Below are 288,358 nucleotides of genomic sequence, written 5' to 3' on the forward strand. Positions count from 1 at the left end.
TTTTGAAATTAACAAATAATGGTTTTCCTACTTCTGAAACTGACAAATAATGGATTCTCTTCTTCTGAAACTGACAAATAATGGATTCCTTTTTTTGAAACTAACAAATAATGGATACCCTTCTTCTGAAACAGACAAATAATGGATACCCTTCTTCTGAAACTGACAAATAATGGATATCCTTCTTCTGAAACTGACAAATAATGGATTCCCTTCTTCTGAAACTGACAAATAATGGATGTTCCTTCTTCTAAAACTGACAAGTAATGGATTCCCTTCTTCTGGAACTGACAAATAATGGATTTTCTTCTTCTGAAACAGATAAATAATGGATTTCCTCATTTTAAACTGAAAAATAATAGATTTTCTTCTTTTGGAACTGATTAATAAAGGAGTCCCTTTTTTAAAACTGACAAATAATGGATTTCCTTCTTATCAAACTCACAAAAATGGATTTCCTTCTTTTGATACTGCCAATAATGGATATCCTTCTATTGAAACTGACAAGTAATGTATACTCTTCTCTTGAAACTGACAAATAATGGATTCCCTTCTGTTGCGACTGACAAATAATGGATTCCCTTCTTTCAGAAAAAGATTAATAATGGATTCCCTTCTTTCTGAAAAAGATTAAAAATGGATTCCCTTCTTTCTGAAAAAGATTAATAATGGATTCCCTTCTTCTGAAACTGACAAATAATTGATTCCCATATTTTTGAAACTGACAAATAATGGATTCCCATCTTTTGAAACTGACAAATAATGGATTCTCTTCTTTCTGAAAAAGATTAATAACGGATTCCCTTCTTTCTGAAAAAGATTAATAATGGATTCCCTTCTTTCTGAAAAAGATTAATAATGTATTCCCTTCTTCTGAAACTGACAAATAATTGATTTCCATCTTTTGAACTGACGGATAATGGATTTCCTTCTTCTGAAACTGACAAATAATGGATACCCTTCTTCTGAAACTGACAAATAATGGATACCCTTCTTCTGAAACTGACAAATAATGGATACCCTTCTTCTGAAACTGACAAAAATGGATTTCCTTCTTTTGAAACTGACAAATAATGGAATTCCTTCTTTTGAAACTGACAAAAAATGGATTTCCTTCTTCTGAAACTGACAAATAATGGATTTCCTTCTGATGAAACTGACAATGTCCTCATTATAAATTTGTTTGCTTTCTTCTGTGAAATAATATTACGTTGATTTGTTTAGTAGGATAACATTTTCTTGGTGATGGTTTTATATCTAATTTGATAATGGGCGCTGACTAAACATTGCTGTCATAAACATGCTTTATCAAACAGTAGCTACTATAGTATCTTTTTATTTTAAGTGTTTTGTGCTTTTCAATTTAATGTAATGCTGTTTTGACAAATTTCAGTTTGTAATTTCTTATTAATTAATAACATTGATATTTTGTACAGGTCTATATTTTTCATTTTCAAATATCCTTTAATGCGATCATTGGTATCTGTAAACGTGTGTTAAGCAATGGATACGTAAATGTTAAACCTGTTGTAGGTGTTCCAACGACAACATCGACTTCTACAACAAGCAGTACCACCAGCACCACCTCTTCAACAACATCATCAACAACGTCATCAACAACATCTTCCACAACATCATCAACCACATCATCTACAACTTCATCAACCACATCATCAACAACGTCATCAACAACGTCAACAACTACCCCAACCACAACTACAACAATTACTACCACTACTGCTCCCCCGAGTACAACTGTACGTCCAGTAACTTCAAGGTCGCTGACCTGGCTGTACATTCTGATCCCATGTCTTGGAGCGCTGATCATTCTCGTCATTGCTATATGCTGTGTGTACTACTTTAAAGCCTCAAAAGAGAAGAAATTTGCAAGGCGGAAAGGAATACTTAAAGCGGGTAAGAATTTGACAACAACTTTGAACATCCTGTTTAACATAATTCAAGTCCTAAGATAATTGTATTTACGTACACGCCTTACATCAGAATGAAAATTACTTCAGTATTTGGCTTATTCATACAACATCCAAAAATGATTAAAACACACACAGTTCTTTCTTAATGAAAATTGAAAAACAGACTTAGATTCCGTGCTTCATTAATTTAAATATTAATAATATGACTAAGAGGTTTTGTTTCTAGATATCCATCCACTTGGTGAGGTTTCTCAGAGCTTGGATATTCCGTTAAGCATGGAGAAAGGATACGTTCACGCCAAGGATGACTTGCTCCGCTCTATAAAGGCAAAAGCAAACGGAAAAGGTAAACAACCTCTAGAATATAACTTACATTATCAGCCAATGAAATTGCAGAAAGGTAAGCATTTAGTACCACGCTTAATCATTAAGAATATCAACTTTTGCGGTTGTTCAAAGGTCCGCCTACTGCCAGTTAGATGACCAATGTAATTGCAGATATGCGGTCGTTAAGTACTAGGCTTAATCTGACATTAAGAATATTAACTTTCGGTGTTGTTTAAAGGTCCGCCCACTGCAATTCTTTCGATACGCACCCTCGTAGATTTAACGTTGACAACAGTCAATGAGGTTGTATTCTAAGTCAGTTATATGACCTAAAGTAAAATCTTAACGATTAAGAAGAGCTAGTTCGCCTATTCTTAATCATTAAGATTATACTCCATGTCATCTTATCATTTCTTGAAAGTTAAATTAAAAAAGGCATATAACTACAGAAAAGAATCCAGTGGGACTTCTAATAACGCTTTGTTCAATTACTTGCGTAATACCCATGTGAGTTGTTTGGTAAAATCCGGAGTTAAAATGCAAACCTTTACAACTATATGAAACAAATACATTCATAATTAACTTTAAGATATAATCCATTTATAAAAATAATCACCATGGGAACATTGATTTCATGTTATTGGAAATATCTGTTTTAGAATTTAAGGTATTACATGCATGTTTTACAAACATGCCAAACCAGCTAATGGCGGGAAGAAATAGTTGGGCAATTCATAACTATGTTTCTTTCTGTTTTTAGATAGACGTCTGGGGAACATCGAAGAGCCATCTGTTGCCCTTAACCTGAACGGCAGTTCGTGGCATGACGCCTCGGGTCGCCGCTCCAGCGCAGTAACAGGAAGAGATGTTGTTGGTCAGTGTCATTTGAACACATCAAAGCATGTTCCATATCATAACTTTTTGTCTGAGACATGCATAAGATTTACCGGTAATAAATAACAGGATTGTAAATCATCTATAGAGGTTGCAAAGGCCAAAAAATGGTTTGGTTAGGGTTACATCATTTTCAAAAACATGCAATTTAAATAGGCTTTTTATTTATTTCATTTTATTCAGTTTTAAAAGGCTTTATGTAAAACATTATTTTCATCATTGGAGAATGGAGTTAATGTTATCTTCTGTATAAAGCTATAAAGGTATAAAACTAAAGATTAAAACACACACTTATATTTTTTTTATTTGGCTTTAAAAACGGTAGGGTCGGCGCCTATTTCGTAGGTAGGGTCTGGTAATCCGAACCTTTTGTTTTCTTAAGCCAAACATCATGTGTATGCGAACTGTTACGTGTAGCTGCATGGCTTTATATAAAGGTTGCAGTTGAGTTTAAAAGTCGTTATTGAAATTTCACTTTAAACTTGTATTTGGTGCCGAACAGGTACGAAATTCCCTTCTTTCTTATTGGGTCATCTCTGAATCCTGCGAAATGTTATTCGAAACCATATTAATGTCTTCAAATATGATGTAAATCATGAGTAAATTAAACAAATACATAAAAGAATGCAATGTACTCATCATTAAAAGCTTTCTTAATCGGGAGAAACATTGTTTTTAAAAACTACTTGAAGGGATACAAAGACCGGGAAGCATTTTGTTGTGTGCCCACACCAATTGTAGGCTCGCTTACACGTCATTATAAATTTGCACAATGTACACACAACTGGATGACGTAGTGCGCAAAAAGTAGATCAAATGTACAACTACGCGTACAAGTTTTGTTTCACAGCTTCTATAATAATTCTGAACGTCGTACTTATTTACAGTCGAGGGAATGAGTGACTCTGGACAGTCGCCGAAAAGCTTATCTGGGGGGAGTTTTAAAGAACAACCTCCTTCCGTTTTTGGAAAGAAAGGTTCGTTAAGGACAATGCAACATATGCGAGAGTACGACAAGCTAAGAGGGCAAAATATACGCAATTCCATCCCCGATGCTTCACAACTCGAGCGGTCTGCAACGGGTTTACAGAAAGTTATTGAGCCTACAAGTAAAGTCCAAAGTCTAAAAAGACCCAATTCGTCTGTAAAGACTTCAAGGAAAGCCAATACGGTTACCACTGGATTAGTAAGGTCCAATTCAAATGTAAGACCAGTCAGTAGCAGGGCGAAGAATACCATTTTACCATCAGGACCAAGGTTAGCGCGCAGAGGGAGCATAGACGAAATGGTAATCACGAGGGATGCAAACAAAGGCAATGCACGAAGTAAACCATTGCGGGCTGGAACGATAATCCTGTCATCGGATAATGTAGGAAAAGGTATCCATTATGATGATTGTGAAATAATTCTTAATAAGTCGAACCGCGTTGGCTCGAACTCCTAGGGACAGGCGAGAGTACCTCGAGCCTCGGAAAAAATCGAGCCAAGGGGGAATTCTTACCTTCAGTATAAAGAAATGGGTCCTTAACATCCAGTTCGAGCGAACGAGGAATTCGAGCCAAGAGCCAAACGAGCTCGAGCCAAAGGGGTTCGACTGTATAATAAACGAACAAATAAAATAACTTATTTACGAAAAAAATTGGAAGTAGACAAATTGCTATTCGAAACGATGAGTTAATGCATACATATTTCGGAAGTTCTTTGGTATAATTTTTCTCGGTAAATAAAGTTTGTCATGGGCAGACCATGACCCCTTTTAAACTCCTCACTCTTGCTCACTACACTCAAATATGTTTTATATATAAAAGACCAGTCGCCTCAGAAATAAATGCATTTTGTAGTGATTATTTGGCGGATAATTTCCAGTTAATTCATAGGATGGTGCAGCCATGTGATATAATTTATTTACAATTATAATAGTTTTACCAGCCAATCGACATTTAAATGGGCTGCAGGCAACTCGTCAATTTTGAAATGATTACTTTTTTTCTTTTTTTCAGACAAGGGACACCCGACAACATTAGAAAACTTACCTGATGAATTCAGCGTAAACCAGCCCAAAGTTGATGTCCGAGCGTTTGACCAGCCACTGACACTGTCGGAAATTCCAGATGAATATTGTTCATCCCCGACCCTACCATTTCCAGATATGGCAGTCCCAAGACCTCCATCTCTAGCGTCAGTGCCCATAACAAGCTTGCCCGAAGAATTTAGTGTAAATCATTCCAAGATTGAACCTATTCCAGAAAGACCAAGTCTGAAAAAACAAGCGACTCGTCCTAGTTTACACGTTCCTGGAGCTTCACGAAAATCATGGAGATGATTGTTATTACTTTGTTGTTTGACGATCATTTTAAGGATTGATCGCATTTGTTCTTGCATTTATGAACGCAGTAGGGCACGTGAGCAAATTCCATGAAAAGCGTTAAACGCAAGAAAAAATGCGATCAATACTTATATTTACATTTACCAAAAAAAGTGTTTACGATTAAAAATAAGCAGTATCTTCTGCAAATGGGTATATATATATATATTCATAAAGAAGTCAAACCGACAACATTCGTTTGTATAAAAAAAGCTGTTTTTTTTGTAACGTCGGAAATCATTGGTTAAATGACGTCGCGCTAATATAATCAATCCAATCGGAGCGCATTATTTAAGTGAACAATGACGTCATAACTCCTTGCGTTTTATACAATATGAACGTGTTATCTATACTGGGCAGTTGCCTAATTGCGGATTTGCCTAAATATTCGGAAATCGTTTAAAAAGCGTTTCGGCGACCGGAATCAATATAGAATGATCACGGTCTACACAACTGACTTCCATAGCAACAGAAACAACACAAAAGTGCAGCTTTTCGAGTATAACCCCAAAATAAATACCTCTAAACTTTCGCTTTCCTAAATGTCAATATTGAGTCACTTGGGGGATGACGTCACACAGCGCGAGCTTTTATATTGAGGTTCGACAGGGTTATCTTTAAACACTAGACCACTAGAACACTATATATATATATACACGATGTTTATGCCTTATCGTCAATCACGAAATACAATGCCAATAACATATATTTACACCTCAACTTCCATTCCTTAAATGAACGTCATTTCGGCAATTGCGTGTATCAATCGATGAACTTATTTCGTACTGAATATTATATTATAATTGATTGTTTTTTTTTCTTTTATTCTTTTTCCATTTTGGTTGCTTCATAGTACCCAATATTTTTCTATTAAAATTTCATGCACTTATGTTCAGTAATTATGACAATATTTTAAGAAAACTTCAAAATTGATCCGGAATTAGGCAACTGCCCAGTACAAAGTACCAGACGAATGTAAATGCATGTAAATAGCACATAATGGCTGGATTGTTCATAACTTTGTTAAAGTTAACAAAGGGATTAACGACTTCGTTGTTAACGTTTTAAAGGCAAACCATTTGATGATAAGCTCAAATATTTAAACAAAACAATATCAATTGTCTCACCTCTTGTTGGCAACACTGCGGATCATAAGTGTATCTGTGAACAGAGGAACATTGATTTGAAAGTTAACAACGATGGCGTTAACAACATTGTTAACTTTAACAAAGTTATGAACAATCCGCTCACTTATGAATAATATTTGCAATAATATATTTAATTCTTTCTTTTTTTACTTGCATTTTTTATTTTTCATTATATATTTGTAAATTTTATTAATATTTTGTGTACTATTTTGACGTTTTTTGATGGCCATGTTTTTTGTTTTCAAAGTAACAAATAAAAAAACCTCCAAAATTGCACAGTCTTTATTTAATTCCATGTTACCCCGTATATGTAAAATAAAATAATAAACTCATAAATCTGATGTGAAGCACTTCCTAGAGATTCGAAGTCATGGAGCTGAGTATTAATTGTTGTGATGTTCGACAAAATATGATAGTAATATATAGGATTTTATGATGAACGTTAGTGATGTTCCGATGATCGATTATAATCGAAAATCGATTGGTTGGGCCTGAAATCGGCGACAATCGATAGTATTTAGTTATAATCGATTATCGAAAAAAAATAATAAGTGTTCAGATGTTATCTTTAACAAAATGGCTGATGAAAGCCACAATGAGCAAGAACATGAACTATTTTTTATAAAACAACATTTAATAACTTCAATCATAGACATAAGGTATATGCATATAATAATTAAGAGTTTAATACTGTACATGAATAAAACTACAACTCAGGTGCTATCTAGTATTTTAAAAACCGATTGTACTATCGATAATCGGTTACTTGAGTGGAACCGATCATCGATAGTAAAATTGCAACCGATTCCCAACACTCATGAATGTAAGTATGAATGAATAGATCTCCATAGTTCTTTAGTTACTTTGATTCGTATATGACGATTCGTTTTTACTAATTTTGATCAAACATAATCATAAGTCATATAATATTAATATATATGTAGACTTAACACGTTTATCTTCACTTCTGTATCTCATAACTTAAAAAATAACAAATATATAAATATATAGATTAAGAAATGACTATCTAAATGGTATGAAATGACTTAGGTACGAAATAACTAGTTCCCGATAGTTTTTCATTACAAATATATTTGAAACCTTAAGTTTATTTAACAAATGCATGGCAATATTAAATTTTAAGAACATAATGCGTAAATTGTTCATAACATTGCTTGTTGATAATAAATAACCCTAAATATAAAATATCTTTCATAATTGCTTTACGGTTATGTTTTTACTCTTTTAAAGGGGCTATACATCAGATTGTCCAAAAATCAGCAAACACACTATTTCCTCAAAACAAACCTAGAAGTGTCAATGCCAGCTAGCAGGAGGCCGATAACACATCCCTTTACATGATTAAAATGATTAATCATGGAGCCGACGCATCTGTGTTTCCCCGTTTAAAATATCGCATATTGGTTTCCCTGTTAAAATCATATCTGTTAATGAATTACAGATACTTATACCAACGATATGTTTCAACATACTGGGATTTAAGTGGTAGACAACCGTAGTAAATTTTGAATTGGAAAAAATGAGCATAAACCGCGAAAGATGCATGTGTCGTTAGCGATGTGATGGGTCACGGACACTACGGACCATGGACACTACGGGTCACGGACACTACGGGTCACGGACACTACGGACCATGGACACTACGGGTCACGGACACTACGGGTCACGGACACTACGGGTCACGGACACTACGGGTCACGGACACTACGGGTCACGGACACTACGGACCATGGACATTACGGACCAGACATTACGGACCAGATTTAGGGACACTACGGACCAGATTTAGGGACATTACGGACCATGGACATTACGGACCAGACATTACGGACCAGATTTAGGGACACTACGGACCAGATTTAGGGACATTACGGACCATGGACATTACGGACCAGACATTACGGACCAGATTTAGGGACACTACGGACCAGATTTAGGGACATTACGGACCATGGACATTACGGACCAGACATTACGGACCAGATTTAGGGACACTACGGACCAGATTTAGGGACATTACGGACCATCTTCAGAAACTTACGGACTATCATTTATAATGTTTTTAAACATTTGTGTGTTGTTGTTTTTTTTAATTTATTCACTCATTGGTCTTATGTGATGTGATACATCAGTAAATAAGATTGAATTCGTTCTTAACAACGATATCCATTTTAAGGTTTGGATAATTTGTTTGTTTTTTCTTGGAATTATTTCATCAGGTGTCAAACACCTTTAAAAGCACCAATTCATGTCATATGATGACATTACGGTTCTTAATCGCTATTGTCACAATAAATGGAATTGCAAATATGATACAACTAATGAGCATCTAACTACCCTGATCATATCGTGCAGGTTTGTCAAGTGCCATCTCGTCAGAGTGATATGAGCTAGGACGGTTCTTAATTGTTCTTATCAAAATAATAGGAATTGCAAATATGATTCAATAATGTGCATCTAACAATTTTATAATCCTAATGATATAATGTCAGCCGAGAAAATGAAATGAAAAGTTGTTAAAAATGTTCAAACGTTTAATATTGTACTGAAATAATAATAAACACAGGTACATGTACATATAATGTATATAAATATACATTTACGGATATATAAATAAATGTTATTGCACCCTTCTTATATTCTATATATAGTTAATATATATAGAGAGACAGTTTGTACCAACTCACAATAGTAAAATAGTAACACAAAACGTGAAACATATAAAGGTAACCCATCCATCATTACAATGCAAAAACGTTTAAAGCTGCACTCTCACAGATTGAAGGTTTTGAGCTCCGGCAACTTTTTTATTTTTGTCTTGGAACAGGTCAAGTTTTGCAAAAATCCCTGAAAACCAGTTATATAAGACTGCTGACAAAAAAAATGATCGCAGATTTTTATATTTAAGTTTAAAAATTGATGTTTTATGCATTTCTCTTAAACTGTTAGTAACGGTTTAAAATATAAAACATTATTTTCGAAAGGAAATATGAAAATCTATGACCTGACTTTTTGTCAGCAACCTTATATCATTGGTTTGCAGATACTTAAGCAAAATATTGCTCTTTCCAAGACAAAAAATAAAAACAGTTGTAAAAATGGTAAATCTGTGAGAGTGCAGCTTCAAGTGCATTTAACATATTAACATCCAATTGATTTTACTTTTAATTTATACTGATAAACCATTATCACTGACCAATAAACTTTATAGTTTTGCGCCATTATACTATATTGGCATGGGCTTTTTAAAAAAAAAGAAACACCATGATGATGTTACTATTATAATATGTAAGTTTATATGGCGTTTTTTTACATTCAAAAGTATGAATATGAAAATTGACCTCCTAAGATGAATTCAGAATGACCAAATATTTTTGAATGCAAACATTTAAATAAACGAGCGAAAAATTTATCATGAACCAGATATGTGAACTCTAACCGTGGTTGATAAAATCTACAGCTTTTGAGACCCCCTACTGCTAAACCGCTCTCACATCCAAATATTTCACTCTTAAAAAATCAAACACATTATTTTTGGCCTTCAATCATGTGATGAACAGAGACAAAGGAATAAATAGTATGCATAAAACACTCATCTATGGAAAAATGTTGATCAAAATCAGCTGTGGAATAGACAGCAACCTGAATTCGGTATCACAGTAAATATTGGATTTATATTTAATTTTATACAATAATATAAAAAATAAGTTATATTATACCATTTTCAAAACAGGAAAGTTAAATGCATGTACAAATATCAATTTACCATTAACAACATACATGTACATATCCAAATCAGGTAAAAAATTATATTCTTCTCATTAAATATGTCATCTGGACATACAATAATGACATTAGACATTAAATATGTCATCTGGACATACAATAATGACATTAAACAACAAGAAAGCATGTACCAATATTTAACAACAACATACACATCCAACTTGGCTTAAATATAATGTTCTTCTCGTAATATGTGTTTGAAACATACAATAATGACTTTTAATCACAAGAATACAACTAAAACTGGAACAACAGGTACGAAAACAGTAGAAACAATTCAACATGACTTGGTCAAGATAAAAACAGAAATATAATCAGACAAAAACAACACAAAAAACATAAAATAAATTCCGTATTGATATGACCATGAAACTGGCATTCTTCAAAAGTTTGAGTTTATTTTTGGTTGTCTGAACAATCAAGTCAGAAGCTGTCCATCCTCGAGTAATCGTTTAGAGTACCAAATATAAATGCAAACTGTCATAGTGTTCAGCGCGAAATGCCTATCAAATACCTCTATAATAACCAGGGTCAGCATGTGCAAAAAACTTCATTACAAAGCTTGAACAATGAAATACACATATGTTAAATATTCAAAACAGTAGCATCATATACTCCCCATAATTCAGAAGAGCATCTTCTCAACAATCTTTAAATAATCAAGGATTGTTAAAGAGTAATCAGTTAACTTTAACATGCAAGTTCATAACTCAGTCTTCCCTCATGTCATAAACTTTACAGAATGATATTATAAGTTACCGAGTCAGTAGTCAACCCAATATGGGATATACCGAGCAAAGGAAACCATATGGGATATCCAATACTCGCATATTGTTTCCTGCGTCCTTTATATTCAATATGGGGTCACCTTCTAACCCCGTAACGTAAATATATGATATAAAGGACCAGTTTACATTAGTCAATTTATTGGAAATGTTTCATTAATTCATAGGAATTTGAAAATAGACGCCATTTTGGTACGATTTAAAGATTAGTGACCCAATATTATCCTGGACCAATGGGGTTGCATTTTTCATGTTGGATGCAGGATATAACTTCATTTTGCTTCATTACAACGCTGTTCTTTCATTAAACACAATTTGCACGTCGTCACTGATGAGAGCGGACATATCATTGTGCCTACCAACTGTCGAAGGCAACGTGCTGCTCCGTAACCTAGCTATAGCAGCAGCGTCCATACTCCTCATTTTGTTTTTCCGTTTCAATGTGGATTCTCTGAGCTGGAAGTTACAAAATGATATTTAATAAAATAGCTTATTTGTGTGAAAATAAAAATTTTGAGATACATTTAGTTCCATGTTTGCACACATGATGTATACTTGTTAAGAAATGGAGCCAACTCTTAAAAGGACTAGACACTAGATTGTCCAAATATAGGCAAATACAGTATTTCCTCAAAACACGCCTAGAATTGTCAATGAGAGCTAGTTGGAGGCCGATAATACATAATTTAACATGATTAAGAGAATAATATTTTTTGACAATTTTCTTTTTTTCTCGCAATCGCATCACCTGGCGTCTAGTCCCTTTAATATCCAAAGCATGAAATACTTAAATATCTGCATTAAGGTCACTCCACAGTAAAGAAACTAGTTGATAATAATATAAGCATGCTAAAATAGATGGAAGGGCACTGTCTTGACAATGTGTACCAAAAGACGTACATGATCATGCTTTCATTTTCACAACCCTGTGACAGAATTTTTGTAATACTCTAATGTTAAATCGAGCCAATCCATATCACCATAAGTGTGAATCAAAGGATGAAAGCAATATACAGTCAAAACCTGTTTGCTTGATATCCCAGGGACCGGCCAAAATACTTTGAGACTCGTGAATACTGAGCCAAGCGCGAATGCTTACACGGAGTAAAAAAATCAGTCCTTTATATCAAGTGCGACCGAAAGAAGAAATCGAGCCAAGCGCTGTTGAACCAACACGTTTTGACTGTATTTTAATCAGCTTTTTTATAATGTCTTTTAGAACTGATTCACTCTCACCATTATTAAAGTATAGAATTTCACAATTTTAAACTTCGATTGGGACAGGAGAAGTTAAAACTTTTTAAAAAAGAAACCAGCCCACCTGTGAATCTTCAGCAGAGAAAACCATGGATACAGATATGGATTCCTGGTCACTGGAGGCTGACTCCTCGTAATAGGCCGGGTTCGCTTTTACTGTGCCAGGGGCTGCTAGGCCGGAGTAATGGGGGTTGTCTTAGGTAAAAAAAAGTTTACTCACGATATATACATTATAATGATTTTAGATGTAAAAGGTACTTAGGTGTATACATGTTCTTCACAACAGATTATTTAACAAGAAGGCTTCATACATGTATATGCAATTTATATCAATCAAACTTAATTTACCAGCCTTTCAAATGATATAACAATATTGGACAAAAAAATCAAAAGTTGTCAAAAAGGTCAATCTGTGAGAGTGCAGCTTTAATGGAGATATTAGAAAACTAGTTTGTTTGTGGGTCAGAGTCCTTAATACAACAAAATGAAATCCCATTATTCAAAACTGGCTGTGAAAAAAGGGTAAATAATTAATAAAGGCACAGCACAAACTCACCATCACTTCTTTGGGCTTCTATTTCATCAAAGGACATGCCTAGGAAATAGATACATGTAGTCATGCAGGGTAACATTCAAAATTGGCAGCATGCAAATAATAGTTTAATTAGGTTTAAATACATGTACCTGAGTACCTACAATCAATACTGCTATTATCCTTTACATAAACTGCTCAGTACTCTTTTGATAAACACAAGAACTTTAAAGGGACTCATTCACTCAATATAAAAAAAATGCGACTAAAATGTGAACAAAGTGTTTGTTACAATGATAAAACATCATTTTAAATTTAAACAAGAGATGTTTGTCAAACATTATGCCCCCCTGAGCACCATGATGTCAAGAATATTTGAACAATTTAATGAAATATGCATGGACCGAAATGACAGCTTTTGTCATTGACATTTGATGCCTTTGAGGCAGTTTTAAGATTATGACCATTCAAAGTGTGAGGATAGTACCGGTAGGTACAGTTTTTAATCTTGTTCAGATGACTGATATTTGCAGATAAACATGTATCCTCTAAGCAGCAGAGAATAAGTAAAATGAGTTTTATGACCATTATCAGGTAATTTAATAATGATTATGAGTTGTTACCTTGACCTTTGACTCTATGACCTCAAAATCCATAGGGGTCATCTACTGGTCACCTCCAACCTAAAGGTCAAGTTTGAGGGCCATGGGTGCAGGCATTGTCGAGTCATGACACAGACAAGCTTTTGCATTCAAGGTCACTGTTACATTGACTATTGACCCGATGACTCTTTTAATCAATAAGGGTCATCTACTGGTCAGGCCTAACCTCCAAGTCAAGTTTGAGGGCCATGGGTGCAGGCATTGTCAAGTTATCACTTGGACAACCTTTTCCAATTCAAGGTTACTGTGACCTTGACCTTTGAAACCGATGACCCCTAAAATTAATAGGGGTCATCAACTGGTCAGACTCAACCTCCATGTCAAGTTTGATGACAATAGGTCCAGAAATTGTCAAGTTTGTGTTCAAGGTCACTGTGATCTTGACCTTTGACCCCATGACCCTAAAATCAATAGGGGTCATCTACTGGTCAGGCCCAACCTCCGAGTCAAGTTTGAGGGCCATGGGTACAGGCATTGTCATGTTATCATTCGTACAACCTTTTAGCATTCAAAAGTCATTGTGACATTAACTTTAACCTGATGAACCCCTTTAATCAATAGGGGTCATCTACTGGTCAGACCAAACCTTCATGTCCAGTTTGATGACCATTCAGACAAGCTTTAGTCTACTGACGGATGGGCGGACCAACTACTGACCGATCGACCTACTGACTGACCAACCAACATGGGGGACATAATAAAAGCTCTATTGTTAACAAATATTTCCAAATGTGACAGAAAATGCAACAATGGAACTACTAGAAGTTACTAGAATAACAAAACCCTGTTCAAAACTGCCACTTGCTGTTTCAGTGTTTGATGATTGTTGATAAAAGAAGGTAAAATAAATCCATTTTAACAAAGTTGGAATTTTTTTTTACAATATGTGACTGTGTATTAACAATTTATTGTTGTTTTGTCTTCTCTACAACTACATAAAAAAGTCAAAGTATAAGGTGATCCATGTACTATAGGTATAAGGGTAAGATATTTACAATGAAAATAAGTTCACAAAAACTACATCTTTGGATAGGAAAGGGAATGTGTGCATATTAAACTTGTCACTATGGATTGCGGTAAATCATTCAGAAAATAAGCCTTGGGTAAAAATAACAGGGATGAAATACGGACCTATTGTATACACACCTTTGAAAGCTTCCCTGATCCTACGTCCATTGCCGACAGGGACATTCCCACTGCTCTCTGTCATGAAGGACCTTGCGGTTCCCTAAAATAAGGTTAACTAATACACTCATCATTATTCACATACAAATACATGCTCTCTGTCATCAAGGACCTTGTGGTTCCCTAAAATAAGGTTAATTAATACACTCATCATTATCCACATACAAATACATGCTCTCTGTCATCAAGGACCTTGTGGTTCCCTAAAATAAGGTTAACTAATACACTCATCATTATCCACATACAAATACATGCTCTCTGTCATCAAGGACCTTGTGGTTCCCTAAAATAAGGTTAACTAATACACTCATCATTATCCACATACAAATACATGCTCTCTGTCATGAAGGACCTTGTGGTTCCCTAAAATAAGGTTAACTTATACACTCATCATTATCCACATACAAATACATGCTCTCTGTCATCAAGGACCTTGTGGTTCCCTAAAATAAGGTTAACTTATACACTCATCATTATCCACATACAAATACATGCACTCTGTCATGAAGGACCTTGTGGTTCCCTAAAATAAGGTTAACTTATACACTCATCATTATCCACATACAAATACATGCTCTCTGTCATCAAGGACCTTGTGGTTCCCTAAAATAAGGTTAACTTATACACTCATCATTATCCACATACAAATACATGCACTCTGTCATCAAGGACCTTGTGGTTCCCTAAAATAAGGTTAACTAATACACTCATCATTATCCACATACAAATACATGCTCTCTGTCATCAAGGACCTTGTGGTTCCCTAAAATAAGGTTAACTAATACACTCATCATTATCCACATACAAATACATGCTCTCTGTCATCAAGGACCTTGTGGTTCCCTAAAATAAGGTTAACTTATACACTCATCATTATCCACATACAAATACATGCTCTCTGTCATCAAGGACCTTGTGGTTCCCTAAAATAAGGTTAACTTATACACTCATCATTATCCACATACAAATACATGCACTCTGTCATGAAGGACCTTGTGGTTCCCTAAAATAAGGTTAACTTATACACTCATCATTATCCACATACAAATACATGCTCTCTGTCATCAAGGACCTTGTGGTTCCCTAAAATAAGGTTAACTTATACACTCATCATTATCCACATACAAATACATGCACTCTGTCATCAAGGACCTTGTGGTTCCCTAAAATAAGGTTAACTTATACACTCATCATTATCCACATACAAATACATGCACTCTGTCATCAAGGACCTTGTGGTTCCCTAAAATAAGGTTAACTTATACACTCATCATTATCCACATACAAATACATGCACTCTGTCATGAAGGACCTTGTGGTTCCCTAAAATAAGGTTAACTTATACACTCATCATTATCCACATACAAATACATGCACTCTGTCATCAAGGACCTTGTGGTTCCCTAAAATAAGGTTAACTAATACACTCATCATTATCCACATACAAATACATGCTCTCTGTCATCAAGGACCTTGTGGTTCCCTAAAATAAGGTTAACTTATACACTCATCATTATCCACATACAAATACATGCTCTCTGTCATCAAGGACCTTGTGGTTCCCTAAAATAAGGTTAACTAATACACTCATCATTATCCACATACAAATACATGCTCTCTGTCATCAAGGACCTTGTGGTTCCCTAAAATAAGGTTAACTTATACACTCATCATTATCCACATACAAATACATGCTCTCTGTCATCAAGGACCTTGTGGTTCCCTAAAATAAGGTTAACTTATACACTCATCATTATCCACATACAAATACATGCTCTCTGTCATCAAGGACCTTGTGGTTCCCTAAAATAAGGTTAACTTATACACTCATCATTATTCACATACAAATACATGCTCTCTGTCACCAGGGACCTTGTGGTTCCCTAAAATAAGGTTAACTTATACACTCATCATTATCCACATACAAATACATGCACTCCGTCATGAAGGACCTTGTGGTTCCCTAAAATAAGGTTAACTTATACACTCATCATTATCCACATACAAATACATGCTCTCTGTCATGAAGGACCTTGTGGTTCCCTAAAATAAGGTTAACTTATACACTCATCATTATCCACATACAAATACATGCTCTCTGTCATGAAGGACCTTGTGGTTCCCTAAAATAAGGTTAACTTATACACTCATCATTATCCACATACAAATACATGCTCTCTGTCATGAAGGACCTTGTGGTTCCCTAAAATAAGGTTAACTTATACACTCATCATTATCCACATACAAATACATGCTCTCTGTCATGAAGGACCTTGTGGTTCCCTAAAATAAGGTTAACTTATACACTCATCATTATCCACATACAAATACATGCTCTCTGTCATGAAGGACCTTGTGGTTCCCTAAAATAAGGTTAACTTACACATAATCATTACCGGTATCCACATACAAATACATACTCTCTGTCATAAATGATCGTGTTGTTCCTAAAACAAGGCGTATAGCCGTACACTCTTTAATATTCACATACAAATTATATACTAGTACATACTCTCTGTAATAAAGGGCCATGTTGTTTTAAATAATGTTTGCACTCTTCAAATTCACATACAAATTAATGCATACTCTCTGAAGTAAAGGAACTTATGGTTTCCTAAAAGCAAGGTGTTTACTCCTCAATATTCACATGCAAATATATTCAAACAGGGTTTAAATCCACATGTAAAATAAGGAGCAATGTACATATGTTTTTGAACAAATATCTAAGTACTCGTATTATTCATAATATCACAAAGCAACATTCTGTATGAAGAATAAAACTAAGATGTAAAATCCAAAGAGAGTGCATTTCAGTTAAAAATAGAATGTAGTTTTAATATCTCACATTTCTGGGTGAACGTGTAGGAGACTGGAAGCGAACCTGGTCAGCATACAGATCCACAGAGTCTGTGCCATCTTCTGCTGCAGCTGCAATAGCCGGGGCCCTGCAAAAGAATTGAAATACAATACAATAATATAATGAAAAATACAGGGAAAAAAACAGAAATCGAAAATATTGAAATCAAGCCTGTTGTACAGATCATAGAAGAAATGAAGTGATTGATACCTTGGTCGGTCTAGTTGCCCGTACATGCTGTTAAACTGGTTGTCTTCTATTGACTCCTGCTGAATCACTGTCCAAAATAAATGTGAAAGCTTTAATACTGGAATAGCTATGTTATAACTATTCATTAAAATTGCCTATATCAATAATTTCGGTTTTGTTTTCTGAAATCTATACCTTCAGTGTTTTTATTGTTTAAAAAAGTTATCCAGACATGGAATTTCAGTATTTTTTTTATGAAAATTCAAATAAGTTTACATAAAAAATGATTGAACTTTGGCATAGCTTGGAAAATACAGGACATACTTGAATGAAACTTGATATATATTTTTTTAATTCAGATGGCAAAATGTGATTTTTCACACCATGAACACATAATGTAAATTAGAATTCTGCAAATTATTTTCAAAGTGAAGGACACTATGACCTTGAACTTTGACCAATATAACCCTATATAACCCAAATCAATAGAGGTAATTTATTGACTATGAACAATATACACATACTGGTACAAAATTTAAAGACTCCATAATACACAGAGTCATTAAAATGTTATTGATTCGGAACCTTGGAAGGTTCACCTTCACTTTGACCTATTTATCCCACAATCAATAGAGGTCATGAATCTAATGCCATGATTAATTGTCATTCCAATTTTGAAGATTCTACACCAAATTGTTAAAAGTTATTGATCTATAACAATAGTGTGACACCTGAGTCACAATGCCAGACCAAATAACCCTATATGTCAGCCATGATATAATTATATGACAAAATAAAAACAGCATACCGCTTGCCTTTTCATCACTCTGTCTCTTCTTCTGTCTCCTCATAAACAAACAACAAATCAGCAAGAATATGACCACCAATAGGAACAGCCCTGCGACCCCGCCGCCTATAATCACAGGCAGGTTGAGGGGGTCAGAAATCTGTGCCTCTTGCCCCAGGGGCCAGGGAGTCGTGGTAGGGCGGGGTGTGGGTCTAGGCTTGGGTCTTGCAGTGGTGGGTAGGGTAGGTACTGGTGCCACTGAAATTTAGATTTTTACTATTAAACTTTATAAAAATAGGAAAAAAAGTTCCAGAAGTAAGAACAAGTAATTCTCGCAAAAATGTATGAGCAGTTTACTTTTTATAGCAATAACATTTTGAAGCCGCGATGATATGGTTTCAAGTAATAAAAATTTAAACAGCCAGTATTTTTAAAGTTTTCACTTTTGCCAACCATATTAAAAATGTACAACTGCATTGCATATGTGCAGTTTAAACATCACTTTTTCGTTCATCTGTGATATTTTTAATGATAGAAAACATATTGCATTAAATAAACAAAACATATTGCATTAAATAAACAAAGAGTTTATTTTCATTTGCCATAATAAAATCTTTTTGTGATTCAAAAATGATACATGAGTAATAATCAACTAAACTTTAACACACATGTGGCGGTCTCCAGCAATACAGCCCTTCCATACCCAGCCCCTGTTGCTGCATTGATGGTAATATTGTACACAAAGTCCGGTTCCAGGTCTGACAAGGTGATTGTGCTCGCTGTTGTCGTTAGGTTGTATATGCTGGAATCTAGCGGACCTGGGAAAGATTGGTAAATAAGTGTATATTTGCAAAAAGAATTAGCAAAGATAACTATTGTGTCAAGAATAGTTCCAATTTATCATATACTAGTAATAAGTGTTCAAACTAGAACTGTCACAGGAGTGATGAATACCCCTGAAATCTGCCTGGACGCAGGAATGGCAAAATATTTCTTTGAAAAGGTGCCATAACTCTGAGGTTATTGTACACTGCATTTCCACTTCACACTAAAACAATGTGTGTTGAATAATTAAAATCTATTGAGTAATTAAGAAGCTACGATTCTGACAAGAAAAAGTAGCAAAGGGCAATAATTCTGTAGATAGCTGAAATAGAGTTATGGTTATTGTACACTGCACATCCTCTCATTGTGCTTATAAGTTACCATTGTATGAAGTTTAATCAGATTTCATCCAGTAGTTTTCAAGTTATGCTCCAGACAAGGAACAGTAGCAAAGGGCAACAACTATGTGATAAGCTGATATAGAGTTATGGCTCCCATACACTGCACTTCCTACCATTAATGCATATTACAGTCGAAACTTGATGGCTTGATATTCTAGTGACCGGCCAAAATACTTTGAGCCTCGAGAATATCGGGCCAAGCGGGATTGCTTACAGAATTATTTGTTAAAAAAAAGTCTTGTTTACCTCGTTTGTTATTTGCTACGCCATCTCCGCAAAAATAGAGTATTTATTGAACATAGTTACACATCGTACAGTTCGTGACATGACTTATTCGATACTTAGAAAATATCAATTTATTTGATTTTTTTATTTATTATAAAAATACATTTATGGGTAACAACAAACAAGCAATTTTAAACAGAGAGTAACACAAACATAGCTTATAAGTTATATCAAAATGCATTGAAATTTTTACATGGATAAAAATTAGCGACAGAACTTAAAAGTGTTGGCATGTTTATTCAAACTGTTAAACCACTTGAATTTGATAATAATTATAATAAAATCAAGCAATTTTTATCGATTAGCGTCTTGTGCTTAATGAAGCCAAGCAAACAAATCAAGGTGTGAGATTCTTATCTGAACCTGCGAAAATGACATCGACCCAAGCAAACAGAACTAAGTGTGAAGTTCTTACTTGGGACTGCGAAAATGACATCGAGCGTTGAGTAATATCGACCCTCAAGATATCGAGCCATCTGATCAAATTTAATATGAACATAGAGTAAAAAAAATAGGTCCTTTTAATCTGGTTCGAGCAAACGAGGATATCGAGCCATGAGATATTGAGCCAACGAGTTTCGACTGTATGATATAGCATATAAAGTTAACCCTTGAAGCATAAATGTCAACCAAGCCTAACATTTAATGTTCTTTGGTTAACATTATATATTATGTTATCACCCTCAATGGCATCTGATATTTATATAATAACATTGTATGAAAATAAATCTTACCTGCATTATCTATGAGTATCTCTTGTATTGCAGACTTTAATCCACCACATAAATCACCAATCATAACATCTTCATCTTTCATCCAATCAGAAAGGACATTTGATATGTTGAATTGCAACAAGTACTCTGATTGGCTAATATCTGTTGTATTCTCATACTTCTCTAGCGCTGTGCTATTTAAATAAACTGTGTCACACATATGTGCTATAGGATACAGCAAGTCTCTTGTTATTTTAGGTGAGAAGTTTATAAATATTTCACTTATTAAGGCTTCTTTTTGTACAAGATCACCTATATTTTCTGTAAAGTTAACTTCAATTTGATCCATATCCAATGGTGTGGCTCGACCAATCATAACATAGGTTACAAGATAGTGAGAGATGATGCCATTGGTTACAGGTGGTGGTCTCCATGACAACCTCAGAGATGTTGTTGTTGCTCTCACCTGAAGATTTTCTACCATGCCAGGAACTGAAGTCACGAAAAAAGGACGTACATTGTAAACAAATAATCTACACTATTCTATTTTTAATTGAGTATGAGCTTGGAATTGTCTCTGGGGCCATGATTACACACAGTCTCAAGTCTGAGTTCAGACTCTAGTGGCAAAACTGAAAATCTTCATTTGAAGTTATTTTTCTTTCCACCGGTAGGAGTTTTAATGATGAAATTTGCCGAGTTTAATTACTATTCAAAAAATTGTACAATAAGTCAAAATTATTTTCATAAAATAAATGGTATAAAGGTTATTTTTTTTTAAATTTAATAAAAGTGCTTTTCTGATTTTGAGTCTAGACTTGGATTAAGATTGTTTGTAATTATGGCCCAAGGTTTGAGTAAAATATAATTATCTTCCTTTATTTGATATTTTGTTATCTTATTTTGATGAGATAATTTATTATATAAATACACTTGATTACAAAAATCATAAACTTTCATACAGCCAAAGAAGGTATAATTTATCTGAAACATTTATTTATAATATATTTCATTAAACAAGAGGGCCATGATGGCCCTAAATCGCTCACCTGAGTAAAAGAGTTTAACCTTTGTTATCAATATAGCTTGTTTCTCAAAGAATATTGAACAAGAGCTGTCACAGTATGAGACGAATGCCCCCGAATGTGTCATTGACCTATGAACAAGTACATGAAAAGTTGATCTTGCCTTTACGTGTCAAATTGTTATGGCAAGTTATTATAAATAGCCTCTGAAATACCACCCATACTTGACAGCCTACACTCTTATGTCCTCATATTCAGCATTCCATTGTGAATAAACACTTAGTGTATCTTTCACCTTAGAGGTAGGGACATGGGTCTTGCACACGACATGTCGTCTTGGTATGTCGAAAATATGTGGCTAGTCATTTTAAAATCTGTCCATTCAAGATAAAGTTACAGCCCGGTTACGACAGCCTAACCTCCATGTACTTATATGCAGCATACCATTGTGAATAAACACTAAGTGTGACCTTCAACTTAGAGGTAACCGCCCTCAAAAAAGGGGCTCGCTGGAGCACTGTACTAAGGTTTTAGATTATTTTAGGAACAGTTTGTTGTTCTTCTTGATAAATAAATTGTGAAATTCAAGACATGAAAAAACGAGTATCAGTGATTTGTAAAGAACAAATTCCTGGATTATTCATTCAAAGAATGGAAATGATAGAAAAACAAATTTGCAGCATATGTTGTTTTCTTTTCTTTTTTTGACTTGGCTGTTTTATATCAAGTATAGGACGCTAGCATAGATAGGACACAGGCAAAAAAATAGTTGAAAAAACGGGGTAAAAACCCTTAATATATAAGATAGGATGCAACGGAAAAATGTAAAAATCGGAGCCAAAAAATTGAGGTTGGTAAAGTATTTACTAGTGATGTTCCGATGATCGATTATAATCGAAAATCGATTGGTTGGGTCTGAAATCGGCGACAATCGATAGTATTTAGTTATAATCGATTATCTAAAAAAAATTTTTTAGTAAGTGTTAAGATGTTATCTTTAACAAAATGGCTGAGTCTGATGAAAGCCACAATGAGCAAGGAAATGAACTATTTTTTATACAACAACACTTCAATCATAGACATAAGGTATATGCATATAATGATTAAGAGTTTAATACTCTACATGAATAAAACTACAACTCAGGTACTATCTAGTATTTTAAAAACCGATTGTACTATCGATAATCGGTTACTTGAGTGGAACCGATCATCGATAGTAAAATTGCAACCGATTCCCAACACTATTATTTACAACATATAATGAAGTAAAAATCGAACAAAAAATTGTATATAAGGCATAATTCGATAACTGTCTTGTGTATTTCGATAATTATCGTCGTATTTCAGTAATTTAGCGTACACAACAATGATTTAAGTCTTGACATTTTGAGAACATTCATGCATATTATAAGAAATATGAAAATAAAAGAGACCAAACAAAATTATTTTAATACATTTGAGAGAAGTCTATGCAAGGGTGCTTCAGACCAAATTTGGTAAATATCCATCAAGAGGTTCACAAGAATAATCGTTTTTTACTCTATTTTTAGCTAAAAGGGGCAAAACAAAATTATGTGAACAAATTTAAGAGAGGTCCATGCAAGGACACTTCAAACCAAATTTGCTGAAGATCTATCAAGGGGTTCATGCGAAGAAAATGTTATGTTTTTTTTACTAATTCTAGCTCTGGTGGTCCTTCAAAGGGGCCAAACAAAATTATTTGAAAAGACCTGACAGAGGACTTGAAGATCCATCAAGCAGTTAATAAGATCTAGTTGTTTAAAGGTTTTTCTATTTTTTGCTCTGGTGACCCCTAAAAGGGGCCAAACAAAATCATTTGAACAAAGTTGAGAGAGGACCATGTAAGGATGCTACATATCAAGTATGGAGTCATTCTGACCTTTACTTTCAGAGGAAAAGATGTTTAAGTGACAAGACAATGTAAAAACAAATGACCCCTGAGCAAGGCCAATTTGACCCCGGGACAATAATTTGAATACCTTTGGTGTAGGTCCACTAGGTAACACTATATACCAAATATGAAAGCTCTAGGTCTTATATTTTGGAGAAGAAGATTTTTAAAGTTTTATTATATAAGACTATATAAAAACAAATAACTTTCAGGGCGGGGCCAATTTTGACCCTGTGGCAATAATTTGAACAACTTTGATAGAGGTCCACAAGATGATGTTGTATACCAAATATCTAAGCTCCTGGCCTTACGGTTCTGGAGAAGAATATTTTTAAAGATTTACTATATAACACTACGTAAAAACAAGGACCCCCTAGGCGGGGTCAATTTTGACCCTGTGGCAATAATTTGAACAAATCTGGTAGAGGTCCACTAGATGATGCTGTATACCAAATATCTAAGCCCTGGGCCTTACAGTTTCGGAGAAGAAGATTTTTAAAGATTTACTATATAACACTATGTAATAAAACTAGTGACCCCTGGGGCGGGGCCATTTTTGACCCCAGGAGAATAATTTGAACAAATTTTGTAGAGGACCACTACATGATGACACATACCAATTTTCAAGGTTCTAGGCCTTGTGGTTTTTGAGAAGAAGATTTTTAAAGTTTTCCCTATATAAGTCTATGTAAAACAAGTGACACCCGGGGCGGGCCATTTTTGACCCCAGGGGGATAGTTTTAATAATTTTGGAAGAGGACCACTAGATGATGCTATATACCAAATATTAAGCCTCTAGGCCTTGTGGTTTTGGAGAAGAAGATTTTTAAAGTTTTTCCTCTCTGTTGCCATGGCAACCAGAGTTCTGCATGGAATTCAATTCTTTGAACAATTTTCAAAGGGGACCACCCAAGGAACATTCCTGTGAAGTTTAGATGATATTGGCTAAGCGGTTTATGAGGAGATGTCGTTTAAAGTAAAAGTTTACAGACGGACGGACGGACGACGGACGGACGGACGACGGACGGACGGACGGACGGACGGACGGACGCCGGACAAATTGTGATCACAAAAGCTCACCTTGTCACTATGTGACAGGTGAGCTAAAAAATGATAAAAATTGATGAATGAAATTATGCAAACACTAACTATATAACTACCAGTACAGCATTAATGAGTTTTTGCGTTTGTTTTTGCCAAATTTAATGAATCTTTGCACATCCAATATTGTATAATTATGGTGTATAATATGTATTTGTGCATGTTGCAATGGACCGGTGTCCTTATTATAGTGATATGTTTGTCATTGTTATTGTGATTATGGAAATTATTAAAAAATCTGGGATGCTATGATGATCTATCTAATAAAAGCCATCACATACCATCTTGTAGTGTTTTGACAGTGATGTTTTCACTGTATGGGCCAATCCCATTGGCTAGCTGGTTTGTGAAGGACGCAACACGTACAGTGTACTGGGTGTAAGGCACAAGATTCCTGAAACATTTATGTTCTTGCTCACAAAGTTGATGTTAAATCCTGCACTGCGATTTACAAAACACTTGAGTATAATTTAATGACTTCAAAGCTGAATTGAAAAATACCAGAAATTATTTGTCATGCAAAACATTCTTGCAATCTTTCTCAACCATAATCAAAACACTATCTTATTTTTTTATTATTGTTCCTGTTTCCTGTTTCTTGACTACAATTACTAATGTAATATATATATATATGTAAAATAGATCATTAACTGACTTTTCCACAACATCTATTCATATAAACTTCCCTTAAAACACAATGCAAAAAAAATCTGATTTTCTGAATAAACTTGAACCACAAATGAAACACAAATGTAGGCTTACTTGACAATGGTGGTGAGGTCAAGGACACCAAGTGAAGTTAGGGAGCCCATAGTAATGTCATTCCAGTATTGAACTATGAAGCCAGATAGGTCACTGTTCCACTGGTCAACTGGGGGTGCCTGAAACACAAGAATTTTATGACCTTAATATACCATATTTATTTTATATTGCAATGAACAAATACTCTAAGCTTTGTAGAGGCTGTTAAGCTTTATTAGTCTCGACTTTCAATAACCTTTGTAGAGGCTGTTAAGCTTTATTAGTCTCGACTTTCAATAACCTTTGTAGAGGCTGTTAAGCTTTATTAGTCTCGACTTTCAATAACCTTTGTAGAGGCTGTTAAGCTTTATTAGTCTCGACTTTCAATAACCTTTGTAGAGGCTGTTAAGCTTTATTAGTCTCGACTTTCAATAACCTAGACACATTCAGCAAGCATTAGAGCTTTAATAGCAAGAAAAAAGGTTTTAAGCGATCAAAAAATACAATACTGGTATGCCCCTCAATTTTTTGGATATGAGTATGTTAGTGAACAAAATAGTTCATTAAAACTAATGTCTGTGTGTTTTTATTTGGGATTTATTATTTGTAACTATTTGGATAAATGTGACTGCTGATGTTATGAAGTAAATAATGTAATGTTCTTAAGTAGGCTTTATTGAACAGTCACCAACATAATTAATTTTCACTGTCAATGTTGTTAGGCGAGGTTTATCAGTCAATACATTGGATAATGCAACAATGTGTTATTACTTTATATACAGAATATAATCCTATCTTTGGTTAAATGACTGACTGATCATTTTTTTGCTTTAAATAATTAAAATGCCTTAAGAATTGTTTTTAAAGCATGTCTTTTGCAAGGAAATGTCTACAATTATCTGGAATTTATTATTATTAAAAAGGGGCAGAATTCATCACGTGTTTTTGCCAGAGTCATGGGTCTTGCTAAACATGTACTGACCTCCCATTTGATAAGTAGTGACCTTGAACTATGAGGCTCCACGGTGACACTTCTTGGAGCTCCAGTTGGCACTGAAATAAAGAACCATGTACTTTCCATAATATCTTATACATCATATAATGCTTACAACTTAATCATTAATTTAAAAAACAGTCATGTTTGCTACTGCAAAATTAATTTATTGTTAAATGGACTAAGCTTATTGCCATGACATTGAAAACAACTACAATAGATTTTATCAGGGCCTTATAAACTGTGCCACTTTTTTGATCATGGACCTAGTGCATCTAACATTTAAAACCATGCATACAATGTTTTCATTAGATAAAGATGGAAACCCAATCTTACCGATCTTTCCCTTTCAGTAAAACATTAAAAAATTCTCTAATATTATTATGACCTTGACCTTGAAATTTGGTGACCCTAATCAGAAAAGCTTGGCATATGTTATTTACATACAACAAATTATATTAAAGTCAATATACGTTTGTGTTAAATAGGTAAATATAGTAAAATTAGTAATGGGCTCAGAAAACGGTGGCTACTGTATTGGTTACCACAATAACCTGCATGACGTCAGGTATCCACCTTCCCTTAAATGAACTTATGGCATTGCCCAACACAAATAAACCAAGAAACACTATGGACAAAAAATGCACACAAATACCTCTAAAGACTAGCCTAATACTTTATACATAGCAATCGTGCCACACAGCAAACATGTTCAGCTGCTGTTTGTCAGATAAAATAAGGACATAACTTTATAAATATTAATGCCAGAGTTATGGACCTAGCTGGTAATGTTGGTATTTATCAATATATGAATATCTCAGAATGTATGTGAGTTTAAGCCATGCTTTAACAGCTTCAACAACAACACCTTTTCAGGACGAGTAATAAAGCTGATATCCAGCTCTTTTTTTATCAATCATCGTTTACTAATTGATGATTGGAGAAGTACTAGTGTAATAGTTACCTGTCGGAAATGTCCTTGCATTGACTGGATCACTTGGCTGCCCCCTGCCCCCAGCATTTTCTGATGTGATTTTGAACATGTACCATGTCCAAGAGTCAAGGTCTGTGATGTTCACTTGAAGGTCAAGATTGTCAATAATCTCTTCTCCAACTGGCTGAGAGAGGTTGCTTAGCAACCAGTAGGTGACATAATACCGTTTAATTGGTCCATTTTGCTCCTCTTGAAGGACAGCCTACATAACAATAATTACTGTTTTAAAACTGAAAGTAGTGACAATTTTATAAATGTACATGTTCGTACAAGGATGTGAAAAAAAAGGTAATGTAACAAATGTAAAATACTTGAGTTTATCTTAGGTTCTTATATAATTATCCCCGTCATATATAATATCAGGCATTTAAAATATTGATAACTGAGTTCTGTGATAATCAAAATTAATCCATTCAAATGTTGCTAGTTGTCTTTTAACTATTTAATTTGCCAATAAAAGGGTTATATTTCAATAAAAAATATAATTTATTAATACAACATTGTTGTATAACCAATGAACTACTATAAACACCTCTGCCAATCAACCTCCAAAAAGTGACAAGGCAGAGATTATGCTCCCTAGCTGGGGTCACTAAGATTCTATGAGAATATATTCACAAATATGATGCTCCTTATATCATTCAAAAATGGGGATGAATTCGGGCCCCATTCATAATTTCCAAAACGACAACAGGTATTTTTTTCACAAAAGTGGAAGCCAAATTCACAACTTCAAATAATATCATATATTCACATCACTTTCCTTCATTATTGTCTCAAAGTTTGTAACTGCTGTAAATATCTTCCTATTTAGATGAATTAAGCATATAAAGTCACAGTAAGGAATAGTCTTAGCTCAAATAAAAGATAAAAAGTAAAGATCATATTTAAAAAACATTTTTGTTTTTCTCACAATTTGGTTTTTGCTTCTTAAACAATTTGAAGGGCCGTGTGCCCCCTTTCACAATCATGTGAGAAAAAAATTGAAAGAAAGCTCACCTCCCATGAGAGCTGGATAGAGTCAGAGGTCAGGGGTGTGGCCTTCACCTCCCTTGCCATTCCACTTGGAGCTGATTATGGGAAAATTACACAATGTTTATTTTTATGTTTATATGTCTAATTCAAATGAATTATTTCATAAAAAAAAATGTACTAAGAAATACTAAATTAATTTGTTCTACAAGGTCATCAGTATCCGCATGTGCTATTTCTTATAAATCACAATCTAACTGAATGGTCAATGCTTGCGGATGTGGAAGTTGTTTCTTGCAACATGTATACCAAGTTTCATTTGAATATTTTGAAATATTCTAGAGTTATGGCTTATGTTATAGTGTTTGACACTCAAACATAATGAAGATGACACCTCAACATTTTTCTTCGAAAAACAGACTAGCTAAAAAAAACTGAATCACCTACCAGCTTGAGCAGCCTTGATGATTGACCACTTTCCCCACAGTACCTGGTCCCCTTATAAAGTGACCTTGACACTGTTACAAGTAAAAGGGGCCAGCCTCTCTATCTAATAGTTATTTCCTTATATCACGCCTACAGCATAAATGATGCAATGCAATATTGGTCCAGGACTGGTCACGCGGAGAGCCTGTATTTTCCCATCGATGAATAAATGAAACATATTCAGGTTCGAGCTTGCTCTCACCCGATATGGTTTCCTGCCCCCCATATATCCCATATCAGTTCACCTACTAACCCCGTAACTTATAATACCATCCCCTCTATCAAAAAGCAATTTAAGACTGGCCATTTACCCTATTGAGCCGTCTTGACCTCGGTAATTGTTAACCAGTTTCCCCACAGTACCTAGTCCCCTTCAATAGTGGCTGCTCTAACCCTGACCTTGTACTAGGTATGAGAGTCCAGCCCCTTCAACTTAAAGCAATTTGAGCAGGTATAAGGGGCCAGCTCCTCTATCTAATAGCAATTTTAGACAGTGTCCTCTTACCCGCTTGAGCAGTCTTGACCTCCATGGTATTTGACCAGTTTCCCCACAGTACCTGGTCCCCTTCTATAGTGGCCCCTCTGACCTTGACATTGTACCAGGTATAAGGGGCCAGCCCTTCTATCTTGTAGTCATGGCTTGGGTCACTGTCACTTTGGATTATGACTGTGGACTCTGGAAAGCCAAGTCAAACAAAGTTTTAAGGTGTGATAAACTTGAACATTGATTTTTTAGATAAATGTACATATATACTAGGGATGCAAACGAATATTCGAATATTCGAATATTCGATCGAACGTTTGGTATTCGAATGTCAAAATAGGTATTCGAATATTCGATGTTTTTGTTGAAATAATAAATTAATACACTTTTTGCCTACAACTGTCATCTTCGTCTGTCTTGTTTTTACAACGACCCCTAATGCCATAGGTGTGAACTTGATGACACTATACACGCGTCATATCGGATATATCGCCGGGAACTATAAACAGTCCCCGTAATTTTGCATTTACTGGCTGTTAGACAAGTGACATAAAACACATTCCAATTATTTTGGGTACATTTAAATGACCATGCCAATTAAGGGTTTAAGAGATCGGCCTTTATACCAATGTTTTGTCTTCACTGCTAATCAAGCTTGGCGATATTGCTCAAATCGCCTTGATGATACGAAGGACATGTGCTAGTTACTGTTTCCATGTTTTCAATATAACGCTCTTGCGTACAAAACTTAACTGAAAGTGTATGGTTTAACGTTTAAGGATATATGTCCTGTATTGTTGTACAATACCTAAGACAAAAGCGACGTTTAGACATGGTGTCGTTTTCTATAAATATATTTCGTAAACATCAATCCCAGAACGAGGCTGCAAGTCCCACGTTGCCGCATATCGTCATTTAACCGGGACAAACGCAATTCCCTGATCTTATTTTACATTTTTTACAAAAATGAACGCAGAGGTTTGTTTTTTTGTTAAAGATATATTGCTTTTTCTTGGGATATATTTTGTAAATGGGAAATTCAGAGGCTTATTTGTGGAACAATAAGGGTCCGTCGCGTGTACCGAATACGACCAGGAAGGGTAACAGGGCCCCCACTATTACTTTAGTGAATAATAATAGTTTACTACAATTCTTAAAGGTTCATTTTGGTGTTCGAATATTCGAATATTCGATCGAAAGAATTACCGAATATTCGAATATCACTTTTGCCATTCGTTTGCATCCCTAATATATACATATTGTAAGAGGATTTATATCAGAAATGGCATCGCCGTCATGAAATAAAGTCATTATCTATCTTTTATTTATAACTAGTGTACTAATGATTTTTGAAGTGATAAAAAAGAATACCATTAAAAATGTGCATGCTATATAGAGACCTTCATACATTGTGTAAAAATCTACACTGAAAATCAGCAAATAAGTATTCATATACGAATAGAACATCAAATTTGTTGTCATTCAAGGCTTGTTTTTATTGTTTCGAGGAAACTCGTTCAATAAATTATGTCTTGAATGACCACTCATATAAAGCATTTCACAACACATTCATGTTTTTAATGTGTTGATTGATTGCAAAAAGGGCACATCAGATTTGTTTTTTTTAAAATGAGAATAGCAATCAATTTGTTTTATATTAATTTTTTCATATATTTCAAACTTGTCCAAAAACAGCAGTTAGCAACATACAAGTACCTGCAAGCATGTTCTGTTCCCGGTATGTCACCTGATATTTCTTGATCTTGCCGTTAGTCTTCAGGGGGATTTCCCAGCCCACAGTGAAGCTCACTGACTCCACCTCTACCATGTGGAAATTTCGCGGCACTGATGGTCCTAGAACAGATTGTCAAAAACTGGGTTTGTTTGAAAATGCTTCTTTGAACAGACCTTTAAATTTAAAAGTTTTGAAAGGGTTAAAATCTTGCAAATTTAAAACCTAGCAAAATATTGAACTTTGCATTGATTTTGCAGGAGTGATGAATTCTAAACCTTGTAAAATGAGCCAATCCATTTAATCATTAAAATACCACACACCATTGAAGCGAATTACAGTATTTAAATGACTGTTGGTGCTCATAGGATTTCCCAACCCAGAATGAGGCTCATCAATAAATTTGCCTCCACTATGGGTAAATCCCACAGCTCAGATCGACCTCTTTAAAGTATTATCAGTCTGATTTTCATTCAACAATATTAATTGAATTTCTAGGCAAATATTCAGATGTACAAAATGTCAATGTAGGTAGACTATAGTTGGATGCTTTTCTGAACAGTTTTTAAGGAATCAATAAAACAAAAACAAAAATGTTATCTGATTTATTTTGAAAGATGATAAATAGCCAAAAAACAAATGTTTTTAAACGGTAAACCATCATGACAAAAACGGAAATGTTTGACTATGCTGGCAAGTAATACCATTGTTCAAACTATAGATCATTTTTGTATGACAAAACCCTATAACAATTTAGGCTTACAATATTAAGCTTTTTCTTCATTAACACACATAATAACTTTTGTCTGTATTATTCGCCAACCTATGCATGCTAGTAACCAAAATGTGTTTGGCTGTTGAATATAACCTCTTTTTTGTAAAGTAACATGTCCTACACTGCCTTTGGGATTAGACAACAACAAATCTAGGGGCTGTTTCAAGGATTGTAGTCGTAACTTCTGTACTAATGTCACAAATGGCACACTGCATGATTGTTTTTTATGTCCTCAACTTGGTGTTCATTTTAGATACTGGCTTAAGTACAATTCTCTCAAATTTGTAGCAAAATAATGAAAATATGGCATAATTTCAATTTAGGACTACAATTGACTAAGATCTTGAAACAGCCCCAAGAACTTTAAGCCATGTTCTTTTACCTTCGGCACAATCATAACTCTTTAACAAGTCTTACCAGCATCAAATGTCTTTGCAGCTAGAACATTGCTGACACCACTTGTCCCCGCCCCATTGATAGCTGAGATCATAAAAATGTACTCTGTGGCTGGATCAAGGCTGGATATAGTGTATTTAAGCATGGTGGATATTAGCTCTACCTCTGTATAGGTACTGGACATCTCTAATCTAAATGGTTGAAACAAACATTTTATTCACATATAAAATTAATTGTTGGCTTTAACATGATATAAGAATATAAACTTCATTTCAGCCAATGAAATTGCAGATAGGCAATCATTAAGTACTAGGCTCAATCCTTAAATATTTCAACCTTCGCGGTTGTTTAAAAGTCCGCCTATTGCCACTTATCCGATACACACTCCCTGCTTCAGAATTTTGCATTGACAATTTGTCAGCCAATGAGGTAGTATTTGAATACAGTTTAATAACCTGAAGAATATTTTAATGATAAAGACATCAATCACTCTGCCCATTCTTAATCATTAAAATGATACTTCATGTCATCTTACTATTACTTATTAGTAAGTGTGTCAACTATTATGCTGTACTCTGAAGCACAAACAAAATTTGCTCTTTCTCCCTGTATGCACTGGACGTTTCTAATCAGAATGGTTAAACTAAACTTGTAAGTGAATTTAACTATACAATAAAATCATAGCCATTACAAATAATTGACTGCTACATATAAAATGTATGATGTTCAAACAGTTTTATAACAGCAGGGGTTCTAAAGTTCAGTTTTAATCCTGAACTCAGGATTGAGAGCTTTTATCTGAATCAAACCTTTACAGTCATAATTAAGAGCGTGTTTTTTGCTCGATTATTTACATCAATAATAGTAGAAAGTACCTTGAAATTAATATAAATGACTTTGGAAACAAATTCAAAAGGGATCTTAGCCCCAATTTGTGCATAAATCCCTGGCCCCAATATTACAAAAACACTCAAATCTCAATCCCAACTCAATTTACCGCATAAAAGCATACAATGACTCAAAATCTTGCATGTTTTTATACTTTTGAAAACATATTTTCTCAAAGAATGTGTTGGTAAGTATTAATTGTTAATTGTTAAAAAACAATGAGTTGTACTCAAATACATAAATTTTTGGGTGTAGAATATTTTTCCCTGTGAATCTCTACGAAAGGTGAAAATCAACATATCTTATGACTGAATGCTCTTTTAAAATGTGTAAAAACATAAATGTATATGATTTTAATGCTTTGTGGTAAAATGAGTTGGGAATGAGATTGAGATTCAACTGAAGTATTTTAGTGTTTGCAAACAGGCTCTTGGCTATTTTTCAGGGTTTACAATGTTCAACTGCAAGTACTCCTTATAATTACTTAACAGAGTGTTACATCCTCAGTTTATTGCTTATGAAAACCAGATAATATTAAGCACTAAATCACTTCAACATTATGAGTAAACTGTTGGTCAATGATGTTTTATTAAGGTGGGGAGGTCTAAAAGTAAAGGTGTCTGCCTCTAAATCAGAGCCTCACAGCTGTACTTTCGCATTGTTTCTTAAAAAAGACATAGTACATTATCCAAGGAAACAAACTTGAGAGTATTTCATATCAGTTCTCAGCTATCTTTACAATCAAGCAAAAAATAACCTAGTATAAACCATAAACCTATTCACAAATCAATTTGTGTCTAGAATTATCAACTCAATTCTTCAAACCAAAATCCATAGTGTTACTCAATATTTAAACCATATCATAATTATAGGCCATACTTCTTCCTGTAGAATATGATAACTTTATCCACGGGTGTTTGGGGTTCCCTCTGTTGTGTGGACCAGGCTAGCTCTACACTGCTGGCACTTAGCGTAGAAGCTGAGAGCAGGACGGGAGGACTGGGCCTGCCTGGAAACATGAAACATGGGTTTAACTTCAAGTGAGAGAAGTTCCATGTATAACAGACCTCTGTTCAGGTCCAAAAAGCTCCAAACTGCTGGCACTAAGTTAAGCAGCTGTGAGCAGGACAGGGGGACTGGGCCTGCCTGGAATCATAAAACATGGGTCAAACTTTCAGTGAGAGAAGTTCCATGTATAACAGACCTCTGTTTAGGTCCAAGAAAGCTCCAAACTGCTGGCATTGAGTATAGAAGCTGTGAGTAGGACAGGGGGACTGGGCCTGCCTGGAACATGCAACATGGGTTAAACGACCAATAAGAGAGGTTCCATGTATGACAGACCTCTGTTCAGGTCCAAGAAAGCTCCAAACTGCTGGCACTAAATTAAGCAGCTGTGAGCAGGACAGGGGGACTGGGCCTGCCTGGAATCATAAAACATGGGTCAAACTTTCAGTGAGAGAAGTTCCATGTATAACAGACCTCTGTTCAGGTCCAAGAAAGCTCCAAACTGCTGGCACTGAGTATAGAAGCTGTGAGTAGGACAGGGGGACTGGGCCTGCCTGGAACATGCAACATGGGTTAAACGACCAATAAGAGAGGTTCCATGTATGAGAGACGTTTGTTCAGGGTCAGGCTACATCCATACTGCAGGCACTGAGTTTACAAACTGTGAGTAGGACAAAGGGACTGGGGGGATCTATTAAAGATAACCATTCACCCAAAGCTTTATCTTAAAATAAAATAAATTTATAATAAAACAACAACAACAAAAACGCCAACAGCTGGCAATGTAAGTAACAAATGCTCCTGAAGAATTGTGCTAGTTGTTTCTAAATCCAGCCATTCATTATAAAGTAACAGCCTGGACACTACCACCTATACCGTATGTCCATTTATTCAGCATTCCATTACGATTAACCTCCAAGTGTAACCTTGACCTTCCTAGTAGTGTCATGGGTCTTGTCATTAAGCAAAACTAATAAAAACTAGTAATTGACCGCCAAAACTAATAGAAACAAGAGCAATGACGACATCAAAATTTAATGACCAAGAACAACAGCAAAGCACTCACTTATAATGAAGACCTCCATATCCTTCTGGCTGACCCCCGCATTGTTGGAGCCCTTGCATGTGTAGATTCCGGCATCATTCTCATTGGCAAACATCACACTCAGCTTGTTGGGCTCAGGGAAGGAGATTCGCCCATTACTGCTTGTAAACAACTGCTCCCTGTATGCATAGAGATGCATGAGAAAAAGGGCATATTAAGGGGTATTAATAAGTCATATCTGATATAATGTACGTTTATTTTCTAATTGCTTCTATGGGAAATGTCATTCATATGTTAAACAATTGTAAATCTAAAGCAGTGCGCTAAATGTAATTCTTAAAAGATAAAAGAGAAACAAAATTGAAAAGGGCACTCTCAAAGACATAACCTCTTTAATCAAATTTGTTTCAATGAATTAGAAGTTAACTAAAATTAACTTGTACATTCAAATAAATTATATTGACAGCATAATAAAAACCTTACCTGTTATGGAACCACTCTATTAGTGGATCTGGGATGCCGGTCACTCGACATGTAAGCTGAAGGTGTTCGCCCTGGTATAATAGAGGAATACCTTCTATAGAGGTTACCTTCGGTGGCACTGGAAATATAATGATGTTAATATAAGCGATATGTAGAATAATATTGAACAACTCAGGGATGGCAGACATACAACCCAATCAGTTAAAGGTGTTTGCCCTGGTATAAAAGAAGAATAACTCTATAGCAGTTACCTCATGTGGCACTGAAATATGTTTCAAGTAAAAATGTAATGATATGCAACCTAGGCTAAAGAGCAACCATGATATCTTGTCAAAAAAATGTCAAAACTCTCACTGTTGTAAAATTGGTGTTACGTTTTATGTATATTTTGTACTTGGCAGATGTGAACATCCAAATGTGGAAACTGTTTCCCTGGATATCCATCATATTATGGCTAACTTCCCCTTCGGCAATAATATAACTTTTAACATGATGAACTTATTTCCATAATAACAACTTACCCCTGATTCTGATGGCAGCAGTCTCTTGTGATGAGCCCTCTCGGTTGGTCGCCCTGCAGGTGTAGTCCCCAACATGGAGCCAGTTAACCCCCAACAGAAGGAGTTGACTCTGGTCCAGGGATAGCATGGTGTCCTTGGGGAACAAAGAGCTACCCTGAAGTGGTTAAATACAGTTTGTGTGAATTCCTAATAAATTGTAACTTACAAAAATAAAGCAAGTTTACCAAAATATGAAAACAGTAACCCGAAACTTAGAACCAGTTATTTTCTTACATCAAATCAGTTAACCCCAAACATGAAACCAGTTAACCCCAAACATGAAACCAGTTATCCCCAAACATGAAACCAGTTAACCCCAAAAGTGAAACCAGTTCATCAAAACATGAAACCACTGTTAACCCAAACTGTGAGACCAGTTAACCGAAACATAGAGCCAATTAACCATGAAAATGAAGCCAGTTTTCCCAAGAAATTAAATATGTTAACCCACAACATAAAACTATATAACCCCAAACATAATGCAAGAATATCCCAGACATAAAAGCCAGAAAACTCATTACATTTAATAAGGTTAAGTCATAAAATGGAGCAATCAATTTAGCCACTTCATCCCAAACATGAAGCAAATTTAGACACAAATATTAACCACTCACATTGAAGAGCCATGTGACCTGTGGCTGGGGGTAACCGCTGGCAACACAGTTCAAGGTCACATTATTCCCCCTGTTGACAACCTGGCTAACTGGCTTTTGTAGAAAGTAGGGTCTCACTGTGGGAGAAAAGTGAACAAATACTGGATCACAATTTACCCTGATATTATGCACAAAATGACTTGCAGCTGGGAATAACCATTGGTAGCACAGGTCAAGGACATATTCCTGCACATGTTGACAAGCGGGCTTACACTTCTTAAATAAAACTACAGAATTGTCAATAAGACTGTATTTGATATAGCAAGGAACTACTAAAGGCTTGCAGTCACCCCTTGTCATAGTGACAAAGCTTAAAAGCCATTGCCCATGTATCATGGCATAGTAAAAACAAGGGCACCGTAGAGAGAATGCCAATGCTCCTCTGTTGTTTTTTTACAACATAAGGGCATAACTTGTCAATTATTAAACTCAACATGACATAATGTGTCAGAGTATTGTCTCTAGAAACTCGCTTTTCCCAAGGTGACCCGGGTTCAATCCCGGCCTGGGCACATGATAGTTTGGATAGTAGTTAGTGGTCATGAAGCCGAACAAGTAGGTTTAGTTATTGCATTACAAAACAACAACGAGTTTCTGGCGTCGCCAAGGACACCTTACCATTGATTACAATAAGGCTATGACATGTATTCTTTTTACATCTTCACTTACCAAGCACTGTAAGAGTCCCCTGGTTCTCGACTGTTCCGGCCATGTTGGAGGCTTGGCAGAGATACGTCCCTGAATCCTCCACTTGTACTGAAGTTATGTACAGGCCATCCGGTATCTGAGTGAAACGACCCCCCATAATTACAGCTGCTGAGTCTGAAACATGGCATAATTTTATTTATAACAAGGTTTCATTTACTACTAAATGACATGTCCTAGAATTCTCAAATTTAATTTTTATTATATCCTTGGGCTTTTTGTACCCTATACATCGTTATAATTGTCAATTCAAGTTATGAATTATAAGTTTTCAGACAAGGGCTCGTTTACTAGTAAATGAAATGTCCCAGAATCGTCAAATTGTTATGCTATTCTTGGTCTAATTATACCCTATTCATCTTGTAATTGTCAAATTAAGTTAGAAAATAATAAGTTTTCAGACATCATACCTTTAAACCAGGTGATGAGAGGTGCAGGGTCACTGTATATGCCACAGGGTATGATGACTGTGTCCCCCTTACTGACCACAGTGTCTCCAACAGGCTGTAACACCACAGGAGGGACTGAAACAAAAGTGAAAGTAAGATTGAATTACCGGTAGGTCTCATTGATGACCTGAGGTCAACACTGAGCTGATCAGAATGTTGTTTACATTTAAGTTAACAAAGTGATTTATGACATCCTTTTTAACTTTCAAGGTAATTTTATATTTTATGTAGTGCTTACATATTAAAATATAAACAGCTGAAACAGTTGTCTCAAATATTGCTATAAATACTGAAGATCACAATTAGACAGATCTGCATTACTGTATCCATTAAACTTCCAGAGATGAAACAGTTGAAAAATGATGTTTTTTACAATGTTGTTGACAAAATTCTGAACAATCGGCCGAATGAATATTATTAATTCAATGTTAAACTGCGCTTTAAACATATGCTTTAGAAATACTGATATTTTATGCCTGATAATCAAAGTCATCTAGGTCGTAAAGCTGCGCTCTCACAAATTGACCGTTTTGACAATTTATTTATTTTTAGTCTGGGAATAAGCTAAATTTTGCGTAAATATCTTGAAACCAGTGATATAAGACAGCTGACAAAAGATCAGATCACAGTTTTTCATATTTACATTCGAAAATTGAACTTTTATGGCTAAACGTGTTAATAACGCTTTTAGAAAAATTTGTTTTTAATATAAATATTTTGATAAAAAAATTCTTGGTATATCTTTGTTGATAGGTGTTGGTATCGGGTAACAATGGTTAACATTAAAATGCAATTATAAGTGTGTTTATTGCACCTGTTTTTGTGGTATTTTTACACCGCTGAAATTAATAAGCGTAATTGCAATTTTGATTTAAAACAATGGAATCAGAAAAAATATGCCATTTTGTACGAAAATATGTCCCCTCAATCTCCATACATTTTCCTAATACATACCCAGGACCTTGATGTAGACCTTGGTCTGTATTGCCCCATATCTGTTGACTGCTCTGCAGGTATATGTCCCCTCATTTCCCTTATTTATGTTTCCTATCCATAATTCCTGGTTTCCCTGTCTGAAAAAGTATAACATGGGCCTTGTAACATAGCTAAACGCTGAAAAGAATCAACATTAAGAGCGCGTATAATATATTCATACTAAAAATAACCATGTGGTAACAGACAACCTTTGGACAATGTATGATAAAATGGCCTTATCTTCTAATTTAAGGCAAACAGTAAGGTCCATCTGTCCATTTTTTGTTTGTTTCTGAGCAATATTAATAAGAAAACCAGCTATCAAATTATATTGATATTTTTCTCTAATATCCCTACATGTAAATTACATTTTATATCATAAATGTTATTATCATAATGAAATAACATATTCATGTTTTTTAAATATATAACTATATTATACTGCACTGTAGTAACTTTCTAATGTGAAGTGATAAATGAATATGCCTGCAAATCATCAAATAAGTATTCCTGATAAAAATTGAATTTGTATTTATTTATTACTCATACTTAACATCGACTGGAGAACATTTTGGTTTGTTTATAATACTTACTGGCATTGTGTCTCATATGAACAGCATAAAACTATAATATCATACCTAAATGACACTGTATTTGACACCGTCACTTCAACGTCCTCAAACAGCCATGTGACCTCCGGGAAGGGGTCGCCTTGTACATAGCAGCTAAGATGGGCCAGCTTTCCTTTCTCAACAGTCTTACCAATGGGCGGCTCTATGAAAATTGGGGCCCCTGCAATAGATCTAAATACTGTAATACCATCAACAAGTCTCCCTCTACATAGCAGCTAAGATGGGTAAGCTTGCCTTTCTTACCAATGGCTCAATGAAACATATCAAAATGAGCTGTCGCAGGACACTACTACACATTATTTTGTCTTATAAATGAATGCATTAATGATGTTATATGTGCCTATCAAAAACTATAAAAAAGGTAAAATAAAAGTCCAGAAAAAAAGTATATCAAGGGCCATAATTTTACTTAGGTTGATATAGAGTTATGTTACCTAATTGTGTGATGGCTGTGTGAAGTATTAAGTCCATTGAACAAACAGTATTTGAGAGTTAAACCCCAAATTTCACTAAAACCTTAATCAAACTGTCTGAGTCAATCAAGGGCAATAATTTGCATTAAGGATAACATGGAGTTACGGTATGTAAACTAACTGAATGATGGCCATCAACACATGTGTGAATTATGAAGTCAAATGAATTGAGGGTTTAGAAGTTATAAGTTAAAATCCAACTTTACCCTAATCTTTTGACCGTACACAATGTGCTGTAAAACAAGTCAATCAGGGGCCATAACTTGTATTAAGATTGATATGGAGTAATGCATCTTATTGTGTGATGGATCTGAACAACTGTGTAAAGTATGAAGAGCATTTAATGAAAGGTAATTTTGTAATATTTGAAAATGCCAGCATGCCCTAAAACTTTACCCTTGTGCTGACACAGGGCGAGTAGAACAGCCCACCCTACTCTTCGAAAAATCCAGCTAAAACTGGTCTGATACAAGCAACAATAAGAGACTTCTTGTACATAGCAGCTAAGGTAAGCTAGCTTTCCTATCTTAATTTTCATCATAACTGGTGGTTCTATGAATCTTGGTGCTCATGTGAATTTATGAAAAAGTTCACGCAATACAAGCTGCACATTTCTAATAGATTTATAACAACATATATCCTTTAAGCATTACACTTAATGTCATGCATTTTTAGCAGACTGTGAAAATCTAAGAAAATTTACAGATATTTTATGCAATGCTGCTTTTTGAACAAATACCAATCTGAAGAAAACACTCAATTTTAATGTCAGAAGATGTCATAATTTTTTTAAAATGGATAAACCAAAAACATCTATGCCATGAAAAAACAAGAATATCCAAAGTCATAACTCCCATCTGGACTGTAGTGGCTTGAGAGGCTCTAAAAGAGGGTCAGTGAAGTTGTTCATAGCCACACAGAATTGATAAGTGAAAAGTCACTATATCAAATATATATCAAATATGTACATAATTCACAGTGTTATACGACAAGTCACCCCAAGGGGTTACCTTCCACCCTGATAGTAGCGACCAGTAAGGTTCTTGAAGAGGGGTAGGACAGAGTTCTTCATAGCCACACAGCATTGATAAGTATAATATTCACCAACTGTGATATCAAATATATACAGTCAAACCCTGTTGGCTGGAACTCACAGGGACTGGCGAAAATACTTCTAGCCTTAGAAAAATCCAGTCAAGAGGGATGGTTTACCTTCAGTATAGGGAAATTGGTCCTTTAGATCTAGTCCAAGCCAATGAGGATTTCAAGCCAAACAAGTTCGAACGAGCGGGATTCAACTGTATAGTAAACAGTTACACAATTAGTCACTCCCAAGCTTTACCTCCCACCCTGATAGTAGCAGCCTGTGAGGTCCTGGAAGGGGGTACAGCAAAGTTGTTTGTGGCCACACAAAAATATTCCCCCTCATCACGCTTCTGTATCTCCTCAAAGATAACATTCCATGAGCCGTTAGATGATGTCATCACTTGCACCGACTGCTCACCTGTAGAGACATTATTATTTGTCAAGAGTACCCAAAGTATCATCACAGATGAAAATATACTCTCATTTATAGCTATAAAAAAATATATGCTTCTTTTCATAACATGAACCCTTTTAATGAACGATCATAATATTGAAAAACATACAGAGGTTCAGAAAGGCCATAATAAAGTGCTGTTCTTTGAAAAGCCATTATATGGTGCTCCTCTTTGAAATGCCATTATATAGTGCTCATCATCCAAAGGCTATTTTATAGCGCTCCTTTTTGAAAGGCCATTATATAAAGCTTCTTCTTTGAAAGGCCACTAGTCTATATAGTTCACGTCTTTAAGAGGCCCATCATATAGAGTTTTTATTTGAAAGGCCATTGTATAGTGCTCATCTTTGAAAAGCCATTATATAGTGCTCCTTTTTGAAAGGCCATTATATAGTGCTCCTCTTTGAAAGGCCATTATATAGTGCTCATCTTTGAAAAGTCATTATATAGTGCTCCTCTTTGATAGGCCATTATATAGTGCTCCTCTTTGATAGGCCATTATATAGTGCTCGTCTTTGATAGGCCATCATATAGTGCTCCTCTTTGAAAGACCATTATATAGAGCTTCTTTATTGAAAGGCCACTATATAGTTCTCTCATCTTTGAGAGGCCATTCTATAGAGTTTTTCTTTGAAAGACCATTATATAGTGCTCCTCTTTGAAAAGCCATTATATAGTGCTCCTCTTTGATAGGCCATTATATAGTACTCCTCTTTGAAAAGCCATTATATAGTGCTCCTTTTTGAAAGGCCATTATATAGTGCTCCTCTTTGAAAGGCCATTATATAGTACTCCTCTTTGAAAAGCCATTATATAGTGCTCCTCTTTGATAGGCCAATATATAGTTTCATCTTTTAAAAGCCCCTCAAGGCCACTTACCTGATCTTGGCACCAATAGGGCATTGTCTTTGTACCAGGTGACCCTGGCAGAGGGTATACTGTAGGGTGGGGTACATTTCAGTATGGCGGGGAGCCCTGCTATCCCGTATAGGTCCTGTGGTACCTCCCGGAATGTCATGTCTATCCCTGACAGTTTAAGGAACAGGTTTGGAAGTATGCAAAGTGAATTTTTCAAGTCTTACTTTCTGGAAATTGTTTTATTTTTGAAAGGTCTTTTTTTTCAGAATGCTTCAGTTTCATAACCATTGGCAAACATGCGTAAATTAAGGTTTCGCTAGGTTTCAAATTCAAAACCAAAATATTGCAAATAACATAAGTATACCCTCACAAGATTCAGGCAATCTAATGTATAGTAAAAAATCAAAATTGGAGAAATTTAATTGTTTAAACTTTTTCTTCCAAACAGAAGAATTTAAGATTTAACATTTCTAAATCATTGGAGAAATTGTTAATTGTTTCCAAAAGGTTTTACTATAAACTTACTGTGTTTGCTTGCAGTAATGCTTAATCATGTTAAAACATAACTCAAATTCTAATTTATATCAAAACCATTTCGCCTCTTTTTGTAAAGCATATTCAATAACAAAAATGACCTTCACCATACATGTATATTGTAATTTTGTTTCCACAAGTATTAAACCCTTATTTTAGTATTAAAAACATATTAAGAAAGAGCTGTTTTGTTTCAATCTACCGGGTAATTTTTTTTAAAAAGCTGTTGCATCACCATGATCAACTATTGGATGAAAAAAGCATTAATTTCTCAACTACTAGCATTTTAAGTTATTTTTTTTTGTCTTTGTAAATTTTCTGCTTTACCAGATAAACTTACTCAATTCACAGCACTAACCTAAAATTCTCATTCATTTTTGCATGAAGTGCACTTACTGGCAAGCATGACAGATATGTTAGGACTTCTTGCCAATCCGAGGCCATTTACGCCCTGACATGTATAGTTCCCTTCATCCCCTGATATTAACATCGGTCGGTGAAGCGAGTTGTTTTTCAGCGTGAAAAAATCACCGCCCAATTGGATTTCGTCTTTATACCATGTGACCGTCACTGCGGGTTTTCCGGTAACGGGGCAGTCCAATATCAGTGGCTGTCCTAGCGGGGTGATCACGTTAGGTATCAGTTGTTCCATTATCACATAAGGGGGTGACTCCATCTCTATAATTATTGATAATAATAGTACATTTTGTTGGATATAAATGAAATGTTTGAATATAAGTTTTTTATAAAGAAACAATTCAAGTAAAATAAGATGATGTTAATGAATGTTAAAGAATACCCTTGCATTCATTTTTTTGTCCTCTCAGAGGTATTTCGTATATATAATGTTCATTGAAATATGAATGTACCGTAATTCAATTGAAATAAGCCATAATGATTATTCAGGATAATCTCAAGTCTTTTTTTGCAAATAAAGGGCCGTAACTCCTAAATGACAAAAGCGATTTCCATGGCTATCGAACTTGATCAAGATATTATGGTCACAATCATGTATGTAAAGTTTGGTGAGGATTGGACACATACTTTTCAAGAATTAGATTGGAAACATATATTTTTGAAGTATTTTTGGCAAAAAAGGGCCGTAACTCCTAAATGACTAAAGCGATTTCCATGACTATCGAACTTGATGAAGATATTATGGTCACAAACATGTGTTTAAAGTTTGGTGAGGATTGGACAAACAGTTTTCAAGAATTAGATCGGAAACAATCTTCGGGACGTACGTACGTACAGACAGACGTACGTACGGACAAGGGCAACCCTATATGCCGCCACTTTGTGGGGGCATAAAAATATGTGTTCATCTAAGAAAGCGTGATAGTAGTATAAATAGTTGGGTTGTACCAGCAGTCTGCATGCGCACTTTGAGGCTCCTGACATCTATCTTAAGCACGGGATTTCGTGCCACACAGTTGTACGCTCCATCTAAGTAGGGCTTGGCTTTCAAGATAAGTCTCATGGAGTACTGGCTGAAATGCATGATAGCAGAATAATTTACATCAAACAAAAGTAATGTAAATGTAAAAACCTTGATAGCCGGTCATGAATATGTATGAGAGCATTGCCAGAGTGCTAAGCTCGTCTGTTTTTCACGGTTGGTCAAGGGGCATAATTAACTCAAGAAATAATTAACTAAGTGGATATGCTAATTACTCATCATCATTGGCAACTGAGGTACTTTATTCCATAACAGTACATTAGAAAAGCACCATGGTAAAATCAACTTACCAAATCTTGTTTTCATGAAAATTATGATATGGGGAGAAAACTCTTCCATAAAAAAGCATGTTACAATTTAATAGTCTTTAAATAGAATTAAATTAGAATAGCACCATGGTAAAATTGACTTACAAAATCTTGTTGTTATGAATATTAGTGATGAAACGATTATCGAGTACAATCGATAAATCGGCGCTGACAATGCTACGTCGGCAACAATCAATAGTGGTTGTCCAAAATCGATGTCGCTAATGTTGCTTCCGGTTACTACGTTGTGTTTTTTGTTATGCGGTAAAAGTTGTGTAAATTTTTCTTTTCGGTTAATTATCGTTGAGGTTATTTTAACAAGGGAGGTTTTACACATATTCAATGAATGTAAACACTTTTGCTTAAAAACCTACAAACTCTCCCAAAAATCACAAATTGTTTATATATTTCATAAAACCTCAATAATCTGTCTCTATGGTGTAGTGGGTCCGGATTTACCTGCAAATACTGGGGATCCCGGCTCGATGCATTCTGTTTTTTAAACCTTTTTTGGTATTGTTTGTTATTAACAAATTTACTTTTTTGTGACAGTTCATGAAATTGAGATATTTTAATGAACTCTTCAACATTACAGGTTATTGAATGTTAAGCTAGTTATCAAATATTTAATATGCTTTTACATTGATAATATGCTAAGATAATTTACTTGATGCGGTGCATCATTTTGCAATTGATGTAAAATTATTAAATATGTGTTTTGTTGTTATGTTTTTTCGTTAAGTTATTAAAGACAGAAAAAGGTTATGGATATTTACTTACTGTTGCAAAAAGAATGACTATAGCATCACTTGTATTGATTCCAGGCTAAACCTTTTAACTGATTATGATTATACTATGTATAAAGAATGTATTCCTTAACGATATTATGAACTTTCGATTATTGTCCGATAGTAAATCGAAATACTTGGTCCAATTTGATTTGATTATCGATAGCAAATGCAGTCCGATTTTCAAACACTAATGAATATTATAATGTAGGGGAGAAAACTCTTCTCTAAAATAACATGTTACAATTTACTACTCTTTAAATAAAACTAAATTAGAATAGCACCATGGTAAAATTGACTTACAAATCTTGTTGTTATGAATATTATGATGTAGGGGAGAAAACTCTTCTCTAAAATAGCATGTTACAATTTAATACTGAGGACTTTAACTTAAAAGATTAACCATGAAAACATTCTTGGGATTTTGCTACTAAGCATAGATAAATATAATAGAGGTACAATGTAATTGCATTGGCTTTGATTCCAATTTGACACCAAGTAAGCTGCTTCATTAATTATTTACTTTGATGAGTTTCCCATCATTGGCAACCCCGGTACATCGTTCAATTTATGCTACATTACTACAGTGGGAAAATTGACTGACAAAATCTCGTTATCATGAATATTAATGAGATAGGGGAGATAACTCTTCTTCCAATGAAATAACATGTTACAGTTAAATATCATTTAACTAAGAAAATTAACCATAACTTTATAAAGTAAAGTTCATTAGCTTAAATCCAAAGAGGTTCCCATTCACCACCAATGAAATTGTCTCATTATTTATTCATGATTATCAGTTTCTTCTTGACAAAAGTCCCATGGTTCTTAATGTGTACAGGGGAATATTTAGTGAATTGGATGTATGTAATAGGTGAACTAGGGATACGGTATGTAATAGTGGTTAGCTCACTCGCTTCTCACCAAGGCAGCCCGGTTCGATACCCGCCCGGGCGCATGTGAGTTTGGTAAGTCAGGTCACCAAGCCGGACAAGTGGGTTTACTCCAGGTACTCTGTTTTCCCCCACAACACAAGACCACACTCTCGCGCAACATCATGCCAACGAGAGTGATTTAGTATAAGCTATCATAGCTTTCTTCACAATCGTTGTAAAATATATAATGTTTAAACTAATAGTGTACCTAGGGAATCCAAGTTTGATACGCATCGTCATTGTTAAGAGATTAACATCATTTCATTTTTTCCATTCTTCGCGTCTGGCTAGCGTAGAAATATTTGTTCTAAAAAGGACAGTAAAGCTTTAACAATATATATCTTTTTTTCTTTGAAAAAAGACATCCAAAACATCAAAAAATCAGAGAGTAGCTCTTACACTGAGAAGCGCTGCACTGGTACCACAAAAAAGTATAAATGTAATACTCACATGACAAGTGAGTTTGGGGAATATCCCCCATATGTAGCGCTGTACTGTTCGCCACCTGTGTACAATTCTCCGTTCCTCTCCCAGTAAATGTGAGGTGGTGGGGCACTCTCTCCTGTGATGCAGTCAAATGATACAATCTCATCTTCGATGGCGTACACAGGCACTGGGCTAACCTCAAACATCTTAATGTCTGAAAGGCAAATAATGCTATTGTTGAAGGAGAGTTATTAGATGAATGATTCTTTTCAAATGTATTAAACCTTTTATAGAATTATCTCGGACACACAATTTGTTACCTTAAAGCAGCACTCTCACATATTGACAGTTTTGACATTTATTTTAGTTTTTTTCTCCAAATCAATTGTTTTTGGTTGTATAGTCCATGCCTTCAATTCATTCATGTAAGATAACTCAAAATAGAAAAGATCTTAATTTCATTATTCTTAAGGCATTAGCTTTTAGCTATTAAAAATGAATTTTCAAACACAAATAAAAATAATTTTTTACTGTGATCTGATCTTTTGTCAGCAGTCTTGTATCACTGACTTTCAGATATTTATGCAAAAAATGGGTCATTCCAAGATAAAAAAAATACAAAATGGTCAAACTGTGAGGGTTCAGCCTTAAGATCTAAATTTGCTTTAATTCTTTTCTGGGTATTCCAATCAGATGACATTTTCGGAATCAATACTTAAACATTCTTGATGATAACTCTAAAATTGCGTAAGGTACTTATCATACATTGAACATTTTTTAATACAAAATCTGCCTACACACAGATGACTTTAACAAAAGCATGTTATTGAAAAAACAGGGTCAAGCCCAGTCATCGAAAATCAAAAATAAACCATAATATTATTTAGGCAAGGCAAGGGCCCAAATGACAATGAACTATAGACACATATATTATATATCAATAATAAAACTAGCTTCAAAATTTAGTTTTTATTCTATCAAAGAATCTATATGACACATAATAAAAGAAAAGTTTAAGTATTTTTAAACAATCAGGCCACTTGAAACAGACACTGCGATTCAGTGAAAAAATGTCAGGGCGAAAGCAGTGGTTGCTAGTAAGACCTGAATTGAGAAATTGTCAAGTAATTTTAAAAATTTAAAAGAAATGTGCCACAAATTTATATTAACTCATTTTTTTTTAAAAGGATTATCATTTGTGCATCATTTTCTCAACAAATGATGCACAAATGATAATCTTTTTTTAAAAAGAGTAAATATTTGTGGCACATTTCTTTTAAATTTTTAAAATTACCGGTACTTGAGAAAGTCTTCAATCAGGCAATCTAGCTCATATTATATTAATGGCAATAAAAAAAATGAAACTTCAAATGAAGTACCGGGTATTATAAAAAATCATTTTTTCATTTATATTAGTAAAAAAATATAAGCAGAAATGACATTTACATTTATGAATAATTAAGTTATACAGATTTAGAGAGTTCATCACAATACAGATATAATTCAAATAGAAATGGAGTCTTGTGCTGTGTATTTGAGATAATAAGTATCTTCCATGGCCGCTCGACTACGATTATAAGTTACTGGGTATAATAGTAGATGACTCGATTTAGGATATATGGGGCAAAGGAAACCATATTCGGTGAGGACGAAGCTTGAACCCGAATATGGTTTCCTGTGCCCTATATATCCCATATAACCTACTAACCATGTAACATATAAATCACATCGACAACCTGATTACATTTTTAAATGTTTCATTAATCATCAGAATCAGAAAATAGACGCCATGTTGGTACGATATAAATTTGGTGACCCAATATGGAAAAATATGGGGTCACAATGTGACCAGTCCTGGACCAATGGCGTTGCGTCATTTAGGTTGAAGGGGTGATATAGGTTCAGGTTCATCCCAACCCGAGCCTGGGGTGAGCTCGGTAAACCTTGTTTTTGTAGAACACCCTGCGAGAGGGTTGGGATAAACCTATCTTACCCCAGCGGCTATGGTGGATGCTTGAGTATTGAAAGTATTTTGTGCAGTGATTTTAAATATGCAAAACTTTATGCAATTTGAAGTGAGAAATGATTTATGGTATTTGGATTTTAAATATAGCCACAAGGCAAGGTCTCCATGGTGCTACAGACAACAGTCTTCAACAAAGGAGGTAATAGCGTGATGACAATAAAAAAGTAGTTCCATACAAGTATTTTTCTATCTCTTCCTATGGGCAAGACAAGGATTTCCAGCATGGCCAAATATTTGGATCTACTTGGGTGGGAGAAAGTTAAGTCTACTCACAGGCATGGAACACATTTGCAGGATGAGAAGCCAACAGGAACACATTGGCAGAGTCGTGCACCATACACGTGTAGTTTCCAAGGTCATTCGCTGTGACCCCTGGTACCAGCAGGGTCCCGTTGGAGTACACAGAGGTTGGACGGCTGATAGGGAGATTGTTTAGCTGCCAATGTATTATTAGGCCCTCTTTGATTCCAGATGTGAGATTCCGGGCTGAGCAATTTAGAAACAAGTCCTGTCCATACACAATGGCTTGGTCTGAGGGGTGTTCTAAAATAACTGCAATTAAAAGATGCATATGGTAATCACAAATTAACTGTATGGATATCTATATTGCTCGATATTGTAAAGCTGTAACTTATTTATAATGCCCTTTTTCCCCTCAGATGCTGAGCTTCCTGTCCATACACAATACATTGGTCTGCCACACCTGGGTAATAATGCATTTGGTTAACTCTCAAATTAATTTTATGGCTATTAAGATTGCTCAAGATTGCTCAAAAATAGTTTGAACCAGAGTTATGGGTCTTGTGAAACATGACTGTACAGTTTGTTGATGGCAAAACATGTAGTAAATTTCATAATATTATGAATATGCCTTTTTGAACAGTCTTTGAGATATTGACAAGTTTAGATTTATGCACGATGATGCAGAAGCTAAACAAAGGTTAACACAATACCTCAACTTGCTTTCCTCAGAAAAAAGAAGAGCTTAAATGATTTTTTTCACTCACTAATAGTTGCAGAGGCCTGTAGCAGACAGCAAGCAGACATCAACAGAAGGTGCAGCTCCATAGCTGTAACTCTCAGTTCGAGTTGTAACCGGTATGTGTTGTGACGATACTGAAACAAAAAGGTTTCAAAATTATTTTTTCCAGTGATGGTCAAAATTTAAAGAAATATTTCTTTTAATGTTATGAAAGACTGATATTTTGTGACTGATAGACAGATTTATTGCGTAAAACATCTGAGTCGTTGAAAAACTACAACTTTGATAATGATATTTAATAAAATGCCTGTCAAATTGAAAAACCCATTTACTAATATATTGAAATCAATAGTAAAAAGTTACTGTTCTATAACTACTGTAGGAATATAATGACATAATGCTATTATACTGCATGCTATTTATTGAACGCTGTCCTTAACAACATGGTACAAAATAGTCCCCCAAAAGCCTCGTGCTAGAGTCACTGAGTGAAAATTTAAATAACTTTGGTTGTGGGTGCCATAACTATAACTTATATCATATAAAGATATCAAATATTTCAAGTAATAATATCTTCGTAGACAATAAGAATATACTGGTAGCCGTTTATAGATTCACAAATGTGCAGTATTCAGTTATCTGGTAAAATTTTAGAAATATAATTCTGAAATTGAAAATATATTAAGCATAGCAAGTACCATCAAATCTTAATTTTACAAACATTTCACTTACAAATTTTCCAGAACAATATATTGATTTTTCTTTCATATAAAACCTTGCTCTTAAGTTCCAGGGTACAAAAATCACAGACTATCTCTATGAAGAATCACTTCAAACATTACCAATCTTGGTAACAAGGTTTCTACTGATGCACATGGAGTAAACAAGAAGAAATAACTGTCATAAAAAATTCATGACTCTGGCCAATACCTGATAATTAACTTTTATTGGAAGTCATTTTGCAACTCTGAGATAACCTGCCACTCATGACCTCTAGGACCTCTTGTAACTTACATTCATCTTCTGAAAAAGAAAATGTTCAGAATTGTAATAAAAGTTATTAATTTATTTAAAATTTGTTAATGATTTAAAACCAGAAATAAAATATGAGACAGATTGGTTGTTTTTTTATTCAAACTAAATTGCAAATGAGGAAAGCCAAAATACTGACATTTTCCCTTAAATCTAATCTAAAAATTGAAAGCTAGATTTTCATCCATTTTTATTTAATGGGGGCAGAGGTAAAAAAAATATTCTAAGATAACTGTTTCACCATTGAATATGTGTTCATGCTCTTTCTTAATGCATAAGGAACCATAAACATGTGTTTCTAGACAAACAATGAACACAATCATATTTAACAATTTTCTTTTTTACATGTGAATATTATAAATCAACACCGTAGGTATGAATAAATGCTGTTTTTGGACGGTATGAGATCGATACCAAAAGACAGACCCTAGTCAATAAATACATGTAAGTCAATAAATTCAAGAGGAGGCTGAAAGAAGAGGAGGCAGGTGGGGATGAAAATCTTGCAGTTAATATATAATCACCTAATGTTGTTCAATTCATGCATTTTGGGGTGCTTGTTTGAAACTGTTGATACCTAAGTGACCTTAAAGACGAATAATAAATATTGAACCCTCAAAATATATTATTCTTTTTATGTATTAAACTGTACATAATATTTGTTTAATGATCTTTGTGTAAAATATGAAATAACTGTTTTAGTTCACGGAATCTATTTAGTACATTGTATATAGTATTGATGATTTATTTATATATTGAAATTTGTCTCGTTGTGCGACAAGTGTTGACATCTGCTTTTAAATTTGTTTAGATAATCTTTTAGGGAAAAAAACACAAATCAGTTTAAATAATATGAATGCCTTTTTTTCAGATTAAAAATCTTATTTCAAATTACAAATTTTAATGTCACAACAAATATATATGCAGTTATAATTTTTTTTTTATATAATAATTTTACTGTAGTATTAACAGTGCCTTTCAATTGGGAAATAACAAGCTAATGACAGATTTTTTTTATCTGTTTATAATACTTATGAATTCTGAGAAGTGCATTTCAAAGTAACACAACAGTCATTGAAATTAGACTTTTGGATGGACAAGCCCGAATTCTTATACTATTGCTTGGCTTCAAATTTTTGAACAAGCCCTACTATATAAAATTAAGAATTTGAGCAAGCCCGAAAGACATTTTAACAGTGCCGGACTTGCGGGCTCGTGTAAATTAAACTTAAAATCTGCTTTGGTCATTATTTAGAACTAAATATTTCAAGAACAAGACATTGAGATACTTTCAATACACATAATTTTTTTTTCCTTCGACACTGTGAAACTGCTGTTAATTGCTTACTAAAGATTATTAACCACACGAGGACACATATTGTCTGAAAGTTTGCTCACAAAGAATGTCTCCAATAGAAATATGTTCAATATTTAAACTACAAACTGGACATAAAAGGATATTCAGGTAGTATGGGGGAAAATTAACTTATTTGGGGACAATAAATGACGGTCCTAATATTAGCCCTAAAAAATGACTGACACATAAATATACTGTAACAGTACGCTGTAGGCGGCGGATGTGCGTTCATAATAACATTCCGTTATAAACGGAAGTACGTTCGTAGTACGTATGTAAACTTGGTTGGTAATATGCAAATTGGCAAAGCCCGGGCTCTGTGTGGATTGAGAATTTACTGTATATAAAAGACCAGCGGACCCCTTCAGGGTCGAGCATGCTTTGCTCTAAAGGGATCTGTTGGTCTTTATTGACGTTGCACGCGACAATACTATTACTTGTTTCGATCATTGTGAATTACGCAAATCAACATACATTGTAAAAAAGTTAATGATTATGACTTTTATCGTTTTTAACTTCTATGTTGCTTGTTAGATAAGTTTAGCATTATATTTAATATGGATACTCTTAAAAATCCCTGGTACATGGAAATTAAGAAAAAATTGAGGTAATAATATTATTTACTTTTATAATAATTTTTTAAAACTGTATACAACAAGTCAACCTTAATGGAGAATAGAAGAAACACATTGAAACCCATTGAGCTTTCACATTGATTTTTAATTAATTTTACAAGGCAAATTATTACACATTATATGACTAAATTTGAGTTTTAAAATAAAGACTGCCTTTCCAGCGTAATCAATATTGAACAAAAATAATATTAAACTTAAATTATGGTAAAGTTTTATCATGTTTCAAGCAATTTTTAAATGATGTCAATAAAACATTTGTTTATTCTTAACGTCTGCTTCTGTGTTCTCGTCGGAGGGCCCTAACCAAGGGGTCACGAGCAACTGTAGGGGTTGCCTTATTGCTACAGTATAGGCTTCAGTGTCAAATCAGGAGAAATATGATATCACTGGCTGATGATGTACGTCTATATATATATATATATATATATATATATATATATATATATATATATATATATATATATATATATGGTGTTGTTAAAATTTAAATAGTGAAAAAGATGCTAAATAAAACTTGGTTCTTCTGTATTTCACTGTATCAGATTTGTTTACATTTTTTAAATGGCAAATATGTCTTTAAAATAACTTTTTATTTAAGATTACTACAGTATATGTACCGAAAAAATAACTTTATTTACAATCTATTTCGTTACCTGCATTTAATTGTCAAGAAAAATTTAATTTTCAATCACAACATAATTGAATAAGCCAAACGTCAAAATTGTCCCTCCATATCTCCAAACGCCCACAATGAAGAGCATCATGATAAGGGGAGCAACCCAAACTACAAACAGATAAATACCGTATAAGCGCGTACCCCCTTCGTGCACACAGAGTAATAAAAACTATTAACTACAAATTAAAATTAAATAGTGTCGAATTAAGCATTTGCATATCATTATGCTGAAAGAACTAACCATGCTGTTTATTAACTGTCTTTGACTGCCACTTTCGTGTCAAAATGACATTTCAATAATGTTGATTGGCTTCACTAAAAGTTTCATTCCGACTTGTTTTGATGCATCGCATAATTTCATAAACATATTTCGAATACATTATAATTTACCTATACCCATTTATATGGCCAACATTTGCCCATTCGGTAAAGTTGTCCTGTATTTTCGAACTTAAATTTGATCTAGGCGCCCAATTAATTGCGGCAATATGACATGGCTCCGGCGTATGCCATCCCTACTTCGAGTGTATTTAAATACCATAATTAAAGTGACTTATGTTAGAATTGACCGCAATTGTGATTTCAGTCACATCCAGATACAAGCAGTCAAAGGCCAACAATGAGAAGGCAGTATTTCTAAATTATTTTGGTAAATCAGCAGTCAGTCGTTATTGATTTTAATCATGTGAAGCGGTAGATATAAAGCCGTTTTTTTTTTTTAAATATAAAGAAAAAAAAGACAAATTCATAGCATAAAGGTAACAAAAATATGCAAAACGATGCAAATAAACTGTTTTATGCTTAAACAAATGAAACAGTTCATATATTATATATATATCATTTTTGTCCAATGTCGTTTACTGGTCAGAGTACTTGGTACTCTCTGATCCCGAGCTTAGCTACAAGCGGCAATTTTAACGTATTGGGTTTGACGTTGCCGGGGTATAAACCCGACCATCCCGCACCTGGCCCCAATTTCTCGAAATTTCTTAAAACCAGTATAACAGGTTTAAGGTAAGTTCACTATTTTTTATTTCAATGATATGCGTTATATTGACTTTTTTAAGAGTGTGCATACTTAAGATATGAGTTATCTTTATGATAATCACAATAGACCATTTTCCATTTATCGAAATTTAATTGAAGAATATATTTTTGCCAATTGAAATAAGCTACTTATGCCTGTTAAGCTTAACAAGTTTCGAGAAATTGGAACCCGAAGAGAATCCTCTTTCACTGGGCGTCAACATCAAGAAAATAAGCTGCGGGGGCGGATCCATGATTTGGCATTTGAGGGGGCGTAGCTTAAGCACGTAACCTTTTGACGTATGAGCCTCCCTCGGGACCATTTTTTGGTCAGAAATGTACTTGGTTTTGGGTACTCCCCGAACAAATGTTAAACATTTTCTAGTCCGAATGGTGCATTTGGGGCGTATTTTTATATCTACACAGAAGCCTGAAGGTATGAATAAACATTCCGCTATTGATATCAAAAGTGAACTCAAACGATTTTAGGGGGTGCGCACCGGATGCGCCCCACCTCCTCGATTTGCTAGTGAGCTCTGCACATATTATACGTAAATTTGGATACATAATATAGTCCGTTGTACGCATTGAACCATGAATGTACTTTAGAATCTAGATTTTTTGTTACATTCTATAGTAGAGAAACAAGTTATTAGATACTGTATGATAATTAATATAATTTGACAAAGTAGGAACATTCCGTTATTGGTAGCCGACACAAGATATCGGTGTAGCGGCGGTTTCAATAAACAGTTTGGTCATAAGTTTATTATGCTACAAATTTGTCAATCGGAACACCTTTTCATAGAAATATTTTCGATGGAAGATTGCCGAGGTGTTCCGTTCGCATATTTGTGTGTATTGAACCTTAGTCGACATTGAACATGAACACAACGTTGAAGAAATCCATTTTTAAGGTGTTTTGCTATATTTGAAGTTTTTAAGATTAATGAAGTTTACGACTAATAGTTTAGACAGACGCAACCTTACAGGGTGTTGGCCAAAAGTATTCATGGTTAAAGCTGCACTCTCACAGATTGAACGTTTTGACAACTTTTTTTATTTTTTTTTGTCTTGGAAAGAACAAATCTTTGCGTAAATAACTGCAAACCAATGATATAAGATTGTTGACAAAATTCAGATCGTAGATTTTCATATTTCCGTTCATAAATTAATGTTTAATGGCTTAGAAAAATGCATAAAACATCAATTTTGGAACTTAAATATATAGATTTGCGATCTAATTTTTGTCAGCAGTCTTGTATCACTGGTTTCCATTGATTTTCGTAAAAAAAATTGGTTCGTTCCAAAACAAAAAATAAAAAAGTTGTCAAAATGTTCAATCTGTGAGAGTGCAGCTTTAAGTCATTTTAGTCATTTTTAACAACAACCCAAGATAGTCTACAAAACGTGACTGATGATCCACTTTATAACTCTTCTGCATGGCTGAATAGGTGTATAAATGCAAACTTTCGTAAATTTATATTTGGTGGACGTTTAAATTGAAGTCTTTCCACCGTGACAAAAATTCTATCCCAGTTCCCATAACCATAAGTCTATTATAATTATTATTTGAAAAGTCCACATATTAACCTTTGTGTCACCGTTTGTGTATTTTGTAATGGTTATAACCATGAACATTATCACGTTTATTATAGGTCCGACGCATATTATAATATACAAATAATGTTTATAATATTTAACACATTTCCCTGTAACATCTATAGAACTTACCGAATTTTCCCATTCAATTGACACAGTGGAAGAAGTTTCAAATTGTAGAAAAACTCGCAAAATTATCCAATTCAACTGACAACGATGCAGGTATTTTCAACATGTAGAAGTTCTCGCCCAATTGTCCCATTCAATTGACAATAATAAAAGTAGTGCCAACATGTAGAAGAACTCGCCAAATGCTCCCATTCAATTGACCATAATGCAAGAAGTTTCAACATGTAAAAGTACTGGCCAAATTCTCCCACTCAATTGACAATAATGCAAGTAGTTTCAACATGTAGATGGACTCGCCAATGGTCGCATTCATTTAAGGATTGATTAAGTATGAACGCTCGGCCGAGATTTTGCATATCCGTGAACCGCGCTCCTATTTTATTGCCCATAATGCAAGTAGTTTCAACATGTAGAAGTACTCTCCAAATTCTCCCATTCAATTGCCCGTAATGCAAGTAGATTCAACATGTAGAAGTACTCTCCAAATTCTCCCATTCAATTGCCCATAATGCAAGTAGTTTCAACATGTAGAAGTACTCTCCAAATTCTCCCATTCAATTGCCCATAATGCAAGTAGTTTCAACATGTAGAAGTACTCTCCAAATTCTCCCATTCAATTGCCCATAATGCAAGTAGTTTCAACATGTAGAAGTACTCTCCAAATTCTCCCATTCAATTGCCCATAATGCAAGTAGTTTCAACATGTAGAAGTACTCTCCAAATTCTCCCATTCAATTGCCCATAATGCAAGTAGTTTCAACATGTAGAAGTACTCTCTAAATTCTCCCATTCAATTGCCCATTATGCAAGTAGTTTCAACATGTAGAAGTACTCTCCAAATTCTCCCATTCAATTGCCCATAATGCAAGTAGTTTCAATATGTAGAAGTACTCTCTAAATTCTCCCATTCAATTGCCCGTAATGCAAGTAGTTTCAACATGTAGAAGTACTCTCCAAATTCTCCCATTCAATTGCCCATAATGCAAGTAGTTTCAACATGTAGAAGTACTCTCCAAATTCTCCCATTCAATTGCCCATTATGCAAGTAGTTTCAACATGTAGAAGTACTCTCCAAATTCTCCCATTCAATTGCCCATAATGCAAGTAGTTTCAACATGTAGAAGTACTCTCCAAATTCTCCCATTCAATTGCCCATAATGCAAGTAGTTTCAATATGTAGAAGTACTCTCCAAATTCTCCCATTCAATTGCCCATTATGCAAGTAGTTTCAACATGTAGAAGTACTCTCCAAATTCTCCCATTCAATTGCCCATAATGCAAGTAGTTTCAACATGTAGAAGTACTCTCCAAATTCTCCCATTCAATTGCCCATAATGCAAGTAGTTTCAATATGTAGAAGTACTCTCTAAATTCTCCCATTCAATTGCCCATAATGCAAGTAGTTTCAACATGTAGAAGTACTCTCTAAATTCTCCCACTCAATTGCCCATAATGCAAGTAGTTTCAACATGTAGAAGTACTCTCCAAATTCTCCCATTCAATTGCCCGTAATGCAAGTAGTTTCAACATGTAGAAGTACTCTCCAAATTCTCCCATTCAATTGCCCATAATGCAAGTAGTTTCAACATGTAGAAGTACTCTCCAAATTCTCCCACTCAATTGCCCATAATGCAAGTAGTTTCAACATGTAGAAGTACTCTCCAAATTCTCCCATTCAATTGCCCATAATGCAAGTAGTTTCAACATGTAGAAGTACTCTCCAAATTCTCCCATTCAATTGCCCATAATGCAAGTAGTTTCAACATGTAGAAGTACTCTCCAAATTCTCCCACTCAATTGCCCATAATGCAAGTAGATTCAACATGTAGAAGTACTCTCTAAATTCTCCCATTCAATTGCCCGTAATGCAAGTAGTTTCAACATGTAGAAGTACTCTCCAAATTCTCCCATTCAATTGCCCGTAATGCAAGTAGTTTCAACATGTAGAAGTACTCTCCAAATCTCCCATTCAATTGCCCGTAATGCAAGTAGTTTCAACATGTAGAAGTACTCTCCAAATTCTCCCATTCAATTGCCCGTAATGCAAGTAGTTTCAACATGTAGAAGTACTCTCCAAATTCTCCCATTCAATTGCCCGTAATGCAAGTAGATTCAACATGTAGAAGTACTCTCCAAAATATTCCATTCGATTGCACATAATGCAAGAAGTTTCAACATGTAAATAAACTCGCCAACTTCTCCCATTTCATTGTTCTTAATGCAAGTAATTTCAACATGTAAATAAACTCGCCAAATTCTCCCATTAAATTGACAATACTGCAAGTAGTTTCAAAATGTAAATTAACTCGCCAAATTCTCCCATTAAAATGACAATACTGCAAGTAGTTTCAACATGTAAATAAACTCGCCAAATTCTCACATTCAATTGACAGTAATGCAAGTAGTTCCAACATGTAAATGGATGCGCCAGATTCTCCCATTCAATTGACAATAATGCAAGTAGTTTAAACATGTAAAAGAACTCGCCAAATTCTCCCATTCGATTGCCAATAAAGCAAGTAATTTCAACATGCAAATTAACTCGCCCAATTCTCCCATTCAATTGACCATAATGCAAGTGATTTCAAAATAAAATGAAATGGCATCACATTCAATTTAAAAACATAAATAGCAGGACGTTCCCCTTATCAATAAATGGCGTTCACCTATATATATATATATATATATATATATATCCACAGGCTTTCGGTTCATTGTTTGAGTCTAAAATGTTGAATAATATCATTTTGGAAACACATACTGTGATAAACAGCACATCTGAAGATATGATTTGCATATCTCGTTCCCCCGCGCTGTCTCACGTTTTTCCCGTTTTCTCCACGGTGGTCTGAAACGGGGCTGCCGTGGCCACCGGGAACATAGTGTAAACGTAGCATTAGATATATAAATCACAGGCTGAATATTTGTACCCAAGATGATATAAATCAACATTTTTTATCCAAACACCTGTGGACTAACATTTACACGAGGAATACCAATTTTCTAAAATGCGTTTAAAAATGGCAAACACTTTTGCCCTTCCATACTTCTGTAGATGTTGCGGGGAATTTGCCTAATACATGTGTATAGTTCACGATCACTAGCGGGTGCAGTGGGTGCAACGGCGCCTGCCCCACCGCCTAAAATATTTCAAGTTAACTTTTCATTTCCAATGTAGAAGAAAAAAAGAAATGCGCCCACTGACTTTCTACAAAACGTGAAGAGACTGATGATCCACTTTTTAATTCGTTTGCATGGCTGAATGTCACTTTACGGAACGGGCGTATAAATGCAAACTTTCGTAAATATATATTTGGTGGACTTTTTAATTGAGGTCTCTCCACCGTGACAAAAATGTTATTCTATCCCATTTCCAATAGCTTTAAATTTACAATAATTATTATATGCAAGTTCCTCATATTAACCTTTTTGTCACCGGCGTTTGTGTATTTTGTAATGGTTATAATCTTGAACATTATCGTAGATCTATGGTTTTACATATAGGTCCGTGGCATTATATAATAGGCAAATGATGTTATAATAATAATAATAATTTACACAACAGGTGCGTAGCTTCCCATACGCGATTACGCGGCTGAATCCACATGATTCTGACCAAAAACAAAATCAGCCAAAGTTGCAGTATGACTACAAAATCCCCATCCCCACTAAAATTGTTCATTTTGCAGTACTAAATAAAGCACCTCAGAACACTCAGAATGCACTAAAGTGCACCATGGTTTTCAAAAATTTCCGAGGGGGCATGCCATGGACCCCCTTGCACAATAATGAATCCACATGAACAGAGCTACGCCCCTGCACATTTTCTTGTTTTATCAACTGGACTTGTCTAATTGCCTCATTCAATTAACAATAATGCAATATCTTAAACATGAGATATCGTACGAGAAATACCAATTTTCTAAAATGCGTTTAAAAATGGCAAACGTAGACCCGCCCAGATGATTATAACCATTACAAAATACACGTCAAATGTTTTGACAAAAAGGGAACGTTTGCCTGTTCTGCTCTGTTCAGTTTTGACAGAGAGGTGAAGTTGTGGAACTTGCGAATAATAATTATGATCAATTTAAATTCAAATTTTACACATAATTTTGGGAACTGCGATATAATAACTTTTTTTTGTTACGGTGGAAAGACATCAATGAAAACCGCCACCTGATATCTATTTACGAACGTATGTAATTACACACCCGTTCTGTAACGTGACATTCAGCCATGCTGAACAACATGATCATCATCATCTCAAAAGGTCGTATCGCAACAAGAGTCAAAAGGTGGATCACAGTTTACGTCACGTTTTGTAAATAGTCTTTTGTCTTGGGTTATTTTTAAAACGATTTTATCATGACTTGAGTCTGAAGACTGTTGGACTACACCCTTTAATATTAAAGATAGGGTCTGTCACTGGGGGGCGTTTCAACAAATACTATTTGTCCTAACTTCAATAATCTCAAATATGTATAAACTTCACAAAAAAGTAACCATTCGTAACAACTCGGCCATCTCCGGCAAACTTCCAGATAGTCAATTCCTGTTGGATACTGGCCGAGGGGCGATGGAAAAAGTAATATATTTAAAAAAAAATCCTCGACTATGTGTGTTCACTTTCGATGCTGATTTCAGTTTAATTCACACGAATATGTCGCAAAAAAAGTGAAACTAATGAACTAAGATGATTTCAATTTACGACTAATATCGATTTTGATCTTTCTTGATACGGCCCCAAGACCAATATCTTGACTTGAGGCTGCGAAAAATCATTCTCGGCACCCCAGCGTATCTTAACCTATATGATATAGATAATGATACGCTGGGGTGCCGAGGATGCGAAAATATCATATAGATTATGATACGCTGGGGTGCCGAGGATGCGAAAATATCATATAGATTATGATACGCTGGGGTGCCGAGGATGCGAAAATATCATATAGATTATGATACGCTGGGGTGCCGAGGATGCGAAAATATCATATAGATTATGATACGCTGGGGTGCCGAGGATGCGAAAATATCATATAGATTATGATACGCTGGGGTGCCGAGGATGCGAAAATATCATATAGATTATGATACGCTGGGGTGCCGAGGATGCGAAAATAGCATATAGATTATGATACGCTGGGATGCCGAGGATGCGAAAATAGCATATATATTTTTATACGCTGGGGTGCCGTGGATGCGAAAAATAGGCACTCACTGGAACTATTTAGCCTGCCAAATGGCCCAAACAGTCTCAAGATCTTACTGTGTACGATCTTAACCGACCAATATGACGGGCATAATTGTGCTTTAATAGCATCCTCTTTAATATTTATACAAACAGCATACAAAAAAGATAAAATAAATATGTATACATTATATTTATGTACATCATACATGATTCGACTAATAACCATTAGTAATGGCGATAACAAGTTCGACTCTCTATCGCCACCGCCATCGCCCACCCTGAATTTGTAAAATCGGAATTAGTTTAGACGAGAAAATAGCGTATTTATCTAATCAATTTGACTCAAAGAGGAGCACCAAACACGGCACCTGAAATAAAATGGCGGCGAGGCATGATGCATTTATTTTATCTAAATATCTAAAACAAATTTACAGTAGGTAGGAGCAATATTTTTAGCTATCAACTTAGTTTGAACTTATTTAATTTTACAACGATTTTGGAACAACCCATTGCAACGTTTATTTATCATTCTCGTTGGCACGAGGTTGCGCGAGAGTGTGGTCTTGTGCTGTGGGTAAAACCGGAGTACCCGAAGAAAACCCACTTGGACTCCACACACTTTGACCAGCCCAATTGCGTTCATGCCCCGATAATGACACCAATCCCGCAATTCATTTCTTTATTTAAGAATAAATTAACTCCAAAAGACTATTGACTCCTTGTATTACTTGCTTTGGTGTGTACGACGATCTAATGTCACGTCTTTGTGTCGATGTGGTCACGTTTTATTGCAAAATGCTGAATATGAATACTCAGTGATATCGTTTTTCGCGTATCGTCTTTATATAGGACACAGACTATCGTTTCACCTTATAGTACCCTCTAGTGACGAATTCAACTAATCTTACAATTTGAATCATATTTCGATGATTAATGGCCAGTTTGTTAACTTGAACCGCGAATTATTCCCGAATTAACTGCATTAGTTAATTCGCATTCGGTTTTTCTTAAGGCAAATAATCCTGCCACGAGGAAACTTATCCGTTAGCGATTTATTCGAGTGTAAAAATTTTGGCCATTTTTTCTTAATATCTCGAGAATTATTCGCGGGTATATTAAAATTCAAATCAATTCAATTCAACATTTTATTGCATTCAACCTAACAGACATGTTCATAGCAAATTCAAAATGCATACATGTGCAAGGCATGGATTTAGACACGAATGGTTTTAACAGAAGAGCAGAACATTTGTTTATGGATACAAACAACAACATATTTATTAGTTTCTTCAAATGTTTGCATAGTATATAAATTTTGATAAATTATTTAGATATTTATTTGAATTCTTAGATAACAAATTAATAAACGTTTGCTTTGTTGGCCACGTGCAGTAATATATTTTAATATATTTGGCGTATTTCGGACAAGTGATAAAAAAAGTAAAAAGTGATATTCACTTTCAATCATTCTTTGGCTGCAGTAGATGCATAATCTTTGAGAACTAGGTGTATTAACGTATCGTTCAATTTGATGACATGATGAAAAACTGGTCGTGTCACGGGTTTTAAAAGTAGTAGTAGTAAAAGTAATGTCCGGAATACACGGTTAGTCACGAAGTCTTAGTCGACTATGAAGCAATGTTGTTATAACTATTAGTTGTCCAATGCTCACTTCGAAATTATCCAAGTAAAACAGCATACAAGTTTTAAGTGTTTTATTTGATTGTGATAATAATGAATAACAGTGGTAACAATTCCTTTTCACTAGTTTAAAATGTTCATATATTTTGTAATTTTGATAGGAAATCCTAACAGAGGTGTATCCTCGACGCTTGTCAAAACCAGAATAATGTTTTATCAGTATCTTTTGGTCGGTATCTACCACGTGACTGTCACAAGGCTATTAATAAGTTAATATTACATAACTTTTTTCCATGCTGGACCGCCGCATTTAGAAATAAGACGTTTTAACAACAAAATGCGCTTAGGGCGATATGCATGAAAGATAAATATCTAAAGCATGTACTTGTAACGTGGTGGATACGTAACAAACAAAAGAACATTGTAAAATTAATATGCAATGTACATTTGAATATTGCAAAATATATATGTATTCTTATAAAATAAAATTCAGTGACTAAAATGCTACAAGTAAATTATTGCAAATAATTGGCGTTGTAGCAAATTTGTAGATCAATATATATTTTATGTAGAGGTGTAACATTAAAATGATGTGCATGTAAATTCATTCAAAAAAGGCTGATTACTTGGTCGCAATACTGGACGATGATTGACGTCGACGTGTATGTAAGTGTCGTCTCTGAGTGGTTAGGGACCGGGTGAAAATTTATTAAAAAAATATTATTCGCGATATATTAGTTCGGGTGACGTCTAGAATGTAAATAATGTAAGGAGATAAGTTAAACTATTACTTAAAAAGTTTTTAATTGATTTAATTTTAACTTTAATCAATTATACCACTCTTTCTGTCAAATAACATAACATATCGAATGACTAAGTTCATGTAAATATAACACAAACTATGAAATTTAATTAAATCGCCTTTTGATACTTGAAGTTAGGATTAAAAACAAATGCATATATTTCATATCTGTACACGGCTGTACACTATTCTATCAAACTTATGACAGAAATTTTTTAATAAATGACAAAAGATGAAACTATATAATAATTTTCCTCAAGTTTACTTAACCTTTTGATTGTATACAAATGATTTTAATTGAGCTTCAAATAAATAATCACACAACATTTAGAGAAGAAGTTTTGTATATGTAATTTTCACTGTGGTTTCTTGATCGATTTATTTAACAATGAATTTCAAACTTTCAAAATCTACTGTTATACGATTTATCAGCTGGAAAATTCGTCCATTTTAATAATAATAATAATAATAATTTGCTTTCAAGTAGTGAAGTAGTACTGGAAAATGCACCATTTCGTCCAAAAAATTCAAAATTTTCTCACAGCCCCCTCCCCAACACTGACTTGTTTGGATCCGGCCCTGATACAATAACACTTAATGCTATTTTTAAATGTGTATATACATTAAAGTATTTTTATTTAACAATATGTTTAAAAAAACAACATAGGTTTGTTTTAATTTAAGTGTTCCTACCCTCTCTCTAACTTCCTTTTCTTCAGTTTGAAGTTTTTCACTGTATTTCCTGCTTCTTATATATTTATGTGAATTGCATATTTTTTATTAACGAGACAAGTACACTTAAAAAATCATTATGGTTGGTTTATTGTTAGCAGATCGTACCCGCATGCCGGGGATTTTTACTCGACCTTGGCTGGACCAAAAGTCAAAGTCCCTTTTGGGGAGAAGTGGTTACAATTTACTGGTGCATAATTATATGCACAAATACTTACGAATATATTATACATCGATTTACACAAAACCGCGATTTATGCAGATTATGACTTTGAAAAGTTATTGTTTCAGGCTTCATTTGTATTTACATTTTTTGATTTTCGCTAAGACTTAATTTACAACATTTTTGTATAAAACAAATATGTTTATGACATAAGACATATGTAAATTAATGACTTCCGGAACGTATCGGCCATTTCCAATTAAATGCAACCTCGGCTTCCAATGTCAGAGATATTTACGTTTAACTACAATGTAAGTAGATCGCGTAGTAATTTCAATTCAGCAGTTACATTAAATGTCTTTATTTTACGGGAATCCTAAATATTTATGAAATAAAACCATGGCAATCATTTCAAACTTAGATTTATACAAAATACACAACACAATTGGTTAATCCTCTTACTCAAAATTTTACGAACTACTTCTACTGTACCTGCATACATCCGAGGGGGTTTTCAATGGAAAATGGCCGAGGTGTTCCGAATGAATAATGAATGTTCGTGTCAAATTTACGATGTTTCTTACAATTTTGATGGAGTCAGAAACACTAGCGGATCTAGCGGGGGTAGGGGGGGGGGGGTCTAAAATATTCCGAGTTTACCTTTAATTTCAAAACAATACGCCCAAATTGCACCATTCTGGACTAAAAATTGTTATAAAGTAAATCCCCCCCCCTCGCCAACTCTTCAAACCAAATTTCGGTTCTGAGGAAGGCGCAAGTCAAAAGGTTACGCCCCTTAGTTACGCCTCCTCTAACGTCAAATCCTGCATCCGCCCCTGGGAAGTTGTTGTTTGTTGTGGACTCGGTAAAAATTGAGACACTGTTTATTTCATTTTTTACAATCACGGAGTTCCGAACTATGTAATGTTGATATATTTCGTTGCATTCGTCACGGGGTTTTCCTTGCATTTTTCATTACAACTCGGCGCCCTTTGAACCGTGTAAAAATTGTAACGTCCTTGAAATTTGAAAGAGTTTTTCTGAAACGCATCAATTCTATACGTAACTCGAGTTTATAAGACGTTCACGGTCGATGTCCGATCTATAGATCGGTGAAGCGCAACCATTGCCTGAATAGTCTGAACCGTCGATATTGGTTTTATACTTTATCCATTCATTTATCCAACAGGGTTGGATTAGAACTTGTAGTACGAACGTCCCGCATAACATTTTTATTTGTGGTGTAAATTTTGTTTTCGTTTCGGACTATCAATCGGATATTTAACTATTGATTTACACAAGGTAAGAAGTTCTCCTTTATAGCCGTTTAATATATGCAATGTTTTGTTCACCAGGTACAAAAGTTGTTTGAAATACGACATCTATGGTTGAATAAATGGCCTTCTTATTGCCTTTTACATGAACGTTGTCCATGACTTGTTTCCTATTTAGGTTTAATGAATAATGTTTGTTTAAAATGCGAAATCTTTGTATAAATGGCTGAAAAAGAAAAGTTTTCCGACCCTTCGATTAACAGATTAAGCGGGTAACCTAACTAAAGTAGGTCTTTTGCAACTCAGATTTATTAATTAAATGATGATGTTGGTGGTGTCAGTGTTGGAGTTGGTGGTGCTGTTGTTGATGATGATGTTGTTGTTGTCGTTGTTGTGGAGATCCTGAGGTGTCTGAAATCATCACTGACAGAGATCATGAAAATTTTGTTTAAAGAAAATCCTCACTGACAGAGATCATAAGAATTATGTTTAAAGATAATCATCTCTTACAGACAACATGAGAATTTTATTTGTAGAAAATCATCTCTGAAAGAGATCATGAGAATTTTATTGGTAGAAAATCATCTCTGAAAGAGATCATGAGAATTTTGTTTAAAGAAAATCATCTCTGGCATTATGAGAATTTTGTTTAAAGAAAATCATTTCTGACATTATGAGAATTTTGTTTAAAGAAAATCATTTCTGACAGAGATCCTGCGTATTTTTCTTAACTTATACATGCTTCATGTTGTTTTGCTTAAGAAACTCGTGCTTTTTCGACTTTTTTGTCAATGCATGGGTGTTATATCAACCATATCAGCAACAATTTTTCATGAGAGAGAACTGGCTATGATTAAATATGACGTATATGCGATGTATATATTCATTATTAGATGTTATTTTCATAAGCTAAGTGTTTGCCAAATTAAATGACTGTATGCAATATAGCTAGGCTCACTACACCCATTCTTAATCATTAAGATTTTAATTCATGTCATCTAACTAATACATAAAATTAAAAGTTAAAAAATGAAATTATTTCTCATTGTTTTGACTTACTTACTTAGTTTTTATTTATTTTTTGTAATCGTTAGAAAATGTTATGTAAAATCTTAATATTGATAAAGATAGGCGAGGTGGAGAAGCGATGATTTTGACATATTTCCATCGGACGGGGAACCAAATTATAAAGTCAACAAGTCAATTAAAAGATTAACAGAAAAGAACAGACAGTTTATTCGATCTATACAATTGTACATTGTCGTAATAAATATAGTTATATATAAACATATGTCACGGTTCTAAAGCTACATACATGATAGTATATCATAGAATTAATGAAGGAAAAAAAGGTTTATGTAAATTGAATTTAAGATAATGTTAACATTGGCAGTGAGGGCAGTTTTCATAATCACTATTTTAAGCTGTATTATAAATAAATGAGTTGCGTATTACAAATGTTTCTTTTATATATTTTCAAACATTCATAAGATGTTAAACTGCATTTCTTCACGAATAAGCGTGCACGTGGTACTTATTCAGGGCCAATAGGCAAAATCATTGGCTGGAACTGGGCATGATACAGGCGACAGTACATTTCGGTATTATTTCCAGAGCATAAAAACAGAACTATAATAATGTTATTCTTTTATCTGAATAAAATAAACCAAACAGCCACGTAAAGTTTATTATCTTAAACGTTTCGGCGTACTTTACATAACAATATAATACATTATTTTATATTATAGAATTTAATGAAGGAAAAAAGTATTCTTTTATCTCTTATTTCGACCATATATGTATATACATGCCGTGACGGTGATTACACTGGTTTTAACGCGATCGCTTGGCAATTTAAAATAGTGTATACTAGTTGTCTACAAGCTTTTAATTGTTAAAAACTGGGAAAACATCACTGTACGTTGTACGAAGATTTCTCAAATAATCTAACTATGTAGACTACACACTAGTGGATCCAGGGGGAGGCGCGTCTGGTGCTTGCCCCCCCCTCCAAAATATCGTCCGAGTTTATTTGTTATTTCAATATAGGAGAAAAAAGTAATAAAAACGCCCAAACATGCACCATTTCGGACTACTAGTATATAAAATTATATTGTTACCCCCCCCCCCCCCGCCCCCTTTAAACACAATAATTCGGTCCTGATGGTGGAGCGCAATTCAAAAGGTTACGCCCCCTAAGTAATGCCCCCTCTTACTTCGAATCCTGAATCCACCCCTGCTATAAACGGTCATGTTTGCAAAATCAACATGTCACTTGATCCCTGTATTGTGGATTGTTAGCATTTTCCTGTTTTTTTGTTGTTGATTGTACTGTAATACTTGATTTTTACGATAAAAGATCTACAGCTCAAGGCGTTTGCAACTTAACTGCACAAGTCCCTGCTGTTTTAGTTTGATTTTGTAACTTAATCCGTTCATCAAAAATAGTTTTCTGATTTTAGCATTTGGTATAAGGAGCTTATAACTGTATATATTCGGTTGTAACAAAACAGTGATTCTTTCTTATTTTCTCAGTAACGTATAGGGTTTGTTTAAACTAGACAAGTTGCAAAACACGAAGTGGGTGTAGCTGTATACATGTAACTGTTTACTTGAAAGTGTAACTGTGTACGTGTAGGCTAGCTGTGTACATGTATGTGTAACTGTAAACGTGTAACTGTGTACTTGAACGTGTCACCGTGTACGCGTGGCTGTTACATGTAGGCTAGCTGTGTACTTGTATGTGTAGCTGTATATGTGTAACTGTGTACTTGAAAGTGTAACTGTGTACTTGAAAGTGTAACTGGGTACTTGAAAGTGTAACTGTGTACGTGTAGCTGTATACTTGTAAGTTTAGCTGTGTACGTGTAGGTTAGCTGTGTGCTTGTACACGCAGCTGTATACGTGTAACTGTGTACTCGAAAGTGTAATTGTGTACATGTAGCTGTGTACTTGTACATGTAGCTGTATACGTGTGATTGTATTTGAAAGCGTAAATGTGTACTTGTAGCTGTGTACTTTTAGCTGTGTACTTATGTGAAACTGTGCACTTGTACGTGTAGCTGTGTACTTGAAAGTGTAGCTATATTTCTGTAGCTGTGTACGTTTAGGCTAGCTGTGTATTTGCACGTATAGCTGTATACGTGTAACTGTGACAGTGTCTACTTGTAAGTGTAGCTGTTTACTTCCGTGATGTAGTCTTGTAGATGTGTACTTGTAGCCGTGTAATTGTATGTGTAGCTGTGTTCGGGTAGATGTGTACATGTAGCCGTGTAATTGTATGTGTAGCTGTGTTCGTGTAGATGTGTACTTGTAGCCGTGTAATTGTATTTGTAGCTGTGTTCGTGTAGATGTGTACTTGTAGCCGTGTAATTGTATGTGTAGCTGTGTTCGTGTAGATGTGTACTTGTAGCCGTGTAATTGTATGTGTAGCTGTGTTCGTGTAGATGTGTACTTGTAGCCTTGTAATTGTATGTGTAGCTGTGTTCGTGTAGATGTGTACTTGTAGCCGTGTAATTGTATGTGTCGCTGTGTTCGGGTAGATGTGTACTTGTAGCCGTGTAATTGTATGTGTAGCTGTGTTCGTGTAGATGTGTACATGTAGCCGTGTAATTGTATGTGTAGCTGTGTTCGTGTAGATGTGTACTTGTAGCCGTGTAAATGTATGTGTAGCTGTGTTCGTGTATATGTGTACTTGTAGCCGTGTAATTGTATGTGTAGCTGTGTTCGTGTAGATGTGTACTTGTAGCCGTGTAATTGTATGTGTAGCTGTGTTCGTGTTGATGTGTACTTGTAGCCGTGTAATTGTATGTGTAGCTGTGTTCGTGTAGATGTGTACATGTAGATGTGTATGTGTAGCTGTGTACGTGTTGTTGTTTACTTGAAGCTGTATAATTGTAACTGTGTACTTGTAAGTGTATCAATATACTTGAAGCTATATATGTGTAGCTTGTTCGCGTAGGTGTGTACATGTGACTGTGTACGTGTAGCTATGTACTAGTACTTGAGCTGTGTACTCGTTTGTGTAGCTATGTACTAGTACTTGAGCTGTGTACTCGTTTGTGTATATTTGTACTCGTTTGTGTATATTTGTACTCGTTTATTTGTACTCGTTTGTGTTTATTTGTACTCGTTTGTGTTTATTTGTACTTGTATGTGTAGCTTTGTACTTGTATTTATGTACGTGAAGCTATTTGCATGTAGTTTTGTATAAGTCATATAGCCGTGCACATGTGCGTGTAACTGTGTACGTATGACTTTGTAATTGTAGCTGTATACGTGTAGTTGTGTACGTGTACCAGTGTACGTGTGTAGTTGTATGTGTAGCTATCTACGTGTAGCTGTGTACGAGCATCCATGTACGTGTAGCTATGTACATGTAGCTGTATACTTATACGTCATACAATTGGTAAGTGCGTCTTGCTATTTTTACAACGGCGAAAACTTGTCGCAAGTAAACATTATTAGCTTTGTTCAATAAAACAGATTTAAACCGCTTTAAAATTATTGAATGGTATGAAAAATGTTCGGTATAATATCAGAAATATAACACACCACTGAGGGTCATATGACATAACAAGGACCGGCCAGTCAGCCCCTGATGGTAAATGGACCGAGGCGTTACACACCTTCGGTGGCTGACTGTCCGGTCCTTATAATGTCACATGACCCTCAGTGGTGTGTTATATTTTTAAAATATATCTATAGGATGCAAAAATGTATAAATGAACTCACATTGAGATTTACAGTGGCCTTGTTCTTATTTTGTAACAGAAGCCCCCGGCAGCTGTTGCCTAGTTTCCTATGAGATGCTGGTAAACGTTAATTCTATTTAGTAAACAGCTTTCTTACAATGACAACAGTTGGTTTTCTATATGTGTATGTTTATTATATATATTTATAACGTGATATTAAGGCGTTATATGAGACAATAAGTCGATGTAGCGAGATGTTATTTCAATCGTTATTTCGAGATAATAAGTCGATGTAGCGAGATGTTATTTCAATCGTTATTTCGAGATGATAAGTCGTTGTTACGAGATGTTATTTCAATCGTTATTTCGAGATAATAAGTTGTTGTTACGAGAACTTGACTAAATGAGTCGTTGTAACGAGTCTCTAAGGCTTTCTAAAATAAACCAACATGACCTACTGAATAGGCTTCTTCAGTACGTCTCCCATTTAGTCATTCGGGAGACCTCGGCATTTTTTCATCGAAAACAACCTCGGATGTATGGTACATCAGTAGAAGAAGTTTACAAAATTTTAAATAACAGTATAAACTAATTGTAGTGTTTGAATGCCAGTGTATTTTGTATGTCTACGTTAAAATGATTGCCAGTGAATAGTTTTATTGCATAAATAATTAATTCCAAAGAGCAAAGTCATAATGTTGCAAAATCAAAATTACTACGCGACCTACTTCCAGTGTAGTTAAATGTTAAGATTTCTGACATTGTAAACCGTCCATATAAATCCGGTTGTTTTTATGGAAAATAGCCGAGGTGTTCCGAATGCCGTTTAATCCCTGTTTATCTTGGTAAACATTTGGTCGACTGTGCGTGTCCATTTAGTTTGCAGTGTTTACATCTGCCAGATCATTCGGAACTCCTCGGCCATTTTTTTCAAAAACAACCTCGGATGTATTTGGACGGTTTACATACTAAAAAAGTGGTACGTTTAAGTCCGCTGCAAGTAGATCGCGTAGTCATTTTATTTAGCAGTTAAACTTTGTGACTTAACTCTTGGGATATTTAATTATGTTTGCAATAATACAATTCAATGGCAATCAATTTAAACTTAGATCAATAAATACAACTACATTTAATTAATGATATAATTCAAAATTTTATGAACTACTTCAACTGATATACCTGCATACACCCGAGGTTGGTTTTGAAAAAAATGGCCGAGGAGTTCCGAATGCTGCCAGAAAAGAAATAAAACTTTGTATTTTTTGTATACAATTGATGTATATATTTGTTAAGGCATTCCAATAAATGCCCAATTACAAACATACGTGGTATTTGTTGATATATTACCAGCTAGAGATGTGACAGTCATTATGTACGTTGGATAACACATAAAGACAATATATTTATACAAACAGCGAGTTTTAAACAACAACGCATTATTGTAAAAATAATATATACTAATAATATATACTACCGAAATAAAGAATACTGGTTCTTCAAATAACCCCCAAAAGCATTTGTTAAAGGTGACTTAATCCCAATATGTTCAACGGACAAATTCTCATTTGGAATAGCTATAACGATTAAAACTCCAAACCGCTTAAAGGAGCTCGCTCATGTTTCGTAAAATGCGGAGGGTATATCACTAGGAGTGTTAAAACTTAAAAGATACCAAAAACTTGAACCTACAATCAGCAAGTTTTAAAGTTTGCTCAAATATCATCTTCAAGTTTCAAGTTTCAGGTTTATTTAACATCACTCATGTCATAAATTCATGACAAAAAAGCATAAGTACATATACAATACAACATAATATGGCATTACAAAATATATTGGACATAATCATTCACATTTTCTAAATATGAACACCTTTTATGTTATGTGCATTTTATATCGAAGACCACAATTTTCATTAGCGTTAATATCAGTTTTGAGCGATTTGTTGATGCGTGATAAGTTCATTGAAAATATCACGTGATGTTATCTATGATTTGATAAAAGGTTAAAATATCCATAACTAGTGAATACGTCCTGGTGGCCTAGTGGTCAAGGTGTCTGTTTTCTATTTTGCTTTCTTTGTTAAATGGGCAACCCACTGAAACCAAAACACTTTTTGTATACTATAATTGTATTTTTCTGCAATTTCGATATCATAGGATAGAATGATGATCAAATAAGTGTTTTCAGATGCATTACCGGGAAAATTTATTTTTGGTCTAAAATCATGAGCGTCCGCCATTCTCCTTTAATTTCCGTTAAGTAACGAAAACAACCGCTAAATTTCCATTTATTCAGTGGGGTTTATTAAGCGTGTTATTTATTCGCCTTTTGCTGACTTTGTAATCGTTTAGAAGACAAAAACACACAATCATTAGGACCGCACACATTAGACACTGTTTTTTTTGTTTCCCGCTCGTATGTATTTGTCGTCATTAAGTATTTAAGTTTCGTGATTCTCTGAATTCATAATTCTAAAATTCAGTAAAGCAATAAGATATAGGCCGAATACAAACTTATTTTAGAGAATAGGGAATATAGGGGGGATTTCTGTATGGTAATAATTGGTTTTGTTTACACGAGTGGCATTTAAGAATTTTAACCAAACAGAGGGTCACGATATGTCAATATATAGCACATTTACTTCCTTGTTTTTGAAATAATTCCATTGAAATAAAGAACCAAATACGCACGCATCTGATTCATATCCACATTTCTTTCAATAAAATTGTATTGGACCATAGAACCCAAAACATGTCTTTCAACTGGGTATGTTTATATCACGGTGCTGATTACGTTGTGGCACGACAATCGCAACAACTCGGCCATCTCCGGCAAACTTCGAGATACAACCGAAACACCTCGGCCGTTTTCTTACAGAATCTCAAAAAGTCCATCTCGAACCTTCCCGTAAATTGCACAGTGGCTTGATGACAAAGGCCCATTAAAGTCACAATAAATAATTTCAACTAGCCAAAATTATATTTTATACATACTTGAACATGTATATCACCAAAATAATACATTGCCATAAACATAAAACGAGATTTGACAAAATTCAAAAATACCCTATACTGTAATATGAAGTTTCATATTACAGTATAGGGTATTTTTGAATAAAATGGCATGAATGGGCGTCTTCCATTTCGGGTGATTAATCTTTAAAAATGAAGAAGTTTTATACGTGCCTATTAAAGGCATGTTAAACACATGCCTGTTTAAATGTACTCGCTCGGAAACAGACCATTTTTATGTTTACGGCATTTTTCTTATTTTAATAAATAACTAATAAAGATGACTTATATTTATTGAAAATAGTAGATATTTCAAACGATCATACAAACCAGATAGTAAGAAGTTAGTATCTTTTTATTTATACTTTGTATCTTTTAATTTATACTTGTATAATTAAAATAATAATGTGTGAAAAAAATATAAAAATAATTAAATCTGCCATGTTTACGGTATGAAGTGCGTCAATATATATGTTATCATACTTTTTTTTGTCATGTATTTGTGGCATGAGCTTAGTTGAAAAAATGAAAACTTGAAACCCTGCAGGTATATTTAGAACGATCACTTGACAGCGATTCAATTATAAATCAGTTGCGTAGATTTCCAAACTCCTCCTCGGATAACCCCCCCCCCCCCCCATCCCTAGTCACTAATTTAAAGAAATATTGAGTGACTTACTACAACATTTTTTTTTGTAAATGCAAATATTACAGTTCAGTTTGACGCCCAGTTAAGTATTAGATGAACGAAAAACATTTAAAACCGCCAATTTAACATGTATCATTACTAACATTACCCGTCTAGCAAAACGATGTTGATGTCATATTATACTTTTGAGTTATTTTTAGAATATTCCTTTTATGTTAAGATCACGATTTCATGATCTGAAAATCAATGTAGCTACCCGGGTTAAGCGGACTAGGCTACCATCTTAAATATATAGTAGGTTATATTTACGTACATTTCCGCTCGAACGAACATTAAACTCAAATGCAGTGAAAACTGTTGTCGTTAAAATATAGGACTTCATGTAATAATTGGATACTAATTAAGGCTATCTGTTGAATCTAGGTAACACGTAAGCATTTCATCTGTATATTGTTTAAAGCAATCTGTATTTTCCCGAAAATATCATGAACGTAAAAACATTTTCTATTTTTAATGTTCTTCTAAAAGTTTAGGATGTTTTTATATCATTATGAATTGTACGCTTGATTTAACTTTTTTTACAACTAACAATGCACATAGAACTAACACACATCACAGGATAAACTTTATAAAGTATGTTTTTTTATCGTCCGATTCAACAAGTATAAGCAGATAATGTATGTGTAGAAAACATGGATTTTGATGATGAATATATATGTTGAATAAAATATGTTTCAATCAGAACATGTTCATGATATACACAGGGTCGATTGTTTAGAACTATATATACTATGGTATAAACGTCATGCCGTTGTGTCCTGGGGCCATGATTACGAACAGTCTCAAGTCCAAGTCTAGAGCCAGACTCAGAAAAGCATTTTTATAAAGGATCACAATATCATATTTATTCCATTTCTTTTACAAAAAATATGTAAATAATAGTTAAACATTCAAATACTGATATATTTCAGCAAATTTTATCATCAATACTCTGATAGAAGGAAAGTTACATGAAATGAAGTTTTGCAATAATGAGTCTTGAGACTGAACTCAGACTTGAGACTGTTCGTAATGACTGCCCCAGAACTTTGCTGAAAACAACAACGTTTTTTACTTCTCTGGTCCCAGTTTCTCGAAACTTCTTAAGTCCCTTATAACAGGATTAAGCTAATCTCACTATTTTTGTTGTTCTATAAAATGTGTTATATTTACTTCTTCAAGAATTTTTAAAAATTATGTAGGAATAATCTGTATGATTATCAGAATAAACATTTTTTCATTTATCAAAATCCATTTTCAGTATGTGTTTTGGCTAATTGAAATAAGCGACTTAAGCCTGTTAAGCTTAAGAAGTTTCGAGAAATTGGGGCCAGATCATCTCTTCGGTGACGTTTAAACGTTATCAACGATGTTGTTAATTACGTTGTTAAAATGAACGAAGTTCGGAACAATTCGCTGATATAACATAACGTTGTTATGTTAGGGGAATGTTAAGATCATTTTTAGCGTCTTTCGCAAGCTTATGTTACAATCTATGTCACTTATGGAGGTCAAAACTCGTATGTTATTCTGAGTGCAGCCTTAACCTCGAGTCTGGCCCGAGACTGATATTCCGTCTACCATATGATAGATCCTGGTTTCTACCGTAACATGGCAGGTCAAGGTTACACAAAGAGGTCATCCTACTCATGCAAAGATGGTAAAGAAACAATGACAGTTTTAGCCAGAAGTCTTTCATGAGTAAGCGAAATCTTTAGATGACACTATTTGAGGATATAAACAATTTGGCGTTCCGACACTTTGGCGTTCCGACAGCCTTCTGACACTTTGGCTTTCCGACACTATGGTGTGCGGGTGTATTAATCACAGTCACAATATTAAACACAATCTTTGGCAGTTGTAATGTACTTCATATCTGTCTATCGTTGCAGCTGATGGCGTGGCAGGCAGTTATCGCGCTGCTGTGCCTGGCTGTGTGCCAGGTCAACGGACAAGGTAATTATATAAGACACTCATATCTTAAAATCAAAGCACCGATGGTACTGATGGATGGTTAATGAAAATAAATAAATAACAAAGCATTTGTATATGAGAAATATTGCGTTCTGTTAAAAGATATTCCAGTGGACCTATAACTTTTACAACTCGTATACTTGATATAGAATTTAATATTCGGTCCATATCTTATTTTCCTTGAAAAAATATTAAAACTAATCAAATTTTTCAATTATTATTCAATTTACATGTACATGTAGTTGACTGTCTTACATTATGCATTGCTGTGTCATTTTTTTAATGTGTTTACAAACAAATATCGCACACTAAAAAAATTGGAAAACAAACTTTCTGTTTTGGAAAGATAGTTTAAAAACTCATAACCATAAGCATGTTTAATCGATGGTCTCATTTCCTGAAACTTGGGTAAGACTCAAACACTTCTAGAAAAAAATTGATTAAAAATTAAAACATAGTATCTTGTGCACCCTGCCAAAAACGTAACTCATGGGGACCTTTTTCACAGTAATCCCCCCTTGTTCATTTCTTATTTAAATTTTGTCCTGGCTTTTTACTAGATCAATAAATTAATTGAAACTGGGAACATAGATAGATAGTGAGGTGAAGAGGTGAACCCTTAAAGAATTATTCCTCTGGAGCACTTTATTGCAGAAAAAATTCCCCTTGTTTTTTATAATGTGCAACAATGTTTGTCCAGACACTTACTCAAAAACTACTTGAAGAAATTCAAATTCATTGAAACTTCTTTTTCATAAACTGTCATTTCAGATTGTCTTAAGTAAAGTTAAGTTTGTTTTACTCTTCCTTTAATATAATCTTTCTTTAACTAAGCTCACTATTAAGGGGAAACACCAGTCGTTTAAGTAATACAGGTGGGACGTCCGTACTCCATTGTGTGTCATCGTCAATACTAAATGCCTCTAAATGCTTAAAATGATATCTACATGTACTCCCAAACCATAGGCGGGGCCAATTTTGATATAACTTTACAGGGATGTTTCTAAAATTAATTTTAAAATGATGGTTAGAAAAAGTAAATTCTGGTTACCATGCCAATGAAAATAAAATAATACAAAACTACTGGTGCTACATGAACTTCAATTGAGTTTACAGTAATGAACATAGAGTCACTGTCACACTCCCTCTTCCAACATTACTTATGTACTAATGTACTATTACAATTTGAAGATTATGTGTAAGATAAAACATATCTAAAGTTCCCTGGAGGGCCTAGGCATGCATCTCCATGGACTGGTAAAAGCTTTGACAATTTGATATACAGTTTGCTTCATTTTGCTATTTGTAGACCCTGCTCAGATGTGTACTGGCATTGGGGGTGAAGTCAAAGACTGTAGTGCTTGCAATGGAGGGTGCATCAAGGACCAGAACATAGACACTCCATTAGGCTGCTGTGTGGGCAACAACCTTATCAGTATGTTTATTCACTGATGTTCCAGATCACTGTCTGTGTCTTAAAGTGAAATGATATCAGTGTTGATTATATGCTGGGAGAAATTTAAACGTGTCATAATTTATAAACATTCATAACAAAAATATTTAACAACAAAAGCTGATTATTGCTACATTGTGACAATTTCTGTGCCTTAATTATACTCTACGATTACTTTGTTTGTTCAACTTTCCTTCATTTGCCTTGTAGATCCGAATCAGTGTTCAGCCATGATGGGAATAGTCAAGGACTCGTGTAGCGCTTGTTCTAATCAATCGTGCGCTACCTTGTCAAGTGACAAAGCTTGTTGTTTTGAAAGGCCAGACACCCCTTGTAAGCATAATTTTTAATTTAATGGTCAAGGAAGAGACATCCAACTTTGTTTTCTGGTCAAAAAGTTTTAAAATAGATGACTTTGAGGGTGTACACCCCTTTCCCTTGCATTCAGAATAATCTGAATAAACCTTTTAGACCCCCTTTGAGTCCTCAGAACTCCTTAAGAAGCACTGTCCTTAAACAAATACTGCTTACCAGAAACAGGGGTGGGGGAACAGGAAGGTTTCAACCCTAACTATTTACATAACAAAACATGTGTGGTTCTTCTGAACAGTAATTGTACATTAATTTCTAAGATCTTATGTATTTGATTTTGATAGTAATTGTTGCTGTTAAAGCTGCACTCTCACAGATTGAAGGTTTTGACAACTTTTTTTTTGTCTTGAACAAGCCAATTTTTGCGGAAATCCATGGAAATCAGTTATATTGGACTGCTGACAAAAAATAACGGTTTAAGCCATAGAACATTAATTTTTAAATGGAAATATGGAAATCAACGATCTGATTTTTTTGTCAGCAATCTTATATCATTGGTTTGCAGATATTTACGCAAAAATTTGCTCTTTCCAAATAATTGTAAAAATGGTATATCTGTGAGAGTGCAGCTTTAAGACTTATAATGTCTACTATATCAGCTTTATCTATGGTTTATTTGTTTATACACACACACACTACATGCCTGAAAAATGGAATGTCTTTTATTCACTTGCAAATATCAGCTGTGGAAGATGTGAAAAAATGTGCAGCAGCCAAAGGAATAATCAAGGAGTGTAAAGACTGTGACACCGGCTGCTTCAGCGGAGAAAATGGCGGGTCTATGGGCTGTTGCATTCCTACTGTTACAGGTATTACCTTTACATGTATATAAGAGATATGTGAAACAGGACAAGTATGTGTAATCATTCATGTACTCATACTTGAACTCATATGTGTACTCATGTGTGTACTCATACTTGCACTCATGCCTGTTCTCATATGTGTACTCATACTTTCACTCATATGTGTACTCATATGTGTACTCATGTGTACTCATACTTGTACTCATGCCTGTACTCATATGTGTACTCATACTTGTACTCATGCCTGTACTCATATGTGTACTCATACGTGTACTCATATGTGTACTCATATTTGTACTCATGCCTGTTTTCATATGTGTACTCATACTTGTACTCATGTCTGTTTTCATATGTGTACTCATACTTGTACTCATATGTGTACTCATATTTGTACTCATGCCTGTTTTCATATGTGTACTCATATTTGTACTCATGCCTGTTTTCATATGTGTACTCATACTTGTACTCATGCCTGTACTCATATGTGTACTCATACTTGTACTCATGCCTGTTTGCATATGTGTACTCATACTTGTACTTATGCCTGTTTTCATATGTGTACTCATACTTGTACTCATACGTGAACTCATATGTGTACTCATACTTGTACTCATACGTGTACTCATATGTGTACTCATATTTGTACTCATGCCTGTTCTCATATGTGTACTCTTACTTGTACTCATAGGTGAACTCATATGTGTACTCATACATGTACTCATGCCTGTACTCATATGTGTACTCATACTTGTACTCATACGTGAACTCATATGTGTACTCATACTTATACTGATGTGTGTACTCATGCCTCTACTCATTTGTGTACTCTCTCATACATATACTCATATGTGTACTTATATTTGTACTAATATGTGTACTCTTACATGTTTTTTTGTCATAAAAAAACTAAAATACACATATACTTTTTTTAAATCTGCCAGTTTTTGATGGAGTTATGGCCGTTTGAAATTGTCAATTTTATCATTTTTTAGCTAATATAGGTCAAATTCAAAAGGCTTGTTGGTGTTATGCTCAAATTGTACAAGAGAACCCTTCTTACTGTTTATAACCTGCCTCCAGGAAGTACATATATTGTGGTACAGTTAATTTTCAATGCAATGAGTGCTCTCTGCATGGTGGTTTCAAAATTAGTGGAAGCAAAATTCTATCCACACGAGAGTAAGAGGGGTTCTTTTGTACGTTGGGTGCATTTAATCATCCAGCCTTTTGAAATTCATATGTACAGTTGAGCCCTTTTGGCTCTAACTCCCAGGGACCGGCAAAAATACCTCAAGCCACAGGAAATTCGAGCCTTCAGTTAAAAGAAATCGGTCCTTAAAATCTAGTTCGAGCCAACGAGGAATTCGAGCCAAAATAATTTGAGCCAACGGGGTTCGACTATATATATATATAGGTCTTAAAGAGATAAAGAATATGTTATTCACACTGATTCTAAAAGACCGGAACATTTTATTAATGATCATCAACTAGTATATATCTTTTGAAATGAAAATGTCAAGATATTGAGTTGGTGTTGGTGTCTATAGAAGCTGGCTGAGCATTGATGACTTTGTTATGCAAAATATTTTACGTTGGCCATTCATGACCAGTATACACTAAAAATGTTAAAGTCTGATAATATCTAAATGAAACTTGGTAAACATGTTGCCTAGGACACTACAAACATGTATAGGAAGGACCATGAATCTGCCTTTAATAATTGCTGCGTTATGCCAACATACACTCTGTGAGTCCTTTTTTTTAATGAATGAGCTTCCAATAATATTTTTAACAGCTGTTGATTGTCAAAGTGGGCAAAAAACCCATTATTTTGTGTTTGGTTGACTTAATTAAAAAGTGAGCTAATTTTGAAAAAAATAAAAATAAAATTTTATGACGTTACATAATTTCACGGATTTAATAGTCCTTATTTCTTTACAGTAGAACCATTAATTAATTGATGCCTTCTTAGTGACATAGGTCATTCATTTATACTTACCTTCAAAGAGAAGACATATATGTAGGAATTTTATTGGATCACGGTAAAATGGTCTTAACACATGTTATATACATTGTACAAAGATAATTTAATATTTGGTATGTGTTTTCTGTGACAGCTGACATGTGCCAACGAGATGGTAAACTTGGAACCACATGTAATGATTGTGAGGATGACCAGGAATGTGCTCATCTTCCTGAAAATCGTGTATGCTGCTTACCGGAGGCCGAGGATGGTAAGGATTGTTATTGTGATATATATTACTATAATATTAGCCTTAGTGGAAATGATGTTAAAGTTTAGGAAAAGACATGGTTGGACATGCTGCTTTGCACTGTTTAGGCCAATATAAAATAATTGCTAGATTTTCATCCAAAATATTTTTTAAATGGATATTGATCCAGGGTGACATTTTATTTTTATTTAGTTTTCTTAGGTGACTGTTTCACCGTTGATTATGAGTTCTTGCTCTTTCTAACTACATAAGGGACTATATGCATGTGTTTTAGACGAACCACAAACACGATCGTAACAGTACGTGTCAGTCCTTTAAATTTGGCTTAACGTACAACCATTTATGACCTAACTTGGTGTCCCAAAAGTGAGGACGGGCATATTTGGGGACTATTGGCGCTCTTGTTATTCAATTTAGCATATATATTTAATGCTGTGCGGTACAATACTGTTGTTATCTTGCCAACTGCAGATCAATATTGATGATGTTATGATTATTATTTTACATCATTATCATTATAATGTGCTTGGTATAATTCTGCCATTTCATTGGTCTAGAGGCAGTCACATGAAAAACCCTAGAAAGAGATATCCATGGGCAAAAGTGATAATTTCGTAAACAAACTTGTGTGTGTAACAAGACCTGTAGCCAATCTCTTTGTACACTTTTAAGGGCGATATGAGCAACTGCATGAAGAAATTTTATGTACATAATTTCATAAGCATAGTGTTTTGGCAATATAAATATCTGTATTAATAGTAACAATACCTTCTTTACCAGCTGACGTAAAGATGTGTACAGATAATGGAGGCATGATTAAAGACTGTAGTAATTGCACTGGAGGGTGTGTCAGGGATATGGGCGAAAGTATGGGCTGCTGTTTTGGTGAACGTCTTACCAGTAAGTGGAATTTTTTTATAACCTATTTATTATACACTGATTTTGAAACAGATTTTGCAGCATTGAATTACTCACTCTGATAGGTATGAATTGTTGCAAGAGAGTGTGGTTTTGTTTTGTAAGTAAAACTTAGTATTATATGAACAACCTACTTGTCTGATTTGGTGTCACTTAAAGAAGCCAAACTCATTTAAGGCAAGACTGAGAATCAAACCAATGCAATATTGGTGGAAAGCAAATGTACTAACCACTGCACTACCATTACAATTTCAATCTCTGTGAGTACCGTATATGATTATATTATGTCCTATTAACATGCAAAATACACCCACAAAAAGACACCCATCGCGTCTATTTGCGTGTTTAATAGGACTTTTACGGGGATATGTTGAATTGAGCAGAAAACCCCTATCTTATTGTTGCTGATGGAATGTTCACCTTTTTCTTTGCTTTGAAGGAAACACTTAATACATATATTGATTTCAATCCAATTTTATTATTTCATCCTGTAGGTTCAGGTGAATGCACAGGGATGCTTGGATTAGTTAAGGAATCATGTAGCAACTGTGCCGATCAATTGTGCTCTACTCTGACAGATGAACAAAATAAAGCATGTTGCTTTGAAAGAGAATGTAAGTTTATATTAATGATTGTTTTATATAAATTGTTATACCCCACCATATGGTGGTGGGGGCGATATAGGAATCACCTTGTCCTATTCATCTGTCCGTACATCTGTCCCTCCATCCATAATTCCATCCATATGTCTTTCAACATTTGGATAAGTCTAAATGTTCTCCATTTCTTCAAATATTTTTGAGGAATTGACTTCAAACTTTATACACGTATTTACTGCCTTGAAGAGAAGTGTTGTGCAACATTATCTGGTATGTAGTATTTTCAGCTTAAGTATTTGAATAATAAGGAGCGATATATACAACTCTCTCATGTGTCTGCATAACAATTTGGTTAAGGTTTTGCATGTAAGCACCTTTGAGACATTAACTCAGCAAATACATCATGTATTGCATTGAAACTTTCGATATGTCTTCCCAACTATCTAAACTACTTAGATAATTAAGCTTGAGAACATTTTTTTTGTATATAATGCAAATAATAGGCCTTTATTATTCGACTCAAAAATTCTGGTCAAGGTTTTGCATGTATTATTGGACTTCTGGTTAAGGTTTTGCACCTTACCACTTTTAAGTCACTATCTCAGCAAATACATCATGTAATGCATTGAAACTTTACACAAGGGCTCACCACCAACCAACCTATTTTCATAGTCAAGTTAGATAACTCTATCTTGCATATAATATAAATTTTGTCCCTATTATTCGACCTAGAACTTATGTTTAAGGTTTTTTGCATGTAAGCAGATTTAAGTTGATATCTCATCAGCTACTACATGTTTGTATTGAAACTATATACAATCAAGTAGGATAACTCCATCTTGCATGTAATGTAGGTTTAAGTTGATATCTCAGCAGCTACTACATGTTTGTATTGAAACTATATACAATCAAGTAGGATAACTCCATCTTGCATGTAATGTAGGTTTAAGTTGATATCTCAGCAGCTACTACATGTTTGTATTGAAACTATATACAGTCAAGTAGGATAACTCCATCTTGCATGTAAGCAGATTTAAGTTGATATCTCAGCAGCTACTACATGTTTGTATTGAAACTATATACAATCAAGTAGGATAACTCCATCTTGCATGTAATGTAGGTTTAAGTTGATATCTCAGCAGCTACTACATCTTTGTATTGAAACTATATACAGTCAAGTAGGATAACTCCATCTTGCATGTAAGCAGATTTAAGTTGATATCTCAGCAGCTACTACATGTTTGTATTGAAACTATATACAATCAAGTAGGATAACTCCATCTTGCATGTAATGTAGGTTTAAGTTGATATCTCAGCAGCTACTACATGTTTGTATTGAAACTATATACAATCAAGTAGGATAACTCCATCTTGCATGTAATGTAGGTTTTGCATTTAAATAAATTTGACAGTGATCCAGGCCTGTTTCATCAGAGCCACTGTGTATTTCATCAAAACTTTCATAATGTTATGATTTATATTTAACCATCCTATTTTGTTTTATTTAACTTATAGCAAATGTAATGTTAACAATCTTGAATGCATTTTTGCATTTTTTGTGTGTTTATTTGGATGAAAGACAGTTGGTACATGTAGTTTTATAACCTTGAAGCTGTCAGCCACAGCGTGATTGGCCACGACTGTAGTCACAAATAGTTCAAGACAATCACATGAAACTTTGTGAACTTCTTGAATTTGTGTCTCTTTTCAACAAAGAAAGAAGAGAGGTGATGGCATTTGCCTGCAGCAAAGTGCCCTTGTTGCATTTTGGTTTGGTTTACTTATTACTTTACAACAATTGTGAAACTGAAGTTACTACGTTACATTATATCGATCACTTTCGTTTGCTTGATGATTTGGTTTACTTATTATTTCACAACAATTGCGAAACTATAGTTACTACAACATTATATCGATCACTTTCGTTTGTGTGATGATTTGGTTCACTTATTATTTCACAACAATTGTGAAATTAGTGACTACAACATTATATCAATCAATCTCGTTTGCTTGATGATTTGGTTTACTTATTATTTCACAATAATTGTGAAACTAGTCACTACAACATTATATCAATCAATCTTGTTTGCGTGATGTTATGCAAGAATGTGGTCTTATGCCATGGGGGAAACTGGAATAGCCAGAGGAAACCCACTTGTCCAGCTTGGTGACCACAAACCAAACTCACATGTGTGCCCAGGGCGGGAATCGAACCCAAGATGCCTTGGTGAGAAGTGAGTGTTCGCTAACCACTGTGCTATCAGGACATTTTGATTAACCAATGATTTTGGTTTAAAAAAACTCCTTGCAGAAATAAAGCATTTTAAAATACAGTATTTGTTAATATCAACAGGGGAAGAAGATATGCGTAAATGTGCAAAAGCTGGCGGACAAACAACGGAATGTGATACATGTTCTACTGGTTGTTTCAAAGGAGATAGCGACGGACCTTTTGGGTGTTGCATTCCTACAGTTACAGGTAATAATTATTTTTTCTTGGTTATCTACACCCATGTTTTTCTTCTAATTTTATTTCGCCGACTTGATGCTAAGCATCAACTTTTTTCTTGTCATATTTGTTGTCGTCTGCTGATTCTTATCGTACCCTATTTTCTACTGCCCATATATCTAAATCCATCAATTGATGTTAGTAACATACCTTGGACATAAAATGTAAACAAACTTAGCAATTTCGGCCTGAAATGGATTTTGGAAAAAAATGTCAAAATCCTAATACTATAGATAAGGCACAAATATATTATTTATGGGAGAAAAGTATATCCTATGCCCAGTGATCTACGGTTGTCAGGGGTTAAGTTTTAAGTAAAATAGTTATAAAACAACATGATATTATATAATTTTATATAAACCTTAGTCAAATAAAAGACATATTCGCAAGAATATTATTGGATTACCATAAAATGGCCTTAAAAACATGTGATTCATTATACAAAGATGATTTTAAAATGTGGTCTGTGTTTTTTGTGACAGCGACTATGTGCCAGCAACATGGTAAACTTGGTTCCTCATGTGATGATTGTGAGGATGAAGATGAGTGTGCTCATCTTCCCGGGAATAGTATATGCTGCTTACCCAAGGCGCAGGATGGTGAAGGTCTCATTTTTGTCATTTATTCACTTTTGTATTTTGCCCTTAGTGGAAATAATGTCAAAGTTTTGGAAAAGAAACAAATGGACATGCTGCCTGCATTGTTTAGGCCTATATAAATGAATTGCTAGATTTTCATCCAATTTTTTAGCTCGACTATTCGAAGAATAAGGAGAGCTAAACTACTCACCCAAGCGTCGGCGTAACACCTTGGTTAAGGTTTTGCATGTAAGCACCTTTAAGTCTTTATCTCAGTAAATACATCATGTATTGCATTGAACGTTTAGATATGTATTCCCAACTATCTAACCTACTAAATTAACAAAGTTAAATAACCCTTTTTTGAATATAATGCGAATTATTGGCCTGTATTATTTGACTTGGAAATTCTGGTTAAGGTTTTGCATGTCACAAAGCACACATAGGTTAATATCTCAGCAACTACTTGGTTTATTGCATTGAAACTTTATACAATGGAACTTAAGCATCCAACTTACTTAATTAATCAAGTAAGATAACTCTAGTTTGCATTTAATGCAAAATAAATGCCCTTTATTATTTGACTTCAAAATCTGGTTAAGGATTTGCATGTAACCACATTTTAGTCAATATCTCAGCGAATACATCATGTATTGCATTGAAATTTTAGATATGAATTCCCAACTATCTAACCTACTAAATTAATGAAGTTAGATAACATGTTTTTGAATATAATGCAAATTATGGGCCTTTATTATTTGACTTGGAAATTCTGGTTAAGGTTTTGCATGTCACAAAGCACATATCTATAAGTTAATATCTCAGCAACTACTTGATGTACTGCATTGAGACTTTATACAATGGTACTCAACCATCCAACCTACTTAATTAACCAAGTAAGATAACTCTTGTTTGCATTAACTTCAATTTAAGGCCCTTTTTTATTTGACATAGAAATTCGAATACATCATGTATTGCATTGAAACTTTATACACAGGCTCACATTCAACCTTTTTAATAAATCAGGAAAGATAACTCTATCTTGCATATTACATAATTTTTGCCCCTTTATTATGCGACTTAGAAATTCTGGTTAAGGTTTTGCATGAATGCACACATATATTAATATATCAGCGACTACTTCATGTATTGCATTGAGACTTTATACAATGGTACTCAACCACCCAACCTACTTGAATAACCAAGTTAGAAAACTGTATTTTGCAAATAATCGCCCTTTATTATTGGACTTAGAAATTCTGGTTAAAAATTTGCATGTAACAACATTTATGTCAATATCTCCGCAAAAACATTATGTATTGCATTGAAACCTAATCTAATTTTACAGTGATCCACGTTTTGCCAAAACCTTTCAAGCCTTACACTGAAAAGCGGCGGAGTAGTCAAGCGCGCTTTCTCATGTGTGACAGCTTTTGTTTTTAATACTATAGATAAGACGCAGGCATACAGCAGACCATTACAGTGATATATTATAATAGCAATAATATTTAATGTATGCTACGTAATTGTGTACAAGATGTTGATATCCTTTAATCCTTGTATTGCCCTGATTTCCAGGAATGTGTGACCTCGAGAACTTACTTGCGTTCATCGCCAAGAACCCTTCAACCTACGCCTGTCTTCAGAACATGAATTCACTCTTTGATGGGACAATCTCCAAACAGGATGCATGCGGGTTAAAAACAATTATATTTTTTTACTGTAGACTACTAAAATTTTGTGATGTCCTTTTTTTGCTGTTTATATATATATAGTTGGATGACGTTGTTCTTGATGGTGTGATGTCATCATTGAAATGCAATGGCAGATTGAATCTAGGTTTAAGATTTTGGACCTTATTAATTGCTGACAAATCAGGACAATTAAAGCATTGCAAATTTTAATGGACCAACATAATAGCTAAATGGCGAAGAAGTTGGTTTGGACTGTAAAATTGATTGGCAAATAGAATGACAGGTATCACTAAGGCTTGTCTAAAAACTATATTGAATACCACTCCTTATCTTGCAATCCCTGGAGGTCCTGGGATCGAATCCTGGCTGAGCTTCGAATCTGAACTCCTTTTTATTTCTTTTTTTGTTTGTTTTCATTGTGTTTTTTTCCAGATATTTAGAGTTTATTTCACTTCTTATACTTGTAAATGTATCACAAATTTTTCAAAAGAGTTTCATGTTTGATTTCTCAAATACTGCATCTTAAGAGTCTATTGCTGATAATATTTAAACACATAGGCTACTTTGATCGCCAGTTTAATTTCTCTCATGTTTGTTATTTATCTTTGACTGATATATAAAATGAAACTACATACCGGTAATGCTCTAATTCTGAAGAATTATTATTTCAGTGTGTTTTGGGATGGTATGCAGTGTTTTACACAACTCTACCTTCAGGGGTCTATGGGCACGATTACTCAAGCTGCTTGTTTCAAAGATCTCAAAGGTACACTTAATAATTACCCCTCCAATGGACTTGATACCTCGTGGAAGTGATCAGGGCCATTACAAACAATTTACGGACCCAGATAAAAAACAAAAACTGGCCTGTTTAAGAGTATCCAGTATGGCACTGTTTATATGATGCTTATTTAATAATTACCTACTTTTTGGTGTGTTGTCTGCGTAGCATGGATGACACATAGAGACTGTTTTTTTCCTTTAAGAGTCTTCAAACTTGGCATGCACACTGTCATGATCAGTGTCCGCTATTGGTTCTAGGTCAACGAGTCAAGGTCACGGGCAAATTTCTTGTAAACTAAGAGTTAGACTGTCTCTATAAAATCTTGCCTTGACTTTTCCTTTGGAGTAGCTGTCATATCTTTAGTTTTAATCAAATATGGGTTTTTATGTTGTTGTTTTTTGTCTTATGTCATAAGTGTCAGAAACATCCCTCCTGGATTTAGTGTCCATCTGTCTTATTGACCTTTTCCTAAAGGTGGTCACGTATACAGGTTTGACTGTATTAGTAATCAGCAAACACTACCCTTATTAATGATGCCAGAATTACCGGTACATGGTGTTACCAGACATCTAAGTTCAGCATTTATAATTGCAAAATATTGGCTCAATGTTACAAGACAAGCTAGTTTATACATCTGATACCTGAATAACCTATTTTTTTCATTTTAGATGACATAATGGAAGAGAAGGATGGATATCAGAAAATCAGAAGGGCGCTAATCAAGGAGTTTAGAATGGCAATCATCGTACCAGGCTTTGTTGCTACCAAATGCGAAGGTAAAGGGTCAGCTATTTTACTTTTTGACACGGCTTTGTGATTGCAATTACTCTAGCAAAAATGGCACCTTGTTTTGCTATAAGAATACTGCATGATAAAGAGAATCAAATGATTTTGAGATTCTACCTACTCAATAAAGACAATTTTTCTTCTGGCGTAGCACCCCCTTATGTGCAACATGCCACAAAATTCCCCTTTAAATATCGCGTACAGATGTGTACCTTTGTTTTCTTCATAATGATTATTGAAGCTGGTGGCCATTTAACTGTCATGCCAACTATTAAAGGGGCTGTTCCCTACAGTCTGAGCTTGTTTCAGTTAATTTACCACGGAGAACTGTTTTATAATACCTTAATCTGTCATAATATTGTGGAATCATGGAGTATGTTTTTAAAAAAAAAGACAAACGTTTATAAAGGGCTTTGCTTTGCATTGCTCTTGTTAAAACATGAAAGGGGAGAGATTATATTAACTATATATAATACTGTTTATTTTTATTATCCTTACTTACAATTGGTATTTAATAGAGAGCTGGAATGTTCCTTGCCCCATGTTAGAGCGGGACGAGGATTCGGGCTTATGTCCCCAGGAGTGTGGGAGTGCATCATCATGTGGAGATGGAAAGGTGTGCTGCCCCTTCTCATGCGGGGAAGACAGTTCGGGAAATCTCTGCGCACCAGGTTGGTTTAATTTATATGACCCTTAAATTTCATTAAGTACGCCTTCAATGAAGTCCCCTTTGAATTTGTTTGTTCAAAGTTTTAATGTGATTAGTACATTTCTGCTTGGTTAAAGTTTTATGAATATTCATATTATGATGGTTTGTTGATGTGTCAATTGCGTATGGGGCTTTCTGAGGTATTCCATCCCACATATAATTTATCACTTAATTCTTGTTATTTAGACCATAATATTAAGTATATTCAGTATGCTAAGTGGACCCATGATATATTGGTATCATTAAAAAGTTTTTGGAAGTACATCCGGAAGACTATCTGCTACAGTACTGTTCAGACCAAACTTTACAGTCTTGTGCACTTGGAGTGCACTCCTTGTAAACAGGTTGTGCACTATGGATAAACTAATGTAGTCTTAAGTTTATTAGATAAGCCAGTATTGATTTTCCTAGTCCACTCAGATTGGCCTTACTCTATTGATTTAATTTCACTGATAAGATCATTTTCTCTACCAGTTCATTGTTCAACTTGTGATAAAATATTTTAGTATACTGTATTTATTGATGACTTTATGATGTAAATCATTTAATGGGCCAGTATCTAAAGACTTCCCGTCAATTACTGCTCATATTTGTATGTAAAATAAAAAGAAATCAAGCCTGACTGTTAAATCATGGACAAGTTATGTACAAATTAGGAAGAGGTTTCTGTCAAATCAGGAAACTTCTTCCATACAATACCTATAAGGCTTATAAGGATTGTTTTCTCAATGAAAAAAGGATTCACTATAGCTAGAATGACCAATGAGGTTGAACTATTTTTGTTATTCATAATCTTTTGTTGCTGATTTGCCATCATGCAGGAGGTGGTATTAATGCACCAAACCTGTTGTGACCAAGAGAAAACTAAGAACCATACAGGGAATATTAAATTAATTAATAGAAATATTGACAGTCTATATTTAGATCTGGATTATGAGAAACCTCAGTATCTATGAAATATAATAAAATTGTTTCGTGGATGTCTGTCTGGGTCAATGAGAGACTGTCTATTTATAGGTCAAATAATAATATGCCTTATTCACCAATGGAATAACGGGGATAGCTGGGGAAATGGGCCATGTTTAAACATACCAGGCGGCCCGGTAGTGCCGGGTGAATGCGATGGTTTTGTCTCCGCGCCTTAAATAGCGGGAATGGGCATAACCTAGGGTCCCTGGGGTGCGGGGGCATTTGCCAGAGATTTTACCAGCGGTTTTTCCCTGTAGGGCGGGGATTTTACCCAGGCTTGGCTGGACTTAAAGTCAAAGTCTTTGCTATTCTCCAGACCTTGGGGGCCGTGGTAATACAATTGACTGGTGCATTATTTAGAATTGAAAATGTATGTCATGATGTGTAGTAACTCTATGTGAAGAATAAATGAGAAAAAAATAACCATAATTTCTTCTTGTGGTTTTTAACTGAGGTTGAACCACAAGTGTGGAAATGTAGATGTTGACTCATTAATATCAATAATGATAACTTAAACTGTCTGTTTTTTTGCTTTCAGACATGACAAAGTGTGCAAACGTAGATGATATCACCACATATGCATTCAGTTGTATAGAACTATTTGGAAAACTTATTGGTGAAAGTGACTTTGAAAGTTTTTGCAAGTAAGAGGTTTACGCACTCTGTTCTTCTAAATATACCCTACATTTAGAATACAACCTACATTTTCAGCCATTGAAATTGTAGATTGGCAATCATTAAGAACTAGGCTAAATCATTAAGAATTTCAAAATTTGTGTGTGTTTAATTTAGGGCCTCGCTTATGTTATTTTTTACAAAATTCTTTTTCACAGTTATGCATCTGAAAAAAATAATTAAGGTACAGACCTATTTTATAATCGACTTACCTAAGCTATTCAAAATGGTGGACTTCAAAGACAATATTTGAGCTAATACCAACATTTGGTGAAGAGTTCCAGCTGTCAGTATCTTAGTTTTAACAATCCTTATGATTTGCCACACTTTATTTCAAAAAATGCAATTTTCAAAACAGGAGCGTCAGTCCCTTAAAAAAAGGGTTGGCTTAGTATTGGTACTCATCCAGTGCACACTATTTGCTTCAGATTTTGTGCTGACAATGTGTCAGCCAGTGATGTTTTATTCTTAGTTAGTTAGATGACCTGAAGTTAAATCTCAATGATTGAAAAGGGGTCCTTTCGCTACGCTCCCTCTGCCCTTTTTTTGTCATTAAGATTTTACTCCATGTCATCTAAGTTTTACTGAATGTTTCCACTAATCATTTTAAATTTGTTTGTAATAAAATTGCTAATGAATGGATGCATTGTCGAATGTATAACAGTGTGTGTATACCACGTGATAAATTGCGTCATAAATGCTACGTCTGAAAGCAACATTTTGCTTCGAATGAAGACTTTAAACAAAGATAACTTTAATATTTATTCACCATTTTAAATGAAAAAAAGTGCCGTCTATGCCGCTTACAGAGCCCCACCTTTGGTGTTTTACCAGAATTTGATGCAGAATTCAGTTTCATAAAACACTTCGACAAACCAATTTCACAAAACGGATGTCAGACGGAGCACTGTCAAAACATTATCCTCATGGAAACAGGTTTGTCGAAGTGTTTGATGAAACTAATCACCTTATCAAACTCCGGTAATAAAACGAAGGCGGGACTCTTCAAGTGGCATAGACTGCCCTTTGTTTCATTAAAATGGTGTAGTTAAAGAAAACATATCTTCGTTTTAAGTCTTCATTTTAAGCAGATATTGCCTTCCGACGTAGCATAATTATATGACGTAATTTATCACGTGGTATACACATACTGTATAACGGTCCAACAAATTCATGTCTTTTCGGTGTTCACCATCCTAGTTTGTCATCCAATCTAACAATTCTGGGCCCAATATTTCAAAGGTTGTTATCCATAACAAGCTTTGACAGCTTATTTTATTGTTAGTTTATAGCGATTTATAAAGATTGCTTCCATTCAAAGTCAAAAACTGCTTTTTCAGCAATTGCGTTTATCAATCGATGAATGCAACATCTTTGGATATGTTCGGATCGCAATTCATCGCATAACAATATACATGAAAACTATTGATCTTGTTATTGTTTGTATTGTGTTAGCAGGTCCCGTAAAATATAAATCAACATTTTGGAAAGTGTTGATTTAATATTTTTTAAATGTATTGTTTAAAAGTGATTTCAAGTTGTTTAAAAGTGATTTCAAGTGGTTGATCTTTTCCCACGTTAATTGTGACGTCATTTATAAAATTGTTTCCGGTTACAGTCGGGTCGTTCTATTAACAGAATGGGTAAGAAGGGATTACTGAAAGGTAATCCGAAATGAAATGAAGTACTTTTTTAACAATTCTTGAATGAAATTCTATTCACTATTGGTGTAAATATAAGTAATGAATTGCGGGATTGATGTCATTATCGGGGATATGAACGCAATTGGGCTGGTCAAAGTACGCGAGGAGTCCTTTGGACTCCACACACTTTAACCAACCCAATCGCGTTCATACCCCGATAATAACATCAACCCCGCAATTCATTCCTTAAATAAATCAGTTAAACTAGCTCAAATGATATTTTACACACACTTGAATAATTATGTATATCATCAATATAATACGACATTGCCTTAAATATACAATGAGATTGTATTATAAATGTATTTTATTGATGATATACATGTTCAACTATGTCTAAAATATAATTTTGGCTAGTTTAACTGATTTATTATGACTTTAATGAGCCTTTGTCATCAAGCCACTGTGGTCATAATCACATCATTTATACCAGAACAAAAATTCTGTGATTCAGTTTTTACAGGGTGACATAAGACATTTTGAGAAATTGAGGCCTGAAATTGTAGAAACTTGGCTCCTTTACTCTGTGAAAACCTTGGCCAGTATTCACTTAAAAAATGTCTTTTAACGCTGAAATTGAGACAGATTTAACTTTAAAACTCGAAAACTGACAGACTTAAAAACATGCTTTTTAAACTTGATATTAAGTCATTAAAAGTCACTCCTATTGGAAAAAGGTACTAGTACGTATTATTTCTATAACATTTATTTGGGAAAATTTTAATTCCTGTTTATTAGTATTTGGTATATGGTCTTACATAAGATAGGTTGTAGGGTCACTGTAATTATGATGAAGAAGTCACGTCTAAATATTATAATCTGTAAAAAATAGCCTGATTTTTTTTTAAATGCTTCTATTACTAATTAATATTAATATAAAATTGTGATATGAGATAATTGTCAACTTCCAGAAGAATGTGCAAAGATGGCTCAGAAGATAACTTGTATTATACATTAATATACCTGACATGTTTCTTCATCAATCTGCCCAAAGAAAACCAATGTCAAATTTAATCATGATTTTTAAACCCAATAAATTGAAAAATCATTAATAACCATTGAACGTATAACTCCTTTAACTCAACAATTTTTTTATTTGTTTTCTTTTAAAAGGTACTCCTGGGGAGGGTTTGAATGCGTTGCCCGTGAATTAGTGGGCGATCCATACAAAGACATGTGTCTGAGGCGCATGGCCCACCTGGTAGAAGCCTCACCTGACATCATCGTTCAGCAAATTAAATTACTTGCGCCAGGTCTTGACATTGATCAAGCCCTGGCAAACAGAACCGCAAGCTGTCCGCGTATGTATTTTTATATATTGAAGTTGCAAGCCTGTTGAACTAGTTATGTATGTAGGCAAAGACAAGAAAACACACTACTTTGATTGATAATGGACAAAATTCAAAATTCCATTAAAAATCAATGTTTAAAAGCTGCACTCACACAGATTGAACGTTTTGACAACGTTTTTTATTTTTTGTCTTGAAACGAGCCATTTTTGCGAAAATCCATGAGAACCAGTTATATAAGAGTGCTGACAAAAAATTAGATCACAAAGTTTTATATTTAAGTTCAAAAATTGATGTTTTATGCATTTTTCGGTTTAAGCCATAAAACATTAATTTTCAAACGAAAATATGAAAATCTACAGTCTGATTGTTTGTAAGCAATCTTATATCGTTGGTTTGCAAAAATTTGCTCTTTCTAAGACAAAAAATAAAAAAGTTGTAAAACTGGTATATTTGTGAGAGTGCAGCTTTAACAAGAATAGACAAGTGTTTCGTTATGTTTTCGTCGTACAATATCTAGGTGGACATAAAATACTATATTTACTCAACTGGACGAAAAAAAGTAACTGTTGAATTTGTGTCATAGCCGTACTGAAAGATGCACTCTTATTCCCAAATAAGATAACAAAAATTAATAAAGTTGTTTTTAATTTATCAAAAAGGATGAACAAAAGTCGAAAAAACAAAGGTTCTTATGAAGGATACTATTAAAGTTTAATTTGAAAGAAATGAGCATAAAACACTATAGTAGACCACAGTAAATCTTTTAGCAATTTCACTAATCTGATTTTATATTTTTAGCACTTTCTGCTATTCAACACACGGTTACAATCTTGTTATCAGTAATTTATATTTTCCATAAATGCATTATTTAGTTAGTAGTTAAAGGTTTATCAATCAAAAGTGAAGTTTGTTATACATGTGTATGGTTTGATTTTGAATAAGGGTGTCACTTTAAATTGTTTGTTTTGTCTGTTTGTTTTTCAAGAACTTGACCTTGGACATCGATGAAAAATAGTCTAATATATAAATAAAATACCAGTATGTCACTAAAATAGAACGACATGAAATGTGTAGTAAGGAGCAATACTCTGTCTTTTATGATGTATGAGTAATGCCCCTTTTTGACTGATTTTTTTTTTTTTCATCTGCAAGGTTGAGTTGTTGTTTTTTTAAAAACACACATGATACTACATCCGTTAATAAATACTGTAAGTCGTATGTGCAAATGCATTATTTACATAAAAATAAATGAAGACACAATAGCATTGAAACTGTATCAGTCATCATGTGTCTAAAATTGAGGAACAAGGTCATCAAATAAATTGTAAAATACCTTGTAATTTCTTTTCCAGAGAATCCAATGTCTCTAAAGAAGGAAACTCCAGGTATGTGTGTTCACTGATTTAGTTTGGTTGGTTAGAAATTCTTTGATGTTTTTATATGGTAGAATTAAACATATGTATATGTTGATACAGCTGCTGTGAACAGAGATATTCACTATCAATTAAAATTTATTTGGTTGAATTTGTAATTGTTCCTTTGCAACCATTTTATTAATGCTCGATGTTGTTTCAGTAATGGTTTTAAGGGACTAGGGATTATTTTAGTGTGTATTTGCAATAATAAATAGTTTGATGCAAAGCAGTGGCATCATGATTATTTTTGTGTATTTAGTACACACTAACAATCTTTTAGTTTTTAGTGGTCTACATTATGTTTTGTAAACTACACACAAATTGGGCCAGCAACTGTTTATATCTACCACTTAACCTTATTAAAATCAAGTAAGGATGACTGCTGATTTACTGAAATAAATGTATTGAAAAACTTCAGAAATACTGCCTTCTCATTCCTGAAAATAATAAATTGGAAAACTTCAGAAATACTGCCTTCTCATTCCTGAAAATAATAAATTGGAAAACTTCAGAAATACTGCCTTCTCATTCCTGAAAATAATAAATTGGAAAACTTCAGAAATACTGCCTTCTCATTCCTGAAATTAATATATTGCAAAACTTCAAAAATACTGCCTTCTCATTCCTGAAATTAATAAATTGTAAAACTTCAAAAATACTGCCTTCTCATTCCTGAAATAAATATATTGCAAAACTTCAGAAATACTGCCTTCTCATTCCTGAAAATAATAAATTGGAAAACTTCAGAAATACTGCCTTCTTATTTGAAATTAAGAAATTGTAAAACTTCAGAAATACTGCCTTCTCATTCCTGAAATTAATATATTGTAAAACTTCAGAAATACTGCCTTCTCATTCCTGAAAATAATAAATTGGAAAACTTCAGAAATACTGCCTTCTTATTTGAAATTAATAAATTGTAAAACTTCAGAAATACTGCCTTCTCATTCCTGAAATTAATATATTGTAAAACTTCAGAAATACTGCCTTCTCATTCCTGAAAATAATAAATTGGAAAACTTCAGAAATACTGCCTTCTCATTCCTGAAAATAATAAATTGGAAAACTTCAGAAATACTGCCTTCTTATTTGAAATTAATAAATTGTAAAACTTCAGAAATACTGCCTTCTCATTCCTGAAATTAATAAATTGTAAAACTTCAGAAATACTGCCTTCTCATTCCTGAAATAAATAAATTGTAAAACTTCAGAAATACTGCCTTCTCATTCCTGAAATTAATAAATTGTAAAACTTCAGAAATACTGCCTTCTCATTCCTAAAAGTAATATACCTAGTATTGGAAAACTTCAGAAATACTGCCTTCTCATTCCTAAAAGTAATATACCTAGTATTTGAAAACTTCAGAAATACTGCCTTCTCATTCGACAAAATATGACGTTGATCACTAAACCTGATTAAAATCAATTATTTCTGACTTCTGATTTACTGAAATAAACATATTGGAAAACTTAAGAAATACTGCTTTTCTATTGAAATATAATGTTGATCACTAAACCTGATTAAAAATGATAACGGCTGCACAGCTAATTTACTAAAATGAGAAATACTGCCTTTTCATTCGACAAGATATTATATGTTTTAACCACTAATGTTTATAAACCAACATTAGAATTTGAATGTCATGTATATTATCATTTGTTAAATATTTAGAATGATTAATTGATATAAGTTGTTAGGACCTCCATGCTAGAGTCCACTCAGTCATTTAGCATTATAGAAATGCTACCTCATCAGCAAAAATAGGTCTTTTGAAGGTTTTGTGCCTGACAAGGAGGGAGTATTGTAGCTTTACTGATAATTAATATTGTAATTTCTCTACACTTTAACAAATTTTACTCAAATTATTAGTTGTTGTTCATTTTCAACAACTATTTCTTATAAATTTTGTTATTTCTCTTGCCTTAACCAGAATTGTTTTTGCTGACTTTTTCATGTTATTGGGCACAATCTATTTTTTTGTCTCTCCTTGATTTTTGAGGTGACCATAAAGACTGGCTGCACTATTATAATAAAACATTGTTCATATTTGTTCTGTTCCTAAAGACTGTAACCTATATGATTTTCAGACTTTATGTTAAAAATATATCATGCTTGTTTCACATAGTTGCGGACGACGTGAAGTCATGCGGGGATGCTGCACAAATACGACAAGCTTTTAATAGGGGAAAATGTAGAGCCCCAGGATCAAGCGAGATCAACGAAGACAATTGCGAGTATGTTAATATTGGTCACATGATCTTTTTTACCCCATAAGACTTTTGAAGAAACAAGTATTGTTAATGTGATTGTCTAAGTGTCATTAGCGGAGATATTCAAAGATAATCAAACAAAACATGTTGCCTGAGACAATACGCCTATGTATAACAAAGCCCATAAACTGTCTAAAAAATGGTCAAGTTATGCTTCTTGTAATGCTTCTTGTTATATTTTTTGTAATGCTTCTTTGTATTATCCTTGTTATGCTCCTTGTTATGGGTTATGCTTTTTGTAATGCTCCTTTTATTCTCCTTGTTATGCTCCTTGTTATATGTTATGCTCCTTTTTTATTATCCTTGTTATGCTCCCTGTTATTCTCCTTGTTATGTGTTATGCTCCTTGTTATGCTCCTTTTTATTCTCCTTGTTATGCACTTTGTAATGCTTCTTGTTATGCTTTTTGTAATGCTCCTTTTTATTATCCCCCGCCTATGAAATAGGGAGGGGGATATTGAAATGGCGTTGTCCGTCCATCCGTCCGTCCGTCTTTCCTTCCGTCCGTCCTTCCGTCCGTCCTTCCGTCCGTCCTTCCTACGTCCGTCACCTGCGTTTTCTCAGTAACTAGCCGGTATAATTTCATGAAACTTTAAATAAATATGAACCACTATACTGGAATGATGCCCGTCCAAAAAAAAAATTTGATTGGTCAATTGTCCTTGGAGTTATTGCCCTTGATTTTTTGAAAAATGCACATTCACAGCCATTTCTCAGTCACTAGCTGGCAGAATTTCATGAAACTTAAAATAAATATGAATTACTATACTGGGATGATGCCTGTTCAGTTTTTTTGGATTGGTCAATTGTACTTGGAGTTATTGCCCTTGATTTTTTTTAAAAACTCACATTTACAGCCATTTCTCAGTAACTTGTTGGTAGAAATTCTTGAAACTTGAAATAAATATGAACCAACATGCTACGATGATGCCTGTTTATTTATATTTTGGATTGTGTAATTTCTATATGAATTATTTGCCCTTGATTTATTAAAAGATCCATGTTTGCAGCCTTTTCTATGCAACTAGCTGGTAGAATTTCATGACACTTGGAATAAATAAGAACCAACATACTATGATGATGCCTGTCTATTTTTCTTTTGGATTGGTCAATTTTCCTTAGAGTTATTGCCCTTGATTTATTAAAAAATCATTGTTTGCAGCCATTTCTCAGTAAAACCAATGTGCTTATCTTATTCTTTCTGAGATTTTTTTTTAACCTTCAAGCACAAACAAGCAATCAAGCACAAACAAGCCATCGTTGGCGGGGGATATCTTTTCACTGAAAATGCTTGTTATGCTCCTTGTTATGCTTTTTGTAATGCTCCTTTTTATTCTCCTTGATTCACTCCTTGTTATATGTTATGCTCCTTGTTATGCTCCTTTTAATTCTCCCTGTTATGCTTCTTGTTATGCTTCCGGTATGCTCCTTTTTATTCTCCTTGTTATGCTACTGTTATGTGTTATGCTCCTTTTTATTATCCTTGTTATGCTCCCTGTTATTCTCCTTGTTATGTGTTATGCTCCTTGTTATGCTCATTTTTATTCTCCTTGTTATGCTCCCTGTTATTCTTCTTGTTATGCTACTTGCTATCTTTTATGCTCCTTGTTATCTGTTATGCTACTTGAAATCTGTTATGCTTCTTGTTATCTGCTATACTACTTATTATCTGCTATGATCCTTATTATCTGTTATGCTACTTGAAATATGTTATGCTACTTGTGATCTTCTATGCTACTTGTTATCTGTTATTCTCCATGTTATCTGCTATGCTCCTTGTTGTATGTTATGCTACTTAATACCTGCTATGCTCCTTGTTATCTGTTATGCTCCTTGTTATTTGCTATGCTACTTGTCATCTGTTATGCTCTTTGGTATTTGCTATGCTCCTTGTTATATGTTATGCTCCTTGTTATCTGCTATGCTCCTTGTTATCTTTTATGCTACTTGTTATCTTCTATGCTACTTATTATCTGCTATGCTCCTTGTTATCTTCTATGCTACTTGTTATCTTTTATGCTACTTGTTATCTGCTATGCTACTTGTTATCTTCTATGCTACTTGTTATCTGCTATGCTCCTTGTTATCTGCTATACTCCTTGTTATCTGCTATGCTCCTTGTTATCTGCTATGCTCCTTGTTATATGTTATGCTCCTTGTTATCTTTTATGCTACTTGTTATCTGCTATGCTCCTTGATATCTGCTATGCTACTTGTTATCTTCTATGCTACTTGTTATCTGCTATGCTACTTGTTATCTGCTATGCTCCTTGTTATATGCTTTGCTACTTTTTATCTGCTATGCTCCTTGTTATCTGTTATGCTCCTTGTTATCTTCTATGCTACTTGTTATCTGTTATGTTCCTTGTAATCTGTTATGCTCCTTGAAATATGTTATGCTACTTGTTATCTGCTATGCTACTTGTTATCTGTTATGCTCCTTGTTATCTGCTATGTTCCTTGTTATCTCACAGCTATGCTACTTTTTATCTGCTATGCTACTTGTAACGCTCCTAGTTCAACTCCAAAACAAATTTAACAAGTGTGCATTCCCTCTGTCACATTTAGCACAGTTTACGAATCAAATATATAAGCAAAGATGTTTTAATTGAAAGTGATCAGCAATTTCAAACCAAATATATAACAAAATATTGTCTAAGAAATATTATTATTCATGATGCGAGACATTGATTAAAAAAAAGAAGATAATATAATGTACATTAAAGTGATTGATGCGCAAATGATCTTTTTATAGTAATTTATGTTTTTATCACCAGAGCTTTCGAGGATATGTTAGAGTGTGTGGCTGAGAGACTGATAGGAGATGACGATGACAACGCAGGTAAATTGAGAGGAAGGTGTATGAACACGATCGTCCAGGTCATCAAGGACAACTTTTTCCAGTTTAAGGAAATACTTAGCAGTGGACCTTTCAATCATGAGAAATGTAGAGGTATGTGAAAAAGCTGAAAATAGGTAACCGTAAGAGTATTTTATGTCACTATGTTGGACAAGTAAGCTGGGCCCTTATTTAACAACATCTTAAGCCTGAGTTTGAGATTGACAGAAAAGTAAAATTTTAGTTTTGTCGTTAAGATGCTATAACAGCAGCAGATATCGTCACAAGTGCAAATATACTCAGTTCTACAATCAGTCTTACATTTTTTGTCAAAACTAATTTAAAGGTGCATAATATAGATTCATTCAATTTTATTTTTTTTAATTTCAATTCATTATCATGTTTTCCTTATTTGACTTTTATGATTAAAACAAAAAAAGCATATGATTTAGGTACAAAAAAAATGTTTTGTCGCTCTTTTAATTTCCAAATTTGTGGCCACATCGCTATCATTTCAAAAATCAACATTTATATAAAAGGCTTAATTTATTTGTTCATAAATCCAATTTGTTAAATCAAAAATCAAGAATAAAATAATAGCATACTTAAAGAGAATCTTTTATGTAGAAATGGCAGCCGTTTGCATGGGCGACACCAAGCCCTCGGAGACCGCCAATTGTCGTGGAAACAGCAAGTGCCCTAAAGGGTTTAACTGTGTAGCTGGCTACTGTTGTCCACAAGGTATTTTCAAATTTTAGATTGTTTGGCTTATAACTAATTGGCTTGTATTATTAATGAAATGCACAGATAGATAGACATAGACAAATATAGATATGTTGCATGTGTTCTTTGCTTCATGGCAAAAATATTTTTTTATGACTATCTCCAAATGTATCCGGACCCAGATTTTGGGTTTAAACAACAAAATGTGCAGTAGTCAACAATACGTTGACTTAAAAAGTCTTTTCTGCAGTTAAGGCTGGCATATGCTTGTTAAACAAAGATCAAGTTCCACCATGTAGGGTCGGGAGGGGCGGGGTGCCTGTAGGCAGAACTCCTATTGAGGAAAAGATAGTTCTAATTTAAATTTGTAGAACAATAAAACTTTACACTATTTAATATACTCAATTAATATGTCTTTTTCTGCAGCTAATGCTGGCGTGTGTCCGACGTACAAGGATCAGATTCCGCCATGTAGGGGGCGCTGTAAGCAGGACTCTGATTGTGATGATGAGGAGAAATGTTGCAATGTTGGATGTAACGGGGGAATGACCTGTGTTCCTGCCGGTAAGAATGAATGATTTAATGGTTGTTCTGGCATAAAAACTTTGTGTTTTCCTGGCTAAAAGGGACTGCTTAAAGCTGCACTCTCACAGATTGAACGTTTTGACAGCTTTTTTTATTTTTTGTCTTGGAACAAGCATTTTTTTGCGTAAATATCTGCAAACCAGTGATGAAAGACTGCTGACAAAAGAGCAGATATTTACGCAAAAATTTGCTCGTTCCAAGACAATAAATAAAAAAGTTGTCAAAACGTTTAATCTGTGAGAGTACAGCTTTGATAGTTCAAAAACATATGTACAGTATGTGTTGAATATATGATATGGAACTAACTTAGGCACAGATGAGAATTTGTGTGATTTATCAGGACTGGTTTCGATGGTAAAGTTTCAACGCACAAACAGGTGCCCCGGATTGACTTGCAAACAGAGGATTCTGGGTTCAATCCCTGAACTGGGCACATCAGCTTTTCTATCTTTGTGACATTTGGCACCGAACATTGGGCCATGACAGCACTGCTTGGCAGCTTAATGCACTATTAGTGTTAAATTTGTATTCCTTAGTACTCTGGGGTCATGAGATTAGTGGACAAAATTCTGTCAAGGTACAGTCAAACCTCATTTGCTCAAAGGGACCAGCACAAATAACTCAAGCCTGGGAAAATTCGAACCAAGCAGGATTGCTTACATTAATTTTTTTAAAAATTGGTCCTATAAAAACATCCATTTCACGCCAACTAGGATTCAAGCCAAGTAAGTTCCAGCATATGAGGTTTGACTGTACTGCACTCGCACAAATCAGAGAGTTAGTAGAGCATTTGACTTGCTAACAGGTAGTCCTGGGTAGGATTTCCCGGACTGGCTGCATATTTTTCTGAGCCTGTGACTTAAATCAGTGGTTGTAAAAAATATACAGTTTAAATGTAGTAGAAGACTGAATGTAGTATGTCCTGTTATAAAACAGAACACACAGGTTTGTTGCGCTGTGATGCTTCATTTTTTTAATCCAAATTTTGCCTTACAGAGATTGAAGATCAATCTAAGTGTGAGAAGGAGTTTGGCCAGGTGAAGATGCTCCTTGAAAACATGGGCGTGTGTGGTGATGGCGTCAGTGATCTGCAAATTCCTAGATGCCAGGATAAAAAGTGAGTACATCATTCAAGATGTTGTTGGTGTTGGTTAAGCTATATTTTACTTTTAAAGGATGAAAGTTATCTTGTGGTAAAGTGATTAAGTGATCAAGGGGGAAAGGTGTCCATCCCCCTACAAAAAGTAGTGGGTTCAAGCTCTTCCTGGCTTTTAATCTTCTGAAATGGCTACCAGTTTCTTCACAGGAAACCGTCCAAGACTCAAGCATTATTATTGATAATATTAATTATGTTTGAGTCTTGAAAGTTTGCCTAGTAAGAAAATGGTGTGGGTGGGGGTATTTTTTTATATTATTATTTTATCATTATTTGGGGTGGGGGGGAGGCATCGAGCCCAGACAGGTCGAGGTTTGAAACTTTTAGAAGCCCTGATAATTAATATCTGTTAATGGCTGTCTTTACAATGGAGTTACTGTATTTTAACTGACTATGCAGCTTTGCAATTATGGAATGGCCTTATAATTTTGATGCTATTTAGTTCCTCATCACAAAATCATCACCTTTAAGAACTGACTGGTGCAATATGTCTAGTTTTATTTTAAGATGTTTTAGTTGTGTGAAAATATATAAAGCTTTGTGTACCAGTCAGTGTCGAGTTGCATTGGCGATGCACCATTTAAGAGGCCTATTTACCTACACAACAACCTGAATAAAAATTATATCTTAGTAAAAAAAGTTAACCTCTAAAAAAAGAGATAAAAACGATAAGCTCCGCCCGCAGAAAGTCCACATAGTTTTTAGCTCACCTGAGCACAAAGTGCTAAAGATTAACTATTATAGGATCGGTCTTTGTAAGTCTTATGTCCATCAACCATTGCCTGAAAGACATCTTCTTTCAAATCTTAAGGCCAAATTCAATGGAAATTCACTGGAAGCTTCTGAGGGTGACCTTTAACTCATTATGAGGACAAAAACTGGCTGACTTATTGTTTTACATTTGATATTCTGTTTGAAATATCCCTTTTCTCTAGCTATATATAAGATACAGCAAAAACATTAATATTGCTGAAACCTCATAGTCCAATTTAGATGTTTATTGTCTATATCATGACCTTAATGGAAATAGGGTTATCTATGTCTCAGGCACCTTGACATAGATGCCACACTGCTAATGTATTGTTGTATATGAATTGGTTAAATAGAACTGGATGAAGAACAGCTTAAACAACTTAACACACCTAGTGTAGATTTGATTTTGATTGTTATTCTTAAAGAGTCAAAAAACTAAATAAACAAAAGGGCATGTGAAATAACATAAAGGTTAACTTAGTCAGATACTTATAATATGATAGGCGTAATGGACTCTACCAATTAAAGCTGCACTCTCACAGATATAACATTTTTACAACTTTTTTATTTTTTGTCTTGGAAAGAGCAAATTTTTGCGCAAATATCTCCCAACTTATGTCTCATATAAGATTGCTGACAAAAAATCAGATCATAGATTTTCCTATTTCCGAAAATTGATGTTTTATGGCTTAAATCGTTACTTACGGTTAAAAAAATGCATAAAATATCATTTTTTTAACTTAAATATAAAAATCTGCGATCTGATTTTTTGTCAGCAGTCTTATATAACTGGTTTCCATGGATTTTCGCAAAAAAAAATGTCTCGTTGTTAAAACGTTCAATCTGTGAGAGTGCAGCTTTAATATCATAGCCAGTATGATGTTTATTTCTTTCATTTGTTGTGTGAACTCTTATGCTAATGAGGAACTTGTGTATGGTTTGTGATTCATTTGAATGAGATTGAATGAAGCCGACCCTGTCATGATATTTATGCTTTTAGGTTTCACCCAACTCAAGGGCGTTATTGTGTAGATGAGAACGGGGAAAAAATACCGGGCTCCGAACATATGGGCGTTAAGGACTGTACAAGAGGTATGAAATCAGATGATTTTCATTGAGCCAGCTTGCATTGAGCAAGACATGTTTGTCACTATGGAGGTTCCGTGAATGTACATGGGTCCATGTGTCCAGATTGAATTTGTCCACGCTGTTTCTTTACCATGCATTATAGGATTTTATTTAAAAACAAGATGCCATGACGGTTCAAAATGATGATGTAACATGTAGCACATAATACCAAGTTCTATATGTCAAAGGTCAAGGTTAGAGGTCAAAGGTTGAAAGGATCCTTTTTCGGGCTGCATCTTGACCATGCAATATAGGATTACCAAACAACTTGCCATGAAAGTTCACCATCATGAGACAGCGTGTCATGCACAAGCCCCAGGTCCATATCTCAAATGTCATTACATGGTTTAGAGGTTAAAATGATCCCTTTAGGGCTGTACTTGACCATGCATCATAGGTTCAAAAAACTTGCCATGAAGGTTTACCTGATGATAATGCGGCATGTCACACACAAGATCCACTGGTCTGTACATGATAGATTAAGGTCACTATTAGAGGTGAAATGTCAAATGAGTACTGTTGACTGGACTGGTCTGGACTGAACCTTATCCGTTCTGTATCTTTACTATGCATTATAGGATTTTCATAAAACTTGCCATTAAGGTTCACCATGCTGAGGGGTAGTGTCGCAGGTTCCACAGTGTTCACTTCCATGTAATTATTGGTTGCAATTTCATGGAAGAGCATTATGTTTGTGTCAAAGGCTCTTTTAACAGGCATGACTTGTTGCATGATTTGGTGTGTAGTGTTTGATTAGAAGACTTTAATTAACCTTACCTAAAATAGCTTTGACTAATCTATCATTCAATTAATTTGAAAAATTCTAAATGACTTATTACAAACAAAGAAAACATTTCAGTTCATGCTGGGATGTGTCAAGCCATGCCAGCGGTGTGCAAGAACTTGGGCACTCCCAATAAGACTAACTCCATCATAAACTGTGAGAATGACGGGGAGTGTGCCGATAATGAGAAGTGCTGTATGGATGGGAGTAGCAACGTGTGTGAAGTAAAATGCATGCCTGCGCTTTCTGGTAAGTAGGATTCTGTGCCTAATATACTGTGTTCTCAATATGAACTGGCTTCTGGCCAAAATAGGCAGTTCAAATTGTAATTGGATGGGATTGAAAAAAATAGTGAATTTTAAGTTGAATTTAAAGTAGTTGCTGGTCAGTTTCTTAATTATTTGAGATTTTTCAACCGAAACTTATTGAGAACCCTGTAATATATTCATATAATTCTTACCTTAAGATCTAGGCCTCTCAGTTATTCTAACAGGTGTATACGATGATTTTATTAATACAGCTCAATAAAACACCAAGATATCAGTCATATTTATTGTTTTGATGATTTCTAATTTTTATCCATCCTCGTGATACAGGTATAATGTTTTTTTCATGCAAAACACATAATTCACAGATTCAAAGTTTTGACTTTTTTTGTGTTTGTCTCAGAATCAGCTGATTTAGGCATCAATGCCTCTTATTCAGTCATATAAGATAACCCAAAATGAAACAGATCTCAATTGTTAGAAACGTCCGAAAACTCCTTTGTTTTAAAAGCGCTAGTAACGCTCTTAACCTTAAAACATCAATTTTCAATGTTACAAATCAGTATGTAAACTGTAACCCAATCTTTAATGGGCCTAATCTTACATCACTGGTTCTCAAAACATTCACATACAATTTTTCTCATTCCAAGACATAAAAAAAGTTGTCAAAACAGTCAATGTGTTAGACAGTGCCTTTAAGTTGCTGTTGTAATAATATCATTTAATATATTGTTTCATTTTTTCAGCTGAGACTAACAGACAAGCTGATGGTAAGTAGATTCTAACTTTATAAAAAGTAGGCTTTTATAACATTTATAATAACAATGAGTGTTCAACAAAAATATATAACATCGTGGATTTACATTTAAGATTACGTATTGTTTATTGAAATGGAAATGTTACATTTTTATGCAAATTTTATTGCTGTGTCTTATGAAGCCAGTCATTGATTTCATTTCTAAATATTTACCTTCACACTTACTGGGGTAATTTTCTGCATGATAAAATTTGTGTTCATTTTAAATGAACCCGTTGACCTTTCATGACCTTTTTTGTTGAAGTTTCGCACTCAATCACCGGGTTCATGCATATTTAAAACATAAATAAAAAAATCTCAATATTTTTCATGATAAAGAAAAAAAATATTAAAACCCTTTTAAGTAATGAAAAGGGGAGATGTAAATTACAAAATTATTGATCTTTAACTTTTTGTGCGTTCAAGCAGTGTGAACATTTGGCCTCGCCTTCGATGTTTTAAAATTTTGCCACTCTATAGCAAACTGCTATAAATTACAGGCCTTAGATGTTTTTTAAAATTTGCCACTTTAAAGCAAACTGCAAAAAAATAACAGGCCTTCAATGTTTTTAAATTTTGCCACTTTATAGCAAACTGCAAAAACTACAGGCCTTAGATGTTTTTAAATTTTGCCACTTTATAGCAAACTGCTAAAAACTACAGGCCTTAGATGTTTTTAAATTTTGCCACTTTATAGCAAACTGCAAAAACTACAGGCCTTAGATGTTTTTAAATTTTGCCACTTTATAGCAAACCGCTAAAATTACAGGGGGCACTGTAAAAGCCTAATAAATGGCGAAATGATATAAATGCTATAGATGCGAAACTTACCGGTAATAACCATTGTGTTCCTTATACATTGTAGAAGACTGTGCCAATCCAGTGTGTTGCCCGGTTACAACATGTCTTGGGAAGGTTTGTGCAGCAGACGTCACGGCAGTCTGCCAGATACACGCTTGTGGAGAATGTACAGCGAAATTCTACAATAAAGACGGAGAAGTGGACTGCGAAGCAGGTTTGACCACTGTTTTAGAACGTGATAGGCATAATTTCATATACATGATGTTAGGACTTATTGTGTTCCCAGCAAAGAATGGCAGACACAGGGATTATTTTGTCTGGTGACGGGGGCGTATGGCATCATCTGTGTTGTTCGTTTTTCTAACTTTTAGTTAAAATCAATAAAATTTGTTCCACTAGTGTTGCAGAATTTAGAGAACTTTGTTTGCACATTGTTCAGTAGATGACCTTTATTTTTTGGGGGGTTAAAAGGTTGAAGGTCATGTTTATGGTGACCTTTACTGAAAAAATTATGGTTGCTCCTGTCGACAGGCAACAAATTAGATTCACAGAATTCGAGTCTTTACCAATAAATTTCCTTCTGTAGTCAATTGTATAAAGTTGGATAAGTAATCCACAGGTTGTCTTTTGTCTAATTTTCCCATACAAACAATTTGATTGGTTAAACAAAATTATTGGATAAATATTGACCAATCAGTAAATTTTTTCGCCTGCAGGAGTCAAAAAATGTGTGAAAGAGAGATTCAGTGCTCTGGAGCACAACTCAAAAATTGGCAAAACTACACGAGACAAACTGAACACCCTGATCGAAAGTCTACGCAAAAGAGGCAGTGGTGAGAATAAGAAAGATGCTGATGACATGGATGACATGGAAGACGAAATGGATGATATGATGGATGATGATTTTATGGACGGTGAAGATATGACTGATGTAGCAGAAGAATATCGGCAAAAGGTTGCATACATTCTGAAGAAAATGCCCAAAGATCCGTCGCATGGGACAATATCTTTCGATATGAAAAAGCGTAACTATATTATAAAAAACTGATTATGTGATTTACCTATTACTTGATCCAATTTATTAATTTATTATATAGTCATATGATTTTACTTATATTTTTAAACTGAAAAAAAGCTTTATTAAATGCTAATTTAGATATTTAAGTAATGAAATTCATTTGTACCATTGATGTGCATGGTGTATCACCTATCTTTAATTTATGTTAAGGTTATGCCATCCATCATAAGAATTCAAAGATGTCTTAGTGCATTTTAGATTTTGACATCAAGATTATTTCTGTTTAATTTTTATTGATTAACAATCATAATTTTTGCATAGATTATTTTTTTTAAATAATGCAATAATCAATATGACAAAATTATGATTGGATATATTAAAGGGAAGTAATAAAACAAAAAATCCATGATTATCAAGTATTCTGCTGATTTAATGTTTCTTAGATAACAAAGTCTATATAAAAAATATTAAATTTTGTAACTATAAAATAAAACTTTACTAGTAGCAATTTTTGTTGGAATAGGAGGATCTGTGGTAATGCACTTGACTGAAAATCCAGGGGTCGCAGGTTCGATTCCCCGCTCTCTTCCAAGGGTTAAAGGGGGGTCCCGTGTGACAGTGCTATATGTGGACACTGCACATCAAAGAACCAGGGAGGCTCAAACCAGGATTACATTCTGTCTGTGCACTATGCTCGAAAAACATAAAATGACTAACATTATCTTATCCAAGCACTCACTTAATCAGCCTTGCTTGAGTGAAAGTATAAATAAGCTTATATAAACAAAAGCATTTTTTGTATTAACGATTACCTTAAATCCCTTCCACAGTGTACAACGAGGTTTTCAAGTTTTTGGCAGCTGCATCGCACCACTGCGCGGTGATGAATAAGTACAATATTTGTCAGAACTCGGGAACATGTGCACTTCTAGTTGAAACACGCTCGAAATTCCAGTTCTGCACATGTCAATCAGGATTTCATGGACTTCTGTGTGAAAAGTCGGGAGACTTGGTCAGTCCCATGGGTAAGCTGTTTTTAGCTAGTCTGTTTTCAGAAAATTAGTTGAAGTACTGAAAGCCTTAGTTTTGTTTATATTCATTGTCATGCTTGTAATTTATACTTGGAAGTAACTAAAAAAGTATGGGAGTTGGTTGGTGGTCACCAAGATTAACCAGGGCACTCCGGTTTCCCCCATTTTACAAAGCTACACTCTTGCGCAACGTCGTGCCAATTAGAGTGATTTTGCAAAATAAAAAATTATGTTAATCTAATTTCCTTCACACTCATTTTGCAAAATAAAACTACTGTAGTTTAAAATAATTCCAGAACAGTTAATAATAGTCAAATGAAATTTAGTATACTTGTTACCAATGACAAAACACAAATGTGTATCAAGTCCAATAACTCTGGGTTCAATAATTGTTCATTTAATTTCTCCTTTTTGACCGAAAAGGACGGATGAGCATTGGCATCCACATATTGATATGCTCTTGTTCATTTTAACATCGACAGTTTAGTTGGAAGAATTTATTACAAATAAAAACAAAGTATTATCATGGCCTTGATGCAGATCTACAGAGTAGGCTGCATCATGAAATATTTTAGTTTTATCACAAAAATAAATAATAAAAGCCTAACACATATGGTAACAATGACAATGTAATGCATGTAAAAAATGAAGCAATATACATTACTCTTTATCATTTTGGAAATGTGCCTCTTGGTGGACTAGATATCCATTTGTGAAGCTCATGTGATAGGCAAACATCATTATGCCCCATTATGAAAACATTGTCCACACAATACGTTGAGAACAGTTTGACCAAGGACCATCAAACTTCAGTAGGCTTTCCTTGACAAGCAGATGACCCCTATGGTTTTTGGAGCCAGTATGTCTAAGGTCAAGGTCACAGTCATCAGTCTCAATGGTCAACTTTAGAAAACAGTCACATAAGAATATGTTTGTACACTAACTTGAGAATTGTTTGATTTAACGCCATCAAACTTCAGTGCTACTTTCACTTCACCAGATGATCACTGCTATTGTTTTGTTGTCAGTAGGTTGAAGGTCAAGGTTACCATCAACAGTCTTAAAAAAAAATGGCAGCACATCATCAAAATACCTAAATATTGGAATAATTTCAGAATCATAACCAAAGTTGCAGTATTTTATCTATACCCTAATATTACATGTATCTTTTCAAAGATTTTCAAACATTTTATATGAATTTTATTTACAGATTCAAAATGTAACAGAGACAAGGAGTATGTGATGTCAATTAAAGAACAGATCGAGACTGCGGTGCCAACGAAATACTCGGTTATCATGTCGAAGATGATTGCCTTTTATGGAGTACCTGACCGTATTTTACCATCTTATAACTGTGCAAGTGACGGATCCTACAATGAAGTACAGGTAAAATCTTTGGGACTTCCATTACTACAATATCTTCTGATAGAGGGTGGGGGAGGGGGGGGGAGGGGGCCTGGGGTGGGACTGAAATTTCCATTACTAATGCCTTGGTCCATATACACCTTCGGGGGCTGACTGACCAGTCCTTTTAATGTCATATAAGAAATATTACGCACAATAAGCACCAATAAGGTTGCAAATTAAATTTAAAGTTAGAGAAATATTTGAAATTTCATGCATTGCTTTCAAATGATAAGAAAATGGAGTTTTGAAGTTAAATTTGCATAAAAAAATCTTGAGAAACCGTACAATATTTGTGCACATTTGAATAGGTATCAATGACTTTATGCTCATGTTATGTGAACATTCTTGTTTTTATTGCAGACTGGCATCTTCCATACGAAAGACAAGCGTGTGGAGGTTCACTTTTGCGTAAACACAACGACAGGTGATCGACTTCCAAATAAACTTGTAATTCCTACTTCATTCAACAGGATCCTGCCAGATTGTGCAGCACCAGGAAACATAGACATTTCGAGTAAGTTTTTATCCCTTATTTATAGTGTTTTGACATTTGAAGATGCTCTTAAAGCTGCACTTTCACAGATTTACCATTTTGACAACTTTTTTCATTTTTTGTCTTGGATTATGAGCCATTTTTTGCATAAATATCTTCAAACCAGTGATGTAAGACTGCTGACCAAAGATTTTCATATTCCCTTGCCCCCCCTGTCTGAAACATTCCTGCGTTATATTGTTTCATTTATTTGATAAAAAAAATCAGATGTGCCACAAATAACAGCAATATTTTTTTTGGAAGTAAATGACACTTCTGAACAAAAAGGAAGATATGAATGTATTTGCCCCCAAAATAAAATTTTATGAGAATTGTTGAATTCGTTTTCACCGACATAATATATAGATTGTTTTATTCTACAGGACTCCCTCTGAAATGCATGTATCCTAAGCAGAGTGATTGTACCTCAGGCAACTGTCAGTACTTCCTTAACCCATCCACCTTCATGTGCGAGAAAGGGGAGGCAGCCAGCAATGGGTTTGCGAGCCTCAATGAATGCTATGAAACATGCGCTTGTAAGTAAATTAGTCAAAGAGTGAATTATAGCTTGTTTTGAATTTTTAAATTATATAAAAAAATGTCAAGGTTTTGTAATGAAACAGTCGAACCCCATTGGCTCAGACTCACTTGGCTCGAATTCCTCATTGGCTCGAACTGAATGTAAAGGATTTCTATATACTGAAGATAAGCGTTTACCGCTTGGCTCGAGTTTTCCGAGGCTCGAGGTATTTTTGCCGGTCCCTTGGAGTTTGAGCCAACACGGTCCGACTGTACCTTGTTACTATTGTTTGTGTTGTTGTAATTTTGCCCATAAATCATAAATTGTTCTAGATATTTCAATGAAACTTGGTACACATGTTGCCAGAGACAATGTTCACATGCTTAGCAAGGCCTTTAACCTTGGCTGTAAACATTGTTGAGATTTACCCCTCTTTCGACTACAAAACAACAGTGGGGATTGCATTACTGTTGAAGAATCGTATCTTTCTGAAATACCAGGGAAACAAAATGTTATGCTTTGAATCTTTTATTTGTTTGATATATTTGTTTGATAAGGTGCAGCTTCTGTAAAAAAAAATCTGGAGTATTTTCTTTGTACCTGAATTTACATCAAATGTTTAGAGTCACTTAATTAAATTGTATTTTATCTTCTGATCTTTGGCAATAATCATCAAATCATTTTCATTTTTTTCAATTTTGATAAAATACAAATTGTTTCTTTCACTTTCTTGCAGTGATTTACATGTGTGCTAACGCAACCAGCTGTAGCTACGTATCTGCTCCAGTTCCATGTCATACTGTAAGTTAAGTTAATTCTACACTCTCACAGTTTGACTGTTTTGACAATTTTTTTACTGTTTGTCTTGGAATGAGCCAATATTTTCGTGCATATTTGAAAAAATATTAAACTCATTTTCATGAAGCATTTAAATTAACGCTTTCAGCCATAGAACATCAATTTTTGACCGTAAATATGAAAAACTGTGATCTGATTTTCTGTTAGATGTCTTATATCAATGGTTTCCAGACATCTACCAAAAATTGGCTCATTCCAAGATGAAAAATAGAAATTTTCAGATAAATACCATATTTCTATAATATAAAAATCTTGCAACTAACTGCTAACTATTGTTAATTATGATGTTTTTCATCATCTGCAGCCACAGTATTTGCTTTCCTTACATTTCATTGCAAAATTGAGATAATTTTGTTTATATGAATATGCATGAGGCATGGGAGACAACTCTTCTTTCAATAAAATTGTATGTTACAATTAAATACACTTCAATAACTCTTCACTGCCAGTTGTCTGCGCAGGCAAATGGTCTAGATGGTTTGTTTAAAATTTTTAGTGATCAGGTGGCCTGAGTTTCATTCGAGCTTTTGCCCGAGCACTTTTTTATGGGAAAACAGTAAATTTGATTGTCTGACTGCATATGTAGATTTCCAGAGAGGTCATGATTACGAATTTTCCAAACCAGATCGCCAACATACACAATGAAGCATATCGCTGTAGTGCATTTTGGGGATCAGACAATGAATGTTATCATGCTTATACATAAAAAAGAGATAATTACCCTTTCTTAAAATTCAGTTAACAGCGAAACTCCTTTTATGCTTATTTTTTTGTATAGCAAGTCCTGTTACTCTGGCTTCCATCATTGTTGAATTATTCCTCTTGTTTGTATGATTAAAAGACAGTAGTTTTGGCGTTTGGTCCACAGCACACTTGTCTATTCCCTGTCTTTTACAAATCTTCTAGAGTTCTGGATGGATGTGTGACTACCACAAAGAGTATTGCGATGTTGAAGATGATGTAAATAACATCCCAGGTGGCGGCGTATGCAAATGTGAGTATGTCTTTCATTAACACCAGTTGCAATGTAAGTCCTAGATTGTTCATTAAGGTTTTCATCTAGTGTTGCGTGCTCTTGAGTTCAGATGAATTAGTTTGAAAATGTGTTCTAAAGAAACAAACTCTTTTTTCATTAAGTATTGAAAAATTCCACAATTTGGAGTGTAACATGTTCCTTGTTTTATGTTTAGCTCTTCCAGAATACTGTTTACTGGAGAAGGATGCTGGCTATGGGGACAGAATTGTGGGACGCTACTTCTATGATGCAACCTCACGCACCTGCAAGAGATTTGCATATTTTGGAATGGGAGGAAATCAGAATCGATTTGAAACACTTCATCAGTGTCACACAGAGTGTGGTCGTAAGTTTCCATTCTCTGAGTATTCCTTCTTAAATTTTCCTTCGCACATTTAGGTAAACAAAAGTGTCTTTATTTCATTCAGCAAATACTTTGTGTATTAATATTGCAATTAAGCAAAAGATTAGAGTGGCCTTTTTGCATTACGGAAAACAGTCAATTCAAGCAAACAATTAAAGTGTCTTTATTGCATCAAGGCAAACGATGAAAATCTCTTTATTGCATTCCGGCAAACTATTTGAGTGTCTTTATTGCTTTAAGCAAACAATTGGAGTGTCTTTATTAATTTAAGCCAACAATTAGAATGCCTTTTTTGCTTTCTGACAAACAATAAGTGTGTCTTTATTGCTTTCAGTTAAACAATTAGAGAATGTCTTTTTTGCATTCCAGCAATTTATAATTGTGTTTGAGTGTGTTGGCAAATTGAAAAATATTCCTTTGTATATAAGTTTATGTAATTTTCAGCACGGTCATACAAATATGACGATGTTACATGTCCTTCGCCCGATGCTGTACGAAAATCATTGAGTGGCATGAAATCATACAGCACATGTGACTCAGATGATCAGTGTATGGAAGGAGAAGTGTGTTGTTCAAACGGAAAATATCGTGTCTGCACAAACACTGTCAGTAAGTCTACTACTAGATGGAAATATTTTATTTCGATGAATGTTATTATAATAATATTTTATTGGAAACCTTCATGTATATTTTCATACAGAAATCATGTTCTTCGGATAAGCCTTTTTTAGCTTTACTGTTATTCAAATGAAAACAATTAAGACACTAGATTAAGAACAAAATTTTACCCTAAATAATTGCACCTCAATCAATTCCAAACAACAAACTATTTTGTCTACAAACAGTTGTTGTTTAGTATGACAAGATGAATGAATTTACATTTTTGATAGAGTATCTTTGTAACACTGACTGAAGGGTGTCACCACAACTATTTGATAAAAAAACCATCAATATACCCCATTTATTTTGACATCGGAACCTAATACAAACAAATTTATTTTTGCCTTATCAAATTCTCCCACATGTTCTTAACTCTTTTGACCTTGTTCACAGAGTTCTGCCCCTTGGGTGACAGGTGCTCGCATGAAGGTGCATGTGAGATGGGAAAATGTGTTTGCCCCATGTGTGAAAAAACAACTGGAAAAGAGGTCAGTTAATTTGGTTTGTGTTGTGTTTTTTTCAGTTATGTTCGGATCAACAACTTTACTTTTAAATAGTGTCTTTTGTAATAAGTTACCTGATTGGAACCGATTATTGATAGTCAAACTGGAACTTGTAATCATAAATGCTGTCATTGGACATTCTTAATCAAGCTGCTGTGTTCATGAGAAATATTGTATGCATTTTAAATGCTTCCGATTCTGCCTTCAAAATTAAATATTTTGCATATGAATAAAATTCATGATAGGTAGTGTTTTTTTTAAAGAAAATATATACATAAGTCAAGAAACAGCATGTTCTTTAAAAACCTAAAGAGAAAGTGTTTATTATTGGTTTCAATATTAATGATTGTAAAGAAAATTCACTGTAACATCCTCATCTATTGATTAACATGCATTATGCATACAGAACATGGGCCGTTACGTCATATAACTTCTTCTTAACTTCCTTAACTTAGGTTGAATTCATGCCATATTCAAAGAAAGGTATAGTCACAGTTTGTAACATAAAAAAATGTATATTCAATAAAATTAATGTATAAAATAATTTTAGATTGTTTTGGGTCATTATATATCATATGAAAAGTGAGACACTTAATTTAAGAAATTGACTTAAAGCTGTACTTGCACAGATTGAACATTTTGCATCTTTCTTTTACTTTTTGTCTTGGAATGCGCCAATTTTTGCGAAAACGCTAATGCCAATTTTTGTGTAAATATCTATCAACCAGTGATATAAGACTGCTGACAAAAAATCAGATTGCAACTTTTCATATTTCTGTTTAAAATTAATGTTTTATGCATTTTTCTTAAACCGTTAGTAACGCTTTTAGCCCTAACACATTCATTTTCAACCGGAAATATGAATATCAGTGATGTGATCTTTTGTCAGCAGTCTTATATCACTGGTTGTTAGATATTTACACAAAAATTGGCTCATTCCAAGACACAAAAAGTTGTCAAAAGGATAGATCTCTGAGAGTGTAGCTTTAAGAAATGAAATGACTTATAAAAATGTCTTATAAATACCGACCAAAACATTGATTTGTCCGGTGTAATGAATATTTGACAGTGCTTTTATGCTCATTCATGAGGTTTATAAAGATATAGGATTCTTAATGGGTATATTTTTTCTAGGTGTGTGGCTCTGATGGTATGACATACGGAAGTGAATGTATGCTGAGACGTCACGCTTGCATGATGATGCAGACTATAAAAGTTGCCTCCACACAGCCGTGTGCTGCTCCTCAAAGTAAGTGTAACCATCAGTGCAGCTTTGAGGACAAATGGTTTAAACATGTTTCAATTTCTGAAGAACATACAAAACACATGCTAGTTATATATCATACAATGGGTGGATAATGTTTATAATTTTGTTAAAGTTAACAACAATGTTAACATCGTCATTGTTAACTTTTAAATCAACATCGTCATTGTTAACTTTTAAATCAACATCGTCATTGTTAACTTTTTAATCAACATCATCATTGTTAACTTTTAAATCAACATCGTCATTGTTTACTTTTGAATCGTTACTGCTCTGGAAGCTTAAAGGATACACTTGTGATCTTTAACAGCCTTTCTAACAAGATTTGAGACAGCTGTTTGAGCGGTAGTTGTTTATATTTAAATATGTAAGCACATCATTCAATAGTTAATGTGCAAAAGTTAACAACGATGTTGTTAATCATGTTGTTAACATTAACAAAGTTCTGAACAATCGGCCCAATATGTACGGATAAAAGATAAGGCTCAAAGAAAAACTTGATCAGAGCCCAGTTTTTCCATTTGTATGACAAAGCATGAAACTATTAAATTTTTAATTTCAGCCTGTAATGGAAAGGTATGCAGGGATTATGAAATTTGTTCCGGCGATAAATGTGTATGTCCCAAATTGTGTACTGAACAATACGAGCCTGTCTGTGCGATGGATTTGAAGACAGGAGCCCAGAAGAAGTTTTCCAACAAGTGTTTCATGAATATGGAAATGTGTATGCGACAAACGGAATTTAACGTGGGTGAATGTCCACCAAGTGAGTACCTTTGTTTGAGCATCATATGCATATAGTCGCATGTTTAAATTCATTTTTATTGAAGGAAAAGTTGGAGGTTATTGTCCTAGCCTTTGTATTTATAAAGCTGCACTCTCACAGATTTACTATTTTGACAACTTTTTTTTTTGTCTTGGAATGAGCCAATATCTGCGTAAATATCTGCAAATCAGCGATATTAGCCTGTTGAAAATAGATTAGATCGCAGATTTTCGTATTTCCATTTGAAAATTAATGTTTTATGAGATATGAAAATCTGCGATCTGATGTTTTGTCAGCAGTTTTATATTATTGGTTTTCTTGGATTTCGCATAAATTGGCTCGTTTGAAAACAAAAAATAAAACAGTTGATGAAACGTTCAATCTGTGAAAGTGAAGCTTTAAGTTGTTGTCGTTTTGCAGAATCTTTTAACTGTTGTCATAAATAAATAAGAATATGTTCACATGAAACCAGACTTAATTTAGCTGTATAAGGCACAGAATTACAAAAAAATGTACAATAACGGATACAGGTCATATTTCAATGATGCTTTTGTAGGACATGCCCCTCAGAGGTCACAACTATGAAATTGTTTGTTTGTTTTTTTGACAGTTTTCCAACTGGGTCACAAAAAATATCGGCAACCTGAAAGGTTTTATAACCCCTGCAATGATCTTTATTTCGCAGTTGTTAAAGCCTTTATTTCTTATATAACAGAACTTGGAACCATTTAATTAATTGATGCTTTCTCACTGACATAGGGCATTCAAGGACCATACATCACTTCCAGTGATACTTCTCATTACAAGAAGCCTCTGAATTTGGGGTATTGATCACATCCAGTGATTGCTCTTGTTCATTGTTGCCTTATAAGATTTTTTATTTTCCAATGATACTTCTCATAACAAGGTGATGAAGTAGGGGAATTGATAACATCCAGTGATAGCTCTAGTTCATTGTTGCCTCATAAGATTTTTTATTAAAACAAAAGGTCATATAAATTTTCAGACAACGAAACATGCGTAATGGCTTGTACTAGAGAATATAAACCGCTGTGTGCTTATCATACATCATCCAACACCATGGAAACCGTCCCAAACAAGTGTGAGTTGCTACGCATGCGTGTGTGTGAAGGGAAAACGTTGGAGGTCCTATACAGTGGGGAATGCGCTGGTATGTATCTCATTAGTTTAGTTTATGTTAATTCATTTAAGCTTATTCATAAGGACAGCAGTGATATAATGATCTATAGGTATGAAACACTCTTAAAGCTGCACTCTCACAGATTGACTGTTTTGACAACTTTTTAAATTTTTGTCTAATACTGACTCATTTTTTCGCGTAAATGTCTGAAAAGCAATGTTATGAGAAGGCTGACTAATGATAAGATCACAGGTTTCATAGTTATGGTTGAAATTTGATGTTTTATGGCTTAAAAGCGTTACCTACAGCTAAAGAAAATTTTCTGTCATGTTTGGAACTATTGAGATCTGTTCTATTATGAGTTACCTTATATGACTGAATTAAAGGCATTGATGCCAAAATTCGCTGATTCTGAGACAAAAATTAAAATGACAAAACTGTAAATCTGTGAGAGTGTAGCTTTGAGTCTGGTTACAGAGCACCTACATCTTGTTTTTATTGGTATTAGGATTAGGTGGGTTTTTTTGCATAGATTTCTATGCCAAAAACTAATAATAACACTTGCTTATGAGCTTATTTTTAAAGAGAGATGTTGGTACATCTGTAGAAACCACACCCGAGCCCGGTTTGATGAGAGGCAACACCTATACCACTCTAATCTCTTTTCATACAACATAATACAGGATAAAATATGAGTAACTACAAATCACAGTTTGTTTGACTAAAAAGGTAAAATGAATATGTATTTTTCCAGCACAATGTGGCAACACCCAGTGTTCAGTTTACCAAGACTGTATAGACGGTATGTGCAAATGTTCCAATATCTGTCCATTAATTATGGACCCAGTTTGCGCTTTCAAACCAAACAACCCCGACCAGAAAAAGACGTTTGCTAATGAGTGCGTTATGAGGCGAGCTGGTTGTAACGAGGCTGCCGCTTATATGATATATGAACGAGGCGCATGTGTGAAGCCAGGTTTGTATAGCTTAGCATACTGACATTCTGTCAAATTAAATTTAAGTGCCCAATTATGAAAAAAAAAAAAAATATCCTTTTTTTTAGCCTTTTCATATTTTTTTAGCCTTTTCAGGCATTGTAGAGAAACAACTAGTAACTGTTTGGCCTAAACTAAAAAAATAAAAGATATCCTTATGAAACTTGGTACACATGTACTCAGAGACAATACTCAATCATATGTTTAGCAAGAACTATAACTCTGGCTTGTATAATTATCAAGTTATGCCCCTGTTGGCCTTCTGCTGAACTCTTTAACCCTTTACTTCATAGATACGCAATTTTACTTATCTATCCATAGCTTCATAGATACGGATCTTAACGTTTTATCCATAGCTTCATAGATACGTAATCCTACGTATTCGTAATGTAGGGGCATTTATTTTCATACCTGATGCTTGTTTATGCGCTATAAATTCATATTCATGAAGTATAAACATCGATAAATACAATGCACTCAAAAAAACACTATGTTACTATTTAAAGAATTTCGAAAAATCGCAAAATAAGGTCACTGGTATCAAAGATGCGTAAAACGTTGACTGCGCAGGTTTGTGGGCATTCCTGTCTCGTTTTCCTCGTGGAAATTTACACAATACTGCAAGTTATAATTAACTACCAATAATACAACTATATTTTATTGATCACGCGCCTGACGTCACAGGTCATGGTTCGAAAACGTGTCAAAATGTCGGCCATGTTGGATAAACAAAAAATCATCTGGCTTGTATAAACAAAGGCCATAAATCATTATATGGGACATATGTGTCACTTCTGTTTCGCTAATCCGGTCATAAAAATGCGCATCTGGTTCTACAAATTGAAAGTAAGTACAAATGTGTTATAAAATAATGACTATCCCTATTGTTAAACTTTGACATGACCCAATTTAACATCGATCAGCTGTTGAAACACGTGTTTTCGAATACACAAGAATGCAATGTAGAGCTAATTTCTGCCCTTGTTAACTTCAGTTTAAAACAACATTCCTGAATAATGTCATTTATATTTCAGTGTTTGTCTGATGAATCGGAACATTCTGGCTTCAATTAAAATGAGTTTGAGACATTGAGTACGACGTCGAGAATTCAGACCTCGGCGTCACGCACACAAGGATACGAGCAATGAGGATTTTTAAAATCAAACCCAAATGACAATACATGGACATGCAATAAACGATATAAATTTAGTAAACAATAGCATGCAGGCCTCATGTAGTAGTTGAATAATAACTTTATTTGTTCATTGTAGTGTTAAATAACCGAAAGTTATAAGTACTGTGACTGTTGATCAACTTTTTTTTTCTTCTGTATCATATATATAAATATACCGTGCTTCTTTGTTGTGAACTATTTTTTAATTCTGTCCATCTTTGTTTCAATTCAGGTTGCATTAAATGAATTATAAAAATATGTTGTTTATATAATATTTCGTGTTATGTTTGATAAATAAAAGTGTAATAAAAATTAATTTTCATCAAATTTGACATATTTTTCTGTTTGTTTATGAATATCATGCGGAAATAATTTAGATAACAAAATAAAATTTATATGACTGGATTGGAAATTTAATTCTCTATAAACTTTACATTGATGACTTATTGATTAAACCAAAAGAAATACTAAGAAAATAGGTTTGTAATACATTAGGGTTAAAATTCCAATAATATCAATAATCTCCTATGAAGTAGGGGTACTGATATGAACTGATAAGCCATGAACTGGCAGCCTGAAATGGCTTCGGTTTACATGAAGTAAAGGGTTAATATGATGTTGCCATTATTTTGGTACTGCGGTTTATGTTACAAAGTAAATGAAGATATATCAACAATTCATGTAGAGCATCTTTAATTTTATTTTTCAGCCAATTGCTTGGGGCTAAATCTAGAATGTATCAATACTGGGTATATATGTGTCTTTTCAGAACCAATGCTAAAGTGCCCAGAGATGGATATGGACATCCCACACAGCTCTGAATTTGCCTGCAATATTGACAATAACGAACGCTGTGATGATGATACAGAGATGTGTTGTCCGTATGGCACGGGATCACACTGCGTACCCAAATCAGGTTATTTGCATAAAGATAATACTGGACAATGTCAATTGTCAATTATTTTTGGTCCAATTAGGTCATTTATTCTTAATTCACTAGGCCGAGCATTCAAATTCACTGTATATATCATTCTAGCCTGACTTGTAATAACATAAGGTAAAAATTCCTGTGACATACATACCACATTTTTAAAAAGGCTTCCCGGCTGATTTTGTTCAGAATTCCACAGATTTGAGTCGCAAACTAAGGGATTTTCATCATCACCATTTTTAGCTCACCTGTCACATAGTGACAAGGTGAGCTTTTGTGATCACAATTTGTCCGGCGTCCGTCGTCCGTCCGTCTGTCGTCCGTCCGTAAACTTTTACTTTAAACGACATCTCCTCATAAACCGCTTAGCCAATTTCATCCAAACTTCACAGGAATATTCCTTGGGTGGTCCCCTTTGAAAATTGTTCAAAGAATTGAATTCCATGCAGAACTCTGGTTGCCATGGCAATGGAAAGGAAAACCTTTAAAAATCTTCTTCTCCCAAACCACAAGGCTTAGGCCGTTGATATATGGTAGGTAGGATCACCAAATGGTCCTCTACCAAGATTGTTCAAATTATGGCCTTGGGTCAAAATTGGCCCCGCCCCGGGGGGTCATGGGTTTTCTCTATATGTTTATAGTGAAAACTTAAAAAATCTTCTCCTCTGAACTTACTTGGCCTAGAGCTTAGATATTTGTCATGATTCATCGTCTAGTGGACCTCTACCAAGTTTGTTCAAATTATGGCCCTGGGGTCAAAATTGGCCACACCCCAGGGCTGATGGGTTTTCTCTATATGTGTTATAGTGAAAACTTAAAATATCTTCTCCGAACTCACAAAGACAAGTAACGTCTTTATTTAAACTGGATAACATATTTAGTACACATACCAATTTTCAATATGGGCCACATACAACAATTAATAACAAATATACATATATAGATACACACGTAAAATCAAGTAGTGACAAGAGCTTAGATATTTGGCATGATATATCATCTAGTTGACTTGTACCAATATTGTTCAATCTTTGGCCCTGGGGTCAAAAAATGGCCCCACCCGGGCGGTCATGGGTTTCCTTATATATGTATATGATGAAAACTTATAAAATCTTCTTCTCCGAAACCAAAAGGCGAAGGCCTTAGATATTTGGTATGAAGCATTGTTTATCGGACCACTATTAAGATTGTTCAAACTTTAGCCCTGGGGTCAAAATTGGCCACGCCCCATGTTCATAGGCTTAGGTTTTCAATATTTTTATATAGTCTTATATAATAAAACTTTAAAAATCCTCTTCTCCAAAATATAAGACCTAGAGCTTTCATATTTGGTATATAGTGTTACCTAGTGGACCTACACCAAAGGTATTCAAATTATTGTCCCAGGGTCAAATTGGCCTTGCTCAGGGGTCATTTGTTTTTACATTGTCTTGTCACTTAAACATCTTTTCCTCTGAAAGTAAAGGTCAGAATGACTCCATACTTGATATGTAGCATCCTTACATGGTCCTCTCTCAACTTTGTTCAAATGGTTTTGTTTGACCCCTTTTAGGGGTCACCAGAGCAAAAACTAGAAAAACCTTTAAACAACTTGATCTTATTAACTGCTTGATGGATCTTCAAGTCTGAAGCATCCTAGCATGGGCCTCTGTCAGGTCTTTTCAAATAATTTTGTTTGGCCCCTTTTAAGGGCCACCAGAGCTAAAATTAGTAAAAAAAACTTAACATTTTCTTCGCATTAACCCCTTGATAGATCTTCAGCAAATTTGGTTTGAAGTGTCCTTGCATGGACCTCTCTTAAATTTGTTCAAATAATTTTGTTTGGCCCGGTTGCCATGGCAACCTAAAGGAAAATGTCAACAATTGGTTATAATCATCTTCTTCTCCTAAACCGCTTTGACAATTTTGATGAAACTTCATAGGAATGATCCTTGGTTGGTGCTTTTTCAAAATTGTTCAAAAAAATTAATTCCATCCAGAACTCTGGTTGCCATGGCAACCTGAAGGAAAATATAGGCTGTCGTGTCAGTGCTGTGACTTACTCTTATATGGACAGATTTTAAAATGACTTGCCATATGTTTTCGACATACCAAGACAACGTGTTGTGTGCAAGACCCATGTCCCTACATCTAAGGTGAAAGATACACTAAGTGTTTATTCACAATGGAATGCTGAATATGAGGACATAAAGAGTGTTGGCTGTCATTTAGTATGATTGTTTTTTTTTCTATGCTAAGAGGCAATTTAATATAACTTGCAATATGTATTTGACCCATAAAGGCAAGATCAACTTTTTATGTACTTGTTCATAGATCAATGTCACATTGGGGGGCATTTGTCACATACTTTGACAGCTCTTGTTCAATATTCTTTGAGAAACAAGCTATATTAATAACAAAGGTTAAACTCTTTTACTCAGGTGAGCGATTTAGGGCCATCATGGCCCTCTTGTTAATATAATGAAACACTTGCATAGAAAAAATACATAGATTTTGAAAATGCCATACGTTTTTGGTACTGTAAGTTCTTCACTTCAAATACTAAAAAAAGCTATAAAACTAACATTACAGGACTCGCCAAAAAGGATGAAGTGAAGGAAGGATTCTGCCCTATGATCACAGTGACAAACTTCGACGAGGGCACATGCGCTGATTCCAGTTGTGATGTTGATGCTGATTGTGCCGGCAATATGAAGTGTTGTATGAATGATGTGTGCACGCATATGACATGCGTTTTGCCGAGACGTAAGTATTTAACTGTTTGAAACCAATTTGTCCACTTCGAGAATACTTCAGAAAAAAAGGAACAAAATATTACAAAATCAATTAAAGTATGGCAAATCAATAGAAGTGTTTAAACCAAGATACTGGTGGCTGGAACCCTTCAACAAATGTTGATATATGCTCAATTATTGTCCTTGAAGTCCAAAAGGTATCAAAGAGTCAGATAAGAATAATATCCAGTATAAGAGTTTTCAGGTGCATTATTGCTTTGTATTTAATATTGCATCGTTTACAATAACCATCGTCATTTTCACACAAAAAATAATTTTGTTACTGTAAACGAACATGGTGGCCAATGGTGGCAGACAATTTTAACATTTTTTCATTGCGTCCCATAACCCATAATATAGATTAAACCGTTTTTTCTCAGTTTATCATGGAATTTTTTGCCTGTGTATTTAAAACACTAGCGTCTTATAATCAGTCATTTACGGTATATGAGTTTTCAGATGAATATCTTCAAAGCTACCATTACATAATGAAGCAAAAGTGAGTGATAAAGATTGGGGCAATAGTTTACACTCGCAACAAGATTTAGGCCACATTTTAAGCTAGCAACTAAGATTAAAGCCACAGATTAAGTTGGCTTCAAGATTTGAACCACAGTTTGTACTCAGGCAACAAGATTTCGGCCACAGTTAAGGTTTGCAACAAGATTTCAGCCAGAAATGAGGCTGGCAACAAGATTTAGGCCACATTTAAGCTAGCAACTAAGATTAAAGCCACAGATTAAGCTGTCTTCAAGATTTGAGCCACAGTTTGTACTCAGGCAACAAGATTTCAGCCACAGTTAAGGCTTGCAACAAGATTTCAGCCAGAAATTAGGCTGGCAACAAGATTTAGGCCACATTTTAAGCTAGCAACTAAGATTAAAGCCACAGATTAAGCTGGCTTCAAGATTTGAGCCACAGTTTGTACTCGGGCAACAAGATTTCGGCCACAGTTAAGGCTTGCAAGTGACAGTTTACACTGGAAACAAACCTCTTTCTGATTTAACAGCATTGTTTACATAAATGTGATATATTTGTCATACCTATTACACATTGCTTTTTTATATTTTAGAGCCACGTGCAAATGTTTGCGGTAATGGTAAAAAGCCTGTGGGTCAGTGTGATCCATTATCGACTGAACCTTGTGCTGACGGAGGGAGTTGTAATTCCACAGTTATTGATGGCATGGATACTGGTGTATGCTGTGTTAGTTCAGAAGCCGCTACTCGTATGATGGACATGATGGCGATGGACAAAGATGGTGAATAATTTTGTTTACCAGTAGACATTTATTATCTTAAATTTTCAGTTGTTGGCAAAGTGTTGTTGTGTTAAAAAATAATCCAGAAAATCTTATAGGGTAATATTTCAATTATTATGACTGTAAAGTAGGATAACCTTATGCATAAACTTTGCTCTTGAGTTTTCCATCAATTGCACAATTGTTTAGCACACTTGCTTTTCACTGAGGCATTCTGGGTTTAACTCTTGGCCCGGGCACATGTGAATTTAGTTGATGGCCCCCAAAGTTGTAGGAACAGCTTTCCCCTGGTAACTCTCGCTTCCCCTACAATGCAAGACTAATCTCTGTGCCAATTAGAGTGATTAGTATAGTGTTGCAAAAGCTTGGTTGTACTATCATTGCAAAATGATTAAGTTTAACAAATGTTGCTCTTTGCAGCCGCACTCCAACAAAAGTTGTGCCATATTGTCGATCTGTTGGGAATGTGTCCTACCGGCCAAAAATGCATCGGAGATCTCAAGAACGGGCAGCTGTGTGGATTTTATGGTAAAGTTTGTGAAAATGGCCAATAACAGTGTGTAATTTAATTCCACTATTTTGATAGTTCTTTAATGTTTTTTGTTTGTGGCATTTAATAAGTGTTCAATTGGCCTTGATCCATTGTGGCTTTAAAGAAACTCAATAATGTTTATTTTGTAAAATTCACATTTTTTATGATAAAATAAAGATTGGCAAATCATAAGAAGTGTTAAAACTAAGATATTGAAGGCTGAAACCTTTCCACAAATGTTAATATATATGCTCAGATATTGTTTTTGTACTTCTCGATTTTAAATAGAATTAGTTAAGCTTTACGACAAAAAGCTAAAAGGTTAAAGTATATCCCTCAGCTTATGTAAGAGTCCTTGTGGTTTAGTGATTTTGTTGTCAGTTGTTTGCTCCCGGCTAAAACCAGGTGTTCTTTTTAGACTTTAATTGTTTTTGCTGTCATTTCGGTATAAAAAAGTAAGATTATTATAATGTTAGTCTTTTCAGATGCATTTAAACCGCGAAAATATCTTATGGCCCAGAACCATTGGCAAATCTCATTAAAAATAATCTGGGTTACATTATAGGCTACTGGGCTAACCCCTGTAGTTTCCAGAGTATTATTGTTAAGAATAAACATCTTCTCAATAAAAGTTTACAAAACAATATTCACTATGACAAGTCAACATGTTTTGAAGAGGCAGTATTACTTTATATGACTGACTATGAAAAATTAATGTTATTATTTCAGAAACTTGCGCATCATCTGTGCCATGTTTTCTAGCACCTTGTGACGAGCCAAATGCTATGTGTCCAAAGGTCCCTGAAGCAACCTGCATGTATGTTTGGAATGTACTCTATTTATTTGATGAAATATCATTATACAACATATAATATTTTATCATAGAAACTAAGTGCAAGGATGGAGGAGATAGCTTAAAGCCAATATCATAACCTTTCTTCATCATTAATAGTATACACTATACATGTCTAAATTAGATACATGTACATCATAATGCTGTAAATGCACTTATATTACAAATGAAGTTTAAATAAGACATTTATTATTGTAAAAATGATTTTAAGTAATTGATACATGTTTTATGTAATTTCAAATTATGATACTTTGCCTTTTAAAGTAACAGATACAAATAAATGTGAATTTTGGATGCTTCTAGAATTTTTTCCCAGTTAAAAAAGCGCCAAAATAAAGCAAATATTTTTTATCTGTACCTCAAACATATGCCTTTTTTTTAATTTGATCATTATGGTCAAAAGAATTAAACATGCAATATAAAATAAATATTTTAGCCCACCCATTAAGCATTTTTAACCATTGCAGGGCCTCAAGGCTTCAATTTATTTTGATCACTGATCTATTATTTTGTTCAGAGTAATGTGGTGGTCATGTAACACTATTATTATGTTCTACCAGGTAAATTATGTTGTACTTTTGTTTTGCAGGGACAATTATTGTTTCGGATGCAATAAGATATTTATGGTTGGTGATAGAGACGTTACACATATGTGTCAAGGTAAGCTCAGGGTAAACTTCATATAATCAGGCGCGTCGCTAGGGCCAAATTGGGATAATGCTGATCGATGACAGATAGCATATTAACCCCTTTACCCCCTAGCCCCTTTTGGTTTTTATTTCAAATTTGAAAATGGGGTTTTTGGTATGACAAAAACTTCCACCTGTCAAAATTTAATATCGCAACTGAGTATTTGTGTACAGTCAGCTACGCGCTTGATAACAAACAAGTTAGAAACAAACCGAATAAGGCGTATTTATGAAAAACGTACATTTTAAATCTAGTCTGTTAAACCATCAATGACCATGTAGTTAATTTACAATATCGTTTGTGTGATAGTTTCAAATGACTAGTTTCCACTTACAATATTGGACAATTATGTCAACTTTTATCAGCTTGTGATCGATTTTTTAATAAATGATTAATTGACATAATGATAAGTTTTTGTTGATAATAATGTATTTAGCTTGATTTTGAAGACAGCTTATGCATAGGGTTATATGAATTCCTCATGTGACAAACACCATAACCTAGATCAATACTTTTTCTGTGTGTTCAGAGTGTGTGTTGTATGTTATACCTTTGAACTACATGCATTAAGAGATTGTGGCTTTAATTCCAATGAGGATTTAAGAGTTGTCGAGTGGTATAGGTATCCGCCTCTCATCATAGAGTTTGTGGGTTTGAACCGTACCAGGGTGAGAGTGGTCTAGTGGTATAGGTGTCCGCCTCTGATCGAAGAGTTTGAGCCCAACAAAAGTAGGAGTAACCTAGTATTATAATGTGTCAGCCTCTCACCCAAGAGGTTGTAGGTGTGACCCCAGGGTGGCCATGTCAAGTGGTATATGGGTCTACATCTCACCTAACAGGTTGTGGGTTTGGTCTCCACGATGGGTATATTCTCATAGCCTTTCAAAATGGACACAAGTGCTGGTTTCTGCCAAGGAAACAGACTCGAGCGTTATTTAATAACCTGTCAGCTTTCTTCACAATCAAGCAAAAAGAAATTCATATAAATTAGTAAGTTCCACCAAAATCCAACAAGTGAAGTGCATCATCTACTTTGATGTATCACTTTGGACTTAAACTATTAAATAACAAAACATTTTGCTGTTAAATAGCTGTATATCAACTTATATTTTGTTAATTTCAGCCACTTTATGTGAGCGCCAGAATCACACATTCTCTATGATCTGGGAGAAAATCTTCAATGACAACACCGAAAGAGAGCTTGCTGAAGCAAGACAGACAGTTCTTAATGAGATGATCAGTAAGTGTTTTTGTTTTATAAGAGGCCACATAGGTATTTCTCGTATTTTTAGCTCACCAGACACCAGAGCACGAAGTGCTCAAGGTGAGTTGTTGTGGTTGGTCTTTGTCCATCATCCGTCCATCAGTCAGTCTGCCCGCCTGTCAACAATTGCTTAAAAAACATCTCCTGTGAAACTACATGGCCAAATTCAATGAAACTTCACAGGAAGCTTCCTTGGGTGTCCCTCTACAAAAATACTACAAGGCATTAAGATTGATCACTAACAACAACAACAAAATGGCCGACTGTTTTGCTTTAAAAAAAATCTCTGAAACTACCAGAAAAATTCAATGAAACTTGTAAAGCTTCATTACATGACCCTTTACAAATATAAAACAAGGTATCATCATCAGTAAAGATATGTTTAAATTGCAACATTTTTATTAATGCTTTATCACAGAGTTGTGGCCCCTTGCATAGGTGAGCGTTTTAGGGCCATCATGGCCAGTTGTTTTATTTATCTTAGCTAGCATCCTATACACAGTTATTTACGGTAAAGCCTTCAATGATCATTTGAAGAAAATTGTTGCTCATCATCTAAAAATACTTTTTTAAATGTTGAACCAGTTTCTAACGATATAGTTTGATCAAAATGGCTGCTAAACATTAAACATAAATTTTATACACATCAAAGTTTTGCACACGTTCGGTGACCCCATATTTTTCATTGTTTGGTCACTAAATTATATTGTACCAAAATGGTGTCTTTTTTTCCAATTCTAAAGAATAATTGTTGAAGTAATATTTACCTTAAGGGTAGGTAGGTGGGACGTCTAACTCATATCGGGTCACCTTATTACTTTGTAACTTATCATATTGAGCCCCATTCATGTTGATGAGTGTATTGAAAAAATATTTATCTTTTCAGAGAACAAGCTACCCATGGATGTAGATTGGGATGAAATATATGACAACATCAACGCTGATGTGTTTTACACCAACATGATACAACTGCTGAAGCATATGGGATACAAACATATTTGGAATAATCAAGAGGGTTATCCTGCATGTACTGACAATGGGCTTTTTGAGAAGGTTATTTTTCATTCTTTTTATTAGCTTGTTTCTACTATTATTATGCAAAAAGTATTGGTATCGTCATAGCTGTTGTGTCGCTGAGGTCAGTATAATGATTATTTAACTTTAGCCACAATAAATCAGTTCACAAAATTCAATGGAACTTGGTACACATGCTGCCAATTAAATACAGGACACGCATGTCTAGCATGGCCCATTTCTCGGGCTTCTGAATCAGTTATATACCCATTTTTTAGGCTGAAAAATCAGGAGAATACAATGGTTTTTGAGTTGCTGCACTCTTAATTTATTACCACTCATTGTCCAGTTAGCACAGTGGTTTAGCACACTTGCTTCTCACCAAGGTGACCCAGGTTCGATTCCTGACCTGGGCGCATGTGAGTTTGGTTTGTGGTCACCAAGCTGGACAAGTGGGTTTTCTCTGAGTTCTCCACAGTTTCCCCCATAACACAAGACCACTCTCTCGTGCAACATTTTGCCAGTGAGAGTGACTTAGTATAAGTTAATATAACTTTCTTCACAAGAGTTGTAAAATAAATAAAAACAATAAAAGTGTGTGTGTATGTGTTTGTGTGGGGGGGGGGGGGGGGGGGGAGGGGGTCAATAAAATTAAGGGGCGGCCGAAAAAAGAGTGGCGGATGGGAATGAAAATCTAGCAATTAATTTATAGTCGCCTTAATTGCATATTTGCATCAGAAACATTACCTTCAGACTTCGTTTGGGTGACATCATTTATAACAATTTCAACCGTACATAGTGAATGCTACTGTAGGTTTATTAAGCAATACAGGAGAGCAGTGAAATATCAGAATTGATGTTTTTATTGTAGTGAAAATAAGAGCAGTGAGAAATTACATGGTATATCTCTAAAAACATAAAAAAAGAATTATTTCTCATGGTTTGTTATGCATACATGTATACAACTATTGTAAGATAATCATCACACATTTAATATCAGTAAATTGGTCACCACTAGCAGATCCAGGGGTGGGGGCGCACCCGGTGCGTGCCCCCCCCCCCCTTAAATCGTTTATTTGTTATTTCAATATTGGAGAAAAAAATAATAAAATACGCCCAAAATGTACCATTTGGGGAAAGAAAGTGTTCCCCCAACACGTTCCCCCAACACTCCCTTCCAGCACTTTAAACCAAATATATTTGGGTTCTGAGGGAGGGGCGCAAGTCAAAAGGTTGCGGCTCGAAGTTATGACCCTCTAACGGCAAATCCTTGATCCACCTCTGGTCACTTACCAGTATATTAAATATGTGTCCAATCATTTACAGAAACAATGCTTCATCGACCCAAAAGAAGTTAAGAAATGCAGATGTGTGGACGAGAATACCGGTATGCAGTATGGACCTGCTGCAGATGATGTTGATTCACTGGACTGCTCCATTGCAGGTAAAAATATTATGGCGAAAAAAAAATACTTGTTTGTAATGATTAAAGAAAGTTAGTATGTACATGTACTTACAACTATAACACAGACTTAAACATTTATTTTGTGTAAGTACATACTAATAGTTTTTTTATCTTTTGACAAAGAGACGCATGTTTTAATAGCTGTCAAAATAAATTAATGTTAATTTATTATGTACAGTCGAAACCCGTTGAATCTATATTACTGGGCATCGATTTCCTCAATCGACTCAAACTAGATGTTATGGACTGATTTTGTTTTCCGCTTGGCCTTATATTTGCAAGAATCGAAGTATATAGTAAGCATTTCCGCTTGGCCTTATATTTGCAAGACTCGAAGTATTTTGGCCGATCCTTGGTACCGGTATATATCGAACTTACTGGATTCTACTGTATGTCAATAACATTTATCATTTAAATGTAACTATTGTTTGAATAATGAATGCTATAGTTGTATAACAAACGAGTGATGTTCCATGAACATCGTATATATCTGATCAGATTTTGATATTCCCAACATACACTGAAAATTCAGCTTGCTGTTAAGGGATTAGATGTTAAAATATGTGAATTGTAGATGCTTGATGACCCTATTTTGTTGTCATTTGAAAACGTTTTATGGTAAGAAAAAGAATATGTTGGAAGCATGATTATCAATGAAAATTATGAACAAGCTTTTTTTTAGCTTTTTTTGCTATTTCGAATCCAATTTCAGTTGAAATAAAGGAAAGAAAAAAACTGGAATATTTTTTTCTGTAATGTTTTTAAGGTTATTTATTTAACGTTGAAGTAATCTGTAAGAAGGACAATTAAAGGTGATACCAAAATTATATGTAGTCACCTGGTATAAAAATATAACATATAGATTCAATGGCACAATTAAAATAAAAGCTTCTCTGTATAAGGTTTACCTTAAATATATGCCTACACGTAATAAAGATTAATAATGTTATGTTTTTATGTGGTTTGTCATTTTATTAAAATATTTTCAGTTCCGGATGATGTATGCTTGACAGTTCCCAACCTCGAGGAATCCTGTGACGACACCTCGGTAACGAGATATTACTACAACCACGACATGTCCCGATGTGAGGCCTTCGCCGATATGGGATGTAATTACGAGATAAGCAACAACTTCGCAGATATGGAGTCGTGCACTGCCAGATGTGGTATGTCTGAGAGAAATTCTGTTAAGTTATGAAGAATGAGAGCATGTGTTCTAACTATTTATTGATACATATAATATTGTTGAGGAACTTTGGTACAGCTCCGACTGTGCTAGAGATATACTGACAGCCTTTGTTGGCTGGCTGTCCTAATCGTAAACTATAAATAGCGGAAGGAATGAATTCATTGCCGTATGTTGTTACATATTCATTGAATGGTTGTTAATAAATAACTTATTTAGAAACTTGGGAGTCATTATTGGTCTTGAATGATCACCAATTAAAAACATGTACGTATAAAAAATAGTCTGAAATAATAATAATCTGAAATCATAATCAATCATTAGAGGTACTTTAAAGACAAGGCATTTCGATATATGACTGATTTGTAATAAAAATTAAACCTCTGAAATTAATGGCTCAAAATAATAACAAACTGCATTTACATGAAAAATTCTTTAATGACTTTCTGTTAAAATACAAGATTTTTAAGAAAATGTTAGATAAAATACCCTTATTGATACCACTGTTCTTGCATACTGGACGTGTGTTTCCGGTCATGTGACCAGTGTTGGAAAAACCCATTTTACATACCCCATGTGAGATGAGTCACGTGCAACAACGCGCCACTTCTTATTCCATTTATTGTATGGTTTATGAACAATATATTATGCCATTTCAATAAAGTGCAAAATGTATATGTTTGCAAGACTTTTAATTTAAACTGAACATAAATAATCATTAAAAAACGCTATCTCTAGTTATTCAAAATGACTGCGCTTTATGATGTCGGTAAACAACGTCGCACGCGCTTTTTGGTGTAATTGTTCAAAATTTCATTTTCAATGTCATTTTTTCCACAAATTGATAAAATTAGATATGCAAGAAAAAATATCAATCAAGCCTCGTTACCGGCTTACGCACGTGCCCTCAGGTTGGATTTTTCTATCCGTACCGGAAACACATGATAGTTACTTATATTCTACTACATATACCTATTTTACAAATATAGACATGTAGCACTACCATAATCGATTATGTGATAATGCATTGGATTATCGGAGACCTTGGTCAATTTTATGATCAAATCGGAGACTAACAAAAACAATTTTGTCCTGAACAAAAGGCTCAAAATAAGTACTGTCCGTACTTCGTTTTGTAAATATTGGTTATTGCAATGTTTTAACTTTTGTAATGAGTGTTGCAGGAACATTTTAATGAAACAGAGAGCTACTGACTACTAGTTCTGTTGTATTTTTGCGTAACACAATGTGAGTGAAAATGTTTCATTGCACATTTTGTATTTGTTTTCAGAAGGAGGAGGAAGCTCGCAGTGTCAGGTAATATTTCTTTATTGATGTGATACATTGTAGTTAAACTCCTAAATCAGTTTAAGCCCTTAGTGAAACTTAATATTTCACTGGTCTTTCCGAGGCTGTTAACACAACAATTATTAATGATGATATTTAATATATATTTTCATGTAAACTTTGTTATCATGTGACACTGCATCACTCGTTGATTGTCTTTTGGGCCTTGGACCATATATACATCTAAAAATACATTGTTTTGGGTTTGCAATTTTAAGGCCAAATCGATTTTTGATCTCTTATTTTCAAAAGTGGTAAATTTCATTGGGAGAGCTGTAGAGCACTAGGGGGCCTTAAAAGCAGTAGATTTTATTGGAAGAGTGGAATAGCAGTAGGGGAGAAGGGTGTCTCAAAAGCGGTATATTTCATTGGGATGGGCTTTAGAGCAGAAGGAGGATCTCAAAAGCAGTAGATTTCATTGGGATGGGCTTTAGAGCAGAAGGAGGATCTCAAAAGCGGTAGATTTCATTGGTATGGGCTTTAGAGCAGAAGGGGGATCTCAAAAGCGGTAGATTTCATTGGGATGGGCTTTAGAGCAGAAGGAGGATCTCAAAAGCGGTAGATTTCATTGGGAGAGCAGTAGGGGGGTCACAATTGTGGTAGATTTTACCTACTGCGGGTAGAGAACACATTTCTGGGTTTGTCAATGTAGTTTCCATATGAGGGCTTAGTGCATGATTGTTGTTACACCTTCCATTCCTCTCACTGAGTAACAACTGTCTTTTACTTATATCAAGCATTGTATTACTAAAATAATATAAACCATTGCAACCATTGATTCAAAATAACACAGCATGATTTGATAAAACCCTTTGGGAGCGTATTATCAACGGTCGTAGCGTAAATCGTAATCGTAAACGCAACGACAATGTTTTTGATGTAAAACCTCTTTGAAGATCAAAACAAATGTAGTGTGCATGCTTACTATTCTGATAACTACATCGTAGGTTACAATCTACCATCAAATTTACGAAGCGCTTGATAAGACAGTCGCAACTAAAATCGCAAGTGTTCGTAACTAGTGTTTACGATTGTTCAGTACGATACAATTTACGATTGTTGATAAGACGTTCACTTTATCCTTGTCTTTTTATGTTTTAGACCAACTGTGCGGAAGGGACAAAGTGTGTTATCATGAAAGACAAGGAAATATGCATGCGTAAGTGAGCTTAAAATAGCTCATGGAGCTAATGTTACTTGTTAACATAATTATACCTGACTTTAAATAAAGGTTCTTGTATCTTGTATCTCTTAGCCTCAATACTCTCATGTTAAATTGTGCCAACGAGAGTGATTAATATAATGTTGTAATAACTTGTTTCACAATCATTGTAAAATATACAAGTTTAAACTAATTGTGTACACCAGTGACCTTGTAAATCCACAGGGGTGCATATAAGTCAATTGAAACATTGCTGATCAGCAGAACAGAAATCACTTTTGACTAAAAAAAATTATTACAAAACAGCAATGAACCAGGATGTAAAGAGACGGTTTGAGCCAATCTGTGAGAGAAGCGGGGAATACGAGACTAAACAGTGCCACCATGGCGTGTGCCGATGTGTGAACCCCTTAACTGGAGAAGCCATACCGAACTCCCTCGCTTTCAACCAACAACTCCGATGCATACGAAGTATGAACTTTTTTTATTGAAATGCACATCATTAATCCCTAGGTAAAACATTGGCATTTGTGGGAAAGCAAATATCTTATGTCAAGATACAGTCAAATCTATCGTTGGCTCGATATCACTTGACCCGAATTCCTTGTTGGATCGATCTGGATGTAAAGGACTGATTTTGTTTTACTCTTGGTAAGCATTCAAGTATATAATTTTGGCTGGTCCCTTGGATATTGAGCCAGTGAATTTCGACTGTATATCCTAAGTTCAGTAAGAAACTAAATAAAAAATAACCGTCAAATTAAAAGCAGTGTATTTTTTTCAACTTAAAATTGTGTATTCAAAGTAAGTCATTAAACATTAAGTATTTCTGAGCATATAAAATAATTATATCATATTAGCAGTAAGATACTTAAATAAAGAAAGTGACTTAAGTGTGACTATCAATATAACTATGAGATGTTTTATGAATACTGGCCCTGTTTAATAAATGTTGAAATATGATTGAAAAATAATGATTTTCAGACTCACTCAGGACTGCAGCATATCATAAACAAAGAGTTGACAGTTATTGTTCTTAAGTCGGATCCCTTTGATCTGTACTTCTGAAAGAATAAAAAACTCTTGCTTATAGTTTATTAAAAAATGTAATAATTATTTTGTTCTAATTCAGATGGTGACACTGTTACGCCACAGAGAGACGGCCTACTGAAAAGTAAGTGTTTCACTTCCTGATTTCTTTGAAGAACAACATGCAGTCAAGGTGTAGTCATTTTTTTGATCTCATGTACACCTTGAGGCCATCTCATGTACACCTTGAGACCATCTCATGTACACCTTGAGACATCTAATGTAAAACTTGAGGCCATCTTATGTACACCTAGGGACCATCTCATGTACACCTTGAGGCCATCTCATGTACACCTTGAGACCATCTAATGTAAAACTTGAAGCCATCTTATGTACACCTAGGGACCAACTTATGTACACCTAGAGACCATCTTATGTACACCTAGGGACCATCTCATGTACACCTTGAGACCATTTCATGTAAAACTTGAGGCCATCTTATGTACATCTTGAGACCATCTTATGTACAACTTGAGGCCATCTAATGTACACCTTGGGACCTTCTTATGTACACCTAGGGACCATCTCATGTACACCTTGGGACCTTCTTATGTACACCTTGGGACCATCTCATGTAAAACTTGAGGCCATCTTATGTACATCTTGAGGCCATCTTATGTACTACTTGAGGCCATCTTATGTACACCTTGAGACCATCTCATGTACACCTTGAGACATCTAATGTAAAACTTGAGGCCATCTTATGTACATCTTGAGGCCATCTTATGTACACCTTGAGGCCATCTCATGTACACCTTGAGACCATCTCATGTACACCTTGAGACATCTAATGTAAAACTTGAGACCATCTTATGTACACCTTGGGACCATCTCATGTAAAACTTGAGGCCATCTTATGTACATCTTGAGGCCATCTTATGTACTACTTGAGGCCATCTTATGTACACCTTGAGACCATCTCATGTACACCTTGAGACATCTAATGTAAAACTTGAGGCCATCTTATGTACACCTTGAGGCCATCTCATGTACACCTTGAGGCCATCTCATGTACACCTTGAGACCATCTAATGTAAAACTTGAAGCCATCTTATGTACACCTAGGGACCAACTTATGTACACCTAGAGACCATCTTATGTACACCTAGGGACCATCTCATGTACACCTTGAGACCATTTCATGTAAAACTTGAGGCCATCTTATGTACATCTTGAGACCATCTTATGTACAACTTGAGGCCATCTAATGTACACCTTGGGACCTTCTTATGTACACCTAGGGACCATCTCATGTACACCTTGGGACCTTCTTATGTACACCTTGGGACCATCTCATGTAAAACTTGAGGCCATCTTATGTACATCTTGAGGCCATCTTATGTACTACTTGAGGCCATCTTATGTACACCTTGGGACCATCTTATGTACACCTTGAGGCCATCTTATGAACACATTGAGGCCATCTTATGTACTACTTCCGGCCATCTTATGTACACCTTGGGACCATCTTATGTACACCTTGGGACCATCTCATGTAAAACTTGAGGCCATCTTATGTACATCTTGAGGCCATCTTATGTACTACTTGAGGCCATCTTATGTACACCTTGGGACCATCTTATGTACACCTTGAGGCCATCTTATGAACACATTGAGGCCATCTTATGTACTACTTGAGGCCTTCTTATGTACACATAGGGACCATCTTATGTACACATTGAGACCATCTGATGTACATCTTGAGAACATCTTATGTACACTTTGAGACCATCTCATGTACACCTTGAGGCCGTCTCATGTATACCTTGAGGCCATCTTAAGTACACCTTTGGACCATTTTTTATGTACACCTTGACATCATCTAATGTACACCTAGGGACCATCTCATGTACACCTTGAGACCATCTCATGTAAAGCTTGAGGCCATCTTATGTACTACCTGAGGCCATCTTATGTACACCTTGGGACCATCTTATGAACACATTGAGACCATCTTATGTTGATCTTGAGACCATCTTATGTACACCTTGAGACCATCTCATGTACACCTTAAGGCCATCTCATGTATACCTTGAGACTATCTTATACCTTGAGACCATCTTATGTACACTTTGAGACCATCTCATGTACACCTTGAGACTATCTAATGTATACCTTGAGGTCATCTTATGTACACCTAGGGACCATCTCATGTACACCTTGAGACCATCTCATGTATACCTTGAGGCCATCTTATGTACACCTTGGGACCTTCTTATGTACACCTTCAAAGGCCATCTTATGTACTACTTGAGGCCATCTTATGTACACCTTGGGACCATCTTATGAACACATTGAGACCATCTTATGTTGATCTTGAGACCATCTCATGTACACCTTGGGGCCATCTTATGTACACCTGGGAGCCATCTAATGTACACCTTGGGGCCATCTTTTGTACACATTGAAGTCATCTTATGTTTACCTGGGGGGCATCTAATGTACACCTTGGGGCCATTTTATGTACACCTGAGTCCATCCTATGTACACTTGGGGACCATCTTATGTTTACCTTGAGTCCAACTTATGTACACATGGGAGCCATCTAATGTACACCTTGGGGCCATCTTTTGTACACATTGAGTCCATCTTATGTACACTTGGGGACCATCTTATGTTCACCTTGAGTCCATATTATGTACACCTGGGAGACATCTTATGTACACATTGTGTTCATCTTATGTACACTTGGGGGGACATCTTATGTACACATTGAGGCCATCTTACGTACTCATTGAAGTTATATTATGTTCACCTGGGGGCCATCTAATGTACATCTTGAGTCCATCCTCTGTACACTTGGGGGCCATCTTATGTTCACATTGAGTCCATCTTATGTACCTCAGGGAGCCATCTTATGTACACCTAAGTTCATTTTATGTTCACCTTGAGTCCATCTTATGTACACCTGGGAGCCATCTTATGTACACCTGAGTATATCTTATGTACACCTAGTGGGCCATCTTATGTTCACCTAGGGGGTCATCTTATGTACACATAAGGGCCATCTTATGTACACCTTGAGTCCATCTTAAGTACACCTTGGGGCCATCTTAAGTACACCTTGGGGCCATCTTATGTACACCTTGGGGCCATCTTAAGTACACCTTGGGGCCATCTTATGTACACCTTGGGGCCATATTGCTAATAAGAAGGACCCCTTATCAGTTATAACTCATTTTTCAAATGAAAAACCACAAAACATTATTATTTCAATATATTTGTTGTGCAAGTTTCAATTGTAAGTCCATTTTTTTATTTATTGAGGATCTCTTATTTTATAGTGTGTCCTAATGGAGGTTCCCCTAAACTCTGTGAAAATGGCGGACTCCCTTGTAACGATTGCCAGATGCCCCAAGCAGGTGAAGGAGAGGATGATGAAGATGACGGCGAGGTTAAACCTGACGGAACTTGTTCCGAGTGTAAGTTATGTTCTATTTTGAATTGGCAAGACAAATTAAAGCTTTTAAATGGACTTTGAATGTATTTTTAAACAACTGTCCAGCATGCTGTAGCAAGGAATCCGTAACAATATTTTCTAATAACTTAAGGACTATGGCATTTTCTTGTAATATCAAATTGTTTGCATACACAGGTGCTGCTTGCCCAAACGGTCAAGGCAACACAGACTGTCCAGCTACATGTAACGTGGACTCCGTATGCAAGGAGCGGCCATTAGCCACATGCAGAATCAACAAGTGCACATGCGCCGAACAGTTTGTGGAAAACGGGAAGATCATCAATGACTGCAAAAAAGGTAATTTAAGATTGGATTGATGTCAAAACATGTCTTTCATATTATCCAATTAATGACATGGACCTAAATTTTGTGAAAAGAAAACAGTTATTGTCTGAAAAGAAGCAATAAAATAGAATTTGAAATCCAGAATAATGTAACAAAACCAGTCATAATTTTACTGTTGAAACCCCTTGGTTCGATATCTTAGGGACCGGCCAAAATACTACGAGCCTTTCAAATATCAAACCAAGCTGGTATGCTTACTTAGAATAAAAAAAAAATCAATCCTTTTCGTCAAGTTCGAGCCAACGAGGAAATTGAGCCAAGCGATATTGACCAACGGGTTTCGACTGTATAATTTTTTTCTCTATATTAATTCTTTGATATGATTTTGTAGCTCAGTCCTTGTGTGAGATGATGAAAACTGAGATGGCAATGAAACAGCGTGCAAACAACGGAAAAGCTAACGTAAGTATTCATTAAGGGTTAAAGTGATCTAGGGTCTAGTGAAAATAGTTCACCGCTTCTCACCCAGGAGGTTGTGGGTTTAATCCCCACCAGCGGTACTTTATCATTGCCTCTTAAAATGGACACCAGTACTGGTTTCTTCCCAGTAAACAGACGTGAGTTTGATACTATAAACTTTTCTCACAATTGAGCTTAAACAAATAAGTATAAAATAAACTAAGTATTCTTGCATGCCTTGTTTCTGAAGACCGCCCAAGGGGATTGTGTTCAGAAGACCAGTGTGGTGGGGGGAGGGGGGAGGGGCTGGTAACATTAGCATAGGGATTTTTAAAAAGATGTCAGACTGCTATCTTATACATACCATATTTCTGGAAAGCTTTCCCGGTGTCATTTTTCATAGAAAACTAGAGCATTTTCAACCTCAACTCATGATTTGTTCCAGTATTGTGGGCATTTTTAGTGTACTACTTTGAAAAGCATTTTATCGAAACTAGCCTTTTTAGCATACTATTTAAATTTTAAATGTTTGAAAAAAAAAAAAAATTCAATTTTAATCACTAATATAAATTTAATCACCAACATATTATGTCACTGATTTTAAACCAAGCTTAAAGCTCAATTTCTCAACTTAAACTTTCTTTTAAGAATTTAAACATTGAGGTAGGAAGTCGTAAACATTATAAAAATTGTTGGAGGCGAAGAAGTGTGAGCAAATCTGGCTAAAGAAAAGCAACCCACATTTAACCCTTTCGGCGCCAAAGTCGCATAATTGCGACAACTAGGCTGACCGCCAAAGTCGCATATTTGCGACAAAACGATAGGGTAGTGTTTTCGCTATTTTTACGCTCAAATATTATTACAGAGCCGAGTGATTTCTACTTTCGATTCAGAACGAGGCTTTTTCATGTTACTTCCGCATTCTTAAATAATTTTTCACGTAAAATTGAATTAATTACAGTCTTCTAAAGTGAATTAAAATCGCAGAGCGATCTGGACAATTCAAGATGGCTTCCAGGAAAAGGAAGCGGGCTTATACTTGCAAGGAAGTGCTAAATACGATCTGTAATGACAGTAATAGTAATATTCCGGACATCGAAATTGAATTCGGATATGTCAAATGAAAGTTCGGATGACGATATTAGTGAGAAAACTGTTTCAAATCCGTCATCCAGACCACAAACACCTTCAGGTTAGTTTGAATAATGCTTTTTTTCTGTTATTATTGATGTTTTATCCCCATGAAAATGTCAAATATACCATAAATAAAGAAATAAGCACTTGGCAGCTAAGTAATTCAATATAATATATATATAAAAGAAGACTAAATTTAAAAAAATATATGGATGAAACTTTGCCCAGTAGGTTGAGAGGTTGGCGGTCGTTTTTTTATGATATCTTCAAATTCGTCTGTTTTTGAGTTCTGGCTGCTTATTTTGATCAAATTCTCAATTTATAATGCAGTTTGATAATTAAACATATGCCTATATTGATTTATGACTGTTATAGAATTATTTATTATTTATTTAAGACCACGGACAAGAGGTTGAGGGGACAAGGTAGAGCGATCGGGAGAGGGGAATATTCGAAAAGAAGAAGCATCGACCAGATTGTGCAGTGCGAAGTGACAGACAGACTCCTGGATGGAGTATAAAACAAACATATTTTAAATGCAATGAGTGCAACATTCCTATGTGGGCAGCCCGTGTCATTCACACAAACAAGAACTTTCAGGAAGCTGGACGCGTGGTCCATAATGTTGATGCATAACTATCTAGATGTGTTGTTTGTACACATGTAGATTTGTTTATAAGCAAAAATGTTTTCATTTTAACATAGTCATTTTTTCTATTGTATAAGAAGTAAAGAAAGGATATGTACACAAATGTAATCACTAAATATTTATGAACTTAATGATATTTTTTCATTTTTTTAAATTTATTATGTAATTTATTAAATATTTTGTACAATAAAATTTCAAAAAATCATATTTGTTTTGATCTTATGTTTAATATATTATTTAATTAATTTAATGTGAAAATTTGAAGAGAAAAGCTTTATAAATAAAAAAGTTATGGTCAAGTGAATAGCCTTGGTAGAATTCTCTTAGACTTCCAGGAATTAATTTGGCACTGAGATGAACTTTTGACTATTTATTTGGCGCCGAAAGGGTGCACTATAAATAATCTTCAATCCAATCCAATCCAATCCAATCTTCAATCCAATGGAATAAAAAATCCATTTCAGATAAATTGGTTTCTAAGTACCTTGGGGTCATCTTTTCGACGAGTGCATCAAATTTTTGGAAACGTGAATCTAGGCTTGTTTAGATTTCATACTTTTAATTTTATTTCTCACATGCTAATGCCTCAGTCACATTTGCCTCGGTGTCTAACACATATCTACACCCTATAGAAATCATAGGGCTGCCACAGTATTCCTACAGTCACATACTGTAGCAGTCACAAATGTTTGCTGCATGGCTTATTTTGAATTTGGAAACAAAAAAACCTGCTGCTGCTGCTATGTATGCTTTACGGCATGGCAAGTCTGATTGGGACAGTGAACCTAGAAATTAACACATTTATTTCTTCCCCCTATAATCCCAGGGTCAGCCCTATGGCCTGTGAAAGATAGGGATACACCCTAGATTGACCCTCCCGTACGAAATAATCAGGCGTCAACCAGCTGGTTGACGGGCGTCAAAGAGGCGTCAACTAACTGGTTTTTGCCTCGATGTGTTTAAAACCAACTGGACAAGAGAAGGACACGTCAAATTCTTGCCAAACCAGGCGTCATTTTTCTCAGTAAAGGAGGCGTCATTTACAAACCAAGCGTCAAAAGGAACTGTAACAATTTTTCAGCCTCTAAGTATTGAGGCGTCAATTTCAAACCAAGCGTCAAAAGGAACTTAGGAAAAATTAAAGCCTCCAAGAAACTTAAACAACTATGGAATTATCTTTAATGGTACATTAAAGTTTCATTTTTTTATAATTTTCCACGGGAATACAGAAAGAAATTGCCACTCAAGGTGACTAAAGTCTAATAATTGTTTCCCAATGTGATAAAATTACAAGGAAATAAAAAATGAAACTCAGGAAAATCATTGAAAAAATACTGTTCTCTACTGTATATAAGCATTATGCATTAGAATTTCTTTTGAAAATTATTCATTTCAAAGTAAACTTTCACATTAAAACCATATTCTGCATTTCAAACTCTTTTTAATTTGACTTAAATTGAGAATGATTTTTAATTTCTGCTTAATTTCAGAACTTATCTTTGACAAATTACTATGATGAAGCTTGAATAAATGATCGCATACAAACAAAATCATTATTAATATTTATTTATAATGATATATATTTTTTGTTGTAATGTTTCTAAATTTATAGATTTATTTTGTTATGTTAAAAGTAGCAAATCATAAATTCATAGCAATAAACATTTATATTTAGAAGAACAGTAAGCATTATACTGCTTAAAAGTTTAATACTGGTACTGCTTCCAAATTTCTCCCTCCATGAGTCCAGGTATATTATGAAGCCACCACAGTAATAAAATGTTGCTGCCGCAGCATGTATCTCTCTATTGCCTATGGCCACTGTTTTCTGAAGCTGTAGACCAAATATTTATGTAACTGAGGCATAAGCACTCATCTGAAATTCATGATCTTATGACATTTTGTTGTATGATTAATGTCAGTTAGATGGCCTTGATGTCTTTATATAATAAATTATATGCGCAGCTTATCTTTTCTGCCCTTTTTGGGGCTAAAATTTTGCCCCATTCCCCTCCTGAAAAGGATGTTTTTTCCCCTACCCAGGGAAATAATCTCCATTAAAAAAAGGAGGAGCAATGACCCCTTAACATTATGTAGTAATGAAGTGCCATTCATGGAAATGCTAATAAGGTGTGTTGAATAAAAAGGTTTGAAACAACATTTATAATTTATATGAATCATGTTAGTGTTTTCCCCCTTTATGACCAAAACAGCACTTTTTATAATTTTGCCCTATCAAAGGGCAACCACCATTGAATAAAAACAATGTAATGTCAGTTAAATTAATTTTTTTTAGAAAACTTGCTGCTTTTGACAATATTTTATTTTTCTATTAATCTTCTGCGTGAATGTTCACAAGGTAACTGATTATCTCATAATTAAACTGTCTAACATGGTACATATTATATTAAACAGGGACAAGGTGCAGCACCAGCCAGCAAGCAGTATCGATGTAGCGAGGGGGGCAGTTTTGAAGCGCTTTGTGAGGGCAATGCTTGCTTTTGTGTGAATGCCACTGACGGTTCCAAAATTGGAGGAGCAAAGAGTGGCGATATCGATAGCATCGATTGTGGTACGTGTCCGCCGAAGTTAGAACGAAAGAATCCCGTGACTTCAATTTTTGTTGTTTGATTTTGATTTTCTGTGGCTACCGCATGTCTAATTTCGATGGCGAACATAGTAATGAAATCAGTTATAACTCCCAGCTATAATCACATGGCAACACATAGAATTTATGTTCTATTTTTTTTAAACATTTTTATGATAATTCTTTGTTTCAGTGTAAGATCACACTATATTTCACCAAGAAGTATTCTTGAGGTTGATTTTATTTTTTACTGTATGCCTACAATAGATATATAGACAATATATGCACCTGCCGACAACTCAGGTTTTATTATCCAGTCGTGTAATACCCCTAGTTTGACCGAAAAAACAGGCGAATGATGACATTTGCTGCAAAGTGCATTTTGATTTTTTCAAGCATTCGACATGTTTTTTCACAAAGTGTGTTCAACTCACTGATGTATATCAAACTGATATCTACATGACTTTTATATCATTACAGAACAAGAACAGAAAAGATCAAAGCCAAAATATGTTAAAGTTAAGGGAATTGTGGCGAAAAACAAGAACCTCGCAGATTTAAGTGCGAAAGCTCAGCAACAGATTATTGAGTAAGTATTAAGAAATAGAGAAGTGTTTAAACACTATTTGTGCTTAGACACAAACTTCCTTAAAATGGTAACTATCAGTTAATGTAATGGACGTAATATCATGAACTTTTAAAATCATTTTTTTTTTGTATTTATAAACATTTACTTCATATCAGCTGCTTCGAATAAGTCGTATTTCATGACAAATGGGGGTTTGGGGTCGATGGGCTCTGACAGATTGAAATTTCAAGTTTTTAGAAGCCCTGCCTATTATATAATGCTTTTTTTATATTTGATGATGAAAGTTTTAGGAAATTGACTTAAGTTAAGAATGATTAAAGATATATGAATGCCAGCCCAGACATAATCAGAATTGCTCAGGAAATGATGTCATGACATGACCTTTACATCACACATTTATGCACCAGTCAATTTTAACAACGACTCCCCAAGGTCTGGGGATAGCGGGGGGGGGGGGGGGAAATGGGCCATGTTTTTACCTTCCAGGTGGCCCCCCAGTGCTTAGTGAATGTGGTGGTATTGTTTTGGCGCCAAAAATATAGGGGAATGGGCCTTATCTTGCATGTCCACTGGGTGCGGGGGCATTTGGCCGGGATTTTACCAGCAGCTTGTTCACGCAAGGCGGGGATATTACCTGGGATTGGCTGGCTCGAAAGTCAAAGTCTCCGCTATTCCCCGACTGGGGATGGTGGGCGTGGTTACATTTGTCTGGTGCATTAGTGTAAAATTATCCCACCAGGATATGGTGTTTTTCGTCTCATAGGAATTATACTTGTTTTGACCTGAGTATATGTATAAGTGTTGTCATGGATACCAGTGCCAATATTCATTAAACATCTTAAAACATTTCTTAAATAAAGTCAATTTCCTAAAATGTTCAAACTCAAAAGACACTCACTAAATATGTAATTCAAATTTTTGATCTCATGTGGTTTTGCCATATGTTCGTTAAAGACATCCAAATGTTCTTACCCAATATGTTCTTTTTTTTCCAGTCAAATACGTAAGATAATTGAGGAGAAGGGGGGCAGGGCTACAATCAAGGTAATAGTTGAAAATGTTCTCATTTTCCGAAAATAAAATCTCACTTAAGTCTTTTATTATGTTTCAATATTTAATTTGAAATGAATTAACTATGACTGACATTTTCATGGAAAGCAACAATCTTTATAACAATAAAAAAATAATTAATTCTAAATTGGATTTTCTTTGTATAGATAATAAAATCAATAATAATATTATTTTTAATTATTATAAAAGGAATAAATGTAGATACATTCTGTAATTATTACAGTTACTGCAATAGTGTTTTTTTTCTTTCTAAAAATAGGTTCATTTATTGCATATTGTTAAAAATAGTACAATATTGATTTATTTGCTCAGCTTATGGATGGAAGTATCATCTACGAGGCAACGATAGAAGAAGATGGAAGCGGAACGGACGTCACATCAGTCTCTTCTTCATTTGTTGCCCAGGTAATACATTCTTAAAAAATGTGCATAATTACATCGTCGGATACCCATGATACAATATTGTGGTATGCTTCATTGTGTTCTGTGGACGATTAATCATAATCTTGAATGATATAGCATTTCAAAAAACATCGCCAGATACCCACGATACACTATTACGGTATGCATCATTGTGTACCGTGGGGATTTTTCATATCTTGATTCTTGAATGATATTCCATTTCAAAAAAACATTGCCGGATATCCTCGATACACTATTATGGTATGCTTCATTGTGTACTGTGGGGATTTATCATATCTTGAGTAATTAAAAAGGCAGTTTCATTGGTTCCACAAGATACCAATGTGGAAATATGCACAGACAGTCATACTTTTGTTTTCCCGTAGAAAAAGTCTTCTGTTGAAGCTGAAAAGACATCAGACAAGATTAAAATCCATTCATGTGCATTCCAATTATTCATCAACTTTTTACATGACATAAAATTGTTCTGCATAAGCTACATAGACATCAGGCTAAGCGTCCGCTGCAAAACTTGTCATTTGATTCCCACTGAGGGAAACTTTATGAGCTATGCTTTTGTTTCAATCCATTTATATTATAAGTAAATGTTTTAAATATATTTCATGTGAACTTTGATGATTAATATTTATACATAAACATGTTGAATAACATATGTTTAAACCAAAAACTTTTTGCATAACATTCCATTTATACAATCATGAATCTTTTTGCTTGATATTATTTTGTCCTGGGCCAGTATTCAATATTAATCTTAAACCTCATCCATATACATGCCTACAATATTCCTATCAACCTATTAGTCAGCTAAATATACCAGCCAATCAAGACACGTAGTTCATAATTTCAAATCTAAGCTCATTCTAAGTTGATTGAATATGGCCCCTGCAAATAACCTTAATGCCCCGAAACCTTTTGAATACATTGCATAATACACTTCTGCATGACATAAAAGTGTCCTTCTTACCAGTAAGCTACATTATAAGACATCAGTTACCGTCCTTCTCAAATACCTTTTTGTTGAAATTGCATTTATACATGAACTCTTTGTTGCAGATGAACGGTGGTGTTGAGATTATGACTGACGAGGGCGTTATAGAGATTCCAACTGGAACCTCATCCATTGCTGAGTTTATAATTGCGGAGCCAACCACGGAGAAACCGCCGCCAAATAAAGACGAAAAAGACGATAAAACCGTCATTATCATTGTGGTGGTGGTCGTGGTAGTAGTGGCCTTAATCGCTGTTTGCGTTGCTGTCTATGTAAGACATTATTTTACTTCCATATTCGACGTGGTTGACACTTAAAAAGTTTTCTTGCATTAGGTCTTGCCAAATTGATTATATGTTTCACGTCATATGGCTTGTAATTTCTGTTCCTTTGACACCTGGTGAAAGAAAATTATTTTTAAAAACATCTCTAGAAATGCATTTGTAAAGGGACTCACTCATGTTTTTTATAAAATGCACAAATGTTGATATACCGGTTATGCTCAAATAATGTCTTTGAAGTCTTAAACTTGGAATAGGGTTTATAAGTAATGCGATTGAACAAAAGGCATAAAAGTTAAGTTTTCCTAATTATTGTGTATGAGTCCTTGTATATGAAAATGACATTCTGAATCATTTGGTGCACCAGGATATAACCCTTCTTGACTTATTGGACATGATTTAAAGCTTATTGTTTAGTGTAAATAAATAAAATTTTCATATAAATTGTCATTATATAAGTTTCAATGAAAAATAAAAATATTCTCGGAAATGAACAAAATAGTTTTGAAATTGATGATCATGTTTGCTATTTCATTATTAGTATTGTTTATTCTATTTTGAAGCGACAAATAATTTCATTTTCTATCATTTTGACTCGCGGTCTTGACTTTAATGGTCTTATTTTTTTCATTGGCATTTAAACATTTATAGGACTGGACCTTAAGATCAAAATCATTCGAACAATCGAAAAGTTAACATGTACAACTTGAAAATGGTTTTTGAATTTTTGAGTAACAAAAATGTATCCCTTTTCTTGTTGGAAATGTTTAAACCTTCCCCTTGGAAACCAAATATGGTAAATAAACAATATCTATTTATTTATCTCCAGTGCTACAAAAAGTCGAAGAAGACGGACGATAAGGACATGCAATTTTCGAATGTGAGTAGAGATTTTCTATTTTATTCAATGAAAAGTGTTACATGCATAAACCTCAGTGTAAAAGTGTTGTTAATTGACTTCTAAGCATTTTTTATAATTTTATAAAGGCATAATTTAAGGATGTGGTATGACAAACACTGTTTGTATATATATTACAATTTCTGTTGTTTTTTCTACTGACAACCACAATATCGGACCGATTTATCAGCCTTTTTCTGTTAATCACAGCAACCAGTCCGGCAAAGTCAAAATTGGTCCAGACCGGCAAATTGCTTGTTTTTAGAAGCCCTGATTATGAAGTATTTATTTCGCTTAACGGCAGTCATTCCAGGACCAACGTTTTCTGACCAAAATTTGACAACCAAGAAATTAAATTGCTGTGGCTTAAAGAAAAACAAAATGTTTTTACTCGGCTGGAGAGCTTCAAAATTTTACACTAAGTTTGTATATTTGTCCCTTTTTTGAGATTTTGAGCAGAATCAATGAGGGCATATGTTAGGGTCATCCTAGATTGTGACCTTACATGTACACTCAATCTTTTCAGCGAACACCAAGAGTTACCAATTATAGTATTTTAATTTTTATGTCCTTACAAATATTTTCATTACTTTGTGTAATTTGTCCAATGGTCTAGTGATTCTATTCTGTTGTATAGAAACTATTTTCGTGTGAGAAATTTTATGTGTGGCATTTTTGCTAAAACAATCATAATCATGTTAATAAATTCTCTTCATAAGGGAGGAATAAAAGAAATATATTTATTCTTTATTTAAAAAATTGTATTTCTTTTTTCATATCAAGTCTGTCTAAAAATCCAAATGAACATCAATCTATTAAGGAATTATTATGCCCCCCTTGGAAGAAGAGGGGTATATATTGCTTTGCACATGTCGGTCAGTCGGTCGGTTTAAGGGGTTATTGTGTTTGGGGGTCATTGGGCTAAAGGTCAAGGTCACAGTGACCTTGAATGGTAAAAGGTTGTCTGTGTGATAACTCAACAATGCCTGCAACCATGGCCCTCAAACTTGACTTGGAGGTTGGGCCTGACCAGTCGTTGACCCCTATTGTTATTGGGGTCATTGGGCCAAAGGTCAAGGTCACAGTGACCTTGAATGGTAAAAGGTTGTCTGTGTGATAACTCAACAATGCCTGCACACATGGCCTTCAAACTTGACTTGGAGGTTGGGCCTGACCTGTAGATGACCCCTATTGTCTTTGGGAGTCATTGGGCCAAAGGTCAAGGTCGAAATGACCTTGAATGATAAAAGGTTGTCCTTGTGATAACTCACCAATGCCTGCACACATGGCCCTCAAACTGGACATAGAGGTTGGGCCTGACCAGTAGATGACCCCGATTGATTTTAGGGGTCAAAGGTCAAGGTCACAGTGACCTTGAAAGCAAACTCGACAATTCCTGGACCTATGGTCATCAAACATGATATGAAGGTTGGGCCTGACCAGTTTATGACCCCTCTTGACTTTAGGGGTCATTGGGCCAAGGTCAAGATCACAGTAACCTTTTACGCAAAAAACAATGCCTGAACCTTTGATCAACAAACTTGACATGGAAGTTTGGCCTGACCAGTAGGTGACCCGTATTGACTTAAGGAGTCATCGGGTCAAAGGTCAAGTTTACAGTGAGCTTGAATGCAAAAAATGTTTTGATTGATAATTCGATAATGCCTGTACCCATGGCCCTCGAACTTGACTTGGAGTTGCATCTGACCTGTAGATGACCCCTTATCATTTTAGGGGTCATCGGGTTAAAGGCCATGATCACAGTGACCTTGAACGAAAAAAGCTTGTCTGTGTGATAACTTGTCAATGCCTGCACCCATGGCCCTCAAACTTGACATTTAGGTTTTTGGTGACCAGCTGATGACTCCTATGGATTTTGAGGTCATAGAGTCAAAGGTCATTATCATAACACACTCTATCCTCACACTTTGAATGGTCCTAATCTTAAAACTGCCTCAATGGCATCCAATGTCAGTGACAAATCAGCTGTCATTTCAGTCCATGCATATTTCATTCAGTTGTCCATATAATCCTGACAACATGGCGCTCAAGGGGGCATAATGTTTGACAAACATCTCTATTTTATAATAGTTTTGTAAGCCCAAAAAAATCGACCATTTAACTGGAGGCTTTGTAATGTAGCAATGTTTGACTTTAGCAGTCCATTTTACATTTTTGGTGAGGTCCGGACTGGCCAAAAGTTTGATATGGACAGCTGATGTCATAAAACTGGATTTTTATCAAAATACAGTGATATTGACTTTATACATACAAAGAAGGGAGATATTTATGAAAGGTATAATATTACAATATAGTATTAGTATTAATTCTCTTTTTTGCAGATCCATGGAAAACCCAACCCAGCCTATGAAAATCAAGGATATGATAAAGCAGCCTTTTGAAGCGTGGACGTTTGGAAAAAATAGTACATTATGCTCCAAAGTAGAGAGGTGTTAAACATTCCAAACATTATGCATTCATGTATCTACATATCGAACTTGGACATCCATGGATTATTCCCTCTTTCAAAGAGGTTTTTTTTTCAGGTTTTCTTTTAAACCAAAAGTATGCACCTTTACTTCAAATTAATTCCATAATAATAACAAGGGATTCAATATTGTCAAAAATTGATCGAGATCCTCAATCGATTGCGTAATCATGGAATCGATTATTGCTATATTCCATTATAATAACTAGAGATTCAATGTTGTCAAAAATCGATTGTTTATGAGTGAGATCCTAAATCGATTGCGTAATCATGGAATCGATTATTGCTATATTCCATAATAATAACTAGAGATTCAAGGTTGTCAAAAATCAATTGTTTATGAGTGAGATCCTAAATCGATTGCGTAATCATGGAATCGATTATTGCTATATTCCATTATAATAACTAGAGATTCAATGTTGTCAAAAATCGATTGTTTATGAGTGAGATCCTAAATCGATTGCGTAATCATGGAGTCGATTATTGCTATATGGATGTATTCTCTAAAAAAAGAATTTTGTATTCAGCTTAGAAAGGTTTATCATCAAATAATTACTCCTATTAAATAACAAATATAAATCATCCATTTGATTAAATGCAGCTTGTTATTCTTTTATACCCTTAAAGTTTTCGATTTCATAATCAAAATTTTAATATCATGGCTGGACCGATTATTTATATATGATCATTTATTACAGTACTTTAGAACTTTCAAGAATGCGTTGACTCAGAGGTTATAATTCATTGAATTATTTACTAATAGATTCTAACTTCTAACTCATTTAAAAACAATTGAGAAAGTGTTATGTTTTTATACAAATTGTTTCTACATCATGTGCAATGAAATATTTGTTTACATTTTTACTGTATACATAGTTTACCAGCAAAAACTTACACTTACAAAACAATTGAAATATTTTCTTTTATATTATGTGAATATACTTGTATGAAAATATAATGTGGATTTTCGAAGGGATGTATGTGTTGATTTTCATACAAACGCATTATGTATATTTTTAGAGGAATGTGCTACCTTATGTTCAGACCAGGAATTTGTGTTATCAGACTTTATTTCAGAAACTATGCACACTTTGATCCATTTTGTGTGATTATCTTACATTAGAAAGGAAAACATTCACTGTTACATATCACTTTACATTAATGATTAACTAATTTCTGTTTTTGTGACTGTAATAGTAAATATAAAAAATACTCATTTATCACACTGTTTCAATTGTTTGAAGGAAATGCGTTTTTTAAAGTGACACTCTTATTCAAAAATCAATACATACCCATGTTTAACAAACATAGATTTTGAGTGATAAGCCTTTTTAACAACTTACTAAATAATGCATTTGTGGAAAATATTTGTTACACTGATAACACGATTGTAACCGTGTATTTAATAGCTGAACACTTAAAAAAATTAAATGTGGGGAGTGCTAAAAGATTTACTATGATCTGCTATTGTCCCATGATATAGAAATACCATGTTTTCTGCACCTTTCTTTCAAAATAAACTCATTATACTTCATAAGAACCATTTAAAAAATATTTATTCATCCTTTTTTGGTATATTAAAACAATTGTAATAATTGTTGTAAATCTTATTTGGGAGTAAGAGTGCATCTTTCAAAAGAAATTATTTTACACAGGTCTATGTTTCTATTGTTTTGTCAAATTTGAAATCCATTCTTATATTTTTGAATTCATGCAATCAGTGATTGAATTATTTTTTTATTTACAAAACTTTATCAGGTATGCAAATGAATTATAATTATGTGCTTCCAAAAGTTAAATGTATCAAAAATTATGTGACTGTAAAGTTAGTGATGAATACAGTATTTTAAATGTTTATGTAAAACCAATGTTTAAATCTAGCTATTTCTGTCGCTATTAAGTTCCTGTAAAGTAAAAGTGTTAAGGTTTTACAAAACTAAAAAAGAAAAAAAGAAAATTAAAGATTGGACTGCATTAATTAAATGTGTCTTTGTAAAATAGCCTTATACAATTATACAATTTTGCATAACAGTATACAATTTCAATGAATAAACAACAATGTATTACTCGATAATTTCCAGCTTTACTTTACATGGTGTAGTTTATAATATATTTTCTGGGTAGAATCAAGTACAGAGGAGGTATTTAACACCTTAAGTCATTTGCTAACTTAAGTCATTTTCCTTATATAGTTAAGTAACTATGACTATGAAAAAATAAGAAATAGGCTTAAGTTAAGAAATGATATAAGATGTTTAATGAATACCACTCCAGGCCCCTATATCTCGAAAATACTTAAATCAAATCTCAATCTCAGTCTTAACCCATTTTACAACATAGACTCTGAAATTTTATTAAAAATATATATTTTTTCAAACCTTTTAAAAGTGCATTCTATAATATAATATGTTGATTAAAACCATTGATAATGATTCCAAGAGAAAAATATTCTTTAGCCAAAAATGTGTTTTAGTACAATTCGTTGTTTTTTAACAATAACTCAAGTATTATTTATGCCCTAAAATTAATTTCTTTGCAATATCGACAAAATCTTTTTATCAGCACATATTCTATGAGAAAATACTTTTTAAGTATAAAAACATGCAATATTCTAAATTATACAATGTTTTATGAGGGAAGATGAGTTCGAGGGTTAAATGCGAAAAGGTCCTAAGTGACATTAAATAAAGAATTAGATAGAACCTTTTTGCTTTCACCCCTCGAGTTGAGACTGAAATTTGACTCAGTATTTTTTGTGATATTGGGGCCTGGTGTACATGTATTGTTATGTTCTGTTCTGTAATCATTGGGTAAAATGTAGATGTTATTAAGATAGTTAGCTGAGTTAAGTGTATCATAGTTATTATGTTTAATCTTGTTATATTATACACATCCGCATCTCCACATTTGTTTAATGACCTTTTCTTTACATAATATTTACAATAAAATTCTTAAAACAAAAATTCTTGTATTTTTCAATTTGCAATGATCCAGTTTGAAACATTGGATATGAACAGGCTTATAACAATTCATTACCTAGTTAACATCTAAATTCTAGTATGAATAAATGTTACTGCCAGGGGCGGGTCCAGGAATTGAATCTAGAAGGGGGCATAAATTAAGGGCACAACCTTTTGACATTCGCCCATCCCTCAGAAAAGAAATGTATAAACATGTAGAAAAAAATGTTGGTAGGGGGCCTGTTTTTCCCCGATTTTTTTTTAAAAATTTCTAAATCGAGATGATGTTTTTTTTAGCTTAATTATGCCCCCCTTCGAAGAACAGGGGTATATTGCTTTGCAAAGGTATGTCGGTATGTCAGTCGGTCGGTTGGTCAGTCCGTCGGTAGACCAAAGCTTGTCCGAGTAATAACTCAACAAATCCTGGACGTATGGTCATTAAACTTGACTTGGAGGTTGGGCCTGACCAGTAGATGACCCCTATTGATTTTGGAGGTCATTGGGCCAAAGGTCAAGGTCACAGTGACCTTGAATGGTAAAAGGTTGTTCAAGTGTTACTCAACAATGCCTGCACCCACGGCCCTCAATCTTGACTTGGAGGTTGGGCCTGACCAGTAGATGACCCTTATTGAGTTTGGGGGTCATTGGGCCAAAGGTCAAGGTCACAGTGACCTTGAATGGTAAAAGGTTGTTTGAGTGATAACGCGACTCTGCCTGCACCCATGGCCCTCAAACTTGACTTGGAGGTTGGGCCTGACCAGTAGATGACCCCTATTGATTTTAGGGCTCATCGGGCCAAAAGTCAAGGTCACATGTACCTTGAATGGTAAAAGGTTGTCCGAGTGATAACTCGACAATTCCTGCACCCATGGCCCTCAAACTTGACTTGGAGGTTGGGCCTGACCAGTAGCTGACCCCTATTGTTTTGGGGGGTCATCGGGCCAAAGGTCAAGGTCACAGTGACCTTGAATGGTAAAAGGTTGTCTGAGTAATAACTCAACAATGCCTGCAACCATTGCCATCAGACTTGCCTCAGAGGTTGGGCCTGACCAGTAGATCGTCCCTATTGATTTTAGGGGTCATTGGGCCAAAGGTCAAGGTCACAGTGACTATGAAGATAAAAGGTTGTCAGAGTGATAACTCAACAATGCCTGCACCCATGGCCCTCAAACTTGACTTGGAGGTTGGGCCTGACCAGTAGATGACCCCTATTGATTTGAGGGGGTCAAGGTCACAGTGACCTTGAAAGCAAACTTGACAATTCCTGGACCTATTGTCATCAAACTTGACATGAAGGTAGGGCCTGACCAGTAGATGACCCCTCATGACTTTGGGGGTCATCGGGCTAAGGTCAAGGTCACAGTAACCTTTAACACAAAAAAGTTAACCATTCTTCTCCCAGTGATATCTCAACAATGCCTGAACCTATGATCATCAAACTTGACATGGAAGTTGGGCCTGACCAGGAGATGACACTTATTGATTTTTGGAGTCATTGGCTCAAAGGTCAAGTTCACAGAGACCTTGAATGCGAAAATGTTTCAAATGATAATTTTACATGGCCCTCAAACTAGACTTGGTGTTGTGTCACCTGTAGATGACCCCTTATGATTTTAGGGGTCATCGGGTCAAAGGTCAAGGTTACAGTGACCTTGAACGAAAAAAGCTTGTCTGTGTGATTTCTTGTCAATGCCTGCGCCCATGGCCCTCGAACTTGCCTTTTGATTTTTGGTGACCACCTGATGACTCCTATGGATTTTGAGGTCATAGAGTCAAAGGTCATGGTCATAACACACTCTATCCTCAAACTTTGAATGGTCATAATCTTACAACTGCCTCAACGGCATCCAATGTCAGTGACAAATCAGGTGTCATTTCGGTCCATGCATATTTTATTCAATTGTCCATATAATCCTGACAACATGGCGCTCAGGGGGGCATAATGTTTGACATACATCTCTTGTTCATTACTTTTTTTCTCTGATATTGACATAAAAAGTAAACTTGGACGATTAAGGGTGTGAGTGTGTGCTGGGGGTGCCTACCCTTTGATCTGCTAGTGAATGCCTTAGACTCAGTTATACTAAAAGAGTCGAATTACTTAAAATGGATTGAAAAGGCGCTATTAGAATCAGAAACTTTTTTTTCAAATTTGTTTTAAAATTAACAAAAATCATAACATTAATATTTAAAATAATAATTAAAAGAACTTCATTCTCTATTCTATGTTTAAGTTAAAGAAAAAATACCACATGATTTCATTATATCTGGGACCAATAACAATCCTACTCTTAGACGATATACACCTGAATCAGTCTTTCGAAAATTGAAAGAGAGATATAACACAATAACATGTTTTTCACATTGTTTGATCCAATATGTGACAGGGAAGCAGTTTTCACATTAAAAAAATAAAATAAATTAATAAAAATTCTGAGAGATAGGTGAAGTGAATCTAATGAGAGGATCATCAATATTGTGAGGCCTTACTTGTAAAAAAATGCAAAGGGTTATCTTTAAGCCCGTCAATAATGATCGATCAAAGAAGAAACAGGTTTTGGCTGGACATGCTTTTAGTTGATAATTACAGAATATTACAATAGTTCTGACGTTTTTCCTCTAAATTTTATCATATGTACGTTATAGTTTTTGTATTCTTTTAAAATTGTTTTGTTTAACAACAATCTAAATTATTACGACATGTACCTGCGTGTTGGCGCGAGTTTCTCAATATTTCCCCTCCACACACACACACACTTGAATTAGCCGCTTAATAAAACCAAATAATGACTAATGACTTAAGGGGAACTTTGGCGGTCGTTTGTGCCTAAAAAAGCTTTCCAAATGATTAAATTGGACTCTCAGTGCAATTCCATTTGCGAGACACTTTAGTATATGGTTTAAGACCATGTTTCCAATGCAGATGATTTCGTTTAATCTTTCTTGAAAAAAGAACATACGGTAAACATCATAAAAAAATCAACAACAGAAAACAGTAACTGTGATTGTCATCAGTACGAAATTATCTATAGAATAAGTCATTCGATAATAACAGGTTTTTAACCTCATTTATTTAACACATAAATTGCAATGTAACTATCATACACAGAGGTTAGTTAGTACATTTACCCCCACCCATCCCACCCCTACCATACTGAATTCCCCCTAATTTTCTACCCAAATCCTGCGTACCAGTACGCTATTTTGAGAGTACTTAATTGTACCCGAAAATGCCGATTTCCCAGTTCCCATTAACCGCTTACCACACAAGTACTCAATCGTTACAACTTGGCCATCTCCGGCATGCTTCGAGGTAGTTTCAAATCTTTTGGAGAATGGCCAAGTTGCTCCGATTGCCAAGTACTCTACAAAACGTCCCTAAATACCGCGTACTCAAAGGGGTTCAGGCCCCACCCTCATCCTAAGACAATCTTTCAGAATGAATCGCATCTTCTGGAGTTTCTTTAAAAACCGTTATTTTCATGCTTACAAATATTTCGTTCTGTTGAATGCCAGTACTTTTAAACTATAGATTTTCTTCAGATATAAAAAATAGGTTACAAATATATTTTCTCCAGATATAAAAAATAATTCTCTAATGACACTTAATTTTAAAGAAAATGGCAGGAGTTCATTCCCTTCTCACCACTGGAGATACATGCAGGCCGTCGACTTACCAACATAATGATAGGTCTGACAGTCTATTAATTTCATGAATGTCCTTAATTTTAGTCATTGGCTATTGTAATTCAATACCAACGAAATACCATTGTGCGTTACTTTCTATGTAAATGTTTGCATTAAAACAATAGAATGCGTCATACTCGACTTAAAACTAATTAAACATTACTGTTTTAAACGCTACACACCCGTCTGACATGGAGATAAGAGAAAGTCTTTGGAGTTGTTTTCAAACAAAAACAGCAATAAGTTATCTGATTAGGTATATGTTCAGCTTACAGGATACTGTTATGAAGAATAGCTATAGATTATCGTGATTTAGATGGTGCTTATTTATACGTATACACATCTATTTATTCAATTTAGTTGTATGTATTATGGCTTTCAAATGATGCACATTATATACAAGTTTCTGAATACCTACATCCGATGGTTTAATATTTTCCACATGAGCTGTTAATGTAAGAGTTTGAAACGTTAAATTGTAATCATTATGGAATATTAAACCATGACAAATGTCAAATAAAAAAAAACACATATAAGGAACATCTTAACCGAGGATTATTTCTGAAATTGGAATTGGAGATATGAATATGAATGGACATGCAAACGCTTTTGAAGAAATGATGGATGAGACTTTACCAGACGACGATGACACGATCATCACTGACACACCAGTAGAAACGTTCAAACAACCACTTGATATTGGCGATCCTTACGCCATTGTGAAAGACATTGCTCGCTGTCCTCAAAGAGCTAAGAAAAGATTTAACACATTCAAGAAAATCTTATTTGAAATAGGGCATGAAAAGTTGATTGAGGACTCGGAGAAAGAAAACAGAAAGGGTGAAACTATCCTGCACACTGTCATAAAAACGTTCGATTTTAAGAACGATGTCGAGAAGAAAGTTGCTCTGATTCTGATAGAAAAATTCCCAAAGTTGCTTCTTCAGGATAGATCGAATTCAGAATATGCTGGGCAGACCCCTCTACACATGGCGGTATGCAAGGGGAATGTTTGGCTGGTTGGAATCATGATGAACCAGTTGTCCAAGAAGGAATACGAGACATGGAAAGTGACGTTACTGAAGGGGCGAGCCTATGGCGACATCTTCAGAAGCACGGTCATGATGGGGGAGCTGCCACTGACAATAGCCGCATTAACATTCGACAAAGGTTTGTAGCCAGTAGCTAAAGCTAACCGAAAACACACAATAGAAACCTATATAAATGCATTTATCCAGCTTGGTAAACACTTAACGAACTTGCGTGTATACTTAGATGAAAATGGCATATGATTTGATTATATTATTTATTTTTGTTTTAAACTCTGAATAAGTGAGCCTAGATTAACTGCAAGATATTTTTACGTAACATACATTAATTAGCAGACCATAGCAGTACCTTATCGCACACTGAAAGATTTATATGCGGAAGAATGATTAAAATGAAATTAGAATGATTGAAATTAGAATGATTTATAAATAGTTGAAGTATATCGGCATTTTGTACATTAGAATTTATAATTAATAACGATGTACAATAAACACCCGATTGTTTTTTCAGGAATGTTTGATCTGCTCTTGAATGAGGGTGCTGAAATTGACGCCAGAAATGGCAGACAGGGCGATAACGTGTGTCACTCACTGATAAGGTACGTCGCCTTAACTTATCAAAATGTATTCTTTACTGTTGACTTCATGCTGATAGCATATTTGTTTTTGTTTATGTTCTAACTTAGTTTATGCTACAGTTTTAGCCGCGGGTATCAATATTTCACTTTGGAAGATGTAAATGTATTCAATAATACGCATTTTGATACTATTGAAAAGCTAAATGTTTTCGTTGCATGTACAATGTATACGTAAAAGGTATAACAAATTGGCATGTTTTCTTCCCAGGTACGGATACTTGTATCCAGACAAACTGGACGATGTCGTAGAGATGTGCCGCAAAATAACAGAGGACACCACACCGTTCGACAACAGCGAGAGAGCAGTGCGCGGCCGAAAATTACGCAAGAAAATATGGCTGATGGAAAACAACGATGGGTTAAATCCCCTGCAGCTTGCAACTACACATGGTTTACACCAAGTGTTCTGTCTTGTTATGGACCTTGAGGTAATGACCCGATCAGTTTATATCTAACTAGCTCGGTGTGGTTTAAGGCGGGCATGCCCAGGGGTTTAGATAAGCCTGAAGTCTTGCGGAATCATCTTCGCATCTTCGTCGGAGTTTTTTTCTGCATCTGATTCTAGTTTGTTAAATCCAGCTTAGTTTTCTCGGTGGCGGTTTCTGCTGGCCTTGTAGATGTAATGGCCTGTTGGGAGCCATTTACTGTTAATGGTCCGCTTAAATGTTCACTTCAATTTTACTGCCGATGAGGAAATATTAACATATTCATAATAAGCATACATGTATTACAATTGTTGTATAAAACTACTGTCAACATTTATACTACATGTACACGGAGATATATGTGCGCAGCAGTAAAGAAAGAACAAATTTAATACATATACAATGTATTCAATAAGAATATAACAGTAACGGTTATGATGGGGTCAGATACGGTTTAAATACTCATATAAGTTTAGTATCTTTACATTGCAGGCTTACTGCAGCGAGAACTGCCAGGACGGTCTCTTTGACATCAAGGTCTACGACGTCACCGAAATCGACGCAATATCCTCGATGCCTAAAGACGAACTTGTAGGGGTGGATACAAGCATGAACACGATTTTAACACCCGAAAACCTCTCAAGAAGAAAACTGTCAGAAAAAGCCGCTCCATTCAAGAAATCGATCCTCATGATCCTGATGCAACTTGACCCTTCGGTTGCTTTCCACTTCATCATGTTTCCGCCTATAAGACGAATTATCAACCAAAAATGGAGGGCATATAGGAAGTTCTTTTTCCCACTATGGCTGTTTCACTTTGCCTTCATGTGCATCTTGACCTGGTACGCAGTTGAGGGTTCACAGCAGTCATACAACGATGCGAATGGAACCGGGTTCGACCGTGCCGCTAAACCAAGCTTCAAGAGACCAATTCCAAAAGATGGTTTTATCACGTCGTATTCGATCATAGCTGCGGTGGTTGGGACGCTATACCTTGCCCAAGACATTCTTCGGATCGCAAAGGGCAAGATGCCCTGGAACTCGTCCATGTTTTGGAATCCATACAGCAATGGTTGGTTTCGAGTGCTCTTCATAGTATTCCCTCTTTGTCTAATCGTCGATCTCTTCCCTGCCATTTGGAGCGACCGATATGAACATTATTGTCTAATCTTTGCAACACTGATTGGCTGGTTTTTGGTCGTATTTTTCTTGCGCGCCATTCGCCCCTTCAGCTTCTTCACGGTCCTTATGCAGAAGGTGTTGATCGGGGATGTGTTTCGGTTCTCAGTTATTCTTGCTCTTGAAATTTTAGCCTTTTCCACTGCAATGTACATGTCACTGCAGGGATCAGACGCGATACTTGACGGGGAGTACCAAGATTTCGGTCGTATTATCCTCTCCATGTTCAAGTTGATGGTTGGCTTAGGGGACGTCGCGAACGTCTACCAAGCGCGACATCCTTTTATTTGCATCTTGATATTTGCTGGGTTCATTATAATGACAACGCTGTTGATGGTCAACGCTTTGATTGCAATGATGGGGCGCACGTGTGTTGAACTGATTGAAGATGTGGGGAATGTTAGATCACATGATCGCCATTGCAAACTTCAAAGGCTCTCTGTTATTTTGTTCATGGAAAGTATTCTTCCTAATTCTTGGATCCACAAAATCGGAGTTAAGGACCGCGTCCACCGTTACAGCAACGTGGCAGATCGAAGGAAAAAGGTCCAAAGGTATAAGCTTGAAATACGATCAGTCCTAAACGATGACGAGGATGACGACAATGAAGAACCAGCTGAGTCCTCGGCGGGATTTAGAAGCCTCGTTATCAAAGCGTTAAAGAGCAAGTCAGATGAAAAACCAACACGACCACTATCGGGAATTAGCGATAAACTAAGGAACTTATTCAAAAAGGCTTCACGAAAGAGCAGGCAAGACCCACGGGACGTTGCTGAAGATGTGCAGCCAAATCATTTCCAAGTCCAGCCTCCTGTCACTCAAGTGTTTGGTATGAATCCCAGTGCGGCGGAGTTTGGTTTTAACGAGGGGTACAGTGCCCCAGGCCATGGGACTATTGATATCTACCATATAAATAACTGTAGAAATTGCTCTGTAAGCGACATTGCCGACGAAATCCACATAACAAATATTCCACAAGAAAGATGAGAGTGATATGTAAATGTATGCGTTGTGTTTCAACATCGTACTAGTACATTATGTTAATGAGTGTGCGTTTAATTGGTTTTTGCTGTTCAGATTAGAAAAAATATAGAAAAGGTCACTATCTATGTAAATTTGCCTGTCATCTATGTAAACCTACCTGTCAATCTATGTGAATTTGCCTGTCACAGATTATATGTGATTATGCCAGTGAATTTGCCTGTCAATCTATGTGAATTTGAAGGTTAATCTATGTGAATTTGCCTATCAATCTATGTGAATTTGAAGGTTAATCTATGTTAATTTGCCTGTCAATCTATATGAATTTGCCTCAATCTATGTGAATTTGCCTGTCAATCTATGTAGTTTGCCTGTCAATCTATGTGAATTTGCCTCAGTCTATGTGAATATGCCTGTCAATATTTATGTGAATTTGTCTATCATAAATATGAAAAAAGCCTTTCACAATTACACACTATAATAGCATATGTTAATTTAACCAAGAACATTATTTAATCATTTTCATGTATAGTTCTACTCAGTTGAAAAACCCCAATAACTGAATAAATAATAAACAAGATTTAATACAATTATTAAAACGGTGACAATCGGAGACAATCAATATAAGCTCAAAAGTAAACAATACTGACCACTAATATACATGTAGAATTAATAGTTTTATGGTAAGTTCTGGGGCCATTGAAAGGCATAACCAAGATACAAGGTACAATAATCTTTTTTCAAAGTCGGGTATTTGACAACAGAAAACGTTAGCTCAATGAGCTATTTTCAGAAAATAGCTATTTCAATTAATGCAGATTTGTTGTTTATTTCATATTATATAATGGCTAAGACAGGCTTAATAAATCAGAAGGCTATTTCATTCAAAACCGGCCCTTATAAGATAACTACAATATTCAACGGTATATTATTAAATACAGGCATAAGGTTGTTTTGATAGGCCGTATTCGTAAAGCTTATGAAGTCATTTTCTTACTTAAGTCGATTTCTTAAAAAAAATCATAGTCATATTAAAAGAACGTTTTTTTTCAACATTAAAGTTTGTTTTTTTCAATAAAGGTCAATGAAAAAAATATTTAGAAATTCATAAGTTGCTACGTATATGTCAAAGAAATACATAAATTAGGAAAGTGACTTAAGCATATAGGTTAATTAAACTAAATTTTAACATATTAAAGCTTAACTTTGGGAATATTGTACACCGCAATATATACAGATTCATATAGATAGTGACCGAGGTCTTCACAAGGATTATAATGATTTCAGAAAAAAATAATACATATGCAGCAACCATTTAATTTTGCGCCAAAATATGAGAATCTTTTCATTCAGATGTGCGTATACCTATTAAGACCCTCCGATCAATGAACAACCGACACCATGGGACCGACTGTTCAAAACATTGCTTAAGATAAAAACACTGTTAACAGCATCGTTGTTAAAATTAAAAGGTGAAATATTTTATGATTGATGTGCTCATGAATATGTTTGAAAAAACATTTGTCAAAAATCTTGTTACAAATACTGTAGATAACAAGAGTATCCATGGAAATTCCAGTACATCACGATGAATTTAACAATGATGTTTACTTTAACCAAGTTCTGGACAACTGGCCAATTAATTTGTAAGATAAAGAATTTGAGGTATTGACTTCAAACTTTATATTCAGATAAATCTTATTGTTGAGATGTCCACGGCACTGGAACCAAAACAATACTGGGTGCAGTATTTTTTTAGGTTATTGCCATTTATTAAATTTCATACATTTTTGTTCTCCTCCGCACAACTTGAAAAGTTTTGCGATATCGATTTCAAACTTCTTATACAGATATATCACATTCAGAAGAAATGCAGTGAACAGAAACCATAACTCCGAAACGGTATGTATTGAGTAACATGTATAGCCATTTGTTAATTTTCAATGTTATCCCTTTTCGTAAGGCGAAGTTGATACTGTTTTTATTCCGCGGGGGATACTTCTCTTGATGTACGAAAGGGGAAAGACACATGATTGTCCCCAAATCGGCACATACATAATCACAAAACAAGCCTAGAATTGTCAAAACGAACTAGTATGGGGCTAATAAAACATCATTTTAAATGTTTAAAAGAATATTTGCCCAAAACGAACTAGTATGGGGCTAATAAAACATCATTTTAAATGTTTAAAAGAATATTTGGTCTCAGTCGAGATTATCCGTTTAAAAATAGCGAATAATGGTTTACCAGTTGTAAATATTTAGCACGTGAAAGTCACGCGATAAGGACAGATACATATACCAGTGTGTGTATACCACATGATAAATTGCGTCATAAATGCTACGTCGGAAGGCAATATTTAGCTTAAAATGAAGACTTGACTTTCAACAAAGATAACTTGACTATTTTTTCACCATTTTAAATGAAACAAAGCGCAGTCTACGCCGCTTACGGGGCCCCGCCTTTGGTCTTTTACCAAAGGTCGATTGAGAGTTTGGTTTCTTAAAACACTTCGACAAACCTTTTCACAATTCGGCCGTCTGACGTAGTACTGTCAAAGCATTATTTTGGAAACAGGTTTGTCGAAGTGTTTGAGGAAACTAATCACCTTATCAAACTTCGGTAATAAAACGAAGGCGGGGCCCTTTAAGTGGCATAGACTGCCCTTTGTTTTATTTAAAATAGTGCAGTAAAAGAAAAGTTATCTTTGATTTAAGTCTTTATTTTAAGTAAAATGTTGCCTTCCGACGTAGCATATATGACGTAATTTATCACGTGGTATACACACACTGTATACAGCCGGTATAATTAAATATTTGAATAGGAAAAATTGAAAGCAATGCGATACATCAGTATATACGATATAAATTTTATATAAGGTTTTGAAAAATTCCTTTTTTTTCGCGCACTTATATCATCTGGTGTCTAGTCCCTTAAATGATTGCTGGATCCTTCACTAAGTTGACCTCTTTTTCATAAGGCCTAATTTAAGTCTTCTATAAGTGACCCCCCCCCCCAAAAAAAAAAAAAAACAACAACAACAAAAAAAAACTGTATAGTACACAACCTCTGTTTATTGATCTTAATCTCCTTGCCTTGATCCTTCTTATCAGATCTCCGATCAGAGTATCCTCCTGAGCAGTTTTAGAAGTTTTATTGTAGAAATGGACCCTAAATGGCCCTGAGCCAATAAACACAGGAAATTGGCCCCTACTGTGACACCAGTGCAATTAGCAAAAGATGCAAAGCAGGGAATTATCATGCCAAACATTCCTTAAACTAGGCCTTTAAGAAGAAATCACTCCTATACTAGCAAAACTTCAACAAAAAGACATATTCAGTATGTACTTTATTTGGATTTTAAGCTTACATCAAACACATGCAATATTATTATTTTACATCACTGATGACAACATGCAGCCTCATTAACACTTTAAAATTAACATACATTGAATACATCAAAATATTTCATACACTTAAAATTTCTGTTCAAATCATACAAGGCTGATCTTCAACACGTACAGTGAAATAAACACTTGTGTGGAAAATATGTTTATAATTTATATATAATTCTAATGACGAGAAACTATGTATAGTTTATGTCAATAAATACTCAGGAGTTGGCCACTCATCAAACATCTTAAGTCATTTTTTAGCTTAAGTCGATTTCCTAAATGTTTGAAGTCATATGAAAAGAAAAGTATAAGTGATTATAACGTGAAAGTTGAATAAATATGCAATATTACATACGTATATTCAATAAAATCAATGAATAATAGAATAGTTCAGATATTATGAGGCTATTATATAAATAACAAGTCAGACACTTATCTTAAAAAATGACTTAAGTTAGGAAGTTACTTAAATGTTTTATGAATTCCAGCTCTGTTCGGTATTCATGGATACTATAAACAAGACATAGTTGTCTCATACATGGAAATGGATATAAAACCAAGGAAAGCTCATATATTGTCGATTATAAATCAATGTGTTTAAGAATATCGAGTTTTTGTCTTTCTTATAAATAAAACAAACTTTTTACAAAGCTGGACTAGAAATTGAACAATATAATGATCATACAAGAGCGTTGGGGAGCAAACACCAAATGCTCTCACTCATCCATTATTGTATTATACAAGGGACATAACTTAATAATAATTCAAGTCAGAGTTATTTCCCTTTCCCTGACAAATTGTTTCTGGGAGCGTTTTGATACCATGGATATTTTTAAACTATGGTCAAAGTTTAAAGAAAATACACGGCAACGATGACAACACCAAGGCAATCAAAATAACACATTTTTTTCTTTTATCAAAAAAGATAAGCAAAAAAAAAAAAAATTCAAAAAAATGAAATGTACATTCAAACAAATTTCTTTCATTCCAGAAATAATTTCTGCCCAATTGATATAAAAAGGTTATGCTGAAAAATTACACAAACTATTGATGTTAAAAAGACCAAAGAAATGTCTCAAATATGAATATAATATTTTTTCTCAAGTGTTTCTTGTTGTACAAAATGCTCAAAATTTGCAATTTCAATCAGTTTTTGGCATGAAATTAAACTTTAAACTTTATAATTGTACATGTATTTCTAAAGAAATGCCCAAATCCATAATCAAGAAACCATCACCATTCATTAAGTATACAAGCTTGTAAACAAATAATATCAACAAATCGAAAACTACTGTTAAAATATTATTGATTATTTACAAAATCGTATATAGTATAAAATATCTTTCTGTTAGTTCTCTTTAAATTTATTTATGTTATTAAAACATTCATTGCAGAATTCAAGCTGCTTTTATGAGATACCCCCAAAAAATGGAGGAATTAACAAAGAATAGGTTTAGTATGTCACACAAATTTGGTCAAGTGGAGATTTTCACATTTTTCTTACAACACAATCATGTATTCATTCAACCACATTTATACCATTTCAGAAAGATATGAATCACATTACCAGGAATTATAAAATGGAAATATTGAATGTAAGACTGAATGAATTCTAACATTTTAAAGGGTGGTTACGAAACAGTTCTTGTACACTCAAGATCTCCTTTTGTGTGTTCAGGAATGAAAAAACAACAAACACCATAATCCTAAAAAATTAGTGAAGTATGAGAAATTCAGGCCCAAAGAAGTGTTAAGTGGCTTATATAATACTCCATTTTGTAACTCTTTCCAAAGTCATACATATCATATCTAGGCATTTCATACTATTTTTTATTGCATTTTTCCAGAAAAACACCACAACATAGCACCGGGGATAATATTGTCCTTCAGGAATGAGTATTTGGAACAGAGTTCAAACCTTACAGCTTGTTAGAACCTGTGTATTATCATTACATATTATAGATATGAGTCATATGGCATATAGATCTCTCTGTAGTTACACTTGAATTATTTAAAGCTCTACAATGTAATTGATCAGTCAGCTAATAGGCTGAAACCATTTCAGAGATGGGTTTTGGAGGCACTTTGGGTCCCCAATGGAGGTCATAGGGGTTGAAATCACATCCCTGACCTTCTGAAAAACTGTTATGTCCCATGACTTAACAAAATTAATCTTATGTTATTTAACTAACTTAACACAAATCATACCCATCTGGACAATATGATATTGAAATCCAAACAAATACATGAACAAGAACCATCTCCAAACCACCCTTTGAACCTAATAATATTTATTAAAACAGTAATGATATGACATAATAATAATAGCACCTTCATCATTGTAAATGAAATGTGCAGGCTAAATAACACATGAAATCAATAAAAAATAGTTTTTCTTTGAAGAATATACTTAAGGACAAAAGTTTTACACAGATTTTCATTATAATAATTGTTGGTACCAATCAACATCAAATCATTAGGGTTGATTAATCCCTGGCCCTCTCAAATAAGGCAATTCAACAGTTGGAGTCACAGCTGTATAAGTATCAAAGACCTTGAATGTCCACTTACATGACCTAACATGTTTATGACATTATGACAATATGGCAAGTTGGGAAATGCTTGATGGATAGATGTCAAAACCGTGGCCATTAGACCATGCGCAAAGCAATTCGAACAAATTGAGCAAAATTGTGTTATAAATCGTAAACTTATGATGCGAATACTTTTAAATGTTATTTACCAGGTAAACATGGGAATAGACATCTCCTTTTTAAATAATAATGTAACTATGGCGCACATTCAGATTTTCAATTGTTTTGCAGTGGTCGAAATTAACAAGCCCAGCACTGGTAAAATGTCTTTCGGGCTTACTCAAATTCTGAATTTTATATAGCAGGGCTTGTTAAAAAAATTCTTATCCAAGCAATAGTATAAGAATTCGGGCTTGTTCATCCAAAAGTCTGATTTTGATGACTGGTTTTGGACATGGTCTTGAAAATATCAATAAAACCATTATGTCCCACCAAAAAACTACGCAAGGTTTTTTACCTCTTGTTTTTCATTGTTCTAAAGAAACAGCATCATAATTATCAGCACAACTTGTAACATTGTAACCATAAATTCTCATGAATTAAACAAACCGTGCCAAACTTTTGTCCTTAAGTATACATAACACAGATTGTAAGGAAGAGAAAAACAAACAGAACTTGAACTTAGGTGCAAACTATTATTCAATAAAAGATTTTCTTTAGATCACAAGAAAACACACTGTATGGCTTGAATCAAGAGATGTTCTGTTAAGCCTTGGATAACTACATGGATATGATATCTAACGTTCATTTTCTTCTAATAAAGCACTTTAAAGAGAGCACTTCCCAATCACTTTGTTTTCTTTGGCACAAACAATAACTTGAAAAAAATGAGATGTCTTAAAAACTATTCCTAACATTACAAATCAAGCTAAGATAAACAGATAATGATAGCCACTATTCTGGTACATTTTGTATATTGAAACACAACAAACTACAGGTACACAATAAAACAACTGCAAAAGCATTTATCCATGCATGCTTGAATCACTTATTTAAATGAACATAATTATTTCAATGAAGTAATTCTTGTAACGAACTAGAGAAACAAAAGTGAACAACATTATGATATAGTAAGAAAATAATAAGATGAACAATTAATGCAGATAAATCATAAGAAAACAAATCTGAATTCTGTAGTTATGTTCTTGTATATTACAATGTAACATAAATGTAATGAACTTATTATGTCACAAATTCTACAGCAGCGGATGCCCAAAAGAGGGCTCTTAAATTACTAGACTTCTTTTCTTAAACATATCAAAATCATCCAAGGTTCAGCTAACTATCATTCAACATTGTAAAATAAAATTTTAATTAGAAAGAATATATGTGAAAGAAAAACTGTCAAAATGCTAAGTCTTATCTAATTGCACATGAGTCCTTGTACATGATGGATGTAGAAACTACTATTTGGTAGAACGTTATAAACTGAAGCACTGCACTTTACTCAATCTTTAATAACTGTTAAAATACTACATTGTAGGTAGATTGATTGTTAAACAGTTTATACAATAACACTATTACCACTCACATGTAAGACAACTCTCAAAATGTGTCCAACTCTTTCGCGTTACCATTTTTTCTTGTGCTCATCCATGCTTACACCCCCTGGGCCAAAAGCCACGACCAATAAAAGTCCGCCTATTACCGACAGCGTTTGAAAGAAGTCATACTTAAGGAAGTCTCTCATTGGCTTATAGGATGGGATATTCCAGAAAGCATTGAAGTATAAATTAAGACATGTAAGCCAGACGACCAACACAAGAGCGGACAACTTTGTTTTGTAGCCCACTGCGATAAGGATTATCAAAGCGGTTCCCACTAGGTTCTGAGTGATTTGCAAAAAGTCTGCCTCAAATCTCAGAAGGGTAAGGAACATCAGCACGAGGAGAATTCTTCCACTAAGCTGCATGTATTGTTTTGGGTTGTTTTCACCGAGGGAGGGAAGACCCGCAAACAGGCTACGGCCCTCAGCCTTGTTTTCTGCTAAAAGGAGTAACACACCTCCTGCTAAGGCAAGGTTTCTGTAATAAAAGGCAAATACTTCAAATCATTAATAACCTAAGTAAGAGTGAAAATGTTTTAAATTTAGCTTTAAAAACAATTGTAGTTGTGTTTACTAGTCTAGCAAAAGAGTTATGATAAATAGTATGCAATATTATCTATTATAAAGTGAAACATTTTATTATGCATGCTTGGCTTTGTAAAACAGAACTTCGTATAATTTCATTTCTTTATGGAGCCAGTTTTTAAGAGTTATTTCTATATTTATCCTATACCCTTTTTATATTTTCGTTTAAAACAATGTTATTACCTCAGGAGGAATTTCAAATCCCAAAGAATACTGTAAGCAATGGTCTGAAAAGAAGAAGCAATTAATTAAAATCAATGCAAGGATAAGTTTATCATGTAACATTCTGTCTGTGTTGAATCAATCAAGAGCCAAGAGCGTCCATAGTTGCAACATGTCTTACACAAGAAAGTTTTTTTGGAACTAAAAGTTGTGCATCAATAATTTACAGATTTAAACATGTAAACCCATAAATCTTTATTTGTTTAACATATTTATAATTACTTAAATTTTAATCAAGCTGAAACAAAAATATTTGCTTGGATATACCTGTAGCCCAATAATGAAGAACAGAATTCCACACCCGATGGCCACTTTCTGTCGGCTAAGGATCATAATGCATCCTCCCAACTGACCTATCAGGTTCACAATTACAAACACCGTCCCTAGGAAGTAGCCACACCCCCAGGAAATGTTCATGTAATCTCTCTGCTCTCCCCACTGACTCCACATGCGGATGCCATCTTCCAGAAAAGTGCTGATGAGACAGAACCTCGCCACATGAGGTAGAAAATGTTTTGAATGCCTCAACACCTAAAATAAATATTTTCAGAACATAAAAATAATATTTTAACAATCACAGTGGTATATGACCCATAACTAAAATGGAGAAGATTGAAACCCATCACAGATACAGCCAAAGACTTGCTGACCATATTTAAAGAGGGTACCGAATGTTTCGTCACCTTACCAATTTGTCTACCTTATTTTATAGTTCAAAATGGGTAGATGTTTCGTCAACATATGTTTACAGTTTGTCAACCTTTTTATAAGTAGCAATTAATGCAACTATTGTCCAATTTAGTAGGTGTGAGCAAACACCAATTTAGGAAGAACGGAATAATTTAGTAGACCATTTTATTGAATATTTTACCTTTTGATGTGTATGTTGACAAGCGGAGTGTGAGAAATCGTTTATTACTCAAAACCGTGGTTTCGCATATTTTTTATTAAAAATAGCATTGTTAATAAATGAAGAAATATTGGAGTTTAAAACTACTTAATAAATATAAACAGTATAGCATGTACATTATTTACACAATAATCATAAAAGTCATATTTACGTGACATTAATAAACACAATATTTGATACATCATGACTGTGCCTAAAATAGCATTGTTAATAAATGAAGAAATCTTGGTGTTTAAAACTATTTAATAAATATAAACGGTATCGCGTATATATTTTTAACTCAACAATCCAAAATTTTAACCGTTATTTATGTGACATTAATAAACACAATATTTGAGTCTGATTATAAATTTCATGGACATATATATATTATATATGACAAAGTCAATAATGAAAAATAAATGCGCACGAGTTAGATTCTGATTTGAATTCTGACATATTGGCATCCATCACTTAGATGGCAAACTGATAGAAACGTACAAACACATGCTGACACGTGCAGTTAATTGGGTCATCAAATGTTTCAGCTAATTGGTTTCGCATAAATGTGTGAAAAAGTTCTAAACAATTAAGTTGATGAAACTGTTAATAGGTGTGCTAAAACAACTTGGCAATTTACTATATAGAACAAGTGTGATGAACTGAAGAGTAGACAAAACCTCCGTAATTCTTTAAAGACAATACAGAAAAGATGGGCTGATCTGATATATACTATAATTCAAGAGATGCCTGCAAGCATGTAGTTTGTCCTTTAATACATTCAGGTAGTTACTAGTCACTATTAGTATATCATTCTAAAAATCTCTAAGTCTGTAAGACGATCTACTTCAACTGGGGAGGGGTCATTCTGTGATCTGTCTGTTGAGCCAATTGGGTGAAGCTATGTGCTCTTGTTGTGGTGGCTATGTCTGGTTTGAACCCAATGCACAATGATCATTTCTCGTGTTTATTTTATTCTTTAGCAGTTTCAGCCTAACAATGTTCAGATTTGTTAAGTTTCACTGCAGTTTAATATTACAGGGAACATATGGACAGTGGCAGTATATTTATCAAATGATGTGTAAGCAATGAAATGTAGTAGCTATGAATGTCTAAAGTAAGGAAACATGCCATTCCATTCCTCTACACCCGTAAAAAGCATATTGTCGAGCCTGGTTGCAACACATTTATTGGCATTAATAACATTATGTTTCCTAAAATTCAAGTCACTGTTGGTCAACTAGAATTTGACCGGTTTCTGTCAAAATAAAATCAGTGCAAGATCGAATTCCGAGTCCATTCTAACACAAACAAAAGTGTCGAAATATGGGGATATGTTACCTGGTCAGCAACGTCTTCAGCCTTGTCCATCAATTCATTCTGTTTTGCCATGTCGGCTACTTTTCCGTGTATTCTCACGGCTCAAGTAGCCACGTACAAATTCTACCGGAACCGGATGTTGTTGTGTCCTTCGCTATTAGATTTTACTCCTACTAGATAAAGGATGAAACGTTTTATGATTTTTCTAATTGTTTAAGCACTAGCGGCAGCACATTCAACTCAAAGCAATGAAATTTATTTAATTTAAGAATGTTAGTATAGTTTTCATTCACTTTATCGATAAGAAGGATAATAAATACAAAATTACTGGTGTAGCATTGCTTTTGGTAAAACTCGTTGCAATATTGTTAGACAAATCGGCACTTAACGAATTCGGTCAATCTAAATTATTTTGGCTACCTTTAACGCAGTGACCTCCCCAGTCTGGTCCAACTTTTAAGAACGAGTCACCAGTACCTGACGATGCAACATCTGCTTTTTCAGTGGCATGTGTCCAACCACTGTTGTCCAACCAGTCACCTAGGGTTCTTAATCACTTTACCTGTCTTCTCCATGAGTTTCAGGCGGCTACCAGACAAATCGGCCCCTTACCAAATCGGCCCCTAGCTCAAACGGTTACCTTTTCGGCCCCTTACCAAATCGTCCCCGTCCCGTAGACGTTTCGGCCCCTGATCACCGAGACGTTTCGGCCCTTATTATTTTTTTTTATTATTCCTAAATATAAGTAAAACATGTAATTTCATTTGCTATTTTTATAGACAAAGCTATATACATGCATACAAAGGTATAGATTAAAATAGATTTAAAGAAAATATCTGTACACTTGAAAACATATTTTTATTTTATTTCTAAATATAAGTAAGAAACTTTTAATTTAATTGTTTTTTATTTTAAAAGACAAAGCTATATACATGCATACAAAGGTATAGATAAAATAGATTTAAAGAAAATATCTGTACACTTGAAAACATATTTTTATTTTATTTCTAAATTTAAGTAAGAAACTTGTAATTTCATTTTTTTTATTTTAATAGACAAAGCTATATACATGCATACAATAGGTATAGATAAAAATAGAGTTTAAGAAAATATCTGTACACTTGAAAACATGTAAGGATTTATTCACGAGATAATTTTATAAAACGAAATAGATTTGAAGAAGAAATGTTTAAACTTCATTTTTTTTCAAATAATCTTTAAATATTATACATAATTATGTTGCTAATGTTATGTATAATGACATGTCCATTGTCTAACATCAGTCTTGACCAAACACCTATCGCCCGCCGTAGATGGCACCAACATTTTTCAGGAACTCCTCGCAGGTCACCTTATGCGAATCGTATGAGTCCCACTCATCCATGATCCTGGCGTTGATGTCTCTGTAACACTCTCGACATAAGTTATACATTTTATGAAATTCAGTTATTTATATTCAAATCAGGCAAGGATGAAAATAACTATTATTAATCTTATATTGAATACGTATGCAAAACCATACTGGCTTAAACGGTGTTTTTAGACAGACGGTCTTATGGCGAATTGTCACATTCCACAAAGGTATCAGGTGTTGAAATTGTGACACTTTGTCTTTACAAGCTTATAAATACGTCTACTAGGTTTGTTCCGACTTTCCCAACCGCTTATTCTCACACTTAAAGATTAACACCAATTATCTCTTCGCACCTCAAACAGAATATTATTTCACTTTTTTATTATGGATATATTGTTTTACTCTTTTTAAAATGCATATTTATTGTAGAATATCTGTAGAACTATCAAGTTGTCACTTGTTTGCAATTCATATCTATAAAACAAACATTATTTCCTAATTATGTATAGATAAAACACTAATTGTGAAAAAAATAATATTCTGGAGCAATAGTATACCACATAGATAACAAATTAATGGCTGAAACGTAAAGGCATTTTTAAAAACGCAACACGTTTAAAACAAATGGTACCCAATTTTAGAAACGATAATAAATATATTTACGTTGCTTATATTACTCAAATCTTCTTTAATCAACTGTAAATAACATTAACAAATTAAAGACAATTATTCATTCACACTCATTTGAATGTCTTTTTCACACCCACAACACTAACAGTTTGCCTTGCAAAAAAGAACGCATGGTTCAAAGACAAATTTTCTTTGAAGTCTTTAATGGTCAATTAATAATTAACAGTTATAACAAATAAACTTTCTTAGATTTTCTAACATTTTATATTAAAAATCAGGGTTAATAATTATTTAGATTTTAATTATATTTTTTATATCAGTCATATGAATGTTTTTCATGCTTTTTGTCTATTTGTAAATTTAAAGATTTTATTTACAACTTATTTACAGATCTCATTTACATTTATAAGACGACCTACAATGTTTTTCTTTATACTCAAGATAAAAAATAAAATAAAATTAAGGGGCCGAAATGTCTCTGTTGAAAATCACGAAGGGGCCGAAACGTCTCGAGTCATTTTAATTAAGGGGACGAAATGGCAGGGCCGAAACGTCTTAGGGGCCGATTTGGTAAGGGGCCGATTTGTCTTGCTCCCTTTCAGGCCAACTCAACTTCACTAGTTTTGTTGTTGCAAATAAGGGCTGGTCACATTCGATGACAGATGTTTGACTGGGATTGAGATGTTGTATGCTGGCCGAAACAACATTTATCGCATGCTTGTTTATGGCTGGTGACTTGGCTTTTCCTTAAAAGTGGCAATAGTGCCTGGAACTGTCGCATTCCCTGCATGCTGGTCAAGGTTGGCATGATACGCTGACCATGACATCGGCAAATTTTACATCTCCTCAGTTATAACTTAAAGGCAGATACAAACATGTCCAACCACATAAAATAGATTAATTACAAAATATTCAAAAACTGGAGCGGAGGATTTAAACAAAAGAAATATTTCTAATAGTTTTTTATGCTAGTAAACAAGTATGTTGTATGCGTTCATTTTATAAATAAGTAGGTGTTCTATTTTTCTATATCATGACTGTTATCATATCTGGGTAAAAGGAATGTACGTATAAAATTCATTCTTACTGAAACTTCTATGGCTTCTGGAATTATCTTTGTCAAAACCATCAATGGTACTTCCGGACAAGGTATGGCCGGTTTTGTATTTGTACAGCATACTGGATTCACACATCGGTATTTCACGGGTAACTGTTGGACAGAACTGGAGTTCGATTACCCCTCAATGGTTGGAACACGTTGATCAATTCCATCTGATAATGTATGGCGCTGTTGAAACAATGAGCTTGCAATTGTGTAGAACTAGGGTTGTGATCTTTGTTTTCCACAGCTCCACATGTGAATAATCCCAGCTTCATCTTTTGAGGACACACAGCATTTTGGCTTTCAAGCACTTTTATAGCATTGTTCCCTAGTGCAGTGGATAGCTCAAGTACCCTGTTATTGGACATCGAAAGCCCCATTTATCCAGAAGGCCCCTCTTTCTAGTTTCAGCATGTAATCCAACGTACATTGGAAGAGGACATTCCCTACTTTATGAATGAAACAGATCATTGGAATTGCTTCAGCAACATTGTATTATGTTGCACTTGACAAGTTGAGTTTTTGTATATGTAGGTGGTGTTTCCATCACATTATCAGTTGCTATTGAATGGTTGGCCCTCTTAGAATCATGCTCACTAATGACTTCAAAGACTGTGGTACTGACTTATCCTGACAAGCATTTTCAAAGGATCCAACAAAACATTCAGACTTCTGGTCAACTTGTTCCCTTACATTGTTAGCAGCTTTGGCGAGTATTACGGCATTTCTATCCTAGTCTAAGTGGACGACAGCCTGCTTTAGATTAGAACAGCTCCAATGCCTTTGCGGTAGGCCATTAATACATCACGTCCTCGGGTGTACGCCTCTGATTCAGGTAGAACTGACAATATTCAGTCCTTAAGTCTAGAGGCATGAATATATCTGTCAACACTCATCTGCTGAAGACGTTTATTGTATTACTTTTTAAGCTCTGAGAGTATGAAGACTGGAGCTAATTCAGAATCTCCACGAGTATCTTCTATATGATATTAACTCATCGAGTGCAATACCATGAACCTGTTTGACTTTGTCAGACATATATTTCACATCATTGTCGTTTTCATCCCGAGTCTTGTGGAATAGACTCTAAAGCATTTCAGGTGATAGACAACGTCTTAAATACTAATTCACCAGTACTTAGCTTTACCAATGAAACTGTATCTTGTCAATCAAGAGCATATTATTTTACCTTGCTGTCCATTTCAAAAGTTGAAACACTGTGCAATTGCCCTGCATTTTCCCCACAGAAGATAGTTACATTCACCTTTTTTAAGTTTTGAAGAACTTTCTTATTTTTACGGGTATGCTTGGCATGGGTTGTATTAGCTTCATCACATATATCGGCAGTAGATACCGACCGCTTTTTAGTCCTTTGCAATTTCCATTTGCCATACTTATTTCTTCAGAGTTTATGTCATTATGCCCCCGAAGGTGGGCATATTAAACTCGCACCGTCCGTCCGTGTCCGTCCGTCCATGTGTCCGGCTCAATAACTCGTGTCCGGGCTGTAACTTTCCCTTGTATGGACAGATTTTAAAATAACTTGCCACATGTGTTCCACATACCAAGACGACGTGTCGCGTGCAAGACCCGTGTCCTAACTCTAAGGTCAAGGTCACACTTAGTGTTTATTCACAATGGAGTGCTGAATATAGGACATAGAGTATAGGTTGTCGTGTCCGGGCTGTAACTTTCCCTTGTATGGACAGATTTTAAAATATCTTGCCACATGTGTTCCACATACCAAACCGACGTGTCGCGTGCAAGACCCGTGTCCCTACCTCTAAGGTCAAGGTCACACTTAGTGTTTATTCACAATGGAGTGCTGCATATAAAGACATAGTGTATAGGTTGTCATGTCCGGCCTGTAACTTTCCCTTGTATGGACAGATTTTAAAATAACTTGCCACATGTGTTCCACATACCAAGACGAAGTGTCGCGCGCAAGACCCGTGTCCCTACCTCTAAGTTCAAGGTCACACTAAGTGTTTATTCACAATGGAGTGCTGCATATAGGACATAGTGTATAGGTTGTCGTGTCCGGGCTGTAACTTTCCCTTGTATGGACGTATTTTAAAATAACTTGCCACATGTGTTCCTCATACCAAGACGACGTGTCGCGCGCAAGACCCGTGTCCCTACCTCTAATGTCAAGGTCACACTTAGTGTTTATTCACAATGGAGTGCTGCATATAGGACATAGAGTATAGGTTGTCATGTCCGGGCTGTAACTTTCCCTTGTATGGACAGATTTTAAAATAACTTGCCACATGTGTTCCACATACCAAGACGACGTAACGCGTGCAATACCCGTGTCCCTACCTCTAAGGTCAAGGTCACACTTAGTGTTTATTCACAGTGGAGTGCTGCATATAGGACATAGAGTATAGGTTGTCGTGTCCGGGCTGTAACTTTTCCTTGTATGGACAGATTTTAAAATAACTTGCCACATGTGTTCCACATACCAAGACGACGTGTCGCGTGCAAGACCAGTGTCGCTACCTCTAAGGTCAAGGTCACACTTAGTGTTTATTCACAATGGAGTGCTGTATATAGGACATAGAGTAAAGGTTGTCGTGTCCGGCTGTAACTTCCCCTTGTATGGACAGATTTTAAAATATCTTGCCACATGTGTTCCACATACCAAGACGACGTGTCGCGTGCAAGACCCGTGTCCCTACCTCTAAGGTCAAGGTCACACTTAGTGTTTATTCACAATGGAGTGCTGCATATAGAGACATAGTGTATAGGTTGTCGTGTCCGGGTTGTAACTTTCGCTTGTTTGGACAGATTTTAAAATAACTTGCCACATGTGTTTCACATACCAAGACGACGTGTCGCGTGCAAGACCCATGTCCCTACCTCTAAGGTCAAGGTCACACTTAGTGTTTATTCACAATGGAGTGCTGCATATAAAGACATAGTGTATAGGTTGTCGTGTCCGGGTTGTAACTTTCCCTTGTATGGACATATTTTAAAATAACTTGCCACATGTGTTTCACATACCAAGACGACGTGTCGCGTGCAAGACCCATGTCCCTACCTCTAAGGTCAAGGTCACACTTAGTGTTTATTCACAATGGAGTGCTACATATAAAGACATAGTGTATAGGTTGTCATGTCCGGGCTGTAACTTTCTCTTGTATGGACAGATTTTAAAATATCTTGCCACATGTGTTCCACATAACAAGACGACGTGTCGCGTGCAAGACCCGTGTCCCTACCTCTAAGGTCAAGGTCACACTAAATGCAATAAAATTATTATTAAAAACGCATCAACCTATATTGTGCGCTTTTAAAGTCACATGGGTTAGACATGATAAAGCACTAAATAAAAATAATAATCTTGCATCAACTAATAGTGAGTGTCTTTGACTTATCTGGTGAGTATATGTCGTTGACTAGCCAAAACATTAGTATTTCAAGAGTTTATATGTAATATTTGGTCACGAGTGAAAACACGAGCACCAGATAAATTTGTTAAAAAACGTTAAAGTTTTATTAAGTGCAAATATACCTCTTTATAGTCGAGTCATGATTGAATGGAAAATGGGTTATAAAATAAGTGATTTGGGTTCGGTAGATGTATAAGAAGAGAAATGTATAGTTTGACAAAAGTCCGTTATATCACGTACATTCTGAGCAACCAATTGCGATATTACGCAAAAGTCTTCATTTGACCTTTGGTGTTTAATCGGCGAAATAGATTCTGAATTTTTAGTTTTCGTTCACTGATTATTTCAGAACATACATGTAACACAGAATGGAACAGAAATATCATGAAATACATTTTATTTTGTAGTCTGCATATACAGCTTGTCTTAATATGCATATAGATATTCATTTACATTAATTACAAATAAACTAAAATAGTAAAACATTTCAAATACAAATATACCTTAACGTCAAAGCAGAACAATACCGATTCGATAATAATTTATACAACATTTTCAAGCGTTTACAAAAATACTTCAGTCCGTCATTTTATTCTGTAAATAGATACAAGATACCTTGTTGCCTTTTCCTTCTTTCAATCATCAGTGCAGAATTGGAGCTAAGGCACATGGAAGTTAAAATATGTTTTGTTTTGTATACAGTATGAATTCCCGTATATTTGACCTTCTGATATTCTTTAAAGGGAGCAGTAACTGGTTTTGATTTGTGAATTCCACTTAGTAAGTAACATACTAACTGGTTAACTAGATAAGATTCGTGTGAAATTCGCAAATCATAAGTAGATAACCAGCTGTATAAATCTATTTATAGATAACTGGTAACACGAATCATATCTAGTTCACCAGTTATTAGGAATTCGCAAACCGTAGCTAGATAACCAGTTACTGCTAGAAGCCAAAAGTGCATTAATAGGTAAGTGGTAAAAGGAATCTTATCTAATTAACCAGTTAGTATGTTACTTATTAAGTGGAATTCGCAAACCATAACTAGTTAACCTGTTAGTGTTGTATAGCTAAAAAGGGTAATAGGTGAGAGTTCTGGGAACTTTTAAGCCTGATATTTATCTTACCAAAAAGTATCGCGAATATTAACTAGATAGCTAGATAATTATCGCGAAAGTTAACACGAAACAATTCGCGAACGCTATCAGGTTATCTTACGGCAGTTATATGTCACCATAATTTTCAGATACTTAACTTGATCACAGTGCAATACAGTGCATTGAAGAACTCCTGACAGGCCTCCAAAGACGATTAAACACTGAAACAAGCAATTTTCCTCTATATTATCTCAGTAAATACAGTTTTTAGGTTGAATTAACTTGTTAAAAGATACACCATAAAATTCAATATTTTATCTATATAATAAGCTTTTTTGCTGACATTTTTCGCTTTCTGTACTTAGATAAGAATGAATATTCACATGGATATTACTTCTCTTAAATTGTACTTAAAATTTGCCTACAACATTGAAAACTTCAATGTACATATAATGGTCATTTCAAGGTCAGAGTATGAAAAATACCCCATTTTACTAGATTCTTTTCTTCTTTTTCAGTTTATTGCTCTATTTGAAATTTCTTTGAGACTCATGTGCTGCCAAAATGAAATACTAAAATTTCAAATACAATAAATTATAAAAGCTATCACGCTCCTATTACAGCTAATACGTTGAAAGTAATTTATCAACTTGAACACATTCTTGATTCTTATTTTCTATAAAGAATGCAAACGAACGTGAATACGTGAAATTTATATGTTTTTTGACAGGTTTACATTTTTTTTATTTTTCTTAAATTACTGCAACGTAAAATCGCTTTGTTGAAAAAGAGTTGTATTAAATACAGATATTGATATCTCACGTGAATAATATTAGCTTTATCATTATGTCTAAAGTTCTTTTCAACTCAAACTATTTTTTTTTAATAAAAAATCAGTGTTATAAATTACCAAATGAACGCGTCCAAAAATACCCCAGGTGCAAATTTGCACACGTTGCATTGAAACGCAGCTTGCATTTCGTAATGAATAGATGCGATAACAGTTTCATAATGCACTTCATTATGCATTGCATGAGTTGATGTGGTAATCGGATGAGAGCATTGTAAAATATACTGCCAAATCCTGCCTAAATATGTTTAAACTTAAAAGGAATATTTTATACTACTATAAGTAGACATTTTTTTGTGCCATTAATGGATCTTTTATCTGTATCTGTTTTATATTTCGTTTTATCTGTACATGTACTACATTTTTAAGATGGAAATAATACGATAAGTAATATGTACAATCGACCACATTTTGCCAACCATACTTTCCATTTTAAACCAAGCAAGCTCACGTGCAGCTGTCATGAAGCATTCATGCGTTATACACCACATGTTGGCAGCCCGTGATTAAGCCCATTTGCAGCCAAAGAAGCCCATGTGCTTCTCACATAAGGCCTTTTCAGTGCCAAATCCATAAACCCTTCTTCTATTACCTGAGCAACCGGATCAGCCACAAATGAACATAAATTTACATGCATGCCTTCTATTTAGGCCACAGCAATACACATTTCGCTCATCGGATCATTACCGAGTACAAAGGTAAATAAAATAGGTGAAATATAAGTACATTTTTATTTCGTTTAAAAAATAGACGTAGGCAAAAAAAAACATGTCAATATTTATAATGATAATCTTAAACAATTTAAAAAAGTAATCTTCCTTCAAAGGGTTAAGAAATAGGAAATATATCACACGAAATATGTTTTCAAATACCTGATTCATTCCTCTATAAGCTGTCACGGGCAAAATATGTTTCTGCATTCATTTAAGAAGCATGCCATGCGTGCGGGGCGAACGTGGAAGGGGCAGTTGCTTCAAAAAAAATTAATTGGAATTTTCTAAAAAAATAGATATATGGGCGGTATATCCATCGAACGAAACGTTAGTTTGGTCTGGCCTTAAAACGATTTAGCTAGCATTGTCATGATCTGTCCTTGTAGCAAGTCATGCTGACATATGTAAAGTAATTGAGTTGAAAACTTTACTGCATACACAGATTTATTTAGCTGATATTCATAGTTCAGGATGTATCTTCATATTTTTATTTTGATGTGTTTGGATACTTTGATTATTGCGATGCAAACACCGACGAAAGATACCAAATTCAAATTTAATACGCTCTCCAATGAATTCCTGCCGTATGCATATACGCCGGACCCTTTGTTCGGTGTTGATAAAGGCGCGACAGAACAGCTCTCGTTTGATCCTTCCTCGAAACTTATCTACGCTGTTGGTGAGTCATACCTTGTACAAGTTTATTGAAAATGTGGCTGCAAAACATTATGTACATTTTGATAATGCATTTAAATAAAATAGAAATGTTCGCTTCAACCTATATTGAGCGCCCGTAGAACTACAATACCAATCATAATCAAAGCACTGAAAGTGCTGAGTCGGTGCCTCTGGTGTATGTGCAGAAAAATATACAGGGAGAGCTGCTTGGTTTTAAAATCATGTCGTTGTTATCATCTATTGACAGTTTGGTTATTTCAAGCGCCAACTTTCGTCATGCATGACTATTTTTTATGAATGCATGTTAAGCAAGCGATCACTTCGTACGAAGTTGAATGCGAAGATTTCTGCGACCGTTTTATTAACGCTTTCGTACGTAAGTACTCTTCAAAATGGGAAAGGATCGGACGAAAATGTAAACAAACCGTAGATGTGAGTATACTAAATAAAATCGCAAATAGTGATTTGATCTGCTTCGCTTTTCGAATAATCAAAATAGACATTTACTATTTATTTTGATAAATACAGTGGGTGGTAACGTTTTGTCGACTACGGTTGCTACGGCATGGTTTGACCCGTTTAAACAGCTGTTTCCTGTGTCACATTGCAATGTTTTCAGGTTATGACACATTTCAATACCAGCTATATTCATTTCTTATCGCTTGTATTGTGTATAATAATTGTTATGGCGTTAACATGTTAAATAATCACATCCCAAAAGGTATATGTACTATTACGTTCGTTAATTCTTTGTTCTATTCGATTGAAAACCCCGGAAGTACAAATTTAAGGAAGAGTTTAGCTAGCGAATATTATTTGAACTGTTTTCTTAAGGTATGTAAGTTTACACACACAAATATGTTTTAATATACAATTCTATATACTAACCAGTATACAAATGATATTTGTCATTACAAATAGGTAGACCTATTGTCAATTACAGTATCCTCTTTGTTTGTTATTGATATGATTTATTAAGTTTTTCATTGCAGGCAATCTTTTGAAAGAAAAGCTCAGTCATCTGAGATGCAGTGTTGCAGCACTGAAGAGCATTGGGTATGACTGTATATCTCAGCGTATGATTAAACCAACTATTGCAAAAACTATGCAAACAGTAATCGGGGAGTAGGATTATTATTATATTTTTAGTGTTATTAGATCCAGTCTTTCAAAAACAGATGCAATTGCCATTATAACATAGTATGAAATAAGAAAATACTTGCTACTGCTTCTTGCAAACTACCGATATTTTACCAATATATGTAATCTTAATACAAAATATCACTGTCAAGGCAGGCATTTCATTTGAATATGAGAAATGGCTTTTAAAAAACAAATTTGTACTGTAATGTTTTTTATCTCTTAAGATAAATGTGTACTTTTACAAGAAATATTATCAAGAATTGTATTTGAAAAAAAATGTTAGACCATTTCTTTTTTTATTTTACTAACAACTTTCACGTTTTATGGATAATAGTAAAGATTATGTATCTTCCATTTTACAGGTGCCCATCATAGAGTGTTTCTCTTTGCCTGCAATCAGGATACATCAACTGACCTTTGAACTGTGTTTTCCAACTTGGGATTCAAACACATGCCCTCTTGGGTAGGAGAAAGTCAGACAAACACCTGTGGCTATATCACTACTTCTTCAAGTCTTGCTCTATGAGTGATCATGATGTGAAATAAAACAAAATGCAGTCATCTTTTTGTTATATAAAATAAGTTATATATAATTATTATGAACAAATAAAATATTTCTAACATTTTATTAATTCGTTATTTTGAAAAACAGTATGAACAAGCATTTTCAGTGAAAAGATATCCCCCGCCAACGATGGCTTGTTTGTGCTTGATGGCTTGTTTGTGCTTGAAGGTTAAAAAAATCTCAGAAAGAATAAAATAAGCACATTGGTTTATCCCTTTCCGAGCCAAATTATAAAATATCGACCGGGACTACTTTATGATAATTTATTTAACGAAATAAATCAGAGGGGTGATTAAATAAAACTGTCTTTTCCGAAACTGCTTACTCGGAAACATCAATCATTGCAAAATAGTACAGTATAAGATAAGACGCCACCTTTAAAAGCGGTGTCTTATCTGGAACTGCACTATTTTCAACAGCATAGGTATGCGGTGAATGGGAACGGCTGCAAACAATGATTTTTTAATAAATCAAGGGCAATAAATCTAAGGAAAATTGACCAATCCAAAAGAAAAATAGACAGGCATCATCACAGTATGTTGGTTCTTATTTATTGCAAGTGTCATGAAATTCTACCAGCTAGTTGCATAGAAAAGGCTGCAAACATGGATCTTTAAATAAATCAAGGGCAAATAACTCATATAGAAATTACACAATCCAAAATATAAATAAACAGGCATCATCGCAGTATGTTGGTTCGTATTTATTTCATGTTTCAAGAATTTCTACCAACTAGTTACTGAGAAATGGCTGTAAATGAGAGTTTTTCAAAAAATCAAGGGCAATAACTCCAAGTACAATTGACTAATCCCAAAAAAATGAACAGGCATCATCCCAGTATAGTAATTCATATTTATTTTAAGTTTCATGAAATTCTGCCAGCTAGTGACTGAGAAATGGCTGTGAATGTGCATTTTTCAAAAAATCAAGGGCAATAACTCCAAGGACAATTGACCAATCAATTTTTTTTGGACGGGCATCATTCCAGTATAGTGGTTCATATTTATTTTAAGTTTCATGAAATTATACCGGCTAGTTACTGAGAAAACGCAGGTGACGGACGGACGGATGGAAGGACGAAAGGAAAGACGGACGGACGGACGGACGGAAGGACGGACGGACAACGCCATTTCAATATCCCCCTCCCTATTTCATAGGCGGGGGATAATAATTGGCAAAGAATGGGCACAAAAATATAAGAATATTGAAGTTGGAGATTTATTGTTAATATTGATTTTAATGTGACAGAAAATGCCCCAATTTGCCAAAAAGCATTGAATATCAATTGACAATGCTTGGATTTACAAAATTCTGCCCAAATGAGTTTATTGTTAATATTGATTTTAATGTGACAGAAAATGCCCCAATTTGCCAAAAAGCATTGAATATCAATTGACAATGCTTGGATTTACAAAATTCTGCCCAAATGAGTATAGATCTGTGAGTTGCTGTTTGGTATTTGTTCATAAAAGTCATGATATATAAATCAAAGTTTAAAAAAAAATGTTGCAAACATAAAACAGTGGAGGATCTGATGTTATGTTAAAATGATATACTTGTATAAGCTATTTAAACTGTATATGAGCAGATTCTTATGGAAATATGAGCTTTAAGTATTACTTCATTCCAAAATGGTGACCTAGAAGGTTTAGTTCCTTGTATTGGTCAATGTTATATTGTTCACTTAACAGCTTGAGGTAAATGCAAGATATAATACAATCAAGTTCAGAAACTGCTCAACAGTTATAATAATAAACCCTTCCTCTCAATATGATGTACATTTGTGGGAAGTTTTATCAAATCCTTCAAAAGGTTAAAGAGACATGGAGCAGACACAATTTGTTACAGACGGACAGACAACTAGAGCTAAAAGAATTAGTCTATTTCAGGAGGAGACATACTTAGCCTAATGGTTCTTAAGAAAAAGTCATTAAAAATAATTTATAAAAAGTACAATAAACAGGCAGTCATAAAAGTTAACATGAACACTAACTTAGGCTTAGATGAGCTGGATGAAAAATGTCTTAAACAAAATAATTGAGAAGTTGCCCAAAATGTTACAGCTACATGTAAGAAATGAGCCAAGTACCAACAAGAGATGTTTGTCAAACATTATGCCCCCACCTGAGCGCCATGTTGTCAGGATTATATGAACAATTGAATGAAATAAGCATGGACCGAAATGACAGCTGATAAGTCACTGACATTGGATGCCGTTGAGGCAGTTTTAAGATTATGACCATTCAAAGTGTGAGGATAGAGTGTGTTATGACCATGACCTTTGACTCTATGACCTCAAATCCATATGAGTCATCAGCTGGTCTACAAAAATCTAAATGTCAAGTTTGAGGGACATGGGTTCAGGCATTGACATGTTATCACACAGACAAGCTTTTTTCAATCAATGTCACTGTGACCTTGACGTTTGACCCGATGACCCCTAAAATGAAAGGGACTCATCTACATGACAGACACAACTCCAAGTCAGGTTTGAGGGCCATGGGTACAGGCATTGTCAAGTTATCACTCGAAACATTTTCGCATTCAAGGTCATTGTGAACTTGACCTTTGACCCAATGACTCCTAAAATCTATAAGCGTCATCTCCTTGTCAGGACCAACTTCCATGTCAAGTTTGATGATCATAGGTCAGTGTACGAAATTCGGATTTGAATCTACTAGCCCATTCGGGCTACCAGATAGGAAATTTTACTAGCCCGAAACCAATTTCACTAGCCCAAACTTAAACGCTATAAAGTATTACTCGATCAGAATAATTTTTGGAAGTTTGAATATGATTCCACAACGATTCTGATCATCTAATCAAGCACGCTCATACAGTTTCAATAAATGTTCCCCAATCTGAACAATGCGTCAATAATAAATTATAGTCATACATATAATAGTGTAGTCATCAAAAGTTCAGTAATGCTACGTTTACACTATGTTCCCGGTGGCCACGGCAGCCCCGTTTCAGACAACCGTGGAGAAAACGGGATAAACATGAGACAGTGCGGGGGAACGGGATATGCAAACGTGACAGACCGTTATTGCCGTGCATGCCGGGCCAGAATTTTAAACTGTCAAAAAAATTGCCACGGCAGCCACGGTGTGGATGAGAAACGTAATAGGTCGTAGTAAAACGGGGTAAACGCAATGACACGTGACAGTACGTAATAGGCCGTTACACAACTTATAAATCGTCCGTAGGGGGGCGGGAATCATATGTAATCCCCGGCATCTGAAGTTCCTTTCTAGTTTTGTTACGTCGTGCTTCGTTTTGTCACGGTTTTCACGGCAAGCTAAGGTAGACGATAGCCGTTTCGTTACGTTTCATTTGCGGTGAAAACACAAAATCGTCTTCATCTTGGGAATTCATGTTTACTTGTCGAAGTATTCTGATACAGTAATTGCTGTTGCCTGTGAGATTTTCTTTATACCGTGGACACAAACGTAATCCAAAGCTCTGCGGTGTTCGCGTTCGATGCATAGGAGGCCTTGACAAAACGTGGAAAACGCATCAGACCTTGATCAAGACGTAAACAACGTGAGGGATCCTATCAGAACGTATCAGACCGGGACGCAACGTACATGCATCCCTGGTAGACCGCGCCCGGACCTAAGTGCGCCTTGGACGAACCACTTTTTCGCCCCTACGGCTTGTCACGGTTACCACGATAAAACGTGAGGAAACTTAGCACAACCTAACAAAACTTGTTTATGGAGACAAAAATGGCCAAAATCCCACGGCGCAATACGTTTCGGGCAAACGGGGCTGCTGTGGCCACCGGGAACATAGTGTAAACGTAGCATAACTAATGCACCAGTCAATTGTAACCACGCCCCCCCCCCAAGGTCCGGGGTTATACCAGGGATAGCCGGGGAAATGGGCCGTGTTTTTAACTTCCCGCAGTGCCGGGTGATTGCGCCAAATATAGCAGGGAATGTGCCTTACTTAGGTTCTCTGGGGTGCGGGGGCATTTGGCGGGGATTTTACTTATCAGTTCGGGGGGTTTACCTGGGCTTGGCTGGACCGAAAGTCAAAGTCCCCGCTATTCCCCGGACCTGGAGGGGCCGTGGTTACAATTGACTGATGCATAATAAAGTTTTCAAAAAGGTAATAAAAAGAGAAACATGTTTTCTGGACATATCATTTATTTAATGGAAAGAATCATGCATGTACTTTAAGTTCTGTTATCCAATGCATCCTTGTCAAATCCGATATGCCCCAGCGATTGTGCAATGACATTTTTCTCTTTTCAACTTTCAGTTTCACTTTCAAGATTCGGAAGAAACAACAAAAATATATCAATGTTTATATTGCCAATATTACTATAATTGTTCTTGAATATAAATGGCAAAGCAATTCAAAGGTATAAAATAGAACCTTACTGTACTGTACACTGACAACGATTTAACTATATCCGACAGTTCTCCTTTCACTTTGATTAAATTTGTCAGGAAGTAAACGGGCACCTGTTTCCTGCGCATTTAAGACGATGCTTGTAGAATGATTATTTTCTGTTCGCATTACAAACTTAAATATATTTCTTTTTATTTTAGCTAATAAATAAAATATATTTAAACGAAATAAATAAAATATCAATGTTGATATTTATATCTTGGCATTGTTGATTTTCATAGCCATCGTAGTTGTCGAAAACTGCCGATGTCATCCGTTAATTTACATAATGGGCGGAGTTATTGACGTCATAGAGTTTGACTGCTGCTAACAGACACAGTTACTGGTTAAAAACTGATCGATAATTACTTGTCACTTCGGGCATTATTAATTTTTACATGGGTTTATATTCATTGATTAAATAAACAAACATTCAGCACATGGCTTGAGCCCCATATGGGAGATGGTTCGCATTGGTAATGCTATTTTTAGGCTATTTTCTATCATCACGTGGTACGGCGGGCAACCTTCACCTCCAGCTATATGAGTGAAATGGCCGCTGCTGCTGTTGAATGTACCTGAAATCTGGTACTGTTTACTCTATTTAGGAAGCGAATGGAAAAAATCTTCTCTCCTCTGTTTTCACGTTTTAGTTGTTATAAAATAACAAATAAAATGAATCAACATGACATCTGTTAAACGCGATTATTTTTCTAACATGTTCCTTAATATTACACATTTTCGCGACAACGTTTATGATTTTTTGTCAATATTTCATCCATAGTTAAAACAACGATGGGCGTTAATGTAAACTTTATAATATTTGTACTTCATAATGTTGGATTGTACTTGTTAAGGGACCTCTGATTCGCCCGTTCCAATTATTGCTCACCCTGCCATTTAATGTAGATATTCATTTGTTTCAAATCAAATCATAAAATTTTATTTTCAGTCGGTATGACGTAACAGAGAAAACATTAGCTATGAACGACTACATATACATATATATATATATATATTATTACAAGCATATATCTATATAAAATATTTAAGTATTAAAGAGATTGTTTGATGCAAACACACATTAAAAACACTTCCAAAAAGGTAATATATAACGTGTTGCTGAAGTTCTTTAGCTAATATTCTGAGAGTCAAATAAGGTGTTCAAATGAAGTATAAAATTGGCAAGAAGCAGCTTGCCAGTGAAACCAGCCAATAGATACCCGACTGAATGATCAGCACCAACATAATATGGGGCTTATGCACCAGTCAATTGTAACTACGCCCCCCCCCTTCCAAGGTCCAGGGGTCTGCAGGGGGAATTGGCCGTGTTCTTACCTTCCAGGTGGCCAGGTGAATGTGGTGTCTTTGCACCAAAAATAGCAGGAAATGGGCCTTATGTGGGGTGCGGGGGCATTTGGCGGGGATTTTTCCAGCAGATTGATTCTGCAGGGTGGGGATTTTACCGGGGGGGGGGGGAGGGCGTGGTTACAATTGTCTAGTGCATTATCAGTTTCTCATTGATATCCACCATGACCTCTTACAATTCACTCTATTATCAACAGTAGTGCACTGCTTGCAGAGCAGAATCTGGTGGGAAGCAGTAGCCTGCATTGCCATTTTCGCTTTTCAATTATATTTCCTACAGATTGTTATTGTTATTTCGTAAAATGTGTAATTTTGCATGAAATGTTAAACAAAATATTAAAAGAACCAATTTGTGATGGGTGTTTCAACGCTTCAAATACACAAAAAACGTCATTTTGGTGTTTACGTAGAAAACGCCGGATACCTAATTGAATGCCCATTTTAGCGCCCCAATTTGGAGCCAGCTTTATTCATAAATATTAAAAATAAACAATCGTATCACATAGTGAGGAAACAATTATCGAGTACAATGGATGAATCGTCGCTGACAATGCTACGTCGGCGACAATCGATAGTACTTGTCCAAAATCGATGTCGCTAATGTTACTTCCAGTAACTAGTCTACATATTATTTTTTTTGTTGGCAAATGTCGAGTAAAGGTCTTTTTTTCTTTCCAGTAAATTCTCATTGAGTTCATTATAACAAGGCATGTCACTCTCTTTCACAAATGCCGTGAATGTAAACACTTTAATTCACTTAAAACCGTATAAATTCTCCCAAATTTCTAATTGTTTACATATTTCATAAAACCTTCTTCAATAACCTGTCTCTATGGTGTTTTGGGTCCGGTCTTACCTGCAAATACCGGGGGCCCCGGCTTGATGCCTTCTGTTTTCGAAACCTTTTTTGGTATTGTTTGTAATTAACTAATTTACTTTTTTGTGAAATTTTCATGAAATTAAGATATTCCAATAGAAATGTTGAATATTTTATGTTTGTTATACATGTGTATGTATTGATTTTAAATAAGAGTGTCACTGCTGTTTAACCAGTCAAAATACAGACATGTTCTGAAAAGAAATACTAAAAACAACAACATCTGAATTGAAATTGACCTTTATAGTAGCAAACATTTCAACCCTCCAAATGTACTAATTGTTTAATGATGTAATCAAAACAGGAAATATCATTACAAGCACATGGTATCAGGTTTACTCCCACCTCAGATAGGTATATCTAAAATTTTGGACATGCTGGAAATTCTTTTCTAGCACATCGGATAGACATTTCCGGTGAATTCAGCCGTGCTGGAAAACTCCATCTGGCATCCCCCCATGCCACGCGCTGTGACGTAATACTTTTAATTTCTTTTATTTTACATTTAATGTAACCATAATTATGAGATTTCAATAGATGAGTTCCATAACTATTAACTTTACAAAAACACACCTTCAAAACAAAACAAAATAACCCTTAAAAGACGTGATACTGAAGGAACTTCTTGACGTATGCAGTGAATAAATATTAATGCGCGTCATGAGGTCAGCTGACATCATCGCACATGCTGTTTGGTGAAATTTACAAAACTGCGCTTTTCTATGCATTTTTCAGAAAAAAAGTGTAATTCAAGGTATGCTAGAAAAAATATCTATCATGTGTGTCCGTTCCGGATCGAAAAATCCGACCCTCGGACACGCTGCGTAGCCGGTAACTCGTGTAAACAGTGCTAAAAACAGACCTGAAGTTATTTATGCTTTGCATTTGCTGTACTCTTTCCGACTAAAGAAAAACACGAGAATTGGACATTGAATTATACTTGTTTGTCTAAAGACAATATAGTTATACCAACATATCGCACACCATTTTAAAGGTAATTGACTCTTCTTTCCATGTCACTTATTTAAAAATGGATTGTTTTTATGTTGGTTGAGAAATTTGCATAAAACTGGACTCTACCGTGAAATCGGGTAAGTTTGAGTTACATACCTTGTTTCTTTTTTGTATATGAAAGACACTAAATATCTTCAGATGTGTTGTTTATCTCATTGTATGTACCCAAAATGGTTTTAAACAACATTTTAGGGACAAACAATGATTCAGATGCCTGTGCATCAAACTATATGCATGATAAGCTTAAAAGTTTGTATTAAATTGAGATTTGGTAAAAAAATGCTACAAACTGACTGTAAATACATACGTAACATTTTGATTTACACTTGATTCGCACTTGTGGATTATTTACTTTTATCTTGCTTATAAATAACACGAGTAAACCGAAAATATGGAAATTTAGTTACCCATCCAGAAACCTGCAGTTCTGTTTAACAATCTGTCCCGTCTAGTTACTAGCATCTTGGATCCATGTCAGGATCTGAAATAAAAAATGAATAATCTATTTATTTATAAACAGGCTGTTTTCTTTCTGAAGCTTAAAATATGGTTGACATTTTTCTTTAAATGCAAGGTGGTTTCTGTTTTAATAAAGCCATTGCTTGAGCTCAAGTAGTCATCAGTCGTGGGGTTCAAGATCTGAACCTGTCCCACTTTTGCACCAAGGTTTACCGTACTAATATCATACCGTTCATGAGTGTGTCCCAGTACTAACCCACAAAGGTCAGATTGTTTGCAAATTAAGTTATCAGGAACAGTTTGTCGAGCTGGTTGAACAATTCAACTGCAAGCTTTAAGTTTTAATCGAGTCAACGAGTCTTTTGACGATTTCTTTTCAATATGGCAGACTCGTGACGTCCACCATCCCAGCAAAAAGTAGCAAGCGGTCCTTGCGCAGAGAATCCTCGCGGCCACAATTTTGAAATTATCTCCATTATTAATTTAAATTTCTACGCAAATATTATTGCCTACTATTTAACACATATTAAGTTATGTCAGTATGCCCAAAAACAGGTTATGTTATCATAAAACTTTTACAAGTGTCGATTGTTTATCAAGTATCCCGATATCGGTAAATCTGGGACAAATTTGACTGGTTGTGTACATGTATAACGGTATTCGTGACCCATAATAAATTAATGTGAAAATAACAACTCTAATGACATATTAAATCCAGTTCAGATCACTGTCGGATAAAAATTGAAAAACTTTGTCATTGTTATTCAACATCAATGCATATTATTACAGTATATCATTTCGCCCGTTGTTAAATGGTAGAGAGTTGTAGCGTTACAGGGATACATAAGAAATGTCAAAATAATAAAAAAGTATCCCTGATTGCTCATTATTGTAGATAGTACCACCCCCCGCATCCCCACCCCCAGGCAACTTTTAAATTTATAAGCTTCAATGTTTATTTAGAATTTCAGTCTGTTTTTAGCTTGTTTGTTTTACTTAAAACACCGTAAAATTAAATACCATGAGTCTAATGGTTGGATAGTATTTCAGTCTATATTCCAGTGTTCTTATCACAACAAAACTCTTGAAATGCATCGAAATAAGAGCATTTTGTTTTTCAAAATATTTTGACAGTTGGCGCGAGGTTGCGTTCCCTGAAAATTTAGTCAAAACGGCGTCTTAACGATTTGTTAATTTACTCACCGGGTTGCAGATTCCACAGAGTCGTCTTCTGTCTTGAAATTGGCTGTTGGTTTTGTTAAAATACGCCATAATAAATGAAAGATCGCCAATATAGAATATTTCTGTTGTTGTGGCGGCCATTTTTTAGTCTACGAAGTTCGTACGCCACCCTAAGAGCTTTCGTAGAAATTTTCGTAGATCTACGAAGAAACAGGTGCTTGTTCGTACGAAATTCTTAATAAAACGGCTAAACAGCCGGAGATACATCGTACAAAGTTCGTGAGCAAAACAGACTTCGTACGAAGTTTAATAAAACGGGCCCTTATTCTAGTAAAGTTTGGAGTCCGGATTTATTCTAGCAAGTAATTTGGTTGGTGCCAAAAAAAGGAAAAAGTCCAATGTCATTAAATGTAACGATCAGCTAACGCAGGAAAAAATCAAGATAAAATAAATCATGCATTCTTAAGTAATATATTTTAAACATATCCTTTGTGGTTTAGAATTATAGGTTTATTGCATAATTATTAATGTTCTTGTAAGCTATTGAATATAACTGGTGTTTTAAGCATTGAAAAACCGCACTCTTTCTTCGACTGAGACAGGCGGTAAATCGGTTTGTAACTTTTCAGCCGATTGCCCCTACTATGAACGCTGCCCTGAGCGGGCACCGTCCAAAAAGACATGTAAGCGTTTATACATAAAATAACGGACGTCGATGTCATCGAAGCAGAGACGACCAACCTAATGTAGTGAGGAAAGTCAGGGATCCTTAACATGTAAAAACAATATGGCCTCCAACAAATAACTTCACAAATGTCATTATTGGTATGCTTATGATCGGAAGTAGAGCAGCAACTAAGGCAAGTCCGTAGTGGATATCCTATAACCCATCATTTCAATCAAGGAAAACATAACCTTTTCAATATTTATTTCATTGTCATTGTCTTTATCATATGTTTGGAAAAAATGGGCAAGGCTCGGAGGAAGTGTAGATAAAATATCAACGGTTCTGTCATGGTATATCTATGATCAGATCCGACCAATCTATTTAAATACCACAAATTGTCCATAAACAGTTATTTGTGAGTTGCCAATCGCCGAACAAATAAACATGCTGTGGAAGCGGTATACTACTCCCTCTGAATACTCAGCTGCTAGGTATGATTGATATTTTAATCATCAGAGCCTTACCAGAGAAAAAAGCAAAACACAAAAACAACATCAAAATACTTGAACGGCGAATAGCAAAAGAAACACAATAGGTTTGCAGCACATCTAGTATTGAAATCAGTCAGCTGGAATTTGGCGTGAGGTAGAAAGCCAAGTGGTCAGCTAGATTTGCAGTACGATTTGGTTTGTAACTTCCGACTCAATTCGAATTTACTGAAATATATATAGCAAGCAAGCAGAACACATGTATCGAAACAAGTATCATTCATTACATATATGCATGTATGTAGACGAAGCTTGGAGTTTTGGGAGGGCGGGAAAAATAAACCAGAATTTAATTAAAGAACTGACCTTTCTCTTGCGATGCTTGGAGCAAATGAGGCCTAAATAACCATGTGCTTTGACGGCGCGCACTGCGGCAAATCAGATCATGCCATACAGCCAACGTTCTTTGACATATTTTGCTTAGCCGCGGTCCTTTAACTTAACAGTCGAAAAATAATAGTATAAGTTTTAGCTAGCATGCAATTATTTGTCAAAAGTTGTATTAAACTAGCATATATTCAACTAGAATATTGCTAAATTGATTATGTTTATGTTGGAAAGGTAATACAAACATCCACGTCCTCGATATGGCTGACGTCAACAAACTGACAGTGTTATTCCACCAATCATACACAGGTGTAGACATCACCGACGTGCATGTGTGTGGGGGTCACGTGTTTGTTGCCATTGACAACACCACAAGACATAAGGACGGGTTTGTCAATGTTTACAAACTTTACAACAAAGAGACCCAAACACTTGACCTAGTGCACTCAATAGAAGGTATGTTCATAATGTGGTAAAATCTAGCTTACTTTAATTGGTCATATGGTATGGGTTTTTTTGGGGATATTTATCCTCCCATATTAAAGGATTCAGCACAATCCCTTAGAACGTATAATATGTCTGCTTTGCTATGTGATTCACTGCAAGCATGCTCCTAGCCTGAAATACCGATCTGGTCTCATTTCAAGCTAGGCCCCGTATTTCGGTTTCGTCGCATGGTCTCGTCCACAAACTGGGTATAAATATCGGGCGATACCACACTACTGTTAATTTCAACTTCATGTATTGCCAAAATTTAATTATACAAAAATATTGACTTTTTACAGCATAACATTTCACGCTAAATAGTTACACTGCCATGCAAACGGAAATCATGGGTTGATGAAATATGAAATATATTCAAATAATAAACGCAAAAATAAACTCTGTGACCGAAATGCACTGCATTTTTACCAGTTCAGTGAAGTTTCGATACCAACATGAAAGTGGAAATATCAAGATGCTTATAAAAGCTGAAGGGTTAAGCATTGCTAGACGAACCAGTCACCCACTTCTCCCCAGATTTGAACGCGCGATAAACATATCTGCGCGATGAGTATCAACTTACATTTAAAAAAGAAACAGCATAATTTTCTAAAATACCTTAAATTACCTAAATACAATATGACCTAAGTAATGTACGGGAACCTTTTGAATCCCACACACTACGCCTAGTTTGCTACTACTGTGGTGTTAGTTAACAGTACTATTTTATTGATGAATGATTATGTTTTTTTGTAAAATATTTTTTATATATACAGGTAGATTCCTTTAGATAAAGATAAAAAGGATGTTCAGGGTCAGAGTTAGTGTTCATCTCAAATGGAGTATACCCAAGCATCAAGTGAAATACAATACTACAGGCATTGTTATATGTGAAACATATTATTCAGTCTGAATAAATACGATAGAGAAGTATGCTGCAGTATATCAGGAGTTGTGTCCCTTAGATACATTTAGATTAAGAATGCAACAAGTGTGTGTTAATATAATAATTTTGATAATTGCCCCCCCCCCCCCCAACCCGTGTATAGTTCACAACTTATATTTGATACAATTATACTTGTTTATAGTTTACTTGTTCGCTATTTGTATTTGTATACGTAAGCCATTATATTCTATGAATTTGACCACGTGTCATGTTGGCCTATTTCAGATATATATTTAAGGAATGAATTGCGGGGTTGATGTCATTATCGGGGTATGAACGCAATTGGGTTAGTCAATGTGTGTGGAGTCTGAAGGACTCCACGCGTACTTTGACCAACCCAATTGCGTTCATATCCCCGATAATGACAATTGGGTTGGTCAATGTGTGTGGAGTCCGAAGGACTCCACGCGTACTTTGACCAACCCAATTGCGTTCATATCCCCGATAATGACAATCGGGTTGGTCAATGTGTGTGGAGTCCGAAGGACTCCACGCGTACTTTGACCAACCCAATTGCGTTCATATCCCCGATAATGACATCAACCCCGCAATTCATTCCTTATATTTACACCAATAGTTCATTATTTCATTCAAGAATTGTTAAAAAAATACTTCATTTCATTAAAGAAAACCTTTCAGTAATCCGTTCTTACCCATTCTGTAAATACAACGACCCGACTATAACCGGAAACATTTTTTTTCAAATGACGTCACAATAACGCGGAAAAAGATCAACCACTTGAAATCACTTTAAATCGTAAAATTGAAACACTTCTGGTACCAATATACTTAAAATTTAATAAACTAACACTTTTAAAAATGTTGATCTATATTTTACGGGACCTGCAGACACAATACAACCAATAACAAGATCAATAGCTTTCATGTATATTGTTATGCAATGAATTACGATCCGAGGATATCCGAAGATGTTGCATTCATTTAAGGAATGGAAGTTGAGGTGTAAATATTGTGTGTTATAGTTCCTTGAGTAAACTTCCTTCCTTCTATGTATTTATATAAAGCTGTTTTACCGTCTGCATGCTGTCTATCAGATATACTTTATAAGTACATATTTATTGTTTTCTCTGTCGAAAATTCAAAGAAATGTATTTAACCATATGTTCACCTTATGTTATAAGCGGAAATATGGTAATTGTCATGTTCTTTAGTCGCTCGTACGTTTGAAAGGGGTACAATATACAGATATTTATTAGGAATAATTTGGAGTTAAAAGGCCACATAGCTATTAATCAAAAGTCCAATTTTTAAAAACTAAATATTTTTTATCTTCTGTAAACAAAGCATATGTTTTTTTATCATTGAAGTCAAATGAGTACAATATAAAAAATGCATTAAAATTAATATTTTTTTCTTGTGAGCATATGACAAGTGTAAACCTATTTTATGCCCCTTTTAAAGCATCAGTATTTGTATTTTAGTGGGAACTTTTCCTGATATGGTACTTACTACGCCTGACTGCAAAACACTGATTGTGGCCATAGAAGCGGAACCATATGACGACAATGCAAATGCAGTTCTAGTTGATAATCCTGGAGGTATCGGCCTTGTTAAATTTCCCCAGGGACCCAACGGCGCATACACTAAAAATGTTTTAGGGTTTCACTCCTTTGATGACAGGTATATCACTCAACTTTTGTGGAGTTTTACACTGTATATATGATCTGTCACGAGTCACAATTCACAATTTCATTCAACGAGTTCAGGAAATATGTAAGTAAGCGAGACTTTGGCGAGCTTACTAAATAATTCCTGGACGAGTTGAATACAAGTTTGTATTAAATGATGACCAGTGTCAGATTCTTTTTAACAGATACGTTCTTCCAGTCATAAAAATAGCAAAACATACCTACCTGCTCTAGTCATGACTTATCTGAAAAACTACAGAAACATGCTCAGTAGCAAAAAGTTTAAACATAAACCCGTTTTAATGGCACTGGGTAAACGCCAAAAGCATAGAACACAAAAACAAACAAAAAACACAAACAAGAAACATGAAAGAACAACACATAACTGCACGAACAGCACAGTGCATACATACTATAAAAAAAACTAGGTATGTTTATCAGGGATTCTTAGGTACCGCCTAGGAACGGTCAGTAAAATGTTAATTTACATGGGGTTTAAACCAGTTCAGGACTTACGTGCACAAACCTCACTCTTATCCCAACAATCCTAAATAAAGAAAAATCGTAAAACGTAAATCTTATCAAAGTAAACATTAGCTAGAGGTAACTTAAAAATAAAACAAATAATAATAAACTTATAGGTAAACCGCAAGTACTTCAATGATTAGAGATCCCAACTCTATTTGCAGACGTAGGACTACAATTTAGAGCACCAATGAGCCGATTACCAGAAAGCAATGCCATTTCCCGTGCATCATGTATTGCAGAAATGTAGTACCCGGGATAATTGAAAAGCACAGATACATCCAAGCGTTTAATTCTCTTTATAATTAGAAAATGCTTTCTTAGATGATGTCCAATAGGAACTACAACAAAAATCAACACTCATTTAACGAAAGTTACTTTTTTAAATTGTGACGTCATATCCGGTAAGGTGGCGTCATAATTTGTGATAAATTCATGGCGCTATTTGTAGTTCCGAAACATTAAGTACCGACCGTCTTTAAAAATATTTCACGAAACAAGGCGAAATATAACGCTGTATGTACTCTGAAAATTTAGATGAAAACTATATTATTGCATTTAATTAAATCTTCATCATGAATACAAAAAATGACTTGGTAGAATATTGCCAATGAAGTAATTGCCCATATAAACTCCGTCCTTCGAGTTTCATGAAAGGAAAGTGTTACAAAGCCCATAGAATAACAATCAATGCCTTCAGTCAGGACTATAGGGAGGTGATACCCGTCCATGTAAACGTACAATGTTCTGTTGTTGTTGTTTTTTTAAAGCGCACGTTTTATTTTTTTATTTATTTGTGTAGGTATTTTGCCGAACTTGAGAGCCAAGGTGTCATGTACATAAACCGCAATGCCACGTTTTCAGACGATGTAGAACCGGAGTATATAACTCTGAACACAGAAGGCACACTAGCCTATGTTAGTTTACAGGTAATACTATTTCAGCAGATTTCTGTTTACCCTGGATATTACATTTTCGAGGATAAATGAAATATAGAAATGTAACGGCAATGAATGATATACGTGTTGCAATTGAGTAGTGTGTAAAGAAAGCTTAACAAGGTTACCAAGGCTCCAGTATTGTTGAATAACTTTTATTTCAGGAAAACAATGGCATTGCAGTCGTTGATCTCGCTTCAGAAGAGATAGTAGACATTTTTGGGCTTGGTTTTAAAGACTGGTCATTGGCCAACATTGACCCCAGTGATAGAGATGGAGGTAAGCTAAAAATGACCCGAGTGATTGAGATGGAGGTTATCCAATGAATGACCCACGAAATAGAGATAGAGGTGATCTATTGGATGACTCGAGTGATAGATATGGAGGTGAGATGGTGAATAATCTGTGTGATGGAGGTTAGCTTGAAAATGACCCGAAAAAGAGATGGAATCAGTAAGTGAAGAATCATAGAGAGATTGAGGTTAGCTATGGAGTGACCCTAGGGGAAGAGATGAAAGTTAGCTAGGGAATGACCCGAGGGAAAGAGATTGAGGTTAGCTAGGGAATGACCCGAGGGGAAGAGATGGCGATTAGCTGGTCAGTGACCGGGTGAGAGAAATGAAATCAGTAAGTAATGCTAGAAAAAGAGATTGAGGTTAGCTAGGGAATGACCCGAAGGGAAGATATGGTGGTTAGCCAGGAAATGACCCGAGGGAAAGAGATGGATATTAGCTGGTGAGTGACCGAGTGAGAGAAATGGGATCAGTTAGTGAAAAATCCAAGGAAATGAGGTTGAGGTTAGCTTGGAAATGACCCGAGGAAAAGATATTGAGGTTAGCTAGTTAATGACAGGAGTTGTAAAGATAGGGATAAGCTAGTGATTTATCCAAGTAATTGAGACAGAGGTTAGCTAGTGCACAAGTTTCTATATTAAGACCAATAAATCTGATATTTTAGTGCATGTGTCATGCCTCACATATAAAAGATATTTGATTGAAAGTAAATGCAAAATGATTGTATTGCAATATGTTTAACATGTGGAGTCATGATGGATTATGATATAGTTTACGCGATTCAGAATCAAAGGTGCAACTTTTGTACTGAAATGTTTATTCTGTAAAAGAAAACATGCTGTATTGAACACTTTAATTTAATGTGTTATACAGGGGTACATATGCAGCCTTGGAAAGTATTTGGAATGTACCAGCCTGACGCCATAAAGATGTTGCGATTCCAAAACGAAGATTTCATCGTTACTGCAAACGAGGGTGATTCTAAAGATTACGATTACTTTTCGGAAGAAAACAGGGTGGGGGATTTCGTTCTATCCGAATTATTTGGTAGGTCAAAGATAAAGACCCGGTGCTTAATAATGAATCATTAAAAGTATACACTTTTAAGACATACCTGCTTACATTTTTTATTGATTAAAATAAATAAATAAAAAAATAATATTTTTTTTAAATCATTCATTAAATGCCTTAACTTTAAAACGCATATTTTCAGAACGCAACGCTACTCTTCGTGACGAATGGACTACTGACTCAGTGTTAGGTGTTGTACGATTTGGGTTTTTGTTTGATACATTTCTTATTTGTAGTTTTACACATCATTATTTGCAAAACTGCATAGATATCGGTATACGGGAAAAACACCATAATATGCTGTTTAGAAGTAGCTTTATGAAAAAGTCCATTTTTTTCTATCTAGACAATATATTCTACCACTACGTGCTCACTAAATAATGCAGTTGTAAAAATAGTGAACTTACTGAAATATCATTCAAAAAATTTAGATGAACAAAATACGAATATAAAAACAATCCTAAATATATGTATCTATATATTTTTTTTTTTAATAGGAAGACTTAAAGTCACTTCTGTCAAAGGCAAAAACGAAACAACACAACATTATGACCAGCTTTATTCATTCGGTGGCCGCGGGTTCTCTATCAGGAGGGCGAGTGATATGAGTCTAGTGTACGACAGCGGTGATGAGATTGCTACCAAAACAGCGGAGCTTCTGCCCCATCTTTTCAATGCAAATTTCGATGAGTCTACTGCTGTTTCAGATAGTTCCGATACTCGCTCGGATGACAAGGTAACTGGATAACGCATTTTGCGGGCACTACCATATTGTTAATATCCACTGCCCGACCCACCAAAGCGTATATCTAATTGATTGTGTTACTTAATAAATGTTTTAAAAATGTGTGCAATTTTTGCAGGTAGAATATAGCTTTTGCTCCGGCTTGATACATTCGTTCGCAGGTGATGTCTAGCTGCAAATTATATTACTTCATCAGTTGATGTGTTGTTGTGTTTTTTTACTTTATTATTCATTGTTTTCAAGTAGATGCTGGCTCTGATGAGGCTTATATTCTTTTTGAATTTTGAAATTATTGATCAATATTCGGACAAAAGTGAGAACATAGTCATATAAACTCGTTTAAGCCCGCAGTAGGCTCGTGTTCTAGTTTCACTGAACGCTTTAACGCTGTCAAACCATCATTTATCGATAAGGCAATTTTGATGCATTTGTATTCTACTAGTATTTGTAGGGCTTTTCCGTGTGCGTGTGTGGTCTTTATGTGCTTATGTCTCTAGTTCAGTGTCGTATTGGTCATTACCTTGTGCTTCTAAACAGATTTATATTTCATTGCTTTATTACTGGGATTGTCCCTATTTTTTCTTTAAAAACTACTACTGTACTACAACTAATCTTCAATGGCATTTTGCTATACCTTGCAAACTTTATGCTGTTTGATTTGGCCTAAACAAAAAAACACACAATGTTTCTGGTAACCCGGCCAACCTCAATCATTTTCCACCGACTCAAAAATTATTGCCCCCCCCCCCCCCCCCACAAAAGTAACTTGCAAAAAATAATGCCTGATCCGATTTTTTTTGGCCGAAAATATAGCATTTGCTTTTTTCACAACTAGATTTTCTTTCTAAACCAAATGGTACATAGGTTCATTGTTCCATTATAACAATGAAAAATTTCATTTGACATTTAATTTAACATACTTTACTTAAAGAAACCTTCCTACTGACCCATATCTTTTTGGGCTTGAAATCAGAAACAGGCCTTTTGGGCATTCTTTTAACATAGCCCCTATTCAATTAATTCAGAATATATAATAAATTTACATTACCTTTTACTAAAGGGTCCAGAAACTGAAAGCATTGCCATAGGGCATATAGGTGATATCACCTTGTTGTTCATTGGGAATGAGAGAGGGTCAACCATCGCAGTATACACCCTTGACCAGACCGCGGCAGAAATCACTCCACAGTTTGAGACATTTATATACGGCGTTGGTGATAGCGATGAGACGTGGGGTGATCTGTACACAGCACGAGATATGAGCATGGTTGATCCTGAGGATATAACGTACGTTGAAGATAGTTTCTCGTTCTGTCTCATTCATTTACTTGATTACGTTCGATATACTAGTATGATGAAAAATTTCGCATTTAACTGTTGTTGAAATGCCATTTTGCTGGTAATAACGATAAATTGAACATGCACAATAAATGTTCTATTTCTGCTTTGAGTTCAGAATGTCTGTGTTGTAGGTAAACCACTATTATTTCAAGGGTGTATTTATGTTCCGCGCATGATAATACAACATCTCTACTTAACTGTCACATGCTTCCTCTGGGTACTCTAGATTCCCAATGGCATGAACGCAGGTGGGTTATGGATTTGGCGTGAGATGGGGCGCAACTTGAGGTTGCAACTTTTAGCGTGCGCCTTATTCCCCAGAACAGAAAACTATATGGTTATCCTCGAGGAATGTTGGCCATTTCTTGTCTGAAATGGTTCGTTCCGAAGTACTCTATTCGTATGTTTCCTGATAATGACACTTGTTCGCTTGGAGAATTGTCGTGGGTGTATGGGGCATGTTGGTTTCCTCCAGGTACTCCAAATGTTCACACAACACAACACAAGATCACACCCTTGGGCAGCATCCTGCTATCTCACGGGATCATATAATGTTGTTAGAACTGGTTTTAATATTGTTCAAACATAAATCAGTTTAAACTTAACTTAAAGTCATGCTGCAATATTTAGGTTTATTGCCGCTAACGACAGCCCCAATGGCAAGCCTCTGCTGTTAGTAGGCGGCGGCTTCAGCGGCACTGTGACAGTTTTACAGATGGACGTACAGCTAGGTTTACGTATGTACTCTTGATTTCTTAAACACATTTCCAAAGACCTATTGACACTATAGATAAGTCTCTTTGTTTTCGATTCTAGGTTCTTAGTTGCGTATCTTCAAACAAGATCATAATCTTATGGCTACCAGCTGCCCTTGTTCTTATATGTTCAACCGTATCAATAATTCCACTTAGGTCATCTTGTCACCACACTTTTCTTATTACCGTAAGTTCTAATAACAGTATTATGCAATCGCATATAAATTCTTTAAATGTATTGCAAATGCCTTAGCTAACTTTTATCTCTTATTTTCAGCCAACACTGCTTCAGCACTGTCTAGGTAAATAATGACCATACATTGTATATGTTAATTGTAAGGTTAGGATTGTTAAAGAAGCAACAACGCAGATTCAATTAATGTAATTGTCGCATTTAATTGTTCTAGGGTGTGACTGTGAATGGGAGAAATAAAAGACTATCCAAGATAGATTTTAGTTGTGTTTTGTTTACATTGTACTACTATTGTTTCTAAGTAAACTTAGCATTTAAAGGTTTTGGTTTTGCTCCACAAAATTCAATTGTAGCCTTGACGTGCCGAACACTTGCTGTTCGAAATCGCTTTTCGTTGCAAAAGGCGTTATTGTCACGCTTTTATTTAAGGAATGAATTGCGGGATTGATGTCATTATCGGGGTATGAACGCAATCGGGCTGGTCAAAGTGTGTGGAGTCCGAATAATGACATCAATCACGCAATTCATTACTTATATTTACACCAATAGTGCATTATTTAATTTAAGAATTGTTTAAAAAGTACTTTATTTCATTTAAGAAAACCTTTTACTAATCCTTCTTACCCATTCTGTAAATAGAACGACCCGACTGTAACCGGAAACGTTTTATCAAATGACGTCACGATAACGCGGGAAAAAATAAACCACTTGAAATCACTTTTAAACGTAATATTGAAACACTTATGGCAACGATACATTTAACAAATTCGAATTTAACACTTTCTAAAATGTTTATTTATATTTTACGGCACCTGCTGACACAATACAAACAATAACAAGATTTAAAATGTTCATGTATATTGTTATGCGATGAATTGCGATCCGAAGATATCCGAAGAAGTTGCGTTCATCGATTGATAAACGCAATTGCCGAAAGGCAGTTCATTTAGGGAATGAAAGTTGAGGTGTAAATATTAGATGATTGACGAGGTTTATTGCGATCAGAAGTATTTCGTATAAATATGCAACACATTTAGTCTGTTTGTATTATATAGTACATAAAGTTCGTTTGTATTATACAGTACATGTAGACCGTTTGTATTATAGAGTACATGTAGTTCGTTTGTATTATACAGTACATGTAGTCCGTTTGTATTATACAGTATATGTAGACCGTTTGTATTATAGAGTACATGAAGTTCGTTTGTATTATACAGTACATGTAGACCGTTTGTATTATAGAGTACATGAAGTTCGTTTGTATTATACAGTACATGTAGTCCGTTTGTATTATACAGTATATGTAGACCGTTTGTATTATAGAGTACATGAAGTTCGTTTGTATTATACAGTACATGTAGTCCGTTTGTATTATACAGTACATGAAGACCGTTTGTTTTATATAGTGTATGAAGACTGTTTGTATTATAATGTATATGTAGACCGTTTGTATTATATAGTACATGAAGTTCGTTTGTATTAAATAGTATATGTAGGCCGTTTGTACTATACAGTACATGTAGTCCGTTTGTATTATACAGTACATGTAGTCCGTTTGTATTGTATAGTATATGTAGTCCGTTTGTATTATACAGTATATGTAGTCCGTTTGTATTATACAGTATATGTAGTCCGTTTGTATTATACAGTATATGTTGTCCGTTTGTATTATACAGTACATGTAGTCCGTTTGTATTATACAGTATATGTAGTCCGTTTGTATTATACAGTATATGTAGTCCGTTTGTATTATACAGTATATGTAGTCCGTTTGTATAATACAGTACATGTAGTCCGTTTGTAGTATACAGTACATGTAGTCTGCTATAATGTATTATACAGTACATGTAGTGTAGTCTGTTTGTATTATACAGTACATGTAGTCCGTGTGTGTGTGCGTGCGTGCGTGCATGCGTGAGTGCGTGCGTGTGTGTGTGAGTGCGTGCGTGCGCGCGCGCGCGTGCGTGCGTGCGTGTGTGTGTGTGTGTGTGTGTGTGTGTGGGTGTGTGTACGGTACATGTAGTATATAGTGTGTTCGTATTATACCGTACGTTTGTTCTATAGAGTACGTGCAGTGGGTAAGTTTGTATTAAATAATCAATAAAAAGGAGTGTGTTTGTACTATGTCGAACATTACGTGTAATGTGTTTGTAGTATACAAGTAGTATAATCTAGTGTTGGCATTACACAGTAAATGTAGTTCAGTGTGTCTTATTATACCGTACAAGTAGTGTATATAATCTGCAAAGGTCCTCTTGTAACATTTTTTTTTCAAATATTCAACAGTGAACAATACACACACATTGCATTTGTTGAATATTACTGTTTTTTATTTTTATTTCAGGATCTTCAAAAGCAGCTTGAGCATCACAGAAGCATGGATTACTTGTTATTTGTTTCATGTTTTACTTTATTAAAGTACGAAACATGTTTATTAAACGAAATGGCTGTTTTATTAGGTCATTATTGTTTAATTACTTTATACATATCAAACTCGCACATATATAAACAGTACTTTCATTTCATTGACATTATGATATAGAATCTAAAATGCAATGTATTGAATTTATATACGTCCTTGAACTTCGCTTGTTTTCTAGCTGTAGCTTGACATATGAATTGTGTATGCCTTTATGATTTACATAAACATTGTACTTTTACTTCTGATTAAATGTAATTGCTAAAAGTGTTACATATAAAGGTTCGGTTATCAATCTGTATCACGGTTTTAAAACTTGTGAAAACAGGGACACGTTAAGAAAAGAACTGCGATTACGGAAAATATAGCTCAATAAATAATGCACTGTCATTGGGTTTAACATGTGACCGGTCTACAATTATGGAAGTAATGCATTTGCATTAGGATTAACCTGTGACCGATCTATACATATGGACATGAGGCATTGTCATTGGTTTGAACCAGGGACAGTTAACATATATGAATATAAAGCATTTGCATTGGTTTGAACTTGTGACCGATCGAAATCAATGGAAATAAAGCATTTTCATTGGTTTAAATTTGTGACGGACTAAAGATATGGACATGAAGCATTTCCATAAGTTTAAACCTGTGACCGGTCTACATATATGACCATGAAACATATTCATTGGTTTAAACTTGCGACCGGTCTACATTTGTGGACATGAGCTATTTTATTTCATATTTGGAATACATTATCCATACATGTGTCGTAACACTTGGTCCTGTTTTGATTTTTTATTGTCTGATGGTCAAATAAGTATGATCTTAATGATAAATACGGGTTGAACTAGCAATGCCAATGCCGGTAAGGAGGATTTACGTTTGAACAGCCCGTATTTGTATAGCAATTGTCTTAAGGTCAAATATATGGTCCTGTATGGATTTTGAGTTTGACAGTTTTTAAAACGTATCGGTGTATATCTGGCCCAATATCACGAAAATACTCAAGTCAAGTCTCAGTCTCAATCTCACCTCAATTTACCACATAAAAGTAAGCATAGTATTATTCAAAATCTTGTATGTTTTTATACTTTTTGAAAATGTAGTTTCTCATAGAATATGTTATTGAAAGATTTTGACAATAGTTCAAAGAAAACTAATTCTAGAGCAAACAGTATACTTGAGTAATTGTTAAAAGGCAATGAATTATACTCAAGTACATTTTTGGCTGTAGAATATTTTTCCCTTGATATCTAGACCAAAGATTTAAATAAACATATTCAATGATAGAATGCGGTTTTAAAATGTGTAAAATCATTTTATTTTTTTTCAATACAATTTGATGTTTTATGGTAAAATGAGTTGAGATTGAGTTTGAGATTTGACTTAAGTATTTTCGTGATATTGGGGCCTGGTTGATGAAGATTTGACCATTTACGATGTTACAGTTTAATTGTCATTTCTGAGATGTCCAAGTGTATGTAGCGGGTCGTTGGAAGTTCACATTGGTTTGCGAGCGCCAACTATTTTCTTAAGCCACACTTCCCCAAGATAACACTACACGTAAGGTCACCAACCAACCACTCCCGTGTGCGCACGAGGGACGGAAATAGTAGAACCAGTATGGTATCAAACTGGGGACATTTTCATACATTAAAGCCTGGTCGTTTCTCAGAGAATGTGTAGGTATGAAAGTTACAGTGACCAGCTGTGTGTGTGCGTTTTGTTTTGAAAGAAATTATTTTACCGAAAGAAAATAATTTGTACGTTGAATTTAAACGGTGTGTGAGAGGAAGCTAGTTTGGAGGCAAATTGGAGTGGAGTGGCTGTTGGAAGAAGGATATGTTGGGAGGAGATAGAGCGGGTACACACGGGCGATAGAGATTGGATGCAGAGGAACAGGGCAAAGGGAAAATTAAAGAAGAGAGAGGAATATTTAAAGTGCGAGAGAAAGAGTGGGGAACGTGCAAAAAGAAGGATATATATATATGACAGAACTTTAAAACCGATGGTGGGATAGGAATAAACCCGATGGGTAATAAATGACAGGCAGATAAGAATTTGTCGACAATTCTCGTAGATTGCACTAAAACATATGCATGTACTCTGGGAAAAACAGATGAAAGAACATACCTAGTACTATGAACGACGGTGGCTCTGAGATCCGGGCTAGGAAACAAGCAAGGCAAGTTTCTGTAAAAAAAAACTCAACAAAGAAGGTTTGGTGTCTAGCTTTAAACTTCCACACAGCTTTGTTAATGCATAATTCGTTGGTTTAAATGAATTTTCAAAATCTAATCCTCACTTGATTGCAAAACAATATATTATATATACGCATGTATAAATACAATTAATCTTAATCAGTTTGTGACAGCTCATTGCATAAGTGAAAGTGTCTTTATAAAATTCATTTTCAATCTCTTGAATGACCCTTCTTTCTTCCTGGCATGATAAAACCATTACTGGAAATAGCAATGGTGACATCATGCCAACAAGAAAGATGGGATATTCAACTCGATATCCATATTTGACCTTAAGACACTAGCTATACAAATACGGGCTGTTCAAATGAAAATCCTTACCGGCATTGCCATCGTAAGCTCCACCCGAATTTATCATTTAGATCCTTATTTGATCATCAGACAAGAAGTGATCAAACCAGGACCAAGTATTAACGACACATGTATGGGTAATGTATTCAAATATTGAATTTAATTAGCACATGCGCCGACAGTTAAAATAGAGCAACCGGCTATTACTTAATACGGTCATTAAAAACACTGCAGTGCGCGGTGGCGTGTGTGTGTGGGGGGGGGGGGGCGGGGGGAGGGAGGACGAACGACAACCAAAATCGTTTTATAAATCGGACATAATGTTAACATAGTTATTCGTTGCTTAAACCAAAAACATTGTTTTTGTGCTGTCACTTGAACCAACATCTGAAAACAGACTTTGTCAAATATGTCATGATTTGTCAAACAAATAAGTTTCCCTGTTCTATTTAATAATGTATAACAAGCTAAGACACGTATATCATATATCCGCTACTGTATTATTGTATCTGAAGACCGGTCACAGGTTAAAAACCAATGATAATGCTTCATGTCCAGGTATGAAGACCGGACACAGGTTTAAACCAATAGACTTGCTTCATGTCCACATATGTAGATCGTCACAAATTTAAACCCCATGAAAATTTTTAACGTCCATATATGTAGACCGCCACAGGTTAAAAGTTAAAACCAATGGAAATGCTTCATGTCCAGGTATGAAGACCTGTCACAGGTTTATACCAATAGAAATTATTTAAGTCCACAACTATAGACCGGTCACAGGTTAAACCAAATGAAAATGTTTCATGTCCATACATGTAGAACGTTCACATGTTAAACTAATAGAGATGCTTCAAGTCCTTAACTGTAGACCGTCACAGACTTAAACCAATGCAAATGCTTCATTTTCATATTTGTCGACTGTCAAAAATTTCAACCAATAAAAATGCTACATGTCCATATATGTAGACCGTCACAAGTTTAATTAAATAAAAATGGCTCATTTCTATATATGCAGACCGTCACAGGGTTAAATCAATAGACTTGCTTCATGTCCATATATGTAGACCGTCACAAGTATAAACCCCATGAAAATTCTTAACGTGCATATATGTAGACCGCCACAGGTTAAAACCAATGGAAATGCTTTATGTCGATATATGAAGACTGTCATAGGTTTTAACCAAATTTGCAATGCTTCAAGCCCATATATGTGGACCGTCATAGTTTAAAACTAAAATTGAAATGCTTCATGTCCATATATAGAGACCGTCACAGGTTTAAACCAAATTTGCAATGCTTCATGTTCATATATGTGGACCGTCATAGTTTTAAACTAAAAATGAAATGCTTCATGTCCATATATAAAGACCGTCACAGGTTTAAACCAATGAAAATGCTTCATGTCCATATATGTAGACCGTCGCAGGTTGAACCAATCAAAATGCTTCATGTCCATATATGTAGACCGTCGCAGGTTGAACAAATCAAAATGCTTCATGTCCATATATGTGGACCGTCACAGGTTTAAACCAATGGAAATGCTTCATGTCCATATATGTAGACCGTCACAGGTTTTAGCCAATGAAAATGCTTCATGTCCATATATGTAGACCGTCGCAGGTTAAACCAATGAAAATGCTTCATGTCCATATATGTAGACCGTCGCAGGTTGAACCAATCAAAATGCTTCATGTCCATATATGTGGACCGTCACAGGTTTAAACCAATGGAAATGCATATGTCCATATATGTAGACCGTCACAGGTTTTAGCCAATGAAAATGTTTCATGTCCATATATATAGACTGGTCACATGTTAAAACTAATGGAAATGCATCATGTCCATATATGTAGACCGTCACAGGTTTTAGCCAATGAAAATGCTTAATGTCAATATATGTAGACCGGTTACAGGTGAAAACTAATGGAAATGATTCAAGTCTATAAATGTAGACCGTCACAGGTTTTAGCCAATGAAAATGCTTCATTTTCATAAATGAAGGCCGTCACAAGTTTAAACCCCATGTCAATTATTCACGTCCATATATGTAGACCGGCACAGGTTTAAACCAATGGAAAAGCTTCATGTCCACATAATATTATATAGACTGTCATAGTTTTAAACCAAAGTGGAAATACTTCATGTCGATATATGTCGACTGTTACAGGTTTAATCTTATGTAAATGCTTTATGTCGATATATGTCGAACGTCATAGATTTGAACCAAAATTAAAAGCTGTCGTAAGACAGCGCGCTCGACTACGCCTCTTTGACTTAGAAGTGAATACAATAACGATGTATTATACGCCTGTAAAAAGCAATAAAACAATAAAATTAAAAGGGGTGAAGAAAAATCGGGATGTGACAAAACAAGGTTTTTAATAATTGGCAGAAGAGATTCAGTTTCAACTGCTTTCTTCCATTCTTGTAACAGTGACCTTGATCCTAAGGGCCCCAAACACAATCCCATAGAAGTCCTCCATAAACTCTTCCTACGTATCAAGTTTAGTCACAGTATGTCAACCATAACTGAAACAGTAATCTATTTTTAGAAACAGTGACCTTGACCCTAGGGGCCCAAAAGGCAATCCATGAAAGCTCTGCATAAACTTGTCCTATATACCAAGTTTGGTCACACTATGTCAACCCTTCCTTGAGTAATTTCGTACTCACCATATTTCTATTTTTAGCAACAGTGACCTTGAACTAAACCATAACTCACGGGGCCCAAGAAAGGTCTCTATAAACTCTTCCTAAATACCAAGTTTGGTCACAATATGTAGACTCTTACTTAAGTTATTCAATACCAACCCTTTTTCTATTAATAATACCTTGACCTTGATCCTAGGGGCCTCAAATGCATTCAAATAAAAGGTCTCCATAAACTCTTCGTATTGACCAAGTTTAATCTCTTTATGTCAAACCTAGCCAAAAAGCTAAAATTATTCGATACATTAGGTGACTTTGACGCTGCCCTCCCACCAGCCCGCCCGAACAATGACGCCAGTCATTCAAATCACTTGTTTTCGCATCATGAAAAAGCGGTTAAGAATATAAAAATGTGCCTTTCAAAAGAAATTAAAATAAAAATAAAAACAAATCAGTCAAGGGCCAAGATTTGTATGTAGGGTTAAAATTGTGTTATATTCCTTGTTGTAAGATGGTCATCAATAATTTTACGTAATATTAAATGCATTGAATGAAAGGTATAGAAGTGTTTTTTTTATTAAAATCACAATTTGCCCTAAAACTTTTACCTGCCCTTAAACTTTAACCTAAGTCAATCAGGGACCATAACTTGTGTTAAGGATAATATGGAGTTATGTAACCTCATTGTGTGATGGTCCTGAACAATTGTGTGAAGTATTAAGTCAATCGAATGAAGGGTATAGAAGTTATCAATAAAAATCCAAACCTGCCCTAAACTTTTAATCTAAGTTCAATAGCAAATCAGGGGCCATATTTTGTATAAAAGATAATATGAAGTTATCTAACCTCATTATGTGATGGCCCTGAACAACTGTGTGAAGTATTAAGTCAAATGAATGAAGGGTATTGGACTTATAAGTGAAAATCCCAACTTGCCCTAAAACTTTAACCTGCCCTAAAACTTTAACCGAAGTCAATCAGGAGCCATAACTTGTATAAAGGATAATATGGAGTTATGTAACCTTATTGTGTGATGGCCCTGAACAGCTCTGTGAAGTATTAAGTCAATTGAACGAAGGGTATAGAAGTTATTAATAAATATCCCAACCTGTTCTAAAACTTTAACCTAAGTTTCATAGTCAATCAGGGGTCATTATTTGTATAAAGGTTAAAATGCGGTTATCTAACCTCTTTATGTGATGGCCCTGAACAACTGTGTGAAGTATTAAGTCAATTGAAGGAAGGGTATTGGACTTGTAAGTGAAAATCCCAACTTGCCCTAAAACGTTAACTAAACGCCGACGCCGACGCTGGGCGAGTAGTATAGCCCTCCTTATTCTTCGAATAGTCGAGCTAAAAATGTATCATGTCCACATGTATAAACCGCCACAGGTTTAAACCAATCAAAATGCTTGTGAACCGTAAAAGGTTGATACCAATTAATGACATGCTTCATTTCATTGAATATGTGTTTGTCTGTAAACTATCACAGGTTCAAACCAATGAAAATGCGTTATGTTCATATCTGTAGACTGGTCCTAGGTTTAACCCAATGAAAATGCGTTATGTTCATATCTGTAGACTGGTCACAGGTTAAACCCAATGACAATGCATTATTTGCATATCTGTAGACCGGTTACAGGTTATACCCAATGACAATGCATTACTTTCATATCTGTTGACCGATCACAGGTTATACCCAATGGCAATGTATTATTTTTTGAATTATTTTTCGGTAATGGCAGTTTTTTTCGTAAAGTGGCCCTGTTTTCAAAATTGTTACAACCGTGAACAGATAACCGAACACATATATGTAGTTCTTTTGGCAATAACATTTAATCAGAAGTACTAGTACAGGTTTTACGTAAATTATAAAGGCATACACAATTCATATGTCAAGCTGCAGCTAGAAAACACACGAAGTTTAAGGACGTATATAAATACAATGCATTGCATTTTAGATTCTATATCATTATGTCAATGAAATGAAAGTACTGATTTATATATGTGCGAGTTTAATATGTACAAAATGTTTAAACAATAATGACCTAATAAAACAGCCATTTTGTTTAATATACAAGTTTCATACTTTAATGAAGTAAAACTTGAAACAAATAACAAGTAATCCATGCTCCTGTGACGCTCACGCTGCTTTTAAAGATTCTGAAATAAAAAAACCCAGTAAGATTCAACAAACACACTACATTACTTGGTTGTTACAAACGTACCCACTGCATGCACTCTATAGAACAAATGGACGGTATAATACGATCACACTACACTATATGTACGGCACACACAGACGCACACACGCGCGCACGCACGCACGCACGCAAGCACGCTCGCACACACACACACACACACACACCAACGCACGCACGCGCACGCACACACGCATGCAAGCACGCACGGACACACACAAACATACAAACGGACTTCATGTACTGTTTAATACAAACGGATCACATGTACTGTATAATACAAACGGACTACATGTACTGTATATTACAAACGGACTACATGTACTGTATAATGCGAACGGACTGCATGTACTGTGTTATACAGACGGACTTCATGTACTGTATAAAACAAACGGACTTCATGTACTGTATAATACAAACGGACTACATATACTGTAAACTACAAACGGACTACATATATTGTATAATACAAACGGACTAAATTTGTTGCATATATATAGGAAATACTTCTGTTTGCAAACAAACTTCGTCAACCATCTAATAAAAGCGTTACCATAACGCCTTTTTGCAGGGAAGAGACAGTGCATTTGTACCACCCGAAAAGCGATTTTGAACAGCATTTATTTAGCACTTCAAGGCTACAATTGAATTGGTCTATTGACATGAAACCAATGTCAACTAAAAACCGTAAGACGGAAGTTCCAGGGGCCCAGGCTGATACGTAAAAGAATACGCCTTATCGCTGACGCTGGCAGTGTGTTAAATCGACTAACGAATAAACGTGTTTTGTTTGGTTCAAAAATCACTTGTATTTTGCGGAGCCACAAAACTTTTAAATGCTAAGTTTGCTTGAAAACAGTAGTAATATGTAATCGTAAACAATGAACACATACACTAAAAACCTGGACATTCTTTTTTTCTCAATTTCATTCATAGTCATGTCTTAGAACTATTAAATGGGACAATTCTTACGGTATACAAATACAATGTATGGCCATTATTTACCTCGAAGGTGCTGAAGCAGCATTTGCTGAAAATAAAAGAGATAAAGAGTAAGTAAAAACATCTGCAATAAATATAAAGAATTCATATGCGAAAAAAAGTGATAATGTCATCAGATTAACAAACGATAAAAAGATACACCTAATGAGAAGAAAACTAAAGATGAATTAATGATAGAATTGAAAAATAACAAGGACAAGGGCAGCTAGTAGTCTGGCTCCAATTTCCCAAAACTTCTTAAGTCTAACAGGCTTAAGTAGCTGATTTCAATTAGACAAAACACACACTTACATATGATTTGGGAAACAAAATATGGTTTATTGTGATAACCATAAAAGTAATTCCTATTTAAAGTCTAATACCTCTTATTGAAGTTGATATTACACGAATTATAGACAAACAAAAGTAGTAAGATTAGCTTAATCCTGTTATAAGGGACTTAAGAAGTTTCGAGAAACTGGGGCCTGTTGTTTATAAATGGTCTTGTTTGAAGACACATAACTGAAGTCCTAGAATCGAAAAAAGGAGAATTATCGATGGTGTCAATTGGTATTTGGAAATGTTTTTAAGAACGCAAGAGTACATACGTAAACCGAGCTGTATGTCCATCTGTAAAACTGTCACAGTGCCGCTGACGCTGCCGCTTACTAACAGCAGAGGCTTGCCATTGGGGCTGTCGTTAGCGGTAATAAACCTGAATATTGAAGCACAACTTGAAATTTAGTTTAAACTGATTTATGTTGGAACAATCTTAAAACAAGTTTTAACAACATAATATGATCACGTGAGTTAGCAGGATGCTGCCCGAGAGTGTGATCTTGTCTTGTGTTGTGTGGAAAATTGAAGTATCCGCTTAGATAACATCAGATATGAGAACGAGAAATAATCTTCAACGTACGTTATATCCTCAGGATCAACCATGCTTATATCTCGTGCTGTGTACAGATCACCCCTCGTCTCATCGCTATCACCAACGCCGTATATAAATGCCTCAAACTGTGGTGTGATTTCTGCCGCGGTCTGGTCAAGGCTGTATACTGCGATGGTTGACCCTCTCTCATTGCCAATGAACAACAAGGTGGTATCACCTATATGCCCTATGGCAATGCTTTCAGTTTCTGGACCCTTTAGGTAAATGTTACGTAAATTTTGTGATTAAAGAATGTCAAAGAGGCCTATTTCGGATTTCAAGCCTAAAACTATATGGGTCAGTAGGAAAGTTGTTTAAGTAAAGCGTGTTCAATTAAATGTTAAAGGGCTTTTTGTTTGTCATAAAGGAACAAAGAACCAATGCAACGTTTGGTGCTGAATCAAAAGTTATAAAATAAGCAAATTTCATGTTTTCGGATAAAGAATTCGGATAACGCATATTTTTTCAAAAGGGACTTTTTTATTTACTTTTTGCAATAATTTATGAGTCGTTTTCAAATCTTTATGGTTGGTCGGGTAGCCAGAAATATTTTTAGGCCAAATCAAATAGCAAAACATTTGAAAACCGACATCACCTGTAAACGAATGTATCAAGCTATACCATTTGCTGCGCCGGTAAAGGGATTAAAACAATATGTTATTTGCCCAAAAATGCCCTACCAAGTTACCTTGTCATCGGAGCGCGTATCGGAACAATCTGAAACAGCAATAGACTCTTCCCCATTTGCATTGAAAAGATGGGGCAGAAGCTCCGCTGTTTTGGTAGCGATCTCATCACCGCTGTCGTACACTAGACTCATATCACTCGCCCTCCTAATAGAGAACCCGCGACCACCGAATGAATAAAGCTGGTCATATTGTTGTGTTGTTTCGTTTTTGCCTTTGACAGAAGTGACTTTAAGTCTTCCTATTAAAATTAAAAAAATATAGATACATATATTTAGGATTGTTTTTATATTCGTATTTTGTTCATCTCAATTTTTTAAATGATATTTCAGTAAGTTCACTATTTTTACAACTGCATTATTTAGTGAGCATGTATTGGTTGAATATTTTGTCTATATAGAAAAAATGGACTTTTTCATAAAGCTACTTCTAAACAGCACATCATGGTGTTTTTCCCGTATACCGATATCTATGCAGTTTTGCAAATAATGATGTGTAAAACTACAAATGAGAAATGTATCAAACAAAAACCCAAATCGTACAACACCTAACACTGAATCAGTAGTCCATTCGTCACGAAGAGTAGCGTTGCGTTCTGAAAATATGCGTTTTAAAGTTAAGGCATTTAATGAATTATTTAAAAAAATATTATTATTTTTTATTTTATTTTTTTAATCAATAAAAAATGTAAGCAGGTATGTCTTAAAAGTGTATACTTTTAATGATTCATTATTAAGCAACGGGTCTTTATCTTTGACCTACCAAATAATTCGGATAGAACGAAATCCCCCACCCTGTTTTCTTCCGAAAAGTAATCGTAATCTTTAGAATCACCCTCGTTTGCAGTAACGATGAAATCTTCGTTTTGGAATCGCAACATCTTTATGGCGTCAGGCTGGTACATTCCAAATACTTTCCAAGGCTGCATATGTACCCCTGTATAACACATTAAATTAAAGTGTTCAATACAGCATGTTTTCTTTTACAGAATAAACATTTCAGTACAAAAGTTGCACCTTTGATTCTGAATCGCGTAATCTATATCATAATCCATCATGACTCCACATGTTAAACATATTGCAATACAATCATTTTGCATTTACTTTCAATCAAATATCTTTTATATGTGAGGCATGACACATGCACTAAAATATCAGATTTATTGGTCTTAATATAGAAACTTGTGCACTAGCTAACCTCTATCTCAATTACTTGGGTAAATCACTAGCTTTATCCCTATCTTTACAACTCCTGCCATTAACTAGCTAACCTCAATATCTCTTCCTCGGGTCATTTCCAAGCTAACCTCAATCTCATTTCCTTGGATTTTTCACTAACTGATCCCATTTCTCTCACTCGGTCACTCACCAGCTAATATTCATCTCTTTCCCTCGTGTCATTTCCAGGCTAACCACCATAACTTCCCTTCGGGTCATTCCCTAGCTAACCTCAATCTTTTTTTCTAGCATTACTTACTGATTTCATTTCTCTCACCCGGTCACTGACCAGCTAATCGCCATCTCTTCCCCTCGGGTCATTCCCTAGCTAACCTCAATCTCTTTCCCTCGGGTCATTCCCTAGCTAACCTTCATCTCTTCCCCGTGGGTCACTCCCTAGCTAACCTCAATCTCTCTATGATTCTTCACTTACTGATTCCATCTCTTTTTCGGGTCATTTTCAAGCTAACCTCCATCACTCAGATTATTCACCATCTCACCTCCATATCTATCACTCGAGTCATTCAATAGATAACCTCTATCCCTATTTCGTGGGTCATTCATTGGATAACCTCCATCTCAATCACTCGGGTCATTTTTAGCTTACCTCCATCTCTATCACTGGGGTCAATGTTGGCCAATGTCCAGTCTTTAAAACCAAGCCCAAAAATATCTACTATCTCTTCTGAAGCGAGATCCACGACTGCAATGCCATTGTTTTCCTGAAATAAATGTAACGTAACATTGCAGAAATCTGGGTTACCTTGTTTAGTTCCCTTTTAATGTTCTGTACACAATCTACTCAACTGTGCCACCATGTCATTTATGGCCATCTTTAATTTATCCTGGACATTATTTAATCAGTGTGAGCTACGGAAGTCTGCTTAAATTGTATTACCTGTAAACTAACATAGGCTAGTGTGCCTTCTGTGTTCAGAGTTATATACTCCGGTTCTACGTCGTCTGAAAACTTGGCATTTCGGTTTATGTACATGACGCCTTGGCTCTCAAGCTCGGTAAAATATCTACAATATAAATCAAACAATGAACCGTGTTGGCTTTAACAAAACCCAAAACGTTATACTTTCATAATCAGGAGTCAACCTTGTATTTCTCGTATGAAGGAACGAGTTGAAGATTACGTTTTATCATATGATATACACTGTTGCCGTTTGATATTCCATCACATATTGTGTTGTATTACACATGTGTAACACAACATTGCTCTTAAAGACGGCCGGTACTTAATGTATTGACACAGAAATGACGTCATCAACTTATCACAAATTATTGCGTCATTTTACCGGATATGATGTACCAATTTTAAAAGAAAGCAGCTCTTCAAAGAATGATGTTTTTGTTGCAATTCTTATTGGAATGCTTATTTTTATTGTAAACAGAATTGAAACGATCGGGTGTATTTGTGGTTTTGAATTATTCCGGGTACTACATTTCTGCAATGCATGATCCGCAGGAAATGGCATTGCTTTTTGGTATTCCGCTTATCCCTAGAGCAGGTGAAACATGTAGGTCGTTTTTGCTATTTTTTAATGCAAAACTATTATAAAAGAATCTGACACTCGTTATCATTTAATACACAATTGTATTCATCTCGCCAAAGCTCGCTTACTATTACTAACATATTTTCAGAACGAATTTTTGAATGAAAATTGTGTATTATGTTACGACTCGTGACAGATCATATATACAGGAAAAATCCACAAAAGCTGAGTGATATACCTGTCATCAAAGGTGTGAAACCCTAAAACATTTTTAGTGTATGCGCCGTTGGGTCCCTGGGGAAATTTAACGAGGCCGATACCTCCAGAATTATCAACTAGAACTGCATTTGCATTGTCGTCATATGGTTCCGCTTCTATGGCCACAATCAGTGTTTTGCAGTCAGGCGTAGTAAGTACCATATCAGGCAAAGTTCCAACTAAAATACAAATACTGATTCTTTAAAGGGGGCATACTATTATTGTTAAGTTTACTCTAACAGATGCACACACGAAAATTATTCACTCTAAAAAAAGCATTTATGATGTTGTACTCATTTTACATTTTGATAAAAAACAACATATGCTTTGTGTACAGATGAAAAATATTAGACTTTAAAAATGTGGGTTTTTTTTTGTAATAACTACGTGGCCTCAAACTCCACAGTTAAAAATGCGCCAAATGATCTCTAATATATTTTTATCTGTAATCGTATCTTTATAGTGTGCCCCTTTCACACAAGCGACTAATGAACATGACAACTACCGTAGCCCGCTTGTAACATAAGGTGAACATATGGTCAAATAAATGTCTTTACATTTTTCGATAGAGAAACCCATAATTATGTAGTTATACAGGCCCAGGTTGGGCATATACAAATTCCCTGCTGTGCACCCCTTGTTTATTGTCTTAGTATCACAGCAGCGGTCGAATTTCCCGTGGATTTGTTTATTGGCTCAATGCTTTTCGGAAAAGAAACTTTAAGAATAGATTTTTTATGGGCTCAACATTACATGACCAATAATTGTATAACAATATGTATAGCCAATGTATTTATAACCGCTTGGAAACACTCAATAAACAAATAAGTGTAAAACGTGCATTAGATATAATTTTATGAAATAAACGCCCCAGTACTGTACACCAGGACACACAGATTTGAGATCTGATATACAGCATGCAGAGGGAAAAATACAGATTCATAAAATAACATAGAAGTTGTGAACTTTCGGGGGGGGGGGGCAACTACATAGAAGTTGGGAACTATACACGGTTTAGAGGGGGGGGGGCAGTTATCAAAGGCTTAAACTAGCCCTTTAAGAATAAATTATCATCCTACTATGTTTAATAACCCTTTCAAGTAAGCAAAATACAGCCAAGACAACGCAAAACTAATTTAAATTGGAAGATTTAGTTTTAATTATTTGTTTTTGAGAAGGAAATGCAATGCACAATGTTATTAAATATTCGAACACAGTCGAGTTGCAAATGAATTAAAAACATTTTTCTGTTGTGAAATGGTGCATTGGGGCGTATTTTATATTATAACTATTTTCTATTTTGAAATAAACTAAGACAATTGAAGGACGGGGGTGCCGGTTGCAAAAACAAGAAAAAAACACACACACTCGCGCACCAACACACACATTAATTATTATATGTATACGTATATACTAACTCTGTCCCTGATTTTCCTATTTAATCTTTATGTAAAAAATATACCTACAAATTTTAAATAATTTACAAACAAAACATGATCATTCACCCTAAGACCTGAACATAGTAAACTAACACCTCATACATAGAAACTTAACTTAGTTCAGGGGTTCAAGTGGATCACGTTCTTATTTAGGTCATATTGTATTTAGGTAATGTGAATGTAAGTCAAACTTATAGGTCAACATCGACTAGTTTATTCCGCGAGTCATTTTGGTAATATTATATCTAGGTCATGACAATGGAGGTCATTTCTAGTTTAATTCCCGCGCGAGTGATTTGACAGCCCGGTCATTCGATTTCTTATTCCTTAACCTAGACATTTTAGTGGTTTCAGGCAAACGCTTAAGTCATAGGTCTTTTGCTTATTTATCAAATTTGTGTAAGTGGGGCAGTTCGTTTTCATTTTTCAAAGGTCATTTGCATATGTGTCATTTTAAAATGGAAGTTGATACTCCTCGCGTGAGTAGATATATCTCCCAGATATGTTTATTGCGCGTTCAAATCTTGGGAGAAATGGTTGACAGGTTCGTCTAGCAATGCTTAACCCTTCAGCTTTTATAAGCTTCTCGATATCCCCAATTTCATGTTAGTATCGAAACTTTATTGAACTGGTGAAATGCAGTGCATTTCGATCACAAAGTTGATTTTTGCGTTCTTTATTTGAATAGATTTCATATTTCATCAACCAATGATTTCCTTTTGCATGGCAATGTAACTATTGAAAGTGTAGTGTTATGCTGTAAAAAAGATAAATATTTTTGTTTAATTAAATTTATGTATTTTTTACCTTAAGCACGGTTGAGTATGAGGTATACTCTGAAAAGTATGTTTGTTTCTCTCGAATATAGTACATGTACGTTTTTATGATCCATAATTTTGGATATATTTGACCTACTTCAGTTAACAGAAATTTTGATTATCATTTGAACTTTGTAATGTTTGGTTGTTCTTTTTAGGGGGTAAAGTAATGAAAAGAATTCGCGGTTTCTCAAGTGGAACTGTTTTCGTCAAGTTGAACGATTGGATTGCATTAGAATTAATTTCTTACCTACCTTCTTACTTTTATATTTGTACTTCAGGTACAACTATTCAAATCGAGACATAGTTTTGGCAGTATATGAAGTTGTAATTAACAGTTATATGGTATCGCCCGATATTTATACCCAACTTGCATTCGGAACTCCTCGGCCATTTTTATCGAAAACAACCTCGGATGTATTTGGACGGTTTACATACTTTAAAAGGGTTACGTTTAAGTCCGCTGCAAGTAGATCGCGTAGTAATTTTATTTAGCAGTTAAACATCATGACTTAACTCTTGGGAATCTTAATTATGTTTGCAATAATACATTTCACTAACAATTAATTTAAAATAAGATCAATAAATACAACTCTGTAACCCTACATTTTAGTAATGATATAACTAAAAAAAGCATACGACTTCATCTGATGTACAAGCATACATTCGAGGTTGTTTTCGATAAAAATGGCCGAGGACCTCCGAATGAACCAGTATGTGGACGAAACCATGTGACGAAACCGAAATCCGGGGCTTAGCTGGAAATGAGACCAGAAAGGTATTTCAGGCTAGGAGCATGCTTGCAGTGAAACCCACTGGAAAGCAGACGTATTATACGTTCTAAGGGCTTATGCTGATTCCGTATTGGGTATAAATATCCCAAACAACTCATAACATACGACTTAACAAAGTAAGCTACATTTTACCACATTATGTACATACCTTTTATTGAGTGCACGAGGTCAAGTGTTTGGGTCTCTTTGTTGTAAAGTTTATATACATTAACACAGCCGTCTTCATGTCGTGTGGTGTTGTCAAAAGCAACAAACACGTGACCCCCACACACGTGCACGTCGGTGATGGCAACACTTGTGTATGATTGGTGGAATAACACTGTCAGGTTGGTGACGTCAGCCATATCGAGGACGTGGATGTTTGTGTTACCTTTCCAACATAAACATATCAATTAACAATATTCTATTTGGCAGTTTAATACAACATTCTAACAAAATAATGAATGTTACATAAAACTTCTACTAACATCTTTTGACAATTTAGAGTCTGCGGCTCAGCAAAATATGTCAAAGAACGTTGGCTGTATGGCATCGACCCAGGGGTGGTGGGGGTGGGGTGGTGCGTTTCAAAAAGATTTAAATCGTAAATGGGAATAATCTTAGCGTCATTTTTTCTCTGCCCTGTATCGTAAATGTATAAACTACCCCATCGGCATCTACATTTGTTAATATCACACCGGGGGATTTGACGGCGTCAATCCATAATGCAGCCTAGGAGTGGGCTGACGATTATACACAGAAGAAAAAGAATCTGATATCTGACCGTTCTGTATAAGTATGTTGAAAAACAGAGTTTGTCGAGACATTTAAAGTAAATCAAACGATATCATAAGCACAGTCTATTGTTAAGGTAAAGGGTTCTCTATATTTCATTATTGTGGTAAACCAAGATATCTAGACAAGATTTATTTTGACCTCCTGCGTCCGGATCAATATGCACTAAAATAGAAAATCAGAACAGAAAAAGGAACAATATTTTCGATGCTTTAAAAACAGAAGGTGTAGATATTTCGTGACATCTGTAAATAATACATAACATGAAAAAGATAGCGGAAACACAGCTCACTTCGACGGAGAAGTGATAAGAAGAATAGGGAAAGAGTACCGCATAGTAGCATAATTTACTTGAATGGTTGCATCTCTTCTGTGGTAATATGTTCTTCGAAATTGTTTTTATTTCAAGCTGGTAGTAAATGCTTACATATCAGTTATTTAACCGTTTTAATGAGTTCACTATCCAAAATATGACCCGTGGACAATTAATCAATATTAATTACGATTGGTTGCAGCAGATTTTCTACAAAGCAGAACAAAGGTTCGTATATGGGATAAATAATGACATTTGTGAAGTTATTTGTTGAAGGCCACTGAATAAGCTCTTAGATATATTTTTATGATTGGTACTGTAGTTCTACAGGCGCACGAAATAGGTTGGAGCAAACCAATTTCATTCTATATTAATGCATTATCAAAATGTACATAATGTTTTGCAACCACATTTTCAACAAACGTTTACAAGTTATGACTCACCAACAGCGTAGATTAGTTTCGAAGAAGGCTCAAAAGAAAGCTGTTCTGCCGCGTCTTCTCCAAGACCAAACAAAGGGTCCGGCGTATATGCATACGGCAGGTATACATTGGAGAGCGTATTAAATTTGAATTTGGTATCTTTCGTCGGTGTTTGCATCGCAATAATCAAAGTATCCAAACACATCAAAATAAAAATATGGAGAAACATCATGAACTATGGATATCAACTAGTAATGTGTATGTAGTAAAGTTTTCAACTCACTTACTTTATGTTTGCATGACCTGTACCAAGGACAAATCATGACAAGGATATATAAATCGTATTAAGGCCAGACCAAACTGACATTTCGTTCGATATCTATTTTTTTTTGGAAAACCGCCCCCCCCCTTCTCCCCACAGAAATGCCATGTTACATAAATCATTGCAGAAGCATAGTTTGCCTGTGACAACTCAAAGGGAACGAATCAGATATTTGAATACGTATTTCGTGGAATATATTTCCTATTTCTCAACGAGTCGAAGGTAGATTACTTAATAAATTGTTCAAGATTATCATTATATATTCTAACATGGTTTTTGTCGACTTCTATTTTAAAACGAAATAAAAGTGTACTTATATTTCACCTATTGTATTGACTTTTTTCTTTGGTAATGATCCGATGAACGAAATATTTATTGTTGTGGCCCAAATAGATGGGATGCAAAAATGGATGCTCACTAATGGCTGCACCGGTTGCTCAGGTAATACAAGAAGGGTTTATGGACGGATTATTATTACTCGGGTTACAAAAGTGGTCTTATACCAGTGCGATTGGCCTATAAGTATATGGCGTGAACTCTAGTTATGTTTACTATATGTTTCATATAGACACTAACCTGGCTTTTGACTTTATACACATCCCAATTGAAAAACAAGGACATGGCATCTCTAGAACAATTCAAGACACACAATATAATCACAAGAAAATACCATGTTGACCATTGACCCGCCTGTTGAAATTGAGTACAAATACATAACTCTACCGCCAAGGAGTCAATCGGCTACAAACAACTAATTTTAAGACTTCCACAAGCTATGATTTTTCCAATATTTACACTGAAAACTATCAATTTCTGCAATAGAGTGTCAAGTGTAGTCAAGTTCTCTGCAAAAAGAACATTTTTTGCTTATTTTTCATTAAATTTGAATAAAATATTGATACTTGAACACAATCACTCTTTGTTCAGTATTAACATCCGGATCTTGGTCAACGAGGGGCAGATAACTGTGGTCTTGAGCCCCATATCGAAAGGGAAAATCCGACCCGAGACACGCACGTGAGCCGGAATAAGATGCATGATTTGTATAACATGTACTGTGATAAAGGTATGACTATATTTATGGGTGACTTTAATGCCAAACTAAATGCACATATGCTTAGAACAAGATACATTATAGGCTATATAAATTTGTTTCTGACCTGTAACCTGTGTGCCGTAAACTTGCTTGATACATGTTTTGGGTCTATTGATACTTATATTTCTCATGACGACTGCGCATCGTAATCTCTTGACTACATTTGTATACCAGCTAAATTGATTGATTGCGAAGTGGCTGATGGTAGTTCTTTCAAAATGTCAAGGCATATGCCTATTTTATGTTGTGTGAATATTACGTGTAATGAGAGGCCCTTTAATATCAATGTAGATTCAACGACCCATATTAATTGAAAAAGGTGAATAACGATGTGAACATGTTATATTTGTATAAAAGTGCATTAAGGAATGATATTGAAGTACTAAACAATTCATTATTGGATATTTCGGACGTTGATCGCCTTTATGAATCGTTAGGTGAATTGTTGCGTCAAAATGCATATGTCCATATATGCATGTCTAAAAGTTTCGAACATTCTTAAATCTGTACTGGTGTAAAGAGCTTACTCAAATTCACAACCATATGAAATTAACACGTGATTTGTGGTGTCGAGCTGGACGGCCTCGGAAACCCCTGAATCCAATAATGGCGCATTATAAAACGCAGAAAGCATGGTTTAGAAGAAGACATAGATTTCAAGCTGAACAGTGTTAAATACTCCTGAACAATAGACTAGAACTTTCGACGGAAACAGATTCTGTCTATTTCTGGCAAACGGTAAAAACTAGGAAAAAGCATTAAACGATAAGAGTAGGAGTTAGAATTATATTTAACGGTGTTACATATCGAAACCGTATATATTGTGAAACAATGGGGCGAGTATTCCAAAACACTTAACATTCCGTCTGAAATAGCAGACTTTGAAAACCACTGGAAACGAATCTTTGTAGATACCGTACATCAGTCAATAATAGACACTGCTCTTGATCTGGATGTTAGAGTATCACTGGAAAGTAGTAGCTGAGTGTATAAAAGTGTTACCAACTGGAAAAGATTGTGGTTCCGGTGGAATTAGTCATGAACACTTATTATGATAAAGAGGTTATTGCACAACCCCTAGCTACCTTGTACACTGCGATGCTGAAATTCGGCTACATACCTGCGAAAATGAAAGAAGGGGAGATCATAACAATACATAAAGGTGGAAACAAGACGAAGGATGATCCTAACAATTATAGAGCAATCACCATGTCATCCACAATTATCAAAATATATGAATCTGTTCTGCTTGATCGATGTAAGGGAAATAGTGTGGGAATAACACTGAATTGACATCAAGGCGAATTTCAAGATCAAATAGGCTGCACCATGACCAGATTTTCACTAAGAGTGTGTCTGCATTACGGAAAGTAATTTTCATCAACGACTTGATTATAACACTACAACAAAGTTATAATGGTCTATGTTTGTATGACATTAATATGAGTGCGCCTACAGTTGCCTATGATATGGTGCTTGTTTCCTGACCGGTATGGACAATATGTTACGATTTTGTTCTAATTATTCAAAACGATGGCGATTCCTATATTTTTCGAGTAAATGTGCTATTGTTGTGTTTAACAAATCATGTGTTCCAGTACAATCTCTAAAACCGTCTTTTACTCAAAGACACGACCTCGTCCGAACACTAAAAAAAATACACCAATTTAGGTATTATTTGAAATTAGACACTTTCTGTGCATGGATGTGTACTAGAAGCGTGCACAAAACTATGTGGATCTTATCTAATTATATGCAGCAGTGATATAAGCCCCGATACTGTCAGTGCTATAACCCTTTGGACAAATAACCAGTCAGCTATCATACCACAGGCCCTATACGGGTGTAAATTAAGGACTTATATCTCAAAGAATAAAATTCAGTGATTAGCAGTAGTGCATGGATTTTGTGTAAAACACATGCAAGGAATTCAGAGAAGTGTTGCTACAAAATACGTGTTGTCTTCTTTGAATATCACCATTATTAAAGTACTTATCGAGGTTATTTTTTTTCTTATATGTACCTAAATAATACGCGTTTTTGGTTTTAAACATTTGAGTCAAATGTATTAAACATGAAAATGCATAAAAACAAGATATGTTTGTCAAACACTATGCCCCCCCCCCCCCCCTGAGCGCCATGTTGTCAGGATTATTTGGACAATTGAATGAAATATGCATGGACCGAAATGACAGCTGATTTGTCATTGACATCGTATGCCTTTGAGGCAGTTTTAAGACTATGACCATTCAAAGAGTGAGGATGGTAGGTACTGTTTTTAATCATGTTCAGGTGATGACTGATATTTGCAGATAAAACTGTATCCTCTTAGCAGTAGGGAATAAGTAAATACGACCAAATTTTAATGATAAATATGAGTTATGAGCATGACCTTTGACTCTATGACCTCAAAATCCATAGGAGTCATCAACTGATCACCCAAAATCTAAATGTCAAGTTTGAGGGTCATGGGTGCAGGCATTGTCAAGTTATCACACAGACAAGCTTTTTGTGTTCAAGGTCACTGTGACCTTGACCTTTGACCCATTGATCCCTTATATCAATAGGGGTCATCTACAGGTCGAGCCCAGCCTCCATGTCAAGTTTAATGATCATAAGTCCAGGCATTGTTGAGATATCACTGGGAGAAGCTTTCTTTACTTTTTCGTATTACAGGTCACTGTGACCTTTAACTTTGGCCGAATGACCCCCAAAATCAAAATACTAGTCAGGGCCAACCTTCATGTCAAGTTTGATGACCATAGGTCAAGGAATTGTAAAGTTCGTCTTCAAAATCACTGTTACCTTGACCTTTGACCCGATGACCCCCAAAATCAACAGAGATCATCTACTGATCAGGCCCAACCTCAAAGTCAAGTTTCAGGGCCATGGGTGTAGGCATTGTCGAGTTATCACTAAGACAATCTTTTATCATTCAAGGTCACCGTGACCTTGACCTTTGACCTGATGATTTCTTAAATCTATAGGGGTTATTTACTTGTCAAACACAGCCTCCATGTCAAGTTTGAGGGCTATGGGTAGAGGCATTGTCGAGTTATCACTCGGACAACCTTGTATTATTCAAGGTCACTGCGACCTTAACCTTTGGCCGATGACCTCCAAAATCTACAGGTGTCATCTACTAGTCAAGTCCAACCTCCAAGTCAAGATTGAGGGCCAAGGGTGCAGGCATTGTTGAGTTATCACTCGGACAACCCTTTATCATTGAAGGTCACCTGATCTTGACATTTGACCCGATGACCCCTTAAATCAATAGGGGTCTTCTTCTGGTCAGGCCTAGTCTCCATGTCAAGTTTGATGACCATAGGTCTAGGCATTGTTGAGGTATCACTCGGACAAGCTTTAAAATTCATTTACCATTAAATGTCACTGTGACCTTGACCTTTGACCCGATGACCCCTATAATATATAGGGGTCATCTACTGGTTATGCCCCAAACATTCATATTAAGTTTGGTGACCATATGTCCAGGAATTGTTTAGTAATCACTCGGACAAGCTTTGGTCTACCGACAGACCGACCGACCGCGATGTGCAAAGCAATATACCCCTCTTCTTCGAAAGGGGGCATAATTAGAAAGAAAAGTCTGGGCATCGACCTATATTGTGAGCATTAAAGTCTTAGTCACATTACCATATTGCTACGTCTTCTTGCGAGGTTCATGCACGTTCCAATGTAATGTCTATCATATATTGGCGGGCACAAAAAGAAATGTGTATTGCCATATTGCTACTGCCTTCATGCGAGGTGCATAAAAGTTTCAATGTAATGTCGTCCTTATTATGCTGGCAGGCACAAAAAGATTAAGTAATGACTCACCAACAGCGTAGATAAGTTTCGAGGTAGGATCAAACGAAAGCTGTTCTGCGGCGTCTTCTCCAAGACCGAACAAAGGGTCCGGCGCATATGCATACGGCAGGTATACATTGGACAGCGTATTAAATATGAACTTGCTATCTGCCGCCGGTGTTTGCATTGCAACAATCAAAGTATCCAAACACATAAAAATAAAAATATGAAGATACATCCTGAACTATGAATATCAACTTAATAAATCTGTGTATGTGGTTTAGTTTCCAACTCTTACTTTATAAAGTTATTCATGTTAGCATGACTTGTAACAAGCACAAATCATGACAATGATAGCTAAATCGTTTTAAGGCCAGACCAAACTGACGTTTTGTTTGATGGATATACCGCCCATATAATTTTTTTTAGAAAATTTCAATTTATAGTATTTTGAAGCATCCACCCCTTCCTCCATCCACACGGAAATGCCATGCTACTTAAATTAATGCAGAAACACATTTTGCATGTGACAATTTATAGAGGAATGCATCAGGTATTTGAATAACTATTTCGTGGGATATATCCTATTTCTGAACGCTTCAAAGGGTGAAATTGTTGAAGATTATCATTTTAAATAATAACGTGGTTTTCGCCGACTTCTGTTTTAAAATATGTACTCATAGTTCACCTATTTTATTTCCTATTTTCCTCGGTAATGATCCGAAGAACGTAATATTTATTATTGTGGCCTAAACAAATGCCATGCATAATCGATGTTCACTAATGGATGAACCGGTTGCTCAGGTAAAACACCAGGGGGTTTTTTATGGACGGATTATGATTACGGTTTAAAATAGCGGTTTTATACCTGTACAATCGGACAAGATAATCCGCTTTTGATTGCAGAAATGGGTCGTCAGGCATAAGATTTCTCATGATGAAAATGTGCATAAAACACTTGGGGTCTTTGTCAGATTTCTATTACAGGAACATTGGCTTGTTTTAAGGGGAAATAACCTCCCCGATTTGCTTCTCTCTCTTCCTCAATGAATATGAGTTCTTATGACTTGATGTTATCAATATATCCTTAAAAGGTCAACATATCAACATTTTTTGTAAGAGTTCCGGTGGCTGTCTGGACTAGCGGGCTGTTTTCTACTTTTATCTTGATTTTACCGGCGTGGGTTCGAACCCCACTAAAACCAAAATACTTGTTTATGCTATTACTGTATTTCTTTCCGCAATTACGATATCATAGAGTAAACTAATGATACAAATAGTGTTTTCAGATGCATTACCGGGAAAACTAATGTTTGGTCAAAAAGCATTAGCGAGTCACTTTAAAAACGTATAATGTAATCTATTGGAATTGTTTTAATTGCATTTTGTTGAGTTTTTCCGAATACGCGCGTCATTGAAAGTAGAAACTACCCCCATAATGCTTTATGAAAGGTGCGTAACTTTATAAAAACTGAAACCCACATTTCTGAATAAAGTTTCTTATACCTTATATTTTGGTATTTCTTCGCTAGTATTGCTAGTCTAGTGTTAAAACGTTTTTCATGAAATTCTTTGTGCAATCTGAAAAAACAACAACATATAAACATGAGTTTGCATTCATGAAGTGCTTCAGTCTCCTTTTAAAGAATAGCCCCGGGTCAAAAATACGGGAATACATACTTTATACAAAACGAAACATATTTTAACCCCTATGTGCCTTTGCTCCAATTATGCACTGATGGTTGGAAGAAGAAAAAAAACAGGGTATATTGTATATATTTACAGAATTAAACGACGGACTGAAGTACTTTTGTAAACGCTTAAAAATGTCGTATAAATTATTATCGAATCGGCATTGTTCTGCTTTGACGTTAAGTTATATTTGTATTTGTAATGTTTTACTATTTAAGTTTAATTTGTAATTAATTTAAATGAATGTCTATATTTATATGAAGATAAGCTGTATATGCTGACCTCAAAATAAAAGATATTTCATGAAATTCTGTTCAATTCTTTGTTACATTGTAACATGTATGTTCTGAAATGATCAGTGAACGAAAAATCGAAATTCAGAATCTTTATAATCGCCGATTAAACACCAAAGGTCAAATGATGACATTTGCGATATATACACAATTGTTTGCTCAGAATGTAGGTGATATACCGGACTTTTATCGAACCACACATTTCTCTTTTTATACATCTACCGAACCCAAAAACTTATTTTACAACTCACTTTCCATTCAATCATGACTCGACAATAAAGAGGTATATTTGCACTTAATAAAACTTTAACGTTTTTAACAAACTTATCTGGAGCTCGTGTTTTTACTCTTGACCAAATATTACATGTTAACTCTTTTAAAACACTAATGGCTAGTCACCGACATATACTCATCAAAATAAACCAAAGACACGCACTATTGGTTGATGCAAGATTAATTAAGTGCTTTATCATGATTAACCCATTTGACTTTAAAGCTGCACTCTCACAGATTTACCGTGTCTCCAACTTTTTTATTTTTGTCTTGAAATTAGCAATTTTTTGCGTAAATATCTGCAAACCAGTGATGAAAGAATGCTGACAAAATATCAGATCGCAGATTTTCATATTTCCATTCAAAATTTAATGTTTTATGGCTTAAACCGTTAGAAACGGTTTAATTTTTTTTGCATAAAACATCCATTTTGGAGCGGAAATATGAAACTTTGCGATCTGATCTTTTGTCATCAGTCTTTTATCACTGGTTTGCAAATATTTACGCCAAGACAAAAAATAAAAAAGTTGTCAAAACGTTCAATCTGTGAGAGTGCAGCTTTAAAAGGCGCACAACATCGGTTGATGAAATTTTTAAATTATTTTAATGCATCATTATCTTTACCTAACTTGCCTTTAATGATAACAAAGAAGATAAAGCAAATGAGTAGGTACAGATAAAACAATATTAGCCTTTATAAATGTTTTTTTTTTATTAATGCTACCTAACCACATCTTCCAATGTTCAAAAAGCGTCTAAGCATCGCTTATATTTTTTATCTGTACATAAATCGAATGCATTTTTTTTCTTTGATATATAAAGTCAAATGAGTACGACACGATAATCCTTAAAATTAAAAAAAAAATGTATGTGATATTTATATGATCATATTTGCATCAAGCTATATTTTCTGCCTTTAATGATACAAAACATTTTTCTTTGAGCGAAACATAAAAACACACTTACAAAATGATAGTTACATGTAAATACGGCTAAATTAAATAGCACTACGCCCACTTGGTCCAAAACGAAATCTATATGTACGTATTTAAAGGTACTCGCTCGTGTTTTTGGATCCAAAATAAGTTTGTTTAATCATTATTTTACGCTATGATATCGAAATTGCAGGAAAAATAAAAGTATTGTGAAAAAGAAGTATTTTAGATTTAATGGGGTGCGAACGCACACCGGTAAAGTCAAGAAAACGAACATCTATACCCCAGGCCACCGAGGCATTTACTAGAGAGGAAACAGCCAATTGACAACTTAACAATACATTGATAAAATCACGTAAAACTTTTAATCAACCAATTACGCAACAAAGTTGTTGTTATAAAGTGATTAATTGCGTTTTGAACGCTATTTAAAATTGTCACCATTTGCTGTCAGAAGGGTTCCAGCTATAAGAGTCTTAGTTTTAACACTTATTATGATTTGACATATTTTCTTTCGACATACAATTTTTTTTTAAACAAATATGAGCGAGTACCTTTAAATATAAATGGGGGAAATGGCTCCCAATCCTCAATCAAATTGCACAGATAGTGCGTGTAAGTACACGGTATGTCGCTAAAATTCCATTGAACGATTCATAACACGTGCCTGAACATGTTGCGGTCATAAAAGTATGCAAGACACTTCCACATTTGATCCTCCATACCTTTCGATTAACGCGTAAGCTAAACCTGCCTTAGTTGAGCTTTGTTAATAAACAGAACAAATAAAACATCGCTACAGTTTATAAATCGACATATATGGCATTTCCAGACTAAATTCCAGTGATACCTCCTCCTACCTAAAAGTGGACTATGCAGCAAGAGTTACAAAAGGTCCACAGCAAGTAGTTATTTTTTTAATATAAAGTCCGCCCTCTTTGTTAAGCAAAATAATATATATTTATATATTTCCGAGTCCAAGTGCATTTGTTTGTCCATGGTTATCACGTGATTATAGTAGATATATCCAATGGTGGTTGTTCTTGTTGTTGAGTTTATAAAGGTCTGCCCGCACCCTATATGTGCTGCATTATGGCTTGACCCCTTCACATCCCGAAGGGTGACTAAAGCACAATTTTAAAAAAGCACAGGGTGAATTTCAACCCCACCTTTTGTTGGGTAATCGCCAATGACGTCATTTTGTACCCAAAATGCCGCGAGAACTGTTATCAATTACAACAGTTCTGACTATTGGTTTAACAGTTATGCATATTTATACCAGGTTGGTTCTGCGGCATGTTCATTATGGTCATAGGATTCAAGATAAAGTTAGTACATGTGTCGCTATGTTGTTTGTTTAAATATAAACGTATTAATTTAGGTTGGACTACTTCAACACCATAACCATATTTTAAAATAAATAAATGATGATGGGGCATTAAATGTACCTGATTGTTCCGTGTGCACATGTCATAAAATATCTTGAAATACTAGTACGATAAATTCCAATATGTCTTATCGACCAAATAAAAAGATTGCTTGAGATAAATGGAAAGCTTTACCCTAAACAAAATTTAAAATGCGAACCAACAAGGCATGCCACTAAAATAAGTACATGTTCGCTACTGGTTCACGCCTTTTCAAACTTGACTTCAAACTTCAGGAACTTTTTGTGAAGTATCAGCTTGAGACTTGCAAAGTTTGCTCTTGAAGGCACATTTTTGCGCGCAATTGTTTCACTCTTTTCAACATCTGGGTTAAAGGTGAAAATGTCTTTGTAAATAGACGATCCACATTCTCCACCAGCTATAAGAATATTCCCTTTGTGATGTATGGCCCCAAATCTTCTACGATTGAAACTGCGAATCTTAGCAACTCGTTTACAGTCATTGTTGTCATCCTGTTGGAGAATATTACCATCTGTGCAGACGATAAATACCCGTTTATCGCACACGACAGCCCGACTCATTTTGCAAGGGTATGGAAGGTCTTCCACTCGAGAACAAGTCTTAAGACGTGTGTCAAAGTACTGCACAATGTTTGTTTCTTTCTCATCTGCAAGCAAACCTCCAAACACGAAGATCTTCTCTTTGTTCACAGCAGCCGTCATTGAACGAACAGGTGTGTGAAGCTCACCACACGAAATCCAACTCCTGGAACTGATTGTATATTCGCTAATGTCTTTAAGTGTTCGATCCGCATCGTATGTTTGATTGTCGTCATATCCACCGAGTACAAATAATGATTCACCTACAGCGACCATAGCATGACGCCTACGACCTTGTGGCATGTTTGGGCAACGTCCCCACTCATTCGTATCTGATCTGTACTGCAAAAGTAAGTCTAATTTCTGGGATCCCCCAGATACGAAGATATCATTCCCGTATACTGTTGATGCAAACTCTCTTCCAAGCTTCAATGGTAAAGACATAAGCTGAAACCAAGTTTTTCTTGTGAAACTGTAGGCCAAAACATCAGACACTTTCTCGTTGGAAGCATTGTATCCACCGATAATTACTAATACTTCCTCCATATTAGCATAGCGTCGGAATTTCACTCTTGGTGAGTTGAAGTCGGGTCTTCTTGATGGCAGCATTTGGTAGCTGATAGCCTCTTTGACCACTTCTCTGCATCTTTGGTCTTTAACAACAAGCTCCATTGGTTCGACTTCTTGCAGGAGATACTCTGAACTTAGTAAGGGCAGTCGCAGATGCTCGAACAATTTTGAGGCACTTTCTTGTCTATTTTCAGGATCAAAACGATACCATCTGAATACAGCATCGCAAACAATTTCTTCATTTGTGACTTGAAGATCATCGTCATTTATTATTTCGAACATTTCTCCTGTGTCAAGGTAGTTGAAGTCCTCAGACATACACACTTCTGTAAAACATTCAAGGATGTTGTACCACGATTTCTTTGCTAATTCTTTACACTCATGGGATTTTGCAAGTCTCCAAGCACCGATGCAATTATCAACAGTGACATGCTCTATTAGAAATTCCTCACATTTCTGGTGAAGAAGTTTAATTTGAAACATAGTTGATGCTCGTAAAAGCTCCTCTGCATTTTCGGTACATATGTTTAGCTTGCCTGAATAAACGAAGTCCAGGATGTCTACAAATGTTGTGTATTCGATTTCTTGCAAGTGGACAACACCCGCGTGGCATTCGCGCATGCCTGAAGAAAACATGGCGTCGAAGTATTGTGAAACGGACGAGAGGACTACTTTATGACAGCGGAAGGATTTATCTTTAACAATTACTTCTACATCAGTGTGTCTTCCGGCAAAGTACATCTCCTCGAGGGTATCGAAAACCAGCATGGCAACCTTCTGTCGCCAAGGTTCGGGTGGCTGTTCTTCCATAACGGGAGAGTCTCTCTCTGCATCCTGTAAATAAACAGAAACATTTGACTTATTATGAAGACATCGGACAAGCACAACAACAAAGCAATATCATAGACCCTGTTTAATGGAAGAAGAACGGAAAGATAAAGTAAAGCAAACGATTAGAGACACACAAGACAACAAAGACTAAGTCATTTAATCTCCATATCGTCATCGTTCATGTCTTTGATCATTTACATGTAGCATTTTGCAAAATTATATCTACATGTATTAAATGGGATGATTCATCTTTTTTTATTTATCATACGTGACAGTGTACAGTGTACGTATATATATATATACGTACACTGTACACTGTCACGTATGATAAATCAAAAAAGATGAATCATATATATAAAATGATTGTTGCATGTACTATGCAAAGGCTATTAACAATGATAACAATACGTTTGCGAATGCCAGTAATGCGCTCGCTTTTCCCCATTCATAAATACATGGGCATTTATGAACTGAACAAACAGAATCGTTCATTAATATCGATAGATAAATATTTTCAAAAGAAGCATTTTTTATTATCGCATTCTTAATCATATTTCCACGATATCGTATTTGAGCGATGCCTTGATTTTGCCAGTTTCACCAGCACGTCATAACTTCAAACATTGCCAGACATCGATTTCGGTAGGTTTAATAATAGCAAAATACACACGCTATTGATGTGTACTCATTTCGTTTCCCCTGAACTGCACAGTGGGACACAGGACGAGTGGATTGATAATATGTGTAAGTAGAAACACCCTTACTTAAAGCTTTCAAGTATTTTCATCGTATATGTGTAACAAATGAAGTCCCTCATTTATTCATTTCCTGATTACAAAAATGCAAATATCTTTCTTAAGATAGATGCAATCACCACAAAGCCACTAGACATAATTGATGAAGTAGTGTTGATTGTTTTAACACAAGAACACATTCATTTTGTGTAAAGACATTTCCGAAAAAAATGCAAATGCTGTTTAATTGAATATTATTCTGAGAAAAGCTTCTTTCGTAAAATGTTCTAAGCTCCCAATTACACCAATACATGTTGCAACGGATGTATGTATTATGTTTGCAAAATAGTGAACCTCAAAACTAAATAAAAAATGATATTTGAACATTTTATGTTTCGGTCTCTCGAACGACTTTTGCACCTTGGAAGCCCATTAAAGGGCATAGCGTGCACATACCCTGTTCTTGGTTTTATAACATTTAATATTTTGGGAAACAATTGTTAAGCGAAAATACAATAGTGTCCGAATGAAAGTGTCCGAAATACCCATCAACATTATGTTAAAATATGACGTAAAAGTACGTGTTTTATATAACTAAATGCTAAGTACCAGCATGTGGTCCAGGATGCCATCTCTTTATTCAAGATTGAGAAAGCTTCTTCTATGGATAGTTTATTTTTAGTCTGAGTGATGCACATAATTGTTATACTGTGAGTCAATTCCAGTCCAATACCTGCATTAATAGAAAAGCCAAATGCAAAATGGATTCCCTAAAAAGGTAACGGTGCTAAACTTAAATGCGAATAACGAGAAACACGACATACCTTTTTAATTTTTTTTAATCAATTGGGTTTGGACTGAATTAAAAAGAAAATATGTGGCTTTAAAATACGTGAAACGCTAGAAATGTGCATTTGTTTACAATCTGAAACGTTGTCTGTTTGCATTGAAATGTATATGAATATTAATTAGTAGTGTATAACCTAAAGCCACGTGGTGTATATATCGTGATTAAGCACACTTAAAAATATCTAACTCACATATAAAGATAGTATCATAAAACTGCTGAATAATTCAAAGGAGCTCATTAGATGCAGAAAAGGTTCTTAGAACGTAAAAGATTAACACATTAAGACCACCGACTTTCACATATTCTATGAATTATTAACCGTAGTATATTTTCTAGGATTTTTTCTAAATATGGTTGTAACGTTATTGTGATAGCATGACATGGAATCTCACAACATAATGAAATATTTATAACCAGCTAGCTAGTAGGTAAACAGTATCACATAATTACTTGTTACAGTCACGGTAAGGATGGGACTAGATTATAAAACATTTCTGTTAGAGAATATGTGTATGTGCTATGGCATAATCCTATTAAAAGTCTATGAAATGCATTGTTTTATAAATGATTGGACATGGAAAAATAATTTAAAAAAATAAATGAAAAATATGTTTTGAATAAAAATAACAACATTTGTTTCAAAATAAATTTTAAATCATGAATATCATAGAAAAAAACAAACAAAATAAAAATAAAATGCATAACTCTAAACGGATTTGAAGTCACAACCATTCGCTATACAGCCCTGCACGTTACATTATGCACCATATCTTCTTCATAATAAACTATTGCCTTCAGGACTTTAATTGATAACTATATCAATTAAGCTAAGTCATTCTGAAAAGGTGACTTTTAATTAACATACTTTACCTAGTAAGGAATGTAACAGTGAACTTGTCCAAAAGGTCACAGCTTATATATATAACCAATTGCATCTCAATCTTAATTGTTTTCTCTCTCTCCTATACCACAACGTGTTTTCTCTATTATCATCAATCTCAATATTTCTTCAACATTTACAGATTTTCAATGTAATTGCACTTGCTGTCGCCTAATCAATCCTTGTAGTGTTTTACATATTATAATATTGCGCGTGTAACACTTTTTCTTAAATACTGCTTGCCTTTAATGTTAAGTGCATTATATATATTCAAGGAGAGGAAATGTATTGACACTTATACTGTGGTGGTGTTAGAAGTTTATACTCCGGGTCCCGGCGTGAGCACATTGAAGGGTCCCAGAGTGACAGTTCAACCACCGCACACCTATCAGAACCAGTACTGGGTGCCTTCACCTCTGCAAGGAACTGACAACTTCTGTACATGCCAGGGGCAGTGGTACAGTGCGAATGGTCGTAGAAAGGATTTCATAACCAATCACAACATAAGTGACCTGGTCCGCCCGGGAATCGAACCCGGGTTGTCCGATTCAGAGTCCAACGCTCTACCGATTGAGCTAACCGGGCGGACCTCTTTCCTTTTACACTATTTAGACGATTTTAATAGTGTCCTATATTTAGACAAGTTTATGAAACGCCGAAACCGTCTTATGTTGTGGCATCTAATGTCTTATGCTACTGTCTATTGTCACACTTATACTACTGACATGTTGAGTACTTATTCTCAAGTTGATATATTTCAACCAAACCAGGACACGTGGTAACAGAGGGCCACATGATATTTTCCCAATGATTTGGTTACAACACTGAACATAGAAGTCTTTGGTGTAGTTCAAGTTTCTATTCCTTACTCCATTTAAGTCCAAGACTGGTGCACTTTCAAATTCAACACATTCGTGGCCGGTTTCTGGTCTCGCTGGTAACTTTAATATACATGTATAGCATATGTTAATACGAAAAAAAAAATCACTTTTACTGAAAATATGAATATAGTATCTAAGCATGGAATCATAAACGTTTTTCATTTAAGTAAATACCTGTTTTACAAGATAGTTTCAAACCATGTAAACTCGCTATGGCGGCCATTTTAAACGTATCGTGTGTAGATTCAGTGATGACGTCATAGCTATTAATGGCGACCATTTATGAAATTAAAAGCCAAGATAGTCATGACAACCACCACTACTAGTTTATTGCAGGTTGTCATCTGCTTAAAACCCCTGATTGTGTACTTTAAAAGATGTGTTCACTGGTCAGTACTACATACTTTTAAAAGTAAGGGGTCTCTCAAAGGGGCACAATATAGGTTGATAAATATTTTTTCGATGCACCCTAATGATAAAAAAAGAAAAGAGCATGATTCGTGTACATATAAAAATATTAGCGATATTTTGGCGCTTTTTTAACTAGGTAATATAGGGCCACGTAGCTTTCCTTTAATTATCTTTTTTATAAAGACTATTTTTAAACTGTACTTGAATACTCAGTTTTTTAATAATTAAGTCAAACGAGTTAAACATGAGAATGCATTAAAAATGCATGAACCTTTATTGTTCGCCTTAAATGGGTTGTACTCAATGTGCTTATAAGATTTTCATTTTATCATGCTATTTGCATACATGTTTCATTATGATACCAAGTGACCCTATATAGCTTTGATACCATTTAAAACGTATGGGGGGGTATAGATGGAGTTATTGCTGTTTGTGTTTATTGTAATAGTTATTATTATAAGCAGCAGGGCAGATTGTTGTACTTATTTATAAATCAATTGCAATGACAGACTATGAGTCGATGAAGATTTTATTATAACATCGTTTCCCGGTCTGTCCCAGTGTGAATTGCTTTAATTTTTTGTTTGTGTTTATTGTAGTAGTTATTATTATAAGCAGCAGGGCAGATTGTTGTACTTATTTATAAATCAATTGCTATGACAGACTAGGAGCCGATGTAGCTTTTATTATGACATCGTTTCCCGGTCTGTGCCAGTGGGAATTGCCTTTACTTTATAGTTTATTTTACATCGCTTCCCGCTTCCCGGTCTGTCATTTCTAAGTTCAACACATTCACATTTGATAAAGCTCTTGACAAAACGCAGGATATTAGTTTATCCGGCCATGAAAAGCTGTCAATAATACTTCAACACGTAGTTTATTAAGTAATAAAACCTGTGTTTAATATTTAAGTGTTTATAATCACGTGGTTAAGTTATCAAACAATGACAAAACAAATTCATGTGTCACGCAGAGACGACTTTCCTGAAATATATGTTATTCATCGCGTTGAAAATAACCAAGAATGAGATAATGCCGTATGAAATATTCATAGAATGTTCATGGATACTATGGAGACCAACGAACCAATCAAAGCGGAAAACTAGAGCTTTTTCAAACTAAGTGTACAGATTCAATAAAGATTAACTTTATGTATAGGTCAGGGAAATCTTTGGCGTATGTGCAATGCTCTCCTAAATTATTAATGAGCGTTTGGAAAAATAACTAGACAAAAACTGATCATTTTCAATAAAATTTTCAAAGCGTTTTTTAGCAATATTTTTCGGCAATATAAAGTACTTTTATCATAATTGTTATAATGAAATACGCATTAATTCATAGACGAACGTTTTACGATGACTAACCATTGTTAAAAACAGTGTGTTCTCACTATACATTAATTATCTGGGGCCCGTTTCATAAAAGGATCTTAGTTTATTGAATTCAATAAACTGCATATATGTCACAAATGGCAACAATTTGATTGGCTAAAGTTTAATTTACTCAAATGTTTTGCAAAATAACGAAAACATGACACTTAGAAAATTCCAGTTAACGACTAGACCTGATAAGATTTTTATTGAAACGGGGCCCAGACACTTTAAAACGTATGATACATTCGGAGCTCCTCGGCCATTTTAACGAAAACAAGCTCGGATGTATTTGGACGGTTTACATACTCAAAACGTGGTACGTTTAAGTCCGCTGCATGTAGATCGCGTAGTATTTTTTTAGCAGTTAAACTTTATGACTTTACTCTTGAGAATCTTATTTATGTTTGTAATAAAACACTTCACTGGTAATCAATTTAAACTTAGATCAATAAATAAAACTCTAAAACACTACTCTTAATTAATGATATAATTAAAAATGGGGAACTACTTCAACTGATGTACCGGCATACATCCGATGTTGTTTTCGATAAAAGTGGCAGAGTTCCGAATTCGTGTGAGACTGAGAGGGATTTCATATGCTGTTTTATGACCTTGAGTTCATTCTCAAAGATCGATATGTTGTGTATTACTTGCATTCTTTGAATGTTCTGTCCAAAAATAAAATACGTTTAAACTCAAATCGTGTAAGGGTCTTTTTAACGGAGCAACAGAATGTCCCTTTGTAATCATTACTTATTACGAAAATGTAAAAAAAAATCTTCTCTTTATAGCTCAGTACAATTTATATTCATTGAACTAATTCCTTGTTTGGGCGGATTTGCGAGGTGTTTGATATCTTATTATTATGTATATAACAAATGTCACTGAAGCATCTTGCACGATATTGCAAAACATAAAATGAATTTTTTAAGGAAAAAAAATCAAACATTTATACATTATATCACATTTACATAACATGCACTTTCAAGAACTCATAAAGAACTGTATTTGAGTGACAGGAACATGTGTTTCTTCTGCATTCACTGTCGAAAATGTCATGAATATTATTAAATTAAGTGTTTGCAGCAAAACCAAACGCTGTACAGTCACAATGTAAATTCTGTTAACTGACAGTTAAATTAACAATAGAGTTTATATAAGGATTTAAATCATGGTTTTCGTTATAAAATGAATTACTATTTTTAGACCAAAAAATAATATTAATGGTCTTCAACTTTAATAATATGCTCATGTTCTGAAATGGCGCGTAGATGTTGCACCTGCATGTAAAAACTCGGAAACATATGCCCATTATAAAAGAAATCCATCTCTTTGGTCTGTCATGTGACTGCCTGTTGACAAATGAAAAGGGCGGAACAAATATGCATATAATAAAAGTCATGACGCGCAGTAATTTGAAGTGAACGGCAAAAAGTTCCCGATTTACGGCGCCGTTTTAAGGTTGGCATTTACTTGTGAATTCATATTGTTGTTGATGTACATCGTTCTGACTCTGTTCTTCTAAATCGTTCTATTTTTAATTCAGTTTCATTATCTATTTATTGTATTTTACGATTCATGATGTTGGCGTCAATAAACAACTAATTTGGTGAGTTATCTAAAAACAACACTTACACCGTCAAATTGAAGTTTTGAATTTTTGGAATGCACGCCTCGTTACCGGCTTCCGTACCTCATTTAGGTTGCCCCGCATACATGTAAAAGATAGTTATAATACACAGTTTGTGTATGTAGTTGGTTGACGGACCGTTCTCCCGTGTGTGTATACGTAGAATTAAAGTCAGTGACGTCATTTTTTAGTGTCACAGATTTACGTGTGTATCGCATTAAACTATGATGTAAAAAGAATGTTAAGGAATATAATTACTTAAAGCATATTATAACATTATTACACAGACTGATGATTTCAATGTCTATAATGTGCTTTCTGGTGGTTTATAGAAATTTAGCAGTGAAATAAAATTGATATATCTCTGTTCCAATGTCATTTTATTTCCATTTTAGACTTATAGTAAAATAACAAGCTGTTTGTTTCAGGATAAGATCGTAAAAAAGCACTAAAGGTAAATAGAATAACTGAATAATACGATTATATTGCAATAAATAATTGAATTAACATCAGTCAGTAAAAGGTAGCACTCAACACATGCTACTGTGCTGATTCTGGTTTGGAAAAACGACAGTAGCGTGTTTGGGAATTCAATTCGTCGTGCTGTATTTCCACTGTCGGATGTGGGAAAGGAAACTGAAAGGCATATACTTTAAGTTGTTAGTTCACATAAAATATCCTACGACGGAAAATTGAAGGAAAGTCTAGAGACCGAAAACTTAAGTAAAACTTAAAAGCAGTAAATCCCAATTGTCGCTTAGACAATTTCATCGTCTGGCACGCTAGCAGAATAATTATGTCATGTTATCAATAAGGATATTCACTTCAAATAGCATATCAATTCTTAGGATTTTTTTGCAATCCTCCAGAATCCCAAATTACGAAAACGTGAGTTTTCACAAATGCGTCGAAGGGGGTTCACAATGATTCTTAACCAGTGCTTTGATTTTTGAAATGTTTTTTAGCAGAACATAGTATATCATATAGTTAAACAATTCAAGGATTAAATACGCGTTCAATGCAAAAAAAAAAAACCTCCAAACAAAATCAATTAAAAGCTTAAATAAACAAAAAAAAGTTGAAATTCACTTCGAAGATGGATTTAACATTAGCTTTAAAGCGCGCAATTATTTAAACAAATGTGAAAAGGCCCGATATCTTGCGAAAAATAATAAATAATAAAAATATACACGTTCAGCGCTAACAGACAACTGACATATTACACAATCACCAAATATCGTTATTAGTAATTTTCAGCTTTTTTGAAAAGATATAACAAGCTAAGTTTTAAAGAAACACGTGGTAATCGTGTTCAATTTCACCCAGATCATTCCAAACGGATCAACCGTTACAGACGAATAGAAGTTAGCGATAGCACATTCAGTGATCTATTAATATTTCAGTATGTATGGTCTTAAAAGCATTCATCCTGTTAATAGTTTGCATTTTAAATGAATAGAAGCGGCCAACCTTTTCTAATGCGTATATATAATCGCAACCAAAGTTCCCCCTACTTCTCTTGGAAACCTGCTTGTGGTTACATTTTTCAATGTAACAAAAATGGTTGACAATTTGTGGTTCGGAATTACAGGTAATTGCAATCGTGTCCTGTGGTATTTCAGACTAAGTACCGGTAATGAGTTTATGTCAAAGCCTCCATTCCAACCTTATTCCTTTTATGTCCTATTTTTTGACGTCGTTTATAAATCGAAATTACGTAAAAGTATTGGTCGCAATTTGTGAGAAGCGCACTTGCTTCGTATATTGTAGCCGTTTGATCGTGTAAGGGTTGTTTATAAACTTAAATAACTTGAAATTAAATAAGTACTATTCGGTCTACCACCAATAACTTTGTTCTTAAAACGTACGGTATACCATAAATAACTTTGTTCTTAAAACGTACGGTATATCATAAATAACTTTGTTCTTAAGCGTACGGTATACCATAAATAACTTTGTTCTTAAAACGTACGGTATATCATAAATAACTTTGTTCTTATGCGTACGGTAAACCATAAATAACTTTGTTCTTAACACGTACTGTATACCATAAATAACTTTGTTCTTAAGCGTACGGTATACCATAAATAACTTTGTTCTTAAAACGTACGGTGTACCATAAATAACTTTGTTCTTAAAACGTACGGTATACCACCAATAACTTTGTTCTTAAAACGTACGGTATACCACCAATAACTTTGTTCTTAAAACGTACGGTATACCACCAATAACTTTGTTCTTAATGCGTACGGCCTACGACCAAGAACTATGCTCTTAATATGAACGGTCTACCTTCAAGAACTGTAGTCTTTATACGTACGGTCTACCATCAATAACTTAATTCTAAATGCGTACGGTCGACCACCAATATTTTTATCATTGTACTTAACAATATGATTTTCTGTATCATTTGTGCGGACTCATGGAATATGATTTCCTTTTTAAAACGCGGATATGGACAGTGGACGCGGACAACGTGCACATGGAATAGCGGCCTTAAAGCCTTGTATCATTATACAAAGGAATGCCACAGTAAGCTTTGATTGGCTGATTTCGCTTGAGTTTCAATTGCGTATGTGTAAAATTAAATAAAGATTGGCATGACAACAACGTTGGTACACCATTGCTCGTCAGAATGTGTAGTGTGTGAACATTAATTCAACGACGCCGACGGACTACCCATAGACTATCTCACCTAATGAGATTAACGGTCCAGTTGTAACGGCTGTGAGGCAAAGTGCACAAGTAGGATGTAAACCTCGTGAAAGCTACCCCAAGCCGACTGTTACGTACGCCAGTGTAAAAGTGTTATTATGTTAAGCCTGCTATCTGACTTTAATACGTAAATTATAGGTTGATGCAATAGAAAATATAATTTTAATGCATTATCTTGTAAAAATCATTTTACTTTTATGATCAAAACAAAAAAAGGTTATGATGATAAGAACTATTAACCTGTATTAATGTGTTTTAATAGCTACATGGCCACAAATTCCCGAGCTCAGAAAGCGCCAAATTATCTCTATTTTTTTCTTTCTGTACACAAGTTATAAGCTTCTTTTGTCTCGATCATTTAAGTCAAATGAGTGAAACATAAAAATGCATTCACATTAATATATATATATATAAAAATTTTACATGAAGATATATGTTGCCCCTTAAAAAGGTATACCTGGAAAATTAATGTTAGAACTAGAACTTACCGTGTAAATATTCCTTATCAATGGGTACTGCTCTGCAAAATTAATTTAAATGCGGCTGCATCTGCAGAATCGATCATAGGACATACATAATTGAATGGGTAAGATAATCGTATTAGCGGACTGGCTGGCGGCACTAAAGTGGTGATACTTTATTTGATTAGTGGTTTCAATATTTGTTTGTATAAAGCCCCTGAAGCCCGTAATTGACATATTGATTGGGCTCGGGTGTTTTTAAAAGAGACAGGCCTCGGAAGTAATATGGTATATATGCCATATGAAAAAGCAGACCACCAGGACGGTATATATCGTACCATATGTTTATGCACTTAAAATTAATGTTTCATATAACGTTATTAATTAGGTGATTTCATATTGACCAAGGTTTTTGTCCGAGGTTCGCTGTATTGCCCTAAGCCCGAGGGGCGAAGGCCAATACTGCTGACCGAGGACAAATAACTCGGCCAATATGAAATCAACTAATTAATAAGTATTTTATTAATTAACTATAACGTATGGTACGCCATTTTGGTGAAAAACGTTCTAATAACTTAACTTAAGTTTATATTGAAGATTATTTATTATCCCTTATTCATTCATGGTTTCTGCTTTACTAGACTGGACTTTGCTGATTTTGACGTGCATCCTTATAGTGACAATGCACATACTTATAAATAAAGCACTGTAAAGTGTAAGGAAGAATATTTTCGTTTTTTTTTTTTTCATAAATCGTTGCCAAAAGTTAAACAAATTCACCGTCGTCGTCCATTTTGGGGGGTTTTCCACGTACGAAACTTGTTAAAAAGTATATCAATAGGTTAAATACAACTGGTACTTTGAACCGTACAAAGTGATTGAAGTATTTAATAGTATTCCCAAATATGTTTTAAACGAGGCACACAATTTTCAAAACAGTCGGTAAAACAAAATGGGTGCTTTTTAAAATAATTTCCAGCATATTTCGCATATAAGGGCGTGTTTCGACAGCCAACGAAAATGGTCCATTTTTCAAATTCTTTATTTGGCAAATTAAGTAGCCAATCTTAACGGCAGAAGCTCATGTTGGCCGTCTTTGGTCGATATATGGCGAGTTTTGACGTATATTGTCGTCATTTGTCAACTATTAGTACTGCGATTGTCCCCGTATCGCGTCATACGTAATAGTTGATTAATAATGAAATATTTTACTAGTTATGGGGTAAGTACGTGACCAGATATATGCGGCAAAAACCCATAAGCGCTATTAACCTGAATATGGTTTTCTGCGCCCCGTATATCCCATATCGGGTCACCTACTAACCCCGTAACGAATATATCACGTCTACAACCTATTTGCTTTGATCAGTTCTTGAAAAAGGTTTCATTTATTCATCGGAAGAGAAAAATAGTCACCTACTAACCCCGTAACGATATATCACGTCGGCAACCTATTTGCATTGATCAGTTCTTGTGAAATGTAAATTGTTTCATTTATTCACGGAATTGGAAAAAGATGCCATTTTGGTCCAATATAATTAAGTGACCCAATATGGAAAAATTGCATTTATGTACAACTAGAAAACACTCGATAACAATACGTTTAAGGGGAGGCAAATATCAAAACTTTCGGTTACATATATTCAGTTTATTATTTGACAACACTTGTTTCTCAAATGTTATGTAATTAAAACGTTCCTCTAAATATTTACCCTTTACCAAAAGTTCAACGTTTACGAGTTAAAATGTAGCTCAACACAATCAATAAATAATTGATATTCAAATGGAAAATCGCGCCATATTTCAGTCAAATGACGTCATACCGGAACATACGTCATTCGTTTGTTTCTACCCTGCAGGGATATCTTCGCTATTACGGTAGTTTTTTCTTCATGATGAAACGGGCTAAAATCAGTAAACCAGTGAACCTATATTTCACGAAACTGAGACAATGAGTTTATACGAACTCAATCCACCGCTACTGTTCACTAAACGACCCAAAAGGATTAAATGAAAAAAAAATATTTAGAAGTTAATGCACCAGTCAGTTGTAACCACGCTCCCACCAGGTCCGCGGAAAAGCGGGAACTTTGACTTACGGTCCAGCCAACCCTAGGTAAAATCCCAGCCATGCGCCAAATGCCCCGAGGACATCCTATGTAAGGCCCATTCCCCGCTATTTTCGGCGCTAAAACAAAACCACCGCATTCACTCTCGGCAATGCGGGGCCACATGAAGGTAAAAACACGGCCCATTTCCCCCTTTCCCCGGTATAACCCCCGGACCCTGGGGGTGGGGGGTGGGGGGGCGAGGGGCATGGTTACTGGTGACTGGTGCATAATGTCGACGAAGTTACTTAACTTTCGCTTTAGCCTTTAATTATTGTGCCATTAGGTAAAATACTCTCAAATATTGACTTCATAAGAGAATAATGGTATATTTAACATTCATTATCACGCTTTTAAATATAATTGAACTCGTCTATTATCTTGGCATTTTCGTTTACGGGTGCATATAAATAATGAAAGGAATTCTTGAACCAACATGTGTTTTGTTTCAATATGTTATCAGACAGTCTACAACCTACAGAAAGTAAATATTTTAGAGCATAATTTGAAGGGAGAAAGTGATATTAACAACATCAATACTAAAATTGTGTTTTCCAATGTCCGTAAATGTTCTTCCATCAAACCGTTTTACGCAATCTGATATTTTTGAAGATTTTGATTAAAATTTTAAAGTTGCCTCACCAATCACTTCGGCATATGCAAATTGTAAAAGCATACACTTGTATACAAATTTTATTCGGTAACAACATTCACGCTTTCATAAGTATTTCTATACAGCAATTCATGGCATGCACAGCCATCAATCTTGTATAAATATCTCAATAATTTAAAGATGCACTCTTACTCCCAAACAAGATTTACCACAGTTAATAATATTGTTTTAATCTTCCAAAAAAAATGAATAAATGTCGAAAACAATTATTCCTATGAAGATACCGAATTATATTTGAAAGAAATACGCATAAAATACGATATTTCTAGCTTTAATATGAAACTATAGTAGACCACAGTAAATATTTAAGCATTCACCAATCATTTAATTTGTTTGCTCTTTCTGCTATTAAATACACGGTTACAATCTTGTCATAAGTAATTGATATTTTCCATAAATGCATTATTAAGTAAGTAGTTAAAGGTTTATCAGTAAAAAATGATGTTTATTTTACATGTTTTTGTATTGATTTTGAATAAGAGTGTCACTTAAACATTTCAATATTTGCTCCGAAATACGTACACTATTTATTTGCTCTTTCTCGTTGATAACTTAATAGAACGTGCGCGTATTGCAAAGATGTTGTTGTATTTCCAATGTTTATATGCTTTGTATCAATGGGTGTCGTTGATTTTACTGCATCTATCATGATTTCGTTCAGTACAGTTAAGTGTAAGTGTAAAATAATAAGTGTTTGATAATAACTCATTAGTGTTTGTTTTTTTATAAAAATACATATTTTAAAGTGCAAACTTTCTTAGTGCTTGGTAATTGTTTATATAAATAATGCACAACATACATTATGTTTTTTTTTTATTCGTGTCAGAATTCAGATATCAAAATATACCTTGTTGAGAAAATAATTTGTTTTTAACATTTAATACGGATCAGAGTTAATTTACGGCAGTCTTAAAGGCCTAGTTTAAGCCTTTTATAAGTGACCCCCCCCCCCAAAAAAAAAAACAAAAAAAAACAAAACAAACAACAACAACAAAAAACAGATAGCCTAAGATAGCCTAATTAGCTTATCAGATCTCCAATCTGAGTATCCTGCTGTGCAGTTTTCGATGTTTTATTATAAAAATTATGGACCCTAAATGGCCCTGAGCCAATACACGAATACACAGGAAATTGGCCCCTACTGTGACACCAGTGCAATTATCAGGAGATGTACAGCAGGGGATTATCATGCCAAACATTCCTTAAACTATGCCTTTAATGACGGAATAAAAAAAAACTTTGTTAGGAAGAAGATAAACTTAATCTAACAGAAACCTTCAAAATTTAAAAATTTAACAGCTGATACAGATTTTAAGATTGTCACGTATCATGTATATACTACGTGATGAATTGCGTTATAAATGCTTAATAGGAAGACAACATTTTTGCTCCGAATGAAGACTTTAATAAAAGATAACTTCACTATTTCTTCACCATCTCAAATGAAATATAGCGTAGTCTACGCCGCTTACGGGGCCCCACCTTCGGTCTTTTACCAGAGTTTGATTGAGAGTTTAGTTTCTTAAAACACTTCGACAAACCTTTTCACAAAACGGCCGTCTGACGGAGCAATGTCAAAACATTATTTTGGAAACGGGTTTGTCGAAGTGTTTGATGAAACTAATCACCTTATTTAACTTCGGTAATAAAACGAAAGCTGGGCTCTTTAAGCGGCATAGACTGTCCTTTGTTTTTTTAAAATGGTGAAGTAAATGAAAAGTTATCTTTGACTTAAGTCTTTATTTCAAGCAAAATATTTCCTTCCGTAGCATTGACGAAGCACATATGACGTAAATTATAGATATATTTATTTAAAAAGAATATTTTAAAGGTGTCAAATAAAAGAAATACTATGTTAAGTTTATCTCTTCTCTTTGCTTAAACATGGATCGCACTCATTGTATTGTGCAATGTAAACACAAACAAATCGAAATGAAACAACCCCACAGATCAACCGCCTTGCATACTATTCCCTATATATCAGAGTTGCATTGATCGCTAAAGTCCTTGAGGTAAACATCGTACTAATATCGTATTTTGATAAGTTTCTTACCAAACATACCCATTTTTTTTCCGCGAGTATATACAAGTGCGTATTTCAAAATCGAGATAAACAAACATGTACAAAATCACGTACCTCCATTTGTTCCGACATATTCAACCAACGTCAGGCTGACCAGCTCTCCTCTTAGAACGCCATCAACCAGAAAACCACGACAGCCTCATGAGAATAGGAGCAGAAGACAACAGACGACAAACTCACTCTCACCCAGGACGTTTAACAAAACAATGCGCAATCCAATAATATACTAACCGGAGGAAAATCGAACTAGGAGTGAGAAGTTCTAGATATCAGCAGAAGGTTGGGTGTCCTGCTATGGATACAATGGGTATTGATTCCAGAGTCTGGGGTATCGTTACTGGGGACTTATTGACTGGATATTGCGTATAGTATTTCTGTTATTGATGATCATTTGATATACTTCGTTTCCAACCAGTTTATGTAACTTGGATCGATTTCAGTGTTTGAAAAGCCATTCTTATGTAAAATTTATAATTCTGTAACAAAGAAAGAATTGTTCTTCTCTTAGTTTGATGATTATTGTGTTGTTGAAACAAGACTTAATTGTACTTCTAGAACATTTGTATTTTTATTTTTTCCTTAAACAATATACTGTCGATCGAGCCGTTGCTATTAGTGGAATTGTCAACTGTAAGCCATTTGTGTTTTGTTTCTAAAATATTATGCTGCCGTTCTAGCTGTTGCTATTTTAATTGTTTACTAAAGGTCATTCGTATTTTGTTTCTTAAATAATAATTGTTGTTTGAGCCGTTGCTTGCAAACGGAATTGTTAGCGGTTAGCCATTCGTGTATTATTTCTTAAATATTCTACTGCCGTTCGCGCCGTTGATACAGAAAGTGTTAACTGTTGGTCATTCTTGTGTTGTATCATACTATTATATTTACACCTCAACCCCCAATCCTTAAATGAACTGCCTTTCGGCAATTGCGGTTATCATTCGATGAACGCAACATCTTCGGATATGTTCGGATCGCAATTCATCGGATAACTATATACATAAAAGTATTAAAAGTGTTAATTTATGATATTTTAAATGTAGTGTTGCCATAAGTGTTTCAATTTTACGTTTAAAAGTGATTTCAAGTGCTTGATCTTTTCCCGCGTTATTGTGGCGTCATTTGATAAAATGTTTCCGGTTACAGTCGGGTCGTTCTATTTACAGAATGGGTGAGAGAGAATTCCTTTAAGGTTTTCTTAAATGAAATGAAGTATTTTTGTTAACAATTCTTGAATGAAATAATGAACTATTGGTGTAAATATAAGTAATGAATTACGGGATTGATGACATTATCGGGGATATGAACGCAATTGGGCTGGTCAAAGTACACGTGGAGTCCTTTGGCCTCCAAACACTTTGACCAGCCCAACTGCGTTGCTAGAGGAAATGTTACTTGTAGGACATTCCTATTGCTGTTCCTTAAATAATAGCCTGTCGTTCGAGCCGTTGCTATGTGGGACACTCGTGTTTTTTTTCTTGAAAAAAAAATAGGATGCCGCTTGAGATAGAACTAGTGAAATTGTTTCTGTAGGACGTTCGTATGTTGTATCTTAAAGTGACACATTCAAAATCAATACATACACATGTATAACAAATATAAATTTTGGTTGATAAACCTTCAACTTCTTACTAAATCATGCACTTATGGAATAATTAAATTAGTGATAGCAAGTTTATGACCGTGTATCTCACTAATAGCTGAAAACGCAAAAATATTTAATGATGGTAAATGCTCAAAGATTATCTTTGATTTACCATTGTCTCATAAGATAGAAATACTGTGTTTTCTGCACCTTTCTTTCAAATTTAACACAGTATACTTGATAAGAACCATTGTTTTGGACATTTATTAATCCTTTTTTTGTGAATTAAAACATTTGTATTAAATATGGTAAATCTTATTTGGGAGTGATAGTGCATCCTTAAATAATAGAGTACCGCTTGAGACATTGCTAATGGAACTATGAATTTTATTTCACCTACCATTGCTGACATTAGAAACAGTCTCAATAAAAATTATATTATTTTTATTTTGTGCGTGTCGAGTTTTGTGATAAATCGACTGGACTTTCAGTAAATCATTAAAATTAGGTGTGCTTCAGCCTGACCTTACCTAGTTATGTAAAGAAAAACACTTTTAGGATCTCCGTTCTAGTGTTTGAATAGTCTGGCATACATCCGAGGCTCGCCGTATGGCGGAAATGGCCGAGGTGTTCCGTTTGTGCTGCCAACAAACTCTGTAAAACCTAGTCAGCTGCGTCCATCATACCTTGTATTTCTTGCTTTTGAACCCGAAGTCTTGGTATCGATAATTGGTTATATTGACTGGGATACTCTGTTAGTTTGTACAGTAATTTCAAATTCAATTGTTCTTTGTTGCAGACCCGGTTATGTCTATGTGTTTTTCTTTCCAGTACATCTGTTTCATTGTTTGAAAAGGACCACATACCTAGATCATAATTTCATGACGTTACGAGAGAAAAGTTTGAAAAGTGACACCCTTATTTGAAATCAATACATACACATGTCTAGTAAACATAAAGTTTGAGTGATAAACCTTTAACTATTTAATAAATAATGCATTTCTGGAAAATATTAATTACTGGTAACAAGATTGTAACTGTGTATTTAATAGCTGAAAACGCACAAAATCAAATAACTGGTGAGGGCTAAAACATTTACAGTGATAAACTATCGTCTCATAAGGTAGAAATACCGTGTTTTCAGTACCTTTCTATCAAATAAGACACATTATCGATGTTGATATGTATTCATCCTTTTTGATCAATTTAAACAATTGAATTAAGTGTGGTACATCTTATTTGGGAGTAAGAGTTCACATTTAATCATATGGTTGTCTAGAAGCCTTATGTGTCACTTGTTTCGTGTGTTTGAGTATTGGAGTTTGTTTGTTTAATTTCTTGAAAAATCCCACATCACAGGATTAAGCTACGGTCAGGGTATTCACTTGGTTTAATTTGTGCAATATTTACTTTCTGAAGAGACTTTTTCTACTTTAAAAGTGAAATACCTTGATGACAATCACGATCAATAATTCTTCATTCAGTTAAATCAACATTAAGTATGAACATTTTGCTACCAATTCTTAGTTCATGGATCTTTCTCGTTGCATGTGTGTTGAGGTCACGAGTGAAGGGTCAATTTTTTTATGAAACTTGCATCATTGTCATATGCAATGCACAAAAACCATTGTTTCTATATTTAGTTATATCCTTTGCTAATGCATGTACAAATAAGCACCCTTGTTTATTGTCAAAGTTTAAGAATTGTTGATGAACGATATGCGAACTACATACGTGAACAAGCATATCATAGTTTTAAAAATCCATACATTAGCATTGAAAAGGAATTTTGAAATGGAAACCTTTCATCGTCAGTTCATGACGTTAGTTGTGGTTTCCTTAATTACAACATTAGTGACGTGAGTAATTTGTAAAACGTTAATTGATGTACAAAATGACGTCGTATTTAAATTAAATTAACTCAATGCTTTTGATATTTTATCGGAAAAGCAATTCATTTCAAAATTCAAAATTTAAATAGTTTTCTATTACAAAAAAAGAAGTGTGTGTAATTAAGGTATGCTATGTACAAGTATGTGATTTTGGATAGCTGCTAACTTCATATTATTGTGGCATAGTTGTAGCATAAATTAAAAAAAAATGCCAAATTTATACTGAAAATAATATTAACAATAATCTTGTATGGAAGTGAACAATTGTAAAAAAATGTCAGTTTACCTTCAATTTTAGCTAAAATAACAAAAACACAAACTGAATAACTTTATCTTTAGTGATTTTCAGGAATATTATTTCATATCAGGATTTAGAAAGCATTACCCTTTCAAATGGTATGTCACTTATATTTGATCACCAGGCATCCGAATTCAGCATACGTGTCAATTTATAATGAAATAAAACGCTTTATTGTACTTCGGATACCTTATATCGATCAATTCCTCTTTAACTTTTGATAGTTGTTCCGTGCAAGATAAGTATTGTTTCCATTTGAATAAAAACAAATTCTCGCTTAAGATCTAAAATGAATCCTCGAGAAACGCCCATTGTAGATTTAAGTTGAGTGCTTAATTTTTTTATATTTGAACATAATTTCTTAACTTATCTTTCATCTTGATTTACTAGAAAATCGCGTGACAAAAAAGTTTAACAACTGCTTAGATGCACGTAGCAAGCGCCATCGCGTTGACGAACCAACATATTTTGCCGGTCATACATTTGATGTGGTGATCACCAGAGATGAAGTTTGGCGGGTTTATTTTCTGCCTGTACGTTAGGTTTTGAATTTGAAAGATGATAATGAACAAAGAATAAATTTGGTATGGCTACACATTAAAACCCGATTATAATTTATGATATGGAGATGCCAACTACATAGATGAGTTAACAGTGTACTATATTGTAGGTCTTTATGATAACATTTTGAAGTGGGTCTCCAATGTATTGTCTATCTACACACCTACATACTACATACCTACTTTCCCTATTGTTTCATCTACTTGAGAAAACAAAGAGGACTGACATTGACAAACTGACAGAAAAGGGAACCAATGCAACATGTACATTTATTTAAAGTTTTCCTTAGAAATTAGACTATATTTTTCTGTTTTTTCTCGCTTTATCTCGCTTTATGTCTCATTGAGTGTTTTGTTGTGTGTCTCTTGTTTGTTGTGTGCAACATTGCGTGTCTCGTTGTGTGTCTCGTAGATTGACTCATTGAACGCCCGTTGTTTCGTTTGTTGTGTGTCTCGTGTGTGTCCAATTGCGTGTCCCGTTGGGCGTCGAGGTGTGTGTCTCGCGGAGTTCCCGTTTTGGGTCTCGGGGTGGGTCTCGTGTCTTTCTTCGTGTGTCTTTTTTATTGTCCCGCTGTGTGTCTCGTTGTTTAACTCGTTGTGTTTCTGTTTGGTTTCGGTCCTTGTTTCATTACATTAGAAAGCTCAGAGTACTGGCTCCTTTGCATTATTGATCAATGATAGCAATCATTTTGATTTAAAAAAAATATACAGTCAGCTAAAAAAACTATTTAAAAAAAAGCTATGCAAGCGCGCATGCTAGCATACAAACGTTTTAACGCACATTAAACACGGATTGTGATGTCTTTTATAATATCATGTTAATTAGAGACATGCTCATAAAGCCTTGAAAACGCCATAAAAAGAGATGGATTGAGAAAATCTTGATATATGTAACATTCATGTTGCCAAAAAGTATCAGGCATAAAACAAAACCATTACCTCAATTATAACTTTATCTGGCATGCTTAAAGTGTATTGGCCTCAATTGGTTTAACCATAACAGACAGCCATTTTCTTTCGAAAACAATCTCAGATGTATATGAACGGTTCAGAATTCTCTAGTACCTCAGATGTATATGGGCGGTTCACTTGGTCAGAATTATCTACTACCTCAGATGTATATGGACGGTTCACATGGTCAGAATTCTCTACTACCTCAAATGTATATTGACGGTTCACATGGTCAAAATTCTCTAGTACCTCAGATGTATATGGACGGTTCACATGGTCAGAATTCTCTAGTACCTCAGATGTATATGGACGGTTCACATGGTCAGAATTTTCTAGTACCTCAGATGTATATGGACGGTTCACTTGGTCAGAATTATCTACTACCTCAGATGTATATGGACGGTTCACATGGTCAGAATTCTCAACTACCTCAGATGTTTATGGACGGTTCACATGGTCAGAATTCTCTACTACCTCAGATGTATATGGACGGTTCACATGGTCAGAATTCTCTACTAACTCATATGTATATGGACGGTTTACAATGTCAGAATTTTCTACAACATCGGATATATATGGACGGTTCACATGGTCAGAATTCTCTAGTACCTCAGATGTATATGGACGGTTCACATGGTCAGAATTCTCTAGTACCTCAGATGTATATGGACGGTTCACATGGTCATAATTATCTACAACATCGGATGTATATGGACCGTTTACAATGTCAAAATGCTCTGCTACGCTGCAAGTAGGTCGCGTACGTAATAATTTCAATCTAGTAGATAACTTGGAATCAAATTTGAACTTAGTTATAAAATTACACAATAAACACTACAATTAAATTATATTATTATGGTCAACTTTAAGAACTACTTTTATTTATGCACCGTCATACATCCGGGGCTCGTCGTATGGCGGAGATTGCCGAGGTGTTCCGATTGTGATAATACAAAGGAACCTACAATGACAAGTCTTTTAAAAGTAGTATTGGGCAATGCTTGGCATCTGTTGAAAATACAATTTACGTGCAAGAAATCTTAGGTGTCTTAAACTTGTCACTCCGCACTCCAAACCTACCGGCTATTTTTCATCGAAGTAACCTCGCATGTTTGCCGGAACATCAGTAGAAGTAGTTCGTAAAATAAATAGTCATTAATTGTAGTGTTTTAACGTGTAATTTTCATAAATATCAAATTGACTCCAAGTCACGTGTATAGTTGCATAGATAATAAATATGCCTATATACGGGTAAAGTCCTTAGGTTGAACTGCTCACCTGAAATTAATACGCGATCTGATTTGAATGCTGTCATTGTTAACCGTCCAAATACATATGCGAGGTTGTTTTTGATGGAAAACGGCAAAGGTGTTCCTATTGGTCACTCCGTTAGCGCCGCCATTCTATTGCCAATCAAAGAGAACGATTGTGTCACATTCTGTTTTTCGCAGTTCAATTTTTTAATTACATAGAAATTAAATTCAGCATGGGAGACTTCACCATCGGGAAAAAAATTCGAGCAAGCAATCTATGGAATTAAATTGCATGTGTGTTTCTGAAATGTTAGGGCGTGGTTAAAGTAGTTTCAGTGCAAGAACTGAAAATGGCATAGAAACTAGATTGCTGAAAAGAATGGTCGCTTCCGGTTTCAAGATGAACATTATCATCCCAACTAGAGTTGAAGCCAGATTTTAAAAAGGGCATGTTATTGCAGAAGGGAACCAGAGTATTAAAGAAGAAAAGGGCATATTGTATCGGAATGTTAATAACTTGAAAATTATTAATTTGGCAGAAAATATTCGAATTTGCGTTTAATTGAAGTAATATAAGGTATCAACTGCAATTTATGTAAAGTTTGTATGAATTAATAACCATATTATAAGTTTCAAAACAAAGGAAATTTGACAATCTTAAGCATTTCACTTCAAGAAGGCAGAAGAGTGCCAATGCTAGTCTCCATGAAGGCAGATGGGTGCATCTAAATAGGACATGGTCAAGCATCCTTAAATTACTCTAAAGCTAAAAACTATTCAAAACGCCGCAACGTCTTGATGGCAAATAATATTTTAATCTGATAAATATCGAATGAAGGGGTTCTAACAGCTCATGACTGTCAATACTGAAAAAAGGCCTGGCCCCAATATCACGAAAATACTTAAGTCAAATCTCACCCTCAATCTCAACATATTTTACCACATAAAAGCATAGTAAAATTTTAAATATTGCATGTTTTATACTTTTTGAAAACGTATTTTCTAAAAGAATTTGTTAAAAAAAATGTTTGTCAATATGTCTAAGAAACTTAATTCCAGAGCAAAAATATACTTGAGTAATTGTTAAAATACAAGAAATTATACTCAAATACATTTTTGGCTTTAGAATTTTTTTCCCTTGGAATCAAATCAAATGTCCGAACATAGAAAATCTTAACAACTGAAAAATTATCTGCTGTCAACAACTCACAATCCTGGCCCCAATTGCTCGAAAATTCGTGAACGTAACAATCTTAAGAAGCTTAATTCATTAAGCCAAAATCCTAACTTAATTATGATTTTTACTAAAAAAAAATATATATATTATAATTGTGATTATCATCAATATCAATTCGTTTTAAACTCCAAAAGCTCTAAAGAATGAATATATTACACAAATTATATCAAAACAAAAATAGCGAGCTTAGCTTAGAACTGTTATATACTTGTTTATGTATATGCCTTTCGAACTGTGTAACTATAAACAACAAAACATACTGCATTCGATTAAACATCTTCCCCGCCTAGGTTAATACTGTAAATGAAACGTAATTAGAGTTTTGGCTGTGAAACTGTAAGACTTGCAATTGCTTTATGGCTTTTTATCACTCATAACATAAATATTCGATTCGATTGTGTGGTGTTTTAACCAACAGAAAGTTGTCTTTCAACTTGATTTGTTTGCAAGTGTTGGGCCGTTTTAGGAAGACACAAAGAGTGGCATTACCACGCAACATACACTATCTCGCAGTTCATCTTTGATGTTGTCAAACCATCAAACCGACGAATGTAGTATTGTGGGGATGAAAAAGGCATAAGCTCTGACTCATTTACTAATTTGAATAGATTTATAACTACTATTTTTTCAAAGATAAGGTTTGTGGTAATTTTGAGTCATTTTCAGCTACATTGTTATTTTAATTACAGAAAATTTGTATGGTTGTATGATTCTTTTTAATTGTATTGTACACCTTAGCATATATTAAATGTACAGCTTATTTGTATCGTGATTTAATTAAAAATTTACGTTTATGTGTATGTGATACGATACAAATGAATGCATATAGGAATAGAAAATAAAATACTTTATTTTACAAGTGACTATTTGTTAGAAATTGCAGTAATACACATTCAAAAATACATGTTTACATTTAGAATATAATACCCAACATGGGTATCGGAGAGTCATGAAGTTGAACACACACAAACATACACACATTACATTTTAGAATATAATACCCAACATGGGTATCGGAGAGTCATGAATTTGAACACACACAAACATACACACATTACATATATCTGCCGCCATGTCATTTATGTTCATCTTATATATACCTCATTTGCCATATATTATGGTATGAGAGAATACACGATGTTTGACTTTGAATTGACTTGACTCATGTGGTGTTTTTACATCAACTTATAGAAACAGTATTGCCGATTGACGTTTGTTTTAGTGATATATTTAAGAAGTATAAAGACAAACTGCTCTTTGAAAATCGTTGTGAGTAATCACGTAACGAAAAATGGGGAAAAATAAGACAAAATTCAGATGTTGTATTTTGATTTACATAATGTGGGATTATATTTTAAATGTGCATTGTCTTTGTTTCAAGTACAGTCATATAACCTTTATATAACCATTTACGATTAATTGATTTTATCTAAATGAATGTTGTTTTATTTTAAATTTCATTCAATAGCAATTTTCAGTCTTTTGTTGTCTGGCGTTGGCAGACTGTTTGTTTTTAAGATACGTGAACGTTTTTTGGTATTAAATGACAACATTACCGTCAGTTAAAGTCGAAATATGAATCGCTTTTGTGTAACAATGTCTAAGAAATAAGGGATTTACCAGTATATGAGTTTATAATCTGTTTTCTTAAACCTCCCTTCGTACAGGTACACCTTAGAATAACATGTTTTGTAAATGGTTATGTTTTTCATAAATATTTGAACATAAGGCAGTACAAACTTCATTTTGTGTCGAAACGCGAGTGTTGCATTCGAAAAATAAAAAGCTTTAAGCTTAAAATTACAAAATGTCAATCCAAAATAGAGTCTTACATAACAGATTTCAATTAGAACATTTTTTCAAAAGTTGCAAACATGACTGATGTGAGAAAATTCGATTCAAAAAAGACAAAACGATGTGGAAGCCGCGATGAAAGGAAAAGGCTAACCTCTTTATAGACCCGTTCTTCGCTGATGACTTCCTCGACTGAATACACTGTTTTAATGTCTTAATCTCACGGGGTCCCGTACCCTTTTCACGGCGTGCGAGCACCAGCAGCTCGAAGGAGACTATCGTTTTTATCCTTTTTTTTTCAAACAGATTAGGCGTAATTTCTTTCGTTTAGAGTCTCGTTGCATGTCTAGTTGTGTGTACTGTTGAGTGTCTCATTGTGCGTTTGTTTTCGTTTCTCGTTGTGTGCCTCGGTGTATGTCTAGTTGTGTGTACTGTTGAGTGTCTCATTGTGCGTTTGTTTTCGTTTCTCGTTGTGTGCCTCGGTGTATGTCTAGTTGTGTGTACTGTTGAGTGTCTCATTGTGCGTTTGTTTTCGTTTCTCGTTGTGTGCCGCGGTGTATGTCTCGTTGTGTGTTTGGTCGTGTTCTTTTGTGAGTTCCGTTATGTGTCTCGTTGTGTGTCCCGTTGTATGGTTGTTGGTGTGTCCCGTTGTGTTTCACATTGTGTGCCCGTGGTAAGTCTCGGTCCAAGTTTCGATGTGTGTTTTATTGTGTGTTTCGTTGTGTATCTCGTTGAATGACTCCTTGGGCGCCAGTTGTTTCACTGGTTGTATGACTCATTCTATGCCTCGTTTATAATTTATGATTTAAAGATGCCAACTACATAGATGGGTTGAAGTTAACAGTGTACTGTATTGTAGGCCTTAATGATAACATTTTAAAATGGGTCTCCAATATATAATCTACTTACCCACCTACATACTACCTAACTACTTACCCTATTGTTTCATTTACTTGAGGAAACAAAGAGGGCTAGCATTGGAAACCTGACAGAAATGGGAACCAATGCAACATGTACATTTATTGAAAGTTTTCCCTAGACCACTTTTATTGACATTGAAATATATTTCTATAAAGTAGATGAACCCTTATTACACTGAAAACCTAATTTAACATGAATGTTTGCTTAAAATATTGATATTGTTAATATTTAATGGGAATGTTCAGTTTAGAATAGTAATAGGTTCTTTAGAATAATTTAAATTAAAAAGGTATCTCTTTTCAATCCTCATGGCGAAACGGTGTATGGTCAAGTTACAGTTGTCAAGTGGTCATTGCTGACCCCTGCAACCAGTTGTCCATGGCCTATGCTAGTAGCTACCTCAGTGTATACGAGTTTGGTGAAGACAAATGGTTCACGGACTTGAAGAGCAAAATGTTGGCAAATCTACAGAGAAATCAAAGCGCGAGGCGCTGAAAGACTATCTGCGGGCAAATATGTGAGAGTTGCAAATTTTATTTGAACTATGGGAATGGTTGAAGGGCACATAAATAAAAGCGAAAAATGTGCCGAGATTTGCTTCGATTAGATATCATACGATAGGAAAATACAATGCATCATATATATATAATTTCCTTTTATTAACATACACGTTTTGTTTAGGGAAAATCATTTTTTTACAAACAACTTGTATTTGAGGTTACAGTTGAAATGCTTTTTTCAATCGCGTTTAAAGATTTTTTAGGTGCTTTGATTAGATAGCATACGTTAGACAAGTTTTATGAACTTAAACGTTTTAATTCTTTAAGGAAAATGGTTCTATTTTTACGAGCAACTTTAGCAATAACACCTTTTAAAATGCAGAGCTTATCAGATGGTCGTTTTCCCGCGGTGAGGACAAACATGTGGTCAGTTAATGTAGTTGAAACTATTTTTAGATTATCGAACTTGTCTGTTTTATGAATGAGAATATGATTGTGCTTTTAAAAGTTTATTGATAAATTTAATGTTATTAATGTTTTATGTAAGTACCTTTGTAGAAATTGTATTAGTGCTGTTATGAATGCTTCGTATTCTTTGGATATTAAACAGGTTTAATCCGAACTACTTTGCTTCACTAAACGTATGCATGACTCACTGTCGTATCAGGGCATGTGTGCTTATATAAATTGAAAGCCTAATGTCTTAAACTATGCCAAGAATACACCGGAACGAAGCTTTTATGCAAATAATGAAAACATCGCATTAGAAATATAAACGCCTAAATTCATAAAAGAATAGTATCTTGTTATTGTGTAGCAGGTAAATCGCATTGTATAGTATTTAAAGCATTAGCAATGCGAAACCTGAGATACAATTATTTTAACACTTAAACAATCATTTCTGTTTCTTATCTCATAAAAGACAAATAAAATTGCACCATTACATATAAGCGTGCTTCAGGGTCACGTTAGGTTATAATAACAAATTTTGCAGGCGATGGGACACTTGCGGTCGGTAATCATTTCTGAAACTTCATGGGCTAAACTCAGAGTGAATATTAATATGTTATCTTCCTACCACAGCCTCCATTATCTTGAACCTCATTAATCTGATAAATATAACGATCTAAAAATAGTTATATTCTGCTAATAATAAAACGCCGGGATACATAATTACAGCGCGGAAATAGCCGAACAAGCAAAAACTCGTACTCGGACTGCAACACAACCTATCTATTTTTATGGTGTCGACGTCATTCTGCTAAACATAGAGCGCATTGAGACAAAAATATGGGTTAAAACGACATGAATATAAGTAGTTCTTTGGAGTTTGTGGTCTTAAGACTACCTGCGCGCATGCGCAGATAGTCTAAAAATGACCGAAGGGAAAGGCAGTTGAAGGGGTAAGTTTGATTATGAGTTTTCATGAATATTGAAATGCAAATATGAGCCATGCTTAATTGTACTTTAATAATTGCTGCATGAGTTGTGATTCGATTTGAAACATGTTGCAATTGCAAAAAAATGCAATTGTTCTTTCATTGTTTGCTGTGCACTTAAATAATTACCATGCATTTATTAACGGGTGTATTATATAAACATTTTCCGATGTTTATATTTAGTGTTCATGTTTAATTATATTTTGTGTTTACAACTTTAGTGTATATCTGATGTTTTTTTCTGTTACTTTAAAACATATATTTCATAGTTTATACATTCGAAGTACATTTTAATTTTTATTATGTTATTAAGATTTTAGAACATCTTTTTGTTTAAAAAGAAATACCGAGGAATTGTCGTCGGCTTGGTGCCGTTGTTTGCTTTTTTAAACATTTTATCTTTTAGTCCTTCAAACACATTTTGCACGGTGGAAGGCCATAAGAATGAATCATGTTTGTAGGCAACGGCTTACGGTAATAATCATAAACATGAATGTTTTGTATGAACGAGTTTTTATCTGTGGTTGGTGTGTTTTTTTCACACTTGAACATCTCTGATGTGTCATATTATGTACGTCTGTGATCTTATCTAAATACACTAGAGCTTTGTGTCGTGCCTTTTATTTTATCATTTTTTGTCATTTTACCGCCACAAGCGATTTGACATTATACAGTATAACACAAGTGCGCATTAAGCAGACTATATTTAACCTTCAGCAGTGAAACGTTCTGTTTGCCTTAGCATATAAGACCAAAAATGTATTAAGATTTATTCGCAGCATAATTTAAGCCAAGGTTGTACTAAGGGTGATCTATTGTGGAATGTGGGTCTCCGTATTCGTCTATAATTGGGTCGTTTACACGGTAGAGGTCACATTTGTATATATATATCACATTTGTATATATATATCTCGGACCAGTTCACCATATCTCGGGTGAAAACCAGGTCACTCAGTCAATCCTCAATGGAAACTGCTTTTACCATCCGATCTTTATAAAGAATTAACATAATGATTGTCTTTGTGAAATCTGCAGCAAATTTGAATATAGGTTATGTCTGGTGAAAAGTAGGTACAATCTTAGAAAATTATTGTTTTATGCAATAGAAGCTGCTCTTACCATACTATCATGAAACTTTAATAACATGAATGACTTGGAACATGTTAAAGACGGGTCATTTGAGGTCAAATTTAGAAACTTAAAGAAGATTCAATCCAGTTCAAATACGGGCCGTTACTTGTTAAAGCTGCGCTCTCACAGATTTAACGTTCTGACAAATTTTTATTTTTTTGTCTTGGAACTAGCCAATGTTTGCAAAAATGCATGTAAACCAGTTATATAAAACTGCTGATCGCAGATCTTTATATTTAAGTTACATTAAAGTTCAAAAACTGATGTTTTATGATGCATTTTTCTTAAACCGTTAGTGACCATTTACCATTGATTTTCGAACGGAAATATGAAAATCTACGATCTGATTTTTTGTCAGCAATCTTATATCATTGGTTTGTAGATATTTACGCAAACATTGCTCTATCGAAGACAAAAAATAAAAAAGTTGTAAAATGGCCAATCTGTGAGGGTGCAGCTTTAAAATCAAGTCACAAGGAAAAACAGTGTTGACAAAATATAAGGCTACTCTAAAAAGCGATCTCACTAAATCAGAATTATTGTCTTTGTGATGATTTAGTTAAAATGAATGTGGGTTATCTTGGGTAAAAAATAGGTCATGATTCAAATCATAAAAAAAGAATATTTATGCAATAGAAGTTTCTTTTTTAATATGAACACGGCAATACGTTTTGTGTCCCGTTGTGTGTCCGTTTGTGTGTCTCAATGATTTCCCGTCGTGTGTGCCATTGTGCGTCTCAATGATTTCCCGTCGTGTGTCCCATTGTGTGTCTCAATGATTTCCCGTCGTGTGTCCCATTGTGCGTCTCAATGATTTCCCGTCGTGTGTCCCATTGTGCGTCTCAATGATTTCCCGTCGTGTGTCCCATTGTGTGTCTCAATGATTTTCCGTCGTGTGTCCCATTGTGTGTCTCAATGATTTCCCGTTGTGTGTCCCATTCTGCGTCTCAATGATTTCCCGTCGTGTGTCCCATTGTGCGTCTCAATGATTTCCTGATTTGTGTCCCGTTGTGTGTCCCTTTTTGTGTCTCAATGATTTCTAGTTTTTTATCGCCTTGTGTGTCTCAGTGATTTCTCGTCGTGTGTCCTATTGTGCGTCTCAATGATTTCCCGTCGTGTGTCCCGTTGTGCGTCTCAATCATTCCCCGTGTTGAGTCCCGCTGTGCGCCTCAGTGATTTCTCGTGTTGTGTCCCGTTGTGCGTCTCAGTGATTTCCCGTGTTGTGTCATGTTGTGGGTCTCAATGATTAACCGTCGGGTTTCACATTGTGCGTCTCACCGATTTCCCGTGTTGTGTCCTGTTGTGTGTCCCCTTGTGCGTCTCAATGATTTCCTGATTTGTGATGTCCCGTTGTGTGTCTGGACGTAGGACTCATTGTGTGTCCCGTTGTGCGTCTCAATGATTTCCCGTGTTGTGTCCCGTTGTGCGTCTCAATGATTTCCCGTGTTGTGCCCCGTTGTGCGTCTCAGTGATTTCCCGTTGCGTGTCCCGTTATGAGTCTCGATGTAGGACTCATTGTGTGTCCCGTTATGTGTCTCGATGTAGGACTCATTGTGTGTCCCGTTGTGTGTCTCGTTATGTGTCACGTTTTTGTATCCCGTTGTGTGTCTCAATGATTTCTAGTTTTTTGCCCCCGTGTGTGTCTCAATAATTTCCCGTTTTGTGTTCCGTTGTGTGTCCCGTTGTGCGTCTCACTGATTTCCCGTGTTGTGTCCCGTTGTGTGTCTCAATGATTAACCGTCGGGTTTCACATTGTGCGTCTCACCGATTTCCCGTGTTGTGTCCTGTTGTGTGTCCCATTGTGCGTCTCAATGATTTCCTGATTTGTGTCCCGTAGTGTGTCCCGATGTGTGTCCCCTTGTGTGTCCCGATATAGGACTCATTGTGTGTCCCGTTGTGTGTCTCGTTTTTGTGTCCCGTTGTGCGTCTCAATGATTTCCGGTTTTGTGTCCCATTGTCTGTCCCGTTGTGCGTCTCAATGATTTCCGGTTTTATGACCCGCTGTGTATCCCGTTATGCATCACTATGATTTCCGGTTTTGTATCCTGTTGTGTGTCCCGTTGTGCATCACTATGATTTCCGGTTTTGTGTCCCGTTGTGTGTCCCGTTGTGCGTCTGGATGATTTCCGGTTTTGTGTCCCGTTGTGTGTCTCGTTTTTGTGTCTCGTTGTGTTTCTCGACTGAAGTATCGTTGAATGTCTCGTTTTGAGTTTCATTGTTTGTCACGCTGTGGACCTTGGTGTGTGTGTCAGTTGTGAGTCTGCCCTTGTTTCTTTACTTAAGAGAGCTTGTAGTGCTGGCTCGTTTGCATAATTAATTGGTGGTAGCGAACATTTTAATTTGAAAACAAATATACAAACAGCCCCCCAAAAAACTATTTTGTGTTTAGAAATAAGTTAAGCGCGCATGTTAGCGTACCTACGTTTAAACGCACATAAAACACAGCTTGTGATGTCTTATATAATATCATGTTAATTAGGGACAAGCTCATAAAGCCATGAACACGCCATAAAAAGAGATAGATTGAGAAAATCGTGATGTATGTAATATTCATGATACCAAATAGGTCTCGCGCATTAATCAAAACCATTTCCACAATTATAAATTTATAAGTCATGCTTGATGTTTATTAGCCTCAATTAGTAGAAAACCGCAACAGACAGTTATTTTCTTTCGAAAACAACACAGATGTATATTGGCGATTTACAAGGACAGAATTCTCTACAACCTCGGATGCATATGAACGATATTTTCTACAACCTCAGATGTATATCGACGGCTTACTTTGTCGGAAATCTCTACGCCCTCAGATGAATATGGTCGGTTAATAAAGTCAGAAATCTCTACAACATCGGATGTATATTGACGGTTTACAAGTCGTATTTCTCTACAACCTCGAATGTATATGAAATTATGGATGGTTTACAATGTCAGAAATCTCTACGCTCTCAGATGTTTATCAACGATTTGTGCGTCTCAATGATTTCCCGTCGTGTGTCCCGTTGTGCGTCTCAATGATTTCCCGTTGTGTGTCCCATTGTGTGTCTCAATGATTTCCCGTTGTGTGTCCCGTTGTGTGTCTTGATTTCCCGTCGTGTGTCCCGTTGTGCATCTCAATGACTTCCTGATTTGTGTCCCGTTGTGTGTCCCGTTGTGCGTCTCAATGATTTCCCGTCGTGTGTCCCGTCGTGTGTCCCGTTGTGTGTCCCGATGTGCGTCTGAATGATTTCCTGTCGTGTGTCCCATTGTGCGTCTCAATGATTTCCTGATTTGTGTCCCGTTGTGTGTCCCGTTGTGTGTCTTGATTTCCCGTCGTGTGTCCCGTTGTGCGTCTCAATGATTTCCTGATTTGTGTCCCGTTGTGTGTCCCATTGTGCGTCTCAATGATTTCCCGTCGTGTGTCCCGTTGTGCGTCTCAATGATTTCCCGTCATGTGTCCTATTGTGCGTCTCAATGATTTCCCGTCGTGTGTCCCGTTGTGCGTCTCAATGATTTCCTGATTTGTGTCCCGTTGTGTGTCCCATTTTGTGCCTCAATGATTTCTAGTTTTATGTCCCCTTGTGTGTCTCAATAATTTCCCGTCATGTGTCCTATTGTGCGTCTCAATGATTTCCCGTCGTGTGTCCCGTTGTGCGTCTCAATGATTTCCTGATTTGTGTCCCGTTGTGTGTCCAATTTTTTGTCTCAATGATTTCTAGTTTTGTGTCCCCTTGTGTGTCTCAATGATTTCCCCTCGTGTGTCCCGTTGTGTGTCTCAATGATTTCCTGATTTGTGTCCCGTCGTGTGTCCCCTTGTGCGTCTCAAAGATTTCCCGTTTTGTATCCCGTTGTACGTCTAAATGATTTCCTGATTTGTTTCCCGTCGTGTGTCCCGTTGTGCGTCTCAGTGATTTCCTGATTTGTGTGTCCCGTTGTGCGTCTCAATGATTTCCCGTGTTGTGTCCCGTTGTGCGTCTCAATGATTTCCCGGTGCGTGTCCCGTTGTGTGTCTTGATGTAGGACTCATTGTGTGTCCCGTTGTGTGTCTCGATGTGTGTCTCGTTTTTGTATCCCGTTGTGTGTCTCAATGAATCTAGTTTTTTGCCCCCGTGTGTGTCTCAATAATTTCTCGTTTTGTGTCCCGTTGTGTGTCCCGTTGTGCGTCTCAATGATTTCTCGAGTTGTGTCCCGTTGTGTGTCTCAATGATTTACCGTCGGGTTTCACATTGTGCGTCTCACTGATTTCCCGTGTTGTGTCCTGTTGTGTGTCCCATTGTGCGTCTCAATGATATCCTGATTTGTGTCCCGTATTGTGTCCCGATGTGTGTCCCCTTGTGTGTCCCGATGTAGGACTCGTTGTGTGTCCCGTTGTTTGTCCCGTTGTGTGTCTCGGTTTTGTATCCCGTTGTGCGTCTCAATGATTTTCGGTATTGTGTCCCGCTGTGTGTCCCGTTATGCGTCTCAATGATTTCCTGATTTGTGTCCCGTTGTACATCACTATGATTTTCGGTTTTGTGTCCTGTTGTGTGTCTCGTTGTGCATCACTATGATTTCCGGTTTTGTGTCCCGTTGTGTGTCCCGTTGTGCGTCTGGGTGATTTCCGGTTTTGTGTCCCGTTGTGTGTCCCGTTGTGCATCACTTTGATTTCCGGTTTTGTGTCCCGTTGTGTGTCCCGTTGTGCGTCTGGATGATTTCCGGTTTTGTGTCCCGTTGTGCGTCTCGTTTTTGTGTCTCGCTGTGTGTCTCTACTGAAGTATCGTTGAATGTCTCGTTTTGAGTTTCATTGTTTGTCACGCTGTGAATCTTGGTGTGTGTGTCTGTTGTGCGTCTGCCCTTGTTTCTTTACTTAAGAGAGCTCGTAGTGCTGGCTCGTTTGCATAATTGATCGGTGGTAGCGAACATTTTAATTTGAAAACAAATATACAAACAGCCCCCAAAAAAACTATTTTGTGTTTAGAAATAAGTTAAGCGCGCATGTTAGCATACCTACGTTTAAACGCACATAAAACACAGCTTGTGATGTCTTTTATAATATCATGTTAATTAGGGACAAGCTCATAAAGCCATGAACACGCCATAAAAAGAGATAGATTGAGAAAATCGTGATGTATGTAATATTCATGTTACCAAAAAGGTCTCGCGCATTAAACAAAACCATTTCCACAGTTATAAATTTAGAAATCATGCTTGATGTTTATTAGCCTCAATTAGTAGAAAACCGCAACAGACAGTTATTTTCTTTCGAAAACAAACTCAGATGTATATTGACGATTTACAAGGGCAGACTTCTCTACAACCTCGGATGCATATGAACGATATTTTCTACAACCTCGGATGTATATCGACGGTTTACTTTGTCGGAAATCTCTACGCCCTCAGATGAATATGGTCGGTTAATAAAGTCAGAAATCTCTACAATATCGGATGGATGGTTTACAATGTCATAAATCTCTACGCGCTCAGATGTTTATCAACGATTTGCAAAGTCAGTATTCTCTACAACTTTGGATGTTTATGCACGGTTTACAATGTCAGAATTCTCTACGCCCTCAGATATATATATCGACGATTTACAATGTCAGTATTCTCTTCAACCTCGGATGTATATGGACGGTTTAAAATGTCAGTTATATTCAAACATTGATGTTAATGGACGGTTTACAAATGTCAGAATTTTCTACATCCTCGTATGTTTATGGACTGTTAACATTGTCTTGATCAATTCTCTACGAATGCGGATGTATACGGACTGTTTGCAATGTCAGAATTCTCAACAATCTCGGTTTACATTAAAGGAGAAAAGAGCACATTGTATCGGGCTGAAAAAAATCAACATTATGAATTTGACAGAAAATGTTCGGAATTGTGTTAAACATTCGACTAGTCTTAGGCATTTCACTTCATGAAGGCAGAAGAAAGCCAATGCTTGAGGGCAGATGGGTGCTTCCAACAAGGACAGGATACAGCATCCTTTTATAACTTTAAAGCATCAAACCGCCGCAAAGACTTGATACTGGAATCATGATGTCCCCAAAAAGTGAAATGTTGTAAAGGAATTTCAAATTTTCCGATGCAACCACATTTCTCTGATAAGTATTGAAATACAGGGGTTCTAACAGCTGGTTATTGTTATTTCTGAATAAGGAACGGAGTATAAGTGCTAACCCTATTGAAATTGTTTCCAACGTCATTTATATTAATTTCACAAGACAATCTTCACATCTAAACACATATCTGAAGTCAAAAGCCCTCAATCATGATTAAAGGATTAGATCTGATCTTTAGAATCCCTGCAAATCATAAAGTTCTACTGATTATAACTTCTAACCATACCATCACATATACATAGTTTTATGTATATGCCTTTCCAACTTTGTTACGTGGTTTACATAACGTAATGAATTCAATTTCACATCTTCCCCGCCCATGTTAATACTGTAAAAAAAATGTAGAGTTTTGGGTGTCACCTGTAAGATTTACTTTTTATGTTAATTACTCATGACATAAATATTCGGTTCGATTGTGTGTTTCATTTACCAACAGAACATGGTCTTTCAACTTGATTTGTTGTCAAACCATCAAACGGACAACGCTTTGGTATAAGGGCAATGATTAGACAATGGCTCTGTCTGAAGTGGGTTTCTATTTTACTTCGACTTTTAGAAATGGTGTTTTGGTCGATTGAAGTTTGTTTTAATCACATGATTAAAAAATCACTAATGGGTACATATATCTTATATAATTACATAAAACTCTTTTTTCAAAGTTCAAGGATTTAACATATTCCTATGATGTAAACAACAGCCACATGCACATTAGATAACACAATAATAAGCGAAAATCTAGTTTAAAGGCACATGATTAAGGTCTTTCGGACATTGTAAAAACGAATAAAATATACTGTTACAATAGAGTTTAATACTTGTATTAATACTCTATTAAACATGATCACTTTCTGTAACCTTTTTGATGTTTGGCGTGAACACCACCTACATAAAAACAATTTACTTGGCATTCAAATACTAAACCTATCACCCATAGCCGATTGGACTATTTTTTAGTTTCCAATTACATGCAAAATATATGTAAAAGTAGCAAAATTATCCACGGATATAAAACTAATCATTGTTTAGTATATATAAAAATAATTTTTTCTGAAAACAAAAGGGGTCCAGGATATTTTAAAATAAATAATAGTATACTATTTATAAGCGAATACCAACAGCTTATAAAGGATACGATAACAAACACTGCTGAAATCAATAAGGAAACAAACCCCATAACATTTTGGGAGATATTAAAAGGAAACATAAGGAACTCAACAATAAGTTTTTTCATCAAATTTAAAGCGAAAAACAAACGAAAAAGAGAAAAACATAATAAACGATATATCTAATTTAGAGCAAAAGCTATATCATACAGAGAGTGAAAGTAACCAAATGATAGGAGCAATTTCAAAACTTAAAGGCGAACTAGACGAGATACTCACTAAAAGAATAAATGGAATAATTTTGAGAGCAAAAGCTCGACATGTTGAAAATAATGAGAAAAACTCTAAATACTTTGCACACCTTGAAAAAAGGCATTCAGAAATGAAAACAATAACACTTTGAAAGTTGAAAATAAAATATTAGTAAACCTTCAGAAATACTGAACGCTCAACGGACTTTTTGCAAGAAATTATACACAAAAGATGATATTGTTTTAAATCACAATAGTGAGTTTTTCTCAACACCAATTGTCAAACTAAATGAAGAAGATAAAGCTAGCTGCGAAGGTATTTTAACAGAATACGAATGCAGACAATCGTTAAAAGAGATGAAAATTCAAAAAAGCCCAGGGTCTGATGGTTTCGCTGCCGAGTTTTATAAAATATTTTGGAACGATTTAAAAATATTCTTTGTCAATGCTATAAATCAATGTTTTACAGAAGGTAATTTATCGCCGCTCATGAAACAAGGTTTAATTTCTTTAATTCCAAAACAAGGCAGAGATTTAGAAGTGATCTCAAACTGGAGACCAATAAGTTTACGTAATGTAGACTATAAAATAGCAACCAAATCCATTGCTATATAGAATGAAAAGAATTTTAAATAAAATTGTAAGCCCTTTTCAAACTGGTTTTGTGTATGGAAGATATATTGATACTAAAATGTTTAGAACATTTAAATTTTGGTCAAAGCCTAATAAATTGGGTCAAGCTCTTCTATAATGACATCAATAGTGTTATAAAAAATAATGGTTTTCTCTCTGAAGAATTTCAAATCGAGCGAGGCGTCAGACAAGGCTGCCCTCTATCTTCTTCCATATTTATCATTTGTATTGAACTGCTATCTAATACAATACAGAAAAATAAACTTATTAAAGGGATACAACTTTATAACAATGAAATAAAACAATCTCTTTTTGCTGACGATGCTACATATATTAATGATGGATCCAAAACATCTTTCGAAACTTTGATAAAAACAATAGATAACTTTGGAAAAATATCTGGCCGAAAATTAAATTCAACAAAATCTACAGTCTTACAAGAAGGGAATTTAAAATCATCATATATTGCATACTTAGATAGTTATCAATTTCACAACAACAGTCAGGAAGCCAAAACACTTTGAATCGTTTTTAACAAGAGCAATAGCAATATGATTCAAAATAACCTTGTTCCAAAGCTACAAAGTTTCAAGAATTGTCTCAAGAGTTGGCAGCCCAGAAAACTAACGCTTATGGGAAAAGTTACAGTAGTTAAGACATTAGCGCTTCCAAAACTTATCTATCCCATGACAGTTCTACCTTCACCACCTAAATACATCCTTGATGACATTAACACGTCAATTTTTAAGTTCATTTGGAATAATAAACCCGACAAGATAAAAAGGAAAGTACTAATGAACGATTTTAAAGATGGTGGCCTTAGAGTTCCAAATATTTATATGTTAAATAAATCTATCAAAGCGTCATGGGTGAAGAGACTACTGGATGAAACAAATAGACATCAATACAAAACTTTTTATAATGACGCTTTACATAAATTTGGAGGCAGTTTGGTTTTCGAAAGTAATCTCGACGAAGTAAAAATAAACATCATTGCACATAAATATAAATTTTTAGCTGAAGTACTCTTATCATGGTCTGAAATAAGCAAATATATTGAAACTAATAGTTCAAGTAAAACAATATTATGGAATAACTCCGACATAAAGGTAAATGAACAAAGTGTATACTATCACAAATGGTATGAAAAAGGTATCAAATTTGTCCAACATATCTTTGATTACAGATCAAAAGAATTCTATACATTTGACGAGATCTTTATACTATAGGCAATTCTGATTTCCTGAAGTATTACCAGCTTACGGCTAGTATACCCAGTAAAATAAAACATAAATTAAAAGAAGAATCAATAGTAAATCATGACATAGTCTCGCTTGTTCAAAAGGTTGAAAATACTAAGCAAAAACCGAATAAAATTCTGTATACATTACAAATAAAAACCCTTAAAGCAAACCATGGTAAAGAAGATAAATGGAATCAAATTCTTGGAACAGATTTCGAGACAATTATGTGGAATAAAATATTTACATTGCCTTTAACATGCACCATTGATACAACAATAAGAATCTTCCAGTACAAATACATTTATAGGCTTATACCAACAAACAGATACCTATATCAATGCAAGCTCACAAACTCCAGCTTATGCCAATTCTATCCAGAATATATAGAGACAATGGAACATCTTTTTTGGGAATGTAGACTTGTACAAAATTTGTGGAACAATCTTAATAACCTATTCTTGTCAATAAATATCCCAATTAGTCTAAATATTAAAATCATAAGTTTTGGGTTTTTTCAAAAATCCAATTTTAGTCGTCTCATTAATTTCTTGATTGTGTTGTTGAAATATTTTATATACTTTATGAAGCTTAGAGATATTACTCCAGCTTTTTCAGCTTTCAAAAACTACATAGGTTTGCGATACAAAATCGAACATGAAATTGCATTCATGAATGACAAACTAACAGTCAACGAGCAAAAATGGCATGTATTAAAAGAAAAATTACATTTAAGCAACACCCATTAGTACAGTCTTTTTTTCTTTCTACCTCTTCGTAGTTTATAAACTCTTTATTTACTTGTTGATTTTTGTTTTGTTTTCTAGTTTAAAATTGATCTCTGCTTTTTTGTCCTTTCTTTTCTTTTTTTTATCAGTTTGTTTAACAATATAAAAATATCTATTCTTTTCTGTATCGACACCACCCTAACTTCTTAAATAAGCATTACATAATAAACACCATATGTTATACATTACGTATGTTTATGATCCATTGTATTGTGTAATGTGGAATATTTAATAATAAAAAAATAAAAATACTTGTAATAATCTTGTAATTCCCTAAACCGCATGTGTTTCGACTGTAAGTTTGTCAAAAGAAAGCACATCCAGTTATTGTGGGAGAAGGGTGTTCAGATTTGCATAGTTTTCCACTAGTACATGTATGTGTCGCTAGTTTGTAAGAAAAGTAATGACCCAATTCTCTTTTAATACCATAATGGAGTAAATTTCAGGCAATAGTAAAGGAAGTCCTGCACATTTATTAATAATATCTAAAAGGTTTACCTGGACATTTTACCCTGATATTTAAAGCGATACTAATCCAAAGATGGGATTCCAGTTGCCAAAATATTGCGTATCAAATATTAATTAGTCCAATTGATTAAGGCCAGAGTTGTAACCGAAGCCTTATATTTTGTTTTCCACTTCTGATATAGAAGTTTTTTAATACTTTGTGGAAATAAAGTCTCCCTGGTGTTGGATACAGTAAAAAGTATGCCGACATTGTTAAATTCTATTAAATTATTTTGTTCTGATACAAAAAAATGCAAGTTGCTACTAAAAAGACAAACTATAATGTTCTAATATTTTATGGGAGCGTCAGTTATCACGTAAAGAAATATTGATAAAAATAAAATGTTGTATCTGGGTTGAAATATGTGGACGTTTATATTAAAAGTGCATTGTCCTTGTTTCAAAACCAGTCGAATTACCTTTATATAACCATAACCGATTGAGATTGATCCAACCTAAATGAGTGATTTTTTTTCAAAATAAAATTTCACTCAAAAGAAACTTGGTATTAAATGTCAACATTACCGTCAGTTAAAAGTCAAAAGATTAATCGCTTTTGTGGTACAATGTCTTAGAAATAAGGGATATACTAGTATTTGACTTTATAATCAGTTACGTTCACCTCCCTTCGAACAGATACACCTAAGGAATACATGCTTTCTAAATAATTTTGGTTTTCATGAATATTTGAACATAATGCAGTTAAAGCTCCCTTTTTTGGGCAAAATGCGAGAGTGTTGCACTTTGAAATTGAATAGTTTTAAGCTTAACATTACAAAATCTCAATCCAAATAGAGACAAACATAATATATTTCAATAACAACATTTTAAAAAGAAAATGTTGCAAACATGCCTGATGAGAGAGAATCTGTTTCAAAAAAGACAAAAAAACTGTTGAAGCCGCAATTTAAGGAAAATGCTAACCTCTTTAGAACTGTTCATCGCTGATGGCTCCCTCGACTGAATACAGTCTATTTTAACTTCATCTCTGGGGGTATGCGAGCACCAGACGCTCGAAAAGGAGTATCGATTTTATTATTATGTTTTTCTCAATATTTATGCAAAAAGCTACAGAAAAATGCTCAGTAGCAAAAAGTTTAAACATAAACCCGGTTTAGTGGCAATGGGCAAACGCCAAAGACATAGAACACAAAATCACAAACAAGAAAGATAGAACAGCACAAACCGAGATAAGGCGTTAAGTCTTACGTTAAGTGTCTTGTTGTATTTATCGATTGAGTGTCTCATTTCGTTTTTCTAGTTGTGTGCTTCGGTGTTTGTCTCGTCGTGTGTCTTGCTGTGTACCATTGTGAGTACCGTTTTGTGTCGCGTTATGTGGTAGTGTTTGTGTCCGGTTGTGTTTCAAGTTGAGTGCCTGTAGTGTGTCTCGGTCCAGGTCTCGATCACTCGATGAATGATTCATTTTATGCCTTGTTGTAAGTTTCGTTGTGTGGCTGTTTGTGTGTCCCATTATGTTTCACATTAAGTGCCCCTGGTGTGTCTAGGTCCAGGTCTCGATGTGTGTTTCATTGTGTGTCTCGTGGATTGACTCCTTGAGTACAAGTTGTTTCACTCGTTGTATGATTAATCATATGTCTCTTTGTGGGTTTCGTGTTATACCTTGTTGTGTGCCCCGTTGTCCGTCCCGTTGTACGTCTCGCTGAGTGCACGTTGTGCGTCTCACTGAGTGCCAGTTTTGTGTTTCGTTGTGTGTCTCGTTTTGTGTCTTATTGATCGGTGGCACAAATAGTTAAAATTTGGAAAAATAAACCGTAAACAAATTATTGAAGCGCACATTATAGCGTCCATTCTTATTTCACACATATTTAACTTAAATTGGGATTTTTTTTATAATAACATGTTTATTGGGGACAAGCTCATTAAGCCATAAAAAACATAAAAAGAGATGGATTGAGAACATCTTCTTATTATCATGTTTCATTCATGTTGCCAAAATACAGTGTTGCGCATCAAACAAAACATTACCACAATTATAAATGTAATACGGCATGATTATATTTCGTTGATGTCGATACAAAAACGTGAATTGTCTTAAATCTAGGGATGCAAACAAATGGCAAAATTTAAAATTATCATCCAATCATGATAATAATAAACAAATCTAATAAACTGGCTCAAGAAAATTACATTAATTATATAATATATATAACTGGTTCAAGAAAATTAAATTAATTATATTAAACTTAATATAAAAATAATAATAATAAATATTAAAAAAAAAAACACAAGACAAGGCCAACAAAAATCGTTCTTGTAGTTTATTGAAGTCGATCAGAAGAAAAACGCAACAGACAGCCATTTTCCGTCGAAAACAACCTCATTTTTATGTGGACGTGTACAGGGTCAGAATTCTCTTCGTCCCCGTATGTTTATGGCCGGTTTACAATGTCAGAATTCTCTTTCGGAAATCTTAACAACCTAGGATGCATGCGGACGGTATACAATGTCAGAAATCTCTACAACCTAGGATGCATGCGGACAGTTTACAATATCAGAAGACTTCTCTACAACCTAGGATGCATGCGGACAGTTTACAATACCAGAAGACTTCTCTACAACCTAGGATGCATGCGAACAGTTTCCAATATCGGAAGACTTCTCAACAACCTAGGATGCATGCGGACGGTTTACAATATCAGAAGACTTCTCTACAACCTAGGATGCAAACGGACGGTTTACAATATCAGAAGACTTCTCTACAACCTAGGATGCATACGGACGGTTAACAATATCAGAAGACTTCTCTAAAACCTAGGATGCATGCGGACGGTTTACAATATCAGAAGACTTCTCTACAACCTAGGATGCATGCGGTCAGTTTACAATATCAGAAGACTTCTCTACAACCTAGGATGCATGCGGGCGGTTTACAATATCAGAAGACTTCTCTACAATCTCGGATGCATGCGGACGGTTTACAATATCAGAAGACTTCTCTACAACCTAGGATGCATGCGGGCGGTTTACAACTTCTCTACAACCTAGGATGCATGAGGACAGTTTACAATATCGGAAGACTTCTCTACAACCTAGAATGCATACGGACGGTTTACAATATCAGAAGACTTCTCTACAACCTAGGATGCATGCAGACGGTTTACAATATCAGAAGACTTCTCTACAACCTCGGATGCAAACGGACGGTTTACAATATCAGAAGACTTCTCTTCAACCTCGGATGCATGCGGACGGTTTACAATATCAGAAGACTTCTCTACAACCTAGGATGCATGCGGACAGTTTGCAATATCAGAAGACTTCTTTACGACCTAGGATGCATGCGGACGGTTTACAATATCAGAAGACTTCTCTACAACCTAGAATGCATGCGGACGGTTTACATTATCAGAAGACTTCTCTACAACCTAGGATGCATGCGGACGGTTTACAATATCAGAAGACTTCTCTACAACCTAGGATACATGCGGACGGTTTACTACATCAGAAGACTTCTCTACAACCTAGGATGCATGCGGACGGTTTACAATATCAGAAGACTTCTCTACAATCTCGGATGCATGCGGACGGTTTACAATATCAGAAGACTTCTCTACAATCTCGGATGCATGCGGACGGTTTACAATATCAGAAGACTTCTCTACAACCTAGGATGCATGCGGACAGTTTACAATATCAGAAGACTTCTCTTCAACCTAGGATGCATGCGGACAACTTACAATATCAGAAGACTTCTCTACAACTTAGGACGCATGCGGACGGTTTACAATATCAGAAGACTTCTTTACAATCTCGGATGCATGCGGACGGTTTACATTATCAGAACTCTCTACAACCTAGGATGCATGCGGACGGTTCACAATATCAGAAGACTTCTCTACAACCTAGGATACATGCGGACGGTTTACAATATCAGAAAACTTCTCTACAATCTCGGATGCATGCAGACGGTTCACAATATCAGAAGACTTCTCTACAATCTCGGATGCATGCGGACGGTTTACAATATCAGAAGACTTCTCTACAACCTCGGATACATGCGGACGGTTTACAATATCAGAAGACTTCTCTACAATTTCGGATGTATATGTTCGGTTTACAATATCAGAAGACTTCTCTACAATCTCGGATGCATGCGGACGGTTTACAATATCAGAAGACTTCTCTACAACCTAGGATGCATGCGGGCGGTTTACAATATCAGAAGACTTCTCTACAACCTTGGATGTATATGTACGGTTCACAATATTCGAAGACTTCTCTACAATCTCGGATGCATGCGGACGGTTTACAATATTAAAAGACTTCTCTACAACCTAGGATACATACGGACGATTTACAATATCAGAAGACTTCTCTACAACCTAGGATGCATACGGACGGTTAACAATATCAGAAGACTTCTCTTCAACCTAGGATGCATACGGACGGTTTACAATATCAGAAGACTTCTCTACAACCTAGGATACACAAGGATGGTTTGCAATATCAGAAGACTCCTCTACAACCTAGGATACATACGGACGGTTTACAATATCAGAAGACTTCTCTACAACCTAGGATGCATACGGACGGTTTACAAAATCAGAAGACTTCTCTACAACCTCGGATGCATACGGACGGTTTACAATATCAAAAGACTTCTCTACAACCTCGGATGCATGCGGACGTTTAACAATATCAGAATACTTCTCTACAACCTCGGATGCATGCGGACGGTTTACAATATCAGAAGACTTCTCTACAACCTTGAATGTATATGTACGATTTCAATATCAGAAGACGTCTCTACAACCTTGAATGTATATGTACGATTTCAACATCAGAAGACGTCTCTACAACCTTGAATGTATATGTACGATTTCAATATCAGACTTCCCTACAACCTTGAATATATATGTACGGTTTACAATGTCAGATATCTCTACAACCTCGGATGCATGCGGACGGTTTACAATATGAGACTTCTCTACATTCTCTGATGTATATGTAAGGTTAACAATATCAGAATTCTCTACAACCTTGAATGAATATATATTGACGAGTTATTCTTTATAATATCAGAATTTTCTACATCCTCAGATTTATATGTACGGCTCACAATATCAGAATTTTATTACAACTTCAGAGGTATATGGACAGTTTACAATGTCAAAATTCTCTACATCCTCGGATGTATATGGACGTTTTATACTGGCAGGAATCTCTACAATTTCGGATTTTTATGGACGGATTATAAGGTCAGATTTCCCTACATCCTCAGATGTATATACACGGTTTACAATACCAGATTTATCTATAGGCTCTGATGTATATGGACGATTTACAATGTCAAGAGTCAATGTCAGATGTTTATGAACGGTTTGCAATGTCCTAATTCTGTACAACCTCAGATGTATTTTGACGGTTTACAATGACAGATTTCTGTACAACCTGAGGTTAAAATGGATTGTTTACAACGTCAGATTTCTCTACATGCTCAAGCTATAATAGACGGTTTACAATGTCAGAAAGCTCTATATCCTCATGTTAAAATGGACGGTTTACAAGGTCAGAATTCTCTACAACCTCAGATGCATATGGATTGTTTACAATGTCAGAAATCTCTAGAAAACCTAGTATGTATATATACGGTTAAGAATGTCCGAGTTCTCTTCATCCGATGGTGCATATGGTTGGTTTACAATGTCAGATTCCTCTACATCCGAGGATGTATGTGGACGCTTTACAATGTCAGAATTCTTTACATTTAACTACGCTGCAGGAAGATCGCCGCGTTATAATTTCAATTTACCAGGTAAACTTAAAGAGTAAGCCCTATCGAATCTTAAATATCCATGCAAACAACACACCACTGGGAATCAATTTGAGCTTAGTAATAAAATTACATGTTAAAACACTACAATTAATTAATTAATGTTATTAATTTTATTAGCTACTTCTATTTAAGCACCGGCATATATTCGAGTCTCGTCGTATGGCGGAGATGGCCGAGGTGTGCCGATTGTGATAATACAATTCTTATAAATAATAGAAACGATCAGTGTTAGACATCCGGTGAAATAATGTTTACACGAATCGAAACGTAAGGTATCATAATTCAGGTTAAGTCTTGATCTTTAGAATCCCTGTAAATGTATAAAGAAACAACTGATTATCACTTCTAACCATACCATAACATTTATAAATTTGGTTATGTTTATGCCTTTCCAACTTTGTTACTATGAACAACAAAACGTTATGCATTTGGTTCAGCATCTGCCCCGCCCAAGTTAATACTGTGAAAATAACGTAATTAGAGTTTAGGGTGTCAACTGTAAGACTTGGTTTATGGCTTTTTATCATTCATAACATTATTATTTGAATCGATTGTATGGTGTTTTACCCACCAGAATATTGTCTTTCAACTTGATCTGTTTGCAAGTGTTCGATCGTTTTAGGAAAACACTCATGTCAGTGTGTCATCACCGCGAAGCAGACACTGTATCGCCATTAGCGTTTAATGTGGTCAAACCATCAAACCAACCATACATTGGTATAATGGTGATGTTTAGACAATGGCTCTGACTGATGTCGGTTTTTTACTTCAATTTTAGCAATAGTATTTTGGTCGATTGACGATGGTTTTAATCACTTGATAAATGTATTCACTAATGGGTACATATATCTTAAATCATAACATAAAACTCTTCTTTTCAAAGTTCAAGGATTTAACAAAATCATATAATGTAAACAACAGGCACATGCTCAGTTGTAAAAAAAAAAATAGCAAAACCCCTGACTTAGGGAACACAAGCTTAAGGCCATTCGTGCATTTTAAAACGAGTAAAACATACTGTTACAGTATAATTCAACGCTTATATTTCCTTAAACAGCACGTGTTCCTATTATTAGTTTGTCCGAAGAAAGCACAGCTAGGTATTGTTATAGAAGCGTGTCCAGATTTGCATAGTGATTATTTAACGTATGTTTAACATATATCACGTGTATGTTAGAAGTACAATGACATACTTCTCTTTTAATATTGTTGCTGAATTAATACATGCAATAGGGATCTCTGCAAGTTTATAGATTTCTGCAAGTGTTATCTGGATAGTTTTCCCTGCTATCTAGCGGGAGGGTTTTCCGTTATTGTTTGTCTTCTTGATGTTTTAAACATACCAATATGTGTCCGTACTATCGCAGTTGCCCTAAAATTACGTATCATAGATTACATTGTCCAAAAGATTAACGACAGGGTTGTTATTTCAGCTCTATTTTGTTTTCACTTTTTATAAATGAATTTTATGATTATGTTGGACGAAGATGGGCGCGTGGTGTTCAGCTGCGCGCTTCTGATAAAGAGGTGTTTTTAAATATGTGTGCAGATGATTACCCAACTTCGGATACAGTAAATGGTCAGCAGCCAAAAGTTTAAATTCTCTTATTATTTTTTTTGTTCTGATAAGAAGACGCAAGTTACGACTAACAAGACAATTCTTCTCCTATTTAGATGTGATGGTCAGCTATCATGTAAAGAAAAATGAAAAAAAAATCAGAGAAAATTCAGATTGGTTTACATATGTGCGATTAAATTTTAAAAGTACATCGCCATTGTTTCAAAAACAGTCACATTACCTCTATATAACCATAAACGATTGAGATTGATTCTTCCGTTAATGATTTTTTTAACATAAAATTGTATTCAAAAGCAGTCTTTTCAGTCTTTTGTTGTCTGGCGTTGGCGAACTTTTTTTTAAAAAAGAATCTTGACACTTCTGGGCGTTTTTCTATGTTACCGTCAGTTAAAAATCGAAAGATTTGTCGTTGTTTTTTTTTTGGTACAATGTCTTAGAAATAGGAGATTTACTAATATTTGAGTCTATAATCTGTTTTCTTAAACCTTCCTTCGTACAGTTACACATAAGAAAGACATGTTTTGTGAATGATTGTGTTTTTTCATAAAACATGTTCCCTGATCGCGGCGTGCGAGCACCAGTGGATCGATGAAGACAATCGTTTTTATCATTTTTTTCTCAAACCGAGATTAGGCTTTAAGTCTTTCTTTGGGTGTCTCGGTATTTGTATCATTGCATGTCTCATTGCGTTTCTCATCTTGTTTCTCGCTGTGTGTCTTTTCTTGTTGAGTGTCTTGTGTTCTTTTGTGAGTCAGTTGTGTGTGCCCTTGTGTTTTGTTGTGTGTCCCGTTGTGTGACTTTTTGTGTGTCCCATCATGTTTCACGTTGAGTGTCCTTGGCGTTTCTCAGTCCAAGCATCGATGTGCGTTCCATTGTGTATCTCCTCGATCGACTTCTTCAATCACTAGTTGTATGATCCATCATATGTCATGCTGTTTGTTTCGTTGTATGTTTCGTTGTGTGCCCCGTTTGGCGTTCCGTTGTGCGTCTAACTTAGTGTACGTTGTACTTTTCGCGCCCGTTGTGTGTCTCGTTGTGTATCTCGTTGAGTGCCCTTTATGGTTCTTGTGTGTCTTGTTGTGTTTCTCGTTTTGAATATCGGTGTTTGTCTCGTTATTTGTCTCGTTGCTTGTCTTGTTGTATGTCCCGTTTTAAGTCTCGTTGTGTGTTTCGTGTTGTGTCTTATTGATCAGTGGCAGAAATAGTTATAATTTGAAAAAATATACCACATGCACCGAAAACTGTTTTGTGTTAGGAACAAGCTATGCAAGCGCTCATACAAGCGGCAATACTTTTTCAACGCACATTTTTAATTTCTTGTTAATAATAGACTAATTCATAAAACCTTGAAAAAAACATAAAAAGAGATGGAATGCGAAAATCGTCCTATATGTTTCATTCATATTGCCAAAAAAGGTATCGCGCATTAAACAAAACCATCTCCACAATTATATATTTAATACAGTATGATTATATTTCGCTTCCGAAAATATGAAACGTGAATTGTCTTAAATCATAATTATCATCTGATCATAATAATATTAGTTAATTATAATAAACACATTTCATATTATAACATTAAACCTTTTTAAAAATGGTTTATTTGCGTGTGTGTGTATATATATATACTTCTTTATTGGATTTTAATTAGGTATTAAACTTGTTAAAGAAAATTACATCAATTATACTTAACAGCTCAAAAAACAAATAATAATAAGCATTCAAACAAAACCACATGCCAAGGCCAACGAAAAATAATTGTATTGTAATTTATTGGCATCAATTAGTAGAAAACCGCAACAGACAGCCATTTTCCTTCGAAAAAAACCTCGGATGTATATGGACGGTTTACAAGGTCAGATGTATATGGGCGGTTTTTAGACTATCTGCGCAGATAGACTTAAGACAGCAAAATCCGAAGAACTACTTTTCATCATTTTTTGCGTAAATGTGCTCTATGTTTAGCAGAATGACGTCGAAACCATATAAATAGATTAGTTGTATTGCGGTCCGAATATGAGTTCTTGCTTGCTCGGCTATTTCCGCGCTGTATTTCTGTATCCCCGGCGTTTTATTTTTAGCAGAATGTAACTATTTTCAAAACGCTATAGTTATCAGATTAATGTTAGTCAAAAAATGGAGGCTCTGGTAGGAAGGTAATATAATAATATTCACTCTGAGTTTAGCCCAAGATGTTCCAGAAATTATTATCGAACGCAAGTGTCCCAACGTCTGCAGGTTTTGTTGTTATAACCTGGCGTTACGCTGAAGCACGCTTAATTGTAATGGTGTGTTTTTTATATTACTTTTATGAGATAAGAAACAAAAATGATTGTCTGAATGTCAAAATAGTTGTATCTCAAGTTTCGCGTTGCTAATGCTTCATATACTATGATTTGCCTGCTTTACCATATCAAAATACTATTCACTCTATGACTTTTAGGCGTATTCTTTTCTAATAAGATGTTTTTAATTTTTTTTGCATAAAAGCTTCGTTCCAGTGTATTCTTGGCATAGTTTTAGTTTAGACATAAGGCTTTCAATTTATATATACACACATGCCCAGATACGACAGTGAGTTATGCATACGTTTGGTCAAGCAAAGTAGTTCGGATTAAACCTGTAAAACATCCAAAGAGTGCGAAGCATTCATAACAACACTAATACTTTTTTTCTAAAAAGATACTTACATAAAAAACATTGATTTATCAATAAAACTTTAAAAGGCACGATCATATTTTCATTCTTAGAACAGACAATTTCCGATAATCTAAACATAGTTTCTACATACAATAACTGACCACATGTTAGTCCTTACCGCGGGAAAACGACCATCTGATAAGCTCTGCATTTTGAAAGGAATTATTGCTAAAGCTGTTCGTAAAATAAAATTATTTTACTTAAACAATTAAAACGTGTATGTTCATAAAACTTGCCTATCCTATGATATCTAATCAAAGCACCGAAAAACCTATAGAAGCGATTGAAAGGGACATGCATTATAACTTAAATACATGGGGTTGGGGGATACGTCGACTGAAGTGATAAGCTGTGAAATTTGAAAGGAAATATTGCTGAAGTTGTTTGTAAGACAAAATGATTTTCCTTAATCAAAACGTGTATGTTCATAAAAGGAAATGATATATATCATGTATTATACTTTCCTATCGTATAATATCTAATCAAAGCAACGAAAACCCTTTAGAAACGAGTGAAAGGGGCATGCATTGTAACCTTAAAAACATAGGGATGGGGGATTATGACAATTGAAGTGAATTTTACCTAAACAAGATGACACCAGACGCCATAAAATAGATATAGATATGTTTGTTTCATCGCCCAATGTGGGCACAAACGCTCTTGGCTCTCGGCACAGTTTTCACTTTTATCTATAATTTCATTATTCAAATAAAATTTGCATCTCTCACATATTTGCCCGCAGATAGTCTTTCAGCGCATTCGCGCTTTGATTAATGTCAGGATTCTGTACAACCTCAGATGAATGTTGACAGAGTTCTCTAGAATTAACTACGCTGCAGGCAGATCAAATAGTGATTTCAATTTTGCAGTTAAACCTAAGGACACAGCTCTTAGGAATCTTTATGATTTATACTTTTATACACTGCACTGAGAATAAATTTGATCTTAGTAATAAATTAGACGTTAAAACACTACAATTAATTTATTAACTTCACGAACTACTTTAACTGATGCAAGGCTCGTTGTATGGCGGAAATGCCCGAGGTGTTCCGTTTGAGGTAATGCAATGGAACCTACAGTGACAAGTCTTATAACAAGTCGGAAAAGGCAGTGTTTGGAAGGGTATCTTTATCTTGTCACTCTGTTAGTGCGAAGTGGAGTTTTCTCCATCGGAGAAATCATTCGATCAACAAGCTGTATGTTTGTTTCTGAAATGTTAGGGCATGGTTATTAAGTAAGTATTATTAAGTGTAGACAGGTCAACTCCACCCAAGCAGTCCGTTTTGTTTTGTCACTTGTGCTGTCCATGTAATTGTCATGTATGTACAATGTTCTGTATGGGGTGATGTTTTAAACAGGTTTTATATATTTAATTCAAAATTTCTTTGGACGATATTTATATCTTCACTGCACCACGCTAACTTTCTCCTTTCCTCTAACCACTCCTGATCTGAACTGTATTTTACTACAGTATTACTCAGTTTATCGCAAAACTGTTTATTTTTCTAAATATTATAAGTATATCGTATCATATCCTGGTGAGTTATTTTGTTTTATTACACAGATAAAGATTAGTAGATAATATCTAAATAATTATTAAACACATTTGTATTTCTATTATATTCCATTACACGGGGGTGGTCATTGTATTGTAACCTGTATTATGTATTTTTAACATTGGTCTTGTGTTCTATTTAAATATATTATGTTTCTAGTTTTCTATAATAAATGTTATGTTTATAGGTTTCAATAACCACAATAAACAAACCAGAACCCCGAGAAGTGTCTTTATATCAAACTTCGGACTTTCTACAAATTGGCTCCCCGACAAGAGTTTCCTGTGGGCCAGAAGGCCGTTTCAATAAAGATCTTAGTCGATTTTGGTCGTAAATTGAACTTATCTTAGTATTATGGTTCCAGTACTCTGCTTCAAATTTTAGTGAAACGAGCTTTAACCATCATTAAAATGAACACAGAGATAAAGAAGTAAGACCAATATGATGTATTACTGTTGGTAATCTTTATACAGATTTAAGACTATTGAAGTTACGACTAAAATCCTTTACTGAAACGGCCCCCAGGATATTGTTCAACAAAGACCCGGTGAGGTGGGCATGCTGTTG

General features: G+C 35.0%; 8 protein-coding genes and 1 non-coding gene across 13 annotated transcripts; 4 read left to right on the forward strand and 5 right to left on the reverse strand.

Annotated features, from left to right (window-relative positions):
- Positions 1-234: 234 nt before the first annotated feature.
- LOC128223335 (serine-rich adhesin for platelets-like) lies at positions 235-6,881 on the forward strand. Its single transcript, XM_052932611.1, has 6 exons — positions 235-263; positions 1,502-1,914; positions 2,158-2,277; positions 3,019-3,132; positions 4,040-4,531; positions 5,153-6,881. Exons 1-6 carry the CDS (start codon positions 235-237, stop codon positions 5,473-5,475), a joined length of 1,491 nt encoding a protein of 496 aa, XP_052788571.1. The 3' UTR covers positions 5,476-6,881.
- Positions 6,882-9,231: 2,350 nt separating this feature from the next.
- On the reverse strand, positions 9,232-54,041 carry LOC128224604 (cell adhesion molecule DSCAM-like). The gene is made up of 35 exons (XM_052934522.1): positions 53,964-54,041; positions 51,217-51,309; positions 50,312-50,420; positions 49,578-49,856; positions 47,303-47,492; positions 44,728-44,852; positions 43,759-44,040; positions 42,850-42,996; positions 41,773-41,934; positions 39,964-40,117; positions 39,305-39,423; positions 38,312-38,425; positions 37,866-38,018; positions 37,158-37,273; positions 36,505-36,658; positions 35,984-36,101; positions 35,522-35,679; positions 34,330-34,459; positions 32,584-32,753; positions 31,376-31,513; positions 29,681-29,851; positions 28,717-28,787; positions 27,688-27,919; positions 26,712-26,782; positions 25,751-25,869; positions 25,270-25,382; positions 20,972-21,442; positions 19,395-19,544; positions 18,748-18,984; positions 17,961-18,027; positions 17,739-17,838; positions 14,855-14,936; positions 13,071-13,109; positions 12,579-12,709; positions 9,232-11,713 (listed from the first exon to the last, which is right to left on the reverse strand). Exons 3-35 carry the CDS (start codon positions 50,370-50,372, stop codon positions 11,543-11,545), a joined length of 4,995 nt encoding a protein of 1,664 aa, XP_052790482.1. The 5' UTR covers positions 50,373-50,420; positions 51,217-51,309; positions 53,964-54,041; the 3' UTR covers positions 9,232-11,542.
- Positions 54,042-66,422: 12,381 nt separating this feature from the next.
- Positions 66,423-155,602, forward strand: LOC128223771 (uncharacterized). Of its 3 annotated transcripts, none has more exons than XM_052933142.1 (64): positions 66,423-66,577; positions 76,835-76,898; positions 78,226-78,351; positions 78,580-78,702; positions 79,425-79,550; positions 81,662-81,778; positions 82,559-82,678; positions 83,191-83,310; positions 85,649-85,774; positions 86,287-86,409; positions 87,961-88,078; positions 88,748-88,842; positions 89,529-89,636; positions 90,165-90,317; positions 91,863-91,968; positions 94,816-95,003; positions 96,347-96,379; positions 98,536-98,644; positions 101,458-101,633; positions 102,147-102,260; positions 102,669-102,806; positions 103,824-103,944; positions 105,737-105,828; positions 106,724-106,897; positions 107,661-107,684; positions 108,576-108,725; positions 109,228-109,536; positions 110,360-110,554; positions 111,771-111,946; positions 112,328-112,481; positions 112,883-113,035; positions 113,756-113,820; positions 114,784-114,871; positions 115,068-115,238; positions 115,701-115,865; positions 116,310-116,404; positions 117,554-117,668; positions 118,246-118,449; positions 119,456-119,620; positions 120,345-120,566; positions 122,529-122,675; positions 125,262-125,435; positions 126,537-126,725; positions 127,146-127,253; positions 127,987-128,074; positions 128,700-128,770; positions 129,924-130,040; positions 130,951-131,117; positions 132,405-132,522; positions 133,533-133,709; positions 135,021-135,046; positions 136,178-136,235; positions 136,545-136,709; positions 137,371-137,412; positions 140,612-140,749; positions 140,923-141,084; positions 141,464-141,534; positions 145,730-145,886; positions 146,382-146,490; positions 147,486-147,534; positions 147,874-147,966; positions 149,038-149,244; positions 150,083-150,133; positions 152,494-155,602. In XM_052933142.1, exons 2-64 carry the CDS (start codon positions 76,838-76,840, stop codon positions 152,551-152,553), a joined length of 7,962 nt encoding a protein of 2,653 aa, XP_052789102.1. In that variant the 5' UTR covers positions 66,423-66,577; positions 76,835-76,837; the 3' UTR covers positions 152,554-155,602. The 3 variants fall into 3 exon arrangements, with proteins under 3 accessions (XP_052789102.1, XP_052789103.1, XP_052789104.1); XM_052933143.1 differs by lacking the exon at positions 66,423-66,577 and adding an exon at positions 75,208-75,333; XM_052933144.1 differs by lacking the exon at positions 66,423-66,577 and adding an exon at positions 75,212-75,326.
- Positions 155,603-159,476: 3,874 nt separating this feature from the next.
- LOC128223104 (transient receptor potential cation channel subfamily V member 5-like) lies at positions 159,477-165,268 on the forward strand. The gene is made up of 4 exons (XM_052932360.1): positions 159,477-160,456; positions 160,847-160,934; positions 161,182-161,401; positions 161,891-165,268. The coding sequence occupies exons 1-4, from the start codon at positions 159,868-159,870 to the stop codon at positions 163,562-163,564; spliced, it is 2,571 nt and encodes an 856-aa protein (XP_052788320.1). The 5' UTR covers positions 159,477-159,867; the 3' UTR covers positions 163,565-165,268.
- Positions 165,269-166,895: 1,627 nt separating this feature from the next.
- On the reverse strand, positions 166,896-174,440 carry LOC128224072 (surfeit locus protein 4-like). The gene is made up of 4 exons (XM_052933711.1): positions 174,132-174,440; positions 172,169-172,432; positions 171,863-171,906; positions 166,896-171,572 (listed from the first exon to the last, which is right to left on the reverse strand). The coding sequence occupies exons 1-4, from the start codon at positions 174,180-174,182 to the stop codon at positions 171,119-171,121; spliced, it is 813 nt and encodes a 270-aa protein (XP_052789671.1). The 5' UTR covers positions 174,183-174,440; the 3' UTR covers positions 166,896-171,118.
- A 9,221-nt stretch (positions 174,441-183,661) lies between these two features.
- LOC128223660 (mesenchyme-specific cell surface glycoprotein-like) lies at positions 183,662-208,198 on the forward strand. 2 transcript variants are annotated; one of them, XM_052932936.1, is made up of 12 exons: positions 183,662-183,933; positions 196,718-196,939; positions 199,355-199,553; positions 200,889-201,015; positions 201,189-201,303; positions 202,191-202,364; positions 202,531-202,578; positions 202,886-203,124; positions 204,194-204,420; positions 205,105-205,211; positions 205,507-205,531; positions 207,767-208,195. In XM_052932936.1, exons 1-12 carry the CDS (start codon positions 183,726-183,728, stop codon positions 207,837-207,839), a joined length of 1,764 nt encoding a protein of 587 aa, XP_052788896.1. In that variant the 5' UTR covers positions 183,662-183,725; the 3' UTR covers positions 207,840-208,195. The 2 variants fall into 2 exon arrangements, with proteins under 2 accessions (XP_052788896.1, XP_052788897.1); XM_052932937.1 differs by lacking the exon at positions 196,718-196,939 and having other exon boundaries at positions 207,767-208,198.
- An 8,052-nt stretch (positions 208,199-216,250) lies between these two features.
- On the reverse strand, positions 216,251-224,219 carry LOC128223336 (mesenchyme-specific cell surface glycoprotein-like). Its single transcript, XM_052932614.1, has 10 exons — positions 224,024-224,219; positions 220,805-221,003; positions 219,963-220,089; positions 219,672-219,786; positions 218,610-218,783; positions 218,395-218,442; positions 217,850-218,088; positions 217,150-217,376; positions 216,839-216,945; positions 216,251-216,279 (listed from the first exon to the last, which is right to left on the reverse strand). Exons 1-10 carry the CDS (start codon positions 224,217-224,219, stop codon positions 216,251-216,253), a joined length of 1,461 nt encoding a protein of 486 aa, XP_052788574.1.
- A 9,448-nt stretch (positions 224,220-233,667) lies between these two features.
- On the reverse strand, positions 233,668-252,191 carry LOC128223659 (kelch-like protein 24). 2 transcript variants are annotated; one of them, XM_052932934.1, is made up of 2 exons: positions 252,047-252,191; positions 233,668-237,196 (listed from the first exon to the last, which is right to left on the reverse strand). In XM_052932934.1, exons 1-2 carry the CDS (start codon positions 252,062-252,064, stop codon positions 235,436-235,438), a joined length of 1,779 nt encoding a protein of 592 aa, XP_052788894.1. In that variant the 5' UTR covers positions 252,065-252,191; the 3' UTR covers positions 233,668-235,435. The 2 variants fall into 2 exon arrangements, with proteins under 2 accessions (XP_052788894.1, XP_052788895.1); XM_052932935.1 differs by lacking the exon at positions 252,047-252,191 and adding an exon at positions 239,648-239,727.
- Positions 240,171-240,247, reverse strand: Trnaq-cug (transfer RNA glutamine (anticodon CUG)). The gene has a single exon. It is a non-coding gene; the product is annotated as a tRNA-Gln (tRNA).
- Positions 252,192-288,358: the final 36,167 nt, after the last annotated feature.

Source organism: Mya arenaria, chromosome 17 (genome assembly GCF_026914265.1).
Source record: "Mya arenaria isolate MELC-2E11 chromosome 17, ASM2691426v1".
Taxonomy (NCBI): Eukaryota; Metazoa; Mollusca; class Bivalvia; order Myida; family Myidae; genus Mya; species Mya arenaria.

Excerpts from the sequence above, each read along its gene's own strand:
- LOC128223660 (XM_052932936.1), top strand. The coding sequence starts at position 183,726 with ATGTATCTTCATATTTTTATTTTGATGTGTTTGGATACTTTGATTATT. Across the intron at positions 199,554-200,888 it reads TTTCACTCCTTTGATGACAG|GTATTTTGCCGAACTTGAGA; the intron begins GTATATCACTCA and ends TTATTTGTGTAG. Across the intron at positions 203,125-204,193 it reads ATACTCGCTCGGATGACAAG|GGTCCAGAAACTGAAAGCAT; the intron begins GTAACTGGATAA and ends CTTTTACTAAAG.
- LOC128223336 (XM_052932614.1), bottom strand. The coding sequence starts at position 224,219 with ATGGCTGACGTCACCAACCTGACAGTGTTATTCCACCAATCATACACA. Across the intron at positions 221,004-224,023 it reads CCTCGTGCACTCAATAAAAG|TTGGAACTTTGCCTGATATG; the intron begins GTATGTACATAA and ends TTTGTATTTTAG. Across the intron at positions 218,784-219,671 it reads CCCCAGTGATAGAGATGGAG|GGGTACATATGCAGCCTTGG; the intron begins GTAAGCTAAAAA and ends TGTGTTATACAG.
- LOC128224072 (XM_052933711.1), bottom strand. The coding sequence starts at position 174,182 with ATGGCAAAACAGAATGAATTGATGGACAAGGCTGAAGACGTTGCTGAC. Across the intron at positions 172,433-174,131 it reads CTGAAGACGTTGCTGACCAG|GTGTTGAGGCATTCAAAACA; the intron begins GTAACATATCCC and ends TATTTATTTTAG. Across the intron at positions 171,907-172,168 it reads TCTTCATTATTGGGCTACAG|ACCATTGCTTACAGTATTCT; the intron begins GTATATCCAAGC and ends TCTTCTTTTCAG.
- LOC128224604 (XM_052934522.1), bottom strand. The coding sequence starts at position 50,372 with ATGGAGCTGCACCTTCTGTTGATGTCTGCTTGCTGTCTGCTACAGGCC. Across the intron at positions 49,857-50,311 it reads ACAGGCCTCTGCAACTATTA|TTATTTTAGAACACCCCTCA; the intron begins GTGAGTGAAAAA and ends TTTTAATTGCAG. Across the intron at positions 26,783-27,687 it reads TGCAAGGACATTTCCGACAG|TGCCAACTGGAGCTCCAAGA; the intron begins GTAACTATTACA and ends TCTTTATTTCAG.
- LOC128223104 (XM_052932360.1), top strand. The coding sequence starts at position 159,868 with ATGAATATGAATGGACATGCAAACGCTTTTGAAGAAATGATGGATGAG. Across the intron at positions 160,457-160,846 it reads CGCATTAACATTCGACAAAG|GAATGTTTGATCTGCTCTTG; the intron begins GTTTGTAGCCAG and ends TTGTTTTTTCAG. Across the intron at positions 160,935-161,181 it reads GTGTGTCACTCACTGATAAG|GTACGGATACTTGTATCCAG; the intron begins GTACGTCGCCTT and ends TTTTCTTCCCAG.
- LOC128223335 (XM_052932611.1), top strand. The coding sequence starts at position 235 with ATGGATGTTCCTTCTTCTAAAACTGACAA. Across the intron at positions 1,915-2,157 it reads GAAAGGAATACTTAAAGCGG|ATATCCATCCACTTGGTGAG; the intron begins GTAAGAATTTGA and ends TTTTGTTTCTAG. Across the intron at positions 3,133-4,039 it reads AACAGGAAGAGATGTTGTTG|TCGAGGGAATGAGTGACTCT; the intron begins GTCAGTGTCATT and ends ACTTATTTACAG.
- LOC128223771 (XM_052933142.1), top strand. The coding sequence starts at position 76,838 with ATGGCGTGGCAGGCAGTTATCGCGCTGCTGTGCCTGGCTGTGTGCCAG. Across the intron at positions 102,807-103,823 it reads AATGACCTGTGTTCCTGCCG|AGATTGAAGATCAATCTAAG; the intron begins GTAAGAATGAAT and ends TTTGCCTTACAG. Across the intron at positions 113,036-113,755 it reads ATGCTATGAAACATGCGCTT|TGATTTACATGTGTGCTAAC; the intron begins GTAAGTAAATTA and ends ACTTTCTTGCAG.